The sequence below is a fragment of the Megalops cyprinoides genome, chromosome 14 (genome assembly GCF_013368585.1).
Source record: "Megalops cyprinoides isolate fMegCyp1 chromosome 14, fMegCyp1.pri, whole genome shotgun sequence".
In the NCBI taxonomy this organism is placed as follows: domain Eukaryota; kingdom Metazoa; phylum Chordata; class Actinopteri; order Elopiformes; family Megalopidae; genus Megalops; species Megalops cyprinoides.
The window spans coordinates 6860901-7149258 of NC_050596.1; the positions used below are offsets into that span (position 1 = coordinate 6860901).

General features: G+C 41.2%; 3 protein-coding genes across 5 annotated transcripts; 1 reads left to right on the forward strand and 2 right to left on the reverse strand.

Moving 5' to 3' along the window:
- Positions 1-17969: 17969 nt before the first annotated feature.
- LOC118788919 (gamma-aminobutyric acid receptor subunit gamma-3) lies at positions 17970-126523 on the reverse strand. The gene is made up of 9 exons (XM_036545127.1): positions 126470-126523; positions 125092-125237; positions 99098-99165; positions 58788-59008; positions 54574-54656; positions 33791-33928; positions 25851-26003; positions 21195-21394; positions 17970-18524 (listed from the first exon to the last, which is right to left on the reverse strand). Exons 1-9 carry the CDS (start codon positions 126520-126522, stop codon positions 18246-18248), a joined length of 1341 nt encoding a protein of 446 aa, XP_036401020.1. The 5' UTR covers position 126523; the 3' UTR covers positions 17970-18245.
- Positions 126524-131432: 4909 nt separating this feature from the next.
- LOC118789570 (gamma-aminobutyric acid receptor subunit alpha-5-like) lies at positions 131433-169467 on the reverse strand. Of its 2 annotated transcripts, XM_036546050.1 has the most exons (11): positions 169376-169467; positions 168682-168820; positions 167149-167233; positions 166893-167017; positions 165574-165641; positions 165023-165243; positions 159996-160078; positions 140963-141106; positions 136894-137046; positions 135999-136210; positions 131433-133893 (listed from the first exon to the last, which is right to left on the reverse strand). In XM_036546050.1, exons 3-11 carry the CDS (start codon positions 167229-167231, stop codon positions 133591-133593), a joined length of 1392 nt encoding a protein of 463 aa, XP_036401943.1. In that variant the 5' UTR covers positions 167232-167233; positions 168682-168820; positions 169376-169467; the 3' UTR covers positions 131433-133590. The 2 variants fall into 2 exon arrangements, with proteins under 2 accessions (XP_036401943.1, XP_036401944.1); XM_036546051.1 differs by lacking the exons at positions 168682-168820; positions 169376-169467 and adding an exon at positions 168252-168666.
- A 5270-nt stretch (positions 169468-174737) lies between these two features.
- Positions 174738-224563, forward strand: LOC118789569 (gamma-aminobutyric acid receptor subunit beta-3). Of its 2 annotated transcripts, XM_036546047.1 has the most exons (10): positions 174738-175460; positions 175545-175636; positions 175784-175851; positions 200671-200891; positions 203302-203384; positions 205393-205530; positions 207329-207481; positions 221377-221621; positions 222635-222715; positions 223851-224563. In XM_036546047.1, exons 1-10 carry the CDS (start codon positions 175381-175383, stop codon positions 224196-224198), a joined length of 1509 nt encoding a protein of 502 aa, XP_036401940.1. In that variant the 5' UTR covers positions 174738-175380; the 3' UTR covers positions 224199-224563. The 2 variants fall into 2 exon arrangements, with proteins under 2 accessions (XP_036401940.1, XP_036401941.1); XM_036546048.1 differs by lacking the exon at positions 222635-222715.
- The last annotated feature ends 63795 nt before the right edge of the window (positions 224564-288358 follow it).

Here is a 288358-nt window from a genome sequence, read left to right on the forward strand (position 1 = left end):
GTATTAAAAGAATGTCTGGGAGGCCTCGATCTTTAATGTTACAGCGAGGGTGAGATGAAGTTCTCGTGTTTTTTTTTTTTTTTGGTCCAGGTATTTAACATGCAGAGTGAGTTAACAGCTGATGTATTGATCTCTTGTGCTTCACTGACTCTGTGGTACAGTGCATTAGGAGATCATTATTTCTGATGTGCTGGTTAAAATGCTAATGTTTTAAATGGAGTGAGAACATATTCTGAGGGAGAGGGAGAACGAGAGAAAAAGTGAAGGCAATGACATTGATCACCTCCCCCAGCTAAACACACCAGCTTATGAGGATAAATCGACCTTGCCCACAGAAAATTTCAGATTTAACTTTTTACAGGTAGTTAATTGCTCATAGGATGCAAAAAACATTAGCACAGGAAAGTTTTATCTGTGTCTGTTTCATGTTTTATTAGTGATGTACCTAGGTCGTGGTTGCATTTACATTATTCATATAAATGGTTCTGTTATTGAAATATGCATGTCAAAGTGCACGACTCAGTAGATTCTGCTGGTATTGTGTTGAGTTTAGACATTATGGTAAAAGGCTGGTGATCATTTATGTTAAAAGCTGTACCACAAGGCTTCTGGGGAAATAAAGATAACTAAATAGAAAGATAAATTTAACTGACATTAAGGGTACGGTTTCACAGCAATTACTTGCATATTGCATATGGCATATTTTTAGTTGGCAGTGAATTGCCTATTTACTGTCTTTGTGCTGTCTTTCTATGCATTACCTTTAAAAATAGGTCTCATTCATCGGTACTAATATGTCACTTCTATGATCTGGAATGGTGTAAACTGGCTCCTCTAAAAGTATTTAGGTAATCACAAAGGGCAACAGGAATGAAGTTGTGCAGTCATCAGATACCCATATTAAAATTCACCCATTAGAGTGTCAATGTATTATTAAATTCCTAGGAAAACAAGCAATAAACCCAGGAGAGAAAAATTACAAGGTGCCTCCATGGAATAGTAGCAATGATGTCATTCCTGTTTGTTCTTTGTCTTCTTTTTACACTCAGGGGGAGTTGTGGGATTGATGGACAAATAAGGGCTGCAGTGAGTCATACAAACAGATACATTTGTGATACATATTCTCCCTCAGTTCTGTTCACCTGCCCTCCCCTCAGAGTGCCCCCCCACAAATTAATGTGCTGCTGAACAAAGCATCAACAACATACGTTCCAGTAACATATTACAGATGCTACAGCAGATAACATGAGAGTTATGCTACAAAATGCTCAAGTAAGCATTGCATTTCAGTATTAAATATTATGAACAAAATCATTACAAAACTAAGGTTATGATAACATTAAGCAGCATGGCTCAAACAGTGCTGTCTTTCAACACAGCATTACACAAAAATCTGCAAAAAAAAAAAAAAAAAAAAGGTCAATACAAACTTCACACATTTTTACTCATGTTGAGTCATCTTGGAAATTTGTTATAGAGTCTGATTGCAATTAAGCTTTGAAGTAGTCGACATCCAGGCTACCCTGAAAAGGGTTATTTTAAACTCTGCATTTACTGTGGATGCTTGCCTGAATAAAAGAAAACCTTGATTCTTTTTGTTTAGGACCAATGAAACTACATTCAAGACACCCGTTTCCCTGTGAGTGAGTTAGCTAATCCATTATGAAGCCGAGCCTCAAAACCAGGCGCTGGCATGACGTACCACATTAACACTGCAGATGCCTTCAGTGCCTATATTTGATACCAAAAATTATGAATGTTTTCTCTGATTTTGCATTTCCATATATGTTACTGTGACGGAGAAAGAATTCTCCGCACAAACGTGCGCATCCGCCTCACTATGAGGAAGCGGGTTGGGGTTGGGAGGGCGGCAATAGGTTTATTTGCGCAGTTGGAAAATAATACACCGGCTCAGTTTTCAATTGTATCTGTTTATTTATTTGGTGCAAATCGTCCTGGCTAGTTGTGTTATGTTCGATCATGTAGAAGGAGAGAAGATTGTTATGACAATGTATAGCATTGTTTGTTGTTGCTTGGGGTTTTGCAAAACTAAAACGTCGCGAACACGAACGCTTTGTTTACGGGTGCACACGAAAACAAGCAATCGTGTTAGCTAATATAACAGGCAAGTAATTATGGTTCACACTTTAAGGCAAATGTGTTAAGTGTAATTAAAAGTTTAAACGACTCACCTGTGGGTTAAAGCTGCTGCCGAGAACAAACAAGCAAAGAGTGCTTACTGCTTACACTAATCATGGGAGTTATAAAACTATGAGTAGCGTAGTTCCCATCTGTTGAAACGCGGAAGGAGAAGTTTGTGTTGCCAATGTAAATTTTATCCCGCAATATGTTTATTTAAAGAAAGCATGTGGGATTGTCAATGAAATGTTTATATTTCAGTAGAAGATTTATTACTGTCACAATTCTGTGCTTTATTTCTGTAACTGATTTTAATGTTTTCGCCAAGGTCAATGGGTTAGTCCAGGGCCGGGCTAACACCATTCAAGCGCCCGAGTTTCTTCTTTTAGTTGAGGCTGTGGGACAATAATTCCGTTTGCTAATGTGAGAAGGAGACACTTGGGGAACAGTTGCCCTGTGCAGATTTGTTATTGTAAATAGTTACTTTGTTCACCCCAGTCTCTGCTGTTCTCACCTGTTTGCTGCTCACTGTCCTGTCACAGTTACACTTATGAGGGTAACACACAGAGTCAGCCAAGTCTTGTAGTAGATAGGCATTCATAATGAACACAATAACATGACATTTTCATGTATTGAACTCACTCTCTGTTAGATTAGTTGAGCTTATATGGTTTATTTATTCCTATTATTTTTTTTTTAACCTTCATTCTGGTCCACAGGAGAATAATATCCACTTAAACATGACTTGGCTACTGTATATCATCATGACTATACAGCTCACATGCATTTACTGCTACAATGCAGATCATATGCAATTTATTGAAAAAAAAAATCAATGCGTACCTTATTTGAGGTATACTATACAAATGAGCACAGTAAATGATGTGAGGGATGTGGTTGATTTTCAGTGGTTCGTTTTATTGGCCATGCAGCTAGTAAGTGAAGATTTTACATTTGCTTAGCAGACACTCCTATCCAGTGCAATGTACAGAGCATTTTTACATGTTAACCATGTAGCCATGCGCTACACTGAACACTCTTAAACTGTGTGAGGCCATAGGAGCCATGCGCTACGCTGAAGACTATGAAGTTGCATGAGGCTGTGTGAGCCATGCTAGTTCCCATCTGTAGTTTCTTTTGATTGGAACTAACCATCCCATGGCTCTTATTTCAGAATCACCTATGATGTTTGAGAAAGCATAAAATGTCTTAAGGTGAATAGTTTCTGAATGTCAGGCAAATATTAGCAGTGATGGGCAAAGGCTTTATCCCCATATGGCGGATAATAATAGAAGGTTGAGTCCCTGAGATAAAAAAGAGAACCCCTATTATTAACAAGATTATTAGATTAGATTACATAGCTTTATTGTCCTCAATGAAGGAATTAATTTTGCAGCCAAGAAAGTACAATTAATATTTATTATTAAGATCACTATTTATGATTATTAGCATTTCAAAATTCTGGATATGAAATGTTTTAATAATGTTAATGTTAGTATAAATCTGCCAATGGCTTCAATGAAAGTTTGGAAGATTTGGGAGGGTAGGAAATTTTTGTATCTTTGCCTGCTTTTACTACTTATCCAATCCAAAGCAGTTAATGATGTATATAACCCACCTACTAGTCTCTTGCCTCTTCCCCTCTCTCCGCTTCTTGCTTGTCTCCTCCTACCTGCAGGTCTCCATGCTGGGGAATATACCAGGGTCTTCCGCCTGGCTTTGATGTCTTCTCCCCTCGGTTTGCGTAGAGGGTACCACTGTCCTCCTCCTACATCCAGGAATGGCCCCTTCTGCTCCAGAAGGTCGTTGGGGGGCTCCCCTCAGAGCTGTCATACAGCCTCACTGGCCTGTCTGCTTCTCTGTAGGACTGGACTCCAACTACTGCCAAAGATCCCAGCAGACCTGCTCCTCATTCATTTCAACGCTGTACCTTTCCAGTAATAAACAGCCCTCAAACTTGTTACAATCATTCTGCAATTTCTCTTCCAAGTGAACATTGTGGCAGACTGTGTATGTAATTGCTCTATAAAGTGGTTCTTCAAAAATCCACACAGATCACTGCTAAACTGGCACTGATTTTTTACACATAAAAATATTAACTCCGAGGTCATCTTTTCCATCTTTTTTCCCCTTGATCAGCCAAGCGAAGGTCCTTCCCATTTAGACAAGAGCAGCTCCACAAATTTGACTTTGTACTTTTGTTACATTACAGAAATGTTCTATTGGACAGGGTCCCAAATAGCACTTATGCCAACACGCTAGTGCTCCGAAATTGCATCATTGGCCAATCCTGTGCTAAAATGATTGGCTGTTAAAAGTCCCGCTGACATTGAATTGTCCTCACAAAACTGAATGCAAACTTGTCACTTTGTGTTTTGCTTGTAAAAATGATGTTCCTGTTAAGTTACTTTGACTTACATTCCATATTTTTATGGTTCTTGTTAAAAAGTTATATGGCCTGTTTCCTTGTGAAGGGATGTCATAAATAATACGATCAGTTGAAAAAAGATAACAGAATTGCCCACCCGTGCACCAACCCCCATCTCAACTACTATTTCAAATTCATTCCAACCCTTAGAGTAGCTGCATGATCCAAAGATCCAATCATTTCACTGCTTTTATTGATTGTTTTGCAATTAAAACTGAATATCAACCTACGTTTGCATGCTTATGGCCTGCCTCAGGACTCACTGAGTCCATCTTTATTCTGAGACCCATTATGACAGGTCAGAAAGAACATGTGATGTAACGTGAGACAACACAAATTAGCCATTTTGTCTGTTCTCATTTCAGTATCTACTAGATGAATTTAATTCCCGCAAGAACTGGTCTAAGAGTTAATGGGTCAGAAAAGTCCACTTTTGCCAACTTGGTAGTTTTATTGCTAAGTATAGCAACTTTTCTGACATGTCAGTGATTTTTCTTTTTTCTTAAAGGGCCCTGTGACAAATCGAATGCTTTACCGGATCGGTTTAGGAACTTGATGACTCTATTCCAACAGCATACACACCTTTTTCCTCCTTGGTGTTCATTGAGGTCTGCTGTGCTTGCAAAACCATCAGTCATTACTTGCTGTGCACAGCTCTGTAGTTTAGCAGCCCTACCTAGAGTGACTTCCATCACTTTCGCTTCACCCATTTACACAGCTGCATATTTTACAGAGGCAATTTGTGTGAGGTACTTTGCTCAAGGGTATGGCAGTGCCTCACCAAGGAATTGGACCTGCAGACTTCCACCTGGACTGCAAGCCAAATATAGTTCTGCTATACCCAGATCAATCACAACCTTTATGCTGCAATTGTATGTAAATTTGTATCATCATATCATGCAAAGGTGGTTCATGGAGTTCACCTAATTATATCACAACTTTTATAATCACTACGTATGTGTCATATCGTCATGTAATGCAAATGTGATGTGATGTAACCTGATGGCTTGTGCTAAACTAAGGTCCATATGTTTAGGATTCAGTGATGAAAAACGTTGGGAACACAAAACATTACTGAAACCAGCAGATCAGGTGGAAACATTGTTGTACTCACGGAGCAAATTGTTTGTTATTTGTCCCTCATCTCAATAGGTGATAGCTGTCCATTTCACACATGCCTTGACTGACAGGCTACGCTGCCGAGGCTCTGAGCCCTGTGATGACCATGGAGATCTTTTAATGGCAGCATGCCCTTACCCTTCTATGTGCTGTACCTGTATCTTATCTGATTTCACTGTGTGCAATTTCACTTCAAGCAGTTTTCTCAGAAGGATAAATGGAGTTATCATTCTCGGAAACCACCGCAGGTCTTGAAAATAATCTTCTGATTAAGACAACAACAACCTCAGCGTCAAGGCGAGTTAAAAAAAATGACATTTCTCTGAGGTAATAATGGAGAACATTTTTCAGTCGCTACTTTTCATAAAATGTGAAGCGTGTGTGGTCGTAAGAAATTTCCGGCTACTTAAGATGGCAAGCATTTGCAGTCTATTTGAGGACCTTCAGTGATATAAACCAACATCGAATTATCTTCCATCTGTTTTCACAGGTGTGGGGCAGGAAGCGGCGGATCCAACGCTGGAGACGAGATGTGCCGCAGATGAACTTCACAGGGTGCCTCATGCCCCAGGGTAAGAATCATCATCACTTCATGTTTCTGTTAACATTCGGGACCATCTGCCCACCCTCAGCGCTACCCTTGCGCACGTTAACCCTCTCTAAACCTTATGTGGTAAGCTCCCCAATTTTATACATCACACACAAAGCATATTCTTCATTGCAGTGTTATTCCTAAAATAGTGTTCTGACATTTATGCCTGCCTATTTATGTGCTTGAAGTGTGTGTACGATATGTAGTTTAGAGGAAGCATGCTAAGTTAAACCGTAACGTCAAGTGATTACATATACACAGTATTGTCTCGGTCTGCTTGACATACTGACATACATGACAATACATGACATACATGACAATATTCCATTCTGGACAGGTTTTATTTAGCTCAGCCCTAGGCAGATATGCTAGCTTGAATAAGTATTCCATTTTTTTGTAAAAGCAGTTTTTATGGCCTTTGTTAATTTTTTCAACTCAGGATAAACTTTGGATGGAAGATGACATCATTTATTCATATGATTTTCTCACTTGTCATGATTCTTTTCTTTAAACAGCACTGCACTGCGTGATACTCAATACTGGTGAAAATTCTGAAATATAAGTTTGTAGGATGTGTGGTGGTGGAGATTTTAATTTAGAAAAAAATGATTCAGGGCCCAAGGGCTTGACAATGAAGATGACAAATGACCATCAAAGGAAAGGAGATTAGTTGATTGATTAAGGGAAATATCAGAGCATGATGCTCATATATCTACCAGTATGTGACATTAAGGACATATCATAACATGGTGCTCATATATCAGTACGTGACAATAAGGAAATGCTACTTTTGTAAAGTCTATTTCTTGATTTTCTACATTGAATGAAAACCCCATTCTTTCTTTGTCTTGGGTTTAGCAAATGTAATGTATTACTTATGCCATTCCCTATATACTGTAGTAGACCTATTGTGACCCTTTCCTCTGCTCCAGTATTATCTTGAGCTGAATTGGGCTTTGTGTTATTAATAATTATTGATTATACATCACAAAAACGAAATAAAATGTTCAACATTTGCCTCGGGTATCAGCATTGAAAAAAAAATCAAACTGACTAAAAACAGCAGAACAACCCACAATCCTCCCAGATCAATTCAAGATAATAAACATTGGAGATTAAAGTGTGCAATGATTGCACAAATAATGACGACGACGATGGTTATGAAAATGACATTGCCGATTTGTGTACTGTCAACACTGATGGTACACTCTGATGAACTTCCTCTCAGATCACTATCGTACTGTTTTAGAACGTGAACGGTTTAAGAAAAATGAATTTGAGACCTGAGATAGCAGGTTGCAGGAAATGATTGATTACACAAGCTAAATGAAGCTATGCCTACCTGGCCTTCATCGTGAAAGAGAAAATGAGATTCCCTGAGACATACGCGAAACGTCATTGTGGTTAGTTTCAGCTCTTTAATGGAGGCATTTTGCAGATGGTGCATGTGGTCCTGTGGGAGGTCAGCGTTTCCTTCAGGATATTCCATATGGTGACAGAACGTCTAGAAACAATAAGCCCTGAGTCCACTTAAAATAGATTATGGGGAAAAAATGAGTGAGATTGCACACTGGCAACTCACATGTTGACTGTGGAATTAAGAATTAAGTGCATTTTGAGTTGAATTAAGATCCATTTAAAATTTTGATTAAAGTTATAATTGTCTCTTAAGAGTGTTTACATACAATTTGCACTTGAATTTGAGGTTTTTGATCATTACAGCTGTGTTTTTTAACACTTTGTTTACCCAGATCCCTGCTCTTCTGTTGGGATCATATATTCTTAGTATGTGGTGAATTTTCACACATGAATGTATTTGCTTTGAACTATAATCAAAACCAGTAGACAAGTAGACATGTATTACTATCTTGGTAACTGTAAATCCAACGGATATAATGTGAATAAAAACCATTACAACATAAAGGCCAGCTTATAGTCAACTTATACCATATAGTAGGAATGCATCCTTATTCAACTAATCATAAATGGTGGAGCATGAATAGTAAATTTGTCTGGTTCCAATACCATGATATGTATTGCATCTGTCAGGGTGTCCAAAGCAAAGTGAAGCAGTACAATGTCAGAGAGAGTGCTCCTTCATCAGGGCGATAACCCCAAGAAAACTTACACAATAGACTCCTTAAGTAGACATTTTAAAAGGCAAAAACACCAAACAGTTTTCCACACAGCTAAAATCATTAACATTACAGTATTTTTTAATTTATGCTCATTAGACCGTAAATACACTGTACAAGACCATACTGTACCGTACAATATGGTACGCCTATATTTCAGTGAATTGATGCATCTGAATGATTGATGGAAGTTGTGTTACATTTAAAATGGATTATTATTTCATTTACCAAAACTAATGTCCTCATGGTTGATACCTGCTAACTCTCCACTGCCAAGGCTAATGGAATGACATTTAACATTCAGCTAGCTGACTCGGATACAATCCAGCAACAACTTTAAATGACACACATCTCTAGAAATCAATTTAAATCACATCAGTTTTGTGTATATGCAGTTAGAGACCATCTGCTTTTGTGACAGCATGCCAGGTACCTGGCACTGCCACGCTAATCAAACTAAAGTGTTATGTGAAAAATAAACAAAGTGTCTTGCTAGGTAGTTAGTGTTTTAAATGGCTTTCCCACTTTTGCAGCCCTGTTTGGAATTTCCAGTTGCACATTAGGCTCATCTCAGGGCGACAACCACTGCAGGAGCTCTGACCTGTGCAATCCTCTCACACACTTGCATGCAGCCAATAGCTATTTTTCACAATGGAAGTTGTGCAGTGCACAACATTGACGTGGGTCACAACTGGAGGATAGGTCCTGCTTCACTGACATTATCCAAGCCACGCTGGTGCCTGACAAATAAGAGGATGCCCGCCTCCACCGTGGGTGGATAGAAGCCAGTATGTTCCACCGCTGTGGGCCCCTAGTCATAGTTGACAGAAGACACCTAGGCTGCAGGGTTGAGCCTGGGTTCAAGATGAAGACCTCCCTGACTGAGCCACTCGGTAGCCAAAAAGATAACCAGTGTTGTTAGTAAGCATTATTAATCTGAAATGTACCTAGATGAAACAGCAACTATCTTACTAGAAATTAGAATTATCATCTCTATTAATCGATACAGCTGGACACACTATAGCATACTATACTGTAACTATAGCAATTACATTGCTCACTTCTTACAATTAAAAATTATATTATAGCTTCTTCCTGCCTGATAACTTAGGGGAAGTGGGTCCAGGTTTAGTGAATACCTGGATAATGGACCTGGAAGGGTGTAGTTGGAAGTGGCAGTGGAGAGCCAGCAGAGGGCAGTCTTCCCTCTGGATCAAACCCAAAACCAGCTCCCCAATGATGGGGACACTGTGGTCAAGGAGATGCCACACTTTGGATGTGACGCTAGGCAATTAAAGATCCCATAGGGCTCCCATGGCAAAAGAGCAACTGACTCCCTTGGTCTGGCCACCTATTCTTCCCTCTGTATAGTGGGCTTAATAATGCTCTCTCCCTCATTCAGATACTACTCTGCCCACCCCAGGTGTGTGTAACACATTGGTAGTGGCTGAGTCACCCCCCCACCCCATACACACACAGTAATGCAATCTATTATTATTGCTGTTGTTGTAAATGAACAAAGCTTAGCCGTCAACTGAGATGAGATCTCAGTTATGCTGTGGCATGTCTCTTACTATCAGGCTTCAGTCTGAAATGAAATCAGACTTGTGCACTGAAGTCAGCCTCTGCTACATATCATTGGAGGTGAATGGTTGGGCTTCTCCTCTGGCGTACAATCAAACCCATAGCTTGTTGTTTACATGCTATGGAAATAAAAGCAGCAGCAAGAGCAATGGAAGTAGTGAAGCAGCAATCAGCAGATCAACTGTGGTTCTCTTTGGGAGCTTTCATTGTTAACAGTGTTTTATTAAATCATTTCTTCATTAGCAAAACACAAACTGACAGAGGACATAAAACAAATATGGATTAAATGATTCCTGTCAGCAATGAAGGATAATTAGCTGGGGAAAAAAAAAAACTTCTGAATGATTTGCAATGATTTGTATTTGTAACATTATTATGTTTGTGCTGATTTGCATCTGGGTACTTTATCTGGGTAAATTGTGTGCATTTCGTTTAGAAACTTACCTGCTCTGTTTCTAAATGTACCCCCATAGATCGTTTTGGAAATAGGATGTGAAAATACCTGGTCCACTGATTTATCGGGCAGTGTGAAAAGTTGTTGTACAGCTATGATTCTCAGCAGTGTCTCTTTTCAAACAATCAAAGCCTCTGTGCTGTTTGAATGAGGAAATATATATCAGATTGACAGTCCAGGCAGGAATCCCACTATTTTTTCCCCAATGTGCACAATTGGGCTACTCTGCAGAAAAATAGCTAGCAGTGTGTTAGCATTGTGCAGTGTGTACCTACTGCCTATGTGAAGGCTAATGTTCTTTTGACAAATGTAGACGTCATTGCAGAATGGCTTGGGAATCACCCAATCACATTTATAGGAGAGATAGGAAGGAAAATAATACAATATGTCAGCAGCATGGAACCAGATTTAAAGATGTCAGTGATTAAACTTCTGGCATCACTTTGCCAGCTTCCTTTAAAATTCCCAGCTGGTGTTAAAGAAGATCTTAAAGAACATTAAAAGGGTTTTCCCCTGCATATCTAAGAGAGCTGTTACTGTCCTACCAGTTCCTCACAGCATCTCCGTTCCCAGGGACAGGGGCAGCCTCGTTATTTCACAAAAAGACAGGCTAAAGCAGAAACAGGTGGCAGAGCTTTCTGTTACAGAGCCCCCGCAAACCGCAGAGCTGTACGGTAACTGCATGCTGCCTGTTTAAATCCAGGCTAAAGACACGGTATTGGCCGTGTGTGCTGGTGTGATTTTGCGACAACCACCTGGAAAGGCTATTTGATCTTATAAAAATGGATAATAGCCAGAGGGGCCGTATGGATAATCTCTGGTAAGGCCCACCGTGCTCGGAAACGTGGCTGATGGCCAGGCCCGCTCCGTGGCTAAACCCCGGCAAAGCCCATCGATCAAACGCAAATGACTATGACCAAGACAGTCGGCTGCACCTGGTACTGTAAGTATATTACACGCCTCGGGTGCAAGTGTGATGCCTCTTTTTCTTCTTGTGTACGCTAGTGTCCTGGTAAACCATCTTGGAGGAGCATTGAAAACCAGCGCTCACCCATTGAGTACTTATAAACCTCCTGCATTGGCATGGTATATACCTATTCACACTCAAAATCGCCTTCCTCTCGTCACAATCAACATCCTATCTGCACCTATCTGCACTACACATGACCTGCACATATTCAAGCTCAGTTATCTCTACCTCTTCACTCAAAGTTTTTTGAATTTCTTCACAGTCAGGATCACCTCTCTTTCTTTGCACTGGAGACCTCAGCATCCAGGGGCAACCTTCCCTGAGGAATGACAGGTTCTAAACCAAGGATAGACTTCTGGCCCTGAGGGGACTGACAACCCAAAAGAATATAACCCACACGGATGTTTTAAACACTCTGGAAGGATGCAGACTGTGCATGTTGCACTGTATTCTGGTAAGCATAGCTGGAACATAGCTGACTTGTTTTATCTTAGTCTCTGTTCATATGTGAAGTCTGTGGTGCTTGTTAGGCACCCAAAATCTTGCCAATATTTCTTCATTCTGATTTGCTCAATATGAGACATGTAAGTTTTTTTCTCATAAGCAAATATATTTTGTTCTGTTCTGCTAATTGTCCAACCTAGTACAAATAAAGTACATATGTATTTTTTAAAATTTTAATATTGTTAGTATGTAAATCTTCTGTTAATGTATCACTGGTCTTTCCCATTCATTCTGCCTTTTGATTTTACACTGCTGCTTTTGTAATGCACTCTGAACTGCTAAGTTAAATTTTCTTTACCAAGAGCACTACTGTCTGTATGGTATGAAGATACTCAAAGCTTGTCCATAGCACTGCTTTACTCCATGCTCTGTGGTTTAAAGCTTACTTTGACCATGTGGACTGTGCGGCAGAAAGCATCTTGAATATAAAGAATTGAAAATATGACCTTAAGAGCTGATCACCCCTGCAAAAAAGGAAAACCAAAACCTCTGACTATTTCAGAGGAGATCTCATCTGCACACCCACACTCCGGCAGCTCCCTGCTGCTTGCTCATTAAAACGATCTCTCTGCATGTTAAATGGATTTCCGCCATCTTTGCAGTCCCGGGCAGCTATTTCCATAGAAAATACAGTCGCTTAGGTATCTTGCTGCTGTAGACTCTTTTACTTTACCATGGCAGGTGGCTGTAAACAGCTTGTATGTCACCTTGTTGTTGGGATGGCTGGTATGCCATCTGCTGCGTTAGGTCCAGCTAGCAGACTGAGAGTTTGAGTTACAAAACAGCACAGGTGAGATCCCCCCCCCCCCCAGGCACATCCCCTAATCCTTTTGAGATGATGTGGAACCCCTCACTGAACACTGATGTTTCAAGATTTTGACACACTCAGCTGTGAGAGTCATTCTCTCAGGTCAGCACTATGCTGAATTATGTGTACTCTTGCAATCTCCCCATTCCCCCAAAGTTGATACTAGATTAATGCATATATTAGTTTATTTCAAAAGAAACACCAGTTTAACAGCAGCAACCTTAGTATGAACTTAGTTAATTGCCTAACAAAGCAGAAATACAGCACATATGCATTATTATTATTATTTTTTAATATAGTCTGTATGCAAATTGTGTTATTTATGTATCACTAATATGTACAGTAACCTAGTATCAACCAATATGTACAGTAATGTATGCATGTGTCACTAATGTGTACTGTGCAGTAAGCTAGTATCAACTAATTAGGTTGATACTAGGTTACTATTCATTTTAGTTTCTGAAACAGATATGTACAGTAACTTAGTATCAGCTTTGAGTGGGTGGGGGATTACTGAGAGCACAGAGTTAACTACCTAATGGTGATGTAGTGTAACTGTAATTATGTGAGTGTCAGTATGTTTGTGCAGTAGACTGAGAATATCCATTTCTATTTGCAAATGGTTAAAATTCAAAAGTATGACCGCAATATTATACAGAAATGAAAAACATTTTATTTAGTGTTTTCTGAAATTACTGCTATAATGTACATTTCCAATATAAAAAGAATTACATATATGAAAATAAGATTGGAGTATAGAAATGGATTGTGGACAGTCCTAGCTCTCACATGTACTCTCTTTTCAATAAGATGAAACAAAACAAAACAAACCAACAAAAAAATCTAGTTACAACAGAGCACAGTAACAAAAAGAGGAAAACCCCAAACAAACCAAAAACAGAACACCTAAGTCAACACCTGCATTTACTTGCAACCTTTGAAACATGGTATATACATGTTACTCACAGAATGTCTGGGGCAAACAGCACACCAGTGACAGTTTGATCATCTGTTAGGTTAGATAAGTATTTCTTTAAGAGAGACCTACTTAACTGTAACACTGCTGCATACACTGTATAACCATTGGTTTCATTTGCATTCTTTTACATGGGCATTTTGGGTATGACCAAAATAAATAAAAGCACAAGAGATTTATTTGTAGAAGTAAGTCCAGCCCTTCTAAACCTCTCTGGGTCAACACAAAGGCCTAGAAATAAAGTTGGCAATTAAAAATAGCCAGAATCTGAAACTTCACTGCCTTTACTTTGTTATGGGTGCAAAAATGTCCAGAAATGTCATAATGTGTTACTGTTGGCAACAATGTAGTCAAACCTATATACTGTTTCAAGCCCCAGATTTGATGAAAAAATATCAGTCTTGCAACCATGAGCCCATAGTACTATAACTAGATAATCAATCAAGAGCAATAATCATATCAATTACACTGAGCAACCCAAACTCTTCTAACCAGACCATGTAGTTGATATCACTTTCAAAATGACAGCTTGTGTAACAGTTCTACATCCACAAAGTCACTCTGAAAAATCAATTCATCCAATCACAGTTTTTCAAGGGAAGCAGAAGAATTAAAATAAAAAAGCTAATGCTAAAATGTTTCGAGTAATTACTTGCTTGGAATTCTGCCTGACTCCTCTTCATAACTGCATCTCTTTGGCATCATTTCATTATTGAAATGCTTCCTGGTCAGAGGAGACGGGATTCAAAATTATTTTTAGATAATGTAACTGTTTAAGAAAAAAACAAAATCACAACAAAAAACAAAGCCACACACTATAATAGTTGACTGATCCAAGTCGAAAAATGTCCAAACTTTTCAAAAGTGTCCAGATATTAAGAAAAAAAAAACAAAAAAACAAAAACAAATGTAAACACTTATTATACTAATGTGATAATGTATCAAAGAAGTTACACATGAATGCTAATGAATGCATTTGCTATTAAACTGCAGAGATTTATGTTCCACAAAGCTTTTCACTAAATATGGTTTTCTTTGCACAATTACACTGTCTCCTTAGACGAGTATGTCCTCACGTACAATAATGCACACACGTATCTCTGCAAGAAAACACAACATACTCTGTGTATCGTCACAAAGGTCATCTGCGTTCACTCGAGTGACACTACTTCACCTGTCCTGTCACCCTCAATAGCTGTTACCATGGATTAAGCTTCACACCGTCTCTCCTGCGCTCATCCTCCAGTTTATTTTCGGAGAATATTGTGCCTCGGAAACCCATAATTCGTGTTGCTCTGCATCTAATTCTCAGAGCGCATGAGAAAGGAATAGGTCAAAAAATACTCCTAAATGATCCCATTCAGTATCACATCAGCTGAATGGTCCGCCTTTTTTTTTTTTTGAGATCAGACAGAGTATTGGAGTTCTTGTTTGTTCCTCGATCCTAATTAGACGTCGCCGCAGTCAAGTTTTTCTGTAATCTGAGTTGAGGAATTCCGCTGTGTAGAATCGCACAGGGGGTGCTGCCAACAGGGCTGCTGCGAGGCTGTCGAAATGAGGATGTTTATGAGGCGTTCGGCTTGGCTCAGCCCGCGGATTGAGTGTGGGGGTGGAGGGAATTTAGGGACTCCCTTTTCAAAGCCAGTCTGAGACGCGTCAGCCCCGGCCTGAGCATTACCCGGTGTGACCCCACCCCCCACTTCCCCCCCTCCACGAAATCACCTCATCAGACAGTGCTGAAAAGCAAGAACTGCAAATTTTACACAAAAAAAACCCTGACAGCCACAATAACAATGTGCTGGAGCACACGAAGAAATCAAAGAACGAAACACAAGACGGGATAATTAGGTACGTACCCCAGAAGCCACAGCAATCACTCCAGAAATATATTTTAATATGTCCAGCCAGAATAACTGGCGGAAATTCACAACACTTTTGAGATGAGTTCAATATATAAACAACAGAGCACAAGACCAACTTTAATGACAACCTCAAATAACACATTTGATACTTCCCTTAGAACTCATTATAAGCAGTGTTCTAAATCTATTGTATGTCAAAACAGGCATCAAGAAAAGGATATCTTAAAAGAGCTATGGTGTAAGGAAATGGCTATTGTGAAGAATGAAAAAAATAAACTAGTCGAGTTAGAGTTTACAGTTTGATTTCAGATCTGGAAATAGATGTATATTCAGCCATCTGCAGGTTAGCGCTGTGGTAAAACACTGGGAAATAAACGGTGCTGTACAATAAGTGTTAAGTGTTAATGGGAACAACTATTGAATGACTCTTGGTATTATGGAATAAAACAAGGCCAGTGCCTGCAAGACTGTCTGAAAAAGATCTATTTTCCCAACAAAACGTTAGCTGTGTAATATTTTGGCACTTAGCTAATAAATAAAGAAATACAAAAAGTTCAAATCAGAAACGCTACTTATGCAGACTGCCACAAAAGCAGACACATACACACGCATTGGCACACAAACTCTCAGTTTAAATGAAACCTTTGGTGATGCGTACCTCGAACTGAAACATGACGTTCCCAGGTACTCAGTTCATATTACAGCTGTGGTTCACTGTGTCCTGTGAGGGAAAGCCTAAGGCAATTTCTTTGACACTACACTATGACTCTTACCTCCAGAAAAAAATTATTCTACAGCCTCGCGAGCTCGATAAACCATGGAAAGAAAGCTACGCTTTGACAGCCCAGGGTGCTCTAAGGTTTTGTAATGGGGCAGAATTCATATGGGGTTCAGAAGGGAATGTGATTGGCTGGTTGGAGGGCATGGATTTCTTCTTGAAGCCAGTAGACCCAAAGAACATTGTATCCCCATGTATAGAAGATCAAGCCCTGCCCAAACCAATGCCTAGCACCTGTTCATCTACAAAACGAGATTCACCCCGGTATCTGGTAAATCAACAGCTAGAATGTGCACTCAGCATTGTAATGGTGTTCTAAAGTGACCCTTCGTAAATCAATATGGAACTGCAAAGGAACTACTTAGGAAACCTCTCCCTTTGAAGGCAGGAAAACACAATCCAACCTTTCTGTCTCTTCAATCAACTATTTAGAAAACTGTCTTGGGATTTTATGGGGAAAGTCATTTAGTGGCCGTGATTCATGTCACCAAATGACTTGTCAGCAGTACTTAGTTCAGCTCATCTGTTCAGCCTGATGGGCCCAAGTCACATGCTGCACATACAGGCTGTGTGTCATGGTGTCATGGTATATTTACTGACTGTTGTCCCCAAATTCGCTAACCCACTTTTCACTGCTGCAGGAGCCCGGCTTAGTGTTTCATAGGGCTGTCCCTCCCATTCAGGTAAGATGGATTGTTGGAGTCAGAAGAGTTACATCAAAGCAAAACCAACATAAATGAATCTTTTGATTGAAATGCAATAACTGACTATGTCTGTTCTATAGTCCTTACTCAGCCGTGCAATTAGTTATCGATTTGCGTAAACTGCTCGTTAATCTAGCGTCTATTATTTTCGACTTTTTTTAACAAGTTTCTTGGAAAATTATTCTATTAATCTATATAAATATAGGAGGAGCATAGTACTCTACATATCACTAATATTCCAAAAACATTTTTTCTTCTCATTTGAAAAGTATAAACTAAAAAAGGGGGTCCAGTATTCTCAGTGCATCCTGCCATGAGTTCAACAGGAGTTATTTGTGCAGTTTTAGGGTGAATTTGCTAAATAATTTAAGCATGCAATGCCATTAAAGTAGTGATGCTTTGTTCACAGACCAACCAAGGAGCAAAGATGTAGCAATAACCTAAATGAAACCATTGTGAAACTTTTGCAGTGCATCAGTCAAAACCGGCCACTGTCCCTTTTGATACTCCCCTCCTGAACAAGGCACTGTGGATGGTTCTTAATTTCCCTCACACAACTAACCCGGCTTTGACTGACAGCTGGACAAAGAGGGGTTTTTTTGTTTGAGTAACCCCCTGTGAACATTTTGACAGAAGTTTCAGAATTCAAGGAAAACAAAACAAAAGATGCTGGGAAAGGCATACATTTTTGTTTCGTCTTTTACCCTCGGTATCTAACCCCTCACCCTCACACCTCCACCCCCAAACCCTGACTGAATGGTTCTCATAGCAAAGTTGAGGGTATAGGAACAAAAGGGTTCATAAGTTTGTGAATTATTACGGTACCTGAAGTACAAGGCAGAAATTTCTGGCAGAAAATACCAGTATACAACAGCCCACTGACAATAACCTCCTCACATAGACAGGGAGGCCTGGTTCCCTTATTGTCACATCCCTAAGGAATTTCAGTAACTAAGTTATAGTTATAGCACTTTTTTGTTTCAAACCCTTTAAAAAAGTACCAGGTATGACTCAACTTAAGTCCTTGTAGCAAAACTACTGAAGTTCTCTTGGTGTTGCATTCTTTTCTTTTTAGTCTCTCTCCCTCTGTGTTGTCTCGCCATTTTGGAGGGAATTTCCCTTCCCCACTCAACCCTCAACAAATAAAAAACAAAAAACAAAACCAGAGAGTCCTCTTCGTTACTGGAGACGGTCAAAGGTAGAGGTAGCCTACCCAGTAGACAACGTTGAAGAGCAGGAAGGAGGTGGGGAAGAAGACACGCGAGTAGGCGTCCAGCTCAAGAATGTCTATGTGCACCCGGCCCTTGCGCCATGCGCCCCCCTTACACTCCTCAAAGCAGCAGAAGAAGCTCTGGCAGTCCTTGCCGTCCAGGCACTCGTAGACGCAGGCCTCCTCGAACTCTTGCCAGTACATGGAGTTGTTCAGCGTGATGACGGTCGGTGGCGGTCCCACGTCCAGCACGGAGTAGTTCTGAAAGATGTGGGGGGAGTGGGGAGATGGGGGGGGACGTTAGGGAAGAATGAGGCTCCTGTCAGTGGATTGGTTTTGAAAGTGCACCCAGGACATGCGCGGAGGGAGATGAGATAGGATCGGAGGGAAACTGCGGTGTCATGCATTTAATCTGTGCAATAAGCAAAAAAAAAAAAAATCTCAAACCCCAATCGCATCCAGCAGGGGAGCTGTCATTCAAAGCTATGAGCCGATACCATCTGCGGAAAGGTCCCCAAAAACCTGATCTAATTCTGCGTCAAGGGCCCAGGGAAGCTATGTCCTATGCAGATATCCGTCTAATGCAGTATATTGGATGTTGCCAATGGTAATGGAACGGAACGTTATTTTTGAACACTTCAGTCCATTACCTACAGCGCTCCTCATTTGACATACACACAGACATACCACCCCCCCTCCACCATCGAGCACCAAATCAGGGGGAGCCGACACGGACAGATTAAAAGCGGCTGGAACGGACAGAATGGATGAGTGTTTGAAGCGGCTGGAGCTTCCCAAACAAACACTGCTCCTATCAGATGAGATTAGCCAAAGAGCAGCATTCTCACTGATCTCGCTGCTCAGGCGCTTTTGATTTCTGAGCAACATCCATGATAGCATGTTATAATCAATTAGAAGGATAATCTACTTGTGCTATAATTAAACTGATCAGCAGTGAATTAAACAGTCCCTGTAAACCTTTTATTTATTGTGAGTCACGGACAAGAAGCCTTCCAATTTCAAAATAAAGGATTAGTCCTCTAAATACTACCATATGGAAGACTATCACCAGTGTTTTTACTGTTTTGGTTTTTTATATATTCAAATATTATGCTCATAATCAGTGTGGGTAGTAATACCCAAAGACACCGTTTTGGTAATGCAGGATATATTTTGATTTTGCTTTCAAGCGTGGCATTATTACTCCACGTTTAATAGCTGTGAATAAATGCATTTTATTTCTGTCCATATTCAGTAGTTCTGGGGGCCTTACAACCCCCAGAATCCAGTATTAAATTGTATTGTATATATATATGTATTTTCAACATACAAAAATGGCAATTCACTCATGTGCCCAGGGCATGCATGTTCTATAATTCAGTCAAGAAAACCCTGAAAAATTAGGTCAGCCCTTAAAATGAAAATGACTGACTAAATGAAGCCAAGTAATGACAGACAATATGGGACATAATACAGTGCTTCACATAAACTAAACAAGCTCTTCTCCAGAACAATGTTAAACAGTGTTTCCTAAATACTTTCATGTCAGTTGGCCCTTTTTTTAAAACATACCATCTGCAGAGACTGATTTCTCTCACACCTTTTGTGTTATATGGAATTCGGAAATGCTGAAAAGCATGAGTAGACTTTACTACCCAGTAAAATACCAAAAACAAGTTTAACTGTGTTTATTCATTTTCTGCAGCACAACTGCTGCTACTATTATGGTAATTGTTTCAGTTGTTAATAAAATTAATGATACACAGAAGATGAACAAATAAAAAAACATATTGCAAAGAATTATTCAAAGAATTTTAATCATTAGAGAGCAATAGTGGACCTGGAGGCCCAGAGACAGCAGTGTTCATGCCACTAATCTGTTTGCTTGGATTGATTGTCCATGTCCTTGTCGTGTACGAAAGGTTTAGAATTTGCAGCATTGCAGAATACAGAATGCAGCTCATATCCTGGTATTGTTGGTATGTAACTGTTGGTCCATGTTTAATGTCATATTTTGAGACTTGTTGAAGGCTGTAATGGTAAATTGCAAGCAACTAACAAAGAAGCACGTACATAATCCAATTGGAGTGTTCCTTGTCAACAGCTGTGTATGATATATATTAGATTGAGCAGTATAAGACAATGCTGACACGTTATTGTTCACAAATGTTAAGGTGCTGTCTGAAGGGGAATCCTGAAATTTCACTGGTGAGACCCTCTCTATGAGAGCAAGTGTTATCCCATCAGGAACAAGCTAGCTGCTTAAAACGATCAAATGGTGTCTTTCCACAGTATTTAAACGCTTTGAAAAGGCTCCCAATTGATATGATAGAAAAGATTCTCGCAAAAAGGCTCAGGAAAGTGGATATCATGGAAGGTAGACACACACACACACACACTATCTCAGGATCAGTGGAAAGTCTTTAACCTTTCACAAGAAGGCATCACCTCAAATGCTTTCCTCTGCATTTCTCATCTGTTACGGAGTGTAACAGATGAGAGGTTCTAAAGTCCTCCATCCCAAACGCTCTCAAATGGTACTTCAATCTAAAAGGCATCCTTACATGCATCGTCGCCCAGGCCTGCTTCATTCTGCACATCTCAGCCATGAAGCCATCATTTTGTGGCACGCCGTCAAATCCTACATCACCTTCTGCTAAAAGGGGCAGCAGCGTGGTGTTGTGGCAAGGATCAAGGCTCGTAACCAAAAGGTTACTGGCTCAACTCCCTGCTGGGGCACTGCTGTTGTAGCCTTGGGAAAAGTACTTAACCCACAATTGAGCCTCAGTATATATCCAGTAAATATCTAGCTGAATGAAACTGTAACCTACATGTATGAAAGTCTGGAGCATTTGCTAAATGGCAATAATGTAAATGCAGCCTGCTGGGGTAAAATGCACATCGGAATGGGACACCTGTATGAGACCTTACCGATCTTTTAGTCCTGGAACAGCTTGGCTTTCGTGCGCTGTACGAGTAGTAGTTGAGGGTGGCGTACTCCATCAAAGCCGCGAAGACGAACAAGAAGCACACCGTGACGAAGAGGTCCATGGCTGTCACATAGGATACCCTGGGCAACGAGGTCCTGGCCACTGTGCTGAGGGTGGTCATGGTCAACACTGTCGTTATCCCTGCAAAGTGAAGATAGGATGTTGAGAGAACATGCATCTGTCCCCTTTAAACGAAGCTTTTTTTGTGGCAGCCTTGCTTTCCTTTTTACAGCTGTAGGATCTTAAAAACCCTCAAGGAAATTTAGCTGACTGTCATTTTGATTTACAATCTTGAAGCAGGTGGAAGAAGTGCTATGGATTCTGCTATGATTTTTAGATGCATCGTTTAACACAATGCCATTATTTGTACGTGCTGTGTAATGATTTTGCAGCATCTGGGTGCTGCATATCTTTCACTGGCAGCCTCCCATTACTCAGGTGTGAACAAATGGTTATTTCAGCATCCCGTGGGAATTTTCAGCGCTAAATATTCAACAAAGATGAAAAAATGAGCAAATCGAAAATTCCCACCCACATGCACGCACACCCACACACACACGCACAAACACACATACACACACACACACACACAAACACACATACATGCACACACACACACACGCCACTCAGATCACAGAGATGCCACTGAAGAGAGAAATGAACAGAACACTGTTTTTCAATGGTTTCTATGGAAACAAGTGGGCCCACATCTATTTCGGGCGGGTATTTCACACTCAATTCTCTTCCTCCAGACTCTTGTTGGCATCTTGATTGCCTCACCTGTTTTCCTGCAGATACTGTACTGAGGCACGGTTCAAAAACAGTGTGCCTGCTCAAACAGCGCAGGGGATGTGAGCTTGCAAAGCCTGCCGAAACAGGCAAATATTCCGCCAGACAAAAGAGATGACAAATAGCTTTTTACACTTTTGACAAATGCACACATAACACTCATATTTATGATATTTATGATTTTCTTTCTTTCTCTCTCTCTCTCGCTCTCTCTCTCTCTTATATATATATATATATATATATATATATATATATATATATATATATACATACATATATATATATATATATATACATACATATATATATATATATATATATATATGTATGTGTATATATATATATATATATAGACGGGTGACAAATTAAAGGAAAACCCGGAATAAATGAGTGGAGAAACATAACGAATGCAGATGCTTCCACACAGGTGTACTGAATGGTACAATTCAGAATTTAACATCCAATCATACTCATACTTCAGCACACATTCGATGACCATGATGCCCACGCATTAGTGCGATATGTAAGGAAAAGCAGAAGAGCAACTCTTCCTCAGGTGATTGAGAATGTCAATGCAGGATGTGATCAGACTGTGTCAGCTAGAACAGTCCGTCAACAATTACATAGAGAGGGATATTATGGTAGGGCTGCAGTGCATAAACCCCTCATTACAAAGACGATGCACATTTGAGAGTTCAGTGGTGCAAAAACCATAGGCACTGGTCTACAGAGATGTGGAAAAAAGTGATATGGGCAAGTGCATGTGTGGCGTACACCAAGAGAACGGTATAGGCCTGAATGCTTGACCCCTACAGTGAGGGGGTCTGTGGGCTCTGTTATGCTGTAGGGGGAATTTTGCTGGCATGGTTTGGGTCCACTTGTCCCATTAGAGGGAAGGGTCACTGCAAATAAATACAAAGTTGTTCTGAGTGATCACCTTTATCCTATGATTAAACATTTCTGTGCTGATGGGAGTGGTCTCTTCCAGGATGACAATGCCCCCATCCATAGGGCACGAGGGGTCACTGAATGGTTTGATGAGTATGGAAAATGATGTGAATCATATGCTATGGCCTTCGCAGTCACCAGATCTCAACCCAATTGAACACCTATGGGAGATTTTGGAACAACGTGTTACACAGCGCTCTCCACCACCATCATCAAAACATCAAATGAGGGAATATCTTTTGGAAGAATGGTGTTCCATCCCTCCAGTAGAGTTGTAGAGACTTGTAAAATCTATGCCAAGGCGCACTGAAGCTGTTCTGGCAGCTCGTGGTGGCCCAACACCTTACGAAGACACGTTATGTTTTTCCTTTGTCACCCGTCTGTATATATATATATATATATATATATATATATATATATATAAATATATATATATATATATACATATATATATATATATATATATATATGTTATAATGTATAAGTATACTGTACATACACTGGACACCTACAACACAAAAAACACTCATCACAACACTGAGGTAAAGTGAGGAGACTGGTGGCTTTCTGCAAGTTTGAAGGTGAGAGATTTGCCCTGGCTGTCAGATTTGTGCTGACGGTCATTACAGTATGGTAATTTCTCCCGAAAACAAGTCAACGCGGCTGTCACCGTTGTAGGCCGCGCTTGGCACCGGGACGCGTCGGTGCCCTGCTTCCTCCTCCGCCCTCGCTGCTGCAGCGACGACGCCTCTCCCCGCTATCTCCCCGGGCCCTGTCTTATCTCACCCCTTCCTTGCTGGACTCTACTGAATAACGCCAATGCCTGCTTTTCTCTTCCTCTCTGCTGAAGGCACAATGACTCCTTTTGTCCCACAGATTAATTGCATTCACTGCCCCCCCCACCAGACCGTGCCCTTTCTCTTTAACAGAAAATGAAGTTCACTTTGTGACTAGATCCACGAGTGGACCTGAGAGCTATTGTCTGTCATAGATCCTGCCCTTATCTCTGTAATTCCTCTCAATTCCTTTCATGGTGGACCCATTAGAAAATCGTGTGTTTAGATGGCGTTATGAGTGTGTTTGCACAATGTATACCGCCAAGGTTTTTTATATTCTTCCCTTTTCATTCTGCTTCATCATTTTCCTGTGCAGCTATCAGGGTTGTATGAAGTTTAATTGGAAAAATGAAAAGAATGACACCCAGTTATCAGGGTGATTCACGTACAGTATATGTCGCTACTGTATCTGTGGCCCTCACATTTTGATATAAAATAATTAAGTTAATTAAGTTAAAAGTGATGATACCACATCGAGTCCAAAAAAGAAGCCACAGAAGCCCAGATTCTTATGCTTGAGCCTTTTTAATTTCTGCTGATACAAAAACACAAAAATGTTTGTTTAGTGTGAAGGTGTAGCAAATACAAAACAAAGTCATAGAATTACTTATGCCATGTTGCAACGCAGGTAGGCTAGCCCAGTTCATTTTACACTTCGAATAAAAATCTTGTGCATATCCAGGTGATCCACAGGTGTGTTCCAGATGATTGCCTCAGAATTGAAAATTTGTTTGGAAGAAGTTGCTTGGCATGATTGCCTCATGAAACTGCACTTCTGAAATGAAACTTGTGTTTCGTACCCTGTTTTCAGCAGGCAGCAAGGACAGAACAGACTGGCAGACTGATGTTCCAATTTTTTCTGAGTCAGTGCTTTGGACAGGAAAGACCATGAGCAGCAACCGTTTTTCGATGACATCTGTAATATGTGGAGGTGCCCTCTGTTTCAGTATATTTTGAAAAATTATGATGCTGAGATGTGAATGTGAACTATTTTGAAGCTGGAGTAGAACATACAGTGCAATTAAACTCGAACATTAAAAAAGCAGAAACAAAAATGGCATAAAAATAAACTGAAAGCAATTACCTTCACCAAAATGTTCCACAGCACTGCACATGAACAAATGGAGAGCATGTAATTAAGGGGAAAAAGCATGAACAAATCAGAAAAGGTAATGAATATGTGAGAAAAGGGACTTTCTGGATAAGCCTCAGCAATAACAGTAAAATAAAACATGAAATAAAAGGAAAAAGTAAAGACTAACATTCAGACTAAATGCAGACATAAATGAGAACATGACAAATACACATGCATTAAGATTTACTGGCTGGGCCTCCATTACGACATTGAAGCATAGTCATCAAAAAAAAAAAGATTTAAAAAATTATAACCAGACAAAGAGTTACAGAGATCTTGAGTTTTTTTCTGTGAATATGTCAGTAGCATCATCGTAAAACAGGCATAGATAGTTAGAGCTAGAGTGAGTACATTAGCACTGAGCAGTAGAATAGGCAGTGTAGAGGTAATAGTGCAGTGGATGAGATTTATCCAAGCCCATACTGCTTGAAAACAGAAAGTCAAAGGTCAAATCTTTTTTTCTTGATGAGGGTGAATGTAAAACAGAGCTCGGGATTTTGGGTGCTGCCTAAAACAGTTTACTATGAGATGGCACGCTTGGCCCAAGGCAATAATCTAACACTTCAGTGTGAGGCCTTTTCATTCATTTTTAATCAGGATGAATGTCTCTGACAAACAATGCAGTGAGACCTTTTGGCTGCAGCCCTTCCCCAAAGGTACTCCAAATGGTTGAGTTAGCATATACAGTGAGGGTAAGAATATACCGCATGTATTACAAGTTGCACATGAGAGAAACACCATCCGTGATAGTTATACAAAGAAGTTGAATTTGTCTTCTTGACAAATAAGCTGGTTAGGCTCTTCTTCAGCAAAATGTATGTTTCTGTCTGTTTGGGCTGGTTCCTTTTAAATTAACAGTTTAATTATTAACACATGCAAACAGGCCTACCTAGTGCCGTTCTGGCCGGAGTCGCATCTTTTTTAATCCAGAAGGACACCCAAGACAGAACCACAGTGAGGATGCAGGGGATGTAGGTCTGAATGGTGAAATAGCCCATCCTTCTGCTTAGGTCAAAGTAGACCGTCATCACCACATAATCACCTGACGACAAGGAGGAAGACACAGGCTGAGTTAAGATCATGACGTTTTTGTCAGCATTGAAAAAAATGAAAATGTAACTTTAACATAAAAGCCGCACATTCACTACAAATCAAAACAAATCTTGTGAGCTTAATTGAGTCAACTGAAAAAGTGACAAAATTTAAAACACAGCACCAGCTACCTGGAAAGGAGGAGGAGAATAGAGACAAAGCCACGACTGAAAAATTAATGACTAAATAATAAATTAATTGTCATTAAAACAGTACATTCAGTGCAAACTAATCTTCATTTTATGCCTTAAATGGTCCCCAAATTACCTGCCATCATCATGGCTTTTGAAGATAATCTCATTAATACTAATGAGATAAAATTCTTAGAGTGGCTGGTGTTACCAAAGCTTCAGAGCAAAATTAGCACACCGTAATATCAATTAATCTCGACTTCATTTCAGCGGATGCAGACAATAGAGCTGCAAGTATGTAATGTCGGGTACTATATAGGGTAATTTTATGATAGCATTTTTAACAGTACTTCATTCTAAAAATTCTTAACATGCCTGTCATGTACCCTTTTAAAACCATATTATGGACTAATTCACAGCCCATACAGAGCGTTTGATCATATCCCCTTTGTGACTGCAGCCAAAGACATTCTATTTGCGGATCCCTGCATTTCATCATCGAGCCTTCGCACAATCAAACAGGCTACTTCGGTTAGCGCACAGCACTTCGTTAGCATGAGCGACTCGCGGGGGCTGTATTCCCTCCGCTGAAAGGAACTGAGCAGATTCATAAACTGCTTTAAGGAAAGTGTTCAAACGGGATGTGACTTCGGTATTCTGACATCCTCGAAGTGAAAACGAGCCAAGAATATTTCTAATCATCACGCAGCGGAGCAGCCTGACCTAAACTTGAAAATATTAAGAGGAAACATGTCAGAAATGTTTTTTTTCTTCCCCAAGACCACAGTTAGATCCTAGAGTCGCCTTCATAACAGACAAGTGAAAAAATGTGTTCTTTCTGATCCCCTGATCAATGTGTATCAATGTGAGTATTAGTCCTCAGGGGTATTTGATTTATGTGGCATATTTATTTATTAATGTATGTATTAATTGATCTATGCATTCATTTTTCATCCCAGAATTCACTTGGACACCATCTTCTTGAATACTGCATTTGCTCCCAAAAAGAAAGACAAGTATTCATATCCTTTTTCATGAATAGCTATTAGTGATTAACTGGGCTACATCTTATTAAAACATTGTTTCCCTAACATGCATCAGTTACTGAATGTTGGATTTAAAAGACACCGTACAAAATGATTTAATAAAGGACCTTTTGAGAGCAGAGATATTGGGAAGACTATTGTTTTCCTATGCTTAATTGGGACAAATGAGAAGAGAGACTAATAGGAGACTGAAACAGTGCCTGTTGGCATTATAAATGGTACTGCTTGCATGCTCCTCTGTTTGGTTTAAATTACTTGACCTATTTTTACAAACTATGTTCACCTTAACTGATGCTGTAAGTGCTGTTAATCTGTTTCTGCACAATGATAAGGGGTACCTTTGCTCATATCGTGTTTTCTTGGCTAATGGAGGATCCTACCTCCATTGTCTTCATGAAACCTATTTAATTAAATCTTCAGGCAAAAAAAAACAGTTCAGACAGGTAAATTCTCATCTACATAAACGCTCTAGAGAAAACAACAACAAAAAAAAGGGAACAAGTATTACTCCTCTAGAGCAGCCAACTGAAAATGATCAAGAAGGTCTTGACACAAGACACGCCACCCAACAGCTCAAGTAAACAGCTCTAATATGGAGAGATGATAAAAAAAAATCCTGTATAAACTGTATGCTCTTCTGAGAACAATTACAGTAGAACAAAACAGTTTGACAGTGCTCCTCTCTGGTGTTGAGAGGCCTGACCTGCAAGGCACTGATTTCCCCTTTTGTTTCTTGTCTTTACAACTTACCCTAAATAGATTTCACTAACTTTCTGGTGATTTCTAAAGTAATTTTCTTTTTCCCCACTCAAGGGTATACTGCAAATACAAAGTGTATATTCGACACAACCCAGCACCTCTCACTTGGATATATAAACCGCTATATAATATATATATACTTATAATATATAAACCACCTTCCAACAACAAAATAATAAATTGAAAATAAATACAAATGCTTCTGGCTTAAATTTGATCATATAATTCAAAACAGCTGAAAACTGTATTTGTTGTACATTGTTATGTCAATTGTTTTATGTTTTTCTCTTTTTATTTATGTTTAAGTGTTGTCCTGTTCTGTAGTTGTTGTGTGCTATAGAGGTGCTATACAAAAAACGAGTATAATTATTATGGGATTACCTACATGAAAGTTAGCATGATGCTAAACCTTACTGGATAGCAGATAGCATAGTTTAATGATGCACTACAGGGCATACCAGGAGGTGTTCTGGCCACAAGCCAAAATGCACCTTTCCTGGTATGTGTTGTCAATGAATTTGATGTATTAAACTCCAGGGAATATTGATTGATGAACCACTCGCTCTTCTTAAAGTTTTGATCTAACTGAACTCTTTTATATGTCTCTTTTGAATGGCTGCTTGAATGGCATTTTCATTCATCCATCCATGCTTTTTTGTTGTCATACACTGTTCCAAACTCTGTTATATTATGTGTGCAACATATGTTGATAATCAAAAAAAAAAAGGCAACTTCCACTCTCTTCATAAATCGATTCCTTTTTTAGTTTCCCTGCATTTAAGTGATCACATTCAGAGAGAGCCATCTCTTAAACTAAGGATTACATGTACCAATCTCTTGTTCTGATGAACACTACCACAATACAAACTTATCTTCTTAATACTTGGCTTCTTTTGCTAATGACATCCATATCAAGTGAAGAGTGCATGCTGCCGCACGTCTAAATGAAACCATTTTGTGCTCTGTAGCAGTTAACAAACTTGCAAAGCAATTAATTTGCCAGAAGGAGATCCATTCCTTCAGCCACCAGCTGGCGTCTCCTGCTGTCGCTCTGTGCGAACAGCGAGGGGTGTGATAACTTGTTTGATGTGAATCAGGATAAAATAAATATACTTCACCACAAAGACGTGTGTAATTATTTTCCTGTGTATCTGCAGAAATTACAGAGAGCGAGCTCAGACCTAGCCCTATGAACTAATGCAAACACACTTGGGTGTTCAAAGGGCTGGATTAGCGCAAGGACAATTTGACCATTTAAATCAGCAGCGGGAGCACCCGAGACAACGGATGATGAATATCTAAAGATAACAGCTTTTCAAAATGGATTCCACAGGAGGGAGAGGTTTCTGGAGCCCATGTCTGTGTAGTATGGGTAAGTTCTCGATATTCTTAAACCAAGTCTCCATAGTTTTGCACAAGTATCCATGTTGAATAAACCTACTTAATATCACACAGAAATCACTTTTTACCACCTTTTACCTGCCTTAGGGTGTTGGGGCTGTCTGAAGGTTGCATGATTTTAAAGCCTCAAACAGCTAATAAAACTGTTTATGTTTAGATGATTGAACGCATCGTATATTAATGTCTGTTTAGACATTTCCCTATATCTCCAAACACCACATTGGAAACTTGACAAAGATCTGTCCCCCCCACGCTTATAGTGAGTGTGAACATTCTTGGAAGTTTTTCCTCGGTTTTTCCTGTTTTCATTCTTTTTACATAATTCCTAGAATAGTTAGCAAAGAAATAGTTTTTGAGTCTGTATTTATGGGAAGGGCAACAGGCTGCTAGGATAGGAAAGAGTACAATGTAACTATCTGTCCTACTTGCCTGCTTATATATCTTTTTTTTTTGTGAAAACATTTTATACCAGTGGTGACTTTTAGCTTCATTCTGCTGAATTATGACTAGATAGTGGTTACAGAACATGTTTCATCTCAGAAATATCAACTAAATAACTGCACAATTTCAGTTTGTGACTATAATCAGAAACACTGCCGTTTTCAATTGTGAGGATTTCCATATTCATAGCACTCACTTGTTTTCCCCATTTTTGTGTAAACACATTCAACATGGAGAAATCAGATGTGTCATATGTTCCTTTAAAATAAATTTCAATTGTGTGGTGCTACAGGAATATAAAAAATTGTGTGAAACAAGCCAACCACCTGCCCCCTCGCCTCTATCCCCTCTTCCCTCTTTCAAAAGGTCTCTCCTGATCCTCTTCTCTTCATGTCCCCCCTCTTTACCTTCCTCACCTTTGGCTGTTTGCCAGCTACCTTCAAACGGGCACACTTCAGACCTCTTCTGGAAAAAGAAAAAACACCCTTGGCCTTTCAGTATTTTAAACTGCCACTCTTTCTCTTTGCTCCCCTTTCTCTCCAAAATCCATGAGTTTTTTTTTCTTTTAGAAAAACCAGCTTCTTTGACCTTAACCAGTCTAGTTGCAGGGTTGGGTAGTCCATGGAGACAGCTCCCCTCTCAGTTACTGTGGCCTCAACTCCATGTAAGCATCCTTCCTTTCCTCTGTAGTGATGTTTCTGGGAATATATGTGATGTTTGACATGGAGAAATTCTCACAGAGATAGGGTGGATGTCTTGGGTAGCTATATGGGCTGGTTTACAACATAACTGTCACATCATTCTTGCTGAGACATCTTGATATGATCTGGTTTTCTCACACTCTCTCAATTCTCACACTCTCTCATGGAGTTCCCCAGGGCTCCATGCTAGAATCCATGCTTGTTCTCCATTTACACCAAGTAAGGTCTGTTTTTTCTGCTCACAGTTTTTCCCTTCCTTTTCCTTTCTCTTTCACTACCTCTCCATCACAGACTGAAGACCCACCTCTTCAGGCTACACCTTGGTCCCCCTTCCTATGCAAGATTTTTCATTCCCTTTATGTGTAATTATATAGGTGGAAGTGTACTTCAGGGTACTACTTTGTGTGTAATTATTTATGTGCAGGTTTACCTTGGGGTATGTGTTAGCATTGTATTTGGAATGCTATAGTCCCTCTGTTGGGTATATTGCCTTGCACTTACATGTTGATCTAGGCATGCACTTGCGAGCTCAGCTCTATGTTTGGCACTGACGCTTGTTCATGTGCGGTTAGCGGTGGCTTGTTTGTGCACCTTTTCGTGCCATTTTATTAGATGAAATCTGCAAGTTGCTCTGGATGAGAGTGTGCGCTAAATGACAACAATGTAATGTAATTATTGCTGCCCGCTTTACCTTGCGTTTCAGGTGTCTCTGCCTGGGGTGGCATTATCTTAAAATCAAGTTCTTCAATACCCCCCTGCTCTACATAAGTCAAACCCCCAGTTTGTCTAGTGCTCTGCATAATTTTACACTTTTAACACATTTCACCCTCCCAACATGTAAATGGGCAGCAGTATGACATAGTACTGAGGAGCTGGGCTCATAACCCACAGGTTCGATCCCGCTGCTGCCTCAGTAAATATCCAGCTGTACAAATTGATAATATGCCCAAACTATAAGTGATGTAAGTTTCTCTGGATAAGAGCATCTGCTAAACTAAGGTAATGGGACACCATGATGTGAAGTACAGTAATGTGTCGTATGATAGATCACTATTTGGCTCAGTTTAGCAGGATGTAGGCATGCTTCTCTTACAGATAATTGTTAGTCACTATGTGTGTGCTAAAATGATTAACATTGCATGCTAATATTTTTTTCACTCTTTTACTGCTTGATGCTTCAGTGTATTGCTGTCTGTTTTGTGCTTTCAGTCTTGCTGTTGTTGCCACAGTGATATGCATTAAATATATATTGTATGAAGGCCTGCTAAGTTGCTCCAGATAAAAGCATCTGCTAAATAAATAACAATAATAATATAAATAACCACAAGTGCTGTAACACAATGTGACAGACTGGTTGTGGCATGGGCATGACTTTTTTTTTTGTTTTACAGTGTAGCAATGCTCTGTAGTTGTAGAGCCTCTGTCGCAATGCACTGTGGTCACATGATGCCATACAGTTAAAGAATCTCTCATTTAATGTCGCCACGCCCTAACTATACAGGTAGCTCACCTAGCAGCTCATGAAAGCAGTCACTAACAGGACAATGAGTGACATCTAGCATAAGGTCCTAACAGATGGTTATCCTATATAATATTCCTACAAAAGCTTAATTCCAAATGTAATCAGATGTTTTCACAAGGGATAAACCTACCAGATTGCAATGCGGTTGAATGCATGTTTTAGTGCGTGTTCAAGATTGAATCTGTATGAACACTCACAGAGGGTTAACAGTGAAGAAAATGAGGGAAAAAAAAATTAATCAACGCTAATGAAATGTCATGATATACATACATGATATTGGACATTTGTTTAAAATAAATTGGTAGTTTTAATTTAATCCAGTCATTTTGTAGAACTACTTATCCAGAAGCATAATTGTAAATACAGACTACTTAAATCAGGCTCTAATAGATAACCAAACTGTCAATGGGTGTAATGATTAACTGAATTGTTCTGTTTTATACTCATGTTTAAATGTTTGCTCAGATAATACTCTATCAGCATGTAAACAAATCATTATTTAGAAGGTTTTAACTTTGGCAGTGCAATTAACACAAACCTTAGGTTGTTGACTGAACTGACCATATCAGCCGGTTAAGCTGTGAGTTTAAGCCACTCATTTCATCTATTGGAAAAGGAAACATTAGACACCTTATGCATACCTGCCCTTAGTTTTGACGCCATAGCAACAAGACAGGCATTATGCACAAAGGACAGAACCATTTGATCACCTAAAGTCCAGGACTGTGTGCAGATGAAGCCATAAAAGAACTGTAGCACTTGCTCGCTATCACTGAGGCACTGTGATGTTTTTTGTGCATATGTATGTGCTTATAAAGTGCTTGTTAATAATAGCTTACTAACTACAGGACAACAGATTCATTATGGACCTGAAGAGGAACTATATTATTACTATTACAAAAGCTGAAGCTAAAACTCAAACCTGACAATACTGAATAGGATTTTTTTCTTTTTTTAAATTCTGTCAGATGAAACGGACCAAAGGAAAGTATGAGAAGAGACCATGATGCATCAGAGTCAGTCTCATGAAGCATCTAACAGGAAGCTGCTATTATGTTGTGACTTGATTGTGGAAAGTAGCTGGGGTACACAGGAGCAAAAGAGAGGATCTGGTACTGCAATAACACAGCCAGAATCTGTGCCAGGCTGAACTTCAGTCAAAACCTCTCTTAATTCTATTTATGTGGGGTCTACGCAGGGCTATTTAAAGAAAGGTGAAGAAAAATAAAATCTAAAAAGAAATTAATTATTAAATTAAATAAGAAACAAAGAACCTGAAGACTGAAAAAGATTCTCAGACTATTTTTATATTAACTTTATAAAAACAATCCAGCCATCAAATAAATTCTAATATAAATGAATAAAAATGGTGGAATTAAATGACCTTGATTCAATATGTTTTGTTTTCAAAAATTCTAATTTTATATTGTTCACTTTGTTCTTGAGTAATTTGAAGAGTATATTATTCCATTCATACATGAAGTGTTTGAAGCTCATAGGTTATTCACACACAAGTGCACCTCTGTCAAGGCCTTTTGAACTGCGTCATTACCTCGAGTTATTAGGCTTTTATTAAAGGCTACCTCATCCCCATGCCTCAAATTGACAATAATACAGTGACATTTCAATGGTCTCTTTGGGTAGAATCTTAGTGAGTCAAACATCATAGCTTTAATGACACCAGTGACGACAATACCATATCAATATTAAGAAGCAAAGCAGTTTTTTTTGCTTACCTGCTGATGTCTTCACTACATCGGTGGTGTTTCGTAGGCCCATGAAATCGAACTGATAAAGTCTCCAGGATTTCTGATCTGCAGCTTCGACAGAGTTCTTCCTCCACTTGTAGATCATCTCATCTCGGGGGTATCCGTCTGTAATTACAAAAGATGTGTTTGTGTGAGCCCAGGAGTATCTGTCTGTAATTCTGAAGTGTACGTGTGTGAACCACAGGGCTATCTGTCTGTAATAACAAAGAAAGTGTGTGTGTGTGTGTGTGTGTGTGTGTGTGTGTGTGTGTGAGACCCCAGTATTTGTAAGTATTTGTGTGTGACCACAGAGCTGTCTGTCCATAATTACAAAGGAAATGTGTGTGACCCCACACAACACATCACAATGAAAGATGGCCTGTCTTTCCAAGACATCAAGGTTTGGAATTAGACGCTTTTTCACAAGAAGTCAACAAATAATAAATATAGGCCTGTCCTGAATACCATTTTTTGGACCCCGGAGCTTCGGTAATAATCAACAGCGAATATTCAAAGCTTTGGCGGGGTGTGTGTGTGTGTGTGGGGGGGGGGGGGGGGGGGGTAAAAGAAGGGTAAATTTGTGGATTGAGTCAGTGTTGTAATGAAAACGTATTGATATTATTAGCACATGTTGTTGTAGCATGTATGTGCTGTTCTAGATTCTGGCAGAATGGGCGCTGTGACAACTCTCAACAAACAAATTTGATTCCATGGAGACAGTAGTTCCATGCTGATATCCCACCAGCCAGAGATGAGGTTGTGATTGACCCTGTGTGTTTGTCTGTCTGAGAACAGGATGGCTTGGAAAAAAAAATTGGGACAGATTTGGGTGAAACCTGCTGAACCTGTTGATTTCGGTGGCCTCTTGGATGCGGTAAAATGCGATTTAGATGGCTGTGATTAGAATAAGGCTGACAGTACAGATCTCACGGGTGCCAGAGGTTTGCCACTACAGTTCATACTGCGGTGCTTTTGAGGAGATGTTTGAATGTATGGTTTCACAACATTACAGAATGTTCTAAATGATCATTGCAGTTCCTGTCCCTTTCTGGTTTAGCATGACCAGAATAAACAGAATGCATTTAATCCTCCTCAAATGATTTTCTGTACAATCCACTACCCGGTTGTTTACTGCATTCATTAAAATGGCAACGCAATTAAATTTCCCAGCAAATGTGTGCATTAATCCTATTGATAGAAAAGTAAATGATTATCAATTATGATTTGATATAGCTGTTAGAGGCAATAGATGTTCAATTAACAGTGCAAACATATTAAGTGTGGGGGAAGAAGCTTTCCTAATTGCTAATTGTTCTCAAACACTCTTGATTAAGTGAATGTCATTTGTGTCATTGTCTGGTGTTTCTCTGTTTTTTTTTTTTAATTTTTGAAATGTCATTAATTTCTCCCTTGCATCTTATCTGAACAAAAGCTGACAAAAAGTATTTAAAGCTCCAAATGTAAACAAATAATGGCCTGCATTTATGAGAGAAAGGTACAACTGGGTGTTACAAATGTTTAGACCACCTTGAGTCATTTATTGTTTATTAAAAAACCCAAACACTTGAAAGAGAACATCTTTCGGGAAATATTTCCCTCTACTCTGCAGTGAGGCAGTGATAACTTTGGAACTGTATTTTGGGTAATTACGTATTTCAGCAATTATTTTACCCACCTCATTGGCCCTTCCTTAAGGGAGTAAGACTGCAGTCAGCACATAATCCTGTATTTTCCCCTGAAAAATCCCTCTCTGAGGCATTACAATATATAAGTTTTGTGACAAATGCCTTTGGCTTCAACACAGCTAAGCACCTGTTCACAATAGACATGCATTATATGCGCCTCTGCACATTCACAGAATTCCACATTTGCTCCCATATTTACCAATCTGTGGGTCGTTATTTCTGCGAGACGGAGGCATTTTCCCGAGCCCGAATGGTATGGCAAAGGTGATGTGGAAAGCCTCCATTTACATACTGCATTAATAACCAGGCACTTAAATGGCAAAGCTGCATAGAAAGCGCAGCCGTTTGTTCGCAAATGCCTCCACTGGGGCCAAGTGGAGGCTGACTGCACTGGCCCTGCCATGGCACCTGTGCCGCTTCCACAAAGCGGCTTCCTTAATCCTCCGTTATTGGTCTCCAGTGAGGGATTAAGCAAAAGCCATATCAATACAAATTCAGGGGGAAAAACAAAATCCATATTTTGTACTTTATTATTAATTGTGGGGATAAACTAATCGGAGCGACGCACAGAAGCCTCGACTTTTTGAAATCTCTGGATTTATGCGGACCTGCAGAGTGCTGCATAATCATTTTAGTTTTACAGTGAAGCTCCGTGGTAGGAGTTTTCAGGCAGACTCCAAACTCTGCTAAATCAGTTTTTTCCAACTAGCACTACTTCCAACTACCATCTTGTGAGGAAAGATTTTGCTGTCCCTCTTCCTGCCCGTTCCTCCTGAGGTACAAATTAGATGTGCCTGAGGATAAGCATAATCCTACGAACAGAGATATTTTAAAACATACCAATTTTCATGTGTTGTTTAGCCTTGTGCTAAATTCTTTTCAGAAAAATACCATCAATGCAGTGGCCAACACGTTCTTCAAAAATTATTTTTCCAGAAAAAGAAAATGCTAAATTCAGTGATTCCCACATCAGATAGCCACCGAGAAATGCACAAGAACAATATATCTATCTCTTCTCCTCTTCAAACAGTGTAATTTATTTTGGAGGCTTTCTGGCAATTAGGGTGGAGATCCTATTCCCTCTTTTTAGTTCTGCTCTTCTGTTCTGCCAAACTCTTCAGTGAGAGGAAAACTGAGAAATTACACCCTGACCCTACTGTCTGCCAACAAATTATTTAGTTTAGGTTATTAGTTGTATTTATTTATTTATTTTTTTGAAGAGTGGGTAATCTGTTTGTGCTATGTGTTCTCAGCTAATGCCAGACAGCCTACCATTCATCCTCTCTCCAGGCTCCCCTAGTCTCTCTCTGCATTAGGTCTGCTCTGTACTTTATGCATCTGAAGCCCTTGGGCATGATAGTCTAAAAGGTAAGCAAATTCCAGTTCATAAGAAAAAAAAAAATCCATCACCATGGGAACGAGACTGCTGTCCAATGATTTCCGCCAGAGAAGAAACGGGGCGAACGGATCACGGCACGCTCAATCTTCCCGATACATTTGGTTTGTGGGCGCTGTGGAGAGCAGTGTAATTTTAGGCTTAATAGTCTGCACTGAGAGCAAAGTCTCATCACTGAATATCACTTTGTGTTTTTTTATTATTCATGTCTCAGAGGTTATTCGACAAAATAAAATAAGCTCCACCCTATTGTACCCGTCTTTGGTAATATTTTTAAGTATGAAATGATAACCAAGTCGCTCCTGTGAATTTGTCATTGTAACCATTGTTTAGGATTAATAATTTATTTGAATTATTTATATATAAAATAAATATAATAAATATAATAAATATATAATCATTTATAATTATTTTATTTGAAGTGCTACTGTATATTACTGTATACTGTGTACTGTTGGTCTGTAAGGAGTGAAAACTGTTGGGAATTTCCTCAGGTAAGTCGACAAAATCTATATCAGTAACAGGTGACTGTCTAGCTGTCAGATAACTTGTCTGTGGCAGTCAGGCCCACTTCTGGTCCTATATATCCATAGTCCTGCAGGCTTGACAGGGGCCTGCCCACAGTTCCATATCAGGAGCAACAGGTGATTACACTTGTCACCAGACTGTACTTAAGAGAGTTAGGACCTAAGGCACATTACTGAACATGAAGAAAACAGTAGATTCCTAAACAGCATTAGGCTGGATTATTTTAGCACTTTGTATGTGTGAAGGTATGGAATGACCCAGATGGAATGTTTGCACTCTGACTTACAGTCATTAACAGGGAACTAGAAGCCACCTATTTCCTCCTCTAAATTCTAATATGCCTCCAGTTGCTGTCCTTCACAGTTCTTGTTCAGCCCTTTGTGGAATGCGACTACATCTGAACCATTAATCCAAACTGACACAATCTGGAAATTACATGTAGAATCATAACTAAGGGCACTGCTTCATCCTCATAAACTGAGCAAACAAAGCACAAGCAAGCAAATTGTTTAGTCACAGATGTGTAACACAGCAGCTTCTAAACCACCGCCTCCTCACTTGGTATTGAAGACAGCACATGCTCACAAAAATAAACATATAGCAAGGAGCTCAGATTTATGGGGGCTATTTAAATCTGCAGATACATGAATGATGTCGCTTATCTGTTATGTTTGTGTGCCTGTGTGTACAATGTAGTTTTGCTCTCAACATGGTCTATGTTCCTGGTAATATAAAACTGCACATGAGTAGGAGTAATTTTCATTGTCAACATCTAAGTTAAAGCTGCAAAAAAGGACAAAATCCCACCTTATGCATGCCATATGCAAGTTATGCAATATAAACAAATTACGAATCTATATCCTGGATACCATCCAAAGCAAGTTGGCCAGACACCTACTACTGAATAGCAGCTATGCACAGCAGTGTGGCTAATTTGAATTAAACCCAATCCAAATACTTGTAATTAATTATATCTGACTCACTATAATTGGTTAATTAAAAGTTCCTATTCCCAGAGACGATGGGGAGGCTAAGGGAGGAATTGAGGGAAAGCAAATGGAGTGTTCAAAAATGAAGTCTTTCGTCTGACCCGAGGAGTCTCCTGAGACCCCCTCCAGAATGTTCACTGTTACCGCTCAATCAGGGATCAGACCAGATCGGCCTGCTTTAAAAAAAAATCCTCCCCAAGACGCAACATGAAGTCGACCAAACTGGGGTGAAAAAATTCCCAAACATGCTGTCAGTTTGGAGGCCTACAGACTCTGTGTGGGTGTGGAAAAGCGTGGTTTGTCTCTTCTTGAAGTCAGGCAAGAGCTGCCTTTAGTGCTGCTGTAAGAACGGCTTACCCTTCACAATGGGGAGCCGGACTGAATCATTCATTTCCATCACCGAGAGCGAGAATGGTGGACTCCACTCTTTCCCATTAAACACCGCTAATAACAATCACAACAAGATCTAACACACTCAGAAGCTTAAGTAAATGGCTAAATGAAAGAGCAGTGAAATTTTGCATTTGAAAGAACACCATTTTGGTTTGAGAGGATTCAGTGTATTTCCTTATGTAAGTGTTGCAAATGCTCGCCAGGCTATCTCCTGCTGCTTTGTTCTACTTCAGCACAGAGGTTGTCCCGATTACCTCCTTGTCCCATCCAATGGAGAAGCTAGTCCATTAAACCTCCAGGAACGGCACTCTCCCTACCAAGTGAATGTTAATGGTTCTGGGTAGCTTTATTTTGCTTTTTTTACTGCACTCTTTAGGTGCACCCCATTCAGCTGTGATTTTGAAGTATTCTTTATTACATTACATCATTACATTATTGTCTTTTAGCAGACACTCTTACCCAAAGCAACTTACATGGGTTACAATTTTATCCATTTGTGCAACTGGGTATTGACTGAGGCCATTGTAGGTTAGGTGTCTTGCCCAAGGGTATGACAGCGGTGCCCCAGAGGGGAATTAAACCAGCAAGTTTTCAGTTATAAGTCCTGTTCCTTACATTATGCCACACTGTTGCCCAGTTGGAGGTTTTTGATAGAACCTCCAAACTCACAAGCCGGGCCAGCTCTTTTAATCAAACACACAGGAAGATAAGTGAATCATTGGATCAGTTATGAACTGTAAGTGGTTCAGTTTAACAAGATGGCTAACATCTGCTGCACTTGTCTGACTCACACTCTCCCTCTCCCCAAGTGTACATCCTCTGGGCAATATATGTCTGTGGGGGTCCACTCTACTTCACTCTGGTCCAGCTCTTTATTGTTTCATTTGGACAAGAACTGCAAATTACTTCACGTCTAGCCTTGTCTGTGGATAGTGTTGCTCAGCTTTTCCACAATGGTGACAACGGAAGGATCAAAATCCCCTGCAAGTTTATGGGGTGATCCACATTGTTATGAATGAAACGCATGCCTTTTTTGGGTTCGCGGTTTGTAAGAAAACAGATGAAATAAATAAATATAAAAACCCACAGCAAGTACCTGAGAGAATAGCAAATGAAACATGCGCTGTGGGGGATTCATTCTGAAGTCAATGTTCTCCTCTCTCAGAGTCTGTCTGAGCAGAGCAGAGTCTTCACACGGCTCTGGTCTCTGGGAGGTGATGAGAGGTAAGGAATCTATGACGAGAGAAAGCCTGGGTGCGGGACGTGTTTGCGGTGATGACTGTTCGCGAGATGAAAAACTAAATTCACAGGATCAAAATGCCTCAGCTCTCAGTCACACTCTTACCACAGCACACAAAGTGGGTCAGTACAAAGCAAACCCTATTTTGTAAATAACAAGTCTATTCGTACAAAAGGTGCTCCAGTGTGCAGCATGACTCATGACAACAGTAAGAAAGCATACCCTTGGGACAAAGATACATGACTGCTGCCTCTTTTTTTCCATTAATGAACTGGAGTGATGGTGCAAACTGTGGAATATGATAAACTCTAAATAAATGGCATATGGCCATATGCACTGCATGTTCAAACTTGTAATTGTGTCTATATTTTCCAAGGTGCTGAATTTTCACAAGCAAAATTAAACATTCTATAGACATAACTTCTCAAAAAATACCCTTCATCTACACATTTTTTCTCTTCTTTCTACAGGTTCCTTTCCTATTAGTTCACTAACCAATAATCAGTTGTTAACCACTTATGTCTTTGTCCCAGAATAACATTATATCTCAAGGATGGCAAAGGTAATGCAGTCTATATGGTTATTTGTCTGATCTTGCTAAATGTAGTTTTTGATAGTTGATGAGGATAACCATGTCTGCCAAAAGAATAAATGAAAATGGAAATACAGTAAAATTGAACTTTAGAATCCAGTTTGTCATTACAAAGAAAAATTAGAGGTAGGTGATTATTCTTTTTTAAGACAATACCGTCTTCAACCAATTATACTGAATGCAGTATTATGCAATGGTCCCAGGATTCTCAATCAATCTGTCAAATTTTATTTGCTATAGTGCAACAAGTCAAAATTCTACTCTTTATGTTTTTACAATCAAGATTCTACCTTCAGAAACTGAAAGACCTTAAGATGTCATCTTAATAAAAGCTGTTTCTTGATTTATGTAAAACATTATATGTTACCCATGCTGTTGTACTTTGCACTGTACATATCATATTACTTTTTAAACTAAAAATTGTGATATCCATAAACATTAGCCAAGATACGATGAAGCATTCTTCATTATATTACTATTGTGGAACAGGAATGCAGTATTGTGCACAAGCATGCAGGCATATAATCACATCATAAACATCTCATCTCACCACATTTTTGAAAATAGTATAACGAGTCCCAGAAGGGGCACTGCTTTGGTACCCTTGAGCATGGTTATTAATAACGAGAGGTAAATCTATGCAACTCAATGAACAGCACATCTGCTCGTTAGCATATTTAAAGCATGGACATTTCTGGTGATGCTAATGCTTCAATCAAGAAAAGATTTTGAGAAATTACAGAGACAGACAGAATGCTCTGTACACAGTCATTTTCAGCCCCACTCCCCATTAAGTGGGTCTGATACCTCTGTATATACATACGTAATGGGCTTATTACAGAAGTCACACACAGGTTTAACAATGTGCACTATACACAATAGGTGCACTGTAGCTATGTAAGTCACTAGGGCCTTTTCATGTAAAGAAAATATATATCTATTTAACATTATTTTTTTCAAGTTTTTTTCAAAAATTATATTTCATGATTTTTTTGGCAATTTACTAAATTAACAGCTTTCAGTCCAAAAGAAGATCAAAAGTCTGCTGCCAGTGAAAAATTCAGAACTTCACTGGCATATGCCCACTCTCTGTAGTGACTCATTAATTAGCCGAGCAACAGCTGATTAGAGCTTGCCAATATCTTGGAACAAAGCTGTCTCATTGTGATTGTGATCAAGCAATTCTAATTCTGGGGTGGCTCCTGCCAAATAGACTCCAAGTGCATTAGTGTCAGGCATTCTGAATCCAGTCAGTCCTTGGCAATGACACTAAGTGCTGTGTATACGGTGGTCAGGAGCTTTATTTTTAGATGTGAAGCATGCATTCCTGACACTTGACAGAAAGGCAGTGTCTGGGTGCCCATTGCATACCACTTTATATTTTTGCTTCCTTCATCAACTAACTAGAAACAGTGTGAGCATTTTTAGACAGAAACAGTAAGTGGCCAGGTCATCACTGTTATAGCGTCTTTGTGTGCTCTCTCTTATTCATTTCTTAAACACATCTATAATAAAATGGCACAAATAAGAACTCAATCATGTTAGTCATGTTACTATGGGAATACTATGGGTTACTATGAGTAAATGGAAGATATCATAGTAGATTACTATTAAACTAATATTCCCCCAACACTGATCATAAAATAATATTAATATAATATTATTACCCCCCACACTACAAATATATAATATGATTCAATTACACTTAAATACCTCCAGCGCTGACATATAACAATATAACACTATTTTAGTGATATAGCCCTGAGCACTCAAATCATGACACAAAACTATTACACTAATATTACCCCGAGCACTGAGAATAACACAGTGTATAAGCCCACAATATGAAGAGGATCCCACTCTTTGGTAATCTTAATTATTGTGCACAGTGGCAGTGAATGCTATATTCCAATCTTTACTGAGTCAGGTGGGGCCCCAACAGTGGTGTCAGGGTAGATGGTATAAGCTAATGGATCTATCTAATGTGACTTATTAACAGCTCATTTCAACTGTATCAATTTTCCTTCCAGACACATGTACATGTTCTGGGATACAGTGGCTCGAGCGAAGACAACAACAACAGCTAAAGGACTGTATATCTGTTTGAGTAAAAAATACAGATGTGGTTCTCAGATTAATTTTTAAACACAATCCGCCCCATTTCTCCCTCGTAATTAAACAGGCTGTAGGCGCCTAAAATACACCCATAAATCAAGCTGGCAAATAAACACATCGCAAACCCTTGGGAGGGGGGCGGAGATCGGAGAATTAAAAATCTGCACAGGTTACATGGCGTGCCAATCTTCAGTGCTATATTGCGTTACATTGCAGGGGCTTTCCTGAATCCAAAATGCACCAAATCTTATCTTATGTATGTAAAAAAAAATACCATAAAGACCAAGCTTCTGCAAGGCATTGCCTGACAATACCTCAGATGTAGCCACTTTCATGATTTTAGGCACGATCCATAAAGACACAATGTTACAATGGGGTCAACCTCCACCCTGTTACATGTGCACAAGAAGTCCGTTTCATTAGAAGGGGCCATGTGGCAGCAAGAGGCCGAGGGACACGTGACCAGTGAGTCAGTGACGGATGAGTCATGCCGAGCCGTGCGTTCGGCACTCACTCCTTGGCCTTTCAGGCGCGTGATTCGCCGGGGCCACGTAACGCATCAGCACCTCTTCTGACAGGGTCCGCACAGCTATGCCAGCAGCCATCTATCAAGCGCCAGTGACAGAGCGGGGACGGCCAAGCCCGGCTCCATTAAACAAGACCCTGATTTCCCCCACTTAGCATAAAGCCTGTGGCGTCACACCTATTGCACCTGCAGCGTATGAAAATCAAAATAAAAAACACTCCACACTGATTGACCTAATGTTTTGTCAAGAAGCAGTACTCGGTGCCTGATGTGTGTTTCGAGCACCATCTTCCATCCCCAAAACAAATGTTCCGGCATTTCAGAGCTGTCGAGGGCCCTTTCCGAAAATGCCATCAGGTAATCTATCTAAACGGCCAGCTGCCTGTCTGGCTGCCCACAGCTGTCTGCCAAGTTTAGTGCGTTAAACCATTAATATATCACCAGATCAACACACAGTAGGTTTCCAGCAGGAAAGTATGTTCTCTCTTTTTTTGGCAAGGGGCTCTGAAACGGTCCACTTCCAGACCTCTGGAACGGTCAGTGAGCTCTGCCCTGCTGACAGAACAGAATCTCGGGGAAGGGACTGCCGGTGTGCCCTCATTTCTCTTGCATATGAGTTCTCTGCAGCAATGGTGTTAGCACACACTGAACGTCCCAGCATCCGAGACTCACAGTGTTTCCTCTCAAACAAAAAGGCCCAATGGTTCCTCTGGTGTACTCAGACTATTATGAGAGTTCGTCACACAGCACAAAGGTTATTGCTGTTTCACTTTCTTTTTTTTTTCCACAGACTGTGAAAAAATATCACAGTGGGTTGAAGAAGCATTCCGCATCTTCAGGTTGATGCTAAAGGCTAATAAAACAATTACTGAGATCTTTTTAAAACATAGCATTCAGATCTGGTTTCTCAATTTGAGAAGAAAACAAAACAAAAAAAAAACAAAAACTTCTAATGTCGAAGAGAATAAGTATGCTCAGTTTCCTCAGTTCAAACACGCCATCATAACGTGGTGCTCCATGTGTTACTCTGCCATCATTAAATGATTAGACAAATTTAATTATCTTTTCTTTCCTAGAGCTTCAGATCGAAGTAGTGGTGGCATAACTCCAGGAGACGGAGAGAGAGAGAGTGAAAGAGTGCTGCGCAGTCTGACGTTGGTCTTAATGTGCTTTGCCGGGAAGAAGACTAATGACGGAGGGTGTTCCGTGCACCTCAGCGATGGGGCACGGACATTTCGTTTTGTCTCGTGTCTCCTCTTGCAGGACTGTTCACCAGGTCTGTGCCTGCTCGCACCTGTGTTACCCTCAAAGAAAACATCACCTCAGTAAGGCCAAGGACATGCTCTGTAGTTCCCCCAGGATAACATTCATCCAAGCCATGTGAGCCGCCTACTCTGTTCATTATGTTACTTTTGAAAACGGCTGTAACTCAAAGGGAACAGGGAGGCCTGCTGGTGTGAGAGGAGTCACATTCTTTCTGCTGGCTTGATGGAGCTGAGGTTTATGGGTATGTGTGACACATAACACACCCAAAGGTTACTGTTTTTTTCAAAGGTATAAATTCAAATCTTTTGCGCAAATATCTTATATTTGCATGGCAATGGCACCGTTGTTAAACCTGCCTCCAAAGGCAAATTGATTCAATAATATCCCTTGTGTATCATTTTGTTTGGAATGATGTGTTTCATTTCATATTTGATATAGCCAATAACAAATCTGCACACTTAATTTTTTTTTTTTTTTGCTTGAGGCTGGAGTCCATTATGGCTCCATAATTAGACCCATAATGCACAAAATACACTCTGTTCTATGGAAAAATGAGTCGAGAAAATGAGAAGTGAAAACTGAATTTATTCCCCATGCACATAGTCAGCAGAGAGGCCTTTGATAGTGAGGTTCATGCATTTCGGGTCTAAGGCATGGCTCCAGGTGGACTCAGACAGGGGGCTGTCTGGTGACTCACTCCCCCTCTTGCTCCTGAAAGGCGACCTCTCTCGCAAACTTGGGGAAACCACGAGGGATCTCGCCGGGTTACATTCAGCGAATAGCCCTGCCACGTCCGCTCCTTTTAAAATGGAAATAACCACAGGAGCCTGCCCTCTTAGCCCCCAGTTCTGCGTAGAAGAAGAGACCTGATTTAATAGAGATTCATTTTTTTCAATTGTTTTCTCATCTCTGAGCCACACTGTGGATCCTCTCGGGTCATTAGGAGCGTTTTGGCATTTGGAGTTTCTCTGCATGCGCATTTGTAAAGTGTGTTGTGGGTTTATGCACTGCAATGCACCGAAGCAGGGAAAGGAGTTCTCACTGCTAATGTGTCTACTGCTGTGTGTATGTGTGTGTGTGTGTGTGTGTGATGACTCGTGGGTGGGTGCATGGGTGCGTGTGTGGTGTGTGCATGTGTTTGAATGTGTGCACATACATTTGCGTGCATGTGTGGGTGCATGTATATTGCCATTTATGTATGTGTGAGAGGTAGAATGAGTGTAGGTGTACATGTGACTATGCTTGTGTGAGTGTATATGTGTGAGTTTATGTGGGTGTGTGTGTGAGTATGTATATGTGATTGTGTGATTGTGTTTGTGGGTGAGTATTTATGTGTTTATGTATGTATGTGGCCTGGATACACTCTGAGCCAAGAAATAAACAGGACAGATGATCACTGACAGAGAGGTGCATACACCATTTGGTCTTGCTCACACTGATGGATGTTTAAGGGATGAGGAGGCAAATCTGATTCACAGCTTTAATCATAACACCATGTGCGAGTGAGTCTGAATTCCACAGGTGTCTGTGGTCACAGTCTGCTGTGAATACAAGCTTCACTGAAGGACTTGTACAGAAACAATGTGCAAAATACTACCTGCAGTTAACAGGTAGACACAATACCACACCATGAGCCATTCTCCACTCAAAGACCTCTGCAATGAAAGAGCAAAAATAAGGTTTACATCGTGTGTGTGGCCTGCTGGTGGTACTTAAGAAACAAAACAAAACAAAAACATCATTAAGTTAAATTACATTAACCTGTAACAAGGACATTTGAATTGCACCGGTTTATCAAAAAATGGCAATTATTCCTTTGTCTGGGAGATCAAGCCTCTTGTTCCAGGTAATGGTCCAGAAACAAGCACTCTTTAAGGCTATTAAATCACCCTAGCTGCGGAGGCATGCATATAGTACACGGACACCTACTCCCTTGTCGAAGGTCATTCCACCAATGGCTTTAACGTTTTCCCTCAGGTGACTGTCCTCCATTGTCTTCATAAGAAGCCAAGGCACTACATTTTTCATCCCTGCAGCTTGTGGTCTGTTAAACCAGCAGTGTTTCACCTCTTTTTTTCCGCATTTTAAAAATCTTTTGGTTTGTTCAGACTTAGTTCAGTTTTAATTAATCACGCTCGAGGGAAAACTTTCCTGAAGCAGAAGTGCTGTTGCAGGGAGAAAGTGCAGAGCCCTAATGCTCAGAGAGGGAAATAATGAAAGGGAGACAATAGACCTTTCTTTCACAGAGCTCGGTGACACAGCGTCCCTGGGAGCCGGTCGGGGCATGAATATTGAAATGAGGTCTAATGTTCGGATCACTTTAGATTATCCAAGATTAGTCTCAAATCGTGCCTGGGGGCAGCCCTCTGACAACAGGACAAGACAAACGCTAACAGTAGCAAAGCGTTTATTTGACAATGCCAAGCTAATTTTCCTAGAGGGGGAGACCTTTCTTCTAGTCATCATTTCAGCAAAAATAAACAGAAAAAGTAACAGAATAAAAGAATAGTACTGGAATTCACACCCTTCCCCCCTTGGTGGGGGTTGGCAGATTGTTATAATATTTGTTTGTTTTCTCATGGTTTATTTATATTAGTACACCCATCATCAGAAATGATGATAATGACTTTTTAAATGTGCTTTAAAGTGAGAATACCACAAGGGGTATGGTAGTGCGGATATTGCATGTGTTGTAAGGCTATTCATTTTCCTTAGGGGCAGGCGAGCTGTGATCCATCTGTTAACAAATAATAAGTAATAATAATGAGCAATTTCCCAGCAAAATCCAGGAACTTGGCACTACAGTTAACCATGAAAAGAAGCAGGAATCCTTTTTTCTTCTCTGCAAGTGATTGGCATTAATCTTTATTTAAATCATAAATCTTTATTTATGGCTCCTGAAGCACTTGGATTCGCTGTGAAAGTGTGAGAATAATAAGTCTATGGGAGGAATGCATTCCCACACAGTGCGCTATACAGAGGAGTGGGATGGAAAATTGCATCTTGGACGGAAGGCACTCAAGCGCCATAAGTAGGTGACTGAGATTACGTTTTGTCCAGAGCCTTGAGGAATGTTCAACACCTCTTACACATCTCTACTTGCCAACAGAAATCTTGTTGGCTGAGTACCAAATATATGAAGTGTCCACATCGATAGCAAGCCTTCCTGTAACTCCACAGGCTTTGCACAAAAAAAGCACACACCTGCAGTTTGAGCATTCAGTTGACCCAGCATTGTGAACATGAGCCGTATTTTCTGCCTCAGCATGCTGTATCATCGAATGAACTGACCACTCGTCTGCCTCACCCAAATGCGTGTCTGTATTTAGGTGGGGAATGTGGTGTAGTGGTGAGGAGATTGTTGGTTTGATTCACTGCTGGGGCCTTGCTGTTGTTGGGCAAGGTCCTTAAACTAGAATTGCCTCAATATCAATTGCTTTATAAGTAGATAATGCGTAAAATTGTAACCTAAGTAAGTCGCTCTGAATACGTCTGCTAAATGACAGTAATGTAATGGGTGATGTAGTAGGTGATGTAGTCTTGTTAATCTTGCCGGTGTTATGTCATTACCTTGTGTCCTGTGCTATATACCGTATGTATGACTATTCATGGCTGTGGAAACAAATATCCTTTCTGGGGAGAATTAACATCTATCTATCCATGTAAATGTCTATCTAACTATCTAAACATTCTTCTTCCATATTTTCCATGAAGGAATTTTGCATCTTGATGCCCCTTTCAAATGAATACCAGCTCTGATTCCAACAAATTCCAACAAAGCTGGAATTCATCAACCCTGTGGGATTTATGTGGGTGTGACAGGGAAGGAATCACGTGGGAAGTCATCACGGGACATAAAGTACACACTTCATCCTTTCTGCCGAGTCGCTCTCTGTCTTCAAGAAAAATCTGAAAACACAGCTCTTCTGCTCTCACCTGAGCACTTGTAACACTACCCCCTAAAGGAACTTCTCATGTCTAAAACTGTCTCCTACTAAGTTATAAAATAAAATTATATAAAAAATGTAATCTAATGGTTTAATGCACTCGTTAGCTTTACCTGCTAGTATGTACCTTGCCTGGCCAACCATAAAAACCTGGTCATGCAGTGCTTCTAATATTGTTGACTCCGTATGGCTCTTTGCTTGTGTTGTACTGTACCTCACTTGTAAATGCTTTGGATAAAAATGTCTGCCAAATGAATAAATGTAAATGTAAGTAGCACTGCTTTTTGTCAAGTGACCCAATGTCTCTTAATATGGTTCACATTACAGTAATCCATGATTCTAACTGTATTTCCCATAGTGCAACAGTGTTGGCAGTATCTTTGTACTCCCTTCTATCTGTAGTCAAGTCATTAACCAAATGACTGGAGATCCATTGGGTAGAAACAGCACAGTAAAGACATCCATGCGTTCCTTTTTTAATCTTTGTTCCTCTGTTCATTCAAAGAGACGAACCCTGTCCTACAGTAATTGGGGATGGTTAACAATGTAGCTTGCTACACTGCTAAAAGGGAGAGTAACGTAGTTCAGCTACATTAAGTCTGTGAAATTTCCATTACACCTGGTCTGCGGGGGACATTGATATCAGCCTTGAAAAGGCCGCTGGCCTCTATTTGTTGCTTTACTGAGCCCTCCCCGTTACACTTGAGCCACTTTAATATGATTTTTTTTTCAGACTTGTCATGGACAACACATTATAATAGTCCTCTTTTGACAGCCAATTCACAAGTGCAACTCAATGCCATGCAATTATTTCAGACAACTCTGTAACACTAGGTTGCATGTTCTGCTTGTTGTATTTAAATAGGCAAACGTAGTCTGAAAAATAAAGGTGTGAAACACACAGTAAAATAAAAACCTGCGGGGTCCAAGGGTTCTGGTCCCACAGCTGTGGAACAGGGGCTATACACGTCAGAGTTGTTAAAACTGACCATTAGATGTTGCATTACATATTACATATTTGCTTAATAGAAGCTCTTCCCCAGAGTGGTTTACATAGATTTCACTTTAACATGATATCCATTTATACAGTTGGATATTTACTGAAGCAATTCATGGTAAGCACCTTGCTCATGGGTACAACGGCACTGCCCCACCTGGGAATTGAACCTGAAACCATTAAGATAAAAGCTCCTTTACCACTCTACCATGCTGTCAAGTGTACTGTAGGTCATGTTCAAAATCCACACATACTAAAAACCTCAAGATATGGAAAACACTTCCATTGTCACCTCCCATGATTAATATGTACCTGTTTATATTGCCTATTCTGCTGCTGCACAGACTGTGCCTGGTATGAGCTATGTCCCAGATGGCCATCTGTTTCCTAAAAAACTGACCTGCAATGCATTGTAGCATTGATGATAAAATGTTAAAGGTGATTCAGCAATGTTGATAAAACAGTAAAGCAATGTTCCAAAGAGGGAGTGCCAGTCCTTAAATCCAGAAATTTCTACACATGAACAAACAACCTCAGTAAAACTGCCTATGAAAAACCTACATCAACGAAAAGATTTGCAAGAGTAAATTAAACATTATGGGGCCCAGACACCTCTTTCTTAGAGTGTCTTCTCTCTGTTAAAGCAATGGTGTGTAAAATCTAGTTCTTGTTAGACTAAGTGGCTATCTTTAACACAGTCTGTATTCCCTTTAAAATCATTTGTCTACATTGCTATGGCAACACCTCTGGCTCTCTCAGATCCATCCATTTGTAAGTGCTTTCTATTTCTGTGCCAGTGTAGATTTGCTTTCTGGTTGTATACAGATCAATGTTTAAAGTACGCACTCTAAATATTGCGTTTAACAACTACAATTGTGTTCCTTCCACCCTCCATACCTTAAGTTCTGTCCCAGCATTCCTGAAGTGTAAATTTAATCTTTGGAACTTTTCAAGACATGGAGGAAATACATTGTGTTACCCCCAGCAATAAACTGTAGTTACAATCTGTAGTTACTCTCAAGCTATTTCCATATAGATCTTCTTCTGTTCTCCCCCATGAATCTCAGTTACATTCTAACCTAAAAGAAGATAATAAAATAGCAACCACAGACAATTGAATTTAATTGCTGGCAGGACAAATTAGATATTTAACATTTGAACATCCTTATCATAAAATTATGATTTTCTGTGGGCTTCACTTTCCATACCCAACAGAGCCATAAAACTACTGGAGTCTTCATGTGATGTTATATCTATTAAATAAAAGGTCAAAAATCATGTCCAAGTTGTTAGCACTTGTGGCCATTTTGAGTGCATCTCTGACCTTGTCCAGAAAGAATGGGGTATGACTTGAAGAACGAAAACAAATATGAAACTCAAGCAATGTTTACAATCATGAAGTATGAATCATGTAGCTGCTGTGCTACGTCTTGCGCCTCTGTGAGAGAATTTGGGATGGCAAACAAGGCTATGAGTCCAAACACTGCTGGCCTGGCCAGCAATCCCCATTTTTGCCCCGTGTGTTTCAGCTCTACTCTGCCAAACACTCTCATTCTGCAGTACACCTTTCTGTTAGAGGGGGAAAAAAGCTCTCGCTGAAAGACAGGACGTCCTTCAGTGATTGCCAAACCAGTGCTGGAGTAACGCTCTTGAAATGTACTAATATGAATGAAATCAACAGTTAACATGGAAAGGAGTCAGAATTTGAGATTAAAAAATCACCTTCATAATTTAGTAAGAAATTGAGATCTCTTGTTAATGTTTTAAACTGATCTTTTTTCCTGTTTGGTTACAAACTGAGATCTCCTTTATTGCTTGGATACAGGGACTGTATGCAACCTGCCGTGTCTTTCCTGAACACATGGCAATGAATATCAAGAACACTGTTGGTAAGAGGAAGTGAAAATCCATAGAAGTGGTTTGTCTCCACATGACCAGTACCTGCTTTGAATAATGATGTCATTAACTACAAGAGCAGGTGAAGTGCTGGGCCAGTACAAATGCAGCTCTGCATGGGCTGGTAAACAGTAAACACACCAGTTTTGAACATCTGGTCCGTTTTAGATAGTATAATATAATAGGTCACACTCCACATTAAGTGAGTAAATTACACGGTAGTTAAACAGGTGCTCTGTAACTGCCTGCCAAAGCTGTGTGGTGACAAAGCAAGGACATTCTGCAACAAAATTTTCTGCACACACAAAAAACATTAGTGTAAATTGTGCTAAATTAATTAATCGGAATCCCTTGTGAATTGAAGACAGCATGGGCCATCCAGCTTGTCTGTCTCAGCACAGGATTTAATAGGTATATTTATTGAGCTTTGACAATATTGTATTAAACTTCACACATCTGGGATGATCCTCTTAACAACACTGCAGATACCTGGTCCATCACGTGGAAAGTTTTCACATAGTTACATCAGCCGGTTTGTTTATGGATCCTATTATTATTATAATTACTATAATTATTAGTTTTATTATAAATAGTAGTAGTATGAAGGATAGTGCTGGGATTAGGTTTAGGCTCAAGGTTAGCAAGAGGGATAAACTAAGGCGTGGAGTCATGCTAAGGAAAGGGTTAAAGGTAGTTATTCAAATAAAGTATGTAAATGTATGACATGAACTAAAAATATGTGTTCCCCATCAGTTACTTTGTGTCAAGGTGTAGACACTATCAGAGTAAAGTGCAGTTACACTAAAATGCCCACATATAAACATACAGGTAAAATAGCTTTATTTTAAGTTTCCATCTCCTTGTAAGATTGTTCCTACTCCAGACGCACAGTGTAACAAAAATGAACTGCAAACACAAATCACTTCAACTGTCAGTACAAAACTCCAAAACTGTCACTGACAGGTCTATAAAACAACATGGGCATTGTGTTACGCAGCTAATGAAAACCAGAGCTTTCAAGTCAAAAAGAATAAACACAAAAAACAGCCCTACTGTTTCAAGCACAGAACTACATTTCGTTCCCTTGATTGTAATTAAACAAAACATGATGTGAATGAGCTGTAAATGGGCACTGAGAGAGTAGGGAAACATAACTCACTGATATGGCCAATTTTAAATTTCAATTATTTTTCTCCCTTGCTTCTGCTGAGTGAAATATATTGTACGTCGTCAGCCTTATTCAAATCAGGTACAAGTCACCAATGATTAATAATGATCATCCCTTCTGAATTATTCTGTGTGGGATATGGATTCATACTTGGGGGGGGGGGGGGGTATGTCCTTGGGAATAGACAGAAATTTACATTACTTGAAGAGAACACTATTTCTGTTTCAGGTTTTACACCACAGTACTGTGTATTCTTAAATCACAAACATGGGGCCATGAAATGTGCTCAGAAGCAGGTCCATCTGTAAAAGGATTTGTTTCGAGGGATGTGGGTTGCATGTCTTTGTACTGGATCTGGATCTGGAGCAACAATCCAACATCAAAACTCGTGTGCGGCTTGAAAAGCTGGAAAACATGCAAAACCTCACAGTTGATTGGACGTGTCCAGCCACCCTGCCCACCCAATAGTGAACAGAAACAGTGACAGAAGTTACGTCACACAGAAGAGGCCACGGCCATTTAAGCTGCCATGTACTGTAATCCCTGTGCATTGGTGTCACCTCTCTGTCAGGTGCTTGTGTGAGCAGGCTAAGTTTCTCTTTGTAAGACCACTTGTATTCGATGGGGCAGCACTTCAATGGCGTCCGCTTCCATCACAAGCGTCATCGACTTTCTCGTGGCATCGTTAGCATCGCGTCACCCTTTCTTGAGGTCGCTGAAGGATATGCAGAATTACAGTATGTGCGTGGAATCGCAGATTGTCTAGAGAGATTAAAATGCTGAAGAAAAGCCCCCCAAGCCTTTAAATTAAAACTGCATTTGGTGCTCAAGTTGATGAAAATAAAATGTTCTTCAAGGACACCTGTGGTTTGTCCTCTGAAAAATAATTGGAATTTTAACTTGTAATTATAAGTGAAAGAATTCTTTCAGCGATTGGAGCTTGAAATTAGAAGTACGTTCTCTGTGGAGATAAAGATTTTTTGTCAAAAAGTGCACAGTTTTGCTCTGTTAATATTTAATTATTTTACTAAGCATTTTCAAAGAGCATTTCCTTTGAGCATTGAACATTCAGTATTTTCTTCAAAGCTAGTAACCAAATCAATTAGAAGAGGACAGTCACAAAGCAATGGAAATGTATTCATTCTGAAGCATATTCTCCTGTTTTTGTGATATAGAAAATGGAGTCATTTCTTGTATGCATAAATGTACAATAATTTTATTTGTACAATAGGCAGAACATGGAGTCTGTATATGGACTCTAGAATGTGGAGAAGTCTTCCATTAGCATGGAATGTATAGAATGTATTAGAATATAGAGTATGGACTGCTCTAGAAAATAGCCCGAATTAATGAGGCAGAACATTATTGCCATTATTGCTATCATTGCCACCTGCTAACCCTGGTTGACAAGGCTTCTTATCACAACTTCAGGCAGGGAAGCTAGACCCTGAAACCACAGAGCTGGCATGGTTCCTGCTCATGTCCTAGAAGCAAACTGTCTATTTTCTTAAGCAGTGAAATGGCTCCAGCTGGCAACAAACAGCTCTAATGTGAGGCCGAAGCAACAGGGCTTCAGCTTGCATGGCCCGAAAAGAAAAACAACTGAAAGCCCCTGGAACCAGAACTCGGTGGTTTCCTCTGGTTTCCAGTTCCACCAGTGGAAAAAAGCCCAGAGAGGAGAACCATCACTCACACTCTGACCAAGCTAAGGAGATATCCCTATAGAGATTTACATTTGGAGCTTTAAGCTCAGTAAACACAGAGGGCCGGCCATTTTGTTTACTCCTGTCTTGTCTCCTGCCGGTAAACCTCTGGTAGATGCACGAGGGAACGTATACAGAAGTAAAGCCATCTGTCAAAACATCTGATTAAGTACATCCTGATAATTACAATAATAATCAATGACGCATTGATGTAATCCCGCTATCGCTGCCTGTGCTGTAATAGTATCATCATGTTGTCACAAAGCAAACGCGCGCTAATGCGGAATGCTGGCTGGTTGGCCGGCCGGCCCCTCACGCCCACGCACTCACAGCTGGAGAAGATGAGGGGGCAGGAGTGCTCATCCATGGGGAAGTTGTGCAGCTGCAGCTGGCATTCCGCGTTGATGGTCAACCTGTGAAAGAGGGAGAGAGAAGGAGAGAGAGAGACAATGAACACCGTTTCCACTCCCGCAAAAGCTTCCATCCCCTCCTTTAGAAGCAGCTAACTGGGCAGACAGCAAAGGGACGGGGCTATATATAGACTGCCAATCAGAGTATGTTTTCCACATGCATATGATTATAGGATTATAGACTAATCAAAAAGGAAGCGTGTGTATGTTCTCCAACGCAACACGTGCTGAGAAGAATTTAGTGACAGGAATCACATAACCACACACCAATTTAGACACTTAATCATTTATTCACATAAATGGCACCTTGACTGAATGATGTAGCCGCACGCGTAGCACATTGCCGTTTGGTATTAACAACAGCTTTTCTATAACGGCTGGAATGTGAAAATGAACTGACTTTAATAGAGTCAGGTTTAGAAGGCTGGAGAGGGGCCTTGCAGGGATGGTAAAGATGGGTCCAGCATCGCTGGTAGCGTGTTGAAATGGCTACACACGGAGAGACCGCGCCATTGCAGCGCAACACCATGCCTGCCGAATCCTACAGCGGAGATGATTTCCTATAACATGCGCCAGGGAAGCAGAGAGATGACCTCTATCCTCACAGACAATGAATGTGGCCTCACATATTACGGCACTGAGAATGGAGTGGTGGTGGTGGTGGTGGTGGTGGGGGGGGGGGGGCTACCACCTCTAAAACCCCTCCTCTGCAATCTCTCCAAGGAGACATGCAATTACTGAACCATGGCAACGGATTTAAACTTTGACTTGGGTTTAAGTATGTGCTTAACATGTAAAAAAAATCCAGCATGCATTGAGACAGGAGCACCAGGGGCTACACTGCCTCTGCAGCGGCAGTTATCTAGGTGTGCTGTCATTTTAAACAGCAGGCTTTAGTAGGGATAGTAACGTGATACAGCCTTGTGCTACAACAGTGACTCAGACTAACTGTGAGAACCGTGGGGAGAATGCAGGTTCTGGGTCTCTGAGAGGCGAAGCTGTGTTTGACTGACTTTGTCAGAGCGACAAGCTGAACCATGTTTATTTCTCCCTCTGCTTCAGGCGTGAGAACTGAGACACCTGCCTCAAATCAAGCTGAGGCCCCCTTTGTTTCTGCAGGATGTGTGTGTGTGTTTGTAATGTGTCTGTGTGTCTGTATGGCCCTGAATGATGTGAAGTCTTTCTGAAAGTGATTTTTAAAACACAAAGGCAGGGGGTCACTGCCAATCAGCACTTCATACCAATGTCCAGTGTGAGCACATCAGTGAAATGTTTCACTTGGTCATCAGTGAGAGAGCTGCAAATATCACACATGGCCTGCGAAGTGTCCAACCCTACAAGTAGGTCTGTGTGTTGACTGACAGTGATATAACATGGGGAAAAGCTGTTCTACCCTGGGGCAAGATGTCTAACCTGAATTGGTTTAGTGCATGTCCAGTAGTATACATAGATAACATGTAAGATATTTAATGGTGTCAGGATAATGGTGTCTGCTATCCAAACAATGCAATAATTAATCTCAGCAACCTTTAATTGTCATTTATGTTCTCGTCAACACAAGTGGACACAGATAAGTCCACTGCAGTTTGGAATGACTTTTGAAACATATATCTTCCATTGTAAGGCCCAAAGTTTGCAGAAATTGCATTTAAAAGAGACAGAATGAACAGTGTAAATGCTGAACAGCTTAATGTAAATGCAGATGCATTGTAAAGGAATTCACTGCAGAATTGGGAACTGGACTGGTATAGATCAGTAGGCATTCCAGGAGGCTTACAGGGATGAACAAAATGGCATCCTTATTTACCTCAGCTCCTCAGTGGCACAGTTGGAAAAATGAATAAGGAGAGATGTCCCCATGTTACTTTTCATTAATCATCTCATATCAGTAATCCAAACTCTGCTGCATTCATGAATATTGATTTACAATATAAATCTGTGTAAGGGAATCCAGCAAGCCAAGGATCGTGATTACCCTCCCTCCACAGACTTGACTCTTAGCAACGGCACTGCTTCTCCTGTTGCCAAGGAAATGCTTTATGGAGTGCTGGAGACAGCGGGGCGAGCTCTCTCTGCTCAGCTGTGAAATCTCCTCCTTCCAAACACCAGTACAGCATTACTCTCTCTTTAGGAAATCCAGTAGGCTTCAGTACAGGTCACTGTAGAAAAGGCTTTTACAAGCACTTCCTCAAAGACACATTAAGCTACCTGTGCTCTTCCAAACATACACTCTTTTTCACCAGACGAGCTACGACTGCAATATTGTGCTGTGTTATTAAATCGATACCTCATTGTCTGATTTTCCCGGTTGTGTGCTAATCAACGGACCTCAGTCAAGCTGGGCTTTTGGGGGACCGTGGATTACAGAGGGGTATGAATTTAGGTTTCATTTTGGAGGGAAAGCCTGAAGGCAACTTTCAGGAAAAATAAAAAGTAACCTTTGAAAACAAGTTTCAAGCTCCAAATGAAAATGTGATTTTTTACCTCTCCATTTTATTTCGTTTACAATATTGCAAGGTCATAAGAGACATTCAATTTAAAATGTACTTCTGAGTGTTAAAACGTCCAACCAAATCCTTCAGAGGTTTGTACAGTAGAAATTCTTCCTGTTGCAAGTAGAAATCTTGCTGCTCTACACTGGTGCAAAGTGAATATTTTTAATTAGAGCCCTTAGGCTGTATGGATGTTGGTTTCAGAAGTATCACTAAGATAAACAGCAATAATTAGCTTTCAGTGAAGAAGTGTATGAACATGGTCATCACTGGATGATTTGTAAGAGTAAGGTGGTCATGCATAGTTTGAGAGGTACATCTTAGCAGTGTAGAGAATGTAACTACACTTCAAGAAGCTATGATATTACACTAGATTGGATTTCATTATAAAAATGCCGTCTGAATCAAGAATGAATGGTACGAGCACTCAGCCATCAAATCTAATCTCATTTGGTTGAACTGATTGTGTATATTTTGACATTCTTTCTGAGCAGTGAGCTGCCATAATATCATGCAACATATTCACTGCCCCATTTATCAGGTAGAAAATGAATATTAGAACCTGAATCCAATTTTTAGGGGCCTCCTTTTCCATTTCGGACAGGCTTTGGCGCTTGCTTATCAAATAGGCCTGTCACAAAGACTGAACACTGCTGACTAACAGTCCAGGGAGAAAAAAATCGAGTGGAGCCAAGCCATAGCGTCACATACTGGCAGTTTATACAGGGTAGACTGGGAGTCTACCTTAACCCCCCCGAGAGACAGGAAGTTAAGAAATTGACAGCGAGGGTGTTTTAGAATAAATGATGGGAGACATAAACAAGCCTCATTCCCCACAGACTTTGCCCTGTAATGGCTTTGACAAACATTCAACAGAGAAACATCCATCAGTTATCATGAAAGAAAGAAAAAAAAAACTTTTGAAAAGGTCTAAAGGTAGTGCTTGAAAGCAGAAATCCCATGGCATTTTTTTTGTCTCTCAGTGACATTAATAAATCTGTTTTAATTATCACACATAACTTGGCAGCTGTGACATTTTCATCCTTCTTCACTTTTTTATTGATTTGAGTTTTTCCTAATAAGCTCCTTAATTAAATAATTATGATAATAATCATTAAAAAACTCATAAAATCACAACAACAGCAATAAAAAAGGAAAGGCCTTGACTCTGTTGGGGTAGCTCTGTAGTCTCCCTGACATGAAAGCCATGTGTCAGTTCGCCTCCTTCCAGGCGATGTGGGACCCCAATTAGCCTGAGTCCTCTGGTGTCCGCCTCTCACCGCACCCTGCTAGGGGGGGCAGGGTAGAGAGAGAAACCAATGTCCGCATATAACCCGCCCCAGATGTGGGCTGGATTAACTCCTCAGACACTGTACTAATCTCCACAGCCAGTCAGAGCACATCATGCTGTGTTCATGTAGGGATCCATAATGGATGATTCCGCAATCTACAGTCATCAGTCACCATCACCTGCCTCATGAATTCATGTGCTTCATTGTGTTTGTTAATTAAATGGTAAAGTGACAAAAGAGGAACACAACAGGAGAGAGACGGGGGAAATAGATGAAAAAAGTACTTTTGTTTTGCTTTAACCCTGCATGCCATCACATGAGGTCTACCCCGAGAGGGGCGTTCTGTTTACCTTAGCGTGTACAGGATCTTCCCATCGTTCCAGATTCGCAGCAGCTGATTGGGTGTTGTAATCCAATGGGAGTCTGCGTTTTTGGAGTTTCTGAAGATGGTGTCCGGGAGCCAGATGAGTCCAACCATATTGCTGTTCAGAGTCAAAATTTTCATTGTGCTGTTGTATCTAAGGCGGGCATCTGTCCACGTCTGGGCAAAGATGATATCAATTTGGTATTCCTACAACCAGAAAAAACAAAGCCTTCAATAACAGATAGTACTTCTTAGTGTTTATGGACAATGTACATGAGCCTAAAGACATTCATAGAATTGTCTCCCCATCTGATTCCTGTCAGTGAAATACCTGTGAAATAACTGTAGGTGATTAGATCAAATTTGTTATAAAACCAACCATTTATTAACAGGGCTCCTGAGTAGTCCTTGGCCATGGATATCAAATAAAGGAAAGAAAACACAAAATAGCCTCACTTTTCAGTTTTAATAGGTTTTGTCTGGTGCCATTGTGACAAGTGAGCTTCATTGCTATTGGCCTGTATGGAGAAACTCTTTGAAGGACATGAGTCTGAGACGCTTGATAAAACGCACATGAACAGAGGTACAGGTCTCAGGGAACAGCCACCTGCATTCCACACCATTGAGACGATGAAGGATGAAATGCCTTTGATGCCAATACCATCAAGACAAGAGACAGACTCCTATCATGCGGGCTGCTCTGTGGTCTTTGTGGAGCTCCATTAGCTATGTATGGGGAGCCAAAAGCGTAGAGTGAGAGTATGTGTCCTGTGGAAGAGAAGGGCACACCAGCATGCCATAACTTACCTTCTAGGGACTTAACTAAAGAGGTGAGACTGAGAAAGAGTGTATTAGGATGTAAACTGAAGAAAGTGACAATATGGACCAGTGAATCCTGAATGGCTATGGCAGGATGTGTCCTCCGACCTCCATCGAGGATGTCTGGATTAAATTAGTGTGGGTAAATGAAAACGGCCTTATTGCTGGAATATGCTGTAGGCCACCAGCATCAGGCTGAAACTGTAACGCTAATCTGTGAACCTGTACAGAAAGGGAAACATTTATAATGGGGGGCCTTTAATTACCTCTACAGACTGGCAAAATGTATAGGAAAGAGACTACTGTGAAGACTAAGGCAATGCTTAATGGATGTTAGAAATGATTCTGTTTGTTTCCTTCCTAGACAGGAGGAATTTGTATATTACAGTTATTTTGAAATAATCCTAAAAGAGTTTATACTTATATTTTTAAAACCACTTGGAGATGAGTGACCATATGTCCATAATTACAATACTTTGCAAAGTCAAAGCCACCTAATCTAACACTACAGATCTTAGATTTAGATGCAGAGATTTTAGTGAGGTGAGAGAAAATCTGAGCAGCTATTAACGGACAGCATTAATTGAACAAATCTTTCAAAAGTAATACAATTTAAAAGTAATAAAAAGTATTTGCAGTGTTCAGCATACAGAGATTTCAAAGCTGAGGTAAAACAACTCAAGTGGAGTTGTCCCTACAGTGGATAAATAAGTAAAAAGTTTAAAAAGTAACTTCACTAAGTACATGAAAAGACAGCCCAGAGAATAATAAATTGTAAAATATGCTCCAAGGCTAAAAAAAGTGATGAGTTGCCACAAGGCTTTTTTTGAAAAGCAAATTGCCCAGTATGCAAAAAACAACAATCCTGAAAACATTTTTTCACTTAGCACCTTATCAATAAAAAATGAAAGAAGGGGAATATATCAGGTGCATTAAAAATGAGGAGTGCGTGCATCTTTATAAAAGCAAGCAAAAACAAATTGCACACAGTAACTAAGATAAAGTATAAAGCAATAACAGAACTATATAAAAACTGAAATAACACATTCGATCGCACTAGAGAATTACAGCCCACTTACAGTAATATAACATGCATTTAAATGCATATGTTTGAAGCTATCGTAGTGATCATTTAGGGGGGACTCATTCAATGAGAAAAACAGCATTATGAAGCAGAGCCAGAATGGATTCTTCAAGTGAACTTGCTTAACAAATCTCCTGTTACAAAAATGCTTGGCTCACACCAGGCTTATAACAATATTTATTAGGGTTTTGTAAAAGTCTCTGACAATGTGTCACAATATGTGACTCATTAATAAACTAAAATCTTTGAGGATTAAAGGGGATATCTACCAATTGATTTAAAATTTACTTCGGCGTACAGCACAAAGGCACATGATAAAGACATAAACCAGGTAGGCACAGCAGGGAGTTCCCCAAGCATCTGCACAGACCTCTTCTCATGTTTAAATGAATAAATGTACACATTACTTTGAGTAATGGGTGTGTTGAGGGCTAGACTACTGTAATTGGTATGTTGAAGGCTAGACTACTGTAAAGTGCTGTCTGTAGTTTTTAACAGCCAGCGATGTCTAAACTGGTGAGGCATTAGAGCCAAATGGAGTCTGTCAATGATGGAGTGCGATCTGGAAGACCATGAGCGGAGACACCTCGCTGAGATTGGGACATTATCTCGCTGCGTCTTTGCGAGCATTTTCACGATGCCAGTCAAACTGCATCAGAAATGGCAAGTTGCAAACAACCAGCACTTTTGAGATTTCAGGAATGTTGAATCTGATTCTCAGCCACAGCACCATCATCCAGTGACTGTTCAAACGATGAAATCCATTACAACTACTATCTGTTTCAACTACAACTCCATATACAACGCACTGATTCTTTTATGATCATTCTGTTATCTTGATGTTTTACATTACCTGTTTGATTACATTGCTGTCTGGAAGAATAGTGTTTTCGCTTGGATGCTATATATCGCTTTCAAGCAAAGATAACAATGCAGGATGCTGTAGTACAAAACATGGATGGCAAAGGTACAAAGTGGAGAAAGTGAACCTTTCAGTAATAATCTTTCACAAATGCTAGCTACATATTTTGTTATCAGGGAGAGCAGAGGTTATATACAGACCCTGGTAAGGATAGATTTAGTGGTTGTACAGGTAGCTATGGTGTGGCACTAGTCTAGCTCTCCATCTAGCCAGCTATATCCCCCAGGCGCACCTTGGAAAAAAGCTAAAAACAACCAATAAGCAAGAACTGAAAAATACTGGAAAAGCAGTACCACTGTTAGAGAATTTCATTCAAGTTAACTGGAAGCATTCACATGAACATTGTGTCCTTTTCACATGTATACAATTGCAGAAGTTTCTAGCTAGTTAGCTGAGGCTATTTTTTACTAGAGGGAGGATGACACAGGGCAGGGGGAATTATGGTTAGGGATTTCTGGAGCACAATGAGAATACCCTCTCTGTAGGCTTTCCCTGCTTGGCTCACTGAGGGATATGTACTGCATTATTACTTTGTTATTTATTTTGAAGGTTCCTGGGGGACAGCACTTCGTATATTTTCAGAAGTGAAGCTACGAGCTAGACTACTTCAGAACAGCACTGCGTTTTCATTCATTATGAGATGATGAAAAGTACAGTCATACCTGTCATCATAAATGATAGGAATTTTAGCTTCCTGCAGCAAAGTCCCCCTTGATGTGTGAGCATAAGAGTGAAATAAACAAACCTGGAACAAACACAGTAGGTGGTGCTCAGCTCAGCTGGAGTCCCCCCGGTCATTTGTACCACTCTCTCCCTCTTTAGATACACAGTCAGTGATTGCACCTTCCTCATCTGGAGAATGATCCGGCTCAAACCCACACGGTGACATTCCAGCCAATGAGGCGTCACGCACCTCATGTGGCAGGAAGTCCTGTCCGCTTAACGCACACGTCCACAACCCAATGCAGTGTGTGGGTTAATGCTCCATGACAAATAGAATGAGGGAGCAGAGGCTACATACATCCAGTCTGGCTGGATTACCTGACTGCGTTTCCCCTGTTGAACACTTTGGCTCACACTTCAGCCAGGGAGGTAGGGGCCAGACCACCACCTGAATGAACAATCATTCTACACTCACAGGAAGGACATCAATTCATTGTGGTGGGACCTTTCAATAAATGTCAGCTCCATTAAGGCACAAATGCACATTTAAAACTTGAATACCAAACTACTTAAGCAAAAAGAAGTAAAGAAAGAAACTGAAGCAAATCACAAATCTTAATATTTAAGAGAAGGCCACATTTTGAAAATTCCAGTGCTTTAGTAATGAATGATGACTGCAAATTTATGTACAAACCTTCCTGGCGAGTTTCCGGAAGGCTGATAAAGCTATTTGATTAGATGTGCTAAGTGCGCTGAGAGTAAACATCAAAAAAGTTGTGTTCTTTACTAATGCGCTAAATGTGATGCTTTTGACATGCCTGAGTGGCTCTGTTGATGAAGTGCAACAGATGGCTTACCATCGCTACTGTAATCTGATTGGAGGGTATACAGGGGTTGTGGGACGGTCTTGTCAGTGCCTCGTTGAATCAGTAAGTCCTCCAAGATCAAAGGAAGAAAAAGCCTGTTTCGGGTGGGCAGATAGCTGCTGCAGTAGAGGCAGGAGTAGACTCCCCCTCTCTTTACGGTACGGCATATGGAAATGGATAAGTAGGCGTAAGAGCTGAGGAGACCCCTGACAGAGCTGTGAAGGGCGAGAAAATGCCAGCCTGGATCCAAGCAGTGACCCCGGAGGGCGCCCACCCTCTCCACGGCTCTGCGCGTGCCTGCCAATGCAGTGCGCCGCTCTGACCTTTTCCACCACGCTTTAATCTACCACTTTATCTCTCAATTTAGATAATAATTACTTTGTTTAAATAGCTGCTCCGGACCGGAATGGTGATGGAATCCTTCCAAACAAGGATGGCTTGGCTGGAGGTCAGGGTTACATGTTAGAACGTCTCAGCACAGCTCATATCATGTGACTGCATTATGCAGAGTGGAAGAAAACTCAGGAGAGAAGTCAACAGAATTTCTCTCAGTTTTAACCGACACGCATTACTGTAAGGCACCATTACAGCCATTATGAGGTGCACTGTTATGCTACACACATTACATTACGTTGTTGTCATTTAGGAGGAGCTCTTATCCACAGCGACTTACATACAGTTGGTTACACTTTTTTCCACTTATATGACCCTTTAGTTAGGAACCATGCTTAAGCACATTTTTTTTCATTCAAGGGACAATACAGAATATGCTTAAGATCATCAGTCTTATTTTCCCTCTTCCTATTGGTTATGCTACTTTATCAAATGTCATATTTCACGCAAACCTGACACTGAATGGGTAATTCAAGTGGGTTGTAAAATTACAGAACAAAAACTGACCAGGAGAAGGCTGATATGCCCTAAAACACCTTGAATAGTTTACATTGCCCATGTAGTGGGGGACAGGATGCACTTCTAATCCTGAAGAATAGCACCGAACCTTTTCCTAATGACCAATCTGCATGTTAAATCTCTCAGGATTTTTATGGTTTGGTTTGAAAATGATGGCTTGTGTTTGAGGCCTGTGCTGGTGTCAGCAGACTGGCTTTCCACTATCAAATTTGATCCTTTTACTTACTGGATTGTAAAAGCTACATTTTTTAGCATTTGTCTCTAGCAGTATAACTTTAATCAAAGTCAAAGACAAGACAAGCTGTAGTATCCACATAACCTGTGGCCTGGCCAACCAAACAATTGATGAAAGTTTGAAAAGTCTGATAGGTTTTTCCCAAGGTGTTTGAATAGTAGCTCTCTCACTTAAGTTCAGCCTTCAATAACTGCAGCTTACTTAAATAAAGCCTTCAACCTACAAGAAGACACAACATCAAAAGACAAATCTGCAAGACTTTAATAATGCAACACAAAGATAATTGCAGTAAAAATTCACTGGCAAACCTGTAAGTACACCATCTAGCTAGCTCTGTATCTAGCTAGCTCCGAGCTATGTAGCAGTTAAGTTGCTACCTTAGGGCGAAAGCTTGCTATGCAGGTTGTTGAACTCATAATATTGAAACAAAGCCAGCAAGCTATTTAAACGAGTTATGCTTCCATCTCTATTTGTTCCACATTCTAATTACTATTGTGCAGAGGAAGAATTTTTCAATTTGTATGGTACCTCATACTGTTTTAAAACTATTGAAGTGATGATGAAGTCAGAGGAGCTAGGAAATTAACATCTGGACACTAGATAAAAAGAAGTATGATGTATTTAAAGTGCACTTAACAAATTAAGTGTATATATGTACTCTTTTAACCCAATGCCTATCAATGGCTGTTTGTAAGCACATGGGAGGTCAAAATGAGCATGCTGAGTTTCCATCTAGTTCCATATTATGATGACTAATTCAGTGACAGCAGCTAAACTACAGTACACTGCACAAATACACACATATATATATATATATATATATATATATATATATATATATAATTTCACAAATCTCTGCTATAATACACAGAAACTATTTGTCTATATCACAGGTTTAGTTATGCCTCCACTTGGTACCATTTATATATGCCTCTTGTGAGATTTTCATTTTCTTTTTGTTGAGCTCTATGTGTGACATGGTGGAGCTTGTAATTATTGGTTGACACTTGCAGATAGAAGGAGTGGTGTCCCCCATTCAAAGCACTGTCCTGTATTACCGTTATTACGGAATAACTCATGTTCACTTAAATACATGGTGTTGTTTATATGTATGTACAGAGAGTTTGGTAAACATGATCATATTTTATTATTGGCTCTCCTTATGACAACTGTTCTACAAACAGCGAGCTACATGTATACAATATGCTGTCTTGTCTGTTATCAGAATATAAAGTGGACTCAACTGGGATCAAATGGCTTTGGTGTCTCTTGTATAGGACAGTGCAAGATCATATCTGTTATACCTATACTCTCATTCTGCACTGTGAGATGTGTGTAAATAATGATGTGGCCTGGTGTTGGGGCAAAGGCTCTGTTAAATGTATTGTAGCAGGCATCCTAATTAGCCAGTGCACTGAGGCACCTCTGTCACACCCTCTGCTCATTAAAGAGGTAAACCCAGGCAATACGGATTTTGCACATGGGTTTGCGCTGTTAAAATATAAAAATTAATTCAGACATGCCCTTTTGATAACAGTACTTGGGGCTGGATCTGTGTTTCAGAGGTGCACTTACATCACTTAAACAGGTATAACAAGTTTAATAAATATAATAAATAAGTACTGAAGTATTTAAGTACTGAAGCTATAAACTTTGGTATTGAAGCTGTTATATTTACACATTCTTTGGAGATGAATTATAGAAGATTGTTTTTACATTTCCCTTGTGACTGAAATGATCATTTTAATATTGCAGTGCAAATGCACTCTTTAGCAGTTCTACAAAACCAGACACTGTAAGCTTTGACTCTGAAATATTGAATTCATTTCCCTCTCTTCAGCAGGGAATATAAGATAAGGTTTGTTGAATATGGAAAGATTCTGAAACCATGTGTTTTATTTGGCACCTCCAGCTACTCTACTCCGGTTTAGATACCAAGAAAAAAAAAGAGGTGGCAATTTAAAAAAGATGAATATCAATAACAACAAGGTACATTCAGAAAGTGTGAATACAGACCTAGGGGGGAAGCCTGAGCAGAAAGAAGAGAGAGAGAAAACTTTGATGTTAACTCCTTCAACCCTCATTTGCATTAAATCCGCTGTCTGTGATGCTTTATGCAGCAAGATAGGGTCCCTAAACACAAAAACTCAGAGAGAACACAAACGAGCGATTCAACTACGAGCAAAGCGGTTTTTCTTACATGCCCATAAACATCTGCAGTTATTGTCTCATAAGAGCATTTCTATAGCAGAGCTACAGCAGTCAAACTTTTACATGAAGATTCAACAAATGCTGCCTGGTGTATACATTCTCAAACCCACTGTGCCTCACAGTCATGCCAAAAAGATGTGTAAGTGCTGGCTCTGGCACTGGCCATTCATACATTGCAGGGGAAGAGCAAAAGAAACCTTGGGAATGTCACTCATTGAAAAGAGACATATTTTAAATTTCACTCCTGTGGTCATGTTCCTGCTATTTACACTGCCTCCTATACAGGGATGGCAACATCAAACCAAAGATTCTTACTGACATCCTGATCACATTAACTGTCCATATCAGAAGAATCTGCCAGACAAATAAATACATTTATTAATCCATATTGGTGCTACTCATAGTAACTGGAAAAAGCTAGCAGTCACCCGCTGTATTTGCACTTCAGATTTTGTGAGTAACTTGTTATGCTATCTCTATATTATCAATATCTTTAATAGACCTGCATCAAAAATTTTAGTAGTAGCACACCAGAATGGAAGTGATAAATGATGTTGATGACAATATAGAGTAGTTTCTGACAATTTCAGTATCCTGTTCAAACCAGACTCTATAGGTTAAGTAGGCTCTGACTTGTTGGCTTCCCCTTCACTTTTTGTATAATCATGAAATTTAACTAGTTTGCTAATCACATTTTTATCAAAAGTCATTTACTGTACATATTTGCAATACCTGAGGGACTCCACTTCCTATAGTACCCTGCTCAGATGGGATCACTCTTGTTATTATGCTTGGAACATTTTGTTGATGCTGGTTTTGAATACAGCTGCATAGTGCTCTTAAGATTCTTACAGGTTCTCTTTTGTGTCAAAAATAAATAGATGCCTACACGCATCATTTGTCCTGTGAATGCACTGATGATTGAAAAATTGATCAATGCTACTCCTGAGGCATGAGCACAGCTGAAAAATAACACACAACGAGCAGAATAAGTATATTATTGATCTGTAGTTTCAGCTGCAGGTAAGACGATCTATTGCTCATTGACAAAAAAAAATCTTTGAAGGTAGTGTGACAGAAAGACAAAGGCTCATCTGCATTACTATAAGACAAAAAAGTGCTTCAACAGAAAATGCACATTAGAATCATCAACCGTCTCATTAATTCAATATCATATTTGATTTATGCTTGTTGCGGTTAGTGGCTGTCACTGTCACACACACAAAATGTCATAATTGCGACCATAATGGCTGTTCACATAGAGGGTCGTGCTGCCTGTCATACACCAGATTTTGTAACAATGCAAAGGGCTATGCAGATGACCAGAAAACAGCGGTGCTTCATGTGCGATTCATGATTAATATAGCCAACGCTGGAATACAAATTGACCAATGGGGACAATGGGTCAGAACCAACCGTTTTGGAGGTTTGTAAATTCAGCCACATACTGTCCAGCAAAAATGAAGTAAGCACGAAAGGTCTGCAGTGGGCAGAGGGCGCTAGCACGTTCATGTATGCATTCACATTGATATTCGCATGCAAATTTGGAGCATGAATCAGCTGTAAGGCTACAGCAGCTCCGACCTGAATACTGCATGTGTAAACACTAGTATGAATAGACCTGAGAGCCTTCTGGGTGGCGAGCAGCACACAGCTAATTGCTTTATTAATCACTTTGAAGGTCTTGGTGCTTTCAGCCCCCTGTCAGCCTCAAAATGGACTCCAGCTGATTTGAATGTCCCTTTTCACCTCTGTCTCCTTTAAACAGGCTGACCTCGCTGATGTTTGGCACAGATATAAGCCCTGATCTGACATGACTGATTGTTGAGGGAAATTATCAGAAGGTGCTGATTCACCATCGGGAATGGCATTGTATCAGTGTTGAGATGGTGGCACAAGATATGTTTATACAGTGACTTATGGCACGGGGCACATTGGCCGTATAATATTAACTAGCTGCCTTTTTTATAAGTATCTGTAATCACTGTTTATATTTTAAATCCATTATTATGGGAAACTTGCAAAGTTTTCACCACATGCTAGACCCCGAAGCTGATCATTGGACCTTTATGATATTCAACAACCTACATGGGCCTGATTTCAAAGTAATATCAAATTTCAGTGAAAAACTAATTCAGAAGGGAACTTATATTTGCAGACTTTTTGACACATTAATTTAGTGGTTTCAAACAGATGCCTGGCCAGACTATATTCCCTGCACTCTGCCTGCCGGACTGTGGAGTTTCAGATACAATCAATCCCATTGCATTTGTGCTGTTGCAGTGTGGGGGTGTGGGGGTGTGTGTGTGTGTGGTGGGGGGGGGGGGGGGGGGGTGTTAAAGTCTGTTTTCCTTTGGCTGACACTTGAGACATGCATATAGAGCCGCATCTGCCTTTACCTTCTCTCACCCCACCCGAGCTCCTTCCCCATCCACTGTGGTCTAGCCTGCTGCTCTCCTCACACTTAACTACAGGCTAAAGGCTGCTGTCTTCAATGCCATTCAGAATATGCAAATGACTGCCCTGTCTCCCTGTAGAATGACAGTTTCCTTCACTCCATCCCCCTTTTAGTCAAATATATGCACATGTATTCCTATAAAAAAATAAACACGGAAAATCCAAAACTGGATGTGTCAGGAAATGTATAGCATTTTTACTGAGGGTAAATTGAGGGCAAAGGGGGAAAAGTTTGAGATATATGTTTCCTTTACATTTTAAATGGGGTGAGGGTAGCCTATTTTGCACATTCATAGTTGCATATGTCAGTGAGATTTATAAACAGTTTTCTATCAATTTCCTACCAGGAGATCTCTCTCTCTCTCTCTTTGTGTGTGTGTATGTGTGTGTGTGTTGGATGTAGTCCCTTGTTACCTTGACTCTGTAAAGCTAAACAGTTCAGACAATGTACTACTGACCACCACAAAATACCCCTGCATTTTGTACAAGCTCATAAGAGGCCAATCTTTTCTGGGGTTTGAAACATCCACATGCTTTCCACATCCTCTGAGTAATCTTTTTCATGAACACATAAGCAAACTGCCCTTCATTTAGCATTATACATCCTTAGGACCCTTTTCAAAATGAGAGGTCACTGGATTTTTTCATAGCAGTAATTTTGGGTTGACCATCAAATGATAATTGGTAGTGTTGAACAGGAAGTGATGCTCACGTGAAGAGGGCAAGTTATGAGAATGACCACTGCTATTAATGAATCCTGGCATTCCTGTTAAGTGCAGTGGGCCTTAGGGATCCAGCTAACAGTGCTGTGGTAGGACTGAATCCAAGGGTTAATTCTAATCATATTCATTAGGTTATTTTTTCAGAACCGTGACATTTTATCTCACTGGGGAAATATTTTCATATATAATTTCAAAATTATAGTGACTAAGAGGAATATTACTCATTAAAGTGAATGTTTAGTTCACATTCTGGTTTATGAGGAACAATTTTCCAGCAGAATTCCTGTCATCCACAATGACCCGAATACAAATGAGAGATTTCTCTCACCACAGACCGGCTCAGCCCATTTCCAGCTAAAAATAAACGTCTTAATCCGGAGGTTCCCAGCAGAGCCGTCATGCCATTCGCCATAATGATATCGCTCTGTTTCACTGTCATGCAAAGCTTTCAATGTGATTTGTGTGTGAAATCCATAGAGCTGTGGATTCAATGGGTCCCCCTCACCCCCTCTGCACTAATTAAATTCTCTGTATAATTTATCATTGCTGCGAAACTGAAGCAGGAATAACACTCGGGAGAGCGAAGGATGAGTCTGGCCTCCAACGTGTAAAGAAATGACTCGGTGTAATGTCACTGCGAGCAGGTTTGTCTGAAGTGAGCATGCATCCTGACCCGGGTGTCAGGGTATTTTTTCTCTTTAATGAGCAGGTGTAACAAAAGAAACAGCACCTTTGGGAGTGGAACAAAAGCGTTTCTGCTGAGACGACTTGGGGTGGCGGAGGAGCATCCTGCATAGATTCACTAAGGCAGCTGTGCCTGCACGTCTCTGTGGGAAGGGAGAATAACGCCCCAGAAAGCTTGGACTAACAAGTTTTCAATGCATGCCGCATTTCCTCATCACTACGTCTTCCCAATCTTCAACAGGCGAACAAACAACAGCAACAAAAAACTGCTGTGTATGTACACCTTGTGCTTGTTGTTGATCCTGTAGCGTGACATACTTCGGTCGGCATCTCTCCGGTTTCCAGAGCATGTTTATACAGCACTACACCCTGCAAGCCCTAAAATATTTAAAGGGTTGTAAAATAGCCATGAATTTGTATAAATATTTACATGCACGTGAGGTCATACCCCAGACATCACAACATGCATGCACAGGTACTGTACTCCACAAGACATTCACTCTGAGATTGTTTCCTTTCTGAAACAACTGGTGAGTGGTATCAGACGGAAACCTAGCATCTTCTTCCCTGTATTTATCTCTCTGCACCTACATTTCCAATATCCATCTTAGCTGCGGTAAAACTTTTTCCATCAAACATGAAATTGGAACTAAGTACATAGTTGTCACAGAAAATGTGTTACACTAGCCCTTTGCCGTTCTGGTACCACATTAAACTGCTGCTCTTTGTTGCAATGATCCATACTCTCTCCATATAGCAATGCAATGTCACCAGTTTTTTAAACATTTTATTATGTATTTGTCCTGAGCTTTTAATGAAACACAACCCACAATGCCATCTACTTGAGAAATAGTGCAAGATTGCAAGAAAAAGAACACAAAATAATTGTGATTATCAGTTTTCTTAATGTGTAAAACAAATATGGAGTACCAGAATATGTATCAGTTTATGTAACAGTGATAAACAATGGACACAGATTCAGCCGATCATGAATTGCAATAAATGTCCGAAAACGTTGCCCTGCAGCAACAGCAGCCATATTAAGCAGTGGATTCTTCACTGTCATTTCAAATTTTCAATCTCATGTGCCATTCACAGAAGAGCATTCATCTAAGTTAAGGTGTTTGATGACCTTTCGTGTAATGGGGAAAACATGAAAGGTCTGTGCTTGAAAGTTTTAAAATCATCCTTTTATTAGAATCACATGACCTATTCAGGACAATTTAAGTGAGTTATGGCACTGTATTCTGGGTGAGGTATTTTTGGCCAAACGAGTGACAAACACCTTTTCCCAATATCCAATATTAACATTTGCCCTTGCCTTGTACGACCTTGTTTCTTATCCACAGTTTCATCGTTGTTTGATTACACTCACTCATGTCTTGCTGCGCTCACCACCATTTCATGCTTGACATAGTAATGTAATTATTAACATGATTTTTTTTATGAGTGTCTGCATGCGACTCTTGTTTGTAATTACTGTAAATGTGCATGGAAAATGAGATTCACAGCGAACAAAACGAATAGTAATGCTCATTTCTGCAGAAAGAAAATGGCAGGTGTTTGGTAATGTAACGCAAGGAAATCATTAGACAAGCACATTTCAAGCAAGTAAAGCAAACACCATGACCACTTCTAATGCGTGGTCTGTGTTGCACTTTTGTAGTGAAAGTTTCCAGATCCCTAAGTTCAATGACCTGGAGTTTCTGATGTATTCAAATTGGCAGCGCAGACCAATGATGACGGAGCACTCATGTCTTGATCTTCCAGAAGGGAGTGTGCTTTGTGGTCGCGCAGATTGTGGTGGACTGTTTTGCTGGAATATCTTGCCAAATTGGGCTTGTTAGCTCTGAACACCCCAGACACTGAGAGACAGCACCCTGACATGCTCCAGCCTGCGACATATTAATGGCAAGAGAGAGCAGTGTTATCTTAAGTGGTGGCTTTTTGGGGTTTTCCTTTCCTGATTTTCACCAAGCTTGGATTTCAGCAGTCTAAATCACTGCATCACCACCTCCCAGTCTCCCCCACTGCAATGCAGTGTTGCAATGTTTTTGTGTACAGTAAAAATCCTTCCAACATATCACCATCAGTCATACGTTAATCAAGTCACTAAACTGAGATAAACATAAATGCATAATGTTCAAAGTTCATGTGCTTTAACATTAGCTGTATTAATATCACCATTATTAGGACTTGAATGAATGAATTGATATGTTTATTCTGATATGGATGTAACGCATGGAATTCTTTCCCCGATACTCTCTCTATGAATTGTAACTTGCCCGGAAATTGTGGCTGTTGTTACATGCCAAGAACACCATGGCGACAAATGATATCGGGAGCTGTACCTTTTGCTGTGGAACAGCTCTGCAAGAAATCAGTCCCAGAAACTTTGCAGAGCAGGGGAGAGAAGGCCAGGAAAGAATGAGATTCATCACTGCGTCTCTCCTGCGAACAGCGCAAGCTGTGACAGTAACGTATTGGGCGCCCTTTGTGTATAGTTAAGTCCCCCCTTTCGCATTAATCTTTGCAGGTGCACTCTGTACAACAAATTGTTCCTGTGGCTCCTCCAGAGATGTGGAAAGGCAGGGTTGAGCTCTCTCTGTACGGCACATGTGCTCGCTGCATTCCTCAACGGGTTGCTCAGCTCTAGTCGTGGCTATTTTCTGCCTTGGTCACTCCCCACGGGAAGCGATGGTCTCCTTAGGTATCCACATGCCACCGTGAGGCCTCATTTGAGGCTCAGGAAAGCACTGTGGAATGAACTAGAACACTCAAGGGCTAATTTACTGAGTTTACTAAGTATAGCAATGGTCTGTGCTGAAAATATGCAGATTTTGGGGAAGATTGCTTACCTCATCTTTTTTCCCCTATTTGCAGTTAAGAATTAAAACCAAGGGAGCTGCAATCAAATGATTTAAATATCTGCAATGGTCTTTTGTGTGCAGTGATGGCTTTGGTGCATGCGGACAGCGGAAAGGCATGAAGTAGGACACATGCACCAATATCCCTCTGCTAATATTTCCCCAGCAGAGGCAAAGGAACCTTGAACATGACAGCAGTTCCTCTAATTATATATTATGCCTTTTTTGCCAATGCTCAGGATTAATGTGGGTGATATGGCACAGGAACATTTTTAGGCTGTTTCTGCACTTTGGAGTCAGCATGACCGGGAATTTTAATTCAGTTTTGGCCTTTGTTCATGGATCCTAACTAACTGTAACCCATGCAGTGTTCTTCCCCCACTGTTGTGGTCAGACCGCAGACACAACTGACTCTCTATCTGGTGCAGGATCCTTGTTCAGTCAGAGAACTTACGTAAGAAGAGTAATGAAAGTCATTTAGTTGCGTAATGCTTTTTTTAGGGCACTGAGTTAACATTTGATTTGAGCTACAATTACATTATATATACAGGTATATTAGCGGTACTTGATTACTTTAGTTTACACTTTTTTAAACATAAAGCAACAAAATATTTAACTCTATACTTCATATTTAGCCTCAGTTTTTTCATAATAACGATGCATGTACTTATCTAATATTTACTATATTATCTCCATTTCCATTATATTTAGCAGTCTAAATTTTTATCATCAGGATGGAATGCCCATTTTGTGTTTGTCTTGGAAGTCAAGAAACTCCATCTGATATAATCTTTGGAGCAGCAGATTTTCTCAGGCTGTTTTTCATGGGTATTTGAGTTGTTTTGCTCCTTGCACCCATAACTGTTGAAGAAATTACTCTGTATGAAGCAGGAGTGTGATGAACAACAGCAAAAACAAAAAAAAAAACAAAGAAGAAGATATCAAGCCTTTTCCCAGAGAACTATTGAAAAAGCCGGCTGAGGGAGAGGTCAAGTCCCTCTGCTCCACCTGCTGTTCTCGGAAGTATCCTGCAGACACGCATGACAAAGGGCATTCTGACAGGACTACCTGTGGCCAGGGAGAATCGGTCAATCAGTGTTTTAGCGAACAGACCGGAGGGCGCATCAGGCTAAGAACATAAGCAGACCATCAAAACAGGAGCACTCCGGACAGGGCATGAGTGGAGCTGATAGTCGCCGCCTGACTGGTCAGGGGGAGTTTGTGTGGAAACGGACGGAAGCACAGCATGCCCTCCGCCCCAGAGAGCCACCAGGGGAAAGAGAGCGCTGCCAAATGGCCTGGAAAAATGAAGCACTGGATGACTCGGCAAGCCACACGGTTCACTCCCAGAGACTCCCTATGAGAGCATCATCTCTCAATCAGAATCCCCCCTCACTCGGGCCTCAGATGGAAAACACCCTCTTTCCTGCAGGCAGGCAGCATATTATAAGCTTATACATACAGTAACTCAGCACAAAGTTTCACAACATTCAGAAGTGACTCATATGTGCGCAGAAGCAGGGACTTCCAAGGTGGCACTTCAGCAAACTTCATTCCTCTTTATATGCATTTTAGAGCTTGAAGAAAACTGCTTACTATGCTCTTTGTGCTGAAACTCTTTACAGTGCAATTTTAGACACTCCTTCCACAGTCCTCTAACTGCCCTTCTACCTAACTCATCTCTTCTCATCTCAGCTCATCTTTTTTTATCAAAGAAACCCCAGTACTTGACCAGCTGTGGCCTGGTGGTGATGAAGAACACTGCCTGAGAGCTTTAAACTAAAAACTCTAATGTTCACGACACTGCTATGTACAGTGCACTCCTTTCATAATTATTAATGAAATAATGAATCACCTGGATATTTAGACCACAAACACTGCCACAGGATAATTCCTATAATAACCCTGTTGCATAACCCTAAATATTCTGCTTGTAACAAGCAAGCAATCTGCTTACTGAATCTTTTAGACTTGTTCACAATATGGCCTATGATATTAACTGAGTTCAATGGCATGTGTTGAGTGGAAAAAAAAGGAGCATACTGAAATTTGTATTTTGCGTTGATTATTGTAGCTCTTAGCATCAGAAATGGACTTAATGAATTCCAGGTGAAATGGCAGGGAAAAGAAAGGCACTTTCTGATGATGAAAAATGTAACTTCGCTTACTATAGTCTTAAGATAGTCTTCTTAAGACCTGAGATGCAGCTGGGAAATTCATGGCAAATTCCACAATTCATGGCATCCATGATTCTAATAGACATGGAGGAGACAGAAAATGCTAACTGACACAACGCTGAGGTGGACCTTGTCACATCTGATAAATCTGTGATCAAATGGGGGCTCTTGAGTGGCTGAGTAAGCAAGGTGCTCATCTTCAATGTCAGGAAGCCCTCAGAGGCGCAAAAAACTGGCTTTGTTCCAATAGGACAGCGATAGAATATATGGCATTAAGAAGATATATATAAACATATTTTCTTAATGTCTGAAGGACATCTATCATTTAACTATGAGAAAAACACTGTTCAAGATATGAGTGTCCTTTTTGACTGTTCACTCCTAATTACGCTTTTAAAAAGCATTCACTTACAAGAACCAAGTCTTCCTGACAGATGCGATTTCTCTACGCAAAGTCAACTCTATTGCCAGCAGAAAGGATATTACTGAGGACATTAGAGCACTGCATCTGTGTCAAAGGATGTTACAATGTTATAATATCAATCTTCGGTCTATGATTTAAATATTTATAAATTCGGTACACCCTTTTTATGTTCCATGCCAACAGCCAGCTGAAACATATATGACTATCACCTATCATGTCATATTATTAAAGTATGACTCTGAAATATGAACAATCAGAATATGAACAATCAAAATGATAGGCGTTCAGTGAACCACAAAGCACCATGCACAAGGAGACATAAAGAGTGGAACGCAAACCCTGCAGGTTTTTCGATTCAAAAAATGTCACCAAACCATAGAACACACGGCGGCTTTGATCATCCCATAGAGACACTTCTGCCAGTTCATGGCGAGGGGCTTTATTTAGCTTCCGTGGCACTAAAACATCAGACGGAACACACTCTTCAAATGGCACCCACCTGCACTCAGGTTTAGTGCCGAGCGCAATCAACCCGCTGACTTCTCCAGCCGGCTGACTTCTAGGGTAGCAGCAGGACGCTCCTTAAAGGAGCATTACTCATCCGAAAAACAGCTCCTCTTTCATGTTGCTCCTAAACTCACATTTTGTTCTAATGTAGATGAAGTGCACTAAATTGACCCTGCTGGTTTCTCTATGTCCATTTTGCAGTGGCAGTATGCTACAGTTTCAACATAGGTTTCATTGGTTGTCTTGGACCAATTAATCCATTTATATTTTTACCAAGATGTTGTTATTTCATAATGCTGCTGTCTCCAGTCCTCTCCAGGCATAGCCTGTTCTCTTGAAAGTGCACTCTGCTTATAAGAAATATCAATATGAGAATTGACTGCACACAGTGTTCAAAAACACAGGGGTAGAATCACTCATGTACTTAAATATTCCATTTCTAAGAATCAAGCAATCTGCTCCTAGGAATCATTTAGATGTACTCATACCATGCAATGTGAAGAATAGGTTATTTTTTCCCACTGCTATTAACTGAACTGACATGAAATGGCATTCCAGATAGTTTGTGTGCATAGAAACCAAATAACAATACTACCTACCAATACATCTAAAACCACAATGAAAGTTGTATTAGCACTGTAATTCCACTGACATTGTGCTGTTGTCCTTCCCCTATACTAAACCACTGTTTCCTTTTTTAGTTTGGATGGAAATTTTCTTTCTACCACCTATGTGCTGTGCCAGCAATGTCTTCATAACTTCTGAAACACAATATATTCCTATATGGAATCCAAACTGTACCTGCCTGCACTTGGATAGCTCGTTGGATTACTCCTGATCATACACTATCTCTTTTTCTCTCTTGTAAATGTTCAAATCTCAGTCTCTCTCTCTCTCTCTCTCTCTCTCTCTCTCTCTCTCACACACACACACACACAAACACACACACACAAAGACAGAGAGAGACGGGGGGGGGGGGGGGGGGAGAGAGAGAGAGAGAGAGAGAGAGAGAGAGACCCAGCGGTCGCCCAGATATCAAGGATCATAGTGGTTCAGCATTATACTCACTTCCAATGTGTGGAACATATTTTACAAGTATATATATATATTTTACAAGTACCACCTTTTCATATGTGGTTCTGTTCAGATTAATAACATTAAATACATTTAAATTAACAATAAAATTAAATTCATTTTACAGTAAATTAAGCATTTTAATCAGTCAATATACTGAATAAACATAAATGTATTCATTGAAAAAAATAAGCTACAAATTGCTATGACACATTCAGTGTTCGACTTCAATGTGAAATTCTAATAAGTAACCCTTGTATTGTCACCACAAAAAGAAATTAATTATCTAGATCTTCCCTGGCAGGGCGACCTGCTCCTTCTTCAGTTGAATGGTTGCAAAACGGTGCCTGATCAAAGCAGCTCCTACTTAACCTCAAATTGTTGCTCCTTTTCAAAAGTCCCTGTGCTCTTTGCTGCTAATGCTGTTATTGTATCCTTTTTTAAAAACAGACCTTGCTTTATTGCCACCTCTATAAAAGAGCCGAGGGCTTAAATGACCTCAGCAGTAAAACAAGCTTACCAACATTCTCACATTTATAGAAAAGGCTGGAGACTTGAATAATATCTTCAGAGAATTAATTAAATAATGAAATAAATGATAAAAACTAAATATGAGTACTATATATACCCTCCTGTTTTCTGTGGTATTTCCTGAGGTGGACATCACATGTTAAGCTTTCTCAATGTTCAACAAAACCCTGCTCCCAAATAACCACTAACAGCTAGCCGTTACATCTCAACAAAAAATGTCAAACATAAGGCACAAGGTCGCACAAGCAGAAGAATATTTCACGAATCATTTATTTAATTCATTTTAACTAATTTTTGCAGATTACTTCCTTTGCGAAAGCGGGTCATTATGTGAACAACCATTTCCCACAGATGGTTTGTGAAGGCACATCCATTACGAGAAAAAATCCCACCATTTTACACAAAGGAGTTATTATTGTTAATCCAATAACTGCAGGAGTCAGGGCCATTTGCTTTTTGGAGGGTTTAATATGCTCACCCATGTTTTGGTTTCAGCAGAATGAATCCTCAGCACTGACCTACTTTCTCAGGTGCTTCAGTGTGATCTAAATAGCTTGGAACTGCACCTCCCTAGTTTGTTCAAACACTCTGAACAAACACCAAAAACCGCAGTCAAGTTTGACATTTGTTTCACAGGCAATTACAAGATCTAGCTACAGCACTTAGCCACTCTGGACATGTATATACTGCAGTTCACATTTTGAGTATTCTCATTTTAACTGAATTTTTTTCCTAAATTGTGGATTGTAAAGTAAGCATCATTTCCCCTTAGATGAATCTATAAAGAAAGTCATACACTCACTCTCAAGGACACTCCTAGACAGAGTTCATGAAACTAAGATGATGTTTTTTTTCCCCAAAGAAGTGCCTCTGAGGCATTTCAAATTTAAATGTGCTCATTGAAATGTCAGAGGTCACAACCCTGCTGAAAAAACACTGATAGATGAGAACATTCTTTTTCAACAGGTTTGTGACCTCTTTTACTTTAGTTAATCTTCTTAGCTATGTCAGTCTGTGGGTGGTTTTCTTTCTTTCTTTCTTTCTTTCTTTCTTTCTTTCTTTCTTCCTTTCATGATGCTAGAAGCTCACAGATCTGCCTCAAGGCTTGTGTCAGACAACAAGCATTTGTGTTGAAATGGTTTACTCTAAACCTACTACAGCATGTTGTAATAATCACTAAAACATAATCATCTCTTCTTGTGATTTATACAATTTGATACGTAGTGTTCATCTCAGTGATTCTTATGCAAATATACCAGTGCAGTCATACCATAAAATTTCAATGGAGCACAGTTGTTTAATAAGATGTTTTAAAATATATTTAAACTCATCATGATTTTTATCATTAAAATCATGTTTCAACCATGACTCCTGGAAAAAAGAGGCAGAAACACTGAATAGTTCCTATGGGTGTTATTGGGTGCCCATACAAAAATGAAATATATTGTAATATCTTAAGAAATATGTAATTTAGCCCAAGAACACATTGAAAGTATATTAACGCAAAGCAGAATTATCTTGCAAAACACCAAAACAATAATTTTATGTGCTAAAAATACATATTCTCTAAAATGTGTTTTCAATATGTGGTTGTGTACCGTAATGTGAAATGTTCTGATGATCATGATCTGAATCATGGATGTGTCAGAAATGAAAGAATTCTGCCTCATCTTCCTAGGAAGCTTTCTATTTAGGCATCAGCTTAGTAAACCACTATCAGCAAAATTCCCCATATTTACACATAAAGACTCAACTTTCGTTTCCTTGGATATCCACCAAAGAAGAATGAAATTGACACTAAACTTCCAGTTTATTCAGAGACCTATGCAGTGCATTGCCTGAATCCTTTGATTCACTCTGAATCGAGTCGATTAAGGCCCCTCTAAAGCAACATTCCGTGTGGCATTCTGTGTCAGACCTGGCTAGACGAGGTTTAAAATTCAGCCTCAGGATGAAACGTGCTACGTCTCCCCTGGGACACAGAGTCACTGAGGGACATCAGTCAGCACGTCATCCAGTCAAACCTAACGGGAGCGTTCTCAGACCTGCATCTTTAAACTCAATGACATCTTCAATAAAGCCAGCGTCAGGGACCACTCTCAGCCACAGGGGCTGGCAGAACACTTCAGCAACCACAGGGACAACAGGAATTATGTTGTTTGTAAGCTGGAGCTACCCACAAAGGCAGCTATGAGGAAAAATAAAGAACCATTTTAAAAAGAATCTCTTGTGCACAATGGTGTTTTTTTAATTGATACTGTAGGTACTGGTTGTGGCTAGGTATGGACCCTATACAAAATAGGAATAGTTAGATACACAGTGAACTCTGGACATCTTAATAATGATTGGAATGACTTCTATTTATTTAGACTAGAGGATCCTGAGAAATTGAGAAATTTGTATTGTTGAATTGTATTTTTATTGAATTAGGCAACTGATTTGTACACAGTGTTTTTTCTGGTTGGTGAAAATCAACCAGGGTGTTTTTGCATGACAAAACACCAAATTGTGGACTTTATTAATTTATTATATTTATTTGCTTAGCTTATATTCTCATTTGGGTTGGCTATAATAGTATGTGGCAAGGGAAGACAGGAAAAAACATTTAAAAATGCTTAAATGTAAAACTGGCATTTTAAACATGCAAAACCATACACTATATTAATGAACGGAAAAATGTATGTTTTTTCTTTATCTTAAACTGAAGCAGATAATTAAAATTGCGAGCAGATTCCTTGGTTCCTATAAAGAGGAGCCTATCTCTTCTCATGGTTAATTATGCTTATACAAAATTACAAACAAATCACAAACTTCAATGCTCACATGTAAACGACACAGATTAGCATACTGGTGGAGAGTGACTACATGGACATTCTAATCAGGAACATCATCTTCTTACATCTTCTTGCTGCCATGTCAGTAAGCGTTATGCAGAGTAAGAGTGGGGTGTATGCATATACAGTACCAGTCAAAAGTTTGGACAAATGTATTTATTTTTACTATTTTCCAAATTTTAGAATAATAGTAAAGACATAAAAACTATATACACAAAATAACTCAAATGTAATCATGCAGTGATTTAAAAAAGTGTTAAGCAAATCAAAACTACAGTATCTTATATTTTAGATTCTTCAAAATAGCCAAAAAATATATTTTTTATTTATTTATTTATTTTTTCTGGAAATAAATTCATACATAGGCATCAACTTCACAATTTATATTTGTGTATAAAAACTGTCTTTGAATACACGTTTCCCATTATCTTAATCAGGTCTATCCAAATCTTTGAAAGGTACTGTATGTGTGTATATGTCTGTGCATGTGTGAATGTGCGTGTGTGTGTGAGAGAGAGAGAGAGAGAGACGAGTCTAACCAAAGGGTAGAGAATCACGTCAGCGAGTGAGCACTTGCTAGGCACTACTGTGCTGTCATGCTGTATGTTATCGGAGGGATATCTGGCAGGCCGTCCAAAGGATCGGTCCATATCTGCTGAAGCTCTTTATTTCACTGTACAGGCATGCCGATGCAATGACTGATCGAGTGCATGTGTGAGGATTCCCACTCAATCGCTAGTGTTGCCGGCACATTCTTCCTTTTTTGACATGCAACCTGAAAGCCATTTTTCTTTCCTGAAAAATTTGATACAGTAAAACCAAATGATGTATTGCTGTGGAGAATGAACCAAGTTCACAGTGTAAGGAGCACCATTTCTGGAAAGTTCATTTACAATAATGTCTCCTATCAAGTGGTGTGGAGTGGGGGTATGCGACTAAGATGAAGACCAAAGAAAGGACAAGGTCACAAAATATTATGGATGCTCTTTCAGGTCAGCTGCCTGGTTTTGTAAATGTCTCATGCTCCCTTCATCCAATATTATAACACATCCAGTTAATGGTGGAAATATACAGTAGCACAGGAGACCCTTGCAAAGGATACCGAATACTCTAGACATGCCCATGAATGGCAAAGTCAACAAATACTGTACCAGTAACAAACTTATGCAGAAAGGGGATTTGTCCAGAACATACAGACACATTTTCAGTTTAAACATATAGAAATTAACAAAGCGATATAAAATGGATTAACATGCGCAGTTGTGTAATTATGTCGTAAATCCATGTAACGTGAAAAAAGCTGTAAGAGCGTGGGTTGGTACGGTGCTTGGCAGCCCAGGTACAGACAATGAAGCCAATAACTGCAGTGTCCCAGAGACTATTGCCACCAGCGAAAACCTGTTATTAGCCCATTGTGCTTTAGCAAGCTTTACAGGACAGGCCGGGTCATACACCATCCACCCCTCTAATTCATGCATGTCACAGTGAACAGGTGATGGTAGTCCTGTAGCAATATTAGGCTCAACATAGAAAAGCAGAGTGTTTCACACACAGACCTCCACTGGCTGTTGCCAGAAACACTTTTTTAAATCATTACTGAGTTCGAAACTATGTTGCTGTTGGGATGCTTTGGAAAGACAGTTAACCTAAAAAAAACCAATGACATGCATGTAAAATATGGCAAAAATAAAGCAAATAAAGCAAAACACTGCAAGACTAGCTGACAGTAAAATGAATCCATCTTGATTTTACAACTGACATGCTGCGCAAAATTACAGGCCTACAAAATGCCTCGGTTTTGAGTGTGTTCATACATAAATACACATAGATGTTTCTCCTGACAACTGAACAACTATTTCATTTTTTTTTTTTTTTGAAAACCAAGATTCTGCCCTCCACCTGCCCAGCAGGGACGATGGTGTGTCACATGAGAGTAACTCATCTCATGTTAACAAAAACATTCAAATGTCACCACATAACCCTCAGCACAGAGTGCGAGTCAGACCTATCTGATCTCATTGCTGTTTGATATCTTAGCACACAGCCCCCTGCTCTGTCAGGTCTTCATGTCCTTTAGGCCATCTGAGAGAGAATCCGAACATAGAGAATCATAAGGTACCTCCTTACTCATGCATGCCACATCATACCATACTGTGCCATAGCCCTTTGTAGCAGACCTTACCACACTGTGCCTTACCACACCATACTATCATTGTTCCATGATGACCTCACAATGCAGTGCATTACTAATGCTCACTAAAAAATCCTTTCGCCTATATTGGGTTTCAGTCCATGCCCAGATGTATGATTCCATCATTTGCTTATAATGGCAGCATTCACCACCAGGTGCTTTTTCGACAACTGAGGGAAGTGGCTTCTGTGTCAGTATGCTCCGAATGGACAGACGTGCGATGAGTGCGCATCACGTGAAGTGTGGTCACAGAGTTAAATCAAAGCGCGTCTTCCCACATGTCAGACGCTGCACCCACAGGAAGCCCGGAGAGGAAGGTCAGCACTTCAAACTGTGCGTGCGCCAAACCCTCCGTTTAATTAGATCGCCGACTTATCAGTCTGATCCACGGCAATATTGTCACAACTAATTATTTTCCCTCTGGTCACTATTCATCGTGACCTTTATAACCCCAATTACTGATATCTTCCTCTCGCTGTGCAAGGCTTTTTATTTTTATTACGTTACTTTATACTGAATAATTTAGAGTCACTTTCATCTGAATCTCTTAAATTGTTGTTTTGAGTTTTAGTAGCGACACAAAGTGCAATACTAATGCTAGTAAGAGTAAAATGTATAATCATTATTGCATAAAAGCATACTCCTGTATAATGCATTATAATAAAACATTATAACAAAAACTATAACTACAATTAATTCATAGAGACTTCAAAACAAGCCATAAAATCAAAACTTAATAAGGACTGATTTAATGAACTGACAGGCTTCATTGTTGCCTCTTAATGCCCTGTGAGAGACAAGAATGACCTCTTTGAACAATGTGTACCTGTCCTCACCCCAATGGCTACATGCTGATGAAGCAGCGCAATATTACAGCAATTAAGCACATGCCATCATGACTGTGTGTCCACACAGGCCTTTCTGGAACATATTTAGAAGCCATCATGCCAGGGTATGTTCACATACGAGCAGAACAGCAATTCCTCTACCTTTCTCAAATTCTGTGATTGTATAGAGTGTGTGTATAATAAACATGCTGTTCTTTTATATATTTCCCTGAAATAACATGGAAAAGCCCTTTTTCATTGCTTTTTTCAGCAGGATGTTCTTGAAGGCATGTGGAGAGTGCAAATAATATAACTCCACTTTCTGATAAGTGTTAAAAAAGAGGGCTAGGAAGCAAATTTACATTCCTGCAATATGTAGCTAGATTCTCCGCAGGATGAGAGGACATGTATCCGATGCTCAGAGTAGCAACAGAACCCTGCAACACAAGGTCATACAAATCTGTTAATAACTGAAACTGGTACATCGAAGCCCATTTCATAACTTTTTCGTGGTGAAATCATGTTTGTAACACGCTGCTGTGTAAACTACAGTCTCTATGCTGCTTCTCCTTCTTACCAATGATACTGGCCGCTATGACTCTTATGAGTGTTTTGTGTGTGTGTGTGTGTGTGTGTGTGTGTGTGTATGTGTGTGCGCGTGCATGTGTGTGTGTGTTTGTGTGGGCATCTCAACCTTCGCAGCAAACGCGCCTATTTGGATCCTCCAGTTAGTTAATAATGTCAGGAAAGATCAGTTATCCTCTCCTAGCAACTCTCTTCATGACTCATCAGAGGGTGCTTCTGTCGCTCCGATTCCTCTCTGCTGCACTGCTGGAATGGCCGGAGCTCCTTCGGCGTCCATTCTGAGTGAGGGGCCTCACTCCGGGCCTTGCTCCGGGCCTCGCTCCTGGCCTCGCTCCGGGCCTTCTCTGCAAATCTATGCATCATGGTCTGCCTCTCGCCTTCGAGTCCCGACTTACTGTACTTCTGCTTTGAAACGTCTGCTCAGCTGGATCTGTATGTCTGTGTACAAGTACTGATTTAATATATTAGAGAGGAGAAAGTATGATCCAGCCAAACTACTATGTGTATAGCATAGGGTTAAGTTAAAATTGCTGGTGGCCAATGTTTTCTTTCTTTGAGTGAGCTGCATTATAAAAATTATTGTAGTTACTTCGTAGATGGACTAGGTATCTTATTTTGAGGGATAGCAGAAGACGGATCCAAGAATCCCTCCCCAAGTCAACAAATTGACTTCTTCATTATTTAATTGTTAACACCTGTGGGACCAATAGTGGAGCGGAGTTCTTTTAAAGCACGGGATCATTCTGCATTGTGTATGTTCTAATGAAGGTTGTGTTAATGGAAATGTTAGCATTTTTGTGGAGGTGCTTTGCAAGTGCAGTGTGCAGGAGACTTTCTCATTAAAAGTTGATCTTTATCTCAGATGCACCTGAATACAACATTGGTGGAGATGTGAGAGTTTTTGGAAAATTTCAAGTTAGATGTACCGACAGCTGCAGCCATTCTTAATGAATCAAATGATACACTTAGTGAAGATCAGAGTGCTGCCCTGCTTACAGCTGTGAGGCAGCGTTGGTTTCTCGTAAACATCATTGCAGCAATTGCTCGGTGACTATTTATAGCTATTGGTTTTGAAATGCAATGTACTTCATGTTTGTCTTTTAATTTACAAAGAACAAGCCACTGCTATGGTACTTTTTTAGAAGAATTGGGTCATTTTAAATGAGGAAATTTGCCTGTTGGTTGGCAAAAAGTACGAAAGCCAAAAACTCTGGAGTGGTGACATCTTGTTACCAGGCTTACAAAAAGCTCTCTTTTTCTTCTGTGAAGCAGCTCAGGTTAAGCACCTTGCTCACGGATATGACTGCTGTGCCCCCTTTGGGATTCAGCCCCGCAATCCTCTGGCTATAAACGCAGCACCTTGAACACTACACCACGCATGGCTGCCCCTGCTTCACTTTAACACGCCATGAGAAGGTTTCCCCGCCTCGGTGCATCTGCGTTATTTGTCTCATTGGAGCTAACAATGTGGCGCTCAAAGCTGCCGCTCTCAGCCTGGCTGATGCCACCCCCATTTAGCCCCAGCCCCTCGGGCTTCGCTCCAGGCATTGCTCCACTTCTTGAAGTGAGAGGAGAGAGACAGGGCCAGTGCAGCCCATCACTGTTTATCAGTCAGCACCACTCACAGAGAGGGCTGGCCCTGGCCACAGCCTGTCCTCTTTGGCGATTTACATCAAACAAAGGGTGAGAAAGCAAGGGAGTGTTCGTTTTAATGAGCCAAAAGACAGTGACTGGTGGGGGGGGAGAAGAGCAGAGGCATACATATCGACGGAGAGCGAGAGACAGAACCCATGAGGTCAGAAAGCAAGCTTCAGGTTAATTGGGAAGTAGAAACAATCGATGAGACCCGAGGGCGGAGTGTTTTTGTTTTTTTCTCTTGGTGCATCTCCCAACACGATCATAACCAGTGTAACATTCACAAAATTGCACATAGCCAAAAGATTAGCAAGAGTCACTACTGCATAGACATTTATCTTCAAAAAGGACGCACTCACTTCACACTCAATCACTTCACACTGTATCTGGGGTGTCAGTGTACTGACTTTGATGGCACTGAATGCTATTTTTAAGGGGAAAAAAATCCTTAAAATTTTTTGTCTTTTTTTTTTCAAAATTAGTCTTGACTAACTAGTCAATATTTCAACATATCACACAGTATCCTTGCTTGGAATGTCAACACCAAAAACACAGGACAACTCAAATTCCCCTAGAAATGTTCAGAAAATGGGTCAATCATTCTGAAACATGGAACTACTCATGATGAGATAATTAGGAATGGAACACAGGTGTGTACTGTATGTGTGATATTTATGGATTTGCACGACCTAAAAGTTCACTGATGTTCATTTTTCTTGTACCTTACTTTTGACTAACAACTGTATTTGTTAGTGAGACAACTAACAAATACAGTTGAAAAATAAATGCCATTTAAAATCTGTTACATGTTAACATGCATTTGAAAATATTTGACGACATGTGAATAAATGCATGACATTTTGTTTTGAAGCCTTGGCCTCATTCTCCAGCGTCAGCCAGTATCAGATCTGCTCTTAATGTCCAAAAAGGTCAGTTCCCTTTAGTATACAAAAACACAGCAGAGAATCCACATTTGTCAAACCTTTTAGAAAAAAAAATGTCAGACAGAATGCATTTTCTCTTGTGGCAAGTTAATAATAGAAAATCATTTTAGCTGTACATTCTGTGTGTACCGCATTTCCTTTCACAAAAATTAATTGGAAGTGATTTGTTTATGCAACCTAATCTTATGTCACATTGCACGCAGACAACATGCGAGGATCCATAACAGCTGGGTGATTGCGAGAGTGATTCTGGAAGGCTACGCGCTGTCTGCCATGGAGGGAGGAGGGCGGGCGTGCCCCGCGGCTTACAGAGATAAGGTAATGTTCTCCATCTGGTCCAGAGCACACGGGGGCCTGACAGATTATTCAAAACACAAACGTCACCCCCTGCTGGAGGCCGTGGGGGGGGGGGGGGGTTGAATTTGGGCCATGGCGAGAACCCCAGGAAGCTGACTGAATGTGACAGACACGGACAGTAATATAAACAAACCGCTCCAGCCGCAGTGGCGGTGACGCCGGCGGTGCTGTCAAAGGGAAGGATGGGCCGCCTGTGACAGGAAATCAGAAAGTGCCACTTTTTATTGCGCAGATCTCTCACAGGTAATGGCGATATGCACAACACCGCGAACCTGATTTCCAGGCGAGGGAAAAAAAGAGCGGGACCGTTTTATCCCTGCTGAAACTCATCCCGCCCTGTCACGTGAATGGTGAATTCAGTCCCTTGTAATGCTATTGGGCTCAGGCTCTGATAGGACAGACAGGGACTCCTGGGGCATATTCCTGTGGTGCACTCCACCTCTGGTCTCAGTCAAGTGATTCTGAATTAACGTGGTCAGAGGCTCAAATCAACTGATCTCTGAGAGGGGATCTGTGGACCACGAGACCTACAGAACCAAAGTCACCCAAAATTACCCAATACCGCTCTTTTATGTTACAAAATGTAGCCAACTGGAGTACGAAGAACAGGGGGGCTTGTTCTGACAGGCCTCTCTGCTGGACGGAGCTTATAGTGCCAGACATCTCTGGATGGGGCTGGATCGTACTGAATCCGCATTACTTCTGTAATTGTTCAGTAACATTCCTTGCTATCACGGAAAGTCCTTCTGCCAGTGAATTGAGTTGCAGTGCAAAAAATATTTTCAAGAGTGCAAACCTCATTCCATAGACTACACCTCAAACTCAACGCGCTGTCAAAATTTAAATTGGTCGGCCAGCACTCCAGTTTCGGGGTCCTTCAGTTCACCATCCTGCAATGCCTGAAATGAGCTGTTCTCAAAGAGAGACCCATGTCAGCGAGTAGACAGTTCTCTATTGATTTTTTTTCAGCACAATCTTCCTCGTCGCCAGCGCAGCCCTCTCATCTCAGATTTCATCCTTTGCAAACACATCGTGTGTGCTGCTATGCATACAGTACCCCTGCAATGCCAAACCTGTGTGACCAGCCCCCACAAAAATGTTTCCATGACCTGTAAACACCATGTCCTTTCAGAAGACAAGTTGGAATCTTTTAACGTGAGTACTATTACTATTGCATAGTGCCAGGGCATTCATTTTTTTCCTCAAATTCCAAAAATTATTTTCCAGAATGTTATCCATGGGTGTTTTTCCAGTTCCAGAAGCATTTTTTGACAATGTTTACAGACCAACACATCCAGCACATTCAAATGATAGATATAAAATTTTGGCTTTTGGATTTATGAGGCCATATATATATATATATATATATATATATATATATATGTAATAATGGCTTCATTAGAGCAAATTCATCAGAGCTGGAACTTTATCATAAAATGCACCAGTGAGGCCCCTCTGAGACCGATGTCCTGTGGTGGAGCATGTGTGTGGGTGTGTGTGAGTGGATTGTTTACTCTGAAAGTCTGATGGCTGGCTTTTCCCTGCCAGTCCACCAGGGGAGCCCCAGCAGTTATGAATACTGCCCTCCTCTATTATGACCGCTTCCTCCCCCATGACAGCACACATCCCATGGCTGGACTACAGACACAGCAACCGCACTGAACCAATTGGAGGGGTTGGAATTAGTTACTGTTTACAGAAACCCCTCTGAGTGGCCTAATCTGACCTTGTTTTGGCAGATCTGCGCTGTCAGGGATGTTTTCTACACTGCATACTGAAACTAATCAATTTGTGAGTACTAGATGGGCCTTCCATTCTGGGGCTGAAAAGGTAATGAAGACACACATGCTCTTTCAAAAATGTGTCCTACAGAGTTGAAATCCACAGAAATCCACACAGAGGTGAATAGACACTCAAAAGAAATCTATGGTTAAAATACTGTACATAAGAGGAAACAAATTTTTCATGAAATTCCTTTGTTTTCCTTTACAATTGACTGATAGATAATATTTATGAAATATGTGCATTGTTAGAATAAAGGATGATGCAGTTAGCAGCCTAAAGAATAATTTAACAATTCGCAAGGCAACCTGGCATGGATGGTATTGATAACATATGGCACTAGAACAAAGAAACACAGACCACACAACAAATGGTAACATACCATGTAACACTTTCCACCTATTGTGCATATAAATAAATCCACACTGTCGAGAAACCTACATCGTTTCACAACCTGGAAAAGCGTATCCGTTGTCACGGTCTCATTCTTTATTGTCTGCAGCATTGCGTGGCCTAATTCAGGCATGGATTCATATAAACTGCTAAATATCCAGGCAGGTATTGCAGTTGTGTGAGAGATTAAATGTGAATATTGGACACATCGCTGGAGCCATGCCAGCTCTCCAGACAGCCTTTTCCTGGGGTATCGAGATAGATTTTTAATTTATTTTTTTGCAGCTTCAGTGAAAACAACAGCACTATTAATCATAATTCTTCATGGCACGGATCTCTGGAGGGTTTTCAGGTTGCTTTGCACAAGGGGGACAGGAGGAATCCCACTGCACATAGAAGTGTTCATTTCCGGCATGCTATGCCATTGCTACTCACTGACTCCGACACATCTACCTGGAGTCCTTTGTTCAAAAAAGTTTCCCAGCTTAATAAGTCAAATAACAATGCCCTGACTCTGGTGTAATATGGGTCTTTGTGTAATGTAATAAATGCGTTCTTTCAAAAACAATGACGAAATGAAATTCTGCATGGCAATATAGGAACATGAGTCAAAAGTCAAAAAATTCTATGTGATTTGTGAACAAAATAAAGCTATTTTTGAAATGAACTTTAGTCCAGCTGAAAACACGTGACACAGCAACAGAATATATTTAGAATGCCTGTTTGATGTATTTAAAGAGAGGAGGCTTGTAGTTTTTTCATCACGTATCTGTTTTACATATGTTTCATTTCTACTGCAATTTTCCCTTGCTTGCAAATGCGAGCTTTTCCGATTTTAATTTTCTGATTCTGGTTTTGTGTTTGGCCTGCATATTCCTATCTTTGTTAACCGTCTCAGTCTGCTTGTTGAAGCATCAAAGTTCCCGTTTTTGGTTCTGTAACCACGGCAACAATGCTTGTTGATTCTTTTATCTACTTTTTTTTTTTTTTTAAAGACAGAAATATGAGCAAAATGTCTTCAGTTTGGAGAATTCACAGATAAGCAGGAGTAACAGAAGAGTGAGGAGTGATTACGATGTGTGGCCATTTTTCAGCCTGATGCATTCAGAGGCCATTTTGTTGTCAGTTCCCCTGTACAGCCTACTGTTTGAGCCAATATGCCCTATTTAACCCAAGGTAAATCCTCTTATATAGCCCTTTTCTCTGTATTGTGTCCGTCAAACACACAATGCAAAACTAAAAGGGTTACACCTGCTGTCCAGGGAGTTGCACGACTTGAGGAGTAAAAAAAAAAAAAAACAGAGCTATGCTCAGTACAAACATGACACTCACACAACTGGGTGCTTGATCTTCTTGTACTGAAAGAGGAAAGAAAAACAATGCTTTTACTTAACTTGATTTGTCAGGGTGTGAAATACATACAAGGCCATGGAATGAGGCTAGTGAAACAAACAGAGGGTTTGTGTTCTGAGTGATGGCTTGATGTTGCTGGCTCCTGATTGGTTGAGAGCAGGTCATGTGTTCTGAGATGCAGCTCAAAGTTCTTCACATGCTGTAGTGCTGTGTCAGTTTAAGTTTTATATTTAGAGAGATGGAGAGGGGATTACGGGTGCTATCTTTAGGTTCTATCTACTGAGCCGTGCATTAAAAATCTCCCACTGGGTGCACATGCAACATTTGTATGAAAACGATTGTGATTTAAACTGAAAGACTGGAACAGACAGCACAGGGCAGCACTCTTCCAGGTCTATTTTGGAAGTGCACAAAGAAAAAAAAAACAATATAAAGACAAAAGGGAAACAAGTGATTTCTAAGCGATTCTTAGGTTCTGCTGCTATGCTGGAGATGTGCTGCTCTATTTGGCCTTGAAGAAGAGAGAACGTCCCTCAGCCAAAAAAGAGTGGCCTTAGGTGGTGTGTATTTGAGGTGTTCATGCTACAACTGATCTTTTGTGCCAAAGCTTCACAAAATGACATGCTCTAAAACAAATTTTACAAAACGTCTTCATCAATAAACTCTTATGGACTCATTAAGATTATAGATAACTCTGGAAAGCCATATTCCGTACCATCCTATTTTCCATCGAAAATTGCTGCCCAAAATAATTGAGAAACTGAGAGGCCTCTTTGCAGCTAATCAACTGAAAATATTCTTTACAAATCATTTCAGTTTTTAATTTTTTTTTTTTGATATCTCAGTTTAATGTCAGTCGATGTCACTCATGTAGAGGTGCATGCACCACAGCTGTAATTCAGTAATGAAACACAGATTTGTGAGAGGGGCTTGCTCAAGGACTCACTGCATAATGTGATCATGCATTACAGCCACACTGTTAATGTATTTTCTTACAATGCAGATCAAGGTGAGGAAAGACTTCTTACATGCATCACATTACATGAATGGTGTGAGGGGAAGAGAGGACCTGAATCCACAGACTAATGAATCTGCCTTTTTTTCTGACACTCCTACACATGAAGGAATGGGAAGTGCCCATCATCTTAGGACACGGTTAAAAATAAAAATAGAAAACGGCACACGCACAAAAAAAAAAAGAAAAAATATGAATTAGAGCGGAATTCCAAGGCTGCAACACGCATTGTGTTCATAAATAGTGGCATTCGAGGTAAAGCAATATGCTTTCGCTTGTTTGGATGCAGGCAGAAATAAATTGATCTACATATTGTGCTTGTAGCTCCGGCGTTTTTGCCACGGAGTGGGCGGACCCCTGGAGGGCTTGCGCCGCAGAAGGAACAGCTCAGGCTCCTGCAGCCGCTAGTCTCTCCTCGGATACACACCGTTGCCTAGGACACAGAGTGACCCAGACATTTTAAAAATAGCATTCTTTGTGCGGCCATGTTAAACCTGTCTGTCAAACTTAGCTTTGTTAATGAGGAGAACCAATTGTTGGTGGTGGTGGCGGTGGTGGGGAAGGGGGAGGTTGTCACCTTTTGTGACTCATTCACAATACCAACAAGTACCCTGCCTGTCTGTAGGTGCCACTGTGCTAAGAAAGGGAATAGAGGAGGAATATGTGCTTTACAAGGATCACTCAAAGTCTTTCTTATGGGGACAGGGCACCAAAGGGGGGGTATGAAGAATATCTGCAACACAATCTTGTTCAACTTATCATTCCTCACATAAGAAACAGCACGGGTTTGGGTGTGCGGGGGTGTGGGCATGAAATTAGCCCCAATTTCATTACATTACATTATTGTCATTTAGCAGATGCTGTTATCGAGAGGGACTTACAGAGGTTACAATTTTAAGTGTTATCCATTTATACAGCTGGATATTTACTGAGCCAATTCCGGGTTAAGCACCTTTCCCACGGGCACAGCCGCAGTGCCCCAGCGGGGCATTGAACCAGCCATCTTTCCATTACAAGACCTGCTTCTTATCACTATGCCACACCGCCACCCCCTCACAAAACTCCAAGGTGTGGCTCTCGAACCTCTGACAGCATCAAGTGATAAACATAATGCTGAAATCCATGCCTCAGCTCTCATGCACAGGGTAAGTTACAGCAGCTCTGACAGCCCTGTGTCTGCACCAGAGAACAGCTCTCCAGCTGCAGTCTCATGCTGAATGTCACCACAGCAGCCAAGGAGCCCAATTATAAATCTGCTGTTCTGTGGTAGCTGCCCGGTTACCCAGCTGCTCAGAGAGGCATTCCATGACAAATAGGACGCTACATTTTTGAGAGAGGAGTTGCCAGAATCCTATAATGATGCTAAACAGTCTAATAAGAGAAGGGAGAAGACTAGCTTAGATATTCTATGGTCCCATTATGCCTTTCATGACACTCTTTCAAAGAGCCAGATCCATTTCAAATTCCTCAGTGCTGAAAATCATTCTTTCACAGCGCATCATTGTACAAAATCATATATAGGGCAGACATTTTGACTTTGAAAAATATTTTTCTGTCTGTAACTGATATGCAGATGCATTTGAATATGGCCAATGTTGGATCTGTATGAAGACAGGTTCTGTTAAGTCTGTGCTGGAACCCCTTTCAGGTTCACCATGTCCAAAATTGTGTCATTTTAAAAACATTTTCATCATCTATTCATCTTCATCCTGATCATTTTCACACAATATGAAGACAATGTGTTATTACAGTATATATTAATTACACATTATAGGCTATGTATGTTCTCTCATGTTTTGTAGATATATTTGTTTACCACACTAATATATTTAGATTTTTTTATCCAGATAAAGACTCCAATGCATTACAAATAGGTCATGCAAGACAGTGTACAAGGGAATTTGAATTTGAAAATGTACTTAGATGCAAACCTCAGAAACAAAAATGGAACCATATCCAAAAATGCTTTTAAATACTTCATTCTGAAGTAAGACCACACAAGACTAAAAGCAAGCCATACAATTTTAATCATGATTTAATAGCCATGCAATTTGTTGTTGCAGACTCAGATTTTTACTGTTTGTTCAGTAAAGGAAAATAACATAAAAATGTGTCTTTCCGTATCTGAACCCATTCTTACAGATAGGAGACAGAATATGACAGAAAAGAGTAGAGTCTTCAGTTGCCATTGGGTTCTGCAGTCTTGCATGAGCTCATCTCACCAGACCAGAGCATATGTGTCCATATTGAGTTTAGCTGCCCCACATAAAACTTAACTATCCAAATGTTTCCATTGGCTGGGTTTCTATAAATCATCAGCTACCAAACCTGTGATCCCTTGACTAATCAGAATTCTGAAATACCCTCTTAGAGCTGAAGGAAAACATGACACAGGCATTTGTGCATTCAAAAAATTTCTCTTCACAGTATTATGCGGTGTGTGATGCTGTCTCCACTCTGTGATTGTGTGGTTGCTCTTCAGTTTCAAGGCCACCTCATGCTTACCTGTTAGAATGTTGCACTGCTTTCCTGTGAAATTCGACTGATTGATGTTGCACGTCCTAGTTATATTCAGCCAATACGTGACCGCCATCATAAACGCCATGTGCAGAGTTTCCTGATAACACAGTCCATGTAATCGGTGTCATTGCTCAGACAGTAAAGTGCCTGCCCACTGTTAACTCCCCTTTAACCCTCCCCACCACTTCCACACCAGAGAGAGACCCTAATAAACTGCAAAGTTTAACGAATGCTCTCACTAACATGCTACCACGGCAGCGCCGCGATGCATACGAAAACACACCCACGCAGACAAATAAAGCAAAGACGCGCAGCACATTCAACTTCAACGCTTCAGAGGAAAGCAGGAGACAAATGCAGGAGAGATTCCTTTTTTTATCACCTCGTGTAGACATTCCTGCCTTTTTCTGCACTCCTGAGAACATCCCTCACTGTCTCTCTCTCTTTCTATTTCTTTCTTTGTCTTGCTCTCTCTCTCTTGCTCACATTCCAGTGCATCACCACTGAAGCGCCTTCATGCTACAGAGCTTTTTTTCTTTCTTTTTTTTTTTGCCATCTTGAGTGCTGATGATCTTCAGAGATCCCAGCTGTGATACTGACTGCCCACTCTATGGGCAGGAGTTCCTTGGAAAGTAAAAAAGCCGCAGATGCACAAATCCTAGGCTCACGTGATGCACTGTTCGCCGGGGCCTGCTAACGGCCCCTCTGCAGTAGCCAACCGTTTCATTTAAACCCTTTACTAAATGAATAGCTCTCATTAGCGATCAGGCAGCGTGGGACCTTAATTAAATATACTGAAGCTGTGTGGCCCCCGGGTCAGCTGATTCAGTCAACACTATACTTCAAGTTGCGTGAGGATATGCTGTTGCTGGGGTGACCCCCAGCACTTCGAACTGCGGGCAGAAAATCAGAGCTCCTCCATCTCTTCGGAGGACCCCCTCGGCCGCGCTGTCGGTTCTGTAGTTGCCGAAATGGCAGATATAGAACCGAAACCGCAGGTGTGTGTCTGGCACTGTTAATATTAATACCCAAGCAATACATTTTTAATGGAGGCTATCGGGGTTTCTGTGAAGCTGCAGTAACCTGCTTTCTCCACTCCAGCAACTAAGAAAAAAAAAAAACAAAAAACAAAACAGATGATCCAAATCCTAAACGGGCAGCTGGGCACTGCGGCCCGCGTGATGGATCGTTACACAGTTCAGAGAGTGAAGTCTGGTGGGCAGCGGGGCGAGACGGGGTGGGCAGATGCCGAGCGGAGGCGGCACACTGTCTTTGTTCTGGCTTTATACCAAGCGTGGAGCTGGGACGCGGTGCGCGGAGGGTCTCTGTGCACAATGCCTCGGTCAGGTGCCAGCGGCGTTGTGTTGAATGGGTGACCCCGCAGGGCCCACTAATCCCTGTGCCCTTTAATGTAATTGTAACCTGTAATCTAGTGGCCTTAAATCAGCACATTACTGAAGACCAGAGGCAAGCATTGACGTTGGCTGCCATGGAAACTGACCATACTTGTTTGGCCATATACGCTGCCATGTTCACGCGCATGCAGCCACACGCACACATACACACACGCACAAACGCATGTGACAGAGGATTTGTGCTTGCTCCACCTGTGTGTGTTTCTTAATCTCTGTCTCAGTTCAAACATTCCCTGTAGCTCTCAATACTGTTGTTTATTCACATAGTCTGATCTACTGTAAGGATATTCCATCCCCCCCAACCCCCCCCCCCCCCCCCCCCCCCCCCCCCCCCCAGCACACACAAATACATCACACACACACACTCAATTATGGCAATAGTGTCGGGCAGTGACCCTCATTCACAATTGGCACGAGGGACAAAGAATGGTGTGACAATGAACCATGCTGTACAGTGATTTTTAACAGTGTGCATACTGATTCAAAAGTCTAATTGCTTTCCTTTCTATCTTTTAGACCATGTACCTGAATATTAATTTGGTGACTATTATTGCCCAGAAATTGCACAAATGAAGCAATCCATGTCGATCAAATCCATATCAGATTTTATTTAACCTTTTTTAATTATGCTTGACTGGTGTTTCTCTCTCTCTCTCTCTCTCTCTCAATTTACCTCTCTTTTTTAATTTTTTTTTTTTACTAATTTTAAAAATGCATGCAAAACTAATGATTGCAAATCTGTGTTGTCAGTGATGGACTACAGCAAACCATTCAAATAACATGCTTTATGCGAGCAACTGCAAATTAAAAAGAGCATATTTTTCTAACCTGTATCAAATACACATTATCCTCAATGCATTGTCTAAGCTACAATTGTACAGTTTGACATTTTTCAAAATCATCCTATAATTACTGGCCATTCTCTTCAGACTCCCACACGCAGCCTCCGCAAATAATTAATCTTCATTTGTCACCGCGAGACATCACAATGTTACTTAATTGGGCACAATATTAAAATTGAAAACAATAAAAAAGGCTATGGCTGTGAATAAATAAGTAACCCACAGAAATCATCAATCTAAAGAAAATGAGGTTGTCACGCTATAAAGGGGAAGAAATGTCATTTAATCGCAGCTGAAGCTGCGCACGTCCCGGGGCCGGCTCCGTGCGGGAACGTCGCAACTTGCGGAGACGCGCAGCACGCCTGGGGCTAGAGACAGTCTTCTACAAACTGTTTCAACCTGCACTCCCTCCTTCCCCTCCCCTCCAAAAAAAAAAAAAAACAACCTCCAAATACCAGTCAAAACAGGTTCCTTTCTCACTTCCTCCGTTTCAGCTGCGCGGAGGGGAGACGATGCGCTCCTGTATTCATCGATTCCGGCAGGAGTTCAAAATAAGCTTTGCTAACTGCTCCCGCGGCCTGTTGTCACAGACGCAGCACTTTTATTATGGGATATGCCGTGTAACAGCTCTGATGATTTAAATAAAGACCATACAGCTGAACCGTCCTGTAATACACCCTTAAAATGCATGCACTGTGAGCAGGTGTAGCTTTCATTTTGACAGACTCCAAAACCTGACTGAATTATTTAGCATGCAAAGTGACAAAGATGTTTGCTTATGAACAATAAATAAATAAATAAAAGGACAACAACTGGTAGACGGCTTAGATAATAGAAACAGGCCAGCAAACCTTCCTCAAAGTGCATAACTGAATTTACTCTCACTTGTGTGAGACCTACTCATGCAAGGCAGTATTTCAAAGAATTTCCTCTGGTCTTTTCAAACCTCACCTGTACCAAGTGAAGTTTTAAATCATAAATGAACACGCAAATGTGACACTTTACAAAGTTCTATATTTGTCTGGGAGTGACTGCCGCCCTGGAATATTGCTGGCATAAATAAACATATTGACTCTTCGCCATAAACGAATTATGTTCATGGACAGAATTGGATTATGTAAACATTAATGAATTAATAAGTAAATTATCCTAGTCTCTGTCGACTGTGGAAGCAGTAGAATAAATTGCAATAAATTGTTCTGTCCCCAACATTATCATAATTACAGCCTGATATTTTCACAGAAAATTAGATTGTCATGAAAAATTGTAGTTATTTGAACATGATAATAGCACAGAGATGGAACAGTGTGTCTGAGAACAATATATAAATTTGTCAGCTTATGAAAAATATTTAAAATGACAGTTCATAACAAATGAAGCAATGATTAAACTTATTTTGAGTTAAGATGGAGCTCAAGCTTGAGTAATAAAGAAATATTCCATTCCATGTTAACTACAGAGCATGTCTGACAATTATGAGATCTGCTGGGCTAGCACGGAAATGAATAAATTAACCATGAACAAATAACAGGATTTCCTGACATATGCTAGCTACACATGTATTTTGTTACACTCCAATCACAGTGAGCCAGTCAGGTTAGCATCCTAACCCATCAACAATTCAGTGCTAATTTTTTTGATGAACAGTTTCTCTGTCTTTTTCATTTTCGGTTTCATTTACTTATGCTACCTTTGAATACATATTTCTTATCTACATTACTTTTTTTTCAGTGGTTTTGAATTACCTTTCTCACTGTTTTATTTATTTCAAATTCATTATTTTTTTCCCCTCAGTATAGATTTAACTTTGCTAATCCTCTTTTTTTCCAGACTTGCACTTTTTCCAGCACCGTGCTCTTGCATCCACAGTCTTTGAATCCTCCTTATCATTAAAAGTGTTTGTGGTTAGCACCATACACCGTCACAGTGGCTGGACATGTGTGGATAATTGCTTTGCCCCCCCCGGGCTCCTGGCTGCATGTGAGTTTTATGTTCTGCTGAGATGTGTGTCCTTTGGCTCTGTGTGTTCAGCCCACACCGCTCACCTCATCAGTGGGCAGAAAGCCTCTCTTGTCTGCCAGGCTAAACGCTGCTGGTACTCCAGGGAGAGCCTGTTTAAACCTGACCTCACCCTTTCATCTCCTAAGGCCAACTGCCGACCCCCGCTGAAACAGCCCCACAAGAAAGAACTCAAAATACAGAAAGTCAAGAAGGGAACTGTAAAAAGAGAGAGAAGAGAGACAGAGATAGAATGAGAGAGATAGAGAGAGAAAGAGTGACAGAGAGAGAGAGAGAAATAGAGAGAGGGGAAGAGGGAGAGACAGTGTGTGCATGTTTGTCTGTGTGTGTGTGTGTGTGTGTGTGTGTTTACATAGCTGTTTGTGTGTGTGTGAGTGCATGCATTTGTTTGCGTGTTGCGGTCATGACGTCTGACACATAGCCACTTACCATGTTAATGGACGACACAGGTCCTATGCTGTTCACATATATGTCAACGTCTATGACAGTTGGTTTAACTGCAAAGAATAAAAGACAGAAGAATCACAATGTTACTAAACACAATCAGAAACCAAGCAACAGGATTTTTCCCCCTCATTCTTCCTACTTAACTGCCCCAGAAGAGCATGGAAGATATGAAGATGCAAGCAGCCTCATAGAGAATCATGTGGCTGGTAAAATTTCTAAGGTTTTGAAGGTTGCCCAAGAACCCTGTTGATTCTGATAGATGTGCATGCCCAGAGATCCACTGCACTCAGTCAATTTTCCTGATTTCATTCATCTGCCACTGAAATTGTAATGGCAGACAGACTCACCAACATACTGAAGCATGCTGACTGCACTCCCAGGAAAGGTCGCGTTTTACAATTCCAAAAACCTTGTGCCGTACCTGGGGAAATCACCCCTCACATTCCAAGCCCTGTTCACGGCATATACCACAAAAACAACTCAAATCAATCACCCTCACATCTGTGAGGGATGCTAATATCAAAGGAATGAATGGGATTTAAGGCGTGCCTTAACTGTACCTAATGTGCTGTTCCCATGATCATCCCATCATCATGTTTAATCATTTTTATACATTTGTTTTATTTTATTTGAAATGTACCATCCACTCCCAAGAGTACAAAAAAGCACAAATTAAAAAATCAGTGAAACACAGATACACACACACACACACACACACACGCACACACACACACACACACACCCACAGATGCACTCAAGCTATGGAACTGTTAGCAGTGCATATCTCAGATCACAGTGCTGTACAATATTCACTGCGAACAAAAGGACTTTCTAAACCCTTCACGGATGTCTACACAGATGTAAAAGCAATTTATCAGATGGTGGGGAGGTAACACCTATCTTATCTCTTTATTCAAGCGCTACAATGGCTAGGCCTGAGAGAGAGAGAGAGAGCTAATTTCATAGTTTGTTTTAGCCAAAACGATCACACATCTGTTTTGACTCCTGGTGCAAACAGCCACCTTGACCTCGAGCACTTCAACTCAGCATTTCAGTTTGAGACAAATAAATCATTCGTCTGGTCTGATAAGACGCCTTTAAAAGCAGCCACTCAAAAACAATTGTCCCGCTTGGTCTGAAGGCACCCAGCCAGCACTAAGCTGTCAGGGAGAGAGCTGCATTCCTGGAGTCTGCTTCCATGAGGTTTCAGTATGTCTGAAGAAGAAGCCAGTCCTGGTTGGAAAAGACAAACTGTATTGTACATTCCTGTTACCTCGAGTTTCTCTAGAAAGAAAGAAAGAAAAAAACCCTGTGATTTTCTTTTAATTTCAGATGTTCGCTTCTGCAGTGTATGGGGTAGTTGCTTGAGGCAAGTGTTTCCACTGATATCTGTTATAGCTGTCAGAACTCATTCAATATTAGTGCAACAAGATATATGGGCCTCCACCTCCCTTTTAATAGTGAGTCTAATTGTGCGAGAGTAATACTGGCTAGAGTCATTTGGGGAAGAGGCACTAGACGAACAGAAAGAGATATGATTCAACATGACCACTTTTAAGGTAAAACCAAACTGATGAGACCTTTTGAGACTACTTGGAAGAGAAAGTAAACTGAACTAAAATAGGAATCAAAGGACGCAACACGAGTGCGAAAACAGTAACACCCAAATTGTCAACACTGAAAAGAATACAATTCATGCAGTTCAACAAAAAAATATTGATATGCTCAGTTTAATTCACAATTCCGGTGTCAAAGGAAATCCATCACTGTGTTGCGTGTCTTTTTTCTGTAGCCCTAAATTGAAATGTTTGCATGGTGTTACGTGTGCATTTCCCTTTGAACAGTCAGTAACCATGCTCCTGAATAAAACCCTTTGACTGGCATAAAAAATGTGTGCCCTGTGTTCTCCGCTTTTGGAAGGGGAGAAAAAACTGCCATTGAAAAGAGAGAGAGAAAGGGGGAGAGGGGGAGATAGGGACCGAGAGAGAGAGAGAGAGAGAAAGAGAGACACAGAAAGGGAGACAGAGAGGGAGAGAGAGCGCCGACAGCCTCAAATTTGCACATCACTCCATGTGTATTTGCCTCTTGAATGTGTGGAGACTTGGGGGTGGGGGGGAGCAGTCGCTCTCAGCACTTCCAAATGAACGGAATGATGAAGTGCATTTAACCGAGCGCGTTTAAGCGAGTCTGGGAGTGGCCCGGGCGTGAGGACGCCGTGTTCCTGCCCCTTCCAGGAAGCGCCGCCGCGAACCTCAGGATCAAAAGCAGCTCTTTCACACAGGAACCCTCCGCGCGTCACCGCCGGCTCCACACAGAACGCTCTGTCCTTACGACGGGGAGAATTCGGCGGGCGACACCCCCCAGCCCCCGCCCCCACGCGCCACAGATCAGCCGACGGAGTTCACGGTTCAGAAACGCTGCTGCAGGACCCGTCCTCGTCCTACACTTTGGAGGTGCTGTGCACGCGTGTCCTTAGCGGGTCCAATAGAAAAAAAAACACAGTGTTATTACTGAAGGCGAGAGACACTGACTCACTGGATGAGCTGCAAATTGAAAGGAGCCCAGGGCCCTTGCTCTTAAAAACAGTTCAACCTGCTGTCCCAGGTGGGCTAGCAAGGTCAAAAGTAGCAGGGTCACTTTCAGTTCAGAGAGGACTGGGAATACTCTCCTTTTCTCTCAAAGTGTTGCCACAGATCCCTCTCAGTGAATGGACTGAAAGCAGACAAACAGCCACGGAGGATACATGAGGCAGAGGATGGCAGTTGACAGCATCCTGCAGTTCATTTTTTTTCTTTTGTACTTGCTTCAGCAGCCTCAATTCAAATGTTGAGGAGGATCTTTGAGCCTGTACCACTCCCCTGTCCCCTCCATCCACCCTGCGCCCCCTGTCCCCCTCTTCCGTCTTCTCAGAACTGCAATTTAGTCTGGGGGGGGTCTGACCGCTGGTTTGTTAATGGCAACTGTGCTCTGCATTCAGGGAGAGCTCCTGGGTTGAAATTCAGGAGCCGTACCGAGGCGAATCGATCTGGTCTGACTCGGAGGGGATGACTCCTGCTCAGGAGCGGGCAGGGTGCCTTCTGTGGCGGAGTTTGCTCAAGGCGGCCTCTCTCCTCAAAGATGCCGGCGCGCCCTGGGTCCAGCACGCTCCAGAACCGCATCTCTGGTATTCCGGAACGCGCCGGTGCTGCTGAATAGCACACATCTGGCAAATGCCACAGCGCGGCACAGCCCTGCATGCGGCCACCTGCTGCATCCCCGGGAACAAGCGCTCTGATTCTCCGAAATGTTTTCAGCACGCTGGGACAGACGAGGACAGCGTGAATGCAAGTGTCAGACACAAGCACCGCATTCAACTGCAGGTAAACATGGGTGGGGCCAGAGCAGTTGTGTGCTGTTCTGACAATGCAAAACAGGCAGCAATTGAACTGGAGGACACATATTAACGAGACAGGCGTGACCAATGAGGGCATAGCCACATTATGTGTCATTGTGAGCTTGCTGCGGTGCCCGTGGCATTCTACCAGCAAATGGATTGTGTTTGGCTTTGCCTCAAGCTCAGTGGCAGAGGACAATGACAGCAAATGAAAGACAGGAATGACCAAGTAAATCACTGATTGAGGAAGGCATAATAAGCATGAAACAATGACTATGCCAAATTATTCTCTTTCACCTCTGAGATGACCCCACACAGATTCAAGGCCGTTTATAGGCTGTGTGTTCGCTTACACTGTAGCACTATTGCTGCACACAGATATAGAACATATGTTTCTGCTATAAGTTCAACACAGAGTAAGTACGGTGTGATCAGTATGTCCTTTAGTTCCTGCAACTCCATTAGTGTACTCTGTGCTCTTACTTTTTACTGTAACTCTTTTGACAAGAACTATGCTAGATCTGCTAGATGTGTTAATGTAAGTATCCACCAATGAAAAACAACCCTCCATAATTCTACACTTTTTCACAAAGACAGCAAGTACACCAGGAAATATAACATATCCTACATCTCACTGTAAGAGGTCTATCCATCTGCTTTGATAGATTATCACTGCTCCGAATTTGCTACAGAATGCAGTGCTGTAAGATCAAGGTAAAGAATGACCCCCGGACTCACTCACACACACAGCAAACACATGTCCACAGAACTCTCTCCAGTCCATGCGCATGGTATAAAAAGATGTCTGACAACGTTCCTGAGCCAGAAACCTCCTGTTGTTTTGCGTAAAATTAAAAATAGGAACATCTTCTGGAGCAATTAAGATGTTTGGCAGTGTTTTGGGTGCCCGCAGAGGGGATGATTCGTAGAGGTGCTGTGTGAGTCACGGTCTGAGGAGACCGGCTGCCGTCCCCGTCGCTCCGGCACCGAGTGCGTAGGAACATGCAGCGGGGCCGTAGCGCGGGGGCGTGTGGGAGACGGAACGTTCAGAGGAGGGAGAACAGCGCAGCGGCGCATCCGTGGGACTAATTAGCTTTAAAAAAAAAAAAAAAAATGGCCTGGGATTAAAGAAAACGCTGTTTGACACAGGCTCGATATTCAAATCGACATCATATCAATTTCACTGTCGTGAAAGAATTGGGCCCCTCAATTTGCTGCCCGGTGCTCAGTGAAAGCGAGACGCAGAACGTTACGAGGACCGCGCTATCAGGGCATACATCAAAGGGCTCCTGGGTGACTCATGTGGCTACATGCAAAGTACAGACAGTTCCAGTAAAGCACAGTCGCTCAGGAGATGCACGATATCTCTGTAACTGGCTGGTGAAAAATGAGCTGAGCGTGCACCGAATGGCCGTGTTTGTGAAAAAAGTTTTAACACATCAGCAGTGCGCGTGAAAAGAGCTCGAATGCCCTGTGGGGGGGGGGGGGGGTGGGGGGGGGGGGGGGGTGGCGCCTCTCGTCCCCGCCACGGAGACCTTTGCTAAAAAGGAAAATTGACCTTTAGAGGCAGCTCCCCACTGGAGCGGTTGCCAAGCCCGGTTGTGCTGAGGCTTTGTCCAGCCCCTGCAACGTCATGGCAATTTATGATGGCTTTCGGCTCCTTGCACAGGTGCCTCCCCACCTGCGTCTCACCTGCTCTGCTCTCACCCCTCTGGCCCGCTTTTGTCTCAGTGCCGATGCCTGAAATAGACCTCAAAGTGCTGAGGGGTGGGTGGACCAGGGCACATGCAGCACCACCATCCTCACACACCAACGAACCAGATAATTCACACTCCCTAGCTGGGGTGTCCCAGATCACCAGATGAGTGTTGGTTTCATTCCCTAGTCATGAAAACTGTTCCTTCTATTCATACACCACGCAGAAAGCTAACCACCCCCAGCTCAGCAGCACTCAGTCACCAGACATTTGGGGGTTTTAATCCCAAGCTATATCAAAGACTTTGATGGTAGACAGCAGCAGCTGTCCCTTCTCATTACATTGCATTACTGCCATTTAGCAGGCGTTCTTATCCACAGCAACCTAGGCTACAATTTTACATGTTATTCACTTATACATATGGATATGGATATGAATATTTGCTGAGGATATTTACTGATGAATATGGTGACAATTGTGGGTTAAGTACTTAATGTACTGCCAAGGGTACATTAGCAGTGCCCCGGCAGGGAATTGAATCAGCAGCCTTTTAGTTATTAGCCCTGATCCGTACCACTATGCCACTGTTACTCTGAAAGACAGTCCTGTTCCCTGGACCAGACGGGAAGCGGAACTAAATAGCATTAGCAGCATCTGTGTTCCCGCTTTCCTCTAGCATGGCACTGGATTTACTGTATAACACCTCCAAACAAGTCACACCAATCCAGCTCATTCACACTTCCGACATCACGCAAAGCCTGAATGATTCGCAACCCCTACTGTCCGCTCTTACTGCTTAAGGGGCACTGCAACGATGAAAATATCACATCGTCAACTGCACCTATACCTATGTGTGCTGTCCATCTTCACTGGCTTTGTGTTTTGGTTAATTATCTCCTGAGCACGAATGCTGTAGCCTGGCTTTGTCAGTGTCTTTGTCAGGGTTCTTGTGGAACTCGCTGAACTGTGAGGTAAGGTGGAAGGTGGTGCTGTCAAACTAATGGGATAATGTACATTTCTAAAGGTGTCTGTTGTGGAAATGAACAAAGATGATGATCCAAAAAGAACCAACTGGAAAAAATGTGACCCCCCCCAGTGATCCACATGCATTGAAAATATTTCAGTTGAAGTGCATTCCTGTATATCAGCATCTACATGTGCACAAACACACTACATCATGTCTGTTCTGTATTTAAATGATTCTATTGATTATTGAAGATCCTCTGTTGAAATCCTGGCTGCCTCTTTGTGTTTTGGTCTTTGATACAAGATCAAGAGACAAAATAGAGTGCTGCCCCTGCCCTATCAATGGGCCTCGGAGGAATAAAAGATCGCCTGTGTTTTTGATCATCTTAGGGATGGTCGGACTGAGAGCACTGCTTGCACTTGTGGACTTAAAACACTATCGATTTTGGTGATGTCAATACACCCATTGAGTGAGGGGCCCAAGATGTATCCAATGTGGGCCTTACACTCACAATGGATGTGGGATGTTACCACAGATGTTCCATACGCTGACCAGATAATCAGCTCGATGTGCTTCACACTGAATGTTCTGCCACTCTTGACACTAAAGGTGTTTTGATTTGCTGGGTCAGTATGAGCACTCTTGAAGGCACATGGTCTAAACCAGACCATCCATTGCTAACATAGTGACACAGACAGCACTTGAGCCTTCTGTTACTAACCAGAACCTCTGAGACTGGACAGAATGCAACGCAAGAGTGCAATATCTGTTCATAATATAGAATATCTGTGACATTATTGTATCTCGTGTGGTGTCTGATCCTCCAGGTGCCGGATAAGACCAGGCATAAAGAAGGACTCCTGATGGCTCTGCATGATTCATGTCCATTATTTTGAAATCCTCCCTTCAAACCTTTTCCAGATCTAAATTCATCTCAAGCTCGTGTGCATATTAAACACAGAGACAAGCCCAGAGGCGCATTCAGACCTGCTGTAGAATGGACTATCAGCTCTGCCACACTGGGACAGAAGCATTAAGCTATCTATAGCCCCCACCTGTTTCACTACCCTGACTATGTGCCTATGCAATCATCATCGGTATCTTCATCATCATCATCGGTATCTTCATCATCATCATCATCATCATCATCATCATCTCACATTCACAGTGTCAGGTGACCTCAATGGGGAATAATGGGAGAGCAGCTTTTATACACAGTCTGGCTGTTGGTATGAGGGGAAATGAATCAGGAGCGATCAACCTCGTCCGCCGCTCTCTCTCTCTTTTATCCCCTCACTCTGTGGCTTCTTTGTCTCTCATCAGCAGACAAGAGGAGGCATTAATATGCAGATGCTCCGCGGTGCACCGAAATGGACGCCCCGAAAAAAAGGACGCTGCTCCAACTGGAAAAACAAATTAGAGGCTAATGGCTTTATGTAAAATCCTAAAAAAAAAAGTTCACTCGACCCTCTCTGGGTGCATGTGCGTGGACTAATACTGATGATGAGGCCACACTCCCCTGTCCTCTTAAAAGTAGTTTGTGTGGGGGTGGAGTGCATTGGGGAGGGGTGGGGTGGGGTTGGGGGGGGGGGGGGCGAAGAAGCGCAGTTTTCAGCAAAACAACACTGCCCAATCAATAGGCGACTGAAATAAACTATGAGCAAATTATCTGCTGTCAATCGGGGCGACCCGCTTTCCCCCGCAGCACGCCCTCTCTCCGCTCCTCTGCCTGGCTTTTGTCACAACTGCAGGCTGCCAGACAAATGTAATTAAGCAGCGGCAGTAGGGAGAGGGGGAGAGAGAGAGAGGAGAAATGGCACGAGATTTTGTGAGAGATAACGGAGGCGTGCGTTCCCCCAAAAAACTGCGGGGAGCAGAGGACTCTGCGGTTAGTGAGGAAGCTCTCGTATCCATGACTTCATCGAGACCATATTTAACAGATCATTGTAGAAGATAGAGGAACCATTTTACTTTTTGACTTGTACATTATGCTCTAGTAGATTTTCAGATAAGCTTGTCCTCTTTTCTGGGGTAGGGGGGAATTTTACTATGGTGTTTTCTATTCTATTGAAATGAACAAACACCAAGCAAAGAAATGACAAAAATACAAACAGGGTGATCTGATTTAGACGTATTTACACCTGTGGATTTCAACTTCAGCCATATGATTTACATAATTTGAGGGTACAGATTCCAGCAGAGGATTAAGAGCTCTTGTTATCTAATCCCCATTGCAAGAACGGACTTACCCACATAGACTATTCCAATAGAAGACGCAATATCAAGTAAGATTCCTCAAATCAACAGCTTGCCAAACCATCTTCTTTTGGCAGAAAGCAGGCCTTTGGGATAGACACTGCAATTTGACTTGTGTTTATTTATTTATTTTTACATCCCCTGTGTGGTTAGGAAAGTGAAACTTTGTTTTAGAAGGCAGTAGCACCAGCAGAGAGCACTTCCTTGGAATGAGCTCTAATCTCTTAGGTAGTCCTTAAGTACACACACCACCATATATCTCAATGTAACTATTACCTAGGTATTTGGCTATGATGCTGTAAAATCAAATTATACCTGTGACAAAAAATCTCACCTGAAAATGTATTTCTTTATATCAGATATATACCATCATTCAGAGCACTTGCTTGTCGATTTGATACAACAAGTGAGAGTACATCATGAGATGTTTAACTGCCTTTGGTAATAATGTGTCATGCCTGCTGTTTGCCACACAGACACCAGTTCTTTCCACACAACCACTGACCCTATGATAATGACTGCAGGATCCTGAAATTTGCACTTGAAATAGTATTGATATCAAAATGCCTGCATTGTTACCAGTAAGATCCCATCCATACCAAAGCAGTGCCTGCAGACATCGAGGGATGGAATACTTGGTACTTGGTATTGGCATCACTAGCAATAGCAAACAGCATATTGTACTGGGTGCTGTAACAAATCACAATTCCAATAAAGTTAAGTGCTAATAACAAAGGGTAGTGTTTTCTCTGTATTGTCAATGCTTAAAAAGCCAGTGCTCAAAGCACCTAAAGGACAGGTGAAAGAGAACGACAGACACTCCATTCTGGAAAGGGAAACATTTCCTCCTCTCCTCCTGAAGAATTCTGCAAAGAAGCCCTTGTCTTGTAAACACAGGGTTCTCTCAAGGTTTGTGTTCCAGCACGGCAGGCCTGGTGGTCTGCACTAGAACGGGTCTCAAAGCACCACTGGGCTCTTCTCTTTGTTTTAACATGCAAAGGAGATCCTGATGAATTTGGGTTTTCTGGAAGGAGCGAGCGTGGATTTGAAAATAGACCGCAGAGGAAATGTTTGCATGGATCTAGCAAGGGAGCATCGAAAGAGACTACGCCTCTGCCAAGGGGGATTTACAAGTGCATTGTGCATCCATCCAAATTCCCTCCCTGGGTCTTTTTCTCTGACAGAACCCTCATATCTGCCTTACTGCAAGCATTGCCCACAGCGCTCTGACACTGCATACCACTATGTGTATCTCACTGTGTATCACTCCATCAGCATGGGCTCTGAGGGGGGTGGGGGATTGGGGGGGGGGGGCCCATCCCCTGCAAGGGTCCAATCCCCGCCAGCATACACATGGGGTGCAAGTTTATGGATCTTGTTCGTTAGATGAGTTTAATATGGACTGTGCCTGTTTTCTTGGGGGCTCTCTTCCACAATCTCCAGGCAACACTATATAAGGTGAGAAATGAGAATCACCCCCCACATTCAGCCCCCGTCCTACAGTACAAGGAGTAGCATGTCTGTCTTAGTGGATCTATAGACTGTAATACAGTATATAAAGTCACTTATTCCAAGATTGTGTATTGTGCTGGTCTCTGGTTGTATAAACCTGGGCTATACTGATGTGGCTCAGCAGAAACCAAGCTGTTTAAACAGGAGTTACTGTAAGCATGTAAAAGAGAGCTGGAGAAGGCCTCACTCATGCTGACAGCACAGTGTGGTCAGCAGTCCTAGCTGTACCATTATCTTTCCTAATCTCACAGGGTAAACTGTGCTGTATGCAGTTCTTTCAAAGAGAAGGAAAAGGAAAAAAGGGAAAAGAATTAAAAGGGAAGAAAAAAGAGAAGCACTGTGATGAGATGTGCAAACACATCATGTTCCAGCATAAATAATAACATAGGTTTATTACTCTAATATTTGGAATTCGGTCGTTGGAATCATATTCATATTTTCTTGATGACAAACTGAAACCTAGAGCTGTGCTATCTCTCTCTCTCTTTCTCTCTCTCTGAAATACACGCACACAGACGGACACAGCCACAGACACGCACGCACAGACACGTACACACACACACGCACACACACACACGGACTGTCAGTGATTTGCATTTCATTGTAATTCTGTGAGGATTTAATCTGCATATTAAAGTTGGTGCACCACAACCAGGCGCTCTCTTTAAATAAAAGTAAAAGTTACAATGAATTTAATTACAAATTAACTGCATCAACATGTACATCACGCATGTATGTATGTAAAAAGCATAAATTGATCTCATTCACTATCTGAGAAATTATTTACAAAGTCTCGCTCTGAGCAAAAAAATAAAAACTACCTTTTTGCTCAAAACACATTTCATGGTCATCTACCGAGTGCATTTTTTTTTTTTTTTTTTTTGCTCTTGTGATTATTTGTGTAAATAGTTTGATGTTTACGACATCAGTTGGTAAAACAGATATAAGTGTTGCTAACTTTCCTGTTTATGGTGTTCCAAATCACAACCTTGAAATTTGCAGCTGAATGTTGGCACGTGTTATAGACCAACCATCTGTGAGGATTTGAAATTCGGGATGGGTGTATTAACGGGAAAGCTTAAGCCAGATATTCTGTAACAGAAGGTGAAGTGTACCATGGCAATTTAGCAGATGCAAGCATTTTCGCACAGCCATTCCATCAAGATCCACATTAAATCTAATGTCACAATGTCAGATCGCCAGCCAGAGCAATGATATTGATTTTCTTATTAATACTTTTCAGAATTCAGTCATTGTATGCTTCCTCATATGGCGTCTAGCTGGAGAGATTACCAGAGAGCAGCAGGTAATATTCATCCCAATATAACATAAGAGCACAGTGGCCACAGTCTGGGAATCATGAGCCATGAACCCCACTCTCGAAAGAAAAATACATACTGAAATCCCATTAGAAAGTGCCTGTCCATCTCCTCCTCTGCCACGAGGGGAGAGTAAGAGAAGATATAGATATGAAACCTGACAGGCATCATTGATGCCTGCAATTTTCCCCATCTCTGATATTGGAAAGCGCCGCCGGGGGGGGGGCTTAGGGGGGACGACAGGGATATCCATCTGTCCTCAGGGAACGGGGCCGATCCGTTCGGGGGGAAAATGACCAGCCCGGCGGAAACGTGTATATCATAATTGAGTCTGTCTGTATCGGTGCGGGAGTAAATATTCCAGGGCCCTGCAGATAATCGCAGACCGCGTGCACTCTTCCCGGGATCACAGAGGATCCCCGTGCTGACTGATTCATTGACAGATATAAGCTGAGAAGACGGTCCGGGAACAATTCCGAAATCGATTTATCCACACTGACGCCGATACAGAGCAGACAAAAGCCGCGTGGCCTCGGGAAAAGTGTTTAAGTTCTTCTCTTTTTTTTTTCTAAATAAATCAAGTTAACAGTGTCCTTCTGGGGGAATATTAGGTTATCACTTTGAGAGGGGAGGGGGGAGGGCGGAGATGGAGATGGAAAGAGGGAGCAAAGCACAATTACGAGGCTCAGCACATCCTATTCACCAAAAGTTCATACTGTTTGGTTGATGTCAGGGGGCTCAGCTGGCATATGGGATGAAGAGCTGAAAACAGTCAACAGTGACAGTACACTAAGCTTTCCCACGCTTTCTTTAATTGGTCTGTGAACTATTGTACCAGATAGCTACCATGAGTACCATGTACAATAACTGAAATGAGTGTAGCTCTCATTTCCTCTCCCATAGAACTGTTTTATGTGCATAATCAAAGGTATTCTAATGGCTCTAGCCAAGCTTGAGATTCTATCCCTCTATGCCGGTTTATCCTCTTTGACTGACTGATTCAAGTGAGTGTGTTTTTTCTTTTTATAAACCATACAGCAATCTGTTTCAATGCCTGGTTACTCACATTAATGAAAAATGCTGTGCAATACCTGAAAAAAAGTAATGCTTCCTAAAATCTTAACAAATGCATGGACAAACTACAAGGGCAGGACAATGGAAATGCCACAAATTCCTCACAGATGCATTTCAATTTCCTTATTTAATACACAGATTTTTTTCAACCTCATGTTTTAATTGTAAAAACTACAGAACTTGTAATTTAACCTTTATGTATCCTCTCAGATCTCTCTTGGTTTAAAAATGCCAGAGAAAATACAGTATTGCTGGTCCCTCTCCTCCTCATATGATTCTCTAATGGATCTCACAGTGCTATCTGCCACTGATAGGGACATTTGGGAAAAGGAGATGGCCGTATCTGATATCACTACCTTCCATGGAATGAGAGTGCTGGGAGTAAGATATGATCCAAACATGTTGCCTCAGGGTCTATGCACCTGGCCAGTAATATTACACACGGATCTCTACCTGAAAACGAGAAGAATGAAGTGGAAAAAAAACCCCCAAAACAATCAAGATCTACACAACCTGATTTGCTCAGTTGCTGCACTGATCCAGAGCAACTTACATTACATTTTACATGCTGTCCATTCATACAACTGGATATTTGCTGAAGCAATTAATGTGACGCATCTTGCCCAAACGTATAACCTAATCAAGGAACTGAACTGGCAGCTTCTGGGTCATGAGCCCTGTGTCTTCACCCTGACCCACACTCCTGCTTGTTTACATCTTAATTGTCCCTCTCTCTGACTGCAGACTGCCCAAACCCCCTACAATTTCATGTGCGTCATAAATTATTCTTCCATTAAATTCAACCACTGTTAGAACAGCATGGAAATAAACCTTTGATAACTGTAAATTGTGTATTTTCTCCTCTGCTTTGAAATGTAGCAGTACAAACCTGGTGGCTGGCAATTGGCGGTAATAGTCTAAGGCTGTGACAGCACTTACTCCCCTTGTGGCGATGTTTCCCACAATAGCACTACATTTCAAGGATGGCACTAATGATTCAGTATCTGCGCGGCTAATTGCCTAACCCTACCGAATGCGCTTTTCGTAATTCACACTGGGTAGGAGCACTTGCCGAACGAGCGAACGTGAGTGTTGAAGCATCTCTGCCGTGGACAGCCGGCATGCTGCATCACGGCAGGGTAAGCTCTCCTTCCTCGCTGCAACCTCTAATAATTAGTCCTAATCCTGCTCCACCTGTGAGGACATCAGCGCTGCACAGGACGCGCACCTTGTCCCCGCTAATCAGCAGATCACAGATCCCGCTTTCCTGATGGATTACGGGATTTCCGAATCAGGCACCCAAATAAACGAGCCTAGCATGGGGTGAACGCCTTTCTCACGGGGGCCGTGGGGGTGTGACTAAACGAGCTCCAGAATCCCCCCAAGTCTCCCTCTTTTCTTCTAAGGGGCCGTGTGATGGAGCGAAATGTCAAAGGGTGTTGAAATATTAAAAACAGAGAACAGATCTCCTTTCAGGAGGGCAGGGAGCGCATCTTGACAGAGACAGAGAGCTGTCTAGTGTAGCCAGAGAGGGGAGAGCTACAACCAAATCCCTCAGCCCACCACCTCACTTCTAATCACTTCTTTTTATGATTGGGAATTGCCTTCAGCAGGCTTTTTTTTTTGCAATAATACAAAAGTAAAACAAAAATTACGTTTTCAGCAAAATCTCCTTTTGTCCCAATCCCCATGCCATAGCCCCTAAATGAGCCCCATGCTGAATTCACAAGGCTCTCGGGGCTAATAATCTGTAGCTTTCCCTTTAATCACTTTCGACCTCAACAAGCAGTGTAACTAGCTGGTCTCCTGAGTGCCAAGGGGAACATTCTAGAAGCGATAAATCTGTCATCTGTAATTAGCACAATGCCCATCGCCATGTGACCCAAGATACAGCTGAATGCACCCATGGCTCAGAACACTGCTTTTGGCCTTGCCTCCAGGCAGGGGTCCCCCCCCCCCCAATGCATTCATCAGAGGGCTCTTCCTGGATGCTCTCGTCCTGATTGGTTATAAGTGAGACTAAAGCCCACGCTGTAATGGCCCTACTTGCCATCTCCTCATTTATGCACAGTGCTGTTTTTTATGCTTGTGTTCTTGATTGGTGATTGGTTTCAAGAGACTGAGAGCGAGGCCTTTGCTTTGATGCCCCCCACATCCCCTGCCTCGTAATCTCCTCAGCTAAATAATAACTGGTATATAATCACACAGTTGAGTTATCTCCTCTGGCTTCAGAATGATGCCAGAGGGATGGCCAGGGGCCCAATCTGTCTCAACAACAGAGTGTCTGTTATAGTGTATGCATCACAGGTATAGCACACTCCTGCTATTTTGTTTGGTAAAGGTCTATGGTGTTACATCCCTGTGTGTGTAATTGCTATGTGGAGGTCTTCAAAGAAAAAAAGTCCATTTACTATCGCTGATATTAGCCCTATGAACTCTGATACACATTCTGAGTCCCTGAACAAAATCTCTGTAAGGCACCTTAAATGCCTGGACCCAGGCTGGAAATGAGTTATATCACTACAAGAAACCTGTGTGACATTCATTCCCAAATACAGGGTTGCAAGGACAAATGTGGCTGCAAGCAGCCATCATAGAGGCCGGAGAAAGAAAGCAAAGCAATATGTTTCTACAACATTTTACTACTCGGAGGTCAGAACTCCGATTAAAAATGTGACAGCTCTGTATAAATCAGCCTTCCACTTCATGGGGAGTTGTCCTTTAAGCAATTCAAACAAAATCCGGAATGTCCACCAAATCACGTGACTCAGGTAAACACTCTCAAATACAAGGTAACTTTATCAGGAACTCTATTTGACAATACCAGTCTGATATCCCTGTCATTTAGAATTTGTGAACTACAAATATTTAGAAATTAATAACTAATCCTAATATAGCAGCCATGTCACCTATCAAGACCATTTCTGTTTTCACAATAGTTTCACAATTGTCTTTACACGTCTGTAAAAAAAAAAAAATAGCAAGAATATTCATACAACTGCCAGGAGTTTGCACAAAACTTTTTGTGCTCTCAATTTCAGTATCTCAGCTGTTTCATTCATGGCGACCATTTTGTTAAGAAAACAGAAATTATATTGTAATAACTTGCAAAGAGCGGTGTCCACAAATAAGTGAACTCTGCACATCAGCATGTTGGTGATTTAGGGAGATCTTCATTAATTACTTTATGTGACATTGCTAAGAAAGAGTAAAATTCAATGGCTTGTAGCACAATATTTCTTGACATAAATTCAGAGAAAGGTATGCATTATTGGGTACATTTGTACCAAATTACATGCCAACAACCCCAGCGGCTATCATATTTATCTCATTTGCAGATTATGCTCAAAAAACCATAAACTGATTATCTTATAACAGCCATTTTGTTTGCCAGAGAGGGCAACTTTTACAGAGGAGTGTTTACAGAACCAGGGACCTCATTTATAAAAAAAGTTGTGCAGAAACCATCCTATCTAAGATCATCTCAAAAATGTGCGTACGTGTGATTCAGAGAAAATGAATGTACACACAAAAAAACTCTCCCAGATGTGAAATCTATAAATCACAAATGATCTTGAAATTGTGCGACTGAATGGTTTTATATCTCCGCCTTGTAAACACCCTCTGATTAATTTCATTAGCATATAAAGGCGCTCAAATCAACGCCCAAATCCTCTAATTGATAATGGCGAGCTGCAAGAAAATTTTTTTAGCAAGGCTGAAATCAAGGTCCTGTTGGTGGAGGTGCAGATGCGTGCAGGGACGCTGTTTGGGAGCCTTTCCAGTGGTGTTACCACTAAAACCCAGGCTGTGAACGAGGTGGGGGGCAGCAATGTACAGTATGTGTTGTGGATAGTAAATAAATAAGTAAATAAATATGTGCTTAGTGCCTAACAGAAATAAATGTCATTGTTTTATTCACTAACATCTTGTCACTGAATCATTGGATGAAGAATGTGCTTTATTTTATGAAAACCTGTGCACCTCTTTTGACCACAACTTTTGAATCATTGCAATGAAAAGCAAATACGCTATTTTGTGTTTATTTTTCATACAAAGTGGGATGTAATGTCAGCCCTATGTTGGAGACAATGCAGAAATTTGCTGTGATTTCAAAACCGGATTACTCAATGCTTTGTCAGAGAAACAACTTGTATCACCGGAAAGGGTAAGTCCTGCTGTTTATTTTGATATGCGTTGTGAAGTGGTAGGGACTTATTCAACCCAAAAACAGGAGTGTGAAAATGAGTGTGAAAGAAATTAGTACAGATATTACTTTGCAGAAGTTTGATCTGTCTTCATAACGTGATTACTTCGGCATGTACAAATATGTGACTAGCATCATTACAAAGCTCTTTCTTGTGCTATGTGTTCCATAATTCAAACAAGAATAATGGGTGTGGAGATGGACACAGAGCTGTATGCAGATTGTACTATGATTAAATTTGATGTAAATTCAAAATTATTTTTCTCACTAACACTTTGTTGCATAGACAAGCAACTAGCATCATTAGCAATAAATACTTTGTGAGGAATTCAACCGAGAAGAAGAGATGTGAATTTGGACTCAGACTGCGTCTGCAGGGCTTTAAGGGTTAAAAGACATGTTTAGTGACAATAATTTTTTAAAGATTTTTCCAGAGACCCCCCAAAATTTTGCTGTTGAGGCTTTCAGGAGGGTCTCAAGTGTCAATCAAAGGGTCTCGGTCCCCCTGAGACCCTCTGTATTTCGCCCCCTGACTACTACTACTACTGCTACTACTACTACTACTACCACTACTACTACTACTACTACTACTACTACTAATAATAATAATAATAATAATAATAATAATAATAATGATACTGAGGAAACAATTAGGCAGCAGACAACACGTTGGTGATCTTAGATTTCTGAATACCTGAATACGTGGCGCTAAGTACTTTTCCATGGATTTGAGCGTACGCACATTCTAAGATCAAATCTGTGCATAAGAACGTTTTATGAATGAGGCCTCAGATCAGTAAAAGCTGCACATTGGCGTTGTTGATTAACAGGAAAGAAATAAAGAAAATACAGCAGAATGGCAGAAAAACAATATGGCAGACCATATGGATCCTTGAGGCAAAATTGTTCCTCTTGAAGAGAAGAATGCGGGTACCAGTCTTCATGACTCTACCTCAAATAGGTCCAAACAAAAATCAAAACATCAAACTGCTACTGTAGGGCCACCATTGAGCAAATGGATGCTATTGTTTTTGTCACTATACATACTATAGTCCCCTACCTGCTATAGTTGTTAGTTTTCCATTAACTCAGTGAAGTTTATTGCAATTTTACCAATAAAATGGCAGAGAAAGTGAATGTGAATTATTATAGTGGGGTGCCTTGTACTTGTACTTAGCTCTTAGCCAGAACCTCAAAAGTATTGCCCATGTACTATATACCAGATTGCTATTGTTGAGACGGTAAATGGCACTGATTACTGAATGGCATAGCATGGGATGATACAGGGAATTCACCAAATGAAGAACACCCTGAAATTAGTTGCTAGTAATTCCCTTATTGATACTACTTGTATTATTAACATGTTATGGATATGATGTGGTTTATTGGCCTTATGTGTGATTTGTGGTATTATACATGAGGCAGCAGTGTAGGATAGTGGTTAAGGAGCAGGCCTCGTAACTGAAAGGTTGCCGGTTCAATCCCCGCTGGGACGCTGCTGTACCCTTGGGCAAGGTACTTAACCCATAGTTGCCTCAGTAAATATCCGGCTGTATAAATGGATAACGAACTGTAAAGAACTGTAACCTATGTAAGTCACTTTGGATAAAAGCGTCTGCCAAATGAATAAATGTAAATGTATGTATTTGATGACTTCCTACAGTTTCTAGGTTGCCATTGTTCTGTAAGATGACTGTAAGTATAAATTGCATAAGTGTTGATGCTTGAATGGTATATTGTGCATGCACTCACTGGTCTGGGAGTATCATAAACCAGGTCTGGCACTGTTTCTCATATAAATTTGGGGATATACTTCTGTTTTCTTGCACTGGACGTTGCTCTGGATAAGAGCATGTGCTAAATGAATGGAATGTAATGCAACGATGTCTTGGGAGTGGGCATCACAGGTGTCCTTTCAACTCTGACGATCCCAGTATAATTTAAAATAATGTTGGATCATTAAAAACCCACTTTTAATCTGTAAGATGAACAATTATTATTGAAAGACTATTATTGGCTATTACACACGCACACACACACACACACAAAACGTGCCGCACAAAAAAAGTTCAAAATTTTGAACTGTGAAGAAAAAACCCTACAAACAAAAACCTGTGAAAAGTATCCACATCAAAGTAACAAAAAAGATTCTGTCACAAACGCCAAAAAAATGTGCTGCAACAGATTAGGTCTCCATTGCAGAGAAAGAAAGAAAAACATGTACAGAACAGGCTCAAAAAACACACTAAGACACATGTCCAAGGGACGCTTTAGCACTCTATCAACCACAGCCCCTCAGTGACTGGACTGCAGCATGCACTTTCATTGAGGCGAACAAAGACTGATGTGTTAATGGTAATTCATGTCCATACAATGATCATTTCCCAACTGTCTCTCTATACAGATCTCTAAATAAAAAAAAAGAAAGATTTTTCAAAACAAACACAGAACTAAATCTGTTTGGCAGTCTGCTGCCTCATTAGTGCTTTCTCTTTTTCTTTTAATTTACTTCGATGTGTTCACTTGATTGTGATTTTTGTGATTTAACCGCTCTTGATTGCTTTGCCAGATAAAATGAGGTAAAAAAAAAAAAACCACAAGAAAATGAATGAAAGTAAACAATTAATCAAGGAATCAAAGTAGGTAAACAGCTCTGAAAGGCGTACTATTTGTGACTCATCCCCAAAACCTAAGCTTCAGGCATTCCCCTCGATTGCTGAATGTGGGCCCAAGACCCAGGGACCTTTAGTTGTGTTTTACCTATTAATTGCTCACGTATCTACATCTGAAAGCTAAAATAAATATATCTTGCTTTATAATCAAAATTGTCGGGACATTATCAGAATGGGTGCTGTGCCTTTTGTTTCTTCCTTTGGTAAAATATTCAGAAAGTACAGCACTTAATGTAAAACAGTATCGGTCACCTTAGGAACGTTACGCTCAGCCAAACTGAAGCCCACACAGTAAAATTCCATTAGTAGCACAGCACCCTGATGTCATTACTGTTCAGGATGTTTACTAAGAGTGTGTGGTGTTTTAAGATGGACTGTGATTCACAAAATGGATCAAACAATGGATCATGCATATTGAAAAAAAAGATTCCTAAAAAAAATCAAATATATAAGGAGTAGCAATAAGCAAAGTGCCGTTTTCTTATTTTATTAACATAGGCAGGACTATGGAGACATGGAAACGCATGCACTATACTGTCTGTATTTTGTCACGATAGCCCTGCAAGATGTTCTGCATAAGAGGGTCCACCTGATGAGATGCATGATAATACTTAAGCCATTGAGAGTAATATCAGATGAGTTGAAATCATTGATTCTGTGTGAATTGCACCTAATATTTCAGATAATAATTCCAATTTTGTGCATAATAAGCTGCTTCAGAGTGTGCAGTTGGAATGTGTCCCCACTCCAGAGAATGACAGCACTCTCTTAATCAGGCTTGGCATGCTGGGGTTCAGAGGGGGAGTGAAGGTCTGAATAATACAACGCTCTCACACTGTGAACTACAGTCTCACTAACACAGCGCTCTCACACTGAACTACAGTCTCACTAACACAGCGCTCTCACACTGTGAATTACAGTCTCACTAACACAGCGCTCTCACACTGAACTACAGTCTCACTAACACAGCGCTCTCACACTGTGAACTACAGTCTCACTAACACAGCGCTCTCACACTGAACTACAGTCTCACTAACACAGCGCTCTCACACTGAACTACAGTCTCACTAACACAGCGCTCTCACACTGAACTACAGTCTCACTAACACAGCGCTCTCACACTGTGAACTACAGTCTCACTAACACAGCGCTCTCACACTGAACTACAGTCTCACTAACACAGCGCTCTCACACTGAACTACAGTCTCACTAACACAGCGCTCTCACACTGTGAACTACAGTCTCACTAACACAGCGCTCTCACACTGAACTACAGTCTCACTAACACAGCGCTCTCACACTGTAAACTACAGTCTCACTAACACAGCGCTCTCACACTGAACTACAGTCTCACTAACACAGCGCTCTCACACTGTAAACTACAGTCTCACAAACACACACAGCGCTCTCACGGTATGAACTACAGTCTCACTAACACAGCGCTCTCACACTGTGAACTACAGTCTCACAAACACACACAGTGCTCTCACGCTATGAACTATAGTCTCACTAATACAGTGCTCTCTCACTGTGAATTACAGCACCTCTACAGTCACATCTTAAAACACATACTGATGGTCAAGTGAGGAATGCAAGCTGCAGTACTTCAAGGGCTGGGAACGACAGGTTAGTACACTGAGAAGCTATTGAAAAGCTTTGACTTATACAGGTGTCAGCCCACACACAGTCACGCAAACAACACAGACACACACACGTACACACAAGCACACAAAAACAAACACAAACACATAAACATTAGTTCAGACAGGAATACTGTATATGAACAGAGGCTTACTCACTCACTGGTTCATTCACTCACTCACACACAAACACACATACACACACATATTCTCTTTCCCTCCCTCCTTCTTGTGTCACCTGATGCTTGGCATTCTGTTTGGTCTGATATCTGCCATGTGCTTGAAAGTAAGGACATGCAGTCCACGGCAAGGTAATTGGTAATCGCACTCAAACAAACAGCGAATCGGTGTCGACGATCGCGCTGTGAAGCGAGAGCAGGGAATTATCCTGACATCTCTGAAGCTGAGATGCCACTCGCCATACGCATGTCCAGCAGTTGAGGGTCATTCGGAGTGACGTGTGAGTCTCGCTTCCCCAAATTCCAACGCAGCCAGTGTCACAGACTGTTAGCTGGGACCCCCGCGGTCCCTGGCTGTTCATACCACTGGTAATGACTCCATCCCATGAGCCCGTGTGACATGGTGTGCAAAGCAGGGTGACCCAGTTTGAAGGGTTTCCCTGTCAACCCAAAAGGAAACTGACGTAATAAGGCCAAGGCGACAGCAGCACCACAAGCAGCCAAGGCGGAAACCCTCTAAGAGACGACAAAAACAAATCCTGTCACGCTCCTCCGTGCCTCCTCGCCACGCACGCATGTGCGTCCTGAGCACCGGGGGTCCAACCGTGCTGGCGTGGACACCGCACCCGCAGCAGAGGCGCAATGCGGTGCCTCCTCGGCGCCACAGCCAGGGTGACACATTTAATCGTGAAGAATGTCGCCGCGTGTCACCGGGGCTAAAAGCACAGCAACTCTGCCGTGCTGCGAAGAGGTGTTCAAATTATTTCAGTGTCAGCACAAAACTGAGGTTTCACACCAGTTTGCATTACAGCAGATCTGTTACTTACAATGTGACACTTTCTGCATTGATTCAGCAACTCTTCCCTGGAAACAGGGTAACCATGTAAAACAGTGATTATGTAAAAAAAAAAATAACGACAGCCATTATTCATGAGCTCTGTTGACACAGTGTACAGTGTTTACCTAAGAAAATATCCTCCTCCATAAAAATAACAGTAAAGTGTATACTTGAATCATCAGGGCAGATGGATACAGGCCTATAACATTCAATGTACAAGCCCACAGCTACTCTGCACTGCCACAATGTTATGATGTAGACCTGGGCTGGAGCCTGAATAGCTTATATGTAAGGGCTCAGTTACACTTACTCCTCTAAGAAAGATGGCAACAAGCTCCAATCCACCATGCACTTGACTCTTGCTCCAAATGAAATGAATTTGACCTCTGTCATTTATTCCTACATTTTGATTTAGATCACATCACTCAAAAAATACAATTTAGCCATATGCCTAAAGTGCAATTGGATGTCTTATATGGCAAATATCTTACTTCTGAAACATAATCGTAGTAATGTCGTGCATATATCAGCACTTCAAACATAGTATTAGAGAACAGACCAATCTGAAGTAATAACTAGGAAATGATTGCGGTTGATTACTATCTAGAGAAAATGTCAATGCTAATAGCATTTCCTTTCACATCGGTAATTACTGTCCATCATGTGTGTGCTGACAATCTATTTTAACGTTAATTGTCGCTTGCCAGTGCTTCATTCAATACCATGGTGGCAAAGTCGTGCACGCCTTATTATCGCATAAATGAACTTAGTTTAGAGAGAGATTGAGAGAGTGCAGAAGAGTCTAAGTTGCGATGGCCACGTGCCGTGAACAGTAGCTATAGATTTGAAATAATAAAATAAATATAGTCATGGGGAGAATGCCACGTTCAGAAATCCAATCCCTAGTCATAAGCATTAGAGCAAATCACTGTCTTCTGTTATAGTTGATGACCTGTAATGGTTTCACCCATTTCTCACCTTTGTAACTTTTTCCCCCATGCGGTAAGATGTTCTATGTAACAGTCGCAAACAACATAGATGAGGCCAGTCAGTGTATCTGTCTGAAGAAGGGAAACGGCACAAAAAAGAATCAGACATGGCTTTTCACAACTAGGTTAATCATGTATACATATTTACTCACACCATAGAATTCTGAAACAAAACAATCAGGCGGCGACGCCATCGCAGCTGTGTCAGCGAATAGCACCAAGACACCGAATGATTACGCTTCCGTCCTCCAAACACCCGAACTCCACAAAGATAATTATATCCCCTTATTCATACGTAAATTACATATGGGTTGATCACTGTTGGCGTAGTCTACATGAACAGGAATGCTGTTTGGCTTTCAAGAAACAGTACAACGTAAAGCTGACATAATGTATAGTCACAACCGCTACATCTGTGTAAGCAAACCCCCCTGAAAAGGTGAATATAAACAAAAAGCTGAAAGACTGAAACTACTTCAGTATGCCCCTGTACACCAAAAATTCACATATGGACATTCTAGAACATCTGCAGGAACCCTCCCACACACACACACACACACAAATACTACAAACAACAAATAAGGTCATATGCCAGCATGAAATCTCCTGGAAATTTTTATAACTGATTCTAACAAAACTGACGACTGCCTGTCTTTGAACTCGAAATAAGTTCTCCACAAGACAATGCATTGTCTCAGTTATTGTGCGTACAGGTGTTAAACAAAAGACACACTGCATGAAACCAAGACTTTTCATCCACCCCATTTGGGCAACTGGAAAAACAAAGCTATTATGGGCATGTGGTACAACTACAGACAATCAGTATGAGCAGGAACTCCTACCACAGCAACATTTTAACTACACAAACATATACCATACATCTCTCGCTGCTAGGTATGGACAGGTGGCTGGTGGTTATCATGTCTTTTATACATACGGTATGGTCACCAACAGAGGCCTCAGCATGGCAGGACTAACCCAACAGAGGCATGCCATATACATGTTGAAAGCATCACCTGAGGTTATCCTGGAGATTCCCTCAAAAATATGGCACTCTTCCCATACTCTTCCTCCAGGATCAGCTTTGTCCTCTTTAACTGAAGTGTCCTGAATCTGTCAATTGAACTGCATACTACCCTGCAGTACTACTGTTAATATTTTATCATCAATACTTGGCAGCAAAAACAGCATTTCAATGAATGCTCACTGTGTGTGAGCAAGGAGGCGTTTCTGTACATAGAGATGGAAAGGGTAAGTGGGGGGAGTACTGTAACTGGATGGATCTGCAAAGGACAACATGTCAGTGCAGAATGGTTGCTGTTATTTTGTCGATAGTGGCTCTTGTTTATTGAGGAGCTGGATGTTTGTATGTATTTTCTGTTATCATATTCTTTATCCACAAACATGTTTTTGCATGTATACTTTGAGAGATGACATGAGAGGAAAGGGAAATGATGTCATCTGCTCCTCATAAAGAGATGAGGACTGCATGTGCCCCTGTGAATATCAAAAAGATGATTATCAGTTCCTCATCGAGCACCTGCCTCTCTCATTGGACACAGTGGAAGGTTTCTCTTCGCTCACTCCAATTATTTGCCAGACCATGATAAGCAAACAGAGTAAGCATGAGTCCTTGCAGTCTTGCATCATTTCTTTGGGTATACAAAATGAGCTTCCACTGCCATTAAGAAAACACTGGCCACTCTCTGGGCGTATTACACAGAAAGACTGTCTCACCCATTTCCATTTTCCTAAGCAGAAGCACAGAAAATGGCAGGAAGTACAACGTGGCTCAGAGTGAAGTGGTGCTGTACTTCGTTGCAGGTCTTGTCAGGCTTAGAGAGACACCCTGCTTTGTTGGGATAGCAAAGAAAACACAAGGGATGATGGATACGTACTGTCTGTTCAAGGGAGGCATAGGAAGAGACACCAAGCTTTCTGCCAATACTGAAATAAACAGGATGTTAGATGAACTGATGCCTGTGGAGGACTCAGTATCACCACATATCTGATCAAATGGGCACGCCCTGGATGCACAGACCTGCTTTGTCTCGTTTCAAAGCAGGTGCAGAACTATTTCTTGTTTACATTACAAATTGCAAACAGGTGTGACAATCCTCCTGCATGCTTTGATTGGATTGATCCGTAATGCTGAATATGTAATTGTCTATCCACATATTACTTAATGAGGATTGCACAGCAATTGAATTGATTGCAGAACAATTAGACGTTGCTGTCTTTTTAAAAATCTGTCATTAAGCAAGCATGTGCTTTTGCAAAATAAACAGTAACTTACATATAGGTTGTCTGAAATCTTCAATGCACGCCACTTCCCTGAAATGTCTGAATGACCTTAAAAAGTGCTGCATTTTAACATGTTTATATATTCATACTATAGTATGCACAATGGAGACCAGAGCTATTGCACTTAGTTTACAGCCAACTAAATGTGGGACTCATCTCTCAAGATGAAACATATTTCTGCTCTGCAGTCTACAGCCAGTCAACCAACAAGTGGCAAACACATTAAGACAGTATAATGATTGAGTTGCACAGGACTTATATGCAGCTGTACAGCTACATACTTGCACAGACACATTGAACAGCCATTAATTTTCTTGCTTGTAAGGGGAGCTGAGTGCTTATTGGCAATATGTGCTTGCTGCCTCTTAATATGAGGATGACATATTTATCGCACAACAATTGGATTGACAGCTGAGCCATCATTAGTCAGCCGCTGATGCTCCGGCATGTGTCATCTCTGACTGATGTGTGATTATCGTTTTCCACTACAGGAAAATCTTGACACCATTTTCAATCCATCACCCCCCCCCCCCACACACACACACACTCAAAAAATTATATTTACTCTTGACTATATGAAATATATATGTAGGTCAGAATTTTTGCAATTCAATTGTTAGGAAATTCAATCATGCTAATACGTAAGTCGTTGTAATTAATATCGTATCATGATTTTATATAATGTGTGTATCTTTAACTTCTTACATATGTGCACACAACACACACACACACACACAGTTGCGCATACACAGACAAACACTCACACAAGCACACACAGGCACACATCTGCATTTATGCATACCTGCAAACACACACACACACACACACAAACCAGGGTTTTAAAAATTGGAATTGCATAGCCGGTTTCAGAACCTTGAACAGAACTGCGTTGCACATACTGCAGAGTTCAACAGTCCTTTTAAAAAATAAATGCATTCAGAATAACTCACTCCCAATATCTGGTCGAAGTTTCTTGTCATATTCCTTCAGTAAATTATTCAATATCTGTGTTGCGTCTGTCTCCTGAGTTTTGGGAGCAAGCATTTGGTTCACAGTAACGTCCTCGTATTCCTCTTCGTATTCGATAATCTCGGAACTGAAAAACAAAGATACACACATACACAATTAAAAAACAAAACAACAACAAAAAAGCGAAAACTGAGGAGTCATAAAATGCTTTCCTTTCACTCGCATAAACTTCTTAAAATGGTTTATAATTTAACCGGTGACCAAATTCGCAGCTTTCAGCATATCGTGCATTCGTCCGTTTGTGTTCGTCTGAGTACATGCCATTACAGGTTGCATTTATATAATATGGAAGTGATTGCTTTCTTTATTACACGATTTATTACAAAACTGCCCAGGGAGCCACCCGAACAACCTAAGCTGTCCTTCCATTTGAAGTAGGCTACATCCCAGACCGCAGACTTTCAGCTGATATTTTTCATACAATAACCAAAGTTTTGAACATTTCTAAACTTTATTGTGTCGAGACAGACAACATAATGTAATAATACATCAAGCTAGTGGTAACATGTAATATGAAAGTTCAAACATGACCTACAATTTGTCAAATTATTTTACACCATGGATAAAGGATCTTGGGTGGTTAACTGGGAAATTGTCTCCTTAAAGACACCCCACTGACCTCTTCAATCAAAAGCAGCACTGTGCATAGCTGGTTACCAGGGCAACATAACCGGTTGTTAAAATACAGCTGTTTTGAACAGGCAGCATTTAAAGTCTAGGTGAAAGAAACACAGTTTGTACAGTTCTGCTGTTTAATTCAGATAGGGAAAAAAACGAGTGCTATGAAGATTGTGGGGTAAACGTTTGAACAGCTTCAATAAACTCACACAAGTGTTTAAACTCTGTCAGGCTATATGACATGTTACACGTTTAGAGCTAAAATAGACCACTGTGTAGAATAGAAATCAATTAAAATTTTTAAGACCATATGGCGACGATTGCACTCAGCTGCTGGTCTTTTCAGGGTGTGTGTTTCAATCCAACTAAATCATGCTCGGTGAAGAATGTATTTTAGAAATGTAAAGAGCCTTACAAATAATTGCCGAATCCCTTTAAAACAGTAGCTATCCGCACAAAACATTGTCAAACTGAATAGCTGTGAACTTGTTTCCTGATCGGATTACAGGAACAACGAATGTACATATTCGAATGTATAATCTTTCTCAAGTTTACGCGGATTACAATTGATCAATAGCTCAATATATCAGATTCCCCTAAACGATCTTTCACAAGGAATTCAAAATAGTCTCTCAAAGCAATCGGACATTTTAGAAGGTGTGCGATCGCAGCATGACTTACCACGCATGGAGAACTGACAGAAGTAAAAAATAAACCAACAATTTGGTTGACATGTTTATGAGAAGATGACTCCAAGATGAATGCGGTACAGAGCAAATACGTCGCTGACTGAGAAGAAGTGGGGCAAGGATGCCGCGATACTCCTTTCTTCTCAGCTTCAACTACCAATGTTTGTCACTCAAGCTCAAAAAGAAACTAGTAAATACTTCATAATCCAACAATTAATCAGGCATCCGCGTCTGACAGGTGTTCGGGATTTTGAGGGGCTCCGGCAATTTTACATCGATAATCAATGGTCTGAGATGATAAACCAGCCCCTCCGGGTCTTTAAAGTTGCACTGGCCACCTTCGATTGTACCACCAGATACACAGACATGCTGACGCTCTCAAAGGCAGGGCACCAACTCCCGAAGTAGGGAACCTACAACCCCTTATTACATTCGCCAGAAGCCCCCATTCCGCACATTACGTCATATTTTAGAACCGTATTTACATATTATTCAAACTTATGTTTCTCATCTCTTATCCGCTTCATATCCATGTTGTCCGTATAAAAAGCTTTGGAAAATACGTGAAAGACGACTAAATGATTTTTGTCCTTGGTGTTTTGTAATTATCGTTTATTTTCTTTTTTTGCAATCAAACCTCCATCTCATGGTTTAGTCTGGAGCGTCCTCTTCTCCTGAGATAAGGTGTTTTAGCAGGCTGGAGTGGGAAGTAAATGCGTTAATACTCTACACACAACAAAACATAATTAACAGATTTCAGTGTATTTCTGACTCGTCTCGCAACGAGTTGGAAACAGCATCTTGCTTTACCGTAATTAAACGTATCTATAAACGTAACTATAGTCTTTTTGTGCGTGTCATCGACAGTCTTAGATTAATGTCCAGTCTCATATGCTGTCGGCTGAATGCTAAGAGAGACATAATGTGCTTTCCTAAAAAAGCAAGTGTGCCAATTATATTCATGCAAATAAAATAATAAATAAATAAATAATAAAATGCATACACAATACGCACGCACCACATACATTTGAATAGATCGAATCGACTCTGTAGACGTGATTTTATTGTTTGAAATCAAAAGGTAGGCTATACACATTGTACTGGAGCAAAGCCGGTTGATGAAAGCTTTAATATCTCATCTCAATCCAGTCACTAATACGCAATCTTTCCCTTTTTAAAAAATATTTTAACACATTTTAGTTTTGTTTCCAGCGAATACCATTGCAAATACAGCGAACATAAACGATCCACTTTCAGGACCTCGGACAGCACAGTGTAAACTGAGGCATTATACAGATGTCCGAAACTTTTTCTTAAGACAGACCCACTCATGACAGGATGAAAACATCCAGTTTTCTGGTTTATGGATCCAGTTGATAATGACGAGTTACATATCATCCTCATGATGAGCATTAGCTTACACGAGATACTTAACAGAAGGACACATGGATGTAAATGGAGGAGCCCCGGGACTGTTCCTAGAAAATGTAGTAAAATGGCAAGAACTGACTTTTAGGGAGGTTTGGAATACTTTAAATGCAAAAAAAAAAAAAAAAAAAAAGGTAAGTGACTGTTCGCTAACGTCGAAAATAAAGGCCGAAGTCGAATCAACTCGTGTTGCGTTGAATCACGAGTTTATTGCGCTTCTCCAGTTAAGCGGCTCCACACAGCGAACAGAAAATGATTGTTAGCCGCTCGCATGGCTCGCATCCTCTCGTGGCTAACCGCAATCATGCAGACGACCAAGCAGAACAGAAGACGCACTTGATACACTACGAATCCCCACCTGCCAAAGAGATGTTGGCGGGTGAATCAGCTGCGCAATACGCTGTTAAATGCTGAAACCCATGTGACAAAAGCATGGGCCAATTTCGTACTAATTTCCTATTTACAGAAACCTCAAAAAATGTGTTGATCTTAACCCTTTGCTGTAATTTGTTATGTTTAAATACGGAAACACGATGCAACTTAGATGGAATAAATGAGACATAAAATTTTGGTGATAAGTGTAATTTTCAGTAAACTACATTTTGAGGAAAATCATCACAGATAGTTTTCCTCTGGATCTTCACGGTGGAAGTTTGCCAGGTGATGTGATGAGACGTGATACATAGTAGATATACGCTAACTTAAAAAAAAGCTGTGCCAGAACTCCCAACTGAACCTTTAAGGCGTTGCAAAAAACGTGTGATGTCAGAACTGTCACAAGTGAAACTATTCTCCAGACTGGGTAATGGAAACTCTTGACTGAGTCGATTTTTATCGCTTAGTTGTCTGTGGGCACTCAGATGTGAACTCACACGCGCCCCCATCCGAAAGAGCAGCTTTTGGCAACACGCACATGAGTGACAGGCCACCATATCAACTGCTGGTGGGACGCCCGCTTTAATAACTCTGCTTTGCGACGACGAAGCACAGTTGTGGCAAAGCAAGGACACCGCAATAGTCATGCTGCGTTCGAGCTGCAATGAAAAAAAATGTTTGTGGAAAGCATTAAGTATTAAACAAGATACAGTCTTTCAAGTAAGCACACATTTATTTCTACGTGCATAAATCCGCTTTCAGTTACATACACAGAATGTTCCCTGCACGTACATCAGATGGGCAGTATTCACTAAATACTGAATACAGTTCTCCATGAATATTAAAAAATAACACTTCGAAAATAAAGCGCCGTTTTTGAACTTAAAATGCTGTACGAAGCATCACTTTTGGTCCGTTAGGCCAAAGTTTTTTTTTTTTTTTTTTTTTTTTTTTTTTAATTCAACTGACGGTAATTATGGTTGCACTGTACTTGAGAATTGTGCAGACAGAAGCACTGAGAAACACTCACCAGACATCTATGCTACTTTGAATAGCATCCAATGGAGCTAGCATCTTACTCATCAGTTACGAATATGCAGGTCATCACGTTTTTACCTTACTTTGTAGCAGCATTGCATTGGTGTTGAAACCGTCGCGAAAAAAATCAAGTACTTTGAAAACAGTGTTTTAAAGCCACATTTAATTAACTTTTTTAGAAAGCCTAAATTTGTGGCAGCTTAGCTGCCACTAGTCTGAGGGTTTCAAAGTACTCTCTGTTAGCAATGTGGGTAAAGCGGAGTCTGAATATAATTGTGTACTGTGTGGGTTATTGTCTAACACCTGCATTCTTTCTGAGAATTTGTGTCAGAGTCATGTGTTTCATTAAGGCGGGCAACATTTGGTGCAGTGTCCTTACCCATTGTCCAAGAGGATCACTTTTTTGCAACATCGTTAATGAGGCCTAGCTGATGTTACATTGTTCAGTGGAAAGACTAGAGAGACAGAAATGGAGGATCCATGTTCCTCCTCTGTAAAAATGGCCACATTATTATACAAACAATGAGTACATTGAAAACTCAACATTCTGTCAGTGTATTTTAAGTTTTTTTTTCCTCCATATGTACTTATACATACATTTATTTTGTCCATTTGTTGATCCAGCCATAGGTTGTACTTTCCACTCTGTCTAGGTAAGGGAGGAGGAAGGGCTGGGGGGGCTAGAGGAGGGAGGAAGGGTGGGGGTGGCTAGAGGGTGGTGGGGGGGTTGGGAGGGGGTCTTTTTCTTTTTCTGTTTTTGAAGACTGTTCTCTGTTGTGTTTTGTATAAAATCCAATAATAAAAAAAGACAACATTCAGCTTACCTTACCATATCACACACACACACACACATACAGATGCATGCACATACGCAATACACATGCACACAACTTTGTGTATTTGATTGTTCGGATTCAAATGTGAGTAAAAAATACTATGACCTGAAATAAAGAATTGCAGGAAACTGATTTTTGAAGGAAATATTACAAAATATGAAACCCCTGCCCAAACCAATCAACACCAACCAATATCATGTCACACATAGAGTAACTGTACATGTGAAACAATAAGGTGAAGTACCAACGCAGAGGGTACTGTGAACAAAGACTTGGTTGAGCTGGACAGACCCAAAATTTTTCACTACCACACATCAAAGTGGAGCCTTTCTTATACTCTCTGACGTAAGCTTTACAGGAATACTGTAATTTGGTGCCATTAGTGAGAGCTTAAAATGAAGGAAAGTGCAGACAGGCTGAATGGAAAACCTCCGTAAGTGGAACTAAATCCTTGACAAACAGATGTATGCCAGATGTTGCTGCCGCATGGCATTGCATGATGGGAAAGATGCGGTACTCTACCCACAGCAGGATCTTTGGCTAGGGTGTGTGCTTTTATAATCCAAGGAGCATTCAGTAGTGTTACAGTATGTCTTTTCCATGGAAACACAAACCATGACTGTTCCCTCTGAAAAAAAGAGTTTTAACAAAAACTGATGTCCTACAACAAACAGAAAAAAAAGTTTCCTGAATTTGGGATGTCATGGTAGCAAACTAATTCTGTGACTGAGAGGATTGTTGTTGAAGGCAAGTATAGCCACTGTCCCTAACTGCTTGGTACACATCCCCCAGCACTGGTAGAGTGTGGAAGTGTAAATCAATGTGAACGTTGATTTAACCAATGAGGCCAGGTGTTAAAGCCAAGTAAAACGTGGTCTGGTTCATTTGTGGGTTTGATTCTCTGCATGTAAATATGATGTATGTCTGGAAGACAATAAATTGCATATCCTGTGTACACATAATTATGCAATTAGTTTGGTTGGCTTTATATTTATATTAATGCAATGCATGACAATTAGAACCAGTTTATTATTTTAACATCCCCCTCCTCCCAAATAAGGCCTGGAAAATAGATGTTACTCTTGGAAATTGCAGTTCACCCATTCCCCCTCACCCCTCAATGAAGCATATAAAAATGGATGATATCCTTTCAATCGCTAAAGTCTACCTTTTTTCATGATATCTTTGAAAATCTTTTATGCTTTCGATTCATGAATAAAAGACTGAAGGCCTAGGTCACCAAATATATCAAGCGTTTATTTATTGCTTTTAGTTCCATTATGCTTTAGAGCTGTACATTAATGTGATGGCAGATAATAATGCAGGAGCGTTTTATGTCTCACACACATGCCTTAGCCCGCACAGCCTTCACTGCAATCATGTAGTCTGTGCCTACGCATGTCTTCGTTCTATGGGGAGCAGTTTCAGCTCCCCTCTCTCTATACCGGGGGAGAAGGCAGACATCAATCAGGTGGTGGGGGCATGTCCCGCCTCTATAGCTCCACCCCCTCCCATCATTCTGCTTTCTTAATTAGGACAGTAATGAGCCTAATGGGGATATGTGAGGTGCCGGGGCGGTTCTGGCTGCTCAGGCTCCGCTCTGCGGAAGATAGCTTTGATAAGGAGCACTCTGTCGGTTTGGGAATAACCGTTTAATTATCTAATAATCATATTAATGATCTCTTTTCCACCCCAGACCTCAGGCACACAGAGTTTAGAGGAGCGAGAGGCAGGCTGTGCCCTCGGCCAGGTCATTCATACGACAGGAGCAACTTAAGGTGGGCTCCTTGAACACACAACAGACGTGAAGTCTCACACATAACCCGACCTTTCAGGACACACCGAAGCAAAGTTCCTTCCCCCACAGCCGATCTCCCTTTCACTCTCATTCCCAGACTAGTGTGGCACTGCTAGCTGCTTTTAATTAAAGACGCAGTGCTACACAAACACCGTTCAAATATGTTTTTAACCAATGTCTTGCACATAAATGGATAGAAAACACACATCTTAGTCTTCATGTCAGAGGTTATATAATCAATGCAACCCGCAGATTGGTAAAGTTAATAATACTGATGATACTATTCACAGTCTTCTCCCCTAGATTTCTGATAGCTGACAGATTTAGAAGCCTCCTCCTTGCCAATCTTGTTTTCAGGTAGCCAAGTTCACATTTTAACATCTCATCTTAAGCTAACTTCAAGACTATAATAATTTCAAAACGGAGTGAACAGTAAGAAAAATGTACAAACTCGAAAAGCGATAAAACCTATGCTAAATATGTAAAGAAGCAATAAATAAGTGCAATGTATATACAAAAAGAAGACATTAATGTACAATCCCACGGTAAGAAAGCAGATGAAAAAGCAACATAAAAACAGCATCATAATTACTCAAAGCTTACAGTAAGCTTACAATAAGCACTCATAAATCAATACTTTCTAATATTTTCAAGAGTCATACAGTAGCTTGTATTTGCGTTGCTAAAACGACACTTTGCATGGCAGCAAACCTTCTCTTTAGCGTGTCCTTCACTGTAGTTTGTTTAGCTTGTCCAAAAGCAGAATGCGTACATAGATTCAAAATAGCTTTAAAGTCAAAACTACAACCAAAATATTTACTGTATAGAAAATGTACCCGCCCACATCGTATCTAGAAGCAAACTATCTAAGAAAATCTATTGTTTGTCACATTCTATCTAGAAGCAAAATACTTAAATAGTGAATTGTAGTCACTTAAATGATCACAAGCTGCTCAATGATCAAGAAATAAAGTTTCTGAACAAAGCATTTCATAAAAATAATAAAAATAAAAATTGCAGGTAATTCAACTGCACACACAGGGAGGAATTTTTCACGCTGAAGGCAACATATTTCGCATGGCTATTCTTCTGCTTGAAGCTAAATTCTTCAGTCCCTTTTTCTGAAGTCCATTCATAGATGCTGGGATGCTGAAAGCCCACTTTTATATGGCAAAAGAAGAGATTCATCATAAATACAGTATAAAACATTGAATTGCATAGCATTTGGCTTTGCTCTACCCCTCTGTTTCAAACTTAATGCAATTTTGATTGATGACAAAAATGTAGATGCCAAATCCTATGTAGTGGTGGTCAGTTCACTGAGAGAGGAAAGTACTCGGCGATGATAAAAATTCTTGCTTCATTGAATAAAATGCAACATTCTGTAAGAAATCCTGGTAGACTAATATACAGTATAAATAGCCAAGGCAAACATGGCAATAGTATTTCCATCTAGCTTTGATCATGCAACTTATGATAAAAAGGACCCTTCTCCAGAGGCTATGATTTCAGCAAGTCTCCAGTGCTTGTCATTGTTGTCTGTGGTAATCCAGATTGTTGACCAGTATGGCTGAGATTCTCGAAACGAGAGTTGGGGGGGTGGGGGTGGGGGGGCTGTGGTGGTGGGTGGCTGGGTGTTTATGTAGGCGAAACCGCTCCTTTGATCACTGGTTCCCTGTTGAGGTAAGTGGCCCAGTAGACTAGGTTGAAAGTCCCAAACAGCACCGGGAACACAATTCTGGACATTTTGTCAATTTTGCTCACGCTGTTGTAGGTCTTTTTGGGGTCCATAGCCTTCGTTTCAGCAGGCTTAAGCTGCACGGAGGAGCTGTTCGAGATGGTGGCGATGGCCGTATCCTTGTTGATATTTGGTGCGTAATTCACGCCTCCTGCCGAACAGGCATTGTTTGGCTTCTTCGACAGGGCCAGGGGGTCCTTTTTCTGCACAGAACACCAGAATTGCAATTGAGCGTCACAACAGAATGAAAGGAAAGGGCATGAACAGTCTGTCTGGTTTGGGAGACAAAAGAAACAGAACAGTTTTTTGGAGTTTATGTAAGAGGCACGGCCCTCTCGATTTAAGGGTTTAAAGGCCCTGCCTGTACATTTGTTATCTTTTTCTGAGATTAAAAAAAAATCTCAGGAGAGTTGGGGTCATAACAAGGCTGACAGTGGCTAAAATGACTTTTGAAAAAGCAGAGACGGTGCAGTGATAAGACATTTGTTGTCCGGGCTGTAAGGATAACTAAATGATGGAATGAAGATTATGTAAAATGTATCTGAGGTACAGAGAGTCCTGATACTGAAAACAGAAGTTAGTTTTAAGTGGGAAGAGGTGGGCTGGCAGGGTGCCTGGAAACAGGAAGAGCGAACTCCGCACTTTACTGGTCCTCTGTCTGTTTTAGTGGTTCGTGTGCGACTATGTTCTCAAGCATTGAATAATTTAAAACTGACCTAAAAAACAGCTAGGGATAGCACTATCAAAAAAGGCCTTGTATATCCTTTTGATTTGGTGCATGCTCGGTTGGTCCAACTAAATATTTCCAGGGGTCCTTTCTGATATAAGTTTCAATATTCTTTGTGACTTTTGATATCCAGGAACAAAAATAAATGCATTCTAACGAATAACTGTTACTAATAATTTCTCGAGAGCGTAGCTGTTGGTCCCTTTAAGAAAAGTCATATCTAAGTGTAGTGTGCTAAGGCAATGCAATAAATATGGATTTATCCCTCAGGATAGCGCTGGCCATCTGTGTTTAGTCACAGATCTGATAGCAGATAGTCCTGCTGAAAGTGATGCACACTCATTTGTTGTTGTCTAAGTGACCTTTAGTTAACTGACACAAGCAACAAATTCCCTTCACAGAGACTTTTTGTTTTGACAAGAGAGGCACAGAAACAAAGCATGAGATATTATTGGTAATGAAATCAATCAACACAGGGACAGAATTTTGTTGGCCAACAGGCTCTATCTGCATACTGGCACATGATGTACAGTATGGCCTGCAATAACTCAGCTGGTGTTTCTTTGATATAATAACTGCACATGGGAATCACAGAGCTATGTTTTTGTATATTAGTGGAAAACTTCAAAAGCTTTTTCCGGCAGAGTTGGAAAAATGATGTCTCTCTTATGTATGTTATGGTTAAGAGGGTGATTGGGTGTGATAACAATTTACAAGCATACCTTGGGAGAGTTATACTTTCTGCAGGTGTGCATACAGTCTAAAACCATCTCAAATCCATACACCAAAATAGCTCTTCACTGATTATTTACTGATGGTGAGCTAACATATACACATAAAACATGGTGTTCAGACTCTTTTACAATCCAGCTAAAGGGAAAGGTGTTTAACAGTGAGTATTTCTGCACATGCTGCCCTCATTGAGTTTTCTGAATGTTTTTGGCCTGCTAACATTTAAAAGTTGCCCATTCCTCATACAGTTATCGAGAGTGAGAATCATCTACTTCATCAACCAAGAATGAAACAAAAGGCTTCATGCTCTCTTGCTTTTGTTCATTCTTTTCATAATTTCCTGACAGTGAATCTGGGGGCAGTGTGTTGGTCTGAATGCCTTTCTCCTGTAAGATGTTGGCAGATGCTTGCATATATTTGACCGGATAGCATGTCATTCAGCTGACTTTTGCTGGTTGATTGACCCCTCCCCCTCCTTGCATTGTGGTAAAAGGTTGTGTGCACGGCATAAGCATTAGAGGCAACAGCCTGTCAGCATCATAAGCCTTTGCTGCACAAAAGGCTCAGTGATCAAAAGTGTGTGGTGACAGAAGCTTGTGGTGGTATAAGCCTGGTGGCTGAAAATGGTGATAGCAATAAATGGTGGAACACTTTGTCAAAAACATTACTCCTTTACTGGTGCTATGGTAGAAACATGGCTCTAACGATTCAGACCTTTTACAGCTGCATGCTTAAACCTATTGAATAGTGTTTTGTAAGTCAGTCTGGATATGAGTGCCTGCTAAATGAATACACAGAAGTGAATATAAAGGGTTGGTTGCTTGTTTTCTGAGGGCAGGGCATGCTTACCTTTGGCTGCTGTGCCTCCATGGCTTTCTTGCCATCCCATGCCCAGCTCCTCTTGGTGAAGTAGTTGACGGTGGCGAACTCGATCAGGGCAGAGAAGACGAAGGCGTAGCAGACAGCGATGAACCAGTCCATGGCCGTGGCGTAGGCCACCTTGGGCAAGGAGTTACGGGCGCTGATGCTGAGCGTGGTCATGGTCAGGACCGTGGTCACACCTGAAAACACACCGGGTCGTAATGGCACCATTTGTCAGGGTCAGAGGGGGAACTGTACTAGGAGGCTGTAAAACCATTTCTCTATGAAACCCTGTCACTCAGCTGCATTAGGGGCTAAATTCCAAATGCCCGGTGTGAATTGATTGTAATGATCTGGCAGGATTAGCAATGTGTTTCTGTTAATCTCCTTCGTTCAATCCTGAATTCCATTTTAACAAGCATATCGATTTTGATTGACGCATAAAGTACAAGATAAATTGAAAAGGGAAAAGAAGCTGGCTCAAGGGATAGGTGTGGATCTTCCCTCTTTCAGACAGGTGAATTTGCCAACATCTACCGCAGAGTGAAAACCCACCTCTTCAGGCTACATCTCAGCTGTCCTACATAATCACAATCTAAACACTTCCTTTTCTTTGGCGTCACTTCAAGGTATTTTGCAAATTCTTGTGGAAATATATTTTATCGCTGTTGTGTTAATGAGAACACTAGTAATTACAACAATGTGTGATGGATTAACACGTGTTCATGAGTAGGTTGTCTTGTTCTGTAGATATTGTTTTTCTCATGACTCTCATGACATGATTAGAGTGACTTTATGTGCCCTGACTTTGTAAGTCAGTTGGGAAAAGAGCATCTGCCAAGTGACAAAAACATAAATATCTCTGTGTTTGTTTCATACTGACCGAAGACTGTTCTGGCCGGCACAGATTCTCGGTTCAGCCAGAAGGACACCTGTGACAGGATCACAGTCATGAAGCAGGGCATGTAGGTCTGGATCACAAAGTAGCCAATCTTCCTCTTCAGGTAGAAGTGCGCCATCATCACTGTGTACTGACCTACGGGTGGAGGTGAGACAGGCAGGCCATGGAGGTTAGAGAGGCCCCGGGGGAGCACACAAACCATGTTTGGGTAGAGGACTGACTGTGACAGCATAACCAGTTTTCCAGAGCTTTCTTTTTTACTGTCCATCAGGCACTTCTTGGGCTGGGATTAGAAACAGTTTGGCCAACAGCAGACCATATCAGTCACGTTACACTGACTTTGACCTATGTATTAAATGTGTTAACACAGGTCTCCTTTCAACACATTAATCATCACCTCTACTATCACCAACACCTATTTAAGATAATATTTATTGCAGCACTTGGCAGCAGTGCAGTGTAGTGGTAAGATGCAGGACTCAACACTAGGGTGCCAGGGTCCTACTTGTTGTACCCTTGAGCAAGGTGCATAACTTGAATAACTTTGGAAAATATCCAGCAATGCAAATGGATAATGTGTATCCTCAGTGAATGAACAGATATGGACTGTGATTGTAACTAGAATGTTAAAGTTTGGCTGAATACTTAATCTGCATGCTAGAGAACTGTTCATTAAATCTGTGGAGCATACAACAGTTACACTAGTGTAATGGCTACAAAAGTATAACCAAACATTCATGCACAACAATGTTCCATGCAACATGGCCATAGTTACAGTAAGTAATGTTAAGCCTCTGGCAGATTAACACCACATAGCATGCAGTAGTGCAGTCTCTCACTCAGCAGTTCATGTTACATTATTATGTGACATTGCACTCCATGACCTATCATATTTCTGTATACAATATCTCATCAGTGTACATAGCAATATTTCAGTGCACCAGGGAAACAAGTAAAGTTCAGGATTGCACACGCTGAATGTATTCATTCAAAGAAAAACAGTTGAGATGTGGCTGGTGCTATTGCAAGAACCTATGAGTAACAGCTGATGGTTTTTGTTGCAGATGGACTTTGTTTGCTGAAACAATCGGCCTGAATGAGAAGGTATGCATCTAGGCAGCATAACATTAGCAAACTAGATGGCATAAAACTCAGTGACTCTGCCAACTAGTCAAGAGAAAACTAGAAAAGCCTTTAGTTATTATGCTCACATTTACTGATGGCATCAGTTGGACAGCACTACATACAGTTTCCTGGCTTTGTGTTATATTTTCAAGCTTTGGGTTTGTGAACATATGCATGCAAGCACTGTGGATAGTTGGATAGGATAGCTGAAGACCTACATTACTTAAGAGCTACAATTATTTTTAACTGTTAAATGTCACGTTTTAAACTCAGCAACAATAATTACACCATCATTTCAAAATTAGAAAAGACAGATTGCATTGTTTTTTTTTTTTGCTAGCTATGCATTACTTATTCAATAATAATAGTTTACATAGCCAGACAAGCATTAAACAAGTGTAATGTACTGTATCAATTGCTATAATTATGCAAAAATGGAACAGAAAGAAAAGCTTTGTAGTTCCATAAATAGCTGGATGATCTGGCTAAATATCTGGTGAATAATAATACCTAAATGCCCTGTATTACGGAAATTAATTTTTTCTTTGAAATAATTTAGGTAATATCTTTGTACCAGCTACTATTCCAAATGCCTTATCAAGCAAGGACAACACCTGTCAGACCAGCTGTTTCAAACTGTTCAGGCCTTGGTTGACTGATTTCATATTTAAAATGCCAGCTAACAACAATAATTGTCAATAACGTTATATATCTATCAAAACGCATTGAAAACACAGAACTAAAATTCCAAGGAAACTGTACAGAACCGTACAAGAAGTATATTTTCATTCCAATAATGAGACAAAGTGCAAATATTGCCTCAGGGAATAAATAGTGCAGAATAAATAACAATGAGTTAACCAGCAATTTCTGCTCTTTTCTTTCACAAATGACTATAGAAATAAAGATTCCAGATCAAACACACATGCCCCATAGTCAGTGAGGTGGCTGCCACAGACGAGTTAAATCATTACCGTAAAATAAGAGAAACGGGAAATAAAAACATTATATCCTGTTAACCAACTGAAGATTGCATTTGAAGCTTTAAAAAAATCCTTTCTAGTTCCCCCCACTGCCGAGTCCGCTAAACTACGGGAAAATCCACTGATGGCTGCTGCTTTCTCCCGGCAAAATCGGATTTTTGTGTCTCACTAATCCCCCGCCGCAATCTGCATCCTGCAGTCAGTGCTCCGCGACGTGCCGTCCTGCCCTCTCCTTCTGGCCAGACTCATCCAGGGACAAACAGGCTCCAGCAAGGGGGGGAAAAAAACAAGGCCAATTAAAAGCCGGGGACTGATGAATCTGGTGGAGACGGGCTGGCAGGGTCCGGTGTGAAGTTTGTGATTCTGCACACGGAAGGCTGGACAGGCACCATGCCCTCTCCCAGCGGATTCCTCCTCTCCTCCTCGCACCCCAATGACTAGCGCTCAACGTCCCTGCTCCGCCGGGGGAAGACCAGAGGGAGCCTGGGTTCTGGATTTCCCGCCCGTTCATGCATGGAGCCAGATGGGAATCGGAGAGGAGTGAAAATGTACATTTGGTGGATTGCACTGCTAGGGCTTTGGAGTGCTTACGGGGAACTTCCATTCATTGCAGAGAACAACGCAGCCATGATGGTGAACTGGTGAGTACGGCAGGTGCTTTCTTATCTGAATAGTTGTACACACTCCTCTGTACGTTCAGGGGGTCAGGGGAGTGCTGACTTATCCAGTTTGGCGGGAATAAGAAAGACAATCAAACATTAAAATAAGTGAGGCAGCACAAATCACGCTTGTCTCTGGGTCTAATTACGGCAGCCTGTTAACCGGAGGGCAAAGATTATGATGAGATGAGAGTTTATCCGTTGTTTGAATCATTCCTGGGCAGATTTTGGGAGGTGGGCAACATTTCCAGAGAGATCAGAGTCCCTCCAGTCCCTCAGCCCCCTCCCACACACCGTGTGCCTGGGTAAGCACTTTCCCTTCAGTGCTGTGTGTTTGGTTACATCAGGCAAATTAGCAACGGTAACTGACGGCAGGGTCCCGCCAGGAGCCACGCGCTAATCTATTTCTGACACGGCAAAGAGGGTTTACACCTCAGATTAGGGCCGCTAATTAAGCCTTAGCCCGTTCTGACTTCCAGCGGAAGTTAATGCCAAAGAAGGGGACGGCTGACCGAAGGGGCCTGCCCAGGGCATCGGACGTCCTGATATAACCAACTGTTGCATTCTCAGATGTAGAAGCGCAGACCTTGTGGTAAGGAGGAAACAGACAGCACTCATCCCGGCACGAGTCACACACAGATTGTGCCACAGGACAACCCTGCTGGCTGGGCAGAATCTTAAAAGTCTCAGTCTTAGTGTTTGTATATAAGATTATGCTGAAGTCATCTGACTCTTGATCACTTGTCACGTTCCTACCAGCGGCTGAACAACATTGGTAGGCACAAAATCGACACCTTCAATAACCTTCCCAGTGGCAGTGATGAAAATGTATTACTTCTTTACATAAGAGAATTAAGCAGATGTCTTTCAGTTCCATGTGTTGGGGCCACTCCGACCAATCCCGTCGCAGTGGCGTCATACTCTAAATGCACAACCGATGGGACTGGCTGCTGGGATTAACTGTAGGTTCCCAGTGAGCCACGGGCCGATCACAGATGAGTGTTTTTTTTTTTTTTTACCCCCACCGCTTCCAGAGACAGCAGGCACTGTGTGGGATGTGCTGCTCTCAAATCCTGGAGATTTGATTATTGTTTCTATCCAGCTTAAACCGAACACGGTTTCTTCTGTGTCCGGCTTTCAGGGCCTCACCACAATAAACCTGGGCTGGATCCCTGAGGACGTATGTGTTGGTCAAACTATGAGGGCGACAGAAGGGTAACTGCAGACATGAACAGAGTCTCATCTGTGCATTTTGGGCGAAACACAGGGGTGCGCCGGGCATACCTCGGCTGGTGTAGATGTCCTCCGTTCCCGCCGTTTGCCCGATCAGGTGGTACTGGTTGAGTCGCGACCCGTCCTCCGCCACCACCACAGACTTGGCTGCTCCCATCGTCCATGTGTATATCACCTCCGAAACAGGATAGGCATCTGAGGAACAGAAAGGGGAGTCATAAGCATTCTTTTACAATGAGGTAAAACGGGTACTTTTTACAAGCGAGGCAAAAAGGAGGCATCACTGCTTTTCTATAGGGATCCATCCTCACTCCATTCACATTTAACTTTTATCATTATTATATTTATGCATTTGGTATCATCTCTGCTCTTACCCTTGCCTTTTTGCATCGACTTCTTGTAAGTTGCTTTGGATATGACAGTCTGCTCAATGGCAAAATGAAAATGTATATTAAATGTATCTAATTATGTGCTTTTGAGATATCGTGATCCACTGCATGTTGTGTGGATTGAATTTTTGTATTGTTTATTTACACGGCTGCATTGTTACTCAGGCAGGTCAGGTTAAGTAACCGGGCCAAGGGCGCAACAGCAGTGGCCCTCTCTGGACCGGGAAGACTGTGGTCACCATCCCAGGTCCTGACCCACCCCTCCACACCATGAGTGGTGTCAGTATTATGAATGCTGCTCATCAGATCTGTGTCCACAGAAAGTTAAGTTAAGAGCTGCTGAAAGTGAACTTAATCATCCAAGGAAATCAAGCCTTACTAGGTCAGATCATTAAAGACCTGGCTGTAATAAAAGGATTGCTAATGGTGAGAAATGGCGGCACTGGGACTCATACATCTTGAATAATGACAGTGTGAAAGTGATTTGTGTGGCCATTACTTTAAAAACCATGCTGCATATAGCACACAATTGTCCAATGATCGTTTTCTCAAATGAAAAATCACCCAAGAGTTGCATGATTGCAGTGAGACTGAGGATACAGCTTTGCCGTATGCAATTAGCAAGGAAAATGCAAGTGTTGCATTTGTTCATGAGGCTCAAAGACCCCATAAGAAGTTGAAGATGGTCTCCTTTTTAACTACAGTAGTGTCATGTGGTCAGACAGAAAATGACCAGGTTATGCGATTATATCCCAGGCTACTTCAGAAGCAGAGTGGGGAAAGGACTGAAGGGGATTTATCACTTGGAAGACAATGACCTGAATAGTTAAACACAACCATCTCCTCCTTCTCTGTCTCTGCCTCTTTTTCTCTGCTCCCTTCCTCTGTCTTTCTGTCTTTCTGTATGTGGGCCTCACGCTACCCTAAATCACTTATTCCACAACATTCAATCACTCAGAGAATCATTAATCCCAGAATGCTATGCAACACCCATCCTCACTACATTGATCACAGCACTCTTGCAACACCCACCTGTACCGCATTAATCCTACCAAGCTATGCAACACACACCCTCAGCACAATTAAGGCTGTCTCCAGATATCCAGCAAGCCAGATTACTCCAGAATGCGCGCACACACACACACACACAAGCAAACAAACAAATCTGCTGTATGATATCCTGATTTGGGGTTGGAATCCCATCCACCATCAATCAGAAGGAACAAATCTGATGTTTTACAGTGGGTGTTTCTCTCTTCAGGAAAAAAAAGAAATGTTGATTTTGCTCAAACTGTGCTAGGCCGGGTGTCTTTTTAAAATTGGGATTGACAGGTGGGTCCAATCTTAGATTTGCAATGCTGTGACTCCTGCCCGGTGCAAATGAGGAACAAATCAAAGCTGGTGGTGAACACAGATACGAGGCTTTATGCATTGCAAACACCGCTTCCATGAATAATTATCTACAGTAACAGCTTGTAGGCATGACAGATAGCCCCTGCATCTGCCGCAGCACAAACAGGTCCCTAAAGTGTTACCAGTGACTGACTACTGCGTGTGCATCTGTTATGTAAATACAGTATATGCACACTCCTTTTATTAAAAATAAATGTGCAGACTCAGAGCCAGAGAACGCAGCTGGCCTGCATGTCTCAAAATAAGCTCGTAGATCCAGTGCCTGAGCAGGCTGTGTGGAAACCTATCACTGGGACCGGCTGAATCCTGACGGGATGAGGAAGGACAGGAACACCACAGCAGAACTACACTAAATGCGCTGGACTGTATTTAAATATAGCCTCCGGCAAAGCCTCGCAGATGTTTCATTGAGCTGCGTTTGAGCCTTCGATTGATCAAAATCTATTGATCAAAAATCACGCTCGCTCGCTTTCTATGTTCGGTCTCGGCACGTATGGTAAAAAGTGTGAGCAAGTAGTTTTGACACCCTTTCTTGATACTTTTATTTTTATGATGGTGTCAAGTGCCTCTTATCTCTGAGAGCTGGAGAGGGAAAGAACAGAAGGTTCAACATCTAGGAATGGTGATAACAGTGTGCGCCTGGGATTTAAGAGCAAAACTGAGCAATTAAGAAACACTGTAGACAAGAGAGAAAAAAGTTTGTTGGACAAATCTGCATAAGAGTTGGTGCATTTTAATTCCTTATCTAATCACTCTAATCATTTGGGAGCAGAGCCCAACAGTAGATGTAAAAAGGAGAATTAATGCCACTGGTTCCTCCATACTGATGAGTATGCCGCATCTCCATAGCTGCTGTGTGCTAACCTGTATGACAGTTTTCATGAATGACAACAACACCTTTTAAAAGGGACTAATTACACATTTTTTGTCAGATGTCGGTCCAATGCCAGATAATATGATTTCCCTTACCATTACACTACACTACTGCTCCTCACCACTGAACCACACTGCTACCCTGCTCCTTACATCCCTAAATACCTAATAGAGAACATCCATGATTACTAATATTTAGCTATATGACTTGGGACGGACCAAGTATAAGAATCTAACTCACTCACAGCAACTAACATGCAAGATAAGCAAGTAGAAATAATTACAGCTTGCCAGCAAGAAAGCTAGATATACTACTGTCCTACTATCTGAAGAGAAGAAACTTTATTACAAGCAAAGTGTCACTATTATCTGCATGTCACTGGCTTAGATGCTGTAACTGAAGTTTATAAAATGCAAGAGAGTCATTACAGACCATCTTTTTTACTGACATAGCTAATTTTCTATTGCTATTTGCTAACTTGTGTCATGCACACATGTTTATCAACTTATTAGTACTTTTAATGTTAACTAGATACATTTTCTAGTGTGGATAAGCCTTAAATGCTATAATATAGCTGTGCATCAGCTGGTTTGATTGATGATCTGACCTGGCTAGGCACATTTTTCTCTATGTGATTGTTGTTGATCAGGTCAAATATGAAAAGTGATGTCACAGACCTTATCATCTCTGCAATCATTCTAAGTTCACTCATTTCACAATTTTCATTGTTTCATTGTCGTCACTGCCATAGTACAGAGTGATGCAGCCTGCCTCTATAAAGTCATGTGCCCAGACACATCCATCTGGAACAGGTGCTCTTAGTGATAGGGGTTGGGTAAACTCTTAAAAAAATCTTAGATCTATTGACAGGGGCAGAGAGTAACAGGAGTGGAAAGAACCATGCTGTTATCGTTTTTTCCCTCCACTCTCTCTGCTTACATTTCACCCGAGGTGTTCGATTGTCCCCTCAATCATATACACCCCAAGGAAAAACAGCAAAGGGTACATTCTTATTTTTTCCTTTTTTTCAAGCATACGTATGTGTATGGCTATTGCCACATGTATGGTAAGGTTTTGAGGTTTAACTGTTTTTTTTTTTCAATGAAAACTTATTTCAAAACAAACCACATGATGGAATTTAGCCTTTGTGATTGGTCCATGCCTGGTGATCCTATCACAAACCAGCAACAGCTCGATCCTGAGTTTCTAATTTGTGAAACCTAAAAATTTCCAGACCTAAAGCAAGAATTCAAAACTACATATCTGTCTGCTGGGCAGGCTCATAGTGAGATGAACTGTGAACCATTTTACATTTGAGACAGTGTGGCAGAGACCATAACAACTGTGAAGATATTATACTTAGTCATAATTGTCAATTATTGTCATACAGACAATACATACTTTGCTGTCTCAGCTAATTTATTATCGTTCCCTTAAAAACTGACATGAAGTCAATGTGAGAGTATTATAGTGTAATAATTGCAAAAGTAGCCACATGAATAATGGAGTTTACACAGATAACTCTAACCACTTAGCCTGACATCTGTCCTGCTGACCCTGTTGGTATTAGGCAGCCATCTAGCTGAATTTAGATATACTAAAACTACATCTCTAGTACACCATTGACCATATGGTTGTGGAAGCTCTAGTGGTCCAACAAGCAAATCCATATATCAAAGGGATAGTCCCATTCTCAATCACATGCATTCCTTTTCTGTTGACATCACCCCATTTGCCAACAAAGCACGAACTGACAACTCTTACTTCTCTCTGCCTTTCCATCTAATCTCAGCTGTCCTTCATGATATTTCAGTTCAAAGCTGTATGGTTGGGCCTCATCCTCTAATAAATTTGGCTTGAATTCTAACTGTTCCTCAAGCAGGGCCACAACTGTTAGATATGGTCTTCATTTATCAGACCCTAGTGAATAAGGCACAGCTTGATTTGAGGACAGTTTGAACAGTGGGAAAACCGTGGTCTCATTTAATATCATCGGTGGGGAGCTGAGATGTGGGCTACGCATGCTGTGCTGAGGGACTTGCAGGAGCTAATAGTGTGGCTAAAGGGACTGCTGTGTGTTAGAGCTGAAATTATAAGAAATGGTAGCACCCAAAAAAAAAACTAACTGGCTCAACTGATCCAAGGCAACTGGCAAAACATGCCATGGGTTCACTTTGACCATCAAGGTGCTCACGTGTTGCAGGGACTCTAGAATCAAGTGTCTATTCATTTCTTAAACAGAGAAAGAGGGACAATGTCACAATCTGATGTCAGAGTGGGCGAAATATGAATGAAAGGGAGAGACCTCTGGCCCTAAGATGGTTTGGTTCTATGCACCCAGATCCTCACTAAATGGTGTGGCATAATGAGTTGAAAATACATTTGTTTTGATGGTTTAGCATGGCATTAACAAGAATATCTCAATTTAAAAAAGGAAATAGATGCCGAACCCTCTTCCAGATGAGTGACAAGCGGAATTGTCCTAGCTTTGATCCACTCTGAACATCCGAACATGCACAGTATAATTCCACAATAATAGAGGGTCTTTCTTATCTCGATGTAATTGGGGCAGGTTGATCTGTTAAAGCACAGTGCAGTCAATCTGGAGAAAAGAGCCCTCTTTCAACAAATGAAAGGATTGAGAAAATAGCAGGCCTTTGTGCTAAATAAGGGCTGTGCTAGTAGCAGGCCTAATTGGATCGCATTTAGAAGGTGTCAGAAGGCTCTACCCACACAGAAAGGGTATTTGTATCCAGGTCAAGGGTCACCTGTAAATAGAGGTCAACCCAAACAGTAACCAGTGAGGTTATCCATACAGTGGAATGACCCCCTTTGCAGGAAGCCCCCCCTCCTCCATGATTTGTGTGTAATTACATAGTTTTCACCCATTTGCTTTCTAAGAGAGAGGGAAGAGGGGTACAGTGGCTGGACAGGGGGTGGAGGGCACCAGACCCAGACACCGAGGTTCACCCATCCCGGGACTCCGGAAGCGCCCAGAGCTCTAAGCTGCTCAACAAGCTTTGCCTTAAGCAGAGGTCCCAAAGCTCAGAGCAACAGGACTAGATTGAATACGTATTTGCTGCACAGTCTTTGCCGGAACCTCTGATTAAAGTTGACAGACGGGCCACCTCTGACCTTACCGAGGTCCCCGGTTTGGTGTCCCGCCGCAGCGGGGGAGGGGTGGGGTTGGGTGGGTAACCATGAGACACGGAGCGACTTGAATCACGAGGCAGTTCCTGGGACTGGCCCTTTTTAATCACTGTTTCTCCATGCAGGAATCATTCTGATCTGCAGCTTAATGCCTACTTCCTCATGGCGGAGAGGAAGATCCTGTGTGCAGTTTAATGCCAGAGATGGTAGGGGGTGGGGGGAGGGGGTGGGATTTCCCTGGCTCTGCATGTATTATCCCTGGAAATATCCGTTCCATTTACATTCCTGTGTGTGTGTGTGTGTGTGTGTGGTGGGAGGGGGTAATGTTTACTGTGACATACAAACAGAGGAGACAGAAAGACTGGCTGTTGCATTATTTCTGATGTCACAATCGTGCATCTAAAAATGGAAAGGACATCCTCGTCAGTACACACGGGCAGGGCCAGATTCCAACAGTATCAAACAGAATGGGGCCATTTCTGTGAGTTACATATTCAGCGGCAGGTTACACACACCGCATTGTCATTCCATTATTTATTTGCTTTACAGACAGTCCTTTCAGGCATTCGGTAGCCAGCATATTACTTGTTATCCATTTCTAAACAGCTGCATATGTAAGCATGTAAGTTATTTACTGCATGTACCACGCTCAAGGCCATGACAGTGATGGCTACCTAAGCCTCAGACTTGAAACCTTCTTTTAAGTTACTGTACTTCACCAGTAGGCCACCATCCCCAGGATGATAATGGAATGTTTAATTCTGACCTTGCTTATGTGGCCTCATGTAGGCATTTGGCTTGAATTCACACAGCTTACCCCCACCACAACCCCTTACACACACACACACACACACACACACACGCACGCGCGCACACACACACACACACCGTAATTGCCTCACAAATTTCAAATCAAATTCACATGTTCACATACGTTCCTGACCATACTTGAATTCTGTGAAGAGTTCATACGCTTTCTCTGACTGGTCGAGTACATCAGAACATCAGAGTAGGGAACTGGCAGGAGCTGTGGTCAATTCCATTTCACTCCAGTCAATTCACCAAATGTAGTGAAGTTCAACTCAAATTGAAAATCAGCTTTCATTTTCTGTCAATTTTTCAATTCATGAATTGAACCTTATTTCATTCCCTGAATTGACTGAACTGAAATGCAGTTGACCCTAACTCTACTGGCTGGTCATTTATCTTTACACTAGGTCCTGCAAAGAGCAAACTAGGACTGAGAAATGAAAATAAAGCAACAATTCTTAATTGGCATTCAAAACTGCTATGTAAGGGGTATGGGTTTACTCTGAAAACCACAATGAAGATTCATTTCCAAGTAGGTTTTTTTTTTTTAAATCCAATTCCTCAGTAACTTGAAATTAGCAAATACCCAGATGGCAATGATAATGACTGGAACTCACTGGTACAGCAATTGAATGGGAATGTGGTCTGAGGCACCTTTTTCCTCTCTCATTAAGACAGCAATCCCAGCACAAAGGACTCTGTATTTTGAAAACAATATGCAAAATAACATCAATATTACTGAATCCCGAGGTCTCGGTTTTGCATGTTGTAGACCACATATCTATATATAAATATTCAAATGTATGGTGCCCAAGAAGTCACATTTAATATTGCTTTAACAAAATGTCACTGTCCTTTTGACAGAATTTAGATGAACTCTAATACATTACAAACAATACACATATACTGGTGAATATTAAATATGGTGCAATGTTTCTACCTTCAAGATCCATCTGGATGCAGCATTTGTGGGGTATATATTTTAAAGGCCCCCAGCCTGGGTATTGGACATACACTGGCTATAACAAGCCATTCCCTCATTAGATCATGTGACGTCCACAATGTGTATGCAGTATGGAATGAACTATTACAGAAATAACAGACTGGAGTGCTTTTGCTCTGAATGGTGTTGCTGATGGTAGGCTATAGAAAATGCAATGGCTTGATATACCCTGCTATCCTTAAACCAGAGAGCCCTTATAATCAACCTCTCTCTGGGCATCTAATAAGCACTGGGTGAACACTCAGCTCTTGCAATAAAAGGCCTGCATTGCATTATGGTCTATACCACACATTTTTACAACAACACCCAAGAGGGGAGATATTTTTATGAGTTCACTCTGCGGTTCTTCATATAATCCCAAATGCACAGCAATACAAACCTAATATAGACCAAGACTCCAAACATCATACATAAAAGACAGAAAATACAAGAACAAGGCACTACTATGACAACGTATACACTCAATGATCCTTGAAATTCATATAATCCCAAACGCACAGCAATGCAGACCTAATATAGACTAAGTCTCCAAACATACCATATTGAAGGCAGAAAACACAGGTACAAGACAGTGCTGTATTTACCTGAGATTCTTCAGTTATTCTTCAGCTATGAGTAGCTGAAGGATCAGTACCAGCACAACAGCTATACTGCAGTTAAACATTCCCTTAAGATTATCAGATTGTACACAGAAAGACTTAAATAATCACACAGAAATTACAATTAGGACTCTCATTCACCAAGTAACAGAGTGCATGGAAAAGCACATTAATCTTTTTTTCCAGCAAAAGAATTTATCAGCTCTGCTTTCTTTTAATATTTCTAAGGAGGCACTCTAATCCTGGGAAAAATAATATTTTTTACTTTTCTGTTTTAATTAGAAACACTTTAGGTGAGAAGATAATTGTGGTTCATTATTCTGTTTTTTCATTCTGTTAAAAAAATATTTAAAATAATAAGGATAAAAAAAGTAAACTGAAATTTCAGCCTGTTAACCATCTCAGTAAAAGTACGGATGGCAGAAAATATAGTTTTTATCTTGAGAGAAAAAAAAAAAACACAGACACACACACACACACACACACACGTATGTGCACATGCACCCTGCATTACCCTATTATATTCCAGTGGTGGTTTTATTATCCTTACTTTCCCCATTATCCCTACTCAAAGGAAATCCTTTTAACCCTATACTCACCAAATTGTCCCCTTGGTGCCTCTGTTCCAAATTGGCATTTGAAACTTCATTTGAAATAAGCTATGTCAACACTAAAATGGAATATATTCAACTGAGGAAACCAGCACAAAATGGGTGATCAAAGAAAAAACTGTCCAGCAGAGGCCAAAAGTGATCAAATTATGCCCTGCCCTAGTTACAGACTGTGGGATTTGTAAAATAGGGCTATTTGAATTCCCCTTTAAGATGGCCATCAACACCTACAACATGATTAAGAATAGGATGAATGACTTCCCACTCATGTATGCTTTTTTAGACTGTCCAAAAAGCCTGTTTTAAAGGGCTTTTATAATTAATGGCCTTAATTATGCAGTGAAGTTCTAAAAACAATTTGGAACATATTTTTAGATAATAGCTCAAAATTCCCTACACATCATGTTTGATAAATGCCTATTCATAAAATTAACACAACAAAAAACATTTCCTGACATATCATTAAATATGTAGTTGAAAAATATGTACCAAATGGTGGTGCGAAAATAATAATACAACAGAAGTATTAAAATATAGTTCCAGTAAATCACCCATACACTACTTTAATAAAGCTCTTTGGCTTTCAACCCTTTTCCCACTTCTCTGCAAAAATCTGGTAATTTTAGAATGATTGAGGGAAAGAATGTGCATAAAATTGTTTATAATCGAAGTGATAATTACATGTAATCGGATGCAATAATTAAAATTTCATCATGCACAAACTATGCATTATTATGGACATTTGACATCATCTTAAATGGGATGGAATCAAATGAAGTTTCAGATCATGCAGTGAATGCGAGCCTCTCTTGTAATGGCTCTCGCTGTGAATACACATGCATGAAGCACCCTCCTGGCTTCCCATCCTTCCATCACACAGAAGGAAGGAGGGCCTGCAGGCCCTTTGTTCTCCTTCTTCCGAGCTTAAACCAGTTTTAACTCTGGTTAGGTCTTCAGGCACCTGTGTTAACTCCACCACCCGTGAGCCTTTCCTTTTCAGCTCGTCCTGAAAGTTCATCCCTCTTAACACTGGGATTAGAGCAGCTGGTGCTCCTTGAGCTCTCCACAGAACTCCTTCCACGTTCGTGCAGCTCAAACCAGCAAAATAAATAAATAAATAAAATTGCATTAAGTTCTGAGATGGGCCATGGGCCTTCACCATACAAGCTCACACGTGGGTCAGTGAAAATGTGCACTGTGCGTTGGCATACTTAAATTGTAAATCCAACAAAGTCTGAGCAACAGACACGACTTCACTCTGTCATCATTAATTCTGAGGGTTTGTATCTTAGACAATCTCAGCCACTGAGTGTCAGAGGTCTGTATCCCATAAACAAGTTCTAAAACATATCTTCTCAACAGCAGTCTGTGATGTCACATCCCTATAAGAACCCTGGGAGTGTGATTCACAGCCAATCAGGGACATGATTAAATCACAACAAATCGGGGAAATGAGCTTGATTAAACACAATGCCCAAATGGCGTCATCAACAGCTAGGAGCTCTTTAACTGTCAGTGAATTGCTAACTTGCTTACAGCTGCTAACAGAGGGCTAGCCCCAAAGAGTGGCTTCTGTTAGTGCACACAGTACACATAGGGCAACCCCCTGCACTTGAATTATGAGGAGATAAGGCAAAAACAAGTTCCTCGGTGTCTTTCCCAAATTTTGCTTTACCAGCATTTTTCTATTTCGGGCACCAGCCAGCAGGGGGCCTTGGCCTGTGGTGTACTTTATCCCTTTCAGGAAACTGCCGCTGCATTCTGATGACACAAAGCTTTTCTGTCGTGCTGATTCATCCTGAGCGGTGTGGAACGTGCGCAGCCGAGCTGAAAGCACTGGCTGCTTTGCGCTGCCTGCCGGCGCTGTTCGGGCCGAGCCGCGCTCAGGCCTGGGTAACGCGAGCCCCGTCCCGACATTAACACTAAAGCAAAAGCAGAACAAACAAAGCCAGAGGAGAGAGAATATTTACCCCACGCCAAGGCGTGCCAGAGAGGGCCTGCGTGAAATAAGCTCCTCTTCAGCGAGCAGACGGACCGCGCCCTCCCCGCAGTGAGCCGTCAGGGCCCGCTTCGCTGGCGAGCAGGGTGCATAAACAAGGGTTTGGGAAGCTGTGAGCCTCACTCCTTTTAGAAATACCCTATGGGCTGTCTCCTGCTTTAGTGTTTTTCTTTGCAGCTATTCATCATGAATCCCATCTGTAAGAACCATGGATGAAAGTATAAATAAACGGGAATAAAATATTTAGATCAGCCAAAACAGGCTAGTCTGGGCACCCTGAAGCTAACTGAGTTGCCAGGCAGAACAGACACTTGCCTTAAGAGGACAGTGTTATCATGGACCATACAAGGGGGATGAGACCCTCGTGAGGGGAGGATCATGACACCCATGTCTAAATGGCTGAATGTCAAGATTCTGCTGCAGGGAATCAAAAACCACAAAACATATTTTGATAACCTACATGGCATTAATGTAAAAGTACAGACTTGCTCCATCGATTTGAGAGGGACCGTCTCAACAGAGCAACAGAACCTGTACCAGCTTGCGAATGTGAAGTCATCGTTCACACAGTGGCCGGCGGGGTTTTGAAAAGGGGCAGTGAGTCATTCCGTGGTGCTGGTCAGCTACAGGGGCCAGATACACATGCACTGTCTGCTCACGGCCTGTTCATGCCAGGCACGTGCGCTCGGGGCCTGTGGCTCCACAGCGCTACTGCAAAGCAGACATGATTTATTTATTTCCTCTCAATTCCTGGGAAGAGGAAGGCCAGACCTGCTATGCTGGAGGTCTGCGGAGCAAGTCAGTAGGACGGACAGACAGAAATGGACCTGACCACATTGTGCGAAATGGGGGGAGGGTTGGAGGTGGAGAAAGAGAGAGAGAGAGAACAGAGAATGAGAGGGACTGTCAGGGGTAGACCAGGATCACCCAACCACTCCTGTTGAAGGAAACTTGAGACTCTTCAGTTTTATACAGATGTATCTATCTGTCTATCTCTCTGTCTTTCTCTCTGCCTTGTGCTGACAGTTGCTCTGGATGAGAGAGCCTGCTAAGTGTATGTAATGTATCAATATAATGTAAAGAAATATAATGTCTCTGTGTAGCTAGACAGTCAGATACACAGAGGCCAACAGCCAAATACACAGACAGATGATAGTATAGGTAAGCATACACTCACAGCAGCAGAGGATTAGAAACAAAATCTGGCAGCCTTCATGAGGGGTGGGCGGAAGAGGAGGGGGGTGAGCAAACCACTCCTAGGCTGTGCTGTGTCAACCTCTTTCATCTTTTACCTGTGCTTTTAAGGGCTAAAATCGGACATGTCCGTAATCCTAAAGTGGACAAGCATGAGAGGAGATCCTCTGCTGTGTGATTTGCTGTCTCGGGAAAGCTCTGCGAAATCTCGCAAGAACGAGACAAAGCCTGGCTCAGTCCAGGGAGTGCAGGAACGGCCAATGGCCAGGCTCCAGCAGCTAAATAGGATTTAGACACAGCGTGCACCCTCCTGAAGACAGTCTGTTAAAGACTGCTGCCCCCCCCCCCCCCCCCCCCCCCCAACACACACACACACACACACACACACACACACACACACACACACACACGCACACACACACAAACACAAACACAAACACAAACACACACGCACACACTCTATCCCACTGCGCAAGGAATACAAAAGACCTGCATAATATAAAAGAGGAATATAACCTCTATGAGGTACAGTAACTAAGCAACCCAGAGCTGGAGAGCTGATTTAACTGTGTGCTGTAAGGCTGGGAAGGGAAGGTAGGAGAGTAAATAAGTGCCTATGGGGAGCTAAAGGCTTGCTGTGGGCAGTAGCCAGGAAGCCAGTCTCGTAAGTACACAGGATTAAAGATAACGAAAGTACAGGTACAAAAAAATTTGTAATGGGGCAGGCAGATTCTGCAGCACAAGCAACACATTAAAGGAGCTCTCTCTGCGACATCCTTTCAGCGACCTACATCTCTTACTCCCAGACTCAATTTTCCCATTGTATTCACAGAGGAGACCCCATGAAATTCATACAGCGCTCACAAACAGCTGACTGATGCTCAATAACCGAGGCGAAAGCATGTCATTTGATTATTTTTCTGTGGAAGTTGTGAAGAGAAGACATGATGGTATGACACACAACAGGAAATGCGCTTATATACACACTTACAGAGGTTACTGGTAACTGAGGTACTGGTAACAACGCAGGTAGTGTGAGCACATTTGATGCCATGTGGTGGACACAAAGACTTGAAAAAAAATAAATAAAATACGACACAGGTATAATCTGGAATAGGGAGAAAAATGAGGGAGAGAGAGGGGGGGGGGGGGGGGGGGCAGATACAGAAAGCAGAGAGTTAGAAAGAGGGAGAGAAGGAGCACAGTTTTTAAAAGGAAATTCTGGGGCTCCCAAGTGGCTCAGTCAGTAAAAGCACTTGTTCTGAGTGTAGACTGAATGCTATGGCCTGGGTTCGAACCTGACCGTGTCACTAGCCAACAGTGACCGGGAGCTCACAGGCGGAACACATTGGCTACGTCGGTAGGGGCTTCAGTCCCATTAGCAGCAGCGACTGCTGGTCAATCGGGCACCTTGTGGCCCGCAGTGTGAAAAGAAGCAGCAGCTGACATCACATGTCTCGGAGGAGGGCATGTGCTTGTCCACGCTCTCCTGGATTGACAGTGGGGGGTGTGCAATGGGACCAAGCATCGATGATGACCAGTTGGACATTCCAGAATTCGGGGAATTGGCCAAACCAAATTGGGGAGAAATGGAAAATGGAGGTGGGATACAAATTCTATAAAAAGAACACAAAATTCCAAATAATTTGTGAAAAGCTGAAAAACCCTGTAATCATGCACTTTGTACAGCCAGAACCTGCTATGTGTAGGAGAGCTGAAGTGAATAGTTCGTCTGAGTCCTGTGTAAAGCCTGTGGGGTAGCGGGTAGCAGGTAGCCGAGCGGAGTGACCAGTTACGTCACTCCCTGAGACCTGGTTAACTAGCGTTGTTACCAACAGGCAACTGGCAACGATGCTGGCCGTAAGGGGTCAGCAGTGAGCAGTGAGAACCCAGGTTCGAAACTCGCTCACTCACTGACCCACGCAATATACACCCATTACATATGCAAGCCAAATAGTACTGAGGAGTTGAAAGGTTTTCAACAGCATAATTAATGCCTGAGTGCTGGCCTTCATTTCTTGAGTAAGAGTGAGAATGGCTTTCTTCCGAATCAATGTAGACCTGACTGTATTTACATCCTACACACCCCAATAAACAACGTAATAAAAGAGAGAAGGGGTAAAGGAAAAATGTCTACCATGATAATAGAGGAAAAATATTTGCTTGCTTTCTAGAGTTTATAAAGCCATTTCATCCAATTTAGCTTGAAGGTCTATTTCTTAAACATCTTCAAAGTCGTGAAGCGGGTAAAGTATATTACATCATAAAAATGATGTGCTCACAGAATAAATGCAGTGTAAAAGAACACGTTTTTTCACTCAAGGGCACCGGAGAGATAGAGGGCTGCAGCCTGATTCCAGCACTGTTCAACATCTACGTCAACAAATTGGCTGTGATGTTGGAGCAGCGTGCAGCCCCTGCATTCACTTTGCATGACATTGAAGTCAAAGTCAAATGCAGATGGCCTGGGCCTACTGTGGCCTAGAGCAGAGGGGCTTCATCAGAGCGTGACTCTGTTAGAGCAGTACTGTCTGACATGGGCCCTGACGGTAGACATGAATAGGACCAGAGCAATATTCCAGAAAAAAATCCAGATTTCAGGTAAATGGATATCATTTTAATCTGGACAACATTAGCCTAGAGAACACCTTCACCTATACATACCTGGGTCTGACTATCAGTGCCTAAGTGAAGTTTGACCCAGCAGTGAATTAAGGAAAAGGCACACAGTACTTTTTATACTGTATAGAAGAAGCAAAACCACAAATTAAAATTTGACAAAAATTTTCCAAACTGTCTTTCAGTTGGTTTCTGCTCATAGCAGAAAGGTATCAGGATCACAAAAACTGGATACAGATCCCACCGAAACCCTGCATGTAGAAGTCAAAAAAATTACAAAACAATTCTCAAATAATGCACGCAAGGCTGAATTACATCTTTTTTTTTCAGTGGGTGTTAACATTCAGAAAAGAGCGCTACAATTCTGGACTCACTCTGAATACAGTGATCAAAACTAACCCCACCATAATGCCCTGCAATACCAAGAGTAGAAGCCTGAAAAGAGCTCCCTAAATCAGCTGGTCCTGAAGCTCACTGAGCAGACCGACACAATTAGCCATCTTCAGCACGGCACTGGAAGAACAAGTGCGGTTAGCATAAATTCTAAAACATTTCCAACACTCCTATCTCAAATGTTGGCATAGACACTCTAAATCACAAAACAGAATAGAGAGCTGTTAAGACCCTAAAAAGAGATGTCTGACCACTGTCAAAATAGAGGCAGATCTTTAAAGATGAGGGCCTTGCCATTGAAAGGAGGACACAGACACAGACAAACCAGTCAAGCCTGGAAAGACAAGCTCTGTGATCACTACGGAAACAAGAGCGGTCAAGATAGAGGTCCACTTTCTTCTATAATTGAATAAATAATTCCAAACAGAAATATTTGCTATTTATTATTCATTTTCAGTTGACAAGGTTGTACTCGTATTTAATATTATTTATGGTTGTCATGCCAATAAAGCAGTATTGAATCAAGTTGAATTGAATTGAGAGAGAAAGAGAGAGGGAGAGGGAGAGGGAGAGGGAGAAAGCCAGAGAGAGGGAGACCCACTGTTATTCAGCACCATATTCTAGAATCCCTTTCAGATAGTCGGGTTTCACAGACTGGTCTCCTGTTACAGACTGAATTGGGGGAGGGGTTGATATTGAAGGTGTGGATGGTTATGACCCTGGCTGGATGTTGAAATAAACCAGCGATCAGCATAGTCTGAGACCTCGCCGTGATGCACATGGCACTGCTGTGACAGTGGCCTTGGATCTGCAAAGAAAGAAAATCCTCTTACACGGGACCTGGTGTCACCCCTCAAAGACGGCAGCGGCAATCTACCTGGAGGCGCTAATCTTAATCTCGCTCTGTGACTGAATGGCATGATATTCCAACTGTGATGAGGTAAGAGAAAGGTCTGACAGCCCTGGCGATGGATTATACAGGCAGACACACAGGGGACTCTGGGAAATCGCTGCTGAGAAAAAGCCTTAATTGCACTGCTGCACACCCAGAATCTTTTACCACTTTGTTATATGCAACACTCAGCCATCAAACCTAGATTGACGATTTTGGCTTTTCCTTCCTGGCGCTTTGCGCCTTGTTTACAAGGACAAAAATGAACTGCCCCTGACCCCTTTGGGTGTGGGGTACTGTGAGGTGACCTTCTCACTGATGTACTACATGTTGTCTGTGTCTTTCAGAGTGACAGGTTGATGGTGCTCTCACAGCTTGCAGTGAGCCTGGTCTGTGTATTTCAGAGTGACAGTGTAAAGGTGCTCTCACAGCTTGCAGTGACTCTGGTCTGTGTATTTCAGAGTGAGAGTGTGATGGTGCTCTCACAGCTTACAGTGACTCTGGTCTGTGGGTTTCAGAGGGACAGTGTAAAGGTGCTTGCTGAGCTGGGCAGTGACTCTGGACTGTGTGTTTCAGAGGGACAGTGTAAAGGTGCTCGGTAACCTGAGCAGTGACTCTGGTCTGCGGGTTTCAGAGGGACAGTGTAAAGGTGCTCGCTGAGCTGGGCAGTGACTCTGGTCTGTGTGTTTCAGAGTGAGAGTGTGATGGTGCTCTCACAGCTGGGCAGTGACTCTGGTCTGTGTATTTCAGAGGGACAGTGTAAAGGTGCTCTCACAGCTAGGCAGCGACTCTGGTCTGTGTATTTCAGAGGGTCAGTGTAAAGGTGCTCTCACAGCTGGGCAGTGACTCTGGTCTGTGTATTTCAAAGGGACAGTGTAAAGGTGCTCTCACAGCTGGGCAGTGACTCTGGTCTGTGTGTTTCAGAGGGACAGTGTAAAGGTGCTCGCTAAGATGGGCAGTGACTCTGGACTGTGTGTTTCAGAGAGACAGTGTAAAGGTGCTCGCTAACCTGGGCAGTGACTCTGGTCAGTGGGTTTCAGAGTGAGAGTGTGATGGTGCTATCACAGCTGGGCAGTGACTCTGGTCTGTGTTTTTCAGAGGGACAGTGTAAAGGTGCTCGCTAACCTGGGCAGTGACTCTGGTCTGTGGGTTTCAGAGGGACAGTGTAAAGGTGCTCTCACAGCTGGGCAGTGACTCTGGTCTGTGGGTTTCAGAGTGAGAGTGTGATGGTGCTCTCACAGCTGGGCAGTGACTCTGGTCTGTGGGTTTCAGAGGGACAGTGAGCTGGGCAGTGACTCTGGTCTGTGTGTTTCAGAGGGACAGTGTAAAGGTGCTCGCTAAGCTCGCTAAGGGACAGTGTAAAGGTGCTCGCTAAGCTGGGGTCTGTGGGTTTCAGAGGGACAGTGAGCTGGGCAGTGACTCTGGACTGTGTGTTTCAGAGGGACAGTGTGTTTCAGAGGGACAGTGTAAAGGTGCTCGCTGAGCTGAGCAGTGACTCTGGTCTGTGGGTTTCAGAGGGACAGTGTAAAGGTGCTCGCTGAGCTGGGCAGTGACTCTGGTCTGTGGGTTTCAGAGTGAGAGTGTGATGGTGCTCTCACAGCTGGGCAGTGACTCTGGTCTGTGTATTTCAGAGTGAGAGTGTGATGGTGCTCTCACAGCTGGGCAGTGACTCTGGACTGTGTGTTTCAGAGGGACAGTGTAAAGGTGCTTGCTAACCTGGGCAGTGTAAAGGTGCTCGCTGAGCTGGGCAGTGACTCTGGTCTGTGGGTTTCAGAGTGAGAGTGTGATGGTGCTCTCACAGCTGGGCAGTGACTCTGGTCTGTGTGTTTCAGAGTGAGAGTGTGATGGTGCTCTCACAGCTGGGCAGTGACTCTGGACTGTGTGTTTCAGAGGGACAGTGTAAAGGTGCTTGCTAACCTGGGCAGTGACTCTGGTCTGTGGGTTTCAGAGGGACAGTGTAAAGGTGCTCTCACAGCTGGGCAGTGACTCTGGTCTGTGTGTTTCAGAGTGAGAGTGTGATGGTGCTCTCACAGCTGGGCAGTGACTCTGGACTGTGTGTTTCAGAGGGACAGTGTAAAGGTGCTCGCAGAGCTTGGCAGTGACTCTGGTCTGTGTGTTCCTGCAGGGGAGGAGTGAGGTGTCACAGCTGCGCAGTGTGACATTAATGTGCAAGTGCTGCCTCAGCGGTTTCCTCTGCAGCTCCAGTGCTATCTCTGTGACTCTGACATCCAACTGGCTCATCAATAATGCTGACTGTGACACTGACACAAGGGTGACACTGGGATATCCTGAGGGATTGGGGGGGGGGGGGGGGGGGGTGGGGACAGTGATGAGAGGGTCGGCTGTCATATCAAATCTGAGAAACCGGGCCTGCAGGAAGGAATTCGATCCCAAAAATAATAATTTGATGTTCCAGATTGCTGTATGCATGCTATCCACAAACAATAACATGCCAGTTTTCATCCAGTATTCTTCATAGTGAAAGGAGCATAGCCTTCCCAGTTCACTGTCTGGCCTTATTATGTCATTTAAAAAATATTAGGAATAGATTGTTTTTGTTGTTCCACTCATTACACAACATATTTCATCTCAGCTTGAAAAAACTCTGAAGTGATGGAAAGCCGGGTATTGAATTCCGCATTAAAGTAATCTCTCAAATCCTCATCTTGCGTCTGAGCTAGCACTGTTTTCTAAACTGTAAAAGCACGTCTGTGATTACAGCACCTCCAGTACATTCACAGGGTAACAACATGCAGCACTACAATAGAAGGCATGTCTAAGAATTTTAATTACCATGTCGATGAGGACACTGCTCTGTGCGACAGAATCAATGTCTCAGAAATGGCATTGTGAATATAATCGAAAAATAAACAAACAAATCCATTTTATGGGTACTTAGACTGTTATATAAAAATGATCACAACATTCCGTTATATTTGGTGCAATGCATAGAATAGTCTCTTTCTTCATGCTGTTTGTCAGCCGTTATAATTCTCAGATATGTTTTCCATTTCAGCACTGGATGCTGTGACACAGTAAATGTTCTTGCATTTTCAAACAGGAACTGGAAGGCCAGACAGCAAGAAAAGAATACTGACTGCCTCCTTGTACAAAAGCTGAGTTTAAGCCATTACTCACAGCTTCCAAACTTCAGGGGACATGCATGGGCATCCATGGGGAAATCTTCTAACTGCATGGGGCACTCCGCTGAGATGGTTAATCTGAAATAGTGAACACGTTGACATCATCATCATCATCATCGTCATTATCATCGTCATCATCGTCCTCTTTGTTCTCATTTCTGTCATCCGATAGTGATCACCAACACGATCATTATCACTGCCATATGTCAGTCATTCCCCAGAAACTGCATGTTAGCACAGTAAACGTAAATATAATTCCAATACATGCGCAGAGCTTCACCTGACAGGAAAAAAAACTCAGATCATTTTTAGGACAATGGCGCCACCGTGTGTCAGAAAGTGGTGACGCTCTCTCTAAACCAGGAGTAAATCTCCTCTAAGCTCAGTCAGCTTCTCTGCATTGCCTATTCAAGTGCAGCAGACAGGGATAACACGGACACTTATCCCATTCAATCCAGTCATCCAGCCATCCATATCCTTTAATCCTCTGACAGAATGCATGTAGGCATTTTGTATACATTTGTATGCATCAGTGTTAACACTGTAGCACACGCAGCACGCATTGCCGTGAGACAGCGAAGCTTCTCCGTTGTGAAAAAAAAAAACACAGGCAGTTAATCATGGTCATATATTGCCACCTTGTGGATTCCAAAATATTGCACCGTCATTAATTCCTCCAATTCTTAATTCGGGCTGAAAAGCTTCCACGTGACACGGTGTACTTTACTTTCGATTTTCAGCACAACACCTGGGTCCTATTCTTTAAAATACTATAATAGCATGAGAGGAAAACACTAATTATAAAAACCCTAATGGGCTGTTCTTCAGCTCCAGTTCCTTCTGGGAGAACGGGCTCAGGTTTCATCACACCTGACTGCACTATTACCTAATTGAATCAGTTAGGCTTTTGTTTTCGTACTGGAGATGTTTACAAAAGTTCCAGGCCCTTGACACCTAGCGTCCCACGGGTGTACCAAGAGTCACACAGTTTAGAATATAGAGACAATTTAATTCAACAGCAATCTTTGAAAAATGTTTATCTGCTTCTATTATTATTATTGTTTTATTTTTTTATTTTAGTGTAACTATCCCTACTTCTTTGATATTCAGTATTTATTAACGATGATAAGTTAGATATTTTATATACTTTTCTTATTATTATATTTCCCATATTTATGTTTCTTCATGTATAAATTCACTCATGTGCACGTGAAAACATGCTTGTATGCTTAAATAGGCACGAAAGGAAACTTTCAGTGTCATGGACAGAGCTACATTACATACATATTCTCATATATTTAGGGCTCCTTTTCAAATAACATACTCACATGACCATACACACCAACACACATACGCACACACATGATCTTTTACAACTAAACCCTGAGCGGCAAAAAAAATGGACCTCTCTTGTCTTTAGTGGATTTAATCTCAAAGCAGTCCTCTCTATCTCCCTCTAGTGGTTTTCTTTGGTAAACGCTGCGTTTGTGTTTTTTTCCCCTAAAATAATGACAATCAGAAAGAAAAAAAAAAGAACTTCTTAGAGTATCTTAATTTAATCTTGTCTATATGCCTCTCTGTTGATAAATCATACAAGTGTTTGTAATGCAAGAATCTTTCAGATAAATCAGAAAATCAGATATACACTATATCAGAAATATCAAATAACATCAAATAACTCGAAATTTCTCCTGGGTTTCTGTGTAATGATGATTATTCCATAACTTATGGTAATAATGCATCAGTGCTAATCCTGTGCAGCACTAATTGCTGCCTTGCTGTTATGAAGCAATGACAACCATTTTTCCTTCACTGTCACGGTACATATTTAGCTTTTGGTCCGCTACACTGTTGACACTGATGAAGAGGAAATTTCAGATCAATATCACGGAACACATTTTGTTATCCACCCAGCCAAAGAGAACACAGCAGCACCAAGAGGAAATTTACAACTCAATCACCTTTATAGTACTGCAAGAAAGAACTATCCACACAGTAACTCCTCCCCCAACATTTCAACCATTTGTAATGACTCTTATTTTCAACTTTCACTTGAATAATTAGGAAACAGTTTGCTAATGCACTGCTTAGACTGAACTGTACCCAGTTCTGATACAAGCAGATGCGCAATTAACAGCAATGTAGGGCTACACCCAGCTCTCTCCCTCCAGCTCTGTATAGGTTTGAAAAAATGGCTGCCCTGTCATACTCATGCTTGTTCAGAAACAGGAGGCATGATCCCACTAGGACGAGTGATCACCTGTTTGGGCTGATTTCAGTAGCGTTTTGCACATCAGTGACTGACAGCACACAGTAACTCCTCCCATCAAGGGGTTCATTAAGCCTCACTCTGCTATCACTAATTATGACAGGCATCAATAACAATACATACTAAATGGTTTGCATCTGTTTTGCAAAGCTCTCTGTGACTAACACATCATGAAAGATACTGTATTATATGAATAAAAAAACAGTCTTTGACAAAAAGACAAAAAAGATCACCAATTGGATCCCAATCCTAATCTGGATAGCCGTGCATATAATATTTTGGTGGTACCCTCATTTATAATATTTCTTTCTGAATAAGATCACATTTACAATAAATATTTCTGGATTAGCCTTTAACGTTGCTCTGGGTAAGAGCATCCAACCACATAAACAGATAAATAGAGGTGTGGCACAAAGAGGAACCTCAGACAAGTATTTTACAATTCCACTAACATGCAGAGTGAGGACGTACTGCAAAGGGTTGAGGCAAGCAATTACTTTACAGCAAATTTACACTGCATTGGCCTTAAATATGTATTTCAACATGTAAAAGTCTTAGATTTTTATGTATTAGTAAACATGATAATGATATTGTGATATTATTAGAAATAATTACATATTTTTTAAATGTACTTGTATGTTAAAAAAGAGGAACTTTCAAAATAAACATGGCTAACTGCTTTGAAGTCAATTTACTGCTGTGAAAAAAAAAAATCACTACTGTGGTAACTCCCAACCAATACACTGTGACTGATATGGGTCTTGCATGAGCATTTGATGTGGCTTGCAGCACCATTCAGGTAACCACAATAAAAGACGCCATATAAAATAAGTAGGTGTAGGAGTGCTGTCATAAAGCTGCTTGTGCTGCATCATGAGTGGGAGGAGAACCTGTTAGCAATGGCAAAGCATGCATGTCAGTAAGATAAATTAGCTAGCAAACTAGCTAGGTAAAACACATTAGAGGAGTTTCTGGTTTGTTTAGCTACATAAAAATTGACATTGTTAACTTAATATTGATACCAGCTGTATCTTTACAGTCTTTACAACTAACAATGTGCTGTTTTTCTTTCTTGAAATTTTGCACAATAATATGCCTCTTCAACAGCAAAAGGAATACATGTGCCAAGTCAAAATCAAATAGCTTGAATACTGAAAAAAATCAAATAGTTTGAATGCTTGAAGAAACCAGAATTTATTCTTGGTTTTAATTTAAAAAATCACATTTTAAACTTTCATTTCTGTTGTTGTTTTTCAGTATAATCCTAAAATCTTATCCTATTTAATCTTTGTCTGTCCTTATCATCTGTTGAGCAGAGGTAAATGACATGACAATATTATCATTTTATGCCACAAACTGAAAACTGAATGGACAGTTCCAACTGCCTTAATTGTATTCTTTCCAATGTCTATTAAAAACAAGTTAATGGTGAGTATTTAGGTTGAAGGTTGTGGAGTGTGGCTCTCACCATAATTCTTATTAGGGACCACTGTACAAGAGGGTTATATCTAGGAAAATGTTCAATAAATGCTTGGAAATGTTGAATCCCCCCCCAACACACACACACACACACACACACCACATACACACACACACAGATTTACTAATTTAACACCATTGATCAGGTCAGGATAAATAATGAACAGCGTATAAATCTGCCTTTTCCCAGCTCAGAGCTGTGGTGAGAGCATGGGCGGAACTGAGGGGACAGTAACACGTGGTGCCTTCCTAGGAGTGAGGGCAGCTTACCCACAGCCTAAGGACTCAGAGAGGCTGGCCCTGGATAAACTGCGCATGATTTCCCCTTACGGGAATGCACTCAGAGAAAAGCAAACCTCTTAATAGCCGCTTGATGCTTTATTGCAAGAGTTAATAAAGATCCATTTCCTCAGATGATTAAACCCACTTCCATTTCCTCTTTCTGCCATTACTGTGTGATCTCTGTGGTACAGTAAAATATGCCTGATTACCAACCGGAAACACTGGATGTGTGTACAGTCTAACAAACTTCCATAATGCACTGTTTCCTTTAACAGGCATATTATGTATGTGTTTATGAATATATTTATGCATTTTATGATCACACTATTTTAGTAAGGATTTTACCATCTTGAGAATTAATATTAAATATGAATGTAATAGAAGTGAACGACATTCAGTTACATTGAGCTATCACTGGCCTTAAGATCCTCTCTGCTACCATACCTGCAGCTCCACCAGCGTTCAGACATGGGGCTTTTATCTGTATTCCGGACTCTAGAGCTGAAGTTACAGGCATTAAGTTGCATTTTCACGATTTATGGCATATTTATAACACACATGTAGTCTAACAGAGAGTAAATGCAGGGCTTGATGATTAGTGAATTTGATCAGTGTGTTATCCAGGATGTTTTCCTCTTTCCCTGATGTACAGGTAATGAAGCAAGCATTACATGGAAACAGATATTGTCATACAAATGAAATCTTTAAAGCCTGGCTGACACTAAAATAGAATAGAATTCTGTTTGCTTTTAAGGTCCATCTATCCTACACATAAAGAAATGCAAGGCTGAAAATGAGAGTAACAACTTGCTGGGTGGTCTAAGCACATTGGGCCTGTGGTGACGAGCGCTTAAAGGTGTTTTGTGTCAATCTGTTTTATGCTGTCGTGGTGTGGTTGGCCTAACGCCTTGGCCTAACGCTTTCACGTGAAGAGAGGGGCCACAGGCACCCGTGGTTTCAGCCGGGTGCTTGTGGCCCACAATGCCATTCACCTCATGGTGTAGAGCAGGGTGCCGTCATCCTTCAGCCGCAGGAGCTTGTTGGGGGTCGTCATGTTGTGGGCGATGGACTTCTTCCCATTGAGGAAGAAGGTGTCGGGGGTCCAGATGTTGCTGGCGAGGAGGTTGTTGAGGGGGAGCATCTCCATTGGCCCTTTGAACCGAAGCCTCTCGTCCTTCCAGCTTTGCCGAAAAAACACGTCGATCGTGTACTCCTGAAATGACGTCAGGCAGCAGCTCTGTCAGGGAGTTGGCTGTAGCACAATTCCTTATCCCAGCTACTTACAGCACACAGCATTCATACACACACCAATTAAATAATGATATAAGAAGAGTTATAATAAAACTACATTTCAAAATCTAATTTAAAAAATGCACAATTATACAACACGCATTAAAATAACAAAACGGGGAGTTATTTAGGAATAAAATGTACATGACACACTACAACAGGGGGCTGTGTTATTCATGCTCCGAGTCGTGTGCAGATTCACTGCATTCAATTTCCAATTGACAGGGCCGTTTGTTTTCGGTTAAAGACTTACCATTTCAGTGTCTGAAACTGGGCCAAAGCTGGTGACAAAGATGTTTGTCTTAATCTCGGTTACCTTTTCTGCAAAAGGTTACAAACTAAGTGTTAGTTACAGCAGTAGCATTACGCTAAACACCTCCGTCTCAATTTACTCCGGTGCAATTCATCTCTGTCATAGGTGCTGGGTACTGTATTTATACGGCACAGAGGAGACGGAGAGGAGGTGTTGTTAATTTTGCCTGTTTTTTTTTTTTCAATGCAGCGCATGCAGTATACATTTCCTCGCGGTAAAACTAAACTGATGATTCAGTTGAAATCTTAGAGATGGCTTAGAATACATCAGAATGTGTGCACATGTTATTTTTTTTTCATACTGCATGCATCTCATCCACGCTGCATAAAAATAGCAGAATAATCACAGCAGAGATGAACATAAATCAAGCCTTGGTTTGGCCATTGCATTGGCTTTTGTACTCTAAATATTTTTTTTCAAATGAATGATCAAATGAACAAAGGCAAATGGGGATTAGAAGAATTAAGCAGGACTGTACATATCTGGCCAAACATTCCTTTTGCAAACACAAGTGGTTCTGAATCTGCTCATTATTTAGCAGATTGTTCTTTTTTCTAAAGAATGTGCTTTTCTTCCAGTGAATGTTCCTCTGATTCTGTGACATGAATTGTCCACAGAAATGATTTCTCCCACACTGCCTTTTAGCAAATAGTACAATGAAGCGCTTTCTTTATTAAAGGAGTGACAGCGCTCAAGGTCACTCATCACAGATGGAACTGTACTTTGAGCAAGGCTGTAATTCAGAGAATATTGGCAGTGCAGTTCATTTATACTTAACTTCGATCAGTGAGCACAATTGCCGTCTCTCCTTCTTATATATATATATTTATATATATATATATATATATATATATATATATATATATATATATATATACATACAAGTTATATAAATGGCAAATGCAGCTTCATACAATTAAATTATCAAAGGATTAGCATTGCAAAGAGCTACAACTTACATTTCCTGCATTATGCATTATCTATTGATCGAATGCAATCATAAAGATGTAGGAGCTCTATGAATTATCATCATTTTCATTATTTCCAGAGATTGTAATTGAAATAAATGACTTAATCTGAATAAAATCCACTCAATGTTTCTTCTTAACACAATGGGATTCACGTGGTCATATAACATAATGCATTGTTAATCCTACAAAGCAGACACAGTGGAACCACATGCCAAATGTGGTCCCACTCCGTGGGAATGTGCGTTGTAATAGAGGAAGCAATCGTTACTCCAGCGTTTCTGCGTGTACCTCCCAGTCCGGGTCGCAGTCTGTTGTCATAACCATCCAGCAGTCCATCCAAGATCCTAGTGAATATGGTGATGTTGTCGTTCGTCTCTGCCTCTTTGAGCGTTCCTGCCGTAGTCTGGGAGAGGCTGCCAAGAGAACGTGTGAAAGATGTCATTGGGAAAAAAAAGGAAATACACTAACATGAATGTTTTAATTAAAAGCGAAATGAGTAGTACTATAAGGCTATTGACTGTTAAACCGTTAAACCGTGTCTCACCTCAGTCGGCAGGTGATGCTCGCAAGCAAGAGAGAGACCAACAGATTCTTCATTGTAAAGGCGCAGAGAATTCCATCGTCCATTCCTGAAACGAATGACGTTCAGAAACATGACTGCACGACTGTCCGACTACAGGGAGACGCTCAAATTCAAATGGTCCCGATTACCCATGCAGTTTGGCAATCTACTTAGTGATAAATTTAATATGTAGCCTTCTGTGAGAAATCCTGTAGTCTTATTAAAAGTTGTTGTTGTTGTTGTTGAAGATGATGATGATGATGATGATGATGATGATGGTGATACTGATAAGAGCAATAGAATAAGTAGTCGTAGTAGTGCTGGCAGTAGTACCAGTACTACTAGTACCAGTAGTAATAGCAATTTAGCGACAGTATCAAAGTAGTAGTCCTGGGCAAGGCAGCTAATTGCACTAATTTGCTCATGAGGTTCGCCTGACAGAACAATAACATTGACTTGTAGCCATTGACTTGTTTTATGCATTGTTTTCTTCATGATACATATCTGTTGAGAAATTCCGTTTTCACGAATCAGGTATAACATGAATATTATATATATATAGTCCCTTTAGCAGGAATGTATTGAAATGGGATCACAATGTGCTTGACACCGCTACCATAATTAGGCTTTTAAATGCATCTAAACAGTGGCTTGCCCTCTTTCGCACTGTTCGTATCCGAGGTCTGCACCACTTCAGATCACAATCACCCACATTCCCACTGTTCACCCGTTTACAAAATTAGACCCAAATCACGCTTTGCGGCATCAATCTTTATTGAAATAGTATCTGAAAATATGGTACCAAATCTACATTTTATGCTCTGCGACGATCAAGAGAAGTGTTCAGTATTCTCCCGGATTTTTAAACGAATTAATTATTGTGCCTATTGTTCCTGGGTGCCGGAAGACCGCTCAGATTGCAGCAACTGTTTAGAGCATTATAAAAACCTTATCGTATGATATCCCTGGCAAAGCTATAACATGTTCAGTAACAATCTTTAATCTCTCCACACACCGTACTACAGAGGCACAAATAATTGGTCCATTTACGCCGTTCAAATGGTCTAAAACACAAAAGAAAATACCTGAATCGTGTCGCAGAGCGTTAAAGTATGGCGTTGAATTCCATTGGAGTGCAAACCGCACAAGTCGTTGTCTGCTAATGCTTCAGAGATATTCCGCTTGAATTATCCATCGGATAGATGGACCTTGCATTATTTTGGCCTCCTTTACCACTGAAGGACAAAACACTGACAGCAAGCGGACCCTCTTCCCTCGCCACGCATTACGCTGATTCTCTTAATATTTTTTTCAGAGCATCAAATATTAACGTCGTCCGTAAAGCTGTAAAAATAACCATCCAAGTTATCCTAATTCCCCTACCTAATTTAGCGTCTGCTAGAGCCGCCGAGGGATAGCCAGTCTTTATTAGCAGACCGACTTTCTTTTTTCACCTCCGGTCCTCCGCACACACCGCGCAGGCACCCGTGCGTTATTAGATGAACGCTCGCTTACCAGTTCCTTTGAGGTTCCCAGCGCTGTTGTAAGTTTCTTTCGGTATTCCCACCCCCGAGCTGTCACTGTGATTGTTATTATTAATATTGGGAATCAAAGCGAAGGACGACACCTCCTCTCGTGCGCCATAATTGCCTCTCTGGGGAGAACAAAAAAGACCAGAAGAGGTTACAAAAATGAGACGATCCGTGCGACTCACGGGCAAAACTGTCTACTATCAGCGCCTTGACAACAGCAGTTGGAGCAGAAAGTGGATCTTCAGTCAGCGGACTCTTTTCCTTAACGTTCTTTCGTTGTAACGGTATTTGTGGTACTGTGCTGACGAATTTTTGAGGAAGAATGTGTGTAATCTGCACTCCTCTTGGTTATGCGCACGACGCGCTCGGGATTCTTGTATGGTCCATTATATCTCTTTGTCAATCAAAGCGCTTAAAGACTTTCCCTTCACAGTCGAAGCAGTCATCAACTTTCTCCCCAGCCGCCCCCCCCCCCCCCCCCCAAACAAAAATAAATAAATAAATAAATAAGGTTGAACATATCACCAATGAAACGAAAGTGTGTGTAGTGTTGAATGTTGAATAACTTTTATGCCAGAAGGAGTACAATTACTCAAGTTCTCTATAAACTAATAATGTGTTAGAGTAATAGGCTAAAAAAAAAACACGTGTGAGGTCATATAAGAGAAAACACATACTGTTCACGCTTCCATAAAATCTAAGGTCACTCGTTGATTTTTTCCAACGATAAAAAGAGTCCAGAGGTAGAACACAAACTTGAAGGTTTAGGATTATGATGTCGTGTTCAAGGTTGTGTTATTCGGGGAGAGAGTGGGGGGAGAGAGAGGAAATAGAGAGAGAACTTTTAAAGCCAACCGTCAGAGGGTACTATAATCCTACATTTTCCACTTACGAATGAGAAACGGTGAAAGGAGCATTTATTTCAAGCATTCACGCACTGAGAAGACAGAAGAGCTTCTATAATGATGAATAGACACGGAGGACGTAATTTGTATTTGACTGTGTGTCATGTGTAAAGTTTACAACATGTGAAAATGCTTTTGTCGACTTACCTGTCACATGTTCAGTCCAGCAGTCAATCGCCAGTTAAATGGACGGCATGTAAATACCAGGTTGCTACAAGAAGTGACTTGTTAGGGGACACTGAACCATTACAGTGCAAAGACAGAGAGGGATACACAGCGCAATGGGAGACATTCTCTCGCTCTGCTAAGATGTCAAATCAAGGCCCTGGCTCAACAGTCATTACAAAATCCATGGCATATAAAGATTAACGGGTTCCATGTTACACCACTGCCAAATACCACCACCGTAAAGCAGTTTGAGATTCACAAAATTTCCAATATAAATGATATACTTCATCATCATGATCATCATAATTACGAAATATGTCACAGTGAGCAATCAGTTTCATTTAGGTAATGGAGACACTTTATATTCATTTATACTTTGATCTTACTATTTTAGAGGCAACCTGCAGCGTAGCATTTACATAATTTGGACATTTTTTTCATTACAGGATTAAGTTTGTCTACTGGAACTGGCACTGTATCAGGAGCTGGTCGGTAATACTACACTAACGACTCAAGAGCCTTTCTATTGCATTTAGGGCGGGCGGAAGCGTTTCAGCACCGCGCATCAAGCGAACAGCTCCTGCTGCTGAAACCATGCTGTAGCACTGCCGTTGCAGTCACGCCCATGCCAAGTAGCGAGGAGCAAACATTTTGCGCGATAAAGCTGTCAATAGTAATAGTAGTAATTATTATTAATAATAATAATAATAATTGGTCTGTATACCTTGGACATCTGCTCATAATTTCTGTGCTTTTTAGTACTGTGGTCGTCTTTTGTAATTTACATATACATATACATTGTCACATATCATATCTTTTGTAAGTGTAGCATCTGAATCCACATTGTAAAACACTCAGATAATAGAGTCAATGGCTAGTCACAGATGTACTCCTGTCTCCTTAGGCTGATGCAAGACCTTTCCTTTATTAGATTAGTTAAAAGCACCTGACGACTTACTTAGAGAGGACTTGAAACAGGCACAGTGTTAGTAAATGGGCTTCAATTATTCATGTGGCCATTATTTACTAGGCCTATAGTCCGCAGAAAAGCACAGTTAGGTCTGAAGAAGGGAAAAAAAAAAAACATTTTTCCTCTTGTGTTTTACAGGAATGCAGTGGATGTGAACAAGAAGCTCTATGCAATCTATGACACAAGGTAAGAAAACGACCCCGAATTATACAGTACCAATATAATACAGTGACCACTCCTTTACAGTATTTTGCTGACAAAGTACTTCTTAAATAACTGAATGATGAATTTTGTATATGAATACACATGTAAAATGAGTCTGAGATTTATGTTTACATCAACTGTGTCCTGCTCATTTGACAGACAAGTGTGGTTATCTTTTCTGATCGTGTTTCTTCTCTTGATTGGTATTAATATGATCAATGCGGGTTAAAATCCATGTCAGCCTCATTATATGTATTTGTTTGTCCTCGCTTTTATGTAACGAGTCCCTTTGATGTTTCAACATTTCTTAAACGTGGCTCACTATCAAAACTTTCATACTCTCCGTCCTTGAAGCTCATTGATATCAGCACCGACAGCACTCCAAATGAACTCCGGTTTGCACAAACTCGAACGGGGGGACGGTCGACGCGGTTTTTACAGCTTCAGCGCAACTTCCTTCCACCGTGACGGCGGCCTGTTCGCACAAAGCCCATCGCTGGAACGGAATGTGGAATCAGAAGGCATTCTGGGCGCATGAAACCGCTTGGATCGGCTCCCGTTCGCGCGGGGAGAAAAGGAGCGGAGATTCGGTGCGTCGTGTCGGACCGCCTGGCCCGAGCCCGCACGTGGGCATCGCTTCGCCCGATCCTTTTGAAAAGAATATTCATGAAAGCGCTTCTCAGAAGGGCCTTCTCTGGATGACAGAGTGTGGGTGGGCGTGGGCGTGTGTATCTATCTATGTGTGTATATTTACATTTCAGCTATTCTGAGAGAATTCTCTTTGCTTCCTCGTGTACAGCTCTAGCCCCAAGCTACCGTAATAATAATACGCATCCAGGAGAGGAGAAACTCACCCACATTTTAATGTTTTCTCTCCATGTAGCCGGTAAGACAGCTTTGAATATATTACCCTATGAAAGCATTTTAATTATGTGCTGCTGAGGTTTTTTCCTCATTTGATTTTTTTTAGAATGTTCTAGACTACAAAAAGATAACGACACACAAAGGACGGAATAAAAAAATTCTCTCAGACTCAATCTCTCATTTAAGGGTTTAAATTTTACTACTGCATTGCAATGTGTTCTATCACCTTAATGACGCACACAGAGAAAAAAAAAACACGAAGCATTGACCATATTAGGCCAGCTAAAGCAATCCTGAGTTATGTGATCAACATTGCTCCTGCCTGTCCCTCTCCTAAATAAATTATGACAATTATGCAATTAATTGCCCTGAGGTAGTCATGCTCTTGGCAGTACAACTTTGGGGGGGGAGAGACCTGTGATGCTTTCCTGAAAAGTCAATGACCTCACCAAGGAGATCATTCCTCTATGTAATGTCTAGCTCCAGTGGACATATCAGTTCTCAGGGATTGCTCCATACTGCTTTGCGGGAATCCTCATTCTCTCAGAGGCAGACTGTAAACACATTAGAGTGGCAGCATCCTGTTCCAGAACCACTCTGGAAGCTAATGGAGTGCAGGAGATTTAGCAAGCCTTAGAAAGTGCCACTGTCTGAAACTCCTCTCCACACAATCCTCTCTGCAGTCCAAACCACACTAACTCCAATTAAATCCTTCAGAGATAAATTCGCAAATGAAATCAAAACGCATCAACTCTACTGCATCTCAATGCACATAATTCAGTTTGTGAGAGTTCAGTCAATCAAATCACTAAACCCTCATATACCACCCACACCTCCTCCTAACCATCACGTTCTTTAAAAGTTTAAGAGTTATTATAGTCTACAACATTACATTGATTATGTGCATATGTGGATATATGTAGCAAATGTGGTCATTTTTACCACTGGGCTCATAACTGAGGCTGAACCATGTATTAATTTTCTCAAAGCATAATTAATAAGTGTGTGTGTGTGTGTGTGTGTGCACGTGCGCATGGATGTGTGTGTGTGTGTGTGTGCACGTGCGCATGGATGTGTGCATGTGTGTGTGCAGGTATGTGTGTATGTCTGCAGTGTTGTGTATGTGCCTCTATGCAATACATATTCAGATGTTCATGTCATTTCTACGATAACTGAATTATTATTTTGCTGTTGAAAGAGGGGAGCATTCCCCGTAGAGCTGAGTATTTGTCACAAAGCCCCTGAGGGCGCAACGTGGGCTGCTCTGCTGTGCTTGAGTTCACTCATTCATCACTCCGTCTGTCTGTGCGCCCCACTCACACTGCCCTGTGCACGGCCTTTAACAAGCACAAACAGATGGGCTTTCCTTTCTCCCCACCTGACCAGCTCACACAAGAAGCTACCCTTACCTGTCACAGCCTGGGATTCCCCTACCACTCTTAACATATGAGCAGAAATAGTGCTCAGGGACCAGTCCAAAGGGAGATTCTGGCCCATATTTAATCTCACCTCATTGTTTTCTGTCCTTAATTTTGAGGAGTAAATTCAAGGTTTTTTTTTTTGGTCATTTTTTTTGTTTGGTGGTTATGTGTGTGTGTGTGTGTGTGTGTGTGAGGGGGGGGGGGGGGGGGGGGGGTCTTGCCACCTGGTGGGAAAACTAAGATATTGGCACACCTTTGTGGGAGTCATCCACTCCAGTCAGTGAGTGGGGGACACGTTGGTAGTATTAGAAAAAATGCAATACCTGCTTACATTTGCCACCCAAATTAAAAACAAACTATGATGGATTTAAAATGATTCTAGATTCTGGATTAAGAGGATAATGAAAGATGTTAATGTGTTGCTTAGCATATGCTCATCAACCTGGGTGTTTAACAGCCTTAAGATCGTATTCAGCTACATTTCAATTAATTGATACCCTGGAGCAGCAATACGTGGAAAATACCATAAAGACAAAAAAATTGCTAAAATGTCACCTGTCATAGCTGATAGAATCTGCACATCACATACCATATAGACCTACTATTCTATTGGACCTTCTCGAAAAAGTAAGCTATGCGATTATTGGGTAATACCATGGTGATTGATGTAGTCTGCTTGTATGCCTATATAAGGATATCTGGATGCCACTTCCGTAACACACGCAAAAAGTCTTTTTATGTTTCCACATTCAATTGAAAAAGCAATCTGGACTTAATTGAACTGGTTTTAGCGGCACAATATACCGGTAGGATAAGTTGGCGTGTAATCGCTTACACACAGGTTTTCTAGAAAAGAAATACTGCTCATTTACTAACTTAACGACCCACACAGCGTGGAAAATGAATGGTTTTAGGTAAAACGTATTACATGTTATTTGCTGCCATTGGTCATACGTATTCATATAGACATTTTATATAGCGATGATTATTACAGCTGGACTTTATATCAGTAATCAGCATTTCCAGTTCACAGCAAGTGCTTTTCAAATTTGTGTGTGAACTGACGCTTCCTAGGTAAGCGTGCTTTGAGTGCTCTGTCCGAATGCATTTAAGATTAAAAGCATCTAAGATCACATTCTCTGCGGCGCTTGAAACCCAGGGGCTGAATGGAAGCGCATATCCAATTACACCACCCCACTTCATCAGCGAACTGCTGCTAGTTTCCCTAAGAGTCTGTCCGCAGTCGTACCGATCAAGCACAGAAAAACCCCGCATCGGTATTTTTTTTAATGAGGTGAAGCCATCATATCAATTTAAGAACACACCAGTACCCCTAATTGTCGCAATGAGTGACAATGTCCACTTGTGCGTTGCTTTTAGGCCAGTATAGATGTTGTCACCTTAACTAAATTGTTGCTGGCCCCAGGAGGTTCAAGTCTCTTGCTCTACCAATCAACACAACGGCACCCACTTCCAGAAGCTTGCAGACAATCGTATCACGTGGGCATTGTGCTTATAGTGAGCCTTTCATGCCTGGCATGTCAATGTCCACAAACTCTACACAACGTGGTAAGATATTATCCAGCTCCGATAACTGTCATGGCACCGTGGGACAAAACGGGAAAATAACAGCTGCATTTGGAATGTCACTTGAAATCATGTAGCAATTTGGAATTATAACATCGGAGGTTGCAGCCGTACGTGATTTTAATTGCGTTTGCATACTCTGTTTGGGGAGCGATGTGTGTGCTTGTCTGAAGAACGGGACCTGAAAAAAGGAGGGGAATATTTGTTGGATAGCGGAGTAGCGGAAGTCAAAATCGAAGGGGAGATGGAGTGAAGGTCTGGCGGAGACCCAGCCGCGAGAGCTCCTGTTGCCATCACCGGCGATGTCTTGGGCAAAATGCATCACATTTGCCCAGTCTCATTTCTCAAAAAACACCCTTAGCACCCACGACAGACAACAAGCAAAACAGGATTGCTGCAAACCGTTCTCTGATCAAGGCAATATCGGAAGCAAATCGCTACTAATGGAATACGTTAATCTCTAGATTGTCATTAGCACTGTTTCGGCAGTAGCGCTGAACACTAGACAGTCTTGCTGTTTTAGTCATCGTTACAGTATAGCTACAAACAACAAGGAATAAGGGATGTGGGAATTCCAGAAAAGAAGATTATTCGGTGTTCTCTCAGCACCGGTTATTGTAGCAGTTGTGTGCTGTGCGCAGAGGTAAGTGTTCGGTGCTGAAGTGTATACACGGGACGGTTGTCTTGTATGGAAAGTGGGAATAACCCTCTTCTTGTTTCTTTACAGCGCCAATGAGCCCGGGAATATGTCTTTTGTCAAAGAGACAGTGGACAAACTGTTAAAGGGATACGACATTCGCCTTCGACCAGACTTTGGAGGTACTGTAGGCTACGTCTTTCTTTTTTGAGCGTTAACATATGTCTTTGCAAAACTATTAAATGCTTGTTAAAATATTGCTGCTAATTAGCAGTGTGTTACAGTGACCAGGACTGTTAATCGCCATCCTGATTTTACATATATTTAAGGGGCCCCGGTCGCTGTTGGCATGAGCATAGACGTGGCGAGCATAGACATGGTCTCAGAAGTCAATATGGTAAGTGCGGTTTCTTTTATGTTCATTTGTCAGTCTCGCCATGGATGTGTTGTAACCCGTGTTTCCGAGGTGCAAAAATACTGAATACGAACACTTAGTTACGTGTTTGGCTCTGACATGACGTGGGGATGTTGCGATAGCGGTGAGTGATAGATCAGGAAGTTGAATTGTTATCGAATTTTCTTTCCTTCATATATCGGGACAGCTGCTAAACTCTTGCGTTATGTGAACAAGGTGCAAGGCATGTCTCAGTTTACAAAGGTGCTGATGAACATCCACACCACTTGAAAAGGCCTTATCTCTTATGGAATTCGCCAGAAATGTGTGGGTGCAATGGTGTGATGTACAAGTCACCAACGCAGTCATCCTCCCTGTGCACTGACAAACCTGCCTACTACTTATTCTCCACAGCACTAAAACAAGGGTCTTTACAGAAATGGTTGAAACTGATACATTTTTTCACACATACACTGTGGACATGTGTGTGGGGACGGACCAATCTGTGGAGTTTTTGGATGATCTGAAATGATCCAGGCTGTATCCTGAACATGTATTTCACTCCTCACAGTTAAGGTATAGACAAGACGGGATCATGTCCAAACTTACAACCACAAGTGACCCCCCCGCCCCCCGCCCTCACACACGTACAGACACGCATACTCACACACACACACACAGACACGCACACGCACACACACACACACACACACACACACACACACACACACAGCTACACATGTGTGCATGACACATGACCATACAGCAGGAAGTCATCAATTGATCAATCAAAATTTATTTTTATAGCTCTTTTTTAAATTAATTGTCACAGAGTGCTGGAGAGAACAAGTTTTTTCTGATGGATACACCAGAAAATCCAGGCCAATTTGGGAAAAACAGGAAAAGTAGGCTACCCCCTGGCCCCAGGAAGAGGTGGTTGAGAGACTCCTGGGAAACAGTGGAATAGAAACATGAAGGCTAGTAAATGAAAAACCCATCATTTCACTGCTAGGTCCAGAGGCTGTTATGTTGCCAGAGGGATGGCTATTGGTGGTGGGCTCTGGCAGGCTGTGGGTGGGGGCCTCTCACTTGCACTGGCTGGGGCAGGGAGACCGTGGGTTTCCCAATCCAATGATGGCTTAAATTTCTTGTCCAATGAGATGAAGTGAATACATATTCATTGCTTGTCCCAGAGAGTACTGGATAGCAGCCGGAGGTAACCTTCTACAGCTGGGACACAGAAAATCTGTATCCTGGCCTGATCACTCTGAGAGTGTGTGTAGGGGTGAGTGTGTGTGTCTGTGTCATACTGTATCCTGGACTGAACAGAGTGAAACACACCCCTACACACACTGTCAGGGATTTATGCTCTTCCTGATAACTTTGCAATGTTTGCAGGGGCAAATTAAAGCTCTTGATGGGGTACCTTCATGGCACCTAGACCTTTCTCTCCACACACATTCCAGGCTTCCTGGGCAATCTTCAGGATCCACTGGCATCCAAACCTTACAAGTAACATGCCTTCAGCACTTATAAAAACAGGCTTTGTGCCTGTGAATGCTACAGCAGTCAATGGTAAAATAGGTACCCAGAACTGTACATTATATAATAAGTCAATGTTTAAATTACAATGGCTTTACAGCCATTATCATTGGTATTGGTAAGGAAAGCATTTTCCTTTGGAAGAAGACACTTTGAAACATATTGCTGTACAGTCATGTGTGTTTATTGGTAAAGATTCAGCTGAAAGTGGATTTTAGTGGGTATGGAGTATCGAGTAGGTTGTGAGATACTGTAGATGATGCTGGCTGCACTCTTTCATCACAGCCATTTTGTGGTATGTGCTTTTCAGGCTGAAAATGCATATGATATTTTGGAATCAATTTCTAATCTGTGATTTTAGTTGTTTCCTGTGGAATTTCCGTCATTGTAACTATTCCATATTTTGATTTCACTTTTTGTTTTATTGGCTTAATTGTAAGAGGACAGGTTCAGAGAAAATTGAGACTGAGCAATATATATATATATATATATATATATATATATATATATATATATATATATATATATAGAAGGAATCCCAATTCAGCTGAGATGCATACAGACCATTTTGGGAGAGTTACCCTGAGGCAATGTGACCATTAAAAACCCTGGCTTGAGGGAAATACATGGGAACATCGAGGGCATTTGCCAAAGGCATTCTGATGTAAGGCTAAGAGCACATGCACGTTATCTGGTTGTTGAACTCAAAAGGACCTATCAGCAGGAAATGGGATGTGTCAGAAAGCAGCAATTGCAATATTATCAGATATACCTTCAAGAATAGACAATAGAGTAATAAATAAAGATCAAATGGTCATGGTCTTCCACAGGCAACGTCAGACAGACAGCAGATACAGGTGCTCCTAAAATTCTGAGTTGCCATGTTGGTTAAAGCTTGACTTTTATCAATATTTGTTAGAGAAAAGGTGAGAGAGAGAGAGGCTGCAGTGGGACACTGCAGCAGGGCGGGGCTTGTGAGGACTATCACGGGATCCTACATGAGGCTGCCCATCGCAAAGCCCGAGATGGGCCCCCCAAGCAGGCAGGAGATAGAAAGGAGCCCGGCGGCGCCCAGGCCCACGGAGCGGCTCGGTGCGAGGGGAGATAATGCATCTTAATTACGAGCAGCTGCGTACCTTTCTTTTGTGAGCACTATGATTAATCAGGGAAAACTCGCTGACTCACTCGGCCCTCTCCGTGAGGGCAGCTGGATTTATCAGGGATTTGGCTTTAGCCCGGAGGCAACAGAGACCTCCCGGGACACGAGCCAATATCAACAGCATGACCGGCCTTACCTGGGGTCAGCTGTGTGGCCTCACTGGCCAGTGACCGTTTTTACAATCACAAACACGCCCGACCTGGGATCTGCCATTGGCTGCTCCTGGCTTTTGGCCATGTTTGCATTACGTATTAAGCGGACGCATTCGTTATTCATTGCATCTGCATCTGACGACACCTGACAGAAATCTGAGAGCCAGCCTCAATCCAGTTGTGCTCTGTAAACCTTTGAATGGAGAGCAATTCCTTAAGTCAATACAAGAGCAACAAAAATTAACCTGTTAACAAACCACCTAAATCAGTACTCTGGGGAATCTGTGGTGAAAGGGGCTGCGTTATGGCTGGGACCCTCACTGGAATTACTTTACAGCACTACTCAGTGGTGTGTGTGTGTGTGTGTGTGGGATCCTCCCCCAGTCTACACTGAAGGATCACGAGCTGCTAATGATCACTCTGGGAAAGAGATGCATCTCACAGGAAGTGGAGTATGGAATTATAGTAACAGTAATGCAGGAAGGGGGAGTGCCATCTCGGGATCGATGGCACCTTTCCTTCCAATAATCATATATGGTATGAGGAAATGGCGGTGATGACTGAGGTAAAACTTTAAAAGTGCCGTAATGGTACAGAGTGCTCTCTGAGCTGGGCGGCTGTGGTTTATTGTGATGCAGGTGGGTTTAATGGTTACACAGCACTGCTTCACCGCACACCATGCTGTGCTGTGTATATAGGCTGGCTGAATGTGAAACAGAATGAAGTTCAATGCTTTTCATAGTGTCAACTTTATCAGTGTGTGGAGATGGGACATTTCTGCTGATTTATACATTAGTTACAGATTACTTGGAAAGCGTTTGAGAGTTACCAAGATTGAGATAACGTGCCCTTAACCTTAGCAAATAACATATCAAACTGAATGGATAAATTCATCAGATTGTTTGCGGAGAAGAATGTGCTTTCATTAATTGTAAGCCAAAGTTGTGAGCAAATGCTGATTCACTCCAGGGTTTAGAGAACCTAAAAGGATTCTTAGAACATCTTCCCGTAACTGTAACATGCCATATAATACCCTTCTAGTAGATGATTGTTGTAACTTGTCAAGGTACACTGGTTCCAAATGTCTGACCTTTGATTGTAAGTTGATTTGGGATCAGGCCCAGTATTTCATATGAATATTTATGGGCTTAGTGAAGAATATAAAAGACTTACAAATTATTTTTCTAAATCAAAGCCAAATTTGCGACACAGTCAGGCCTACAGCCCTACCTTGCCAGACACGTGAATTCTGGCCATCTGACTATAGGTTCACTAACCTTACAGCAAATGTATGTGGGTTCAATCCGATATGTGTGTGTGTGTGTGAGTGTGCGTGTCTGTGTGTGTGTGCGTGTGTGCGTGTGTGTGTGTGTGTGTGTGGGTGTGTCTGTGTGTGTGTGTGTTTGTGTGTGCGTGTCTGTGTGTGTGTGTGTGTGTGTGTGTGTGCGTGTGTGTGTGCGCGCGTGTGTGCGTGTCTGTGTGTGTGTGTGCGTGTGTGTGTGTGTGTGTGTACGTGTGTATGTGTGTGTATGTATAATGTGAAGTGTTGACTGTGATGCAAGGCAGCATTGCCCTTGGACCCAAACAAAACATCTTGTTTATTCAGTTTGTATGTAGAGTTTCAACTACTGTTGCTGTGCTTGCTATAGACACTGTTATACCCTAAGAATATGGAAAAGCATAGATTTTATAGACATTTTATAGGCATTGCATAACATTCATTTTGTTGTATGTTCTGTATATTCTCTGTATAAACATTTATTTTCTGCTGTATATATTTGATAACAGCTCAGTCCAACTAGAGAATTTCAGCTCATTTTACAGCATGTTGTCTCGTAGTTGTGACCCATGCATTAGGCATGTATTTATGTTTAAATTAACATAACTGGGTTTCAGTTTATCTGGGAAAACCGTGTGGTTATCTACAGAAAAACTGCTTTATAGTGTACGCGATATAGTTGTTGATTATCAGTTGAAAGCTCCTCTATACTTAAATATTCTTGTGACATAAAAAATGTTTCATCAATACAAAGTATTTGCTGAGCACTGCAAGGTTTTCTGTAGATGGGTTTTTGAAAATATGGTCAACAGGTAAACAAAATCATGTTGAGAGCTCTAAGGCTCTAGACATTTAATTGATCTATACAAATGAGTTACTGAAACCAAGCTGTCTACGGAAAACGCGATTGGTACTATGTTGCTACTGAGATATAGCTACTGTGAGGTCAGCTAGAAAAAAGAGTTAGAAAAAATATATACATGTAATTGATGGTTTGTTGACAGATTTTAGGTAAGTGTCTTAAGGTTTCATTAGCTGTTAGAAACCTGTTGATAATTGAGTTTTGGCTTTAGAACACATTTCGATGAAGAAGTCACTTTAATCACTTTCACTTTAATCACTTTTGAACCTTATTTGAGGTTCTGCACAACCACTTTACAAAATCTTTGTGAAATAGTCGGCAATTACAAGTAAACTTAATGCTTTTCCCATTGCCAAGACAGTGACTAACAGGCCCTTTACCTGCTATAAGTGTATCTCACTTACATAGTTTTCACAGGAGGAGGAGTATGTGTGAGATGACGACTGACTGAAAGATCTGTGAAATGTTCCCAGTTTAACATTAATAACACAAAATAAGCAGTCATAATCTGAGCACATGTTCCACTCATGCTTTTATAAAATAGACATAACACAAAGCAGCTTTAGTAACAGAAAATCACAAATGCATTCAACACCACAATTACATAATCCAACAGCATAAAAGACTTTAAAAGTTTCAATTATTTAGACAAATGTGAGGTCTCGGGTCACTTTTAAAATGTATTAATTTTTTAAATGGTTTTCCAGTTGATGTTTCTGTCTGGCGGTTTTGAAAACTGCTGAAATGGAGTTTGAATCTAGCTGCTTTTTTATGTTTTCAGATGCAAATTTTCATGTTTGCTCAGGTTTCCTTTCTGAATGCAATGGTTTTACAGTAAGTTGAATTGCTGGAAATCTACCTAGATTAAGCTGCAAACTCAGCAGACCTAAATTTCAACATCGCACGGTGCATTTTTGTCTTAAAACTATATGCAGTATGTTTCTGGAAGTGTTTTAGCTCTTCAGTGTGGCCAGTGCTGGAACCTCTGGTTTGGCGTTTTGCCCCACTCTGATCAGCTGTGTATGACTGTGTCATGATGTGCTATGAATAAATCAGAGAAGAGACCTTGTAAAGAGGATGATACACTGCTTAAATGGAACGAAGGATGATGAAACGGAGCACACCTTTGGGTTGATTGTGTGAGTGATCAATCACTCAATCAAAATTAATTTGCTATAGTGTATTTTTACAGTCATGATTGTCACAAAGTGATTCGAGTGATTGAAAGAAACAGGTGCATCGGCTGTCAGTATATTTCACCATATCACAAAGAAGCACAGTTACTAGCTCTTTTAAACGTGTTGAGTTTTTGTGTTATGGTGTATCTGTACATCAACATGAATAGTTGAGTGTGTTGATATTGGAATGCTGAGAAAAGAGGTAAGAACTGAAGTACTTGTATTACCAGGTCAAAGGCAGTCAGCTAACAACAAGGGCCTCCTTTTGTATTTACATTCTTCCAAGACAGACGTGTCTTGTCATGTGGGTCATGTTTGTTTTAATTGTGCCAGTGGTGGACTCATGTTCTTCGTTACATGTATTGTATGCTTCTGTTTTTATCTTGTGTCTATCTAACACATGCAGACATGTTTCTTTACAGTCAAAATGAAGTTTGTGTTTGAAGCAAAATACCTTTTTGATAAAATATATTAAAAAATTGACCAAAATAGCATGCCATTTGTTTTTTGCTATGTGTACGCCTTCAAGAAAAAAAAGTCAAAACTTTATAGTCATTTTGATGAAAATCATTATGACAGGTGACACAAGAGTTGGACCTATTCGTGAACAGTCATAAATTAACAACAATCTTCAAATAGCATCTTCAGAGAGTAATAGCAAAGATTTAAAAAAAAATAATATGGTTTTGGCAGGGTTTTATACAGCTAATCTCTATGCTGAAAAAAGGAGTGTTTGGGTGAAAGGTAAATATAGATTGATTGACTGCTCATTTGCCAGGGTGAAGCCTAGACGTCTGTAGCACGTATGCCTAATGCGCTCAGAGCCCCCCACTCCAGCATCCCCCTTTGGGCTCCAGTGAGTCACACACTGGGGTTTCATCCTGTCTGCTTTCTCATGCCGTCCCATCCGCCAGCATCACTGATGATTCCTTCCTGTTAAATTCCATGCTGTCATGGTTACGTCTCACGCTAGGGAAACATTCATGCAGAATTTGAGGGAGAAGTGGCGGCTCATTAGGGTGGTGCCTTATGACAGCAACATGCATTTAGGTAGGAGAGGATAGAGACGCACTTTACAACAGCAACATGCATTTAGGTAGGAGAGGACATATATGTACTTTACAACAGCGACATGCATATAAATAGGAGAGGACAGAGATGTACTTTACCACAGCAACATGCTTTTAGACAGTGGAGAACAGACATGCATCTTGCACCTGCAACATGCATTGACCTGGGAGAGGAGAGACAGATACCTTATGCCAGTGACATTCATCTTGATAGGAGAAAATAAATATGTACCCTATGTCAGCAACTTGTATTTACATAAGAAAGGACAGACATATACCTTACCAGCAACGTGCAACATTTCTGTGGGAGAAGAGAGACAGGTTTCATATGCCAGTAACATGCATGACAGCCATGTATTTTACCCCAACAACATGCATCTACATAGGAGGGGAGAGACATGTACTTGACACCAGCAACATGCATTTACATAGAAGGCAAGAGGCAGCTGTGTCAAGCATGTTCATTGATTTCTATTTCCTCTTTTAGTGAAAATAAATAACAAGTAAATAAATACAGAAAGAAAATAAAACAGGAGAGGGACTCACAGTATCCAGGGTTCCATCAGCGCAGTATTTTTACCAGCTCTTTGCCTTTCCTTCTCTGATGAAAGGTAGCAGAGGTCCGATGAGAGAAGATAAAAGTGGAGAGAAAGGGAAGCGTGTGTTGTGTTCAAAGGGAACTCTGACCCTGCCTTTAATGCGCGTTACATGAGGGGGAGAACGTCGCCGGAGACGGCGGAGATTGTTTAATGCCGAGCTTCAGGGGCCAAAGCCCCTGGGACCGGCCCTTTCCTCAGGTCTTCCCTTTCCACTTTCCACACGCCGCACTTACAGCGCAGTACATGGCTACATGTCAGCATACTGTCTTGTACAGATGGGGGTGTACTCAGACAGCTCTGGCTAAGTGCTTCTCTCAAGGCTGCAGGGCCCTGCCTGGGGTTCGAAACATGTGACCTTTTGGCGCCATGTCTAGCTCTCCTGTGTCATAATTCCATCCACTTGTTGTCTGCTGCTCTAAATGGATTCACCCCTGGTCTGGGCTTGTAAGATGCCAAGGGGGAGATTGTTTAAGCTGTGTTAAAGTTGCCATATCAGAAGATGTGTTTTCCAGGCAACAAGATACCGGTGGGCGTGGCTCTGATTAGACCTGACTGAGCCAATCACTTGAGAGCTGTTCCTTTGCTTCCTGGATGTGTGCACAGCTGCTCAGCAGGCACCACTCCCTGCTCAGATAATCAGCTCAGAATTTTGAGGATCAGTATCAGGCTCCCTGCTATCACGCTGCTTTGAAAGCGGCTGCTTATAAAGTTTTTCAGAAGATGAATGGCATTTGGGGAAAATCCTTGCTCGCTCCACCAGCTATTGAGAATGTGCCACTGCGAAATTTAATTGTGTTTGTGTTAACCTGCACCCCTGACGCTGCACAGCTGTTCTGGTCGAAAGTGAAAGTTGATTAATTTTTAACATAGCATAGCAACTTTTTTTAGAAATAAAAAGATGAGACATCCCCATAAACTACCACAAAGGTAAAAGGTACGAACTGGAAAGAACCAGTATGTCATATATACTTTACTGTGCCTCTGTTTCGTAATGGTGTCTAAAAGATTAATGTCTTGTTGAACATGGAACTGTAGTGCTCAGAGACATGTGTGTTCCTGCCTGAAAAATTGCAAACAGTTGTTGCCCTTCATTGTCTATATTGTCTATAATGTTCTCTGTACAGAAACCTTTGCCATGAGTATCACATCTTTTTTGAGTGACGCTTCCTTTGGTAATGACAATGACTGTGAATGGTCAGTGGAATGGTGAGCTAAAGACATCCAGGGAGAGGACGAGGAACTGAGACTGACACACACAGATGCTCTTAGTATTTGTACTGAAGTGCTTTGCTGGAAGTGGAACCAAATAAGCTGGATCTCTCCATATAAAGCATAGATGACATAATGGTTGTGTGTATCCCCGTTTGAACATCATAGCACACCAGTTCTCCCCCACAGCTGTTCTGAGCACGAAGGCATGTTTGCAAAAAAAAAAAAATAGTGACATAACAAGAAACTCAAGTCAGTTTAGAAATGTAGCCCCTGTTGCTAAATACCTGGTATAAAACCCAAGACGAGTTGGGAAGGGCAGCCCAGCACATATTTAGCTGGCACAGTTCTGTGTTTGTCTGTGTGGTGCTGAGTGTGATGGCAGAAACAAAAATATTCACAATAGGCAATACCTTTACTTGTCTCATCTGTGTTTCACTTTCACTATGTTTCATCCATACAGGACTACAACATGTAGCAGTGACAATACTGCTTACCTATTAGGTCTTGCATTTACATAACAGATCTTCTTTGATGAAATAATCTGAAAGAGAGCTGTCGTCTGTGTATAATTCAAGGGTGTACAATGGACGCACATTGTTACACATAAAACAAGTAAACTGCAAGTGCCTGTGCAGGTAGAGTGTTGCGCTTGTGTTTTTTAATTGGGCTTGCAGTTTGCTCCTTAAATACGAAATGAGTTCTGTCATGTGATGGAATATAGAACGGTACTAATCAGAATGCTAATGAAAACACTGGCAGACCTGGTCTTTGCAGCTGTATATTGTTGCATAACTTGTGCAATTACATAAAACATTAGGGTTGGTTATGGTGTTACAGGGTCCTAAATTAACTTTTTGGTCCACCAGGCAGGGTAGCTGGTAGATGAAAGAATCAAGTAGATTTTTCACCAGCTAAAATTATCATTTTAAATACTAGAATTGTACAGAGCTGTTGTGCAACACTGTGACTGTTATTTATTTCAATTTACCTTAATTTCATATTCATATAACAAGTAATGACAAATTTAATTCAAAATGAGCACTTCTGTTAGAACTTCTTCATGGGGCAACTTTTCATTAAACAGTGAATTAAAGAAAACCACAGATGCGTGAAAAAGTTAGGGTATTATTGTGGATCACCTCTCCATGGGATTCTCGCAGAACAACTGACATTTAACGTCATCTTCCTCACTGAGCAATGCTTTTCATTCTTTTAGTAGTTATCAATTTGATTTGAACTAATTTTATTTGATAATTAACATGGATTGTTTTGTCCCTGTTCTTATGTGGTAACGTTACTTTGTAGTAAACCAGTTGTTAAACCAATTGCTCAGTGAACCAACTGTCATCACAAGCTGGCAATCTAAACTTCCTAGTGTTTTCCCTAATTAATCAACCACAAAAAGCACTTGAAAATGACTTCATCAGAGGCGAAACGTAACACACCCAACCAAGCTACATTTTAACTGGGTCTTACGATATACACATCTGTATGGGAATGTTCGCAACACTGCATATTAGGCTATGAGCTACGAGTCTAGCTCATCACGCAGTTTGCCAGCGAGATAGCATTACAGCTAAAGCTGACACTTAAAACACCGACACTAAAGGGACGTGTGTTGGGGCATCTTGTAGCAAGGTTTCTTTGACTGACATAGCAGGCCCTGATATTTTGATATTTTAATGCAAAAAAGCTGCCAGACTTACTAATGACCCTGCATAAATCCACGGGCAATGGTGAACTGGCGGGTGTTAATTTAGGACCCTGATGAGGGGTAGAGCTGCAATTGAGTTTGAACTTTGTATTGGGACAGGGCACTTTTTTTTCTTCAGATGACCTGTGTAATTACATACAGCTCAAACATGTGTTACTAATTAATCATAATTAGTGCCAATATGAGAAACCACATTAGTTAAACAGGTGACACATTGGCAAATTGCAAGTGAAGTAGTAGCTTGTAATGCCTGCTGATGTAAAGTGTTATTCTAATACATTTTATTGCAATCAATATAATTATATTCTCCATGTGATGATGTAAGTTTTTTTCATTACAATTCCTGTGTATTCCATTGTATCCATTGATACAGCATTCTTTGTAACATTACCCCAAAGTTACTCAGCGTGTTCTTGAAATAAATATTGGTTATTACTGAATGTGGCTGGAGGTTAGGTTTGTGTATAAAATTTCGATATTGCAGTCCTGGGAATAACTCCTATCATCGGCTATCTTTGCTCAAAAGTAAAACTCAGCTCTTCTAAATAAAACTGCACGACCGCTGTTACTGTCACGACGCAGGGCAGAGGCAGCTTACAACCATGTGAGCTGATGGTGTACCACCAGATCCACTGCCCGTTACCTTGGAAACCATCATCTTTTTCAGTCAGTGTCTCCACGTTTGCAATATTCCTCCAGGTGATGAGAGATGATTCGGGAGAGTATGTAGATATAGATATTTATTAATTACGGCTTTGGCACTGGGAACAATAATGTTCACAGATCGTGGAAACAGCAGAAAAAACACAGAACCACAGAACAGCAAATCTTTTGTCGTAGCCTCTAGTTGCAGGGTCAGAGATTGTGGAAGACGGATTAGTTCCTGTCTGCACATTCCAGCAACACAAATAAGTATGATGAGTTCCCGAGGAGCCATGGTAATGCCCACAATACCATTTTATTTTTGAGCAAGGTTTTATTAACCTGAAAAAAGGGAAATGGTTCCAAGATCAGACGACAGCCAACCGGTGAACAGACACCGTAATAAACGCTAGTGCTGTGCTACACTTTATGATCTTCAGCTTGCACTCTTTGTCAAATGACGTTTACGACATCTGCTTTCCCCTTGAACAGTTTAGTGAGGCGAATCCCGGGTGTGACAACATTTCAGAATAAACAGATCAGTGTGCTTTCTTACCATAGGGTTAACTCCTTTATCAGGTAATCGTAGTTTCCATTTTAATCTACTCATTGGTATAAAAACACTATTGGTTGGGTTAATCCTATTGAAAGACATTTGTTGTTATTATTATTATTATTATTATTATTATTATTCACTGACCTCAAATAACACTACATTTAGCCGAATCATGGTGGGTATTAAATAAAAATTCTGACCTACCTGCTAATCGCCTGTGATATGCCACAGTAAGCAGCTGTATCAGATTTTAGTGGGGGGAAAAAACGCGAACCCAGCATATTAGCCGATTCTGGGTTTTATGTTTTTGGTGAGGGTTTGTCGTGATGAATTCAAATGTAAGAAGTAATGGGCTCCCTTGGCGGTGGATAGCAGGAGGTTGCTGAAATGTGTGAGGACGGGCAGACCTGCCGGCACTCTGTCGGAGTCACACGAGGTATCCTCCCAAACCCAGCACCATGTGGGCGTATTGCAGAGAATACTGTACATCGCTAAGGAGATGGGACTCGTCTATATATTTACGGCTTTGTTTGCTTACTCAGTTTATTTATAGCGTGACGGTTCTGTTGGCTTCCAGTAATTTTCCAATCAGCGCCTATTTCACGCGGCCTTCACTACGGCATGTATAACAAGGTGGTTGTTAAGTGCTTGTTAGCACTATCATTAGGACAAATACGTGAGTCAGTGCTTCCTCAGCAGGGACATTTTCATCCTGAAGCAACAGGTGCATTGCAATAGGAGCCAGGGAACTCAGCGGCCCTGCAGGGGGTCTTGCTTGGAACGATCTCAAAACTCCAGCTGAAATGGGAATGTTTGGGGTCTACACATTTTATCTTCTTGGAAAATTAAACATTTAGTCAGTGTCGGTGAACAATATGAGGTTTCTGTCACCGGAAACAAAAGATGACATTACGCCATGTGTTTATGTCTCTTCAGAGAACCATTTTTCCCCTAAGGCCCTTAAAAAACAACAATAACACTAACAAAAAACCTGTTGTTAATTTTATACTGAGAGACACAGTCAATAAAACTGACTTGTAACACTGTAGAAGTCCTTGGGGCGCATCCTTCCCAGTGGCTCTTGGGGTTTGAGGATTTTGCATGAAGAATTTGTTTTTTCTCTCATTGAGTTTTGACTGTTTGAACAATCTATATCAGAGCTCATTGTGGGGGTTGCTATTGCTGTAGTACCTTTCCTGAGTAACATTTTGGAGTGGACTAGGCTAGGATAGTCTACTGGAGAATTTTTATTCTGTGCTAAAACCTGAGTGCATGTATGTATGCTTTGTTTGGGTTTACACTACTAATATGCAACCAGTCAGATCCCCATGCAATACCTGTGTGTGTGTGTATGTGTATGAGTTTTATACTTACACCCATACAGGCATCAGACCACCAGACGTCTCAGAGCATACATTTAACCACAGCTCACAGATCACTGGGAGTAGAGCATCAAAGTGACCCTCACTGTGGAACATAACCAGTGCTCTCACCCATTAACCCCCACTTAACCCACCCATAACAATCACTCAGATTTTTAGTGTGGCCACTTATACTTGTCTAGGAACAGAAAATAGAAACCAAAATGTCTGCTGTGAATTTACTGCAGTCTAATACCCCCTTACAGTTCACCTTTCTTTATGTAAAACTAATTAAATCATGAAGAATTTTAAACATTGTTCCTAAACTGACCCACATACCTGCAGAGTGTCTGTCTTAGACAGCAGAGAACAGACTTTCAAGGAGCCTCCACCCTGCCTTCAAATATCATCATCATCTCTGACTGATACAGAAAGATGACTATTTGAATATTTTTAAACAAATGAACTATGCTGTCTAATCGTTTTATAGTTTATGTTGAAAAGCAAAGTATCTGAACGTAACATAATTTAGTCCCTTCATGAGAATACTTCAGAGAGAGTACTGCGAATTAATTCACCTAAATCTTATCTAAATCTTTGTTTTATTAAATGATACCAAATAAAATATTCTTTGCCAAATATTCCTCACCATAACACACACTGCATATTCTGTATGGGTACAGTTGATAACTTGTGACTGTCATCTCTTGTGGATACCATTCCCATTGACACCATTACATATATTTTCTAATTATTAACTTATGTAGATTCATGAATACACAAACCTTTTGTTTGTTAAATTCCTTGGGAAAGTTCCTTTTTCCTTTCTTTTATCTGAATGCTTTTCAAGCTTCAAATTTTCTGCAAATTTTTCTTTTCTTTTTCTGGCCAAAAATCTGGAACAGTTCTGAATGAAATTTATTGAATCTCACTTTTATTTAGATGATCATAATCAGAGAGTGTCTTCAGCATTATTTATCTTTCTACTCACTTTTGACGTTCCTACTGGGGGTTAGTACCAGTTCTCATTGTAATACCCTAGCTTAGGGTACTATAGTATTGAAGGTACACAGGAATAAACAGGTATTAAAATATTTTAAATCATGATATGTCATTGATATCAGTGATATGTCATTGGACACTCCCAGAATGTGTATACAAATAATAGCATTGTTTTAGCAAATAGCAATTTGTTTTTCTATGAATTGCAAAACTGATTTTGATATGTAAAATATGGAAGGAAAGTACTTCTACTACCAGCTACAGGACTACCTCCTATGTCTCAGATGAAATATTAATTTTTTTAGAAGCATGTCTCTGCATTGTTCCTTTTTTGCATAAAGAACTCCAGTTCCCATCAGGCAAATGTACCATTGACAGTTGCATAATTCCTAGCTTTGTGGAACCGTAATACGAACACAACATGCTTGTGTTGTACTCTGCCTCATTTGTAAGTTGCTTTGGATAAAAGCGTCTGCCAAATGAAGAGATGTAAATGTAAATATAAACATAATTATGAAAATTAATATTACAAATGTGACACTGTCACCTACTGTAAGGAGTGTGAACCCCTCCCTTGGGAGAGTGCTAGCAGGCCCTCCTCCAAGCTGCCGATTTCACATTATGCCCTGAGACACAGTTGACCATAGTTGGTGATGGATATGTGAAAATGCTCTAAATATCTATCTTTAATCCATCTTTATCTTTAATCTGTCTTTTTTCCATTTTTTCCATTTTCTCCACAATTTGGAATGGCCAATTCCCCTGAATTCTAGTGTGTCCAATTTGTCCAATGTCCAATTTGTCATCATTCGGTCCCATTGCACAATCCCCAATGTCAATCCAGGAGAGCGTGGACAAGCACTCCTTTGTACTGCGGTCCACAAGCCAAGCTAGCACAGAGATGAGTCTGAGGAAGACTTTTCGTGTGCAGCTTTGGCACGTGTACCACAGGCGCCCGATCGACTCGCAGGGGTCGCTGTTGCCAATGGGACCAAAGCACCTGCCGACATACCCACCCCTATCCTCGGCAGAACGAAGCCAATGTGCTCCGCCTGTGAGCTCCCGGTCACTGTCGCTTAGTGACACGGTCGGGTTCAAACCCGGGCCGTAATGCTCAGTCTACACTCAGAACGAGTGCTTTTACCGACTGAGCCACTTGGGAGCCCATCTTTAATCTGTCTTTTCCTTAATTTGGCTACACTGACCCCCCCGCTGTTTTTACCTTTTTTGAATAAGCAATTGCAGATTAGGCTGGTCTCACGCCGATAACCTCTTAACTCACACAGAAGCACTGGGGTGTTGCCGATGTAGTTCTTCAATGCAAATGCACACCAACAGAGACTGTTTTTTGAGGTGAAAGGCCCACAGTGCACCAGAGGAGCAAACACTGAATGGAGGATAGGCACATCTCCCCCAATGTCCCTCATCGGCGCTTGGAGAATCGTGAGGTACGTAAGAGCAGCGAGACAAGGGGATTGTGTTGACATACCCACCCCTACCCTGGTGGAATGAATCCACTGTGGGCTCCCCGTCATTTTCAGCTGAAGACACAGCTATTCTTGAACTTAGACCCTGGGCCTTAGCCTGAACTCAGAACAAACACCTTAAGTGGCATTAAGTAATGTATGTATTAATAGGTTAATGTCAGTCCCGCACTGACCCTAATGTAGTCAAGACTCTTCATTATTGCTCTGTTTCTATAAGAATGAACATGCATGCATGTGCCTCTGGAATGTAGTTGACAGATGAGGCATGCATTATTGTAGGAATATCTCTGGACAAACTTGAGCACTTGTGAGTCATTGTGAATGCACAGACAGGCCTCGAGACATGTCAGTGCAGCTGGTGATGTGCTTGACTATTTGATTCGTTCTTAGTTGTGTTGCCATGGGGACTTTTTGAGTGTACCTTGAAGAATTTGCTTTTACAGTAGGATCCTTTTTTTCCTTTGCGGGGCAGATGCATTGGTCTAGGGTGATCTGCTTGTCGTATATCATACATGCCACCTATTTGAATAGCTGCAGTGCTTGGTGAAGCAGGATAAGTGACTTCTTGTTTGGTTCAAGGAGCCCCTACCCAGGAATGGAACCTGGTACATTTTGATTGGAAGCGTAGTTCCTTACGCCCTTACGCTCCCCCATTCGCGCCCCCACTCCACTGCACCTGTGCATGAAGGAGACCCTGTGTCACGCCACAGTAATTGTAGGGGAAAGCCTTGTACATTTAACTGACAATCTCATCACGCCCAATGCTGTTCTGTGGAGCTCTGAGGAAATCCCCAGAACACCCCCCCCCCCCCCCCCCCCCCCCCCCCGGCGGCCAGCATGACACAGTCCTATTTTTAATTTGCTGTCATCTGGGGAGCGCGGCGGGCAGGGCACCGGAGCCTCCCCGGACCCAGAGGAGGGGGTCCCGGGAAAGCCACATGGGTGCATTAACATGACAGCCTTCGGCGGGTCCCTTTAGATGCATTACCTTCTTTTCGAAGCAGTACACTCTCGAATGACAGAGGGCCGCGCTTGCCTGCGCAATGAATTATGAATCGGACACATTATTGTTCACTGCGTGCTCGCGGTGCCGACTGAGGTGTGGAAATACAGCCGCGGATGGAGAGCTGGAGGGAGGCTTCATCAGTCCTGCACAGACAGGTGTGATTCGGCCCTGTACGCCCTGAAGCGTGAAGTGCTTCAGAAATATGATTCATGTCAGTGATTCTGTTGTATTATTTATTGCGTGGAACACCATTGAAAAACTGTGCGGAATGCATTAAGTACTTCCTTCTTAAAGTCTCATCTTAATAGATGTTTTTAAGCAGTACATGCTTGCCTTCAGGGGTGGCTCAACGATGACCATGTTGCCTGTGTACTGTATGTCCTCTCTCCACCTGACTGGACTAAAGGAAGTAAGTGATTCTTCCATTGAGAGGTATGCTGAGAGTGCACCTGCCTCTTCAGAATACTACAATAAATACACAGGGTTCTCAGTAAGAAAACAATCTTTTTTTACATTTTAAACATAATAAGTTCCCTTCCAAATTTTGCATTTCCAGCCGGCCATATTCCTATGCATCTTACATGTCAGGTGTGAGAAAATACTTTAATTTCACATTATTTATTAAAAGCTATCCATTCTCTGCTGAAAGAAATATGAGATTTAACCAAACTGAACTACAGTTCACATATTGACCACTGTTCCCAGTATGCAAATAGATAATACCGATGATGATTACTGCCACCTACTAGGCGGGTGAACACCGTCCTGTCACTGTCTATGACATTGGTTTACAAATCCAAGTCTTGTGCTGAACTAATAAGAGTAAGTTATTCTTCAAGTGAGAGGGTTACTTTGAACACAACAGTCTGCAGAACTGGAAATCAGGCCTCCACAAGCTGTCATAGCTGCCTGTCCCCAACACCTTGTTGTTCCAACATCACTGTGACATTGTTAGTGTATTATGCCATACCCAGAGACACAATAAAGGGCTTCTGCTAATGTTATGACTGCAGGACTCACCATAACATTATGGTTTCAGTTAGTCCTCTCTAAGGAACTATCTCCTGACATAAACTTATCCACAAAGCTTTTAATCATTTGACATTATGCAAAATTATGAAGACACGATAATGTGAGAATGTTGCGTTTATGTGAAGAAAATCATGCTTTTTGACTGCCCCAGCCTCCAGATGAAAAGGACTTCCTCTTATCCTTATCCCTGTTCCCGTATCCCTAGATTTTTAAGATGTAATTTGCCAAAGAATAAATATATTTAATTCTTGGAACGTGCAGTAGAATATATACCAGTCAATCCAGTTGGATTACACAGTTAATCTGTCTGTCTGTTGAAAAAGGGAATGATACATTGCTCTGAGATAAAATATTTTAAAAATAAAAGCATCAAAAATATGTATTTACTTTTCTTTTGAGGTTAACTAGAGAGTTTCAGGCCTAAACATTTGGCTAATACTAAGATACCATTACAGATATCAGAGCTTTCTTTGTGATGTGTCAGTTTTAACAGTGTAGAGAGGGCGAAGACTGCAGTCAGAGAAGAACACGAATTCCACAAATAGCTCTCTAAATGGATCGAGTAATTTGTCAGGGATAAGAATCTCTTGTTTGGGAAAGTGTTCCATGTTATTAATGCTAATGAAGAGCACCTGCTGGGAACAGAGAGCAGAGGTGCAGGGAAACAAGATTAGCATAGCGTTGGCCAGTGTCATTTAACATAGCATTGGCCAGTGTCACTCAGCATAGCATTGGTCAGTGTCATTTAGCATAGCATTGGCCAGTGTCACTTAGCATAGCATTGGCCAGTGTCACTTAGCATAGTGTTGGTCAGTGTCACTTAGCATAGCATTGGTCAGTGTTAGTTTGCACAGCGTCAGTCAGTGTCATTTAGCACAGTAAGTCAGCAAAGCAACAGAGAAATATTCTGAGCATTCATATCACGGTCAAAATTTACTGCTGTGACTAATATTTAATAAAAATACATGCGTTGTAATCTGTAAAACTGTAAATTGAGATGAAATTATCTATACTGTTTAATGGAATTCACTGTTCAGCATATTCTACAGTGTCAGTATGGAAGGCAATATATGAATACATACTTTTATCATGTTGATCACCGCTCAAATCAGCCTTTTTAAAATATCATTTGCTTTCATTAAACAGCGATGTTCAATGCTCTGACATGGTCGCAATAAATCAGTGTTCCAGGCTTGTTGGATCGGCACTGTACTCAACATGCCATATGCGCACATTTAGTGTCTAACAAATGAACAGGAAGACCACACACAGACTCCCACAAATAGCTTGTGTGCATAGGTTTATTATCTATCACCATGCAAAATGTTACCCTTCTATGTGGTTGCATTTTAAAGCCATCTATCTATTTATCTATCTATCTATCTATTGGTCTGTCTGTCTACTCTGCCTATCAATACTGTTATACACATACTGTATTTGTGGGAAGTTTTCAGACATTGAGCTCATGAAAATGCACTCTCTGTAATAACTGGATGGCTCTGACACAAGCTCCCCAGACTGGCCCCTTCTACAGGATTGCCCTCTCAGCCCGAGTTCCACGCGCTCACGGAGATACCATGGGGATGAATATTTCACGGTGGCAGTTTTGTTTGGAGGGGTAGCGCCGGTGCCGTGTTAAATCATTGATGCTCTTCTTCACGTAAGCGCCGGGGTCTGTAAAAGCGTAGCGAGGAGGGGCTCTGTATTCCCAAGAACATCTTTGGATGTTTTCTGCGACATCCTTTAACACATAGTTAAGAGCGTGCGCGGGGGCGGCGTGTGGGCGGCGGGGGGAACGGGGGTGGGCATGGGGGCGTGGAGGGCACGGTTAGACCTGGGCTATGAGTGGCTGCCACTCGGCGGCCGGCTCCGTAATGCCAAGGCTGTTGTGTAATCTCCGCGCTCGGTCTGAATCACCCAGCCCACACTGTTCCTGCATGTGGGAAGCTGTCCAATGAGGGCGTTTATAATGCCATCCCCGAAGCGGGGAGGCAATAAGAAGAAAGAAGTTGGAGAAGTGGAGCAGAAGGTGAATGTATTTGTAAAGGGGTGAGAGCAGGCACTCACGGGGCGCTGCCTTGCCTTCTTTGTAGAAATACTGGGGTAGGAAAGGCGGATTCTTTCGTTCTATGATGTTACTCATCATCATTTTACCCCCCCCCCCCAACCCCGCAAAAAATTCCAGGAAGTGATTCTGAATCACCTTCACGACATAGACTAAAAATAGCAGACGGCGATTTCTCGTCTCGCTTTAATTACGCCGACTGCAGAAACGTTTCCCCGGTGTGAGAATTAAGTCAAAGGCATTGAAGTGATGGGTGATTGCCAAGGGACCACTGTGGTTGTTTTAATGCAGAGCCTCTGCTTTTTATTTATTAGTTTTATCCATCTGATGTGTGTGGAAATAAAGCCAGCAAAGAGCATGAGTGTCATTAACCCATCAATATCAACCATCGTGTGTCGATATCCAGTTAGGCAAGAACAGCCCTGCTGCAGCAGCTGCCACACAGAATGCGAAGAAAAAGTATGGATCGTTTGAAAGATCAGCAATGTGCTCTTTGAATCTTTTGCCTATGGCCTCTTGGTAATTTCAGGCAGTGCTCAATGGCTATATACTCAGTACCTTGACACTGATATAATGCTCTGTGGAAATTGTTATTGAACTTAAGAAGTGGCTTCAAGCGTGGGCGTCAGTTTGTTTTGAAAAGTGCCGGGGACAACCATGGGTTCGATGTGTTCACACCTTTTTAGTGGTGGGGACAAGTGGTGGGGACAAAATGGGCCACGACAAAAAGTGGTGGGGACATGTCCCCAGCGTCCCCAGTGTAAATGACGCCTATGGCTTTTAGAACATTCTTACTGTACAGAATATTAACTGTAACTACGCTTTTTGGATATCTCATCAAATCTCTTAACGTGAAATTAGATGAACATATGAAGCCAGTTCTGGCTATTTAATGGAGGAGAATTTTGCTTTAATTCTGAATCTGATGTTTCTGAAAACAATGAAATGAAATGCTATCCAACTCTGAATTAAGCTCACTTAATTCAGTGTTCAAATTCATTAAGTTTCCTGTTTGCAAATGGCCTTTGCACAAATAGCTGTTCAATTTGTGAGCCATTTCAAATGGAAACCCTCTGAATGTTTGAACTGGTCAAAGCAAACACACCCTTCGCAGCAACATCTGAATGATCTTGCAGTTTTATAAACCTCGCGGATTCAATGAACCGATTCCATTTTTTACTGTGACACTGTGGGTCGACGGGACGGGGGTGGTGCCGTTTAAACTCGGGTGGTGTTATTAATGGTGCCAAGTTCTCATAAGAGAGCAGCCTGATTGAATTATTCGCAGCTCATTTCTGGAGTGCACTCCCTTGGAGGTGTGCATTTCCTCTCAGACTACAGCCTCAGACAGAGTTCCTGCTTTACAGCAATTGCCGAATGTGAGCAAATAAGGAAATGGAGGCAATTCCAACACTGATATTTCCATGCCCATTATCATTCCTAAGTGGATGCATACAGTAAGTAGTATGAGCAATCATAAGTTGATAGGGTCTATCTGTTATCAGCTGTCAGTTACAGGGGTACCCAACGGCTTTCTTCTGTTCTGTGTAGCCAGTGCACTAATTACATGCAAATGAAGCTAGCCAAGACTTTCAAATGGTAAACTCTCAACATGATTAGCTGAAGTTGCAACAGGTGTGACTGGATGTGAAGCAGCAGGGTTACAAAACTCATGATGTCTTTTGCACATACAGCCCATGGCTCTTGGAGAATGAAGTTCTCGTATCATTAGGGATCAATGGATAGAATCTTGTAATGATGAAGATGTATCTGGTTTCTTAGCTTCCATGATAAGGTCATACATATAGAAAAAGGTCAGTGGTTTATTCTACTGTTGGAAATCACAGAATTGCGTATGTGTACTGTGGGGTCTTTTTCTGGATGTAAATGTTTTCTTTCTGATATACAGAAAGTGCTATTTTTACAACCCTTCTTGAGGGGTTATTGCTGAAATAAGTATGCACCTTCATCTGATAATGCTTGCTAGAGGTGTATTTCAACTAAATGTTGAGGATGTGGGCCTTGACTTAAATATCATTTAAGCACTTTTATGGATGAGGTCAGTGCTGATTTTTGCCATAAGCATTGTCATTTGGTGAGAGCAAATTGAAATATTCCGGGGTAAAAGGTGCCCATTTGACCTTACCAAGCGGAGGGCTGCCGCGCCAGACCTGAGCAAACAAATATTTGTGCGTGTGGCGCAAATTGGCCTGATTATGGTAACAGATTGTTCACAGCAGTCTAAAAGGGTGGGTTTCAAGTTCCCCAGGGCAGCCACCACACTGGACAGCTATGTTTATTTGGATGGATATTTATCACACCCCAGAACACGCACACACACACACAGACACACACACTGACATCATCAAAGGGTACTTACCACATGGAAAATTGATTTCACAGAGAACGAGTCATGTAATCAAGTTTCAGTGTATTTCATTTCCTGCTTTGCCAAATATATTCCCTTACATCGTCTCCTTAAATGTCACAGCAGCCTTTTATTTATTTATTTATTCATCATTTTTCTTTTCTTTGAATTAAAAAGCGTTTTGGTCGATGGCCAAGAAAGGGACGTTGTGAAAGACGAGCTTAAATTCAAAGCAACTCGTCATGTCGCCCGGCGCGCCAACCCCAGCTCCGCCGCTGTGTCACCCAGAACCTGTGGCGTGTTTGTGGGGTGCGTGTCTGTCTGCAGCTCCGACCATTTCTCAGAGAGATGCAGCGCTATCTGCTCTAGACAGCCGCGGCTGATGGAGGCCCGGGGCAGGGTGTCTGCAGTCGGGGTTACATGATGTCTGCATGAATATGCTCACAACAAGCGCAGATCTATTTGTGGCTCTGGTCTGCGACTCCCAGCTCTTACCTTAGCAGTTTCTAGCATCTCGGGCTCGGCGAGATGAATCTCCTCTGAACCCAAAGCTGTTGTGACAGCACAGTTTGCTGAGATGAGACTGACGATCGGGCTTGAAAAATCACGCCTTGGCGAAGCGCTCTATCTACTGCCTGGGTGCAGTGAAGGGGACGCAGTGTACCGCTGTATGTGTGAATGCATATGGATGGGTGTGCGGCAGCTCTGGGATAAACTCCATCATCTGGGTGAACAGTGAAGTGCTGTATTTCCAATGGAGAATTGCTGGCATGGGAGAGGTGTGCTAACATTGGTTTAGAAGTCCAATGAAGTTTATCCAGTCTTTCCTGTAAAGGAGGCACAAGGAGGTGGCGTGGGGTGTTGCTCAGACAGGTGTGCCTTACTGTGATCCATCTAAACGTTTGCATGTACTTACAAGGAAAAGTGGTTTGGCTTCAAACTCACATAAGTCAAAGGTATGTAGATGCAGTTGTCATGGTCTCTGACCTTTTTTTGTTTGCTTCATCCATGTGTTTTAGGCAGCACTTCTTTATTCTTTATTCCGAATAGGTGACATCCCGTAAACTGAAAACTTGAACTTGCTTTGCATGCGGTGACACAATCAGAGGTTTCTCCACAATCACTGTAATGCATTACACTTCTGAACTACTGTATTTCCCATGTGAAAGCACTTAAACATATGAAATTAAATATGAGATATTGGTGTACTGTTAACTGTACACATGCGCCATGTAGAGGAGGCAGTGGGCATTGGAATAATGGAGGAGAGTGAGTGGGACAGGAAGTAGGAGAATGTATAAAGTAGGAAGTAGGCTGACTTCATGCTATTGGGAGGCTGCTGACAAGCCTTCTACACTGTGCTGAAGAGCTACCAAGCCTTTTCATTACGAGGAGGCTGACCACAGTCCACAGCCATTTGAGCTCAAACATCTTTGTTCACCAATGTATGAGGTGCAGGAGAACAGTGTTAGTAACGTCCCATTATGTAAGTTAAGTGGATGGACACACAAATGCAGTACATTATGGGGCGCCAAATGTAACAGACCTTTTTTCGTGGACTTCATCATTCGTGCACATCATACTTTCAGTAATATAGCAAAACAGGCAAGTGAACAAAATGAACATTCGATGGCACGGAATGATGATAGTACAGTGCATTCTGCATTTTGTGCCATAACAGCATAAACGATGGCCGAGGACATCGGTTACGTGGGCAGAATTACTTTTGTTTTCAAAATGAGTTCCTTTTGTCCACTTAGTGCGAAGTGCATTCCACCTTTTGTCCACAAAATGAAAAGCACAACGGTCAATTCAGTGCATGAAAGGAATTATCCGTTTTGTTTTCTGTGCACGAAAGTATGTGCTCTCTTCAATATTTCGTGGACACAATGCTAACGCGTTTGTGTTTTTCGTGGACAAAAGCCATTACGGTGTTATATGGTTTCGTAATGAATTAATGCGTTTCGTAGCACAGAAGGCATTCTGTCCACGAAAAAAGGTCTGTTACATTTGGCGCCCCGTAGTACGTGTTATAATGTAGTAGATTCAGAATAAAGGGGAAAGTTTTGCATGGGGTCAGGGTTATGCTTATAGGAGGCAGAAAGTTATTCAAGCCTGGCTACAAGAACCAAAAACGTGTCATTCAAAATTATAACCATTGCTACAAGACACAAATGAATAATAGTCACATATTAGTTAGACTATATTTATTAAATAAAACCAAAAGTTAGCTGACTACCAGTATTAAGGGTTAGGTGTATTAATTGATCTGTTTTGTTGACATTTGACACCTAATACACTTAGATCTTGCCTGAAAGGTTACCCTGTTTTTCAGTCACAAAACTCTGTGCTATACTACCTGTTTTTGTCACAACACATATAGGGAATATCTGCACAGTAGCAAGCAGGGTTAATTTGAGCTAGTGGATTGGATTATCAGACTTGGAATGTTGCCTGTTGTTTCACTGTTTCTGTATTCTATTAAGCAAGCTTTTTTATTAGCACTATTGTAATCTTTGTTTTTATTTGCTTCCAGGACTACACGTTAACCATGTACTTTCAACAGTACTGGAGGGATAAGCGGTTGGCCTACGCGGGCATACCTTTGAACCTGACACTCGACAACCGCGTGGCGGATCAGCTGTGGGTGCCAGACACCTACTTCCTGAACGACAAGAAGTCGTTCGTGCATGGCGTGACGGTGAAGAACCGGATGATCCGGCTCCACCCAGATGGCACGGTTCTCTACGGTCTCAGGTGGGCGCCGTTTTAAAAACCACTTCTCACTCCTCAGCCTGATATTCCCAGCTGAGAGACCGGAGCGAGCTGCATGATGAAAGTCTCAACTCTGAGCTGAGAACATGTGACCACCTGGGTGTTTCCTAATCTGGCTGCTCTGTCGGCTTTCATCTCTGTTTGCAGCAGTCTGTTATATTGGGAACATTACTGTCTTAGTCCGTACCAAATGACAAATGTACTGTTGGCAACATTTTGTATGTCAGAAACTGGAAATGCAATATGCCAAAACAAATGCAAGTGCAAAAAAAATTTCAGTTACAAATGTCATAGCCTGGATCTCATATTTTAGCCCCCAGAGCAGACCCTCTGAATGTGGTATTAGCAGTACATCTTACAAAGCAGTGATGAGAGACAATTAGGCAACATAAGAAGACAGAAAAAATCAATTCATGCAGACCAAAGAGTAGGGATGTTTGCCTTGTCTGGAGCCATTAACGGATAAATGCACACACTTATATGGTAATGTGCAGGGGTGCACCCACATTAATTCATCTCTGAAATGAACTTCATCAGCCTTTTAGATTAACTAATGCTCTCTAAAAGGCACGCAAATGCACTCGGTGGATGGAGTCCTCACTGCCATGATCACAATGTTAACGATGAGCACTTCTGCAGGACACAGAAGTACGGAACAGCACAGTGACAGAGGCTCAAGTACCCACAGTCGCAGCAAACGGAGCCGCAGGGAGACAGCTGTAGGCGTCCGGTGTAACATGCTGTCTGTTTGAATCGGAGATATGCACAGGAAGGCTGAGCATGAAGTGTCTGGTCATGTGGAAGATGATGCAAGTGTCGTTTGATTTCTGCTTTGTGGTCAGTCGTGAGATGAACATTTAGCATGAATTGCATCCTGTTTTACGTACCATACTGTCATACATAACACTCCGTTTTTGTCAAATTCTAAATATCCTTAACTTGGATATTGGACATACATACATATTGGACATACGTATCATTCTTTGTGAATGTGGTTTAACCAATGCTAAGATACAGACAGTGGTCTAAATTCTGTGAAAGTGAATCCTCCTAAAACCATTGAAACCTGGAGATTTATGGCGACCTAAGATATCTGGCATACGTTTTCAGTGCCTATTAGCTTTTCCAGCTAAGATGATAATGTAGATTCTGAAAAGGTCCTGTTAACACTTTAACAAGTTTAACATCTTGTTAACATACTGTACAAAAGAGCTGTAAGTCTAACACAGTAATTTTAGTATAATTGAATTTTGCATATGATGTAATAACCCTGTTGAGATTTTTATTTTATTCACTTCATGTTTTATTTACTTACATAATGGTCTTATTGAAGCAATTAGGAATTTATTTTTTCTTTATGTGTTCATGTTCATGTTCACTTCATGTCCATTTTCGTATATAATCAACCCAAACAGTGTTTTATTTAAGGTAATCCTTTGCTCCCTTCTTAGAATAGTCTAAAATATGGAGTAGCCATTTTAAAAGGATGTCACAACAGGCAAATTCTAAGTGAATGGGAAATTTCTAATGCATTCCTGTTAAACCATGAAAATATACCAGATTGTAACACATTCTCTAATAGTCACGTAAGTCTATCACATATCATTTAAGTCTGTACTCAGGTCTTTAACCCTAACACCCTTGTACCTTGACCATTGATCCTGACCTACTGTAGGATTCAGACTATTGCACCATACATTGCCACAGTGTTTCTTAAGTGCTGCATTTGAAACAGAATGGAAAATGTGAACCTCTCCTGTTTTATGCTGTTATTTTTGAGGCCCCCATGTCTCCTCCAGGGTATTTTCCATGTTCTCCTTTTTGCTTCTTTCTTAGTTCTCGCTTACAGCTCATTATCGCTGATTGTTTAAGACTGTCATATCACGGAGTTAATTAGAGCTGACGAGTTATCGCAGCCTAGATGGGTTTATTTTTGACACATGTACGGTAGTAAGACTGGTGATTAATGACACCGCACAGACCCGGTTGCTTGAGAGTGTGATACTGTACAGTGGTGAATACTAATGTTGAAAGTGAACACAAACAGAGCTTATTGGGGCCACTCAGGCGGTTGTGATCACTCACTGTGCACTGGCTTGTTTTAAATCTGTCCATCAAAATCACACACACACACACACACACACAGAGGGGGAGGCAGGACAGAGCAGGAAGACAATGAAACCTCAAATGAGATGGGAGACTTGTAAAGTTAAAAAAAAAATCAATCAATCAGTTTGTATATCAGGAGTTTAATGATGTGGGTCTGCAGAACAGGGAGAGGGGGACAGAGGGATCACACACCTGCTGTTGACCAAGGACAGGGAAGAAAGGCTGTGTCCTTGTGGGCAGACTTAACATGGTGCATCAGTCAAATTCCCTCCTTCCCATCCAGGATCACCACCACAGCTGCCTGCATGATGGACCTCCGCAGATACCCGCTGGATGAACAAAACTGCACCCTGGAAATCGAGAGCTGTGAGTATCCCCGTGCCGTTCCTATCTGAAGGAGCTCACAGAGGATGTCAGGGACCTGATACTAACTTCATTAGAACTCTGTATTGTTCTGTGATAAAGGACATAGAAAGAGGACACTTCGTGATATTCCTCTGAAGATGCATTCATCTGTGCAATTGATAAAATCTCTTTACTGGCATGCTAGTTAGAGCTGGTTAATGTTCAGTAAAGACTAATGCAGGAAAAAAAGAATCAACAGCACTTTTTTAACAAGCAAGCAGTTTGTCTCTTGTGCTCATTGTATGTAGTTCAGTCATTTTTATGATATGGAACGCTGTGCCTCGCTGCCTTGAAGAGGCACCATCAACCATATTCACAGTCTTGTGAAACCCTGTGCAGATCTTGTGTTGTGATACCTCATATCTCATGTAGATCTTCTATAGTGGTACGTGATGTAGACCTTCTCTAGTGCTATCTTATGCAGATCTTGTGTCGTGATACAAAACATTCAGTTTCTTAGCAGACAGTCTTATCCAGAGCAGCTTACACAGGTTACAGTTCTTGTGTGTAATCCATAAATATCCATACAGCTGGATATTTACTGAGGCAATTCTGGGCTAGGTACCTTGCCCAGGGGTACATGTCATTGCTGTAGGGGGGAATCAAACCTGCATCTTTGGTTTATGAGCCCTTTTCCTTACAAATATACCACACTGCTGCCCCATGATAGCCCTGAAGCCAGACAGCAGGGCTTTCAGGTCAGTGCCCGCCAGCAATCTGTTACTCACGCACACTGAGGTCTTGCACCTACTGGTCGAGACGCCCACAAGAATGTGAAACACTCTTACACATTACTGCGTAAGTGTCAGTCAGAGAAATGCATTCGATCGTACCTATGAAACAAATGACCTGTAAAACAATCCTGTCTGCCCTGTTATTATGGCTACGGATGCCAGTTGGCATTAATGTATATTACTCATTCCATTTTTACAAGAGTAACCTTGACCAGACCTTGCATAACAATTTTTAACAATGTTTTTTTTTCCCCTTCATCATTCTCTGACTGTATTTGACCTCAAAGTCATTAGAATGTATCCATATTATATTGCAATGCTGTGCCTGCTTCTGTGCTAAATAATAGCAACATTGCTTTGCCCACACACATTATCATTAAGTTTGGATAAGATATTCATACACCACCAGATGTGTCCTTTGAAATGAGTGTGGGAAAATTCATACACCTACAATCAGCATCTAGATAATGGCCATTGAAAGTGTGACAGATGAAGAAATGTGATCAAGGATGGTCTTATTGTAATATTTGCCAGCTGGAAAAAAGAAAATGTAACATGAAAAGATATTTGTTGAAATACTAGGGAGAAATGATGATGAAAGCAATCTCACTCTTTGCAAGATCTTACTTTGAGGGCAATGCATGTACCGTGAGGACACTGCGTTTTAGCATAGTGCCGGCATATGTACTGTATAGAAATTGGGCAAAGCCATCATCTGTAAAGCAAACTGAGAATGGAACAGCTGGAGCAGTGGCTTTTGCTCTTGAACTGTGGAGATTACATACAGTACCAGTCAATAGTTTTGGACACACCTGATTAAGATAATGACAAACATGCATGCAAGGACATTTTGATCTAAAGATGTATGCTTGATGTATGTATGGTGGATGTATGTATGAATTGCTTGAAATTAGTTTCTTAGACAAATATAAATGTTAAAGTTGATACCTGATGACTTTCTTTCCAAAAAAATAAATAATTTAAACAAATATATTTTTGGCAGCTTTGAAGAATCTAAAATATAAGATAGTTTTGATTTGTTGGCTTGATTTTGGTCACTGCATAATTCCATTTCTGTTACTTAATAGTTTTGATGTCTTTACTATTATTCTAAAATGTGGAAATAGTAAAAATAAAAAACAAAAGTTGCGTCCAAACCTTTGACTGGTCCTGTACATGTTCATGGCATTTGGAGGTGTGACATTCTCCTTTACATGTATGTTTCCCTGGCACAGATGGTTACACCACAGATGACATTGAGTTCTACTGGAAAGGCGGAGACAATGCCGTGACTGGCGTGGCGAGGATTGAGCTGCCTCAGTTCTCAATCGTGGATTACAAGCTGGTCTCCAGGAATGTTGTCTTTTCCACAGGTAAAGTCAGCCAGGAGAACTTTCAACACAATGCATGGGAACAATAATAATTTTATGAGCTACCCTAGTAGTTACAACTTACAACTACAAGGGACTTCCTTTAACTGGGTGTAAAGATGAGTTTCAGAATGGAGGGGTCATGTTCGTTCATTTTTCTTTCAGCAAAACTAGAGCAAAGTCTCAAATATGCTATCTGCAACTCGGCCTGCTTTCCCTACCTCGTGAATATTTTAGCTGCTTTGTCCTTGCCTCCCTACCTCAGCTGTGAAAAAGGCGCACACAGATGTGTTTTCTGCGGTGGAGGCGCTTGAATGCGAATAACTTTGCTAAAGTTTGCGGTAAAAAGCCCATTAATGTTTTGTGTGCTGTGATCCTCCTGTTTTCCTTTTCCGTGCCGGTCCCATAAGACCCCTCTGCACCACTTATCTCAAAGCCTGCCTAATTACCAAGTTCACATCATGCGCGAACTTCGCTCGGTATTACACTGGAATGGAGGAAGATAACGGAGTGCCAATTACATCGCTGTTTCTTCAAGCCCTTTTCTAAAAAATGCAGTGCTTGATACAGGGCATCAGATATTCATGAGGCTCTGGACCCACAGCATAAATTATTCTCTTCTGAAGCTCTGAACAGTCACTGAGACACTACAGCAATGATTCACCCTGCTGTATTCCTGCTCCTAAATTAATCACATCTATAATGGATATTAGTTTTTTGAAACATATTTTGAGAGCAGAGAACAGCAAGCTCCTTGTTAACGCAGCACAAATGTAGGCAACAAGCATAATGGATAGCACATCACACCCTAACAAGCTCATTTGGTCTCCTCATTCTGTTTCATCCAAAAATGAAATAATAAATCATTTTATGTACATAACAGATATTTCTCTGACCCCACAAATACACACTGTGCAAAACATATTCCCCTCTCACGCATGCTTGCAGTCCCCCTTCGCAATGTATACACAAAAAAACATGATAACTCCTGGACTCAATCAAAACTGCTGGGTCATCCTAAGTAAAACTGCTATTTAATCAAGAAAAAAAGAATCTCAGATTGATGTGATGCCATATTCCAATAAAGTGATCTTTGTCCTCATGATGGCTTGGTGATTGTGATCGAATCCGAAAACTTTACTGTAATATGGTTTTGGAATAGTCTTGAAGTGTGTTTCATACTTTTCAATTGAACGGTGCTTCCCCTGAAGAGGACGTGGTGGTTTCGGTCAAACCCAGGAGTCAGTCAGTTCACTTTCCTTTTGATATGTAGAACAGGTAGTGTCCCCTTCCTGTCTGAGATCTATTTAAGACAGACATTCTCATCTTCTCATTGAGGGTCCCGGATGTGTTTATGTAGTGGGCACATTATGACATCTGTATAGACCTAAATAAATATAACTACGTAATAAAGACTGTGATGTATAATTCATCCTTTGCACTGTCATTGAGGGTATGACACCACCATTGCTATCTTATCCACATATGAGACCTTTGTGCTTGCTGTAGTCTGGGTAAAAGACACTGAAATCTGTTGTATATTTTATATGTATGGCTATCAATCAACCAGCGTGCATATTTAGTTATTTAATCTTTAACATTATGGGCCTGGAGCTCAAGGCTAAGCTATCACAAATCATTGTGCAATTTGGACCACTGATGCTTGTTACCATGGCGATAAACCTAATCCATGCTGCTGTCACCATAGCAACTGAAACAAAACAAAGTATGCCTGCATGCTCCTTGAAATAAATAGCTTTTTCCTCTTCTTCTTTTTTTCCCTCCAATCGTGTTTCCTTAGGAGCCTACCCACGACTGTCTCTGAGTTTCAAACTGAAGAGGAATATTGGATACTTCATCCTCCAGACGTACATGCCCTCCATTTTGATCACCATCTTGTCCTGGGTGTCATTCTGGATCAATTACGATGCCTCCGCTGCACGAGTGGCTTTGGGTATGTGCGTTATTATATCATGTTGGCCCAGTATATTAGACTATATTATATTACATTATATTCTGTTAGGACAATGAAGTATTGTGGATGGAGGGTTTTGCCAGTGACATGAGATGCCATCTTGCATTTTTTCTTGAAATGACTGAGGTACAGTCACAATCAGATGGGTTTTTTAAGAAAAATGAGGTTCACCTGCACCTTCATATCATCACACTGAAACTATGGAGTGATATTATATAAACTAATTTAATGTGCCCTTTGCCAGCACATGCAGTTAAACTTTATGGACTTGCTTACTGCTCTAAAATAATAAGCCAAACCCTGTGAATTCTATTTAAAAATGAACCACAAACCCCCCTGTATACTGTAGGCTTAGAGACTTTACAGAATGCTCAGTGAACCCTTTGAACACATGCTGATGTAACCGTAGCATCTATAACAGGGTGAATTCTTTGGACTGTTGGCAGGCTACTTCCATGGTTATACTGTAGATTATCCTTCAACTACATGTGAGAGTTACATGTGCTTGTGTGTGTGTGTGTGTGTGTGCGCGCCTGTGTGTGTGTGTGCATGTGTGCCTGTGAGTGTCAGTGTGTGTGTGTGAGTGTGTGTGTGTGTGTGTGTGTGTGTGTGTGTGTGTGTGTGTTTATTGATAGATGCAGCAATCAAAGCAGGAGCCTCATTAGATGATTTCCTCATTATCTCTGTGAAAGAGAGAAATGTGAGCACTTCAGAGACACAGTCAGTAAAGTCCCGGGGTAAAAATGGCTGTAGTTTGCAATAAAGGTACAGTATGATTCACCTGCGCAGAGGCACTGTTAAGAGCTTTCGATTACTGCTGGCAAGAGAGCTGAAACAAGCTGCCTTATAGAGCTAAAGCCAAGAGATCAATGCAGCTGGTGAACAATTAAATTTACCTCAAAACGCAATCACTGGTAAGCTGCAGCACCAGTGAAATTACACCCTAAATGATCCACCAATATTCCTAATATTCTTTCTGTGTGCCTTTTTTCAGCTTGAACAAGTTTTGTATATTTTTGTTCTAATATTAAAAAAAAGAAATCTATAGCAGAACCAAAATCAGTTTTCAGAGAATCAAAATTTTAAAAGCACCTCAAATGACAATAAGATACATAAACCTGCTATATAAAAGTGCTGTCAGGACAGGTATTTGACAAATATCCACAATAGAAGGAGATCACTGCAAACTGTAAGCTTCACTGCAACTGTGTGTGTACATGTCTTTCAGATACTGCACCGTAGCAGCAGAAATGATTAGTGAGTGTAATAAGAGTTCAAATACACACAGTATCATTGCTTTGGGATATGTGACTACTTTCTGGTCCCAAAATACCCCGACATTAGGAAATGACCTAACACAAATTATTCAGCAAATAACCTAGAGTGTGTGTACACCACACATGCAATTCCTAGTACAATACCAAGTTTCCATAAAGAGATGACGTGAATCAAATTAGCACGGTAAGAATGTCTGAGTTGAAATTTAAATGCTTTATATCCCAGCTTTTTACTGGAGTTAATTCTACAAGTTAATCTGATTGGTCTCACTGACCCCATCTTAAAATCTCTGCATTCGGTTTAAACTTTGGTCTTACTGGTCAGGTTTAATTTGAAGCCAGAACTGGAATTTTTTATTTCCTTTACTACCCTAGATGTAATTTGTAATTTTTGCAAATCAAATATCTACGTCTGCATGCTTATATTGTACTATGTAATCACATTGTCATTGGGGAGCTTTGAACAAACTGAACCTTTCCTATTAATCTCTATGTAACGCACATCACTGTACTGGAGAAATGCAATTTTGCCGCACATCCCTGCATAAACCTACACGTGCCAAAAGAGATGCATTATTGTAACTTTTGTACAGTTTTCTATGTTTTTGATAGTTTTACATATTTAGCTGTATATTTGTAGTCTATTGTGGAATATTTCACACTGTCAAAATTGCCTTTGGATCATTCAAGCCAATGATTTCACCATAACTACCTGAAAAGGAGCTGAATGCAGGTGTTCCCAGACTGGCCTGCTCTGCGTGTGGCTCATAGCACCTCCAGGTGACCTCCCCAGACAGACATTTTACTTAATATGCATTGTCTGCTAATATATTGCCCTTTCCTTGTTTGTTAATATATGTTAATCATATTTACTGTAGGAAGGTGTTGACCGAGACTGATATGTTTTGCGTACTGCCCTCAACATAGACCTAGAGCCGGCCCCTCAAGATATAAAGTGTCAGCATCCATAATCTAATGTCACCCCAGAGAGCCATTTGTTCTTTTTCCTTTTCATCACATTGTCCGTTATTGAACCAACATGTTGAGTGATTAAATATTCATTCAAGTTTGAAGAAGTGCAGGGGCAGCTCTGAGCTCTGGCAGAGCCCTGTGGATGAATGGGAAAGTGGTCATGCATCATGTGACAATTATTTTCCATCCTTGGATCATCTGGAACAGATGTGCCACACAGAATTACTCACAGATTAATTCAGTTCCAGGTATGTGACGATAATTATGTTTCGCTTTGTGTTTAATAGGGGTTTTTACACAGCTCCACATACATGTGCGAGAATGTAAAATGAAAATATGTCAGATCAAAATACTGCGTGTCTGATGCATACCACTTTCATTTCACAATATCAGCTTTCAATATCAGACCATTAATAGATGCATCTTAAAAAGGAAAAAAAAAAAAACTCACGCTGAGTTATTAACAATTACAACTGTGCGAGCAATTTCACAGCTTGCAAATGCATGCGCTCCTTTTACAGATGGGAAACGCGACTTATTTCAAAATGTGGAAAGTGCAAGAGCATTCACATTTTCCCCAGCATTTTAATTATGAATTTAATTAGACAGAGGTAATTGAAAATGCAAATAGAATTCATGCAATTGGCATGCATACATGGCTGACAATCATTGATATCTATTAATTAATCCCACGTTGGTTTTGTTTGCACAAAAAATAACAAGATATAAATTTTTTGAATACACTGTTAGGTCTAGGTATTTTTAATTGAAAGACACTGTTTTATTAGTACTAAAAGAACTAGTGACATTCAATAAGAAATCTTAGTACTTTGGGACAGATATGTCTCACTCATGAGACTGAATATCAAAATGTTTAGTAGTAAGTCAGCTTTGTACTGTACATCTGGTATTTTAATGGCAATTAGACAAATAAATACTTTGACACAACCGGTAATCATAAATGACACATGTGCACCATATGGTCGACTCTCTATTGGTTTCAGGGCTATTTCCTATACTCATAGGCTGAATCCTTGAGAGATAAATTTAGTGACAAGTCTGGGCCAAAGCACCCCGGAGGCATTGGTCCCGTCTCTGGCCAAAGGCTGGCGCCCGGGCATCTGTGGAAAAACCTGCCACCAACCCACCCAAACCCCCCCCCCCCCTTCGTCTGCAGCGCGGGGCTAGGCAGTAAAGGCAACCTTGCTGCCTGCTAACTGGTTATCTCTCCTGGGAACCACTGGAAAAATGAAGGCCGTTAATCACTGGGGAGGCTCTATCTCTTCTGGTTTGTCATATATGCAAGGGGTTTCAGTGATGCAGCACTTGGCCTAATGTACGCAGCAAAATCTCTTTCTCTTCGGTAACATCTTTGATATTGCATGGAAACTAGAGGAGATCACATGCTGGTCCAATAATTAGCACTAGCACAGGGTGAGGAAAGATCATTATATCAGAGGGAAAAGGAATGCACACACACCAATTTGCTGATGTGCCTGTTTAACCAGCTGGCAGAAAAATACAGTAACCTGACAATGACCATTCGGGCTGAATTGTTGTCTTCTTCTAATAAATCACTTGGGAATGTCTTTGGTGCACTGTTACATTTTATTTAATATTGCCAGCTTGGAAATAATCGCTTTGCTGTGCTCAAAGGTGGTGGAGAGCCAGCAATAAATAGATGAGGGAGAGGGATTAGTTTTAAAATGATATACGTCCTCAAACTTTTTTGGATTTGTGTGTATGTGTGTGTGTGTGTGTGTGTGTGTGTGTGTGTGTAAAAAAACAACCTTGGCAGTGTTAGTTAGGAACATCCCTGCTTCTTTTTTTCCTGAAGACATAGAACATATTTTAACGTAAAAAGTGCACGTTTCATGTGGTATGTGTCTAATGTGGTAGCCTTACCTTTGTGCAATTCATATAGAATTCATTTAGAACAGAGATAGATGGCACTCATTTCCTATCTGAGTTATATCTTTAAGATTAATTGCCTTTGTCATAATAACTAACGTTCCTTGATGGGAATGATATAATTTTAGACAATACTGGCTAGAAAAAAATCAGCTGTGAATAGATGAACAGTGCTTAATATAGAATGTTTATTATTCATGTTATTTTCCATTCAAATAAACAAACAAGTTATTTATGATTTAAGGCAGGTTGTCAGCCTCTCTACAGACAGCCACAGGTTTTGTGCCCCCTGCAGGCAGGAAGACCACAGTACATCCATTATTTAACCAGATGGATCCTTTGAGGTCTGTTTAAAAATAGTTTTGCAACAGAGACCTGGCTTGCCAAGGGGGCTTTTAAAAAACAACAATTGTTGGTCTAGTGATAAGGTACCTGTTCTCAAACTCGAAACGTGTTGAAAAAACATTTCTGGTACAGTGTTGAAAAAAAAAAGAAAAAAACAGAGGCTTTCTACCTTCACAGTTAGATTGTGCCAGGAAATCCTTGACATTTAACTCCTGTCCAGGGCAACCTGTCTCTGCTTGTAAGAGCGGAATAGTTCACAGGCACCAAGGGAATATTTCCTTTGACAAAGTTAGATACTCTTCATCTCTGAAAGAAAATGTTTTCATTACCAAGTAATTGACAGGCTGAAATCATTATGAAACACCATGTGAAAAACAAAAAAATGTATTGACTTAAAACTGATCTGGAGCAACAAAAAAAAAACCTCACTCACTGAATAGCTTAGCATTTCAATAAGATTTGTCTGAGATCGAATCAGTTTGCTTTAGAAAGCTTAATACTCTCTAAAGCAAGTTCCGTCAAGATTACTACGCTCTGCAACTATTGGGCATCTGACTGTCCTGTCCTGATGGGGTCGCTTCTCTCCGACACGATCCCTGTCTGTACTGGTCCCTCAGTGGTAAAATGAACTCCCCTTAGAGGTTAGGACAGCTGAATCACTGGCCATCTTCCGACACAGACTGAAGACCCACCTCTTCAGACTGCATCGTGGTTCCACCTCAATCCCCACCCCCTAACACCGGCTACCTCTGACTGATATATCGTGGTATATGTGGTTTCTGTTGCCTAGTCAGATTACAGAAGTTAACTTGTGGTAGGGCTTGAATGGTGATGCTCACAGTCACTGATCTAGGAGTGTTGCTAGGTTGGTCTGACACTGTTGCGCATTTAACTTGAATGGATACACTTATGTTCTATTGTGCTGGAAGTCGCTCTGGATAAGAGCGTCTGCTAAATGCATGTAATATAATGTAATTTAATACAGTTTTTTTTTTTTTTATTTAATTTTTTTAATTTAATACTAATGCAATACTGTCCAGAATGTGCCTAGCATCTTTTCATCTATTGAATTTAGATGACTCTGCTTATGCTCTTGACCATAGAACACAATGAATAGCACTGGTTTACATGGCATTTTCAGCACATATGTAAGGAATAAACCATGATCATGGCACTGCAGTTCCATGGAAATAACCCATGACAGGGTGGTGTGATGCGGCCCCGCGGCAAAGCCAAAGAGCCACCAGGAGTTTATTCCGCTTATACCACGGCTCCTTACCAAAGCAAAAATTCAGCACTCATTTTAAATTAGGCTGCTATTTTATTATTTTTGAACAAAATATATATTACAATATTTGCACATCCACAGAATATAGTCCATTCATATAGCTAGCTTGACACATCCAAACTTTAAAATTTAATTATTTTGAAATGTACTATTTTAGCATAAAATAAAAAAATATATAATATGTTACACAACTAGGCTTCGGCTACTGAAACTACAGTAACTTAGCCCACTAACTAGAAGTTTCTGATATAGCCAGCTACACAGTGTCCGCTTAGCTGGTGAACTGGATAATGTTACATTCATGTCTGTCATCTTAAACATGCGTATGTGGAAACAGTGACTAAAAGCTACATCGTACTTATTTATTGAAATTAAATTGAACATTTCCATTTATTGTAAAATTTGACATTGAAAATGGTAGATCAAACGAGGTATGTGGGAGACTTGATGTTTGAAATTCTGATCTCGCTGTGGTGGTCGCCATTGCTTCATGACCGGAACTTGATCATGGTGATAAGGCCACTTTCACTGGAACTACTTCACAGCCGTGCATTATTACCGTGCATCTACTGAGAAATAATGCACACCCCTCCAGCCAATCAGAAACGAGTATTTAGCTAAGCTGTGGTATATAATAAAATAATTTAAGTGTAAATCTTATGTTAAACAAAAAGAAAATGTGTAGTTACTCTTTTCTGTTCACTATTAGAACTGTGGCCATACTTTCAGCATATTAGCACAGACACTTGTGTGAAAGGAATAATAAAGTCTTCAAGGGTGAACCACAGGGGGATATGGGTGCCCCTTGAGCTAATATCTAATTTTTGGCTGGTGACCCCACTTTGATGTCACAAAACTCTAGCGACCACAATCATTCACAACATAGACATGTTTTGATTTGTATGGACTACTTTGAAATATTATGCTACTATCTTTTATTTATCTTACCCTAGTTAATGAAATGGTTGGGAGTGCACATTGCGCTGCAACCTGTCAAAGTTCCGTAGTGTGCCCTAAAATGTAATTTATAACGTATTCTGTCAGATTACTCATGGTAAGTAACGTAATCTAAACACTTTGGATTACTTTCTGATCACTGTGTTTTTAATTTTTAAAAGTATGTAAGTAAAAGTGTGAATGTGGCATATACTGGTTGGGTGATCCTCACAAACTATGTCCAAATAGCTAAACTTGAGTGATTTTTTTACTGCAATACATGAAATACAGTCTATATTTTTTAATTATGCCATTTATACCATTTCACATGAAAAAAGCATTTTGTGAAAGTTTTGGTTATGTTATGAAAGGATATGCACCAGTATAATTCATAATTAGACTGTTCACTTAGCACTGTTGTGGCTAACATTTCGGTACCCCCATGTTATGTCTATGGGCATTTCATCACAGTTTCCTCAGAATTGTAAATGTTAATTCAAAAACCGTACATTACACAAAAACATGAGTTAGAAAAGGCACGAGTCACCCTAAAATACGTTGTAAGTGAGAAAGGAGTAACTTAACCATTTTTAATGTATAATATGTATAGTGTAAAATTGTTGGAGTAATTGCAGTTTTGAACATGTGAGATTTCACTTGTTTTGTCACTATTTCTACTCGTTAGCTAGTTAGCTTTAATACTATACCTACTAGCCTACTATCTAGCTGAATAGCTAAACCAGTGAAGCCAAACTATGTAAAATAGCTAGCTAGCGATCAATATTATCTTAAATAATGAAAAAGAGAACTTGCCTCAAGATGCTTCTCCAGGTTAGAGGTTGACTCTTTTGAAGCAGTTAGTAGTTTGATTGCTGGCAAACACAGCTTGTATTGTACTGTTATGTTGCAACCTTTGCCAAATTTGAAAGTGAAATGGTCCCGGTATTTCCATGACATAAACGCGTTGCGCTGGTTGCTTTTTGTCTCACTCTGCATTCTACTGTCTTGTGAGTCAGGCAGGCTGCGTGCTTTTTTCTTCTTTTTTTTTTCGTAAGGGGCATATGGGAGATACACCCCAGACTTGCCTATCATTGGATAGATGTTCCAACTGAATAAACATTAAATGAAAAAAATAAATGAAATCAAATGAAAAAAATGCAATGTAATCCATTCAGTAATCTAAATATTTTTAAAATGTAACTGTAATTTGATTACCATCAATTTAAATGGTAACTCTAACGGAATACAGTTATTCTAATTTTGTATTTTAAATACGTAATGCCGTTACATGTATTCCGTTACTCCCCACCCTTGCCTCTACCCTTCTTTTCACTGTGTTATCAGACAGTGGTATTGTCTTCAGTTTTTGAGCCTCTTCCTCTCCACACATTGTTTTTACCATTTCAGTGGCAGCTGGCAATATCAAAGTCTCTGCAATGGTGTGTGGCTTCATAGCCTTTGCAAAAAGATGTTAACCGTCATTGCCCTCTTAAAGTACATTCGCTGCTTGTTCAGCTCGACACATTTTCTTTCGAGGAGAGATTTTGGCTTGCCCACATATTCTTTATGTGTTGTCTCGAAATGTCTTTTAAGTTTGTTTGGTTTCATGCTTTCACTGGATAGTACGTTTCCACATAGGAGGCATTTAGGCTTTTCCTCGCTGTTTTCCGTTACACTGGTAAATCCATACTGCAGGAAGGCTTCATCATATTTTTGCATTCTTTTTGATGGATATTTCTCAGGTTCACTTGCACATGTCATGGGGATCGCAGGTGGGCAAAGAAAACTCTCCATTTTTACAATGTTTCCTAATTTCTGTCCTAATTCATTTGATTTTCTGTCCTAAATCATTTGTTTTGCTAACTTTGTGCGCCCACTTCGGTTTGATTTGAACATTACGTAGCTTGGTCAAGCATGGTTACATCAATTAGACAGGCCGCCGAGGTCATTAACAAGTTTATTTTAAGTCGATTTTTGTGAAGGAGGATACGATTAGTTATTTTTTAAATTAATGTGTATATATATATATTTGTACGGATCAGTTGTAAGATATTTGAGGCGACCCCATTTAAATTTCAAGTAACCCCACCTGGGGTCGCAATCCCAAGGTTGGGAAACGCTGTAATATCTTCTAAACTAAATCTGACATTACACCTATACTATACTAGTAACAGCAGTCAACCCTGTGTACTGCTTTAGATCCAGCTGGGCTCGATGACTCAGGTTAGATGTGGTTTTTAATTAGATATGAAATGATAATGAACTGTCTGCTCTAAGTGCAGTGTACTGGAGCCTGTTGCTTATGTTTGCATAAGGCGACACTCCTTGATCCAGGGTTTAGTGGACTGTTACATATTTATACAGATCAATATGCATATTTATTGAATTGCTGCATTGGCTTTATCCTGAATTTGTGGCTGTTTTGTGTGTAAGAAATCCCTGTTTGTGCATAAGCCTTTATTATGAGTACACTGCCGTATCTCTGGAACACATCCCCTGGGCAAGGCGAGTTCCCTGTAACACACTCGTGTTGTCAGAGGTGTGTTTACACCTCTAAAAAAATATTTAGTCCTTATTTTTTAACATGTCACTCCACCCAATTATAGCTTATGTTCCAAGTGAGGTCCTGTTAACAATTCATCAGTAAAATCACAGGTAAATACAACAATCAAATGACTTGCCTGGGAAGTCAGTTGCTTACAAGTATAAGTAATGGGTATTAGTCCAAGATGAATGAAAATTAGCTGAGAAGCACCTTACTTTTGTCTTGTTAATAGCACGAACATGCCTCCAGCATATTTCTTCCACAATTGGCTTATTGCTGATAATTGTCAAGAGATGTCAAATCCAGATCATCTGTCAAGGAGCAGTTCAATCAACCCTGATTAACTGAGCCCAGTTGGAGCTAAAACTGGCGTACATGGTGGTCCACCAGGACCAGGACTGAGAAACGCTGCATTAGAGCTGTAATGCATTCATGCAAAATGAAGCTTACAAAAAGTGATCCACTTTGTGGGCTTTTACATGGGAATAGAACCCATGAGGCTCCGTGTGTGCTGTGAGTCACTCAGGGAATCTCTGCAACTTTGACTAACGGGATGACTGGAGGGAAGGAGAGAGAGAAAGCAGGGGGAGGGACAGGGGTGGGGGGAGAAAGGGAGACAGAAAGTGAAGGAGAGAGAAGGGGGAGAGAGAGGTAGGGAGGAGACCAATGGGAGCAAGGGGGGAGAGAGTCAGAGTAAAAGAGAGAACGTTAGGAGGGTGAGAGAGAGAGATTGTGAAGAAGACAGAGAGAGAAGGAGAGGGAGGGAGAGAAACAGCTTGAGAGAGAGAGAGAGAGAGATATGCTCCATAAAAAAGATATTTATCCCCTGTGCAGCCTGCTCTCTTGATGAAAAAGGAGGAAGGCACACGTAAGCGTGCATTCCTGTGATTAAATTGTTCAGACGCAGAGAGTACCGAAGGACAGACAGCGATTGGGAGACAGCACCTATAAAGAGCATGGCTGTGGTTATGTGAAATCCTGGAGGAACAAGAGATGGATAAAACACACACGCACTCTCGGTCTCTTACACACACACACACACACACACACACACAAACACACACAAACACATGAAGGAAGTGTCTGGCCCAGGCTGAACTATAATGTACCCATAAATTAACCTAAGGGCCAGATTTATCTGCTGTTCTCAGTTTTACTTTATGGCTGAACAGGTAACTGGCACACACATTTTATGTTTTACTAGCAGAAAACAGAGTCGTATGGCGCCATACTGGGAATATTCATCCTTTTATTTATTTCCGTCCTCTGTTGTTGGAACTAAAACACGGGTAACTAGGAAGTCATATTTATGTGATCATTAATGAGAGGCATGAAGATAAATATCATTACGCATTTACATTTCTTAAATAAGTATATCTTTAAGAAAGATTATTATAAACATTTCACTAAATTGAAAATCTCTGCAGAGTTTTACTAAGAAAACTACTCTTGGTTCTCATAATTTGTCATAAATATTCAGTTGGAATCCCAGAGTGCTTAAGCAGAGGAGAGAAAAGTAAAAGTGTTGAATGCCAATGTAAAATGTCAGGCTTTAAACCCAGTGATTTTGGTTTCAGGATGTTTTATGAAACACAAATATCCATACACTCTACACGCCTGATATATCAAAACTCAAAAGTCTACTGAAATGGCTACTTTTGCTAATGTCAGTATTACCTGGAGGCAAAATCCCTTTTTAAACAGTGTGAAACTGAGTTCTTTGGGTGTTGTCTGAAGTGTGGATCAAGACTTGGGCTCACTTAAAGAGGTGATCTCACTGTTGCTAAATCCATCTAATGGTTACTGGATACAACCAAGCAGCCTAACTCTGAGCTGGGGGATTCGGCTCTAGAATGTGTAAAAACATAACAACTAAATCAGTGGTGCATTATTAAAATAAAAGGAAGAGGAAAAAGCTATTAAATCATCCTTCATTGTCTTGTGAGCCATGCATTTGCCCTGGACTGAGAAGCACTGACCTCTAGCTGTTATGGTTATTCATCAGAAGTGTTAATTATAAAGTGGTCATTTTAATGTCAGGGACATGGTGAAAGTCAATGTGACTTTTATATGGGGCTTGGAAATGTGTTCTATTTGTATCTGTTTATTCTGCTGTATTGCAGTTTCTATAGGTTAGCTTCTCAAGGCGTCATCTCTTATTGCTACTGTGTCCAGCAGAGGAAACTAGATACAGGTAGCAACTGAACCATCTTTACATTCAGCTGTATATTATTTGTATAGACAGCAAAAAATGTTATTATAGAAGACATGATAGACATATAAGAGATATAGAAGACCTCTTAATTTGTTTTTAATAAATAGGAACAGAAGCTTACTTGAAATAATTTTGTGGTTTCCTGAACATGCTTCATGCCATCTGACCCTTTCAGATAGTCAGCTGTGCTGTAGATGTAGTCAGAATGCTGAGTGCTGAGCTGCTTTGTGTCTTTGTGGAAGCTGCATCCGTTCGAACAGAGCACTAGCTTCGTCCTTACAGTCGGAGCAGATGTGTCCAGGCTTACGGTTCACTCTGGGGACCGGAGGCAGACAAGAACAAAGTGAAAATAATTAAGCTCGGTTTCCACTAAAATTAGAAATATCAGCAGAATTAATGACGTTTCCACATGGCAATAAAAAAGTAAATGGCTTAATTGGTTGAGGACATCCCCCCCACCCTGCAAGTACATGGTTTTAGGGGGCATGGAGATATGGAGATTGGGAAAAATTGATTTTTTCTATGGACACATTTTATTTCAGTGTTCATCTCGTTCGTTAGCCAGGCAGAATAGCACATGCTGACACTAGAGTGTTACATCCTCCCCAGTGAAATAGGTAGTTTGTCTTGAAGTGCACATACTTTGTCTGCAAGGTGACGAGCTTTGTATTAAAATTTTAGCCATTACCATGTAAGGACATGTAACAGCTACCAACATAAAAATGCCATTTGTCCTTTGCATAGTACTAAGTGCCAGATTTGAACTGGACATGGGTCATTAGAGTGCAATATTTCACTCAAGGCTGTGTAAAAAATATTAATTGCTTTCAAGATCTCACCAACACAGGGTTAAAGAAGTACTATTTGAATGAGAAAATGGAAACACATGTCAACCATTATTTAAAACTTTGTAGGAAATAGTGCAGTCAGACTCACGTAAAAGCAACAAGAAAGAGTCCTTGATCTGCAGCATAGTCTGAGAGTCCAGGTGCAAAACCCCCATGTGTTTCCTCTCTAATGATATGAACAGCTTTCATTTTCAGTCTGATGATCCCTGGGCCAGTGTATGGAGACTGAGGACAGCACTGAGTCAAGTACCAATGTACCAGTGAGCACAGCACTGATCCTTGTGCCAATATGTTGAGAGTTAGTACAGTATTAATCCTAGTACATGTATAGAGATGTACAGAGATGAGCACAGCACTGATGCTGGTACAGTCATATACCTGTATGGGGAAGGCAGTAGTCAGAGATACTCTCAGACTTTTCTTTTCACATTTCCATCTGTGACGAGAAGCAACCTAGCTTCACCTCATCTAGGTAAGACCGAGAACTTCAGATATGATGATTCATATGTGCATTTGCCACAGGAGTTCAGAGCCCAGGATATTCCTGTTATTGGACAGCATTTCAGAGGGATGAGTATCTTTTCACTGTAACCTTTTTGCCTTTGCTCCCACTGTCATGAGGTGCTGGGTGATGTGACACTGAGCAAGTAAAACCAAGCATCTGTGAACTGTGGGTTACATTTAAAAACCGATTCAGACTGCTTTGCCCTGTCACACCTATGATAGATCACGAAGCAAAAAAAAAAAAATCCAAACTTTAAATTGACAAATAAGTGAATACATACAGAAAGAACAGGCTTGTGAGGAGATGCAAGTCATTGTCAGTGTGAAAAAACATGCAAATATTTGAGCACTTGAGTATTCCAGTAGAGGAAAAAAACAGCACAATAAACAAGCAAATAATATAATTAATAAATTAAAGACCAATCTGTGTAGCTGCTATTTGTGTTTTATGAGTGTGACTTTACTCAATCTGTTGTAGTGGATGTATCCAAATTAACTGCAGGATGTCTGCTCACCACACTATTGGCAGTTGGTGGAGTCAGAGTCTCTTGTAGGAGTCTAGAGTCCTGTAGGCTAATTGCTGTCCCTGTCTCCAGCCACAAATATATGATATGTTTCATCAAATGATTGACCACAGTGGAAATGATAAATGCACACGCTCCATGCCTGTGTTTGAGAGAAAACAAGAACATTTGAATACATTATTACAGGCACTGTTAAGTTACTTTACCAGTAAGCCTCACGTAATAGGAGTACAAATAGCAGGTGCTAGGCAGTGGGCAACCAAGGGGAACCAAGATGCAGTCTAAAGAGGTGGGTCTTCAGTCTGCGTCAGAAGATTGCCAGTGATTCTGCTGTCTTGACTTCCCTGGGAGGTTCACCCTGACAGGGGTCTCAGACAACTATGACAATTATTTGCCAACTGACAATTACTAGCCAATTATTTTCTTAGATAACTGGCAAAACGGAATTCACTCCAGAGATGTCCTTTTTTGGTGTGAGTACGCTGACCAAGAAGTTCACCTCCTTCCAGGAATCACGACTGTGCTGACCATGACCACCATCAACACGCACCTGCGCGAGACCCTTCCCAAGATCCCCTACGTCAAGGCCATTGACATGTACCTGATGGGCTGCTTCGTCTTCGTCTTCCTGGCGCTGCTGGAGTACGCCTTCGTCAACTACATCTTCTTCGGGAGGGGCCCGCAGATGCAGAAGAAACTGGCGGAGAAGGCGGAGAAGGCCAACAATGACCGCAACAAGTACGACAGCAACAGGGTGAGTACCCACTTCTTATGCCTTCTTGTATGGTGATAAGACCATCTAAGAGCGTGAAGTATAGTTAATGAAAATTTAAATTTGTCATTTTATGTCTGTATCTCTGTACAGTTCTGTGAGGTTTGGCAGCACGATTTGCTTAAAGAAAAATATGCCTAACCCCATGCAAAGCGATCCTATAGAAAATGGTGCGCCCCCTGAGCAAAAAAAAATATGTCTGTGTTTGGATAGTGTACAACGCAACAGCTGAAATTTCAAAAGGCCTCCAATATTACAAACTCAACACACTCTGAGACTTTGAAAATGTCACTGTCAGACGGTGTAATTCAATTTCTGTAATCTGTCTGTTGGTCATCCATCTCGCAGTGAAACCACTGTAATGGAACAGCTTCCATCAAATAAAGAGAGCAGAGATAGGGTTACACCATCTCTCACCTTCCATTACCTAAAAGGTATCTCCATACTAGAGAGGGAAAAAAAACATCTAAAAGGCTTTCGTAGCGCATAGTTGCTTTAACAACATTTAATAAAGCTTTAACTAGGCTTTGGTGCAGCATAGATGTTTCTTGTGGGAAGGATGCAGTCTGTACCCCTGAGCTCACTCATATCGACTTTTTGGGCTTTGCGCAATATCAAAACAAAACACACCATGAAAGCCAGCATGTATACTCTGGATCCATCTACCATAGAGACTATGTAGTTTACTGTTGCTAAATTTAAGCCTGCTGAACTGGTAATGCATTTCTAATTGAAAGTCTAATTGAAACTTTCAGCTGGGAATACTATGTAAATAGCAGTTTTTTTGAGTCTCTGCTTGTATGGATATTTATTGAGAGATTTTGTATGTGGATAAAGGTACAATTCTGACAATGGAGATACAGTAGGTATTTAGGAGACAGGTTTGTGTTTTTTTGGTCCCATTGCAAGATTGCAAGATCTCCCTGGAGTGAAGGATTTGTTTAGCCGTGGCTCGGATGAAGAGGATTTTTTATTTGTTTTTTTTTCCTGACTAGTCTGGTCTGGAAGGAGGCAATTGCAAGCCGTCATCGGTTAAACAGTCCAATCAGGTACAAGGGCATCGTCACTCACGAGCGGTGAGTGTGTGCCAGTGGCTCTTGTGTCACATTTGTGAACCTTCCCTTAAAACTTTGCTGCCACACAAAGTTTTTTTGTTTTTATTTATTTTTTGAATTATTCTTTTTTTCATTGAATGAAGAGACATGCATTTTCAGGTGCTCTTGCCGAGCCACGCATCGCACATTTTTCTGTTCATACTGTTGTGCACTTTGGCGGCCCTAATGTGTACCAAAACCCATCTGTGCCCCCCTCCCCCTACCATTCCCCCTCCCCGTGCCCCCTCCCCCCTCCGCTTCCCCCACCCACCCAGTATGTGGCTTTCTCTGAGTGCTTCTGTGATGGCACTGTGCGTCTTTATTTGTGTTTGAATGTCTTCAGTATAAGGTAATACAGTATGCTGCTAAGAAACTGTCATTTCTTATCTCACTGGGATGCAGCTCATTGTGCCTATAACCCCATCCGTATACACTGGGTCACCTTTGTGAAAAAGAACTGAAAATGTCAATGTTCCTCTCAAATTTCTGATAACTTTGTTTAGGTTCAATCATTTTAACAAATTTTCAAAACTCATACAATAGGATTTATTGCTGTAATTGAAACATTTGTAGATATGGAGTTCACCTTTATTGGTTGGCTTTTTAAATATTTGATAGTATACATGTTCAAAAAGAAAGGAAAGGATTAGAGTTCCTGTACCACGACCACAGAAGTACTGTTTCCTTATTTAGTACCCCCCCCCCCCCTTTCTACCACCACAACATGGACAGAAAAACAGATAGACAGATAGATAGCCACAGATATATAGATAAATAGATAGATAGACAGATCTAGAGTATTTGAAAACACTTAAAATTCTCTGAATTATAAAAATTTAATTTTTCAGTGCGTGCATGGAAATGTGCTTGACAATAGAGTCAATAGAGCCTTTTCTAAATTGTGAGGGCTTGACGCAAATTAGGCCAGGGGTCACCGGTTGGCACTGTGCTGTCCAGGGAGGTTACAGTTATGCAGGTCTGATATATACCTGGACGCTTGCAGTGCTGGAGGTCCTTTGCGCAGATAGCGGTCCTCTCTGCCCAAATTCACAGACTGTTCATTGCTCCACCTGCAGTGAGCAAACATATTTACAGCCAGTGTCGCCCCCGTCTCTAGGTCGACGCTCACGGGAACATCCTACTGACAACCCTGGAGATCCACAACGAGGTGGCGGGCAACGAGGTGACGACCAGCGTGACGGAGGCGAGGAACTCCACCTCCATGGCGTTCGACAACTCAGGAATCCAGTACAGGAAACAGAGCATGCCCCGAGAGGCGGGCCGCCACAGCCTGGACCGGAGCGCGCAGCTTAAGAAGACGCGCCTGCGCAGACGGTCCTCGCAGCTGAAAATCAAAATCCCCGACCTGACGGACGTGAACGCCATCGACAGATGGTCGAGAATCATATTCCCCGCCACCTTTTCCCTCTTCAATCTAATCTACTGGCTTTACTACGTGAACTAAGCAATGAGTACGTGTAAAAACAAAAAAAAAAAAAGACTGATTCTATATGAGGTACCAAGGACGCAATTTTTCGCCCTCTTTGTCAGTTTTTATACTCTAGCAATCTTGCTCAAAGTAGGATTTCGATGGATTGCAAACTTTCTCACAAAAAAACTTTTTTTTTTTGTAAAGAACTGTTGTATAAATAGATGCTCTCTGCCATTCATAGTCACAGGGACTGCATGCACGATATATTCAAAAAACTTTCACTTCCGCTATAAGATCTGTAACCCAATCAACATGATATAGGCTTCAATAAAAATAGCATTATATAGTGATGCTTTTATATAATTAAATAAGAGCATTATTATGTGAGGACTGCGGTATTTAACCACAACTTTAAAAAATGCAATATACAGAAGTGTGGGTTTTATTAAAACTTTACTGATTCTATAAATTATTGTATCTCATCTGAAAAAATACTTTCACAAAGATAATCTTATGTATGCACAAAAACATAATCAGTTGTACATAGCCATATTTTGAAATGTTTATGCTATATGATTTTCATTGTGTTAGTACGTGTACAGGATAACTCTTTGCCTTTAGTAGACATGATTTTCATGGACAGGCTATTTTTGGCTTTCATTATGAACTGTGGTTGTACATGCTGTCTCGCTTTATGTATTTTTGCAGTGCATTCATTGCTGTGAAGGGATGGCATAAATACTAAGTTCCATCATTTTGGCTCAGATGAAAAAAAAAACAAAAACATTTTTGCTTTAAATAACCTTATCTAATGACTTGGGAAAAAAGCTCAATTATTTTCATTTGTGTTCTTTTCTGATAATTGTGTGCATATACATACAAACATATAATTGCTTTTTAATGGGTAATGTAAATTGTTTAAAGGTACAACTTGTCTCAGGTTCTAAACATGTCAACTGTTGGCATCCATACAATTTATTTTCTCTTTGTTTTCATAAACCATATCCTTTGTAATTAGTTTGAAAGATTAACATGCATATACTGTATATGAATACTACATAGGTGATTAATGATATTTGTGACAGCATGGTATTAGTCCAGTTGTGACTTCTAAAACTGCTCTCTGAATCCCTGCTGTACATAGTATAGCATATTCGCACAGCCATACACATGAATATGCTTACATACTTACATTAAAATAACATATGGTTATAAGGGACTATATACATACAAACACATACACATACACACACACACACACACACACACACGTGTACACGCACATGTACACACATCCACGTGTGTGCATGCTGTTACATCTGCTGGTCACAATATTATGTTGGGTTCATTCAAATCTTTGTTATGTTAGTAGTTACTTATCATTGCTATGGTTACTATTCTTATTACTTATATGTTGTAAATACATTACACATTAGTCAAATGTGAGAGCATTTTCATTTTCTAAACTGTAAAACCATGTTTCTGTTGTTGCATAAACTTGGTGGTCTATTATATGAGGTACGTGTGGCAAAGATTTCTAAATAATTATTTTATTATTATTGTCCTGGAAAAAGATATTTAAGGGAATGAATAAAAGTGGAATATTAGAACATCTCAGTTTATGGACCAAACAGGGAGAACCAGTATATGTACAGTATAATTACATGAAAGCAGAAGAAATATATGTATAATTCTATTTTGCTTCTTATTTGATCTATTTATATGTATTTCTTTTTTGGAGGTTATTGGGGTCTGGGGGTGGGGGGTATTGTTTTTCTTGAACACACTTAAATGTCAACCAGAGCTGGCACTGGCTATAGGCAAAATAAGAGGTTGCTTACGGGCACAGTCCAGATTTTTTTTTCCCCATGAGTATAGCATATCATTATTATTCATATGAATCATAATTAACAATGCAAACAGAGCACCCCTAAACTGAATCTCATAATGGGAATGCCATGACCACCAGCTCTGTTCTGTTCTTGGAACCCATGTGTTTTCTGTGTGCATGTTCCACAGGAAAGCTGTGAAAGTGGTTTATGACCGACGGAACAATATGTGCTTTCAATTAAAGGCATTCCATTGATTCACACATGTCAAGGTTTTGGCCACTTTTTCTGATTAAGAGTGATGTGGAAATGACACCATTGCATTTCAAATACTGGTTTGCAGCGTTCAGGTTCAGAGTTGTCTTTGAAGGAGTTTCTCTAAATATGCAGAACCCCCCAGACCCATGGCTCAAAACATAAGCCCAGCAGAGCTGTGAAACTAATATGGTGCCAGATCCAAGCAATTTTCTGCAGTTAGGTAGGCACTTTGCTAATGATGGATATTACTATGGGATACTGCACCATTAGCTACCACTAAATACCATTAACTGGCGTGCTCTTCGCTTGCTGTTATTAAACCAAACTCAAAAGTTTGCAGCATTTGAGGCACGCATTTATACAGACTTTGTGACTGCTGCATCCAACCGCAGAACACTTCAAATCAAGGGTAGTTACAAGGCTAGCCAGCAATCACAACTTTTACTAAAACTTTATTGTATGAGTTTCTTTGTGCTCATAGTATGAATGAAATGTATAACCCACACAAACCCTCTGCAATTTAAAAGTAGACTCTAATCATTTATGGTTACCGATGATAATTGATATGGTAAAATGTACAGTTGTATATACTATATATAATAATGCCTAGAATGTTTAACATAATTGACCACATTTCCATAAGAACAGACCACAGCATAAGAAATTCCAAAATACCACTATGCCAGAACAGTTTTCTTTTATCAGGGTAATGAACTGCAAAAGTTGCTCAGGGGACAATTAAACCTACTGCGACTTCAGCTCAGATCTCAGATGTGCATTGCATTGTTTAACGATGTTAGAGCTTCCAACAACGATGAAGGAGATTTTCATTTTTTATCAGTCCATTTGCAAAATATGGAACTATTCTTGGCCATATGGAGAATATTCTGTGATGTACACAACTAGCATAACGACCTTGGAAACATCCAGCCATTCTAATTCCCATTCAGTCCTCCTCTCTTTCACTGTCTCTCCCTGTCTAGCTCTCTCAGTATCAAGTTTATTTCACCAATTTCACCTTCACATTTGGATTTTTCTTTCCTTGCTGTTTCCTGTCAAGCATCCACAGCATTTAATTTAAACTAAGATCGTTTTTTTTTTTCTTCCGTTAAATATTTCATCTCATCTGTACTGTTGGCACAGTGGCATTTGCACACTAGAGCGGATATGCAGAGCCGTCGTGACTCCTTCACTAGTGTAATGAGGGTAGCGCGGTGCGGGAGTGCGCGCTTCCATTAGCTGGCTGGCCGTAAACAAAGAGGCAGATTTATGAATCCCTTTGAAAGGTCATGTGGGACGAGGCGTCGCCACATTTCGTCTCGGGCATCGCCAGCCGGCTCTCGAGTCTGGATGACGTTGTAAAACAGTTCAGACGTTGTATTATTCTGATTTGTCACAAATTAAGAGCTGTTGCCGGGGAGATTGTGGGGATGGTGGTGGTGGTGTGGGGGGGCGGGGTATGTGACGTTTGGATACGGAATGATCTAGAATCATGCTGGTCTCCCTTGAGATTGATTCACACCCTCTGCCCATGACCCATAAATATGCGAGATGAGAGTAGCCTACACACACTTCATGTGTCTGAGTAGCTGCTGTAATGAAACCCCTTCCTTTCTGATAAAATGTTAACCGCTTGATAAAGTGCCACTTTCTCATTGGTTATTGAGCAATCAGTCAAAATGGACCACAGCACTGACAATAAAGGAAGGACCGGGGAGGAATTCATTAGCCCTCTCCTACTGGATACATTATTTTCCTTTACCACATAATACCTGTCCTTTCATATTCAACTTGGATCTTATCACTGCAGTTGGTTTCCAGAGATGAAGTGATTACATTTAGCTTTGATACATATTTTTTTATCACCCAAAGCTCTAAAATGCATATGGTGGAAGTGGACTCAAGGTATTTCCCACACCAGCGTTTCCCAAACCTGTCCTGGAGGACCCCTTGTTCTGCATGTTTTAGATCTCTCTCTGCTCCAACACAGCTGATTTAAATGATCAGTTTGTTATTAAGCAGCTCCAGGAGCTCATAATATGTTCATCATTTGAATCAGCTGTGTTGGAGCAGAGAGAGATCTAAAACATATAGGACAAGGGGTCCTCCAGGACAGGTTTGGGAAATGTTGTCCTTCACTGTATCTCTGTATTAGGTTCACAAATGGGGTTGTTCATAAGCATATCATTAAAGTACAGACCTAGACTGTGACAAAACTCAAGATATCAGGACACCTGAGGAGAAATGAGCAATGAGCTTGTGAGTGAAAAATACTACAGAGAAGCGATGTCTCATATTTTGTACTTTGAGAGTTAGAGTTTTGGCTTGGTATTATTTGGCATTGCATTATGGTCTTGTGCAAAAGTGCATCCATGTTTTATCTGTTTGTTCTCTGATGTTGTATGGCCTTTGCACAAATGTCAACAACCTTGTACTTTAGTAGATGCTTCCATTGTCATTTAGATGTCTATGTATGTACATTTTTTCATTTTGTTCATTGACATAACCTGTGAAAAAATAAGCCATATGACTAATTTTATTTCCTTTTTTAGTACTGTACCTATTAAACAAAATCCCTCACTTTTGTAACAATAGCTTAACTCAAATAAAATTTGCTCAATAAACCAAAGGCTCCCTAAACTCTTACAATCCAAAAACAATTTTAAAAAGTTACCATTTCAAACACATGTTTCATAAGGGAAATTAGTGACATGATAAATTTAACAGATAATCACAGATTTAGAAGAATAAATTTGACAGACAGCAATTTCAGGTTAAATTAGCCACAGAGGGAACACGCTTGCACTTTAAGAACACATTAGTCACCTCTTCCCTCCCCACATCTATCTGTCTGTGTGTTAACAAATCCCTGTGAGCAGGATATGGTGTTAGAAAATGTGTGGACTTGGCTTCAGACTACAGCATCTGAAACACAGTCAGAGTCTTACATGTGATGAGTGAAATCCCCTTTTCCATAGAAAAGCAGAAAAAAAATGTCTAACAACACATACTTTGCTGAATATATTGAACGGCATCATAATTTACCCAAAAACATGCTATTGTCAACAGTTACAGTGTAGGACACTGTAGCACAGCCACATTGTAACACAGTCTATAAAATGAATGAATGAAGAATACAATCTGGGTTTCATAAAAATAAAAAAAAATCATAAAATAAATAAATAGTAGTAATAAAACATAAAAAAATTAAGGCTATGATTTATTACTGCAGCAGAGGTGTGAAGGAGAGCACATCTTGTGAGCTGGTTCTGGGGATGCACAGCATGGTATCGTGGGACATGAACAAGGAAAGAAATCCTGAAACCCCTCATTCTATGCCCTGACCTCCCTCTCACTCAATCTGCCATTGGTTAAAAAGAATAAAACTGAGTAAACTGCAGAATGTCGTATCCCCCCGTCCCCTGCGGAATTATCATATTCTCCAAGGATACCCAAGACTTTCTCTGCTGGCTGATTTTTATCACTGCTCTGCTCCACACGTTGTTTCTAATCCATGGATCACCACAGGAAGACGGAAAGTGTTTTTAGCTCATGGAGCAAAGACAGCTTGGATCATGGAGGGATAACTATCCAGGTCATGCCACCATACATCTCTTCAATGGTTATACCTATACCTGCATAAATTCATGAAATATATAGTAATAAAGGTCTGTGCTTTTGTAAATAAAATCAGAAAATAACATCTGTGGTTCATGAATGTTCTCTAACGCAGCAGAGGAAAGCAGGTGTGGAATCCCCGAAATCAGCGAACCTTTCGGCCTACTGTAGAATCGTTTTGTTTAAAATTGTAAAAATTAGATTTGCTTATCAATACATTACATCGCCACATGTCAGACACACACAAGCTAAGAGGACAAGGGACAATACAAACAAAATAAGAGCAGTAAACACTGAATAGTGTTCACTCTCTGTTTTGGCGGGTCAGTCATGTTGTGGAAATCTTGGACTCTTTTTAACACGAAAGATGAAGAAACAATGACATGAGATGTAATTATTGAAGGGCAGCATTACACTGCAGAGCCCCTGCACCTTGGCGCTGGACTGCAGTGGTGTCTCTGCTCTGTGGGTCCAGTCACCTTTAATGGAAGAGTACTGCTTCCCTCCAAGCCCTAGTAGTCTAAAGAGAATGAAACCATGTGCATGGTTTTCCTCTGCTAGATTTTTGCTGGACTTTCGGTCCAACAGACGCATGACACATTTCTGTATTGAAAAGTCTGTTCCAGGCCCAATGCTGAAAAAGCCCCAAAGACTCCACACATAAATCATTAAGAATGCTAAAATTCAAACTAGGACAGTCAAGCTTCCAAACAGTAAATTGCTATACTCATTTATCAAGTAGAATTCTAAAAACAATTGAATGAAGGCAGATGTCTGGCTTCTTCAACATGCTGTTGTTGAAGGTTTCAAAGCACATGAATGTATTGCTTCCACAACAATGTAAAAAAAAAAAAACATTCTGAGGAGGGTTTGCAAAAGTACATCAAACTGGTGTGTACTATGAAGGCGCATCCACTGCCATGCAACCGTATAGACCTGATTTTACTACCTGGTCTTTTTACTGTGGCACTTTTAGAAGGTCAGTTGCGCATGAGTTGCAGGGGGCAGAGAATGTCCATTCTCTTTGACGGACTGTTGCCTTAACACTGAGCTCTGACTGGCTGAGGTCAGAGCCCTTGAACTGAAGCATAGGCTAGCAAGCTGTTCATAAATCTGATTCAGACCCTGGAGACAGACATGTATTCTCAGGAGGGGAAACATCTGACAGCGGAAAATAATCTTCCTTTCTGTCTTCTCCTCTTCCTCTCCTCAGTCATCACAAGCTAGAGTGTGAATGCATTAAAAGTGTGCATTACCTACACAGCGTGATAACGAACTGTGTCAGTACATCTGGAGGTCTGAATGATTAGCCGTTGAATAGAATTACCAGTACGATAAAGACCTTCATTGTCAGCGTTGTGCTTAGGCGAGTCTCTGAGTGACAAAGGAGAAAATCTCAAATGGGATTCCAAGTATTATAGGCGAAATCCTGACACTATCAAAGTATCAAAGCAGAAAGCCCAGCCATTTGGCAGAGGTTCAGTGTATTAGTCGCTCTATTTAAACAAATATCAATCCACTGTCACAATGTTTTTCAAAGGATCTTGCTACAGAGACTTCGGTTTTGTGCTAGAAAATCATCAGATAACAACATGGCACATGCAGAATACAAGCTGCCTGGCACATGCATTACAAAATGCAGTCACGTTAAACATGGTGGCATCGTCGTGATCTGAAAAATGCTAGAATTGTTGTGAGGTGCTTCCAGAAAAAGCAAATGCTGATAGACTCGGCAGCAGAAGCACCCAGCTGGCAACACTGTATGAATCATCTCTAAACATTTAGGTCTTGCTCACAAAAAATATCATGCTTTGTCCAGCTGTGATGAAAAATAAAAGCACTGTTGTTAAATAGATCATACTTACAGAGCATTGTTTACAGTGAATGATATGGCGAATAATTAAAATGTTTAGATCCAATTGTTTTATAGCCCTACTGTACATACATTATTACTGTAGCAAACAAGCAACAGATGGATTATAAGTAATGAGTAATTTTACAAAGAAATGTATTTGACACATAATGCAGATCAAGGGTAACAACAGCATATTAGTAGTTTGCAAAAAAAATTATTAAATAACTGAAGAGTATACTGTATCAACAAATGTAATGTCTCACATTTGTTGTAACATAATATAAATGGAAGAAAACATAACTGGTTCTTAACTGAGAAATAGGACTTTTTAAATCCCAGTGATAATGGTATTAGAGGTTTCTAATTTGGTTTCTGATGACATTATGAATATAATACATAATATGATACATGATTTCTGAAATATTATATACACAAATCATCATACACACAGTAAACAAATGTCTCTAGTCCAGGAGCCATTCCCTAATGAACCGAAGGGCGTTCTCTCTCTTTGATACTGATTGTCAGGGCGGTGATACAGGACATTACTGGCATTTCATGCTATGAAATTGATGATGATATGTCTAGATGAAAAATGGAACAAGGTCAGCTTATGCAGGTCATACAAAAGCTATTCAAACCTAATCAACCCATTAGCCTTTTGATTTGATGTCATTAACCCATGTACAAATCTCAATCACACGCACACACACACACACACACACGCACACACACGCATGCACACCTCTGCACATGCAAACATGCTCACATGCCTTCACACAAGCGCTCACTTTGCAGTACAGTAAAATGACAAATGCACATTTGGTTAGAAAAATTTGAAATCCCCGAATGGAATCAATACATAGGTAGGTAGGTGTGTTAACTATTGCCCTAAGTCTCTACAATGAACACATAGTGCTGGTATATCCCATTCAGACTCTAGAACATGTATATATTATATACATTTTTTTAAGCTTTACCCTGGATTTTATTTATATTTGTACACATTTTACATTTAGTCATTATTTCACCTTTTGTATCATCTTTACATTTTGTGATTTTTTAAAAAAAATATATTCAGGGATTAAAAGGAGCATACAATAACAACAATTTTCCATATGAAGTTATGCTCTCATTACATGTAGGCAGAATTGCTCTCTTTCCTACTCAAGACATCCATGTTTTGCCACATCAAAAAACTGCCCTTGATCACTGTATACATGAAAATTCCTCAAAATACAATAACTCACTGTGTTCCCTTTTATGGACTGGTGTTGAATAGGACACAACTCAAACCACAAATTCATATGAACAGATTCATAATCATGAACAGATTCATAATCATTATGCAGATGGTTATGCAGATTAATGAACAATCCATACATTCAGATTCACAAACCATGAAGTGGCACAAGGGAACAAGACACCAGGATTGAGCCTGGGGCTTTAACAAAGAGAACAACACAACCACAGAGCTGAAGAGAGTGCCGCACACTCTCACACATCACTTAGATCCCGCTTAATTCATCAGCAAAAGCATAGCTGCTGAAAAATGTATTTCCAAAAAGGATTCAAACTAAATAAAATTATAAAAGTGTGTAGTTACAAAATCTAAAAAAATCTAATGTTCTGTCTTAATTGCAACAGAAAATTAGTATAGAGAAAGGAGAATACAGCATTAAGCCTCAGTAGCATTCTTTTCTTAGCAATTCACACATGCTTTGGACAGCATGCTCTGGTTAAACCTGTCAGCATATGATTAAGCTATGTATATTAGTGTCACACAGTGTGAGGTCAAAGCATAGGCATACTTGCATCACAAAAGGCTGCAAAGTATTCTTTTACCAGATCATATGGGCAGATTTATTTTCAACAAGTTCTTGCAATACAACAAAAATTTGCTTTGGTTGCCAAACTGTCATCAGTGCATGTGGTAAGGTGTGGTTCTGGCTCTGAACTATCTCTGAACAGCTTTCATAAAAACAATAGGGCTTTTGTACATATTCAGGGAATCTGTGCAATATCACCCACATCCCTGAGGTAATTTATTGTTTCCAAGGGAGAGATACATAGCCATGGCAGATTTTTGAGGCTGAATATTAAAATGAAAAATGTTTCTATTGTAAATGGTGATAGCTCTTAGAAAATCCCTTACTCCTATAAACAGCCTGGTAGGATTCATTTAATAACAGCAGTGTTCTTTCAGGGAATAACCAATAAGTGAATAATTCTATGAAAAGTGCAGTCGTAGCCAGAGCAATCCTTGGTTAGCACTTGAATAGACTTTTAAAATATTTACTGACCAAACTTTTAGAATGAAAATATACATCCAGATCCTAAAAGAAAATCAAATATCATAGTTTCATTTCAACATAACATTTAGTACTGTTAGTTGCCTAAGACTAGATTACACACATTTTCAGTCCTTGGGTTAGTGTTGTCTCAAGAATATTCCCCATCCTAGACTTGGAATGTTTTTTTTAATTATTATTTTTTTAAGCACAAGCACACACTCAGCCACACAACTAAATCATATTTGATCAAAGTTGGGAGAACAGTAAAGAAATTCCATTGGCATTTTGTATTGCTGAGATGTCAATATAGAAAGATTCTTAGGGTTCTCTCATTTCACCTGAAACATCTGTTGAAGATTGGCTAAGGTAGTAATGCCCCTTCGTCCAACTAAGGTGTGATTACAGTGCATTCTATAGTTCTAAAAAAATGTCCAATCACATTTCAGAGAGCAGGGGGAACATGAGAAACGACAAATGAAAAATAGTAGTGTATTGTAGTGTAAGAGTAGTGTCAGCTAAATGACAACACATAAAGTAGTGTAGTCATCCACATTTGTTTAATATCTGCCATATACTTTAAGTTGTCATTTAACTGACTGAAGGAATTGAACTGCTGATTATGAGACTGACAATTAGCTCTTTTTAGAAGTTGAACTTGACAGGAAAAGGATCTTGTCACAACCCCAGCAGTAAAGCAAACAAAGCAAACTAAATTCAAACAGCAAACAGGACTATTTACAAAACAAAACTGATATTTTTTTCAGGTGACGGAGGTCTACAGCACCTTTACATAATGTATTTACATTACATATATGTAATGTACATAATGAACAACAGCCAAGTAGGAATTTACAAAAAACTCAGTGCTTTTGCTCAGAGCATCTGTTAAATGAATAAATGTAAATGTGAATGTATGTATGTATGTATGTATTTATGTCTTTTCCTCGATATCTCAGTTATTATGGCATTGTTTAATGTGAAGGCAAAAACATTCATACTACCACTTTTATGAAGTAATTAAATAAGGGGAACCTACCGATACAAATCAACACAGCTTATTAATTAAACAAAATGATCAAAAACAAGCACAGGATGGTAAGCGGTTCATAGGCACAATTCTAGAGCCCTGGATTTCATGCTGTTACAGGGCCACGGCGCTACCAGGGCTGGTGATAAGGTCACAGCTCCACCAGGGAAAGGTCCCTCTCCTCTTAAGGCTACGCAAAGACACTGGCAGTGGCTACTCACCCTCATCTGCGTAACGATGGCCCGGAACATTTGACATTTGCTTAAATAGGTGCTGCGGATTCAATTTGCTTGCTTTTTTTTCCTTCTGTTCTTGTTCTTTCTTAAGGGGACACACAGCATGGAGTGGAATGCAGATTAGACGCTGACGTTCAATTGAAGAGAAAAACACACTCAGCATGGGGAAAAAAAAACCCTTAAAGCATGTGTATGTGGTTTTGTTTTAATTATATATATACTTTGATCATTGATTTGGTGTTTCCGTTTCTTTATTTGATTGGGTGATCATACCCTACCGTGGCTTTGACCGTAGTGTGAGTGCTTCCTCACTTTCCTCATGGCTAATTGGAGCGGTGATTGGGTGCAATTGATGAGATGACACACGGGAGGCCAAGTCTGGTGCAAATCGATAAAGAAACGGATATAAAGCGACAACATGCCCCACTTATCAAGAGGACGGGGCGGGCGTAGCACAGGCAAGCGGGAAGCTGGACCGAGTCGCTGTCCATCTGGAGTCTTCGCAGCCAGCAGTTTCTGGAGCGGTAAGACGCTGCAGCCAATCGCGGTCCTTCAGTGGTGGTCCGTGATCTGCGGGACCATGAGTCACGGCCCCTCCCCGCCATCAAGGCATAATCAGGATCATTTTCAGCCTGTTCCACTGCATCAGAGCATGAGCAGGCTGTAGCGACATTACATTACATTACTGTCATCTGGGAGATGCTCTTAACTAGAGCGACTTGCACAGTGCATCTAATAAAGTGACATGAAAAGTTGCATAAACAGGATACCATTAGCCACACATGAACAAATGTGTGCCTACTTTGACATGTATGTGCAAAGCAATATGCACAATTTAAGAACTCATTCTAAATATAATACTAACTAATGCTGCGCTAATGCAAATAAAACCCATGCCCTATTACATAAAACAACATACGTTAGAGAAACAAAAGATCACGCTTGGGTAGGTGGGGTTGAGATGTAGCTCTACAGCCCCACATCAGTAACTCAGCTGTGAGGAGGCCGGCACAGTCATATTGATAGTCATGTATCTGTCATGTGAGGGTGGCATATATCATGTAGGGCTCTGTTGTAATGAGTCACCTGCTTGATGGCCAGTTAATCCTCTAGCGCCTCCAGTGGTGAAACGTCATTACTGCAGTAGCTGCTCTTGCAGTCAATCAGTCATTCAGTCCTTCAGTCAGTCAATCAGGCAATCTGTGTCGGTTACATTTCTAACCAGTTCTAGCCAAAAAAATGAATGCATGAGCAGGTGCTGATATTTTAGCGAGTAAAAGGACAATCTACTGATGAGCAAGGCAAGTGTTTAGACACACTTAATCATCTCATCTGCATTTTCTACATTTGTTTTCTAGATTTCTACACTGCTACCTTTCACGGTAAGGAAATATTTCCAAAAGTTCAGGTACAGTCATGTACCTGAACTTGTACATGTACAGTCAGGGTAAGGAGAAATGTAGCAGGCCTGCCGCAGCTGAATGTTGAGGACATGCCATCGGAAGTGTTAAAAGGGGGGAGACTGTGGCCCAGGTCAACCGCAGAATTAAGAATCCAGCTGCTGTGATTCAGCCCTGACGTTCCAAGACAGAAATGAAACAAAATGAAAAATGGAAAAAAAAAAACAAGTAAGAAAAAAAAAAAACCTCTGCTTCCTACCTCTACTCTCTAGGGCCCTCTCTCTCGCATTGAACAAAATTGATGGGTTTCGTTCCCTTTAAATATTTATGAAATACACAGTAGATGCCTGAAGTATGTCAAAATTGTGTAGCTCTCCACAGCAGCTGCCGATCTCCAACAGGACATAGGAAATGCATCTGTGGTGCGCCCTGCGTCCCTCGTCGTGCCAAGGTTTCCATCATCATAACATTACATCAAATTGATGACTGGGGCGTTCAGTGAATTTCCTTCATCGCATCGCACCTCAGGGCATTTCTATATCTAATGGGAGCCAATAAAAAGTAATCAGAATACAGCTGAGTCCTTATTGGCTTCAGACACAGAAATGAACCTGTGAGGACGGTAATGAGAGGAAGGCAAGTACATATCTTTCAAACTTAATAAGACAGGCCATGTAAATATTTACACTGAGGGAGTTGTGTGATTAATCCAAATTTGCAATATTAAAAAAAAAAGCAAAATAAAGCTGACAAGGTGCTGCGCGCACAATAAGCTCAACAGCGCTGCTAGCGAAGTGACGTGGCAGAGCTGGTTCCTTACCACAGAGGTAATCCATCAAGACAGGGTCATGCTGGAGAGCTGGAGATCAGTGTGTCATATATATCACCTCTCCCGCCCCGTCTGACAACCTGTGTGTGGTCAGCAGAGATCCACATTAACAAAACATTCCCTCCACACAGACAAGCGACAAGCTCCCACACATTTAAAAAAACGGATCTGATCTGAAGATTCAGTGTATAAACTAAGGCCATGAAGTGCAACGCCCCAGATATTACATTTAAAAAAGGAAACTCTGATGAGTTCATCAACCTGTTATTGTCAAATCAATAAACAGATCTGCATATTTCTGTGTATCACAAGGCATGTGACATTATTATTATTACTGTTATTATTATTATTATTATTATCATCTGAAGAATACATTTTCTTTTCAATGCAGTCTTAGTCTTAGATCTCTTGCCTTGGCATTCTTTATTTATGGTCTCTGTTTCTAGGTTGGACGTGGGGAGACGGAACGCAGCCAGTGTGAGTTTAATTATGGATGTTGCCTTTCCCCAGATGTGCTATTATGGCCATTCTAATTTATACTCTTCATGCGGCACAGAATATTACAGCGCCTGCACAAACGTTATAATGAGATTTCATCGGACTATGCGATACAACGGAGCATATGATCAATCTGTGGACCTGTCCCGCTGCAGACCGGCATGATATTTGGGTAGGGACACATTCCTATGGAGAGCTCCGCTCGTCCCCAAGATTTTCCCGCTAAATGCTGGTGTAATTTCCATTTCCCCTGGCTGACCCCTGCAGCACAGCGTGTCATAACGTTTGTTGATACGTGTGATATGGCGCTCTGTCTGGCTTGTGATAATTGCTCCACACTTCATTAAACACAGGGGAGCGCTGGCCACCAAATACCAACCGGAGACAACGCGCGCAAAAGCTTCCGCTTGATGTGCGCCTTCTTACCGCGATCTCCCGGCAGCGAGGCGTCATCAGAAGTTAACTTAACCTGTAATTTGGGCGCATCAATCAACATGACAAATGGCTTTGTGAAACAAACAAACAACAAAGGACGCGAGCGGAGCTAAACTGGGAGCTGGGGGGATGAGATAACGGTGCCACTGCCGCGCCGCCGCGGGGTTACGTTCAATAAAGCTCGAAACGTTCAAAACGCACCGGGAGAGCCGAGTCCCTTCGGTCCGGACAGCCGCGTGGCTGACACGCGGACCTGCGGATGATGAATGGAGAGGCTTCGGGGAAAGCGTGGCTTATCGTGCTCCTGACGGGAGCCACTCGGACGAGGCGTTCTATTGTACGTGCGCATTTAAACCCAACATTATCGGGAGACACGGCAAGGCAGAACCTTTTCTTTTAAAATGGCCATTGATGCAACAAAAAAAAAAAGACTGGCGTGAGATGAGGAACACGCCGTACCCCGTGCTTTTTAGATTTCCACTAAACACGGAGTGCAGCAGATTCGCCCATATACAAAGCTGAACGTTGAATCCTACTGCACCTTAAAAAAAATACATCACAAGTACTTTTGTATTGATCCATGCTTGCTGTCAGAGACCTCAAACTATAAAACCGCTTTTCTCTAACTGTAATCACTGTCAATTTTGAGGCTGTGTTGATGGTAGCCATCCAACCAGTATTATACCAGCCCTGTCATAATTTTTATGGTCTTTGACCCCTTGTCAGTAACCTTGGATGCCAGCCAGCACTTTCATGCAGTCCAGTCTTTGCTTCCGAAATGCATGACAATAACCCAGAGAGAAAATATGTTTATTATCTCTACCACAAAATATGACTCCTCGTTTGTGCTTCTTCACTGGTGTTATGTTCACAAAAATGACCAATTTCACAAGCTGACAAGCTGAATTTAGATTTTTCTCTTTTTTTCCAGACTGTATATGTAGAGCCTGGAAATGGGTGGCCCGGAATATCGGAACTCTATCTCTCTCCCAAAGCCAGAGGGAACTGGGAGAAAAGGGAGACAGAAAGAGTTAACACCGCAGCCGTGGCACTGTAAGCCAGTCGGCGTATCTGGCAGCATTCTTGAGGGAGAACAGAAGGAGTGCTTCATCACATGAGTGGAGATCTAATCAGATCTGTTCCTCCCGCTAAACGCTCACTGTCAAATGAAGATAGACGCAGGAGGTTAAATGATAAGTGCTGCACTCTGCATCAATTGCGCTCGGGCTCCAAACGTGCCATATGCACGCAGTAATGCGCACGACCCGTGAGGGTCTTCGTTCCGCACATGTAGGTGACGCAACACCGCACATGTGAGAGTGAGAAGCCGTGTAATGCATTTTTATGTTATGTGTGACCTATTTGTCACTGTCCCGGTGGCAATCATTGCTGTTTGTGACGCTATCCCACAAGGCACATTAATAGGATGGATAATTAAAGGCATAAATCAAAGCTCTTGTGTAAATATGCTTATCTGTCAAGGGCTTTCCTCCCCAACAAAGAGCATCTATGCAGTCAATATTTGATCTGTCAATTTTTTTTTACAGAATCCCTGCTCAAGTACATTACAGTACATTGTTTTCCAGTGTTTTCATAGATCAGTCAGTCTAATTTACTTTTGCACAGTTTAGCTTCACAATAATAGTGTCACAGCATGTGCTGCTTTGTTAAGAACCTGAAGTGGGTACATTTAATATCTTCTTAATTCTTGAGGGTTGTTTCTGGTGAGTTTTGTTTTCAAGGAACCGCTCAAAAGCCCAGGCTCAATATAATCACAGAGTGTTTTTCCTATTCATCATGGCAGTTAATGTCAAAAATTCAGTAAGCTTAAGCAAGATTCATTTTGCCATAACATCATTAAAAATTAAATTGAAATGTATCTTTTTCTTCCTCTTCAGAGAGTAAAGAAAAAACCTGGGCAAAGTGCAGAATAAAGGGTGTTATAGCATACACATCACTACATCCTAGAACAGTCACCTTTTTAAAGACACTGGGAATAAACGGTTAAAACAAGGAGCAGGGTGATGACATCACAAAGGACAGACTGCTTGAAGTCCCAATGGGTGGAGCAGCATTCCTTACACCAGCATTTCTTGTACAGGGTCAGGGAGCAAAGGTCAATTCCACTCCATTTGTTACTATGACAGATGATACTCCCATGTTATGCTATGGACACATGTGGACATAACTCAACAGTAATGGCTCTTGGTTGCATACAGAACACTCATGCTAAAGCAGGCAGTGCCTCCCATTACTGGCTCTTAACAAGATCTCCAGGCCAAGTAAATTACCTCGTAGTGCACTCTCCTTTGAATTTCTGTGGAGATTATTTTTAATTTGAAACCTCTCTAATGGTGCTGCTATGATTTAATTTTTTTTTTCTCATTCTACTGGGATCATTTTGCTCTGAAGTAACATTCCAGGCAGAATACAGATAACATCAGTAACTTTAAGCAAGCCAAATATTTGTACGTTTTCAGCTACATGAGTAAGTCACACAGCACACAGAGACGCAATGTTGGTTTAATATGTGTTGCATGCCTGCATGGTAATTATATGTGAATAAACATTTAAATGCAGTATCCTGTTTTCTGCTGTTTTGAGCCTTTTGGTTGTGAACATTTACTGCGGATCAGCTGCGTGCTCCTTCCACTTCAGGTCGTGACAGAAAGCACAAAATGGGTCACTGATTTGCAAAGAAAAGACAAGCAACATGTGTAAAACGATGCTTGTGTGTCGTGGGGCGAGGAGCGTTGCGTCTGTTTTAATTTATTTTCGGCTGTTGATGATTTACCAGAAGGAATCATTGTGAAATGACTGGAACCATTTTTAAAGCTAACTGTTTATATGATACAACCCTAACTGTACCCCCCCCCCCCCCCCCAGCTCACACCCCCACAAACACATTATGAAGAAACATTATTAATGCAATGGTGATGATAATGTGTGTGTCTGCATATTAGCAAGGGTGGGTGTTTCATTACTAATCAGCAACGCTTTAATTGGGTTAGCGGCATTAGGACGAGGAGAGGACAAGGCTATAAAAGTGAGGTTTGCAATCTAGCTGCTTCTTAATGAAATACAGGGGAAGTGGTGGTTGCTAGAGGTTGGCTTGTACACAATGTGCCCCATAGTCTTGGTTAGGAGGTTTCTCTCACCTGTGCGTTTCTCTCACCTTCTCTCATCCTCTGTTCACATGGTGCAGATCAAGGGGGCTATTCAATCCAAAAAAACCATGAATCATTCTGTTACTTTCAATTGCAGTAAATCTGTCATTCACTGCCCAGCAAGGGTAAAACACCCACTGGTGCCCCCAAGGGAACCAATATTTCCTCTCAATCGCATTAGAGAAAAGATAATAACAATCCAATATCTACTTAGACCACTTTCAATAGCTACTGTAATGCCAACATCTTAGAAAACCTGTGTTTCTAGCAATCTGTTACAATACTGCAACAGTTAGGTAGAAAACCACACAGAAATGTGCTTTTAGAACATGATGTGTATGAAACTTATGTATTGATCTGATCTGGCCAATATAACTGTTGTATATGTTTATGGTTATCGTCCATTACAGGGTTGTGTGATGGTTTTCAAAGATTTGATGTATTGTAGTGTGTCCTATAAGCAATTGGAGTGCCAAAATAGTAGCTTCTATTTAGGTGTGTAGGACATGTTCCAGTTTGCTGTCTGAATGTGTCTCAGAAATACCTTCCTTTGCTCGCTGGCTGTCATTGTCAGGTGATTAGTTGGGTTGTTCACCTTGCTTTAGCCTTGAGATCTTCTGTGTTATCTTCCCAGCTTCTGCAAATAGCTGTCCCAGTTTCTGTCACTTTCCACTGCAATAATTAAAATGTTCAAGAGTCCCAAAATGTAGGGCATTTAGGCAGCTTTGTGCTCCAGAGGCTCAGGGGTGCGTCTTGAAGAGCAAAGAGGGATGATTCCATGAAGCACAAATTGACTTGGCCACTGAAGCTTCACCAAAAGGGTCCTCAGCTCTCTGTGGAACTGAATTCATTTCTGAACAAAGCGTTTCAAGACAGTCAAGGATCTCGTTCCTTCAACAATGGATTCAGTGAAGGGTGGGTTTATGGTTTTGATAGATGTGTGTACACTGAAGACAGTGGAAGGCAGTCCTGGGATTTTTTTTTCTGTTGTTGTTCATTCACTTTCAATCCTCCATAGCTCTCTCGACGAAATTCCTGTCGCCTCTCGAGGTTCACAAGGGGGTTGAACCGGAATAGACAGCCGCACCAGGCCGGAGTTTTCATCAGAACAATGAATGAATTTGTGTGCATGCTGTGCTTCATTGATGTGGAATTAACCCTCTCCCTGAATTCTCCTGTGAGCCATGTGAATAAATTGATGTGCCATCTGACTTAATCTCACTCCACACAGCCAACTCTCCTGACTTTTACACCAATCGGCAGACATTTCTTTTTCACAGGAACAACTTGCAGCGAAATGTCTGGGCGGGAAAGAATTTCATTGCAGGAGAAATGTGTTGGCTAGTATTTGCGGAAGTGGAATACTCTTGGTTTCCATTAACGTCGGTGTCAAGCTAATGGAGATTCCTCTAAGATGGAGCCCTGGGGGAAGATGTCAAATTTTCCACACTAAAAATGACAGATATTTTCTTAGTGGGGAATTTAATTTCAAATTTGAAAGTAACTGTAGCTACACGATTTTTGTGCAAACCCCCATCACCTGAAAATCAAAGCTTCCTTAAAATGACATTTATTTTTATAGTTTTTCAGCTCTACTGTCCACAGTCAGTGACCTGGGGGTGATGAAATGACCTCTGCTCCCCCTAGTGGTCGCCAAGGTAAAGTTGTGCCCATGTCTTGGCGCTTAATGAGCAGATCAATTACAGATATTTTAAAACTTGTTAAAAAAAAAAAAAACTTGTGGGAAAAACACAAAAAAAAAACAAATAAAAAAATCTAAAGTAAATCCAGTATCAGGGTCATATTTGTGACTGCTTTCCGTAGAGCACAGTGTCCAGCCTGCAAAGTGGTTAATGTTTTCCCTCATGTCCATTAAATAAAGGTGAGAGTCCTCTGTGACACCAGACCCTGTTCTGTTGCTGTAAAATTCACATTTTATTACCACGGGGGATTCAGATGAGATATATATAGACAGACAGGCTACATTGTCTCAGGGTCTCTCTGTTCTTTGTCTCAGGTCCACAGCTCCAGCAGAACACATGGCAGAGAGAAACTTGCACCTGCTGCCATAACTTGCTTCTCCAGTCTCTGTTTACAGTGGCTGACCATGTGTTTGCTAGGGCTTTTCTTCCTTTGGACCCTGTTATTTATTCATTCGACTGAATAACTGGGAGAACCGAGAGCACTCCAAGTCTTTATGACAAAGAGAGGTAAGTGAAAGGTAAACGCTAATTTCTGGTAGGTTTGTAACCCCTCACTTTGTGTCTTTGATCGTTGTTCCTGAGGAAGTTCTCCATGGAACATGGGGCTGCAGATAAAAGAGTGGGATGTAGGCCAGCCTGTGTTTGACGTGCCTGTTGCAGGCCTGTAGGGAGTTTAAGGACGACACCAGATAAAAAGCACGAAATGGTCTGTGTTCTGTATGTCCCAGAAGGCCATGAAACGGCTTGCTGCTCTTTTTTTCTGAGGGAAACACAGGCAGAATTGCTGTTTCATTCTTGACCTGCCATTTGAAGTGACACAGCAGTGTTTCTTTGTTAGACTAAGCCACCTGAAAACATTTGTGACATGCTTTTACCCATGGGGACAAATCATCAAATGCACTCAAACAGACGACTGGGGCTGTAAAAATAACCCATCCGTGACCCTAAACCACACCCGTCTGCCTGTCCCCTTGAGCAACTTTCAGGGGTTTGGGTTCCTCTCTATTGAAGCTAATGTCCTCTAGAACTCTATCTTGTCAGAGTGCTTTAGGTGCCTGCTGGTGGCAGTGACCAGTCCATTAGATATGAAACCTGCAGAGATAGGGACCCAGCAATGTGCCCCCATCAGGTCTGAAACCTACCTGCCAATTATGCTTACATTACAGGCCTCAGTGTTTGTGCATGACTGCTTTCAATGCACACTTCTAGGTCGCACCATGTCAGTCTCACTCCCCCATCCGATGCTCCTAGAATACATCACTCTATGTACTGTCGCAACTGCAGAACAAACAATTCATTTCTTTCTGATTTTCTTAATGGAAGGAAATACATTTGATTTAATTAGATCAAAAACTGGTCATGCACGATTCCCCATTAATTGCTTCTGTAATTTTAGAGAACTGATAAAAATACAAAGCTTGCGTAATCAGGCATTTGATGAGCTTCTACCTATCAGGGTCATTGTTCAGCCATATGAGACTATTAATTCAGCGTCCAACTTCTGAAAATATGAGTATCATTGCTCCGGAAATCTATCAAATCTGCAACTGCATGTTTTCATTTACCAGCCAGACATTCATTTGACACAGCGACAGTATTATGTATATGAGTAACTGACAGCCTTGAATTATCTCCTTGGTTGTCATGGTGCTTAAACTCTACTCAAGACATGACAAAACAATGACTGCAGGGACATAGCATTGACCACTGCTTGCCAAATCATTGCCATGAATGCTTGTATTTCAATGCCTGCTTCTCTGTAAAAAGCACTTTCCTTATAATGTTAAAAAAAAAAAACTACAGAAATCTCTTTTTTGTGTAAGGTCTAATTACATAGAATATAAGGGCAAACAAATGCAAATAATTCAGAACAAACATTATGGTGGCTTTTACATTAAGTTATTGTGTGTAGAAAGAGTTGGGAAAGGTAGGGAGCCTATTGAAGCATGTTTGCAGAAATAAGGATATATTTTTATTCTTCCTGTTGTCAAACATTAATACGTTTTTGATACTCTGTACTGTTGTCACCCATTCAGCCCCCAGAGATAACTTAAACTTGATTGTCTTTCTGTATAATTGTTTAAATTCCATTATAAGGAGCTGCCACATATCATCAACAAATACATCTACAGATAAAAACTGTTAAACCCAAACATTTGGGACCCCCATTCATCCATATTTAAAACCTGAAGGTATTGACTAAAGTACTCAACAAGGAAGACACAGTTTTTCAGTGTCCCATAGGGCAGAGAGTTATGGATTGACTTGTTTAATTTTTTGGAGGTAAAGGAAAGTAAAGGGAGATCGATGGTCGCATGAATATTTCATGACAGAGTGACATGTATTTACACATATGTATTCCCTGAGTGCGCTCTACAGTTTGGCCACAGCTGGACATGTTTGCCTAAGACTTAATTACACTCAGACTACGACCTTATATAAATCATTAAGCACTTATCAGGATGACTTGGGGTCACGTCAGACTGGCTGTGTAATGTGTAACAACTAGTCACAGCTAATTCATGTCCGTTGGAGCGCTCCCGCTGTCCCATTCCCTACTCTCTCTCGAAGTGGTTAAACATACTGGTATCCAAAGCAGATTTAATCTGGTGAGGGGTATTCGACTGGTGATCTTTTAGCTCTTGGAAGTCCTTCATTGCTCTGTTGATTAATGTAACATTTACAGTGGCTGTGGACCTAGCATATACAGTGCACATCAGGGGAAATATTTGAACACTCAAGACTGGTGTTGTGTTGCTTATGTTTCTGGAGCTTTCCTAGAGGCATGCAGTTTCAGATGCAGATTTTAAAATGCTGTTATTGTACTTATTGAAGAGGTTTTTTCTCCCTCTGTCAGCATTTTTTGTGTAAAACATGCTTATCTTACGTCATTTTGAACCAGTGCGAAAAAAAGAACAATGGGTCATTTAAACAGTGTGAAGGAAATGATCCAGAATGATTAGTTAATGTAAAAGGTAGTGAACATTTTCCTGCAGAGTTTGAGAGTGCAAAATGCACTTAAGGCCATGGGAAAAAAAAAAAAAACGCCTGTTTGAGTAAGTTTTAAAGTTTTAAACACATTTGCTTCCGTTTCAGAAAGCCACGGTAAGCACTTAATATACATCAAAAACTCCTATCGTTGCTTTATTGAGTGTTCCAGGCTGAGCTTGGCCAGAGGTATGGTAACATAAAGGCCGGCTTTGATTGCGGCCTCTTTAACATGCACAGAAAGCAACAGCCGAAAAAGTGTGGACATAAGGGAGAGCAGAATGTTAAAACGGCCCTGTGCCTTTGCTGAGGGTTGCACACTGAGTCATCAGTCACTGCCAATTAGACCGCAAAGAGATGGGAAAACTCTTCCACGCAATCGGAGCAATCGGTCTAAAGCGGACAGAACGCGGGATGATTTAGTGATTTCACCACTGAACAAACGAAAGCAGACAGTGATGTGAGGTCACCAAAGCCAGCGCAGCCTGAGCGTCTCTCCCACAATGCCCCTTTCTCACACATTTCTGCGTAATCTTTGCTTTTTTTTGGGGACACAATGCTGATGATTGTGTCTCTGCCAGGTGTGCACATGGCATCAGCCGTCAGCTCAATAAACCTACCATGATATCCCCTTGTGCATCTCGACAACAAGCTCATCACTAATTTGCAAGGCTTGCTTTGCTGCTCCAAACACTGAACTCTGGGGCAGATTCAGAGCTGTTGTTTGTCACTTTTTTTCGGCAATCTGTCTGATGCAGGTTGAGTTCAACAAGCAATCTCACAGAATCCCAGCATTCAAAAATAATGATAAACTAAAGAATCAACAACATGAAGTCTGGACTTCTGTCTCTTTTTTTTTTTTTTAAATCTCGCTAGCTACATACAGACTGCATAAATTAGGCTGTCCCTGGCTGCATTAACAGCACTTCGGGCTCCCCACTGTGTCCCTTGCTTGCTCATCCTGCACACCACTGCATCCTGGCATCACCGGTGAAATCTGGCAGCAGTGTCCTTTCTGAGGTTCCTCTCTAATTTATTAGGTGTCTCTCATTCTTCTGCGGCCTTCAGGGTTATCATCACGCATTACGGACACCACATTTGGCGAGCGCACCGCACACGAATGCACTGCATCCATTAGGATCCTCCTCTGTAACTCTGCGAAGTGCTAATGACAGAATTATTATCACAACCAGGAGCACGGTGCTCTTATTAGGACATCTGTCTGTCGTTGTGAGTGTTGATGGCACAGCCGTCTTGGGAGAGAGGAGGACGGAAGCCATAAGAGTGAGGACATTTTCAGGAGTAAAAAATGCCTTTGTGTTTCCAGTGAGGGTCATGTGCACGATGCCAGCTTGGGCAGAAACCGTTTTAGATGAGAAATATGCATCGGTTGTTTAGAAGAAGGATGTACTGAAGTCATTCAAGAGTTGTACAGGAGTAACACAAAAAATGGTGGACACCTGAAGATGAAGATAATGAAGATAAAGACGCCCAATGTCTCAGCTGTGTGAGTGAGACGATGAGACATGAGAAAACTCATTCAGCGGATATGGATTTCCATAGAATTAAAGCATGTTGGTTGCATTTGACGTGGTTACAGCAGAACCTTATTCAGCTTGGAATCTGATGAAGGGACTTCACCTGGCCATGAGCTAAGTCTGTTGATCCGCTGTATGGACATCATAACAGGGAAAGAAAGAAAGGGGGGAGATGGGGTGGAGGAGAGATGCTGTGAACACCTAATGCGGACAGGAAGCGGTAAGTGGCATTTTTATAGTCATCTGTGTTTGGCTAATTGCATGGGGATTGTCTGTAAATTCTCCCGAATCTTGATTTGGAACTTCAATAAACATCCTAACATGGACCAAAGCCTCTGTTGAGCTGGAGCCAAATGGTGAGCCACAGCTTTATGTTGCTGTACATCAATCTGACAAACTAAAGCTTTGTGAAGCTCAGATTCGTTGGCATGCAGAGCACCAGTGTAAAGTCCTGCTACCCAATTCCTGGGGGAAGGGGCGCATGGCCCCTGCTGTAGCACGTTCTGTTCATCAGTCATGCCAGGTGATCAAAGATCAGATGGGTCACCTCAGGACCAGCGCAAACGAGGCCAGCACCTGAGACCTCACTATTTTTACCATCAGAGACAGAGCGGGATTAGATCATGCTTAGACTGATAATCATGTTTTACTCTGGGTTAGCGCACACAGACACATGCACACACACACTCGCATACATACACACACACACACACAGTCACACGTCTGCATGCGCGCACACACACACGCATAAGCACACGCACACATGTGCTGTGCTGTTGAAACAGGTAAGATTGTCATAGATTATAGATAGTGTTTTAGTATAGTTAGTATATCCTAGTATAGGAAAATGTGTTATTCAAAGTGCGGTTGTTCTGAGGTTACTGAAGTTACTGAAGTTTTAGTATTGAAAGGAGACACTGTTGATATTTATTTGTGTCTTCTGCTGTCAAATAGAACTGAACTCATACAGCTTTGCACCCTGTATATAGCAATGCCCATTGAAGGGACTATTTCAGCAATGTGTTCTGACAGTTTGAGCATATTTCTAAAAAGGAACAGGAGGGCAATGGAGGGGGTGTGAATTCCTGACCATGTCAGAAATCATTATTGTCTTTCTGTTACTGAAAAACACTGACACTTGCCCACTGAAAGTGTTAATTCAGATATTCTTCCTACATCACTTTAATATACTTTACTACTTTAGATATTACTTTAAGATATTACTTTAATGAGTGTATTCCTTTTGTGTTTTCACACCATGTTATTAATTCTCATGTTTACATTTACATCGTCATCCAAGTTTTTAGAATCATCCTTTGTGGTAGACAGGAGGAATATCATTGACATGTTCCATATTTTCTAGATAATGAGATACATTCATTCTTATTGAATACATGTATTGTATGCATGGTTAGTACGAAGAATCGTCTATCCAAGGTCAAACAGATGCCAGAACATTTTCTAGTATCAGATTTAGGTAATGCCATTTACGTATATTGTATATTTTTATTATACCGTTTATATAATTTATATTATACTGTAATATTGACAAATCTGTGAATGGAGGGAAATATTTGGCCTAGATTTCCTGGTTTGTATTTTGATGCTTTGGACAGTAAAGGGACCAATGGACTGTGAATAAGGTCAGGTCCAATGAGGATCCAGATGTACTCAGGTGGGGGCAAGTGCAAAAATAAAACTAGACAGAGCAACTACCTGTCCCATTATCCTCTGCACAGCAGTTGCCATAATCCCACAGTACAAGGGTCTGAGGCCTAAAGACCTTTCTCTTCCTGGAAAACTCCTTTGAGATCATAAATGAGTCTGATGCCACAACTCTCTGAGGTCACATGGTTTCTGACTTTGGTGACTCACTTACAACTTGGCTACACTTATATCTGTATCCACTTATGTATCAGAGTCTGTATCAGAGTTACACCGTGTTCTCATAGCTGCCTATAACCCATGCCCAGCAAACTAAGAGGTAACATCTTTTTTTTTAAGTTACTCATTGATGTGATTTATGGTCGAACTTGTCAATGGTCATCTTTCTTTTTCCGATCTTTCGCTTTCCTTCTTCTTTAGTGCTCCTGTCAGCAATGTTCTTTGTGGGTAATCAACACCCTCGGAACGAACAGAACAGTACAGGCATTGAGTGGATGGCCTTGGATCGTTTCACGTGGATCTTTTCCGAATGAAAAAAGTCACACAGTCCAACATTCATATCCCTTGTTGAAAAGAAAATGACCTTTTGGAGAAAAAGTGATAACTGCATCAACCTTCCTCCAAACCTGTTTGCAACAGTGGAAGAGCCATTCCAGTATTACTAATCAATGTTTAAGCCTGTAATAATTCCGTTCTTTAGCTACCCTAATGTGCCTGGAAAGGAGCCAGGAAACCCTTTCAGATTAACCATAACAAATCCTCATAACAAATACCTGTCAATTATGCACACACACTCTTTTGTCTCTGCTTCCACTTGTCAGCCACAGAAGAGTTTTATGGTCATTTTGCCAAAAAAGAAGATGCAAAAAACAATATAATTTCTGTGCAGAACTGTGGACCTGGTGGCAGAGTCAGGCCCGATAAGCCATGTGTGCTGGTTAAACAGGGAACATGTCGCAGGGTAAAGTGCCAATGTTTCTGACGAGCATTTTGAGGATGGGGTGCGTGGGCCGAGAGTGGGCTCTTCAGCAGATGCTTTTGTTGTGTTTTGGAGGGGGGGCGAGGGGCGAGGAGAGAGGCGTTCTGGCAGGCACGGCGCTGAAAACGCCCCTAGGAGGGCCTAGGATGAGCTGTGCCCTGCCGCGTCTCTGTGACTCATGGCCCTACGTGGAAGACTCGTTGAACAAAGCCACACTCCCCTACCCCAGGGCAGTGACTCGATCCCTGCCATCCCTCCCCCCTTCCATGGCGAAGAATGTCAACATAGATTTCACTTCGGCTGGTGCCTGAGCCACCACACACCGCACTGGGAATGCCACAGGGAACATTTTGTGTGCCGTCCACTGAAAAAGGGTCCATTCACAGACGCCACACCTCCTTCACAATCCACACTGAAAAGGCAATGCAAAATGCAAAAACACAGTTCACATTGCCACAACTTCCCCTTGTGTGGAGATCTGCACCACAGCCAGGAGGTTACCGCCAACCCAGGTGACCTAGCAGCAGTTCCCAGCCGTATCAACTTCGCTCCGATACTCCCGGTTTTTAATAATCTGCGCACTCCCAGCTTCGGCCCTGAGGACAGAGATTCTCATCTGAACAGCAATTCATCATTTGTCTGTGCTGTAGCGACCTGCATGCACTGAACACATTTGCCTTGGCTGATTAAGCTCACGCATGCCAGTGAAGGGGCTTTGAACAGGGTACCAAAGCAGTCCTTCAGTTGACCACCACCACCTCCCACAGGCCAGTGGAGAAAACTATAAATGTCTCCACTATTAAAATGCTTATTAGTTTTACGTTATCATTGACATTAACCTTAAAACTGTAAAATTAGATGTGCATACAATAAAAGACAGCAATATGCAGTAATCATTGCACCGCTACGCTACATTAAAAATGATATTGCAATCTGCCTTTTAATTCAATAGCTGGTTTTATTATTGAGTTATTTAATTTCTTCGTTTCTAATTTAATAAAGTGTCAGTGATTTTTGTCACATGTAAGACCATTTGAGCCATGGGGTGTTATACTATTTTCTTACTCCTTTTAATCTGGAAAAAAATAAAGTAATAAACGCACACACACATGCACATTAACGTGTGCACGTGCGCGCGCACACACACACAGTTTCTGAATTTCAGCTGTCTCTTACCACCTGATTCAATGTACAATTGTACTTTGTTTTTACTAAGCCAAAAATATTCAAGCTTTTCCCTTCACAAGCTCCTCACAAACACAAGGTGAAATCAGAAATGACCAAAACCAATGATAAATTCATGATAATGATAAAGTCTTCATTCGTAACAGTAGCCAATGACATAGCTTTTCTTCTGTTTCCTTAAAGACAGCTAGGTCTGGACACCATTGCTAATAGAACGGGGTGAAAAAGAAAAAAAATGCTTTTCTGAAATTCACCCATTCAGAAATCACTTGATCTCTTTGGTTTCTTTTCAGATGAATGAAGTAGTCCATCCATTCACAGGTTTGAAACAGGCCCCAGCCACTGCTGGATACCTTAGATGGCAGGCAAATTACATTAAAAAGGCATTCCTATCATCATTTAGATCACCCCTGCAAACCTGCAGGATCAATAAGTCTAGACTAATAAATAAGTCTGCTCTGCTCACTCCAAATCAAATTGCATGAGTTCCGGCGGAATCATGGCGTTAACATAATCCGTTATGAGTAACTGAGTAAATCTTATCCTGCAGTTATCACTGGAACAACACAAATATTGTAGTTAAATTTTGCTTTGTTCAAAGGCTGAATAATATACCTAGCCATTTTGTTAGCTGAACTTAAGTGTAAATACAGATTTTGGCTGTGGATGTGTTGGATGTGTTCACACTATAACAGGGAATAATGGACAGTTCCAAAGCAATGGGGAGATGCAAGATGTTCACACATGTTCACACAAGTAAATGATAGAAAAATACAAGGAATAAAAATATTCATTAAAGCCCTAATATTCAGACTGACTGAATGATAACCTGGAAAAATTCATCTCTTTCAGTTATGGTTAGTAATTATTTGCCCAACTGCATCATGACATTTTGCTGCATACAAAGAGAATAATGCTCACTGCGGCATGGCAACGCATATGGCACCATCATGGAGTCTAGATTCATTTGCCTTTTGACTCATGTGCTTGTGAGTTTTTAAACATCCCAGACCTACAGCAGAATCGATGCAGAATGTTCATTTGTTAACACTGCTTTAGGCGACCCTAGGCAATGGAGGAAAAAAAAAAAACACTTGAAAAGGAATACAGGACTCAGTGCATGCACCATTAATCTGGTAAGTACATGAGACCATGTGATTTATCACCTTTGTCATCTGTTAGCATCAATGTTCCCACCCTGTCTGGGGACCTGCATTTTTCACTCATTAACCAAGGCTAGGAGGGCCTCGGGAATGCAGCTTCTAATGCTGAGTACAACTCATCTCTGGAACCAAAGGCCTTGTGAAATGTGGACAGGGAGCGATTAAAACACCGGACAAGTCAGGCTGGAGACTGGTGACGGACGGGTGAATCGGAAGCTTGGGCGCTCTGATTACTGCCAGATCCTGTACAGAGAGAGAGAAAGGTAAATGCAGTCTCCACGTGAACCCAGAGGTAGGAGCAGGACAGAAGCACTGTGTCCCCTCAGCTCCGAGCTACTACTGAAACCTTTGATTATTGTACCACATAGATTTTGTGGTACAATGTGGTTACACTCTGTGGTTCCACTGACAGAAACTAAATAAAGCTATAATACAGAAATTGGGTAATATGACTATAACGGCAAATGGACCATAATGTTTCAATTTCGAAATATTACCCAGGAAAAAAAAACAACAAACACATTGGATGCCATTTTGTCACATTTTATGTTGGGCGGTGGGGGACTGACTTAGTGAACTGAAGAGGTTTATTTGACTCACATTCCTTCCTTATATTTATACTGTAGCTTTAAAGCAGTGTAAAGCAATGTGTGATTAGCAATGAAAGGCAGTGGGTCTTGGATGAGCTCAGACAAAGGCTTGTTTATTGACCCATAAAGGACGCTTTCCAGTGGTTCTGGTCCTCACTGTTCTAGTAATGATAATCTAACTCGTGAAAGACAAGTGGAGATCCTCCTCAAGCCTCCTATCTCTGATTTCTTCCATTTTGGTTTCAGATTTCACACTGACACGCTTTCCTTTAATTCAACATGAACAGCAACAGAGCGTGTGTGTGTGTGTGTGTGTGTTTGAGAATGAGAGAGAAAGAGAGGGAGAAAGACTTCCTCATTAGGAGGATTTCTTTGTGAATGTGGGAATACATTCTCCATTCAGTGTTCTTTGATGAAGTCTTTCTGTTTTAAGAACCAAATGACAAAATTCATTTGGGTATTTGCCTTCCTATTCCTTCATTTCCTTTTCTGTGCTAACACACTGCTATCTAAGTGCAGTACGATAATTCCTCAGGCAACACGTGAGTTAGCTTGATCTTGGTGTATATTTTTGTTCAAATGAGAGTATCACCTTTTCAGCTAAATTCTGCATCTTGAACCTATAATAACCCCAACTTTTATCTAGTCTTTGTATGAACTGAATATAAAAAATGACACCATCAGCTTTTTTTATTACAGCAAGTATTCTGAACTTCCATGGGAATACATAATCAGCACTGTGTGTAATAAGTCAGAATTCATCAATCCTTTTGAGCAGGCTTGGATTTCTAATTGCAATTAAATATCGCAATACAGCATGTGTTAGTTCACATGTTTTAAAAAAGGTACATTGCATCCCTACTGTGGGCACATTTTGAAATTGAAATGAAATATTGTTTTTTGCTGCATGAATCGTTTAAATTCTGCACGAAGTAGGTCACACTCTGGGGAGCAGAAAGGAGAGCTCGGTAACAAGTATACATTTTGCTTTAGGCACAGTGGTGAACTGGGTCATCTTTAGAGGCCCGTGATAAGTGCTCACTTTTCGACACTCAACAGAGGGAAAAAGCACAATCCGTGACTTTGATTTATTAATCGCCATCAAAGTTCGTCTGCAGCCCTCCCACACTTTTGCCCCTCAAGAGGCGCTGTAAGGCAGGGTGACACTTTCACAAACAGCTTATCTCATTTTCATAAAATCAACTCCATCCAAAAACTGAAGAAATGTAAAAAAAAAAAAAAAAAAGATAATTAAAGACCATGGGTGAGAGCGTTCCATTTGCGATATTCATTAGAGAATCAATGGGGGAATAATTGGATGCCCCTCTGTCACTGAAGACTCCCAGGAGACATCATTCATCATCTACGAGTTGTGAAAATTTAGAGACAGGCCATGAATTTTACCCACAAGCCCCAGGGTTAGACGTTCTGACAGACGAATGAGGGGGATGAATTGCCTCTCTCACGATCGAATCTGCGTCTTGCATCAGCGCAGGAAAGACACCCGGTCTCCGCTGTGAATTGAATTGCTTCACAGAACACCTCCCCACCACCACAATGGTGGACTAACAGCTCTGCTCAAACAGAGGTGGAGGCGGTGATCATACGGATTGATTTTTAACGATAGACCTGCCGGAGTAACAGGGCCTTTTCTGGGCAAGTCCAACGCCTCTCTTAACACTGAGCGACTTGGGACTGAGTATTAATCTCTGTCAGAGGCTGTCATCTGAGGCAGTGCGGTTTCCTTGAACACCTCCGGGGATGTCAGATATGACCGATTACACACTTTCAGTTTGATCCTCCTATTTTAATCCTGCAGTCTTCCATGTTTTGGATCATTTTGCATGATGTTCATTGTCTTGTGTTCCTGTTGTCTGGGTGGCTTTGATATCCTGCGATAATTGATAATCTTGTGTTTGAGGGGTTGTTACTCCAGAGCTATGTTTTCAGGCCAAGGGGCCATGTCCCACCAGCCACAGGGGTTGTCAATGCCAATAACCTCCGCTGCCCCCCCCCCCCCCCCTGCCCCCGACCCCTGACCCCTGACCCCCGACCCCAAAACACACACGTACACACACACACAAACTGCATAGACAAATTAGGACACATACACATAGACACAAATGCATATACACATACACGCACATGCTGTCACATACACACACACACCACTGGAACATGCAGGCACAACATTTAGCCAGGTGTGGTTAGGCATGCAATTTAACACATAATAGAGTACACTAAGGGCTGATACACACAATTGAACTTAAAACACGGAAATATTTCGCTCAGTGTTTATATTCAAGCATACATTTGGAATGCTGAAAATATCCTATACTTGCTAAAATCAACACAGGGTGAGGAAACTGCCGAAATAGAATAAAGAATTGCGGACGAACAGTCTTTGTGAGGTCACACTCTGTGGGTAATGCTGTGTGAGAAGCAGTCTAAGTGTTTCTATAAACAACCCGGTCATCGAGACCAGATCCTGCCTGTTTTTAGCAAAAATGCGCCTCTGCCTCATTGCACAACATTTCCAGTTGGGGTCTGGGCTCCTCCTGTGTCATTTGTGCTTTTTCAAGACCAGCAAATGAACACCTGCAGGAAATATAATACTGCGGACAGCAGCACAGCAATATTAAGCAATTAGGTTCCTGAGACAAGAGAAGAAAAAAAAACAACAGATGACTGAACTTTCTGGCATCAGCATTCCATCTGTTGTCAGTTGTGTAAGGTAGTTTCTCTGTTTTTGAAATGTCTGACATAACTTCAAGTTCCTTGTGTACATTTTTATTGATGCAGTTTAGAAAAACATGCACTTTTACATAATTCCTGTAGTGCCACTTGATGAATAATTTTCTCAGAGCTTCAACAAGCATTGAGTAAAATCAAACAATAGTGCACCATAATGCATCTATAACTGTTTTTTTTCAGTATTTCCTCTGTGCTTCCCCACCCGTCAATTGTACTATAGTAGACTCATCGTCTTGCACACTCTCTGTGCTTGTGGGTAATGTAGTCCTCCAATATGCTTGAACAGACTCTCGAACTCTCAGACTATCAAACTATATTAGAAGTTCCACAGCACACCACAGAGAAGCAAACGCCTGATTGAAGGATAGCCAACATCATTCGGGAAACTCGCAGGCCGTCACAACCTACCAAAGGGTGCCTCACTGATGAAAAGATCTGACCCCACCTGACACCCAGCCTACCCACAAAGCAGACAGAGTACCATCATTACATACTCAAGTGTTGACTGTTGGCTAGTAATACACTCAAATCCTGCACAGAGCAAGTGCCTTAACTGACTGAACCACATGTGAGCCCATCTGTAACTCATTTAACATTGTAATAACCTCAACATGTCAGGTGTCCTCTGGAACTGTACAGGGAACACAGAATGCTCCCTTTGTGAAAGTGCAGGTGGTGTGGGCAACACCCACCTCTGCAGCGGAAAATTATCAAGACCAAGAATGTTTCAGACAGAGGATGCTCCGTTTGGGTGGAGCTTAGCTGGCAGTCATTTCATGTTTACAGGGTCTTCAACTGCCAACACTGGATACCTTATGTGGTCCCTTGCTTCACCGATGGCCCCTTTCATTATTATGGTCTGGAAGACTCATGTAATGTCACTCAAATGAAAGCCAAGATATAGTGAAGAAACTAACCTGGTGCCTGCGGGTATAGGAATTCTGTTTGCATTGCAATCAGGGGAAAAAAAATAGAACTGAGCCCTGCATTTTGATGCTGATTGATGTCTGGCATGTGGCAGCGACTGGCGCATTGATTAAAAGCAACACGGCGAGTCTCCAGGCTCCGATATCACATTATTAAAAACGTGGCTCACCCTTTAGCAGCATGCTAATCGTTTATGCAAGCAGCCTGTTCTGCATGGCTCCTTGAAAACATTCTCCCGATAGCAGACTTCCCTGGATTTTTGCCGAACGGCTTTCTTTCAGAGGATGGAAAGAAAATCAATCATGTTGTTAATGACTTTAATGAATTAAAAAACTCCAGAATGCATTCTATGTTCAAAACACAAGAGGCGCAACCCTGCACACGTAGCGTATGAACACTGCAGCCCTGAATCAACAGTAACAACAAAATATATGTGCATTATTAACCAGTATGTAATAGAAGCGTTGTAGACATAACTTCTGTTTACATTTGTAAACTTGTTATTCATTCATTGTTTTGCACACGCCTTTGGCCATGCACTATCAAAACCAATACAGTTTACAACAGATGCTCCAGACATTGGAAACTGTCATGCAAAACTGGTGCTTTACAACACTGTCTGTGCAACAAACAGCCCCTGTTGTCAATGCAACCCCGATGTCCCCTTTTTTCATCATGCCATTTGACAGCTGCCCCCCCCCCCCCCACCCCACCTGCATTTCTGATGGGGTAGCCCATTGATGCTCATTACACTTGTCTCTCCTCTAGACTGCTTCATGCTTCCACATTGATTATAATTGTTTATTCAAATTCCCAACAACAAGTGGAGTGGTGTCTGAGCTTCAGCCAGGGTGCAGTTTCAAATATCAAAAAAGAGGAACGAGGGAGCAACCACTGAATGGCAAAGAATGGGTATAAATGACTTTAACACACGCTGCAAAGATATCGATTACTAACAAAGCACTGGAAAAAAAAGCTGAGCATCTTTGCTTTGCTTCGTATTTCCACCACACTGAAAGCCAACCAATGTCCACTCATTGTGGTTCAGGGGTGGCCCTTTCTCTTTGCGATATTAACTTTGTGTTTTCACAGCCTGTTGCTATTGTTTTCCGCTGACATGTGTTTTCTGCTTTGGTTTTAAGCACCTGAGTGGAACCCTCATCTGATGCACTTTCACATGCACTGAAGCTCTTCACCTGTTTTACTCCTGTAAGATCACATTGTTTGAAAAAAATGTCACTGTGGAAATGGACAGAACCATCCCTGCGTCAAAGTCCGGGAGCCTGGGAAACTATAAATTTCAGTCATAATTTTCAGTTTCAAATTATCTGTAAACCATAAGTGTAATATCAGTTTCGGAGCACTTAGTGAATTCAACAGTTTCACAAGTCTTGTAATGGCTATAACTGCACCATCTCTGATGAGGCTGAAAGACATATCCAAAGGCATTATGTAATATTATATGATGACTACCAAGAAGGCAACCATGTTGTAGATGTAACCTTAGGTTGTCAGTGCTCCAAAAGTGGGTACTCTCAGCTGTAGCAGTGGCTAAATCCTTTACAGGTTTATGGACTAAATGTGCTGATTCGCCCACCCTCCCCCATTCTCCATGGTGTGAACCCCATATAAAACTCTGTTCACTCTCAGCCGGCAGCCACAGCCGTAGGAGACAGAAACGTTACAACTCATCTAAATCTAAATGGGCAGACAGTTCTTTAATTAAGCGGACCACTGGCTGCTCCACAAACCCAAGGGAGGGCATGCAGTCGACGCGTTTTCTCATTAAACACCAGCCTCGCCGCTAATGGGCACGTTTCCTGCGCGGGCATCCGGGGGGCTGCTCTCTAAACGGCGGGCGCCATGTCACCGAGGCGTCCGCTTGACTGCCCGCGCCCCCCGGAGGCAGCCACGCGTGCTCTTGGCCCGTCACAAGGGACCGACGGACTCTTTTTTTTCCTTCCCTTTCCCCGAGACGCTTAATCATGTCAATTCCGTTACATTACTCTCTCCACCCTTCTCCTGCCATGTCTTTCCAGAAATTAGTCACGATCCCTTGGTGGCCGGATCCCTCCTCGCCTACCGCTCTAATCGGTTGCCTGACCTGCCATCGCGCTGCGTTTCTAAGGAGCAAACATGGGTCCCAGGGGTCATTCCTCTCGGGAGTGGTCTGCCCATGAGTGACACCTGCGGCAACGATCCTCCTGCCCTCTGTTTATAAATGTTCGATTGTCACTCCCCTCCAGTTGTTGCACTTAGCATCCAATCCCTCCCTGGGGGTGGGGGGGTGCGATGTGGGGGGTGGTTATCATTTTCAGCACTAACATTTGATACAGCGACCTGCTGAATATTATTGATTCATGGTTCAGTATGTCAGGAGAAACAGCATCATTAAGAAATAAGTGTGGTTTGTTACTGGTCTTATGGGCTCTCTTTCGACACTGATCACACTTCTAAACCAGAAGCATGGACTGGACTGTCATCAGACCTTCTGTCTAAACACATTTCTGCAGGATTGGGAATTGGATCATAGATTTTCTCTCAGAGTCAGTGTGATGAACATATATGGGGAGAAATTAATCTAAATGACTACGATGGCTGCAGAAATGCACTCAAAGCAATGGGCAGCAATGTACTGTAGTGATGTAAGAGTAAGTCTTGTAACTCAGAGCTTGCCCCTTGTTCCCTGGGGATGGGTATTGCTATTGTTACCCTTGATCAAGGCACTAAAGTAGTACCAAAGGCACTCAATTCATACAAAGGTCATTGCCTTGAAATGTGATTAATTTGCAATGGTTTATTTTTTTTATTTTTTGAACAGGCTTTCTGTTGGACAGCCTTATATCTTACTCTGGCATTCTTAATTGGTACACACACAAAGGGGTGTCCACTGATTTTTGGTGCCTTAGGCAAGATATTTATTGGAGCTCCACCACCCTCCAAAAACAAACACATACTGGCTGGATTTTCAGAAAAGCAAAACTATTTGTTCATAAGAATCGTTTGAAGTATTAGGCTTTAAATATTATAACTGTTAAAAAGGCCTGATTAATTTTCAGTTTTCATAGGTTCTGCTCCTCAAAATTTGGCTAACTAGCTAGGTAGATACATGCGTATTTGTGGTTTTTCCTGGCCAGCTTTGGCACAATGGCTGATGTAATCTACTTCTCTTTGCTGTTTAGTGCTGGCTAAATTATCAGCACTATCAGGCAAACCAGATTAATATGTAGCTAATATTAACTAGATAACATGTCAGGTGAAATAAGTGAAACAATTATAAAAAGTGTTCATGACATAAGACTGTTTTGTAATTGCTTCTCCTCCTCTTTTATTGGTCTTTCCTGCTGTGTGCTCAGGACCTTTAAATGTTGCATGCTGTTTTCCACAATGGGCTGTCTCACTGTCTCTAGCTGATGCTGTGTGCATGTAGTTCCACCTATCCCTTAGTGGGTACACAATCCCTGCCTTTGTCCCCAGATTAAAACAGGACTCTTCCATTAACTGAGCTTCCTTTAAATTTGTTTATTACTCATCTATATGCAGTCACACCACAATACCATTTTCTGTTAATGGAGAACATTTCCTCAACTGACTCTGTGCCTGATTGCTGCCTGTGAAACAAGTTAAATAAAAAAACCTTTATGTCTAAATAAACTTTGGCACACTAAAATGCATAAGCATCTTGGTTAAATCTAGGTGTAGTCTGACCAATGACATTTACCCTTTACACCAGGATCTGTAAAGGTCTAGCTCTAGAAAAGGATCATGTATACAAGCCATGTGAATTATGATTATGCCAGTGATTTCTAGAGCACCAGTCTCTCACATTTCCGTTCATGTCTGAGCAAATCGCCTTCAGTTCATTTTGTGCCCACAATGCCAAACCAAAAAAGAAAAAAAAACACACACAGAGGAAGTGTCTGCTTGTTAATGCTATTTCAAAAGCAAACATTTTACTGCCTGTTACAGAGCTTGCTTTTAAAAATAAAATCACCTGTATTGATTTTTTTTCATTCAGTTTCATTGCCGTTCCTCTTCCTTGGTATTGCTCTGATTTAATGATGCTCTTAAAGATCATGGCTGAAACTTTTCCTCCCTTCCGTGTGGACGGTTTAATGTCTGCCACATTGTACTGATTGGTTTACATTCAGAGGTGAAGACCCCGGCTTCAGAAAGTAAAAGTCCTGCCACCTATTTGTTCTAGCCATTCACTAAACAAGGTGATTTCACTAATTAGCTCCTCTACCTGGCTGAAGAGTTGTGCTAATTAAATTCAGCTGGTGTAATGAATGGCTAGAACAAATATGTGGCAGGACTTTTACTTTCTGAAGATGGGGTATCCATCTCTGGATATTACATTATTTAGCAGACTCTCTTATCCTGAGCGACTTTCCAAGGTTATAATTTTTACAGTGTTATTCATTTATTAAACTGGATATTTACTAAGGCAATTGTGGGTTAAGTACCTTGCCCAAAGGTACAGCAGCAGTGCCCCAGCGGGGAATTGAATCAGCAAGCTTTCAGTTATGAGCCCTGCTCCTTACCACGAGGGCACACTGCCACTCCATAGATACATTCTGAAAGAACCAGGGCTGTCTTCCTCTTCCTGTTTATTGGCATCTCATTCGAGGTTCATGTCTCTCAAGCAAAAGCTACCTTTCCCTTCTGACATTAGTTAAAATTTTGAATTTATTAAATGCATTAAAAATTATCAGAGGTACAAATCTTTTGTTGTCTCGTTTTGTTTTGTATTCAAGACAACTGCATAGAAATGGGAAAAAAAAGGAAAAGCAATAAGGTTTTCTCTTGTTGTTTTGTTTTGTGAACGCTCTTGTAGTTAAAACTTCCTTGAGGCTGACAGAAATCAACAGAAAATCTGGCCCTTTTCTCCTTTTATCTCCCGGCACGTGACTTGCCGCGCCGCCAAACATTCTGTTGAAGTGCCTGCTCAAATGCGCCGCGGCTTGATTCTGGGCCTGGAGTGCGCAGGGGCGCCGTGATGATCTGCAAAAGGGGGGGGGGGGGAGGGGGGGGCAGACTCATGTAGGCGTCCCCGCTTTGATCTTTCTTCTTTTGGGCACATGGAAATGCTGTGCGATAAATATTTCCCTCAGACCGGCACCGGTGCGTAGCTGTATCCTTACCCTGGTTGAATCGCTCTGAGCAGACGCGCAAGAACAGTGAGAAGAGCGGTGAGGCTGAAAAAGAGGAGCTTTGCTGATTAATTGAATACTTTGATTAATCAGGCTTCACTGGTACTGCGAGATCATGTTCCGTGTTTTGGGAGTGCATTGGACTGGGGCAGGTTCAAGGCCCTGGGCCAACTACATGTCCCAAAAATCTACATATCCCAAAGCCTCAGGTTCAGTAGAAGTATTTTATGGACACTTTTATGCACATCAGTCTTTACTGAGCTCAGGCTGTATGTGGTTGACTTGAAGAAAGCAAATTGTGCGCAAAACTTGATCCTTGTTAACATATGGGTCCATAGCAGAAACTAAAGTGTTTATCTGGAGTATGTGTGTGTTTGTGTGTGTGTGTGTGTGTGTGTGTCTTTATTTGTATTGTGTATTCATATGATTATGCAGGTGCACTTAGCAGGGGATAGAGGCTGTTATTGAAAATTGCACTTTTACAATTTTATTTCCGTTCAATAATATCACATGATATTATACTCTACAGGCATGAAAGCCAACACACATCAATGGTGGAAAAGGGGATGAAGAGTAACTGGAAGTAAAATACATTCTCTGGGTAGGATGCACTGTATCTGTGATCACATCTGGGATTTGAGACCATTGTCAACACCAGTGGGTGGCGCTGTCATCAGATGGCAGCACCTCTTTGCTGTGATACTGGGGTGCATCTGTGAGACTCGGAGTTTATGGCGTTTCCATAGGCATGGCCACACCTGCACAGTGATCAATATTTCTGCAGCACTGCCGCTTGGCAGTGGGCTTTCAATGGAAGCCTGTTACTGCAGGCATAATCTGTAATTCACCAAATACACCAGGAAGGGTGTAGGATTGTTAATTGGAAAATTGTCAATTAACATAAAAAATACAGATAATAATACATTTGTAACTCCAGATAAATGTGAAACAAGTTGCTAGTAAATAATGATAAATCTAACTTAACAGAAAAAATTAATTACAAATGAATGTACAAAGCCAAGTGTAAGCAAGTTGATAATAAATATAAATATCCACAACTGCTGTTGAATGGAAACAGCAAGTGATTACTGGCTACTACCAGCTAAAATACTGGAAATTTTGCAATTACCGTTGGTTTTTCATTGACCAGTGGTATCATGGCACAGCCCACCGGGTGCTGCGTTGCGTTCTGGTTGTGTTCTTTGGCTGAGGAAGATTCCAGCCGGTTATCGGTGCTCAGACTGTGCATAAGACACCCACACACACACCGTCATCTGCTGCCTCCCACGCGCCCCTGTCCTCCGCCTCCCCGCGCTAGTCTGCCCGGGAACAGAGCCTCGGGCGCCCATCTGCGGGGGTGCGGGGAGGGGACGGGACCCAGCCCGTGGGCCTCAGATTCGGGCGCGGAGCGTGACCCTCCATGCGCGCTGGCTCTTCTGTTTGTCTATAAACACGCTCGTCTCGTGTCTCTGGTCTTTTGGTGTTGCTGGAAGAGGCTGCTGCTGTGAGAGCCGTCTCACCGCTTTGTGGAGTTATTTATGAAGCAATAATGTGATAAGCGCAAACCAAGTAAGGGGTGAAGCGTGAACCTCCCCCAGTCCCCAGGTGACAATTATGCAACAGCAATAAAGCTAATCGGGTTTTGGTCCATCATCTGCGAATCTCTCGATCCAGCACAGAGTGCCCCAGTGATTTTTGGGAATGGTAACCCAGGATCAGAGAGGCGCAGGGAGCAGCGGTGAGGCAGTGATTCAGGCTGGGCCCTCTCTGAGCTCTGACACTGACTAACCGCAACGTGCGTGATCAGTGTAAGTGTCATTGTGAAGTGGAGCACGCTGCCAGGTAGGCAGCTGTAATCACTGTTGATAGCCGCACATACGCCCACCGTTTGGGTCTAATTAGAGAAACCCGTGTTGATATGACACCGTGAGTGAGCCGTGGCACCGCGCTCTGCCAGGGTTGCTGCTCTCGGCAGCACGGGGCAGGTAACAGCGTGCTCATCCTCTACAGTGAAGCACGGAGTCACCACTCCCCTCCACCACTCCAACAAATCAGCCACAGCCTCACAGCCTGCAGAACAACACTGCACCAACACCGGGCGTAATTCATTTGCTCAACGTGCATTTCACACGTTATGGATCCGGCTGGGTATTTACTGAAGCTGCTCAGGTCAAGAGCCTGCTTCAAGGGCACAACGGCAGTGCCCCGTGAGGGATTTGACCTCGCAACCCACTGGTAATGAGTTATGCTCCCTAACTACTAGGTCACAGTGCCACCTGTCACATTACGCTTTTCACATCTGTCAGCCACAGGGGACTCTGGGGAGCTGCAAAGACAGATATTTCCTGGGAATGATATGATACATTGTGTATGATATGTGATGGCCTGCTGGGAAGATATGACCTAATATTCAACACTCGCCCCCACACGTGTGCTGAATGTTTTCAAGAGCCTACTCAGCATTGTAGTCATTTCTTGTCATTTTTTTGGACCAGCAGATATGGCACTGGTAAATGTGAAAGAGGTATTAAAGCAGGGACTCACCTCATTATGTGTCTAAAGTCTTGGTCCTTTAGACATTTCTTTGATGACTTTTAAATGTACTTGTTGAGTCTTCTTGGCAGAATGTAGTGTTTTTTTTCCCTTTAGGTAATAGAAATGTTTCAGCCACTTCAGTGATGGTACCATGGGATTCAATGTTTCATGTAGGAGATGCCAGCGTCATTGCTGTTCAGTTAACTGACTGGTACATGAATTTGTGCCCATAAGGGAGGCCACACATTGCTGGGCTGGGCTCAGACGTGTGGGCTGTTATTGGTCCTGTTGAGGAGTTATGGAGTTCCAGTGATGAAATCTTTGGATTACAGCAGGTACATATTTTACTGTGTAAAGTAAATCTAGACTCTAATGTTTTGTCTCAATTGAAAATCTCTAGCATGCCCTTTCCATGTACTGAAAGGTAATTCTCAGATCTCTTCTGTCTGTTGTCCTCCTTTTCTTCCCGTCTGTCTAGACAAAGTAGTTTCCCCATGCCATAAATCCCATCTGGAATAATTTGTTAGGCACCAGGTCCCGTGCTGTGATCTTCCGCCAGCTGTCAGACGTTGTTACGTTGGATTGATCTGCAGCTTCAGCAGGGATCAGCGCGTTTGCAGCAAGCACTCCGCGTGAACTTTGGGCCACGCGCTCGTCGTTTTTCCTGCGTGACAGAAGCAATATCTATCCTGTAGACTCGTTATTGGGAGACAGGGAATAAAGCGAGTGGCAGCTGGCGTGAGGGATGGCACTGCGGGTTTCATTTCTTCGGCTCTCGCTCTCTCTGAAGGTTAGCCTCGTCGCGGGGTGAGCTCGGCCCTGTTCATCATAGCTTACGTCGTTATTTATTTCTTTATGTGGTGGAATTGCTCTGATGAGGCGCGGCTGTGTTTTAGCGCCCAGCCTCGTTCCATGGGTCTCCCTCATTCTCGCCTCGTTCGGCCCCTCACTCTGCATACGGTGCTTTAGTGCTGTCTCTGACAGTCCAGATAACCTTGGTAGACAATGCTGTTAAGAAACTATTTTAGCGGTGTTGTCGTAAGGTGGGAAGGAGGTGAGCAAAACAATCACTCATTGAAGACTGGATTGGACAACTCTCCCGACTTGACACACTTTGTATTCTTGTCAACCCAGAGGTAACTATAGTAAGGACCACCATCCTTCAAATTGAGTTTATTTTGGGTTAGCCCCCCAGTGGTCAATGTTCAGGCTTATGGATGGACAGATGGGCACAAAGCAGGAGTGGAAGGGAGCTGGGTGAGAATCCTAAGGGCTCAGTTGGAATTCCAATCAGAACCTTATTTAAAATGTACTTCAGGCTAAGGTCATAGGTCAGGCATATAGAACAGGTCTTGTTGTTCCCTGAGTTGCATTAATGCTGAGAGGTGTTGCTTGTCTACCCAAAGAAGGCTACTTTGTCCATTCTGCAAAAACCAACCGATTTAAATCACATTTGTGATAACAGAATTGTATTCATGTTTTGTACATTTTGCATCCTTGCAGCCCTCTGTGTATTTTATGCTCCACGCACCTGCAGACCTGAATCTCTTTAGTCTGAGTACAGCAATTTTCTCCTCAACCCAAGAGTGAGCAAAATATCAGTAAACAAACGCAAGGACATAAAACAATATGACAAAACACAGGCTAACACTCATCGAGGCAGGTGAACCACATTTACAAATCAACATATCGTACAGGTGTCAGGAAAACTGGAACACAGGAAAAGTAACATGAAGGGTAGTGGGTGTGACTTGGTTAGACAAAGGTCTTGGGCAAAGGAACTAAAGACTGGGCTAAAGTACTGTCCAACCACAATGATAATGATAATAATCATAATAATACATTTTAGTAGCACTATACAGTTACGTAACCTTGTAACACTTTGAAGTGAACCTGTAAAACCCTTTAACACTTCAGTCAAATCATATGCAAACATTCTACATCTTTCTTCAGTTTGTGGTTGCTGAGTGGGTGTGGAGGGGTTACTACATGCAGGTGCCCTTTAATGTTTTTAAATCTTTTTTTTAAAAAAAACTGTTTGCCCTATAACCACCATCACCACCACTATCAAGGAACTACCAAGTCATGCAACATTATTATGTTCCAGTTGCTGTGGCCCCAATTTTGAACAAGCATGCAAGCACCAGGGGGTAACAGCTTATGCAGCATTATAAATAGATTTATAAAGTTCCTCCAGAAAAAAAGCTAGCAAATGATTGCACTGTATCAGTTTGGTTTTGAACGAGCTGCCAGAATGTTTGACGGCACTGAGGCTGAATAAGCTTCTATATATTTATATATGTGGTGGGAGTGCTGTTTTTCATAAGCCATTAATGCTTTTATTACAGGGCACTTTTGAGCGCACTCAAATTGCATTAGTCCTATTTTAACCTAGCTGAGTGTGTGGAGTTTTCACGCTCACATCAACACTCCACAAAGCCTGGTCTCCAGGCAACAAGAGCACAGTTTAGAATATGCTGTTCGGAATGTTGAAAGCCTTTATCAATTCTCAAAGACTTGAGCTGGACCGACCGTGAACTGTCCTATTCTTATATGCTCGTTTGAAACACCTACATTTATCAAAACAACTGCCTCAAGTTAATCCGCCATAAACGCAAGCACTAAATTGCAAGCTGCCGTGGTGATCTCAGTAATGTTAATTGCCTCTGCTTGTAGTCTGAATCCTAAGACACATGGAAGGAAATGCATTACCTCCTAGCTCCGCTCATAAATGCCTCTAACATCCTCAGCCGTTACCGGCAAATTCACAACCAAGCCCCGATGTGATTGGCACACCACTTTGAATTGCGTGGGTCAGATGCTGGAGGGTTGTGATGATATTTTGGATGTAGCAGGATTTTCTTGTGGCAAGAATTTCAGAAGGTGGGAAATACATGTAAGGAGGAATCAGAGCGTCGGTGAGAGCACTGCTCCGGTCGCTAACCTCCCGCCACCTTCCCACGGTGGACCGGTCTCTGCGCACGGCCGAACAGACTGGTGTCTCACCCCCTCTGCTGGAGGCTTGCTCTCTCTCCACACATCCAGAGCAGGAGAGCATGTGCGTTGCACAGCAGGGTGTCGCGACAAGGCCAAACGAGCTCTTAAAAATAGGACTAATGCCCTGGAATAAAACTGAAGCATGCTGACGTTGGTGGGGCTCTCCACTGTTATTCTTCTGGTTGGCTGACCCTTGCAATTCTGTGCTTCTGTCTCTAAGACGTCGTGTGTCAGAGAAATGCTAGGCAAACTGGGCTTTGTGCGTTACACATGTATTTGTCACTGCTTCAGTGCTCAAGGATACAAGTTCTGTTAAAAATGCAATGATGGCCATACTAAACTTCACACTTAAGTATTCTGTAGATTTGTGCTATCAGGGGTGTAGTAGTTATTAGAAAATAGGGAAGGGGCTGTCTGAATATAATTAGTTCACAGCTACCAAGGAATAAAAAAGAAAACCATTTATACTCCGCAGTAGTGTTTTCAGAGTGTTTACAACCAATGTCCAGGCATGCCACACCTTTGATTATGAAAAGATGAAAATCATTCCTTTGATTGTGTTCAGAAAGGTTTTCAGCGGCCAGGTTCATCATTTTGTGGGTTAATTGAACAAGCACAACCTGTGCTGAGCTCGGAGACGGAGCCGGCCCCGTGGCTGGCAGGGGGAGGGAGAGGATGGGATTGTCCTGCGGTGCTGTCGAGCAGCACGCTTGCCCTCACACAATGGTCGCCTACGGGAGGGAATGCAACGGCAGCGTGAAGCTCTGTCCTCATGCACCGCGGTGATAGAGGGCCCGTGGCTTTTCTTTCCTCCTCTCTCTCTCTCTCTCTCTCTCTCTCTCTCTCTCTCTCTCACACACATCTTCACACACACACAGACACACACACACACACACACACTCTTTAACCCCCAGGGAGCTCTGTGTTCTCCACCTTGATGGGGAAACACAGTTCTGTATCTGATCCTTCAAAGGATTACTGGTAGAATAAAAATGAAAGAAGAACATTCTGAGCTGCTGTGGAGAAGAAAAAAAAAACAAAAACTCAATTAATGAAGGCAGGATTTCTTGAAGGGATGGACTCGGCTTTGATTTTATGGTGGTGATTGGTGAACTGGGAATTGCCTCTCGCAATGTAACATACACTGTAATGTGCCTGAGGCTAAAGGCTGGAGGCCCTTATCAGTGTCTGTGTCTCACCCTGAATTCAGCATCCCTCCCATTTCTACATATGGACAAACAACCACACAATAACTGTGACTCCCACTAGCTCACAAACCTGCAATTAACACAGAGAATTAGCTGTACTGCACCTTTCCCTGATGATTCACTCTCTGTGTTCGTGTTCAGTTCACAGGCACAAGATGGTGAAAATGCACACTGGCATCACAAAGGGACACTGAACACAATATGTCATGCTTGGTGCTAAGCATTACAGATCCCAAATGCTCAGGGTACACTTTCTCGGATAGGTGAGGTCATGAAGCATTGCATGGCTCAACTGATGCATTCACAACGGTTTCATAATGCGTTGTAAAACCTTCACAATGTTTTTGAATGCTTGAATCAGCCATTTATAAACATTTGTAATAGTTTATCATAATTCTGATAATACATAATGATAGCCAATGTAATGCATTAGTTCAAGAATACATAATGAATTATAATACATTGTAATACACATAATAAATATTAATTATGCATTTTATAGAGTGATTCTTTGTCTGTACACATCATGCAAAGAGGCCATATTAGGCTTTTTAATGTAAAGGCTAGAATTGCATTTGGGGTAAGGAAAAATTATGGTTGTATCAGAACAGTAATGGATCCAAGCTGTCATTCCTCACCTTGGCAGGAGGGACAGAAAATAGAGCTATCCTCTGTGTGACATAGGTAAAGGGGAGTGAAATAGCTCTCACGATGTCTCAGATACGTGGGCATCCCTTGTGTACGCCAGTCTCTCAGAATAGAATGAGGAATACTGGCCATCCACACGTGAAGTTGTGCGTTCAGTTTCATAGGTAGCTGACATTGCTTCAGCTGGTTTTTTTTAGCCCATCATTAACGCTACAGTAGCTTTGCTACATTGCATGACACTAATTAAATATGCAATATGACAGTTACGCTGTTGTTTAAGAGCATTGTTAGTTGAATCATAACAGTAATGGAAAATGCAGAAAACACAGTTCACTTTGAAACATTATTCACACAACAGAAACTTGTCAACCTCTTGATTAATATATTGAAGAAACATATGTGTTTGCATGTAGTTTTCAGTGAATTCATGTTTGAGCTATGGTTTTATCTTATTTATCTCTTTCATTTATCTGGTTTAATACACATTCAAGTATCTTCTACTCAATAACCAGTAGATGGCTGCAGTAGTAATATTAGACATCTGATGTCAAGAGTGTACTAGGGTCATTCTCTCCTTCTACCAGCACAGCTTCAAAGGGTCCTCCCAGCTTCTTGGAGTTACATGATGACAGGACTGCCTTTAGAAGTAAACATTAGAATGGCTCACACAGACCAAAAATAGAAACATCTCCAATCTCCAGGACTAGAGTTGCAAAACCTACCATACATTTGATTTATACAGTATATCCCATCAGAGTGAACAGAAAAGTGGGAAAACTGCATGAAATAAGCTAAATTTCCCTCCTAAAAACACCCAGCACTACCCACTAGCAAACTATACAAAAAAAGAGTCTTGAAAGGAAATGGTCTGCCTTTTTGCTCTGAAAGTATGGAAACACAGGAAGACACTCCCTTGACCAAGGCCTTGTTTGGCAGATATCGAAGAATCTGTTGATAAAGCTTATTATTTAATGTTACGACCCCATCACATGCATTGTAAATGACTAATCTTATTTCCTTTTTTCTAGCAACTCTATAAAAGGTAACATTTGGTAAAATATGGGCTTGCTTTGCATGCATTAGTACAATCACTGGTTTCTCAAAATGCAGGATAATACTCCAAATGTTGATATCATTTTGTGTGCAGACACACTAACATATAAACTCAGCTTTGAGTTGTCTGAACATATACATGGTCACAAGCTTGAATATATACTATGTTGAGGGACCATTGAGGTTTCAGTGATGCTAGGTGATTTCAGGTAGTCTAACCCCCTGAATAAGTCACTTCACAGGAGCAAGATCTGTGGACCAAACTTTAATCTGTGCCTCTTCAACACATAATTTTAATGATCTTAGTACTGCTGAATATTATTCTCACAGACATAACCGAAGGGATACCCTTTGCCTTGCCAGCATTGATTCCATTGTATTTTTGTAATTAGAACTATGGTGTTAGCAATAACTGCTGTACACTGTATTAAAAAATAACTGCAGGGCCTTTTCCCCTTAGACTCCATAATTTGTATCAACTGTGCTGTAAAAAAAGATAATTAAATATAGTTCTAAAGGGTTCCTAGAGTCAGCATGTTAGACACTTCCATTATTTTGGCATGTGTAATAATTGCCATGGCAACCCTTCATATAAAAAGATGCTGCCCCAGGACAATCCTTTGTGTTATTTGCCAGTGTTTGTGTGGGCTTAATTGAATACCATCAAGACTGCACTACAAGCTACAAAATATTCCAAATAAGACATATACTGTGTATGGCACTGTTGTAACTGTTTTCCGTCGGTGTCAAAATGAATCAATGTATTATGAGTGATCTGTAGAAAATGATTGTGTATATTGATATGATGGTTTGTCATCTGAAAAGGCTTCAGCTCTAAACTGATTTTTTTTTCACTCTTAATGACAGCTATCTCACGCAAAGGCAAATGACATCTGACAGTGGTTATTTGATCAGGAAACAAAAATGCAAATTCATTAGCGCTGATGCTTTTATGCTGTGTCAAAATATTCATCACCATTGCTCCTTATCATACAGAATGAGTTCTAAACATAGCCTGCTGGACCCCATTACTTTTTCAAAATATCTTTTGGCGTATTGAACTCAAGCAGTCTGTTAGTTTATCTGTGTGTTTTATTTAAGAACATCCAAAAATAGTTTATGGCCCTCATTCACAAATGTCAAAAATTACATGCATTTTATGTCAGTTTCAAATGCTGCAATTCATACACTGACACTGAAGTCTCTGCTTGCCATGCTCTGTTGAAAGGTGTTCTGGTAAAAGCTTTGTAAAGAGACAACATTAGAACATGACATTTATCAGTTAATATAGACTCTGGCTAGTTTAATTACTGATCTAGAAACTGAGAAACTCATTAAGGATAGGAATATGTTGAAAGCCATAGCGCATTAGCAGCACTGACTTGACAGGCTTCAAGATAAACCATGAATGAATGTAAAGGCTGGTGTTCTTTGTAAATGAGGTCAGCCAATGGCATTATTATGCCGCCTTTATGAAGAGAACCACTCTGAGTCCTCCCCTTTCAGTACACTTCCTGTCTTGGGAATAAATTACATGGAAAGCATGAAATGTTCAGGCAAATAAATATTCTGCCTTCAGCTGTGCTTCCAATGAGTTTGGAGTTTTCCTCGCAAATTATAGATGAATCAGAAGAAGACCAGACCATGCTACTTACCCAGTCATTTGCAAGTCTATAAGACTGAGAAACGAGCAGATGCCAACCTGCATTTGAATCTTATAATGGCACTGATGGATTGTCGTGGAGGTATGGATGTTTGTGTGGGAGGAGAGAGTAATTAAACGTGTTCATCACAGAGCTCTATGGAATAATTGCACACATTAGAGGAAGATGAATCTGCTTAACCACGCTGTCTTCAAAGTGTTGATGCTGGCATCTTTTTGTATACATGTAAACTTATATCCAACAAGCATAACAAATAATATCAGTAGTAAAACCAATCACAGAAATGTGGCCCTTCTCACTTCAGCAGAAAATGCATTGCCATCATCTAAAGTTGTTATCAGTTGATACTACTAAATACTGTCCTGTTGGTACAATTTCAGAATTATTTACCATTCATATCTATTATGGGTTTCATGACAGGGATTCAGCATAGTCCCTGTTGGGTTGTGAATTGTAGTTGTTATCTGACCACTAGAGGGCAGCTGTTGCAGGTCACCAACAAAAAGCAACAGGTGGTCAAACCACAGGTGCATCCCATTATCTTAGACATGAGTCCTCCCACCTCTTCCTCTATTCCTCCATGATGCTCATCAAGGAGATGGGCAGGAGATGTGAGAAGAAAAGAAAGAAGTACCTACTGCTGAGAAGGAAATTGAACATCTTTGTTCAATTGAACTTCTTCATTTCTGTGTGATGCTTCTTCAATGAAGGGTTTTTCTTTTTTTTTGCATGTGGAATGAGTTAACTTGACTGTTTTGACAGCTAAATTTTCTATCCATACATAAACATTTTCTATAAAAACACAATTTGTTGTTAAGGCAGATTTAAAATACTGCAACATATCATTGAATGAAAAATCTGTAAGGTGTGTTGTCAAAATACAATTTATTTGTAAGCCACAAGGACACATGGATGTAGGAATCAAGGAAAGAACTTGGTTTAGCACTTTTTGGATGCAGTCCATCAGATCACAGTTACCATAATGAATGAGAACAACTTTCAGACCACAACCAAAGTTTTACAGAGGCAGTCTCAAGATGTAGCTCAGACAGTAAAAGCACTTTTCATGTTTCAATTGCAGGCTGAGCTCTATGGCCCAGGTTCAAAACTGGCTGTTTCATCTGCTGACAATGACTGGGAGCCCACATCAGCACTTCAGACATCAGACTCACTTGGGTGCCTATGAGTTACTTAAAGCATCGGAAGGATGCACTTATCCTCCACCAGCAATTGCCTCCTGGTGCACTGTGGGACTTATAGTGTGGAAAATAATTGTGGTGTCTGTATTGAAGGATTAAATGTGCCTCAAAGCAAAACTGTTCTGGCTCTGTGATTCCCAGTCACATGACATGAGGGGCCTCAAACCCAAGTTGCAGGGCTCATCCTGCACTCCGGACAACCACCTTGCCAACTGAGCCACACAGGTACCCCCATCTGATCCCACTGTATCATATATAACATCATCAATATAGCAATATCGCAATATCATGTGTTCCAAGGAATGGATGTCCTGAAGGACTTACTGGCTGTGGTGAGAATGTACTGCAGACTAGAAACGTCAGACATCAAATCTGTGATTACTATTTCACCAAAAGAAGCCTGCGAAGACAGAATACAGTGAGGAATCTGTGGATCATGTCATGTGATTTGCAATATTGCTTTCCACCTGGTGTTCTGAAAAACTATGGTAGATAGGGTGGCATTCTGGAGTGGGGAGCAATTCATTTTCCCCATGATGGATGGGGAGCAAGACATATCTGGACTGGAGGGAGGTCTGTAACAAGTCATCTTCCCTTCCCTGTTATACCCTAGAAAGGAGCCGAGAGTAACGTATTAACAGTTACGCATCTGAGATGAGCTGTATGTCATTCTGCTCCGCCTGGATGAAGCTAATCAGAAATTCTTACAGTCGCCCCCTTTCCCTTGTTTATAGGGGTCGACATTGTTTCATTTTATAGTCCTTTTGAAGGGGCCTTCCTGACATATCGTAAAATAAGATATATATGACATCTGACATGACTAAGGTTCAGGTTTAATCTTACCGCATGACACTTCATCCCTAACTTACAGTATACATTTTACAGTTTTTCAGAGCTACAAATGACTAAAAATTTGGCAGTTCCTGAAATTAATGACGAAAAAGAACTCTTTTTGCAGCACATTCTGACTCTTTTCTCCTGACTGCACGTTTTTCTTATATTTTGTATCGATCAAAGTAATTATCACCACCTGATACATTCTGCTAGCTAAAGTGATTACTGTATAATGCATAATATTGGATGCCCTGCAATGACTCCAAAAGGCAAATAACTCACACAAAAGGCCAGCAGAGCTAAATACCAATTTACAGTATGTGACTTTCAAGGTTGGCAGAGATATAAGTCACAGAGCGGTAGAACCCACGCAGGAAAAAATGAGGTCATTTATAAATACCAAAGACAAAAGAGCTGCTGGGAGGGGGGGTTATATGACTCAGTAACAGAATCCCGCTGAAGCCTATCTCTCAAATGTGTGAAAATATAAGGCCATGAATCTTTGAGGTACCGAAATGCTAAAACTTTTTCCGCATTGAATAGGACCCGTACCATGGGAATGGTTTCTATAAGAGCTAATGCTGAGAGATTGGCAGTATCAGAGCTGATTCTGACAGGCTGTCAGGAGCTGCAGTTGTTGTATTTGGCCAAAGGGTGCACTTAACCCCAAACTAACAAAGAGAATCTCTTGTCCTCTCTTTGGGATTATTTTTCCATCCAAACTAACCCTGTTTTTTCAAGTGCGTTCAGCTCCAGCAATTAGCTGCTGAAAAGGCATTTTGCCCAGATGTTCCCTGGATCTTCTTTCATAATTTCCTATCTACAGTCAAACATCAGCTGTGAAGATTTGTTTTGAGAAAGGTTGGGTGTCCCAGGGGTGCAATTGCTCAGAGATTGGGTAGCAGTGTGTTACAGTGGTAGGGAACAGCTTGTGATCCAGAGGTTGTCAGTTTGATTCCCCAGTGGGGCATTGCTGTTGTACCCTTGAGCAAGGTACTCGGTTCATCATTGTTTCAGTAAATAACCAGCTGTATAAAATGAATATGTAAGATATAAAAATTGCTCTATATAAGCACAATGGAATACTGTGTTATTTTTTTTTTAAAAGTGGAGGCACCATTTGCACCAGGTGGTGGCACACATGATAAGAAACAACCAAGAACATAATCCTATTCATGAAATGTATATGTGATCATTTCCATTCATAAGTGGAAGCACATATGACATCATGTACTAGCACTGAGATTTTCCAAAACTTTCAAAAAATGTCCAAGACTGATGTTGATTCATATAATCACATTTTTCAAATCAGGCTTCAGATACATGCTTCTTCAACAGATATGGCAGGGGAATGAATACATGTAATTCCTCATGGCTAAAAAGCATCTTGTAACATGTTTGAACACATTTTGTCAGCATATGTATGAAGACATTTTCATCCATTCCATTCATTTCACAAAGGCACATTGATTTAGTGAGAATCAGATTAAGATGCCTTTATTGAACCTTGCGCAATCGCATTCATAAACACTCTAAATAACCACAGAATTTGATTACAGTTATTTCCATACAGTTATGGAAGGCACTTGTTGGCTCATATGCGTTTGCCAGCTTGTGAGCTTACAGATCACAGAGAATTCTCGCCTGAGTAAAGAAAATGTTTGTATCTGCCCATAATCAAATAAAGCAAAATCAAAACAAGGTGCTGATCATGCATATTAAACAAAAGATTCTCACACCTGTTAAATGTTACTTGACAAGAAAAGCCAGGGAAAATATTTTGTAGGACATAAAACCAAGCTCTCACCAGGCCTTAGAGGTCTGGTTCAAAAGTATTTGATAAGTCCAACTAAAATTGTTTTCTGAATGACTTTTATTCTCCCATTTTAAAAAAACAGGATACAAGCGGTCAACTTGTTTTTTTTTACAATAACTGATACTTTTGCTGTGGTTCATTTGTATGTGTGCAGTATGGTGATGTCATTTAATAATAACATTCACCTTTCTGCAAGACATGTCACAGATGTGGGTATTCCAAATTATGTGTCTTTCCAGTTGCAAGTCATCTTTGAACCAAGTTCCTGACATGAATTTGTTCCCTATGCTGCTAAATATTAGATGAAGGAATCACAGGTGCTTTTACTCTGTAATACAGTATTAGAATGGTTTCCATTAATGCAGGAGGAACACTTGTGTGTGCAGGAAACCCCTTTCTCTAACCCCTGCAGAGATGTTTTACATAGCTGGAACTCTTTTTACCCTTGGTCAGGGGCCTAGGGGAGTAGGCTTATAAATGTGAGGTTGCGGTTTCAATTTACCTGGTGGCAAAAATCTGTTGTTTTGTTTTGATGAGAACGCCCACAGTTTCAATGGATTATCAATATAATTTGCTAATGCATAGGATAAAGAAAGCAGAGTCCTTCTTGATACAGTGTCGAGTTCTGTTGGGACCTATGGAATGTGTTAGACTGTTGATCAAGGCACTTTACCTCAGCAACTCCAAGCATATAAATGGATTTATTATTTGCTCAAAGATTGAAAAATATATCCTGCCCTGTGATTGCTAACATATACAACACTAAATAGAAAGGGCACGTGAGAATTATCCGACTCTGTATTCAAAGTTCTGAGGATCCTGGATGAAAAAGGAATTTAAAACATGAATATAAAATTAGTTTGAGTTCTAAAATGAACTACTTTTCGAATCGCATGTTTGATAACCACTGTATTGTCTCATATTCTATTCACTTAGCTCCTTTATTCATGTGAAGCCTTGCCAATTCAGTCCTTCCCTTCTTTCAACTTTTTCTATTCATGTTAATTCCCCCTCCCACATATGCGGAACGCATCCAGAAACTACTACCAAGAGAAGCAGCTCTTTTCCTCCAGCTGTGCTATATGCAGTTTATAGATACTATACCTAAGAATGAATGTGTTCAAAAGGCAAGCTACATTCTCCACTTTTTTAGAATCTAACAGTAATGGGGGATGTAGACTGCACATAAATTTCAACTCCTTCTTACTTCCCCTTGATAGGTGTGGTACATTCAATCATTTAAAGACCTTGTATTGCCTTTATTTTTTTATTTACCGTAATGTTTTTTTCCCCTTTTAAGAAGGAGTCTTAGGGGTTATGGTCTCAGCATAATCAGATATTCATCATATGGCTTCCTCATATGGAAAAGATTTTACGGCATTTTACAAGTGTCCTGGCAATGTATTTCACGTCGGGATACTGGCATTTTGATGATATGAATGTCATCCTTATACAGAATTCAACACAGTAGAGCAGGTGGCATGGCCAGCCTACAAGCTGATTTTAGTATTGTGAACCTTCATAACACCTTCCTGTGACACCTTTCTAAGCATAAGATTACTACTTTCTAAAACATTTGTGTACAGCTGTATAGCATTATGTTTTAATGTATATCACACACAATTGTTTAATGTAATTTGCGCTGTATAAATCTATGTCATCTGTAGGATTTATGCCCGGAAAATAGAAGGGTCAACATAGAGTCCCTGAACCACTAAAAAGATTTGTTTCCAGTGTGGGCTTTTTTGTGAATTAGAATCAGACAGCATTTATGTTGAGTCAGAGGTAGCAGTGATATTATCGTTTTCTTGATACTAAATGCATCATTTAGTGAATCTTGCAGTACTGTTAGAGAGTGGTGATTTCATCAGGCTTTCCTCTTTCATATGCTGTCTTTTCAGAGGATCTGTGTGCATTCTTTACTACCCAGTGTAAATCAGGCACACATAGGTAATTGCTCCTTGAACCTACTCCAGCTCCACTACCTGTGCAAACTGGAGCCTGTTCACTGATCCCAGTACAGCCACAACGGCACCTCTGTATACCTAGTTTCTACACAAGGCCATGGTCATTCACAGATGCTTCACACCATGTGCTTAATGACTAGAAATGGCTGTGACAGTAACAATTGGCACAGGAGGTGGGTGGTGGACCCTCACTTGAGTTTTAGACTTGTGTTTATACTCGAAAGTCTGCTGGGTGTTGAATTATTCAGCATTATTCACACCAGGACTTGCGAATCGTTTAGAAGTATAGGGCTCCGCTTTCATCTCTCAGATACGTGTATTACTGCTCCTTGGCCATTTCCACATGATTGGAACTGACGTTTATTGTGGTTAAATGTGAGCTGTCTTTATGCACTTCAACTGCTGAGTTTTTTAAAAAAGGTCACATCTCACATATGTTGAATAAAAGTTAAGATGTCATATGTGCTCATTTCTGGTCTGCAGAATCCACAACGTAGAGCTCTAAACCCAAGAGAAATTTAGATGTTCTGGGAAATGTCTGAGTAGAGTGTTCCAAAAAAAAAAGGAAACTTGCCCTTGTTCTCAAAGACAATGTATTCTCTCATGCCTGTCACATCATGACTGAATGAACCAGAGAGACAGGAATGTATTTTCTAAATCAACATCAGATGTTTTTTTTTTTAATTTCATCAGCAAGGTTAATTCACACGGAGTGATGCAGGTCTGGCTGTTTAACATCATTCACTGACAACCAATTGCAATATTGATCAGGCAGAACCATACTTAATTAACTGTAATAGGCATCAGGTGAAACCAATACAAATTACAGAAGGCTCCTGCTAACATTAATATTCAATTACTCATTAACTACACCACAATGCCCAGGGACTGACAAATCGCACTGTATTGTCTGGGGATTCTCTGCTGATACAGGCAATGCATTCAAGTTTGATATTACGGGCTTATCCATTTTAAATAAGAAAACTATTCTAAGCACCATCACCATAAATTGCATTTCATTTCCATTTTTATAAAATAATCATTTGTGCTTGTTCTTTTGGCACCTGTTGTGTTTGTGGGCAGAGTATTCTTGTGCTCAGTTAAAATGCCAAGTAGCATTTGACAGCATTCTTTGAAGTATTGAATTCTGCAGATTAGATATGTTAATGTCAAGTGCTGAATTGCTGGATAGTGTGTTTAACCCCTCAACAAAACATTGCATATTTTGATGCGAGAGGCCCAGCAATGACATCTTCTATGGTTATAAATTCATGTATGATTTTACATGCTGCATTTTGTATGCCTTGAAGCATGAAGAGATTTTTTTTTTCTTAAAAACTTTTTATCTGTTCAGACACAGAGCCTCAAAATGAAATGCAAACTTATTTCCAGCAGGTGCAAATGATGAATTAGTAAATCAAGAATACTCAAAAATAATTTATTAGTAGTTATTGTTTTATTTATATTGTTTTTCTGGTGTTCCAACAGCAATTAAAAGGCCATTTGTGATTATAAGAAAGTCAGTGAATGGATATTTATTTCATATTTGGAATAAGATTAAATAAGGCTGTCAACAAGGCATTATTGTATATCTTTTACAACAAGATTTTTTATGTATTCTACCTCTCGTCCTGCCACGTGCCCTCACTGTAGGACCTGAAACTATCACCACAATTTTTTCGTAACTTGGTTTTAAATATGCAGATAATTGATACAAAACCAGGTAAACATGGTACAAATCCATGTTAAGGAGACTGTCCTTGCATTCCTGAGTTTAGGGAAACCATATCCTAGCGGGACATGGAAAAGAATGTTGACACAGCAGCCTCAGAGTTCAGTCCTATGGGTCTCTTTGATTTGTCAGAGAATGGATCATAATCAAAGTATTGTGGCTTTGACTTTACCGCAAGCGGGCCATGTCTGTGTTCTTGTAGATGAGATCAGGACAGACCAGGAAAACCCCTGACCCAAACCACTTCACTCCACTTCCCTGCAACCCAGACAGGCCCGCTTAGCTGCACCGCCTCCCACACTCTTCCTCAGATGCAGAATTTCTGCATTACTGGACCTGGAATCTGTTCTCATAAAGACTTCCTAGTAATCCTGTTAAGTCTTGTACTGTAGGTGTCGGGAGTAATCTGCTGAGTCCCGATGATTATGGCGCTCATGCTGAGATTCGCCGGAGCCTAAATGCGCCCCCTCTCCCCGTCTGTGAGTATCACATTGCCTCGCTCCTGCCACGGAGTGTCGAGAGGGAGGAGAATACTGAACGTCTTGTCACAGCCGTCTCTTTATTAGATTAAGAACGACCGCACCTGGTCTAATCAAGCACCGAGAAATCAATTCATGCCCCTGGGTGTGATCCATTTGATGACCCCGACAGGTGGCGAACCACGGATGCCCCTTATAATGGATAGGAATAAGGAACGTGTTAATCCCCTGCTGGCTAAAGTCAACTCCTTATCCTGCCAAATCTGTAAACTTGCTGATGGCATCAAAATGAACCTGGAAGTCAAGACGATTAAATAAGGGGTAGCTAAGGGCTGAAGCTGATGAAAAATCATGGGCTATTGATCTAATACCAATGTAAACAGATTTAGCAAAGGGACTACTGCGAGATGTTGAAAACCTTGGCAATCTTTCGCCCTGGGCATTCAGCAGTCACTACAGTGCATTTCGTTGGCTTCAGTTAAGTGTTGCATAATATTAACTAATGATGGGATTCAAAAGATTTAAACTAAAGATTAAGTTTAATAAATAAAATGAATATTATCAATAAATATTCATTTTGGAGTTCCAGATTTTGGAACCCAGACTCAGACAAAATAAATATGAATGCTCAATCTTCATTTAAGAATTGGGATAAATATTTTCTTGTAAATATGTATTTATTCAGGAAACACTTTGTAAACAACTCAAAATGATACATTTTGAGATTTGTTATTTCAATTGAAAGATCTTTTATTGGATAAATTGGATAAATCTTTTAAAAGGTATTGTATGCACTCAGGCAAAATGAAAGGCCTTACACTGAAATAGTGTGATAGCACAATACAAATGGCAGGCACTCCCATGCTATACCAGTAAGAGTCAAAGGAAATTAATTTTGTCAGTGGCTAGCCATCATCTTTAGAATTCACAGCACCAGCATTATTTATAATCATTTAAAATATTTTTCATGTTATTTCAGACAGCCCAAAATCTTGAAAAACAAATGCAAATAGTAAAACGTGTCATATTTATTTGCGTGTTACAATCTATTATTATCAACCACCCACCATCATAACAAAGTTTTTAGATTTTAATAGTATATTTTAATAGTAATGGTTTAATGGGAGATGACAGATTTTAATGGTACATTTAACAGAAATGGTTACCTTTTAATGATAATCCCACACCATTGTCATTTTACCATACATAGATTAGGGTGGGTATGAATTCTGGTTGGTGTTGACTATTTGAAGGCTAATAAAGTTAGCGGCCAGAAGATTTTCCAAGGTACACTTTTTTGTACCCACATTTTCATCAAGTGTAGCATAACACAACCTTCATGCACGTACCCCCTCGGTCCATGAGGCACAAAGTGTGAGCTAGGGCCATTTCAATGGATTTGTCCAGTGTTTCATGTTGTACATGTCCTCTCATGACCCTTTTATTCTGTGAGTCATCGTGACTCCACCCCCTTTCTCAGAAAAGTGCCACGGATTTGCGCCCCCACCATGTTTACTTTTGACTGGGATTTGGCTGTGGAGGAATGATGCATTCGATTTTTAAACAGGGGAACACATGGAGTTCCCATCTGTCAAACTGAGCTACAGTAAGGCTCTTATTGTTGCCTAAGGGGCAGTGGCACCTTAATAAAACATGAATTTACTGAATAAACTATGAGGACTTATTTATAGTTTGTTGTAGTTACTTTTAAATTTGGTTTGCCATAAAGGCTGTGAAAGTTGTAGGAAGTATCAGTGAGGGTGGCAAAAACCATGTCGGTTCAATGCTGGAAGCTGTGCTGTGAATTCAACAGTCAACATCTCTTTGTACAATAAGACCCCCAGGTAAGGTAAACTGTATATAAAGATCATAATACAACATAAAAGCAAAACAAAGGGAAACTTTGGTGAACATTTTACAGCTTTAGTGAGATGGAATGGTTAGGGTGATGAAGGGGTGATGATGAAATAGTGAGAGTGATGCAGGAATGTGAGGGAGGGGAGGATGGTGAAAAGGTCAGGATGTTGTGGTTACGGTGGCATGGTGATGAGGATGACACAGTGAGGGCGATGTGATGATGACAATGACAACGTGCTGGACCATGAAACATTTGCATATGATTTGATATGATTCAATGTTTTTGGAGAGGCTGCGCTCTTGGGTTTTATTGCAAGAAAAAAAATTTATATTAATATATCTAAAAATGTCCTGGCTAAGATGTTTGTCTCCCGATCTTTAGCTTACCTTGGTGTTGTACTTTCGTCAAAGATTTTGAGTTGTCCGGTGTTTAACGTAAATAAAATGTATCTATTCATAAGGTATGATTCCTTTATTCTGATACATTGATAAAATTATTCCCACCTTTCAGATAATAGTTAAATAACCCACAGTGGAAACCAGGCACCATGTGATCTCATAGTCAGTCTTTAAGTTAGCTGACCTGTCTGACATAGTTGTTTGTTTCATGTTCTCACCGACTGTGACACTGTGCCGGTCGTGTCCTCAAACCAGCTGAAAGGAGGGTTAACTCCATCTCAAATTATGCCTTCAGAGCTGTTTTCTGAAATACTTTAATGACTTTACCAAATGACCTTAGCAATTCATCTTAAAGTTATCATTTAACGTATATGAATTTGGGGTCTGGATTTAAATTGTGTATTGTTTGTAATAAATAAGCATATTTTTTTACTTTATAGTTACTATATTGACTTGTATGAATATTCACCTGAGTAGAGTGTATATCCATTTTTGCAACATACTAGCCTCATGTAAAAGGGGTGTGGTCAGCATCACAATGAATTCTGGGAATTAGAGGCAGAAAGGAATTCAATGACATGGAGCGCATTTGGTTTCAAGTCTTATATTTGGCATTATTGACATGTCAGTCAAAAAAAAAACTTTAATGTCTAAGGACAGCCGTTGATGGTTTAAAGGCTCATATTGACATGGAGGGCAACATTGACATGTTGCAAGTTCCTGCCACAGGAACAGGTTACAGTTCCGCTGATCAGTGATCCTCCTGATCATTTCTGGAAATAATCTGGGTGTTAACTATTTGAAAATGATCCCCCGGGGAAGAGATAAATTTGGATGCACCAGGCAGACACACAGTGGTGCCACACAGTACCCAAATGCCCCAAGGGGAACTGGAGCAGATTTAAAAAGGAAGAAAAACACATGCAAATAGGGGGCTGATCTACGAAAAAAAAAAGATAAAGATACAGATACAGATAAATAGCAAAGTTGTGTGAACCTGTCGTTTTTCTCCGCAGGGACTGCAGTCCCGGCAGCACTGTGCAGCAGCGGTGCTCTCTGTGCCTGGCCGTGTTCCCGTTCGCAGAGCACAGCTGGGGAGGGAGATACCACGTCCAGAGCTGGCTGGCTGTCTGCTCTGACCCTGGGGCAGGGTGCACCAGAGAGGTGCGCTGGAGCTGCCAAACACACCTCAACAGCAGCCCCACGCAGCGCCCTGGCTCCCTGTCAGCTCCGAGAGCCACTCATTAAGCTGCTGACCGAGCCGGAACCATGCTGCTGCAGGTGCGGGGGTTTTTCGGGGGGACTACAGTTTTAATTGATTTTAAGACACATAAAAATATCTACTCATATAACAACCAATTATGTACAAGTAGGCTGAGAGTAGCATAGAATTAGCAAAGAATAAAGGTATATAAAAAGTGGGTAGCTATTACTTTATATACTTGTGTATACACCCCCCCGCCCCCCCCCCCCCTTGCAGCTATAACAGCATCCACTCTTCCGGGAAGACTTTCCACAAGATTTTGGAGTGTGTCTGTGGGAATTTGTGCCCATTCAGCCAAAAGAGCATTTGTAAGGTCAGGCGCTGATCGCAATCAGTGTTCTAATTCATCCCAAAGGTGTTCACTGGGCTTGAGGTCAGGGCTCTGTGCAGGCCACTGGAGTTCCTCCACACCAAACTTGTCAAACCATGTCTTCATGTACATTGCTTTGTGCACAGGGGCACAGTCATGCTGAAACAGGAAAGGGCCTTCCCCAAACTGTTGCCACAAAGTTAGAAGCATACAATTTTAAAATGTCTTTGTATACTGTAGCATTAATGTTACCCTTCACTGGAACTAAGGGGCCTAGCCCAAACCCTGAAAAACAGCCCCAGACCATTATCTCTCTTTCACCAAACTTTACAGTAGGCACTGTGCATTCTAGTGGGCAGCGCTCTCTTGGCATCCGCTAAACTCAGATTTGTCCATCAGACTGCCAGATAGTGAAGCGTGATTCATCACTCCAGAGAACACGCTTCCACTGCTTCAGAGTCCAGTGGTGGCGTGCTTTGCACCACTCCAGCCGTTGCTTGGCATTGCGCATAGTGATGTTGGGCTTGTGTGCAGCTGCTTGGCCATGGAAACCCATTTCATGAAGCTTCCGACGTACAGTTCTTGTGCTGATGTTGCAGCCAGAGACAGTTTGGAACTCTGTAGTGAGTGATTCAACAGAGGATAGGTGGTTTCTTTATGTGCTATGCGCTTCAGCACTCGGCAGCCCCGCTCTGTAAGTTTGCGTGGTCTACCGCTTTGGGGCTGAGCTGTTGTTGCTCCTAGATGCTTCCGCTTGACAATAATAGCACTTACAGTTGACCGGGGCAGATCTAGCAGGGCAGAAATTTTGTGAACTGACTTGTGGCAAAGATGGCATCCTATGACAGTGCCACGTTTAAATTCACTGAGCTCTCCAGTATGACCCATTCTACTTCCAAGGTTTGTCTATGGAGATTGCATGACAATGTGCTTGCTTTTATGCACCTGTTAACAATCGGTGTGGCTGAAACACCTGAACTCAATAAGGAGGGGTTTCCACATACTTTTGGCCATATAGTTTGTCTCTCACAACTTCTAACATTGTAGACCATTGGACAATAATCTAAAATTGCCTTTAAGAGGCTTACCTCAGATATTGTATGTTTATGTTGCAGTTAATAACCAATGTATTTATTATTATTATTGTATACAAAGGTATCATTTGAGGGACTTTCGATACTGAATTTTCTCCTAAAATGGGAATGGCTCTGTGATGACATGCTGTGGTTCCCTCTGTGCCCTTCCTTGCCTGTGTCCTGGTCACAGTCCATTTTTGTTCCATTTTCTTTTGTCTGTGTCTGTCCCCCTAATTAATGAGCAGGCGCAAATGCTGTCCGGGCCCCCACCAGATCACAAAAGAAGGTGACCTCTGGCTTTGTGTCCTTTATCTTGAAGTGCTGCGACAAGAATGAAATCATCATCAAGGCTTAGTCAGTTAACATCTGAACTTTGGTGGAGCTTTTCGCAGTGTCATGGAGCTTCGTTAATGTCACAGGACAAAAACGCTGCATCAGTTCAAGTGTGTGCTAACCGTGGGTTTAAAAGGTGGAGGAAAAGCACTGATGTTCAGTTCAACAGTAGAGACCGAGATGACAGAGAGTGTTTTAATAGAGAAATAATTTCTTGACAAATGCCCATTGGAGGCATCACCCTCAGCTCCAGGGGAGTGCTTTTAACCAACCGTTTCCATTGCGCTCTCTGCACCTGCAATGAGCTGGACCAGGGACCCAGAGAACAGACTTAGCCCCACTCCGCCTCAGCAGAGAAAATTCAACTTGGAATTGGAGGAGAGAGAACCCCATTAAGAGGCAAGAAAACCCCGGCCTCATCTGCAGTATACATGCCTATATGCTCTTCCTGGAGGGACATTAGCGCAAAATGGTGGACCTGCCCATCTTTGAAAGCTTAACCTCAACCTCACATACAACCTGAGGCGCGCATCTGTGGTGGTTGGGTGCTCAAGTGCAGATTAAGCTCCTATTTACATAGGCCAACTGTGTAACAAATCATTTGATTTCTGAGGAGACTGGTATACTTGGTTTGTTAGACAATCTGTTGCCCTTTGACCTACCTTTACCTGTGTTCTCGCAAGGATGCACTGTAATCGCAGTTTAACATGATGATACATGCAGCTTTCAGCAGGTCTGAGCCAAAGCGACAGCTCCCGCAGTGAAAGGTACAGTAGTGATAAAGTGGCTTAATGCTAAAGGTGCACCAGGCATGCAAAGTGCCTCACCAGCTCTTTTCCTTAATGTTCCAAATGCTCATCCAGCCGCACTTAGCAAACAGCTCAGCTGCTCTTTACATGCAAGTTTTTTTTTTTTAAATAAATGTATTTATTTATTTTTAGAAAAGCATTTCAGATACTTATTTTGAGAGCTCCGAAGAGCAGCGAGTCTCTGAATTTAAAGGGCCTGGCTGTGACTCCGCAGCTCCCTCTTCAGCTCTGTGGGCGGAGCGGCTCGCGTTCGCAGAGCTGCCTGTTTCAAAGTGAAGAGTGGGCAACCTGAAGGGGAGCTTGTCATGGGCGTGTTTAATATCCAGAGAGTGAAGTGGTCCACGGGTGAGCTCAAGTTTAACCTCGGCCAGCCTGGAACCGCAGCATCTGTTATGATTCATACCTGATTCATATACATCTCCCTGCCTACAATATTCCAAAGGTGGTCATGGCAAAGCACAAGCCGGGATAAATCAATACTATAGCTGTGATGTGCCATCCAGCTTTGGTCTTTTAATGGAGTGCATGCCTAAGGGCAGGTAAGTCCTACCGAAATCAATGACAGAAGTATGACTGAAGAGTATGTGCAGCAGCCTAAAAGCAGATGTTATTCTGGTCCACTTTTTATTTATAATTTCTTTAATTTCTCTTCTGCATCCCTGTCTTTTGGTCCCACAACAGTTTCTTGTGAAAAAACCTTATATAATTTCTTCCCTCTTTGCTCTCTCTGTCTTTCCCCAAGAGACAGCTTGCAAAACGCAGCTTGTAAAATTTTGAAATGCATGTTCTGCTGTGTGAAAGTTGTCTGAAACATTGCATTACCTGAGATTTTAACCAAAAATGAAGAACTTACAGGGAATCTGTGTTCCAGGGTGATGCCCAGCAGTCAAATTTGCAAGAAGGTGAAATTCATGTATAAAAATAATGGATTACATTTATACAATGCCTTTCAAGGTTCATAAAGCATTTTACAGTGAAGGGGGGGCTCTCACCTCAACTATCACTCATGGGTAGCACCCACCTGGGTGATACATGGCAGCCATTTTGTGCCAGAAGCACCCCCCCCCCCCCCCCCCCCCACACACACACACACACACACACACACACACACACACAGAGTGAGGGAATTATTGAGCCAGTTAAACTGGGCATGATTACATGGACAGACAGAAAGACCATGTTTGGGAATTTAACCAGGAAATGGGAGAACCCCTCACTCTTCGTGAGAAGTGCCACGGTATCTTTAATGACCAAAGAAAGTCAGGAATTCAGTTTAACGTCTCATCAGAAAGACACAAGAAACATGTGTTTCTTTTCAAACAACTTCAAGCAGGTGGACTTATTCGAGTTTAAACGCAGCCACTTGAAGTGTTCCTGAAATTCTAAATTGTATGTTTTTTGTGGCAACCTGCTACTCCTGAAGGTTTGGCTCTAGCCCATCACCGTATCCCAAAGCTTTCTGAGTCTCTGCAGGCTTCCTGTCTTTTCAATGAGGTTCTACCCCAACCAGAGGATGTCAAAACCCATACAACAAGCAGAACACCGAAAAGGCCATGTGAAGCTGCCTTAACATTGTGATGCCAAGGGCTCATTTATCCATTTATTTGGCAGAGTGTCTCATTCAGGGTGGCTTACAAGTACATTGTGGCAAGATGCATTAAACATCCTGATGCCGAGGGCTGCAGCTAAGCGGCTGTTTGCCTTTGTCTTGAACATCAGCATGCTTTCCTCTGTGCTTTACTTCAGACTGAGAAGGCAGGATCTGCAGCAGCTGCTGGACAGAGCCAAGCCCGATGAAGTGATGGAGAGGGAAAAAAATGGAAAGCTTTGGCACTGTTCCAGACCGCCGCAGCCAGGCAGTTTGTATTAGATGGCCACATGCGGATGTTACCCCTCCTTAGCTGTCTCTGTGGTGTATTCAG

What these genes read in the sequence shown, in the direction of transcription:
- LOC118788919 (XM_036545127.1), bottom strand. Translation starts at nt 126,522, where the DNA reads ATGTCAACCAAATTGTTGGTTTATTTTTTACTTCTGTCAGTTCTCCAT. An exon ending in ACTTCGACCAGATATTGGGA is followed by an intron (nt 99,166 to 125,091) that starts GTGAGTTATTCT and finishes TATTCTTTGCAG; the next exon opens with TTAAACCAACTGTCATAGAC. An exon ending in CTGTGTCGTCCATTAACATG is followed by an intron (nt 59,009 to 99,097) that starts GTAAGTGGCTAT and finishes TTCTGGTTGTAG; the next exon opens with GAATACCAAATTGATATCAT.
- LOC118789570 (XM_036546050.1), bottom strand. Translation starts at nt 167,231, where the DNA reads ATGGACGATGGAATTCTCTGCGCCTTTACAATGAAGAATCTGTTGGTC. An exon ending in AGCATCACCTGCCGACTGAG is followed by an intron (nt 167,018 to 167,148) that starts GTGAGACACGGT and finishes TTCTCTTGGCAG; the next exon opens with CCTCTCCCAGACTACGGCAG. An exon ending in ACTGCGACCCGGACTGGGAG is followed by an intron (nt 165,642 to 166,892) that starts GTACACGCAGAA and finishes AACCTTTTGCAG; the next exon opens with AAAAGGTAACCGAGATTAAG.
- LOC118789569 (XM_036546047.1), top strand. Translation starts at nt 175,381, where the DNA reads ATGTGGGAATTCCAGAAAAGAAGATTATTCGGTGTTCTCTCAGCACCG. An exon ending in GTTGTGTGCTGTGCGCAGAG is followed by an intron (nt 175,461 to 175,544) that starts GTAAGTGTTCGG and finishes GTTTCTTTACAG; the next exon opens with CGCCAATGAGCCCGGGAATA. An exon ending in ACAAGTACGACAGCAACAGG is followed by an intron (nt 221,622 to 222,634) that starts GTGAGTACCCAC and finishes TTTCCTGACTAG; the next exon opens with TCTGGTCTGGAAGGAGGCAA.